This window comes from Styela clava, chromosome 7, assembly GCF_964204865.1.
Source record: "Styela clava chromosome 7, kaStyClav1.hap1.2, whole genome shotgun sequence".
NCBI classification, from domain to species: Eukaryota; Metazoa; Chordata; class Ascidiacea; order Stolidobranchia; family Styelidae; genus Styela; species Styela clava.
The window spans coordinates 2895685-3184042 of record NC_135256.1 but is presented as its reverse complement, the minus strand read 5'-3'; the positions used below and the strand labels follow the sequence as shown (position 1 = coordinate 3184042).

Genomic DNA, 288358 nt, shown 5'->3' with positions numbered 1-288358 from the left:
AGAATAACAGTAAGTATATCATTGGAACAATAAACAGAAATGTTTGGAAACACTGTTCAAGCAAAAAGTTTAGAACCACTACTTTGTTGTTAGAGTATATTTCGTGAATAGTGTTTATTAATTAATCTTAGACTTCTGCTTGCAACTTAACCATTCACAAGCATCGACAATTGTAAATGCTGTGGTTTTCGAAGCCCAGAATTTACTTAAAATCAAACTATCTTCCGACCATATCACTGACACGAATAATGAAACGTTGTTGAAAAACGACAAACTTCAGTCGTCAAATTTAAAATTTAGAAGTCAAGACTCGAGTTTAACTCTTGCTTCTTAATACTACGGGCCGAGAGGAGTATTTTTTGCTTTGAGAAAGGAGTTCAAAAAATAACAAGCGATTGAGAGTATCATTTGAAGGCAATAATAGACGAAGCAACTTTATGAAACTGGAGATCACTCTGTGAGTTTTTTCCTCTCGCATGAGGTAACTTTGGGCTAACTGTTTGGGCTAAAAGCATTGAAGCAAGCATATATTGAGGGTTTTCGAAGTCCCGAATTTTCTTGAAATTAAAATCCCAACCATATCTCACACAAGAGTTGTAAAATGTTATTGGAAAACGACAACCCCTAAAAGTCAGATTTGAAATTTATAAAAATAACTTGAAAATTACCAAAACAGAGTAATTCCCTATTTAAGATTTGATGAATGAAATACTGATAACGCAACATAGGGCGATTCACACAAAAGAATTTTCTCTCTAGAATATTGTTTAATTGGAATGATCTGGGATGTGTAATATAATAGTGTTCATTGAATAATGATAATACAGATTCCTGTGTAGCTATTTTATGTGTTGGGCGGTCATAACTTCGGATTAATACCTGCTTTCAATTAACTTTTAACAAGCATGAATCAGTTTTAAATTAAGGGTTTTCGAAGCTCTGAATTTACTTAAAATCAAACGATCTGACGACCCTATCACTGACACGAGTAATAAAATGTTGTTGAAAAACGACCCAATTCAGTCAACAAGTTTCCTATTCGTGCAAAATGACCCATGACCTCATCGGGGCGCAACAAAATGACAATAACAACAAATGTCTAACAATAGACTGTCGAGTACTTCCGTAAACTAGGACGACAAATTTAGTCGTTACTCTTCTAATGAAGGATCTGCACAAGCAGATACAAATACATTAGAAGCTTTCAATCTTGAAAGAATCGCAATCTTTGTGGTGATCATAGACTACCAACACTCATGGTGTGCTGGATGGATGAACTCGAGGTTATCAACTTATCACACCAACAGTTATTCCCAGCGTTTTAAAGGCTGTGTATATGAACCAATAAAATAACTTCTATGTCGTTTACTTTCTGTTAAGTAGTGTCTGCCTCTATTGTTACGTAACTGTTATTGGAAGAGAATAGATGAAGACACTACTTGGCGCAACGTCGCGAGCTGAAGTGTTTTTTATCTGCTGAAACGAGTTTAGCAAACATGAGTGTTTTTTCAGTATTTCAAAGAATAGCACGCAGCGTTGAAGAAGAGTTGACATTGACTTTATTCTTTAGGCCCACATGTTTACAAACTTTAAAAAGGAAAAATATACATTAGCGATGACAAAATTTGGTTTTATTTGAAGGCTGCATTTTTTTTCGTATGAGTGCACCGTGAGTTTTTTTCCATGATAACTGAGCACCACACGAACAAATGGTTTGGAAACTGATGCGCTGTGCCATCACGTCGTTCTTTTATTAGATACAAATCTTGAAATGTTCTTTTTATTTGTTGTTCTAACACCTTCACTTCAAACGAGAGTCTGTCTGTACGGCAAGAACTTATACCAAAATTTTCAATTTTTTTTTGTACAGTAAGGTAATACGACGCTCACTCGTGTCTTTTGCGCCGAACAAAGCCAGATAAAAGTAGCTCCTATTTCCACAGTCCACGGCTATGAATACCGGTTCCTCAGACTTCCCTATTTCAGTGGTCGTAATATTGTTCTGAATTGTTCAATAAAGTATTATAAATAAATCTCAAGTTACGACTAACAAATTGTTATTCAACTGTTTTTGAGGTTTCGAATTTCCTAATGGTTTAATCGTAAAAATTTGGGGTTCGAATCGGAAGTTTGAGAACTGCAGGTTTAGACATTCAGAACGTCGGGAAATTACTTCGATTATAATAAATTTCCAGTAAAATCATATTTTTCTCGTTATGTTATAAATTCCACAAGACTACTTTGACTGTTCTCATAATATTTCAATACCTCCATCACACTTGAGACATCTTATTATCAAAGTGAAGTGTACTTGTATAATAACCACTTACGCTGCGTATTCTGTGAGAAACTTAACTCGTGTTATCGCGTCGAAAAATATTCATATATATTTATATTTATAACATTTTTAAGAAATTGTATGTATAGCATTCAATGCAGTGGTTCCCAGTCTTTTACCACATCTATAATATTAAAGTCTTTATTCTTCTTTCATTAATTTTCTTAATTACTTCATAAAAATAAAGAAAAATTATTTAACACTTGAACTTCTGTTTATTTATGATTGTGCCCAAAAGTTCTAAACGACCTTGGTTATGTTTTTGAGTCGCCTCGTACATACGATCAAGCGTGATTCATGAAAAGCGCACGGCATGAAAGGAAATGCCTACTTGTGCACAAGTGTCACCTGTATTAAGGCTGCTTTGAACATGGGACCGCGTATATCTAACCTAAGACGCAAACATATTTTAGAAGCCAGCAAACTATCCAAAATTTCATCGATTTTTTATTTTTCGGGAATTTCATTCTCGACCGGATTTACATCAAGCGAACGCATCGATTTCAAAACAAAACAAATTATTCGGTTTAAATTAGACAATGCATACCAAAATAAAATGGCTATTTCTTAAGTTTACTCTTAAGTACAACACAACAACAAATCAGAGCGAGGAGAAATAACCTGACAAGTTTATCGAAGAGTTAAATACAAAATATAGTGTTTTTTTGCGTTACAAAGCTCGCATTGTTGTTATGTACCATGCTTAAGTGTTAAGTCTTGTTTGCCAACAGCTATTCTAGAAGTTTAATCTCAAATTGGCTTCTAAAATTATGTTACTGACAGGTAACATTTAAACATTGTGTCACGCTGTGAAAATAATATGAATAATTAAACTCGGAACCAGACGTGTGCAACAGGAGGCCCGCGGGACACAACCTAGACCGCAAATTCAGTTAGTGTGTCACTTGTGGATTCATTCACATCAACCATAACATCCGACAGTTTATGTTTGATAAGGTGCTTACGTGGATAAAACTACATAATGTTTTTTGCTCTTGTCGCTGCGTTGAATCTTTCACCGATTTGCCGGGTGCATTTATTACTGTAAGGCTGCTATACCAATAGGAAGATTCTCAAGTGTATGTGATGCAGCACAGTTACTCTTACCAATGGGATTTTGACCACTAAGCCATCTCGCTGATTTATTAAATCTTAAAATAAAGCTAATTAAAAACTATATCATATTTAAAATGGGGAATTCGGATGCTGCCTACAGGAAGATTTGTAATCGAACTGTATACAGTTTCAAAGACAGAATATGTTCCATTGACATTATCTGAGATAAAGCCTTGTTTACCAACAGTGGATTTATAGGATTAGCTTTAAATCCGCCCGATTCTGATAGTTTCAAACTTTATTAAAAGTTAGCGTTTGCAAACCGAAGAAAATTTTCATATTTACGGAATCAAATTTATCGGTCAGTATTAAAATAATACGTCATGTCCGAGTCTTAACGGTATTACGCGTCATGAGAATGTACACAATTACATCAAGTTGTATAAAGAGACTGAAATCTATGTGTATTTGGTATACTCACTTGGCTAACACAGACAGTCCTTGAACTCGTAATAGAACTGAAATAAGAAAAATCGGAATAAAATTATGGACTAACCCTAACTTGGTACACACACTAGGGGAGTACCCAGTACCTATATCTATGGGCAACCGTATATGCCATGTAAAACATGACACATAAGGTACGTTTCATCATTTCCGTTGGTTCAACCATTATTTTGTGCGTGATGGTACTGATGTCCTTCACTTTTCTAGTATTACTGTAATATATATTTATGAGCACATTATAAACTATTCAAACTACGTAAAAGACATAGTTGCGTACCGCGCAACACACCAGTAATAAACAAAGGACATAACATATTTTTATAATTTACAAATAGTTTTATCGCTAATAGCAAAATATTTACCACACCTTAAATTCCGAAACACACATTCCCCTAAAATGAAAAGCTGGGAAACATAATAGTTCAGGTAACCTGCTTTAATCGAGAATTGTTCAAGCAATCGTATGTCAATTCAATGATTGAGAGTAAATGATGCAAGGCGATTAAGCTGTTTGAAATAATAGTTTTTTGCACATTTCGATCATGTTCAGTGATTAAAAGTGTGTTACATAGTTTTAAGATGGTAGACTGCAACAAATTTAATAATTTCTCCAGTTCTTGAAACATGGTTTGTGCGCTGTAAAAATGCATCGTAGTTTTAATAACTATTCTAAGTGCTCAAATAGAAGAGGACAGTGGTTCCCAACCTGATGTTAAATTTGATATGGTATGGTATCTTTGATTAAAACTACTTTGGACATACCTATTATTCAACAAAAGTGCTACAAGCCAAAAGTATTCAAGCCAGTGATTTCCGTACACAGTCCTATGGGGAGTATCAACCCCCCTCAAATGTAAACAGGGGAACTACCCATAGAAACTAATTTATTGGACACGTAGTGGACCTATGGATCGTTTTGTTAATATTATGTTGTTGTTCTGTGACACATAATTTCATCGATATTAAAAAAAAACGCTTTTTTCATTGATTACTGGACCAATTACTTTGAAATTTTCAGTGGTTGAAGATGGAATTTTTCTCTAGAAGGCTATTACTTTTATTCATTTCTAATTTTTGTATAAATTCTATGAATTTGATATTTCGTCCAAAATGTCGCTGTATTATTTTTATCCGTTGGAACACTGATTTTAGTCCGCTTGATAACTGGTTGTCCGTTTTGATTCTGCAAATTCTCGCTACGGAAAATTTGGAACTATTTTGAGGGTACCAGTAGCGTCAAAGGTATGGACTGATTCCCTGTAGTCTACGAGCATTGCTATCTTATTTGTTCAGTCTTTAATAGCTTTTCAAATAGTGCTATGCGAAAGTCGCACTCCGGTGTTTGTACAGAATAAATAGATCATAATGGGCCTAGATAATTTTTTGAGCGTGAAGCTAATTAAGTAAATATATATTTGTCAGATTTGATTTTTCCCGCCTTATTTTGGATATTTACGTTCCATCCACGTATTTTCAACGTGTTTTTTGAATAAAACATACAGTCACCTTACTATGTGTTTTTTGTAGCTAATAGCTTGCTAGCTATTTTTGAGGTGGGGCATGAAACTTGGAAACATTTAAAAAAGGGGCGCGGCTCAAAAAGTTTTAGAACCACTGTTTTAGACGCCAGGTAGGGCCAATTGAATCTTAGTAAATTAAAACAACATTGCTGTAAATTGAATCTAAAATTAGATTCAACAAATTGGCGGTTTGATATAACATCAACAGATAAGCCACTGGTTTTGTTATGACCTTTTCCACTCATATACAAAGATAATAATATATAAAGCGATCTTATCGCAACCTAACACGAATATTAAGTATATACAAAATTGTTTACTTCATCTGAATTCATCTGAACTTGGTGAACTTTATTAAATTTCATAAATTAATGTATCGAGGGCTTTAACCAAGAGGAAAAAACTTGAATAAAAAAATCTGGGAAATTTTTTTTTTGCACAAGGTCACTTTGGGTTAGGGATATTTTGAATATTCAACGCCATCTGCATTCTTAGATCTCAATCTAACTGGATTCTTACTATTTTTTTTATTTTGAGTAGTGGCGTTTTTTATTTCGGCAAGGGCTTGTACAAAAGATCCAAAATCTGTTTCGAGAAAATAAGAAAACGTATATTTTTGACTTTTTTGAACATATGACTTTGTATTAAAATAATATGACTTGGCACTTTAATTAGAAAAAGCAGCTTTATCTTTGTAATTTTTTCAAATAATTTTTTTCGAAATTCGCTTCTTTGTGCTGAAAGCCTCGCTATGAAATACAGAATATCGATCAATTACGTCATTATAACACATTTTTCATGCTTGAAAAACACAATAGTCTGTGTCGGGACAAAATTATTCCGACAATAAATTTTTTATTAGAAATGACCGTAACAATGACGCCATCTTTCCTGGTCAGCGATCCAAGTTCACCTCCCCCCCCCCCCCCCCACCTTTTAAATAAATTAAATTTTAAATAAAAAATCAGCTCAAAAAGCTGCTTTTTCTTTGTAATTTTTTCAAATATTTTTTTCAAAATTTCTCATTTTTTTCTTAAAACCCGCTATATGATGCACATACAATACGGCAGTGTTCCCAACCGGAGGCCTTGTGCCCCACCTTTTTTTGTTTTTTCAATTCAGCATGGTATTTCGAAATGGTAGGACCTGTCGTTAGCGATTTCAAGTCAATACAGAACGTGTACTTTAATTTTGAAACCCACCAATGAATAGACTCGCAAAAAATTATAAAAATTGAAATACTTCTAAAAAAGGCTTCAACCAAAAAAGCTCTACCTAATTTTCTATTTGCTGAAGGCCTACCGGTTCAGTAAACGAGTTTGTCTTGTCTTCTATTTCATCATTATGTGACAGTATGTTTGCCTTTAATAAGTGTGTTCGAATTACTTTTGTCGAAACGTGCACCACATTTTTATGTAAATTATGAACGTTTTATACTTAAGGTTATGTTTGCTTTCCTGGTTCTGTAATGGGTATTATTTGTTTATTTTGAACAATTACTTTATCGTCTATTATGCTGATTAAGGAGTCGAAATAAACCACTTAACATGAGAATACTAAAAATAGAATAAATTGTTTATTCAAGTTCACTTTCTCATAAGACTTATGCAAATTTGAGGTATTTTCGTGTTAAAAGCACGGGTGGCTATATTTTGGGTCTGGAAGATTAAAATTGTTAACATTTTCAAACTATTTGCCATGTATATGTATGTTATGTATATTGTTATACGGGACAAAATTATTCACTAAATATTTTGCTGTATTATCATAATTGAATCGCAACACTTTTCATTCCATATTTCACGACCGGTTATTCGACGATCTTTGCAGCAAACTTGGTGCTCTCAGGACCGTTGCCGATGTTCGATCTTCGTGCTCATATATTTATACATTGCTCTTATGTTTCATATATCATATCCCTAACGATTGGTTGGTGCGTACTTTTTCAATTTTTCAAGAAGTTTAAAGCAGTGGTTCCCAAAGTTGCTTGACCGGAGGGTCGAAATTAGAAGCGGAAGAGACATTCGATGGCCGAGAGAGTATGAAAATCTAGATATGTAATTCTAATACTGGTACATATAATTAAGATACAGATAAAATTGAATTGTTACGAATATACACGTGCTTAAACTATGATAATGACGTGAAAATTGACGGTATCTAGACGCATAAATGAAAATAATGTGTTCAACTATTTCACTTGGGCCATATTTAATCGTTACGCGGGCTGTTATGGCCTGCAGGTCGAAGTTTGAAACAACTGGTTTGGACCTATGGTATTCAACCTTGTTGGCGGGGCGAAACCGCAGTGATACATCCCAGAAGTTAGTTGAGCCCCTGTGCAATACTTGTGAGGCTGAAAGAGGAATTCAACCTAACACTGGCAATACGAAATGATCTTCAAAGTATAGCAATTTTAATAATAGTGAAAAATCTTATAAATATTCTTTATATTTAAACATTATACATATATTTAATTTCGAATTTGAATGTAAACTTGTGAATGTGAACTTGCGCAGAGCCCTGACTGAAAGTCAATGGTTTGAATATCTCTTTGCATATGTCTCTATTCGGATCGAGGATGTGAAAATGAAAGCGTGAAAACTCTCCACACCCTTGAGGAGCCATGGAGTAGTTTTCCAGGGACCACGAGTAAAGACCTTCAGACCTTGGTACCATAAAGACCTTGGTACCATTCTCGATGACTATATTAATTTAAGGTAAATTGACTGTTTAATTCGTTGACGCAAATGCATATATTCTTTTGCTTTTGTTTGTTGGCCTATTCATATTAAACATAGCAAATAAAATAACTGATCTAAAGCGATAAAAGTTAAACTATGTCCTGTATTTATGTAGGAGAACCGGACGCCGCGAATCGACTACCATTTGTTTGACAGCAATACATTCATTTTTCATTTTCGTCTGTTGACTTTTTATCAATAAACGTTAAACAACCGATGGGGACAGCTTGAATGAAAAAGCAGAGGGCAAATATTCTGCAAATGTTGAGTTTCTTTGGTAAGGGGAATGGATAATGGAAGTTTAAGAACCACTGTTTCATGTGTGCAATAGCGGCCGCGTCCACCATATTGTTAAGAGGTCTCTGTCTATGAAAGCAATGTAAAAACCATGTAAAAAAAATTAACAAGACCACTAAAAATGGCTCAAATTTATTTATCAATGAGTACTTTCTCATACAAGGTTTAACGTCGTTTCTATGCAAATTGGTAACCGCTGAATTTTGAACGTGTTAAACATGGGTGGTTCTATTTTGGGTTTCCTAAGATTAAAATAGTTGTTTGAATATTCATACTTCGTGGTTTATTACGTGGAATTGCCCTCTTCGTGTGCAAAAATTATCATTACATAGAACAAGCAGATAACTAGTATTAGTGATGTCCTTTTAGAAAATGTTCTAATCTTGGCTTCTTCCAGTGTGTCACCTGATGTCGAAAAGCTATCAAGCCCAATGCAACAACATTGGGTCCATTGAATGTCATTTGTAAATTTTTTGCCTAATGAGACGACTCGAGTCCACGTGTCGTCACAGTGTTCGCTCGCTCTTTAAAATCTAAAATTTCAACTTCTGATCTGTATAAAAATGTGATTCATCCACCCCCTTTAGTCTTTAATTTTCACAAAAAAATAAGTGCGGCTCGCCAAGATTTGCAACCTTTAATTTTGGCAAGCGAGCGACAAAAGGTTGCTGACCCCTTACGTAGGCAATGCCAAACCGGGAAGATTTTGATCCTTCTAAAGCTGACACTGGCAAACTACGCCCGTGTAGTTCCAAAACACAAGCCATCGTATACTAACATGGTAAAAGATTAGATCAATGGTTTTCAACAGGTGTTACGCTTACCACTAGCGGTGCGCTGGAGCTTTTCAAGTGGTACGCGAGCAGCTCTGAATTATTGCAACAATACCTTTTAAGTTGGGTAGAATATAGCGGCAAAGCTTTTCATTATCTTCCATCTTGTATGATACCCGACCAGAGTAAAAATAAAACAGTAAACTGGTACGCGGCCAGTAAAAGTTTGAGAACCACAGATTAAAGCAAGAGATTGATATAAAAAGGTAACATCAGATGAAATACAGGAGACCTTTCTTCCAAAACAAGATAAGATCAAATTCAAATAATATTGACCGGATAAAAGTAGGCGTACAAAGGATATTCGCCAACCAAATTTGTCATCCCAAATTTAAAATTATTTAACCACGAAAACGAAAGAAAATATCGTATTATTTTCTACTCAATAGCGCCATCTGATGCTTGTTCTGTAAAAAGAAATAAAATCATCAAATAACTAACGCAAAAGCTGCCTTTTGGAAGAAACGCAGATTCTCGAAATGTTGTGGACCAATAGCAATATTATTAAAAAGTTAATCTTGGGAACTTGTGAAATTTGGACATGTTTCGAGTCCATGCTTCCGAAAACAAATCCCAGGCTAAATAATCCCTTGCCCGACCGACATGGACTCGTAACCGGACGAGAGGCCGTGGTTCGCCATATGGTTAGGCTGTCTCTAGGTTTTCCGGTGCCCTATGGTGCGTAAAATATGGTATCTAGTAAAACACGTGTCCGAATTCAATTTCTGTTATCATCATTTACTCTACCTGAATTGTGGCCCGCGCTTTCCATCTTGCATAGGGCCACTTGATAGCGATGGCCTGCCCGCGATAAATATGAGAATCGTATCATATTTTGGAATACCAGGGTATATATATATATATAGCCTTGCTTAGTTCAGCAATAGAAAAAAAGGCTTTTAATGAAAGCAATAGAACAGGTTTACGGACCAAGGGCCGAACATTTTGCCTACCGAGACTGGCCATGTAAGTGTGACGTTAAAAGTTACATTTTATGAACAATATTTACAGTGTTACAAAAGCAAACGTAAAAAACTATCAACCACGATTCCAAACTAAATTTAATCTCAACAAATTCATTGAGCTATTTTTAGCTAAAACATTAGAATTTAGTTTAGTTGTGGTAGCATCAAGCGGGTCAGATTGAATTACCAAATGGACCAGATTTGGCCCGCGGGCCGTAGTTTGCCCATGTCAGTGATAGAATCAAAATAAAGCAAACTGGTTAGTAATCAGGTATATTTCAACTATATACAACCAACCAGGGTAAAGAAAGTGATATTAGGCATCGGTGAAAAACAATATTACAAACACTAGTCGACGAAGACGTGGAAGCGGCATTTCGTCATGACCCTTCCGTATCTTTAAAGCTACATTTTACATCTTATATTTTTTTACCGGAACACAACATTATTTTATCTTGTTTAAAACTCTTTTGCCCTCCTTGACTGGCGGGCCATTTAAGTGTGACGTAGAAAGTTACATTTTATGAACAATGTTTTCAGTGTTACAAAAGCAAAAAACAATAAACCTCAAGCCCAAACTGAAATCACTCGCAACAAATTCATTGAGTTATTTTTTAGCTAAATCATCAAAATTTGGTTTAGGTTTGGTTGTTGCAGCATCAGGCGGGCTAGATTGAATTACCAAACGGGCCGGATTTGGCCATGTCAGCGATGAAATCAACATAAAGCAAACTGTTAGAGTAGAGTAGAGTTTATTTCAACTATATACAATCATGGTAAAAGGAGGTGATATTGAGTATTTGTAACTATGTTACAGACACTAAGAAACAAAAACGTGGTAGCAGCATGTGGTTTTTTGGCTCTTCCGCATCTTTAAAGCTACATATTAGAGCTTATATTTTCTACCGAATCACAAAATATTATAATACCTTATGTATAATACACCCACTGAAAACAACTAGCAGGGTAGGGCAAGGTTTTGGATCAAGGGCCAAATATTTCCCCCTTCCTTTACTGGCGGACCATGTAAGTGTGGCCTGGATTTAGCCCGCGGGCCGTAGTTTGCCAATGTCAAAACTATTGTTATTTCCTGACTGAGTATATACAATGCATTAAGCCTTTTAGGATTGTGGAGTTCGATAATACTAAATATTTTAGTCGAACAGCGATTATGGACCCTTCAGACATAGATTTATTATTGCTTTATAGAATAGGATGATATTTTCGATTTATCCCAGGGGAAGGAATATGAGACGCCTTAATCGTGAAAGAGGAGTCCAGCAATCTCTCGTTGACAGTTAAGTTGATAAACTATAAGTAATATATCCTCCGATCTTGGTTAGGTGTCCGTAATGTTTATTATGATTTAGGCATTATCAGCCCAATCATAGCCTTCCTCCATTGCAACGCAATCTTGATCACCGTTCCAGCTGTTAGGTTGACCATCATACCATGGAATAAAACCTGCAGTTGCCGTTACACCATCTTCCCAGGTGAACGTGTTTTCCTCTTGAATGTCGTTCAAACCAATCCAAGTGTGGGCACTTCCAGATTTGACCAAGGGTAAGATTTCTCTGAAAACAAATGCATTGTCTATGCCAAATGTTAGTTCAGCACGCTTCTGAGTTGGGACTAGGAATTGCCAAAATCAAATTAATTTTTGCTCAGTATTTGAGCACTTAAGTATACAAATTCTTAGATATTTTCAAAGAATATAATACAAGCATAATGGGCTCTGGATCTGAAATATCTTTCCAAATTGTGGTTAATTATACCTTTAATCGGGCATAACTTTAGAGACTATGGTATTTGGGAATAATAGTTGTTCCGCGCTTGATACCAAGTGCTTATGTCTTCGATTCCATGTAAAGCCAATGTTCTAGTAAGATTTCCCAGCTGCTCTCGGATTTGTTGAATTACTGTGAAGTGAATTTAGACTCATTTACTATCATGTCTTCGTTATTCAAAAAGAAATAACCTCAGTAACTTGTTATGAATATAAAAAGCTTATATGCTTCCATATTCAAGTAATATACATGAATCATAATATTATGCTTATCCCATTACAATACGAGAATAAAAATTGATTATGAATCGCTCAGAATATTTCAGTTTTGTTACTCGATGTTTTTATTCGTTTTTCCTAGCCAAAATTTACCTGATGTCAACCCTTCAACAGCTGTTTCGATTTCTTTCAAGTTTGATAGAGTTTGTCCGGATGCTTTAATGAAAAAAGGAACAATGATCAATAGTATTCAAAAGATGAAAAACTTTGTACGACAAAAATAATTTGTTATAGACGACTTTAGCGTGAATGATAGCTTCTACATCGGTTCTAACCTCATATGCATAATTTAACTAAGCATTAATCAATTGTCTCATTGGTATTGGACACGAAATGTAAATATGAAACATTCTGTATGTTGTTTTCATTGTTACGAAAAAAATGCTATTCTCATTAAAACAGGACCAATTGCTTTCAAGTTTTCGCTTGTTAAGGATTGTATTTTTAGAAGGCTATTATTACATTTATTTTAAAAAATTTTGTTGACTTTATGAGATTCGTTTATTATGTGCTATGACGCCATCCCAAATTGCGCACCTTGTGGCGGCTTCGCGGTCGCGTTAGTCGTGAAAACTGCCGCATCGGTCTAATGTGTCAGATTGCACTTCGTGTCAGATTACTTCGTGTCCATATATTTGAGCATGACTCTAATGTTTAATCAGATGAACTGTCAACATTTACCTGCTTTCAAATCCTGTATGTCCTCGCTAGATTTCTCAACAACCGGACCAATTCGAGTCAGCCTTGCTTGTATCTGTCCGGAAATATCTGAATAAAAATTATTCTGGATTGAAATACCATTATCTTAAAATAATACAATATACATTTTTATCAATATTACTTTGTTTAATGATACCGGTAAACCAGTGGCGTTGCAAGACTCTCGTGACCCCCCCCCCCCCCTCCCGCAATAATATTTCGTGGAAATGACCCTAAAAACTCAAGGACATAAGCTAAAACAACGCTTTTTTTAAATTCGTCAAAAAGCATAACATGTCGCTATAAAAAGGCAATGGTAACCTAAAATTTGCTGTTTATCTTGATTACTTTTATTTTTTTCATACGTTCTTCCTCTTCTGCGTTTTTGTGCGCCACTGAGAGGCTTTCGAGTTGTTTGCTTTCGACATCATTCTGACAGCCTTAGTATTTTGCCGGTGCGATCAAACCACAAGATGCCAAAAATCTACGACTCCCTGGCATTGTTACGTAACAAAACGATTTTAGCAGAACTAACATCAACGTTATAAGATGTGCATTAATTGGTTTGCACTGTAGCTTTTGGTTTGCGGCTTAAATTTCTAATTTCTAACCGCCCCTTTGCGCCGTGGGCCCTCCCGCGACCGCGGGGATTGTGGGGGTGGATGCTACGCCACTGCGGTAAACTGTTTTATGCGCTTCAAAAATGTATATCTGAACAAACTATTGGCAAAGGAAGCGCAGAGGACATACACAAAATAATAGTGAATATTCTTACAAACGACATCATGAACTACAATAAATATTTAAAAGAAAATCATATGCTTAATTGGCAAACACATACCATTGAAATGTTCTTTTATAGTTCCATTTACGATTTTGTAATTGACGACACCAGGAGGCCCCACGGGACCAGCTTTTCCCTGTTTAATTCTGTGACCTCTTCTGACGGAATGCTGGTCCCGGTTAGTGCAATACAGATGCATTTCCTGATTCTAAAAAATGTAGATTATCAATAAAATGTGAATATATGAAGCTTAATACGGTTATTAGTGGAGTGTGGTCAACTCTTGTTGCAACATTATTAGTAATCAATGGGGTGTGATTTACAGGGGCGTGCCAACTGTTCCGTTGACCGGGGCGAGTTTCTGATAAGGATCCCCTCATATTCCTCCTGGGTGAGAAATATTTTATCCTAACGTTAAATATGACGATGATGCTAATTTCCGTTTCTCCGGTTGACTTCCTTTTGTCTGAGAGGAATTCAATACTTTAGAACAGAGGTGTGCAACCTGTTGCCCGCGGGCAAAATGCGGCCGTCAAGTAAAATTGTTCGGCCCGCAAAGAAGTGACAATTTTGAATGATTTGCTGCCCGCCAACAAGTTTTTAATAAAATTTGGTACGTGCTGGTAATTCCAATCGAGTTGCGTTGCGAAGACTAATTTATTATCTATCTATGAATTCACAATGCCCTAACAGCTAGCAAAATAATGCATGTCACGAGATCATATTGCTGGAGGCATATGCATAGCTGGGGTAGAGGGTGCGCCAATTTAACTTAGGGGCATAGACGTAGCTGGGGGGTGACCGCGGCGATTATTTAGATTGAATAACTTCGATAGAAGACTAGAGGAATCTTTAAGATTGTTAGGAATCAGTGGCCGCTCGTACCTGGACTTGTTTGTACACAAAGGTGCGAGTGAGTGTCGTATAAAAAAATAAATTTTCTCCCCCTCCCAAAAATAGTCTGGCTACAAGCTAGAAATCAGTCTGAAAAATGGCGAATATATATTTTCTGCGGTAAAGGTCGTGACATTTATCTTTGTAACTGTTTATGAAGCTCGTAGCCGAACATGGCTCTGTACATGCTGCCACTGATACGTAAGAAAAATGCAATATTTTTTGTAGTATGTGTACCAGGTTAAGGTTAGGCCATAATTTTATTCCAGTTTTCTTTATTTTAGTTCTAAATATGATTTTGGGACTGTCTGTATTAGCCAAGTGAATATACCCCCTGCCCATAGGTTTCAGACCCTTTACATAACTTGATGTGAAGTAGGGAGGCAAAATTAGTTACCTTCATATTGGTACACATACCTAATTTTAGAACGCCGAAAAATGCACTATTTTTAAAATTAATGGAATCTGGTTGCCGAATGGGTGCTCCCGTTGTATGTGCACCAAGATGGCGCATAGCTTGAAGCCTAACCTGGTACACATACTCTTTCTAGGTTGTGCGCTATCTTGGTGCACATTCTAAGCGAGCACCGCCGAATGCCGCCATATTACGCGGTTAATTTAAGCACGCCACGACGGCGAAGGCTCTAATTAAAATCCCGTACAATATTGGCTGTAATCATTTGTTCGAATCAGTTGAAAATCACGCATTAGTTTGAATAGTGTAATATAGTCGAGGCTGGCCCATTTAAGCTTAGATGCAATATTAATAAAAAAGAGAACAAAAAAAAGATTAAAAAGAAGTGTTGAAGGAAAAAGACATTCCTTTCGAGTGCCACTACATTTATATTTAATAAGTACTAACCCACAACATTTGCTATTACCGCCTGGTATCTCGTTCGAGTTAAAGTCTTAATGGGTGGCGCGTGGAACAGGCAGTAAAGGAAAGAAATGCGAAGTGATATTGATAATGCCCACCTGCGAACTTTGTTCGGGAATTCGTTGTCCATGTGATATTCCAACGCATAGTATCATGAGTATCCGAGTAAAATACATGATTACTAGACGGTATCAATACTTTGGAAAACAGGCAGTTTCTCAATTAGGACTAACTTAGGAAAATAAACAGAAAGATAAGTTTTCAAGTGGAAGTTGGGAAGTATTTTCAAAATCTCTGATTACGTATATAATTCGGCAAAATCTGACCTCGCGACATATTTAAGACAGTGTTTCCATTTACAAAACTCTGCATTATCAATTATGAGAAAATATTTTTTCAAACAAATATTACCATTGTGCCAAAGTAAATACAATTAAAATGTCTATGATCCTTCCCATATACATAATAGTCACGTAAATATTACCTGCAAGAATGCTTTTACCGTAGATAATATGTTAAAGACCCAAAGAATTATTTTAACATTTAACAAACCTAGAACAACATTTTGATAACTTAGTATACACGACACACAATATATTGTCTATATACAAAACACATCTAGTATATACAGCACTTCTCATTATATTTCTCTCTCGGCTACCATTTTTTCGTTACCTTATCGGAATACGGGTGGACCAAAAATAGGTCAACAGTTATTAAATTACTAACTATAGATAACTGTTTTACAAATTTTGGCCCACCATGTATATATTCTAAGAAGCTCGTATTGCTTATTTTGTTACCCTAGTTCTCTCAGATTATCGTTGCACACATCAGAAATGAACCCAACAACCCTATTCATGGGAACTTGACTGTGTTAAAAGTTTTGATTCGCATGCTAGCATGCGGGTTTCACTGCAAATGGCTCTGTATAATAATATACTCTTATTCTGGGCTTTAGTAGAAAGGTATTGTAATGAATAGATATCTGAAAACCGATGCGACTACACGTACAGGCTTTTATTTTTATTTGAATTCTATGCCCACGCATCTGAAACGACCAACTAGTTTGCATTCCCATATTCGACCTGGACGGACGCGTTGTTCACCACACAGTCAAGATAAATATGAAATATCCCATTTTATCCTGAAAATCAGAGCATGCCTAATTGAAAAATCGTTTTTATACCCATGTAACTTATTGTTGAGAAAGCAGAGCGCCCATTCTTTTCGAATAAATTTAAATTTTCGCCGCTCTGTCTAAAACTTAAGATATAATAAGCATTTTCTGAACTATTTTTACAAATGTTACAACGTAAGTAAAAAGCGGAGATAGCACATACACGGTATCCCACGCCTGCGAAAATATAAAACATCTAATAATTATAGCATTCTTTAAACAGCAAGCCAAAACAAACAACCTCCTGAGAATCGAGTTTCAAACTTTCAATATTTTTTCTCTCGACTGATTTATCATCGCCTCTCCAATATATTGTAAAAGGATTGCAATGCTTCCCTTTTTAACACAGTTCTCTCATATTAACTTCGTACACATCAGAAGTGAACAAAATAAGAAGTACTTTATGAGAACGATGTTAAAAACCTTAGATAACCCCTAGATATCTGCACACCGATGTGACCGCACGCACGAGGTTTTATTTTGTTCATTTCGTTCCCACCCAACTGGGACGACTAACCGATCAGCTATTATCGTATTCGATTTGTCTGTCTGTACAGGCTTGCAAATCTACGCGAGTACGCGAGTCATACTCTAGTCTAGACTCGCGTATTTTGCCCTACCCGAGTCTAGCTATTACTCCCGTAAAAAACGTCATTACTCGCGTCCAGCAGTACACGAGAGTCCGAGGCGATTTTTCCGCCGCCTCTCGCTCTTTATTCTTTAGTGACGTAAAATCGTTTGCGGGCGATGGTTTATGATGTCACAATAGTACATTAGAGCGAAAAGCGAGGAATCAAGCACGGGCACGCCTCCGGACGACTTGGCGTTGGCGAATGCAGAATGTTCGCTTGTAATAAGGCAGACTGCGAATGCGTATTATGAATTTAATAGAAGTGTTGCAGACTAACAAAGATGGGATGTCGGTAAGATTAGGGCTAGTGTAATTAATTAGTTATATTAACGGCTGTTTTGTTGTAAATTACCGGTAAAAGGGTATCTTTGCGTGACACCGTTTTTTTTTTGTTTAAAAATACCACAGGAGATATTATAAATTGTATGATTAGAGTAAATGGAGGAAAAATCAAGGTCCGTCTCTGTAGCGGCCTGAAGGTTTTGGCCGAACAGATTGAAGGACAGTTTTACGTTCGGTTTCAACGAAGATAATACCAAAGTCGTACATGCAGCATGCATTGTATGCAAAAAACATTTTGACAGAATACAGCGCGGCTATGGAGGCAAAGTTGTTAATGATGTGACGACTTACGGGGAGAATGGCACCAACTGGAATCTAAGATATAATTTAGAACGACACCTCAATTCCGAGGGCCACTTAAAGTGTGTCGAAATTGAGAATGGGAAGCTCCCGACGCAAACAAGTATCGCTCCCTTATGGGGCTGCCAAAAACAGAGGGCGGAGAACGCCATAAAACCTCTTGTTCGTACTGCACTGTATGTCTCTAGGAAGGAACAGTTCGAAGACGGGGCCATTCGAGAAAATCTGGTCAACAAGGCTTCCGCCCGACTTATGGGAAGCGATGGGACGTCTGAACGAGGTCTCGTGAAACGTCGTATAAATTCAATTTTAGGGGGGGTGGAAACAGCAAAGCCCAGCTTGGTACAGCCTCAACTAATAAACATCGACGATAGCTCGTCGGAAGAAGACTAAAACTGTGATATGTGAACCTGAAAGCGTCTCACGCATTTCTTTGTTCGTCGACACAATTTCTAACCTTTCTTTTTATACATTTTAAATGATGCGAAGTCGACGGGCGGCGGGCGATTAGCGTTTAATATTCAATTTCGTTCTTTCTGTGCGATGTTTATTTTGCATGAACTCATCTGCTACATGCGAACTTATTTTATAGATTTCAGTTTGTACGGCAAATGTCAGACTGCATGAATGGTTTTGTTTATTAAAAAAAAAAAAAAGCAGGCGATGGCAACGGCGACTGCCGTTTATTAAAGTTCCTCCCTTTATTGTGCAAAACTTGAGGTATTATTTTCTTTGTAGGGTAACATGTTGAGAGTTATTCACAGTCCACAGTTTGCAGCAAAACCTGCAAAATAGCAAAATGGTTGACCCCGATATATAATTAGGTCATTTACGTCGTGCGGGGAAAACGGCGTCGCATAGCACGCAGCTATCTTGATTAGTATTTAATGAGACGCTCGCAAGTAGCAATATCGCAGACGAGGGTACCGACGGAGTAGTGTTTATCGAGCGAAAGTAGGTGTGTAGATAGTGTGTGCGTAGATATAATTAGACACATTGACTCGCGCCTGAATCGCGTAACATTTTCCTGGGACGGGAGTATATGTGACGTCACTATGACGTCATTGAATCTTTCGAATTCCATTAGGAGGTCGACGAGAGTATGCCTTGACTCTCGTTTTCGGGCGCGGATTTGCAAGCCTGCTGTATGTCTGTTAGATGCACGCGATATCTCACGAAAGCGAGTGTTTGAATCTGCTCCAGATTTTGCATGTGCATTCATCTCATCTCGGACCAGAAGCCTATAGATTTTGGGCAAATTATGTCGTATAATTAGCGAGTTATTAGGTAAATAGTGATGGGACACAAGGTGTCACTATGGAGTAAGAGCGCTGTTCTGGGGGATCCCCTAACTTTTGATCGATAAGTCTTCGGTCTCTGACTGATATTCTCGTTTTTATAATATTAGTTTAAAAAGTATATTCTTGTGTAACATTTTATTGAAATACTCCAATGCCAGCTCAGAGAAAATCTATCTATTTATTTGTTATATTTTACAATGAACTTTTCCGAAATTTCAAGATTCGACCTTTTGTTTTGTAACCCTCGATATATCAAGCACCAATGTTTGCTTGTCAGACTTGAAACACGACCTGAGCCTAAGCTGCACTTTTTCCATTTGCAAAACTCACACTATCAACTATGGGAACACTTTCTGAACAATTTTAAGATGGCAGTGTCTGAACAATTTTTACAAATGCGTCAAACTAATTCAAATAAGCAAAACGGTTCTGAATCTTCCAACAAAACTTAAAAATCAATGAAATGAAACTTATATTTTTACTTTTTTGAATTGTGTAACATTTTATTGAAATACTAAAATGCCAGGTCACAGAGAACCTATTTATTTATTTTTTTGTTAAATTTTCAAATAAAACTTTTTCGAATTTTCAAGATTCGCCCTTTTCATTTGAAACCCTCGATATAATAAGCACCCATATATCGTCCTCAAACTTGGTTTGCCGCGTTGTCAATTAGTCAGTGTTTCCTAGTCTAGAGTCTTGTAAAATTAAAATCGTAAAAATATCGCTTTAAAAAAGCTTGGCCACGCAACCGTCCAGAATCTTTCCCTTTATAAAACTCTGCAACTTTCCATAGATTTTTGTGCATATGTTTTAGGCTAATTCGGATAGGGGGAATGGCCTTCCTTCCTATGGGTGAAATTGTGAAACACCCAATGATAAAGATTTCTCAAGACTAAACAGCGAACCAATCTGAGACGAACGTTCTGAAATCTAGTACACACAATGCGCAATCCGAGAATAAATTCGAAGTTTTGAGTTTCATTATATTTTTTTCTAGACTATATTTTTCTTCACTTCTTGAATATATTGTGAAAGGTTCTTATTGCTTTTCTTGTAACCCCAGTTCTCTCATATTGACTTCGTACACATCAGAAGTGAACAAAACAACAAATCTTATATGAGGAAACTTGGCTGTTTAAACTTGCTTATTCGCACGCGAGAATTCTGAAAAACATTACATCATTTTCACAAAGGTGTCACTGCACATGGCTTTATATAATAAGATACTCTAAGACCTATTATGGGCCATAGAATATACGATAGTAATACATAAATATCTGCAAACCGACGCGACCACACGTACGGGGTTTTAAGTTGTTTTGAATTCCATCCCTACGCATCTAGAACGACTAACCGATCAGATATTTTCATATTCGATCTGGACAAAACATCCGTCACACTATCAGGTCGTATTATATACCTATTCTCAAAGATAAATATGTCCCATTATGTTCTAAAAATCAAAACATAGTTTATCGAGGGCGCTAACCTAAAAAGGACATAACTTGAAAAAAGCTGTTTTTATTAATAGATTAAAAAGTATATTCTTGTGTAACTTTATATTGAAATACTCCAATGCCAGCTCAGAGAAAACCTATCTATTTACAATGAACTTTTCCGAAATTACAAGATTCGATTTTTTGTTTTGAAACCCTCGATATATCAAACACCAATGTTTGCTTGTCAAACTTGAAACAGGACCTGAGGTAAGCTGCACTTTTTCCATTTGCAAAGCTCACACTATCAACTAGGAGAACATTTTTTGAACAATTTTAAGATAGCAGTGTCTGAACAATTTTTACAAATGCGTCAAACTAATTCAAATAAGCATAACGATTCTGAATCTTCCAACATAAATTAGAAATAGATAAATAAAACGTGTATTTTTACTTTTTTAAATCGTGTAACATTTTATTGAAATGCTCGAATGCCAGGTCAGAGAATCTATTTTTACTTATAGATTTTAATCGGTAAGTATGTTGATAGGTATTTGTCTGTTTGTCTGTCCGTTTGTCTGTTAGATGCACGCGATATCTCACGAAAGCGAGATTGAATCTGCTCCAAATTTAGCATGTCCATTAATTATATGTCGGACCAGAAGCCTATTGATTTTTGATGAATTATGTCGTATAATTAGCAAGTTATTAATTAATTAGTGATGGGACACAAGGTGTCACTATGGAGTAGTAGCGCTGTTTTGGGGGATCCCCTAAATTTCGATCGATAAGTCTTCGGTTTAAAATTCGCCTTTTTCATTTGAAACCCCAATATAATAAGCACCCATATATCGCCCTCAAACTTAGTTTCCCGTTTTGTCAATTAGTCAGTGTTCCTTTGTCTAAAGTCTCGTAAAAGTAAAATCGTAAAAATATCGCTTCGAAAAAGCTTGGTCACGCATCCGCCCAGAATCTTTCCCTTTATAAAACTCCGCCCTATCAACTATGAGTTTATTTTCTGAACAATTTTTACAAATGTTTGAACTTGCAAAATGTTCTGCAATCAGATACTTTTATTTCTACTCGAAACACTTACGACCCGATTACGACCAGGCTACGGTATTTCCATTCATGAAACTCTGCACTATCAACTATGAGTTTATTTTTTTTTTAAATATTTTACAAATGTTTTAAACTAATTCGGATAGGCAGAATGGCTCCGAGTCTTCCAATATACAAAAACCATATACATGCTTGCCAATAATTTATTGTCGGGGCTAAAATTGTGAAACACCTAATGATAAAGGTTTCTCAAAACTAAACAGCGAGCCAACCTGAGACGAACGTTCGGAATCTAATACACATAATGCGCAATCTGAGATTAAATTCAAAATTTTAGGTTCCATGATATTTTTCTCCCATTTTATTTTTCTGTAGACTAAATTTTTTCTTTATCTCTTGAATATATTGTAAAAGGTTCACAATGCTTTTCTTGTGACCTCAGTTCTCTCATATTGACTTCGTACACATCAGAAGTGAACAAAACAACTATTATACAAGAACTTGGCTGTTTAAACTTTCTTATTCGCTTGCGAGAATGCTGAAAAACACCACAGCGTTTTCACGAAAGTTTTACAGCAGGGGTCACCAACGCGTTGCCCGCGGACACCAAGTCGCCCGTGAAGACCATATGAGTCGCCCGCAGGTCTGTTCCAAACTGAGCTTAATAACGGCGCTTATGAGTAAGCTACATCAATTAAAGTTTGTCCTGCTATTCTTGTATAATTCACACTTATATGGGAATCGGAAATAGCACTATATTAATTATTTTAGCCATCAACCTGATTTTTATTTGACCTCAGTAATGTGACGGGTCAATTAACAATCTTCCAATTATGACATCACACTGATATCACTTACCACAAACCCGCGCTTTATCTTGTCCGTTGGTTTGTGGAGCAACAACAATATAATTATTGATTCCAGAGAAAAATGGCAGAAAAACGATGAAAAACCCACCATTTTTACGATGAATGGGGGTGTATATATTTTTACCACCATAAAAACAGCCTGCGCGTGTCTCATTTGTGGGGCGATTGTAGCGACGGCAAAGCAAAAATATATTTCACGGCTTGTCACGCAACGTCTACCGCGCTAACTATCCACTGGTCAGTGCAGTACGGGCAGAAAAAGCTCGCAATTCAAATCATACAGCAATTCTATTTTACGAGACCATTGTTTGGTTCAACCTATCTTTGTGAATCAACATTTTTGACATAAACCAAGGACAGGATGGGATTTACATATTTATCCCGGGGAGAAGATAGCCGATAAGACGGCCCATATGGCGAACCAAGGCCTCACGTCCGGTTACCATTTCATGTCGGGTATGGGATTAGTTAGTTATTTGTTTTCGTAGGCATAGACTTGATGGCGAAAGAAGCCCTCCCAACGACGGCAAGGGGTCTAGCAATCCTCTCGCACATAACTATTCTCGCACGGGCTTCTAACCTGCGAACCTAACGCTTAACACACTAACGATGGCCACACAGCCGCGACTTTTTAGAAGTGTACATTGAATTGGTAGCCCGCGGCCTAATCTGTACCCAGAAAGTAGCCCTCGGCCTCGAAAAGGTTGGTGACGCCTGTTTTACAGCATATGGCACCATATGAACATACTCTCAGACCTGTTATGGGTCTTAGTGGATAGGAATATGATAAATAAATATATCTGCAAACCGATGCGACCGCACGTACAGAGTTTTATTTTGTTTTGAATTTCATGTCCACGCATCTGGAACGACAGTAAACATACTTGACACGACAAGAAGACGCACAATTAGAACGTATTTTATCTTCTTTTAAGCATAAATATCCCATTATATTTTAAAAATCAAATCATAATTTATCGAAGGCTATAATCCAAATCACCAAAAATTGTAAAATCTGTTTTGTAAGAAAAGAGTACATTTTGGATATTTTTTAATCCCTGAAACTTATTATCGAATTACTTAAAATACCAGCTCAGAAAAAACCTATTCCGTTGCTGTTTTATGAAAATAAAACTTTTCCGAAATTTCAAAATTCGCGTTTTGGACTTGAAACCTCCGATTTATTAAACACACATATATTGCCCTGAAAATCTGCTTGTTGCTCCATTAACGATTCCTTGTTATACTACTTGAATACTTGTTTGGACTAGAGAGGTGGAGCCATGAAAATGGCTCCTCAGCAAACCTGGCTACGCCTACGAATTTACATGTACCCTTTTATCACATCTTCTCAGTTGCTTAATTGCTATCTGCCCAGAATAGAAACTCGTATACAACTTAATTCCGTTTATTGAAAACAGCGGCACAACTTAAACAATACAAACAAACGTCTACAAGTTAACACAACTACATATCGGCTGGTAGGCCAGACAAATAGATAACATGCGCCCGCAACAAACTATTAAGAGTCGTCGCGCTACTCATTTGAGCATTCACATTACGTCACAACATCTTATAACAGTTATTACTTTGAAAAAGGGCAATATTACATAATATTAATAATAGCATAATAAAATTGGTCAATTGTTCATACACCCCCTTCTACTTGACTCGATTACTTGCCGAATCCCCATTCGTGCGTGGTTGCTTATTCTCTCGTAGTCGTGCCGTGGTGTCGGAGTAATAAACGGGTGAAAATCTAAAAAGTATTAAACAAATTTACAAGGGGTTGACAATACATGCTTTTCCACCACTTCCAATTATATTTTCTGATAGTTTTTTTTACTGCAATGTGTAAGTGGTGTTTTAATATATATATTCGAAAATAAATCATTATCTATCACCATCTATCTCATCAAATAGAAATCGAAGAACACATATTGCATAAAATGTAGAGGCCTAGACCATCTAACAGAACAGTCTTTGGGCAAAAAGGACATTTTTTTTTGCCCATTTAAACTGGCGGGCCATGTAAATTGGAAGTAAAAAATTACATTTAAAGAACAATATTTACAGTTCTACAAAGTAAGTGGAAAAACGTAATCATTAACAAATTCCTCGAGCTATTTTTAGCTAAACATTACAATTTGGTTTTAGTTTGTTTGTGGGGAGATCATGCCGGCCAGATTAAATTGCCTCACAGACCGGATTTGGTTCCCGCCATAGTTTGCCCATGTCACGCCTAGACCAATAGTACAAGCCAGTGAACTACTGCCCCCTAGCGGTGATCCGCAAAAGCTAAACTAGTAGCTAGAGGATTTAAAAAAAGGGTACTAACACTAGCTGCGACAGTAGTCTCGTAGTAATGAACAGGTGAAAAAATCTAAAAAGTGATAAACAGATTTACACGAGGGGTCGGTCAACCTTGCAGCTTTGCCCGCCCTTCCGAATATATTTTATGATTATTTTTTCGTTTTTATACTGCATTATGTGCTTTGATGATATATTCAAAAATAAATCATGATATATTCAAAAATAAAGCATTATCTATCTCATCAAATAGAAATCGAAGAACAAGTATCCCATTAAATGCTGAAATGAAAATAAGAAAACTATCACATGCTCCTGTAAGCAAAATAAACTTTACTATTGAGTAGCAGGTTAGCTCACCATTCCATGACATTTGTATCATTTGCAGGAGCAACTGTTACGTAGAAAATCAGGTTTCAACAGATATCAGGCCTGATTACATGTCAACTGAATTCATCAAAATACAAAAGAAATTTTTTCACCTTCGAATGGTTCGCGTTTAATTTCAAAATAAATCTTTCGGTCCATGACACCAAACCCGTCCTGTCGTCTAAGACACCACTTCTGCTCCGATATTGCTGTTTGAAATGGTGGTTTGATAAAAGTACATCCGCATTCTAAAAGAATCTTCAGTTAATAAAATATAATAAAATAGTGCAACTATACAGAAATGGTTTGCGGTGAATGACAATTGGCGTCTATCCAGCCAAAATTTCTAGAGTAACAGGTAAAGCAGATAAGCAATTGACTGGTTTCGCAGAGGCCTTGAGCCATATTACAAGCCAATAATCCAGTGAACCACTGTGAGCTAAGTTAGTATCCCCGAGAAGGGTACTATCACACTATTATTGAAACCATGCATGGGAACCAGTAGCATTTACATCTGTCAAAAGCAAAAACTTTGTATGTATTTGTCGTGAAAGATCCATTTTACCAAGTGTTTTCTATCCAAGCTTTCATAAGAAGTGGTGAATAAATGCTTCAAGCGAATTCCGCTCGTCTTTGTCATAATGTCCATGCGCCGGTAAAAAGACTTACGTCTTTATGTACTTAATAATTAACTCACCACTTTTTTTCGGGCACAACATGGCCCTTTGTTTTCAGTACGACTGGACGTTGAAAAGCAGAGCTGCTCATTTCACTTTACCCAGGCCATAATGAAGAATGTGCGCCACAACAATAAATGGTTGAACATATAAATCTCTCACTTCTAGGTCAAAAATCGAAAACAAAATGTCCAACTAGCATAATGCTTAAAACCACACAAACGAAGTCATGCAAATCAATCATTTACTATTAGGATTCTCAGGGTTTGATTATCTTTCAGTTTGTTTTTTAAATGATCACTTCCTAAGTGGCCGCCATGTTTTGTATTGCTTAGAAGTAAGAGCGTGCGCGGTATCGGGTGGTCAGTTTTGCTGAAAAAGATTCAACCGACTCTTACAAGCTTGTTGTATGCTGGGAATAGACTGATCATCAGAGGATCGGCTGCAGTACTAAAACCACATTGCGATAGTTACTGAACAATTTGGTAGTTATAGCAACGAAGCACCCTTTTTGTGTGTCCGAGCCACGGCAACCGGTTCTCAAAATATTACCAGAAGATATGATGAGCAGCGGCGACATGTCTAGCTTTTACCTAGAGGTTGAAAGAATCAACATTATTACTTCTGTGGATTTCACAATAGTATGCAGTCACGACTACTGCCATGCCAGATACGGCGACAATTGCCCAAGGTGCATATAGACGAAGCATCCATTCGAGTCCATTTCAAGGTGCCTTGGCAAGAAACCAAATGGTTTCTATATGCAAGTAAGGCACTTTCGCTTTTAGTGTTTAAAATGAAAATTTTAGTTATTCCACTACGTAAATAAGTAAAATTTCTGGACATGGGATACTACATGGCTGAAGAAAATCATAGAGGCTTCAACTTTCTTAACTGGTTCCGTCCGAAGTAACTAAAGACGACGTCGTCACACAAACTTTTAAATTGCACACTAGCATGTTGACAGTAACTGGCGATGTCCTCCAACGGCATGAATTTAAACAATACAAGGCGGCTGAAAATACACCGGACGAAGCACGAGGATGGCGATGTCTTCTAGGACCCAACGTAACCACTTGTATGTACATTTACTATTACTGATTGATAGCAAACTTCAGCAAAGTGATTGTTCAGTGAAATAAACATTATTTTTTGTAAATTTCACAACAGGAGGCAGTCACGATTACTGCGATGCCCGATACGACGACAATTGTCCGAGGAGCATTTTGACAAAAGGGTGCAGATTGCTTGTGCCGTGAGATAGTTCGAAGTGCCCGGTCATGATGCCAAATGGGTATCATATTCGAGTAAGGCACTTGCGCTTATAGTGTTTAACGAGGAACTGTTGGTTAATACACAGGGTAAAGACGTTGAATTCATGGGCATTGGGATACCACATGGCTGAAGTATTGCAAAATCAAAGAGGCTGCAAGACTTCTTGGCTGGTACCGTCCCTAAGTAACTAAAGACGTCGCCGTCTGAGCAATGACGCCACGAGACAAACTCGCGTGCATCGCCATCATACAACAAATCAGCCAGTCCACGACAAAAGCATTTGGCTTTTTTTCAAAGCAAAATGGGAAAGGGATGAGAAATTGTAAATTTCTCCAATGGAGGAGGCGCGGCTCAAAAAGTTTGAGAACCACTGAACTAACCTCAAGAATTCCACAAAATAAGAAAACTTTTATGTCAAAGGAATCGAGAGATTGCTCACCCGCATTTTTACGGGTTGATGCAGTTGAAAGCCCCTTAAAAAACATGAAGTATTTGCTCAATGTTTGTTGTGTGATAAAGACAACTGCTTATTTTCATAATTATTTTAAAAGAAATAACAGAAGTAATGTCTAACGTTTTCTTGGACATTATCTGCAAAGGTTATGAACATGTTCAACAAAGTGTGGATAGGCGAATTCAAGAGGTCGCCCTCCATGCAATATTCAGTGGAGAAAGAAAAAGAAGACGTAAAATCACGTGCATGCCCTGCACATCAAGCGGGCTAATCCTCTATCGACAAAAATCCAAACAAGAAATATAACCAGAGCAGAATAAGTTAATTTTTCTGCGACGTATTACAGACTGCTGTATATACGTTTTGACACGTCAATATGTATGATCTGAACTAAATTAACTTCACAAACACAGGACCCACTGTTGTCTCAAAATTCGAAACAAAACGTCTAGAGTAATACTTCAAACTACACCACGAAATCGTGCGAAACAATCACTCATTATTTGAATCCTAGAAAAGACCATCCTCCTTGAAAGCCCACAAAACAACCAACAAGGATAATGACTCGGATAAGACGACTAAAACACAAGAATTTGTCTGACAAAGCGATATGGGCGGACCTCTTAAATGAAAGCATTTTGCCTAAAAAAGGCACCAACAAAGTTCAGAAACGACAAAAAAGTGGAAAAAGGAAATCTGGCAACCAACAACAAAATAAGAAACCACCGACTCTAAAACAATTCATTCACCAAACAAATTTTAAACGTAAGTATTTTCAATAAGGACATAAAATTTACTACTTCTAAGAAGTGAAAGAAAAATACTTCTTCAGTTGAACTCATATATATTACATTTCTCTAATCTAAAGTTCAGCCCTTGGTAATTACAAATAAAATTTGGGGCATAGATATTTACTCAACACCTTTCGCTTCAAATAAGATCACAGAGACAAGCTTCCACTGATATTTAAGAATGTGTAAGGGACTACCATTTTTTGAAAGACCGCAAACTTTCTGGTTCTGTATTACCTACCCAATTAACACAGTTAGGTTTAAAACTTTAACTGCCATTGCACCCTTAAAATGATTTTGACCAAGCTGTCCCTCATGTGATGTCAAAAATAAATCAATTTCTCAAATATGGTTGAAATTAGATACTTTCAATACGATATTTCTTTATATGTTCATTCACTTTGATATTCGTTTATCAGGAATAATTTATGAAAATTTGCATTACTGAAGTTTTGACAAACTTGTTCAATTATATATTTTTCACGGCGGTACTGAAGGGAAAACATTTCACGAACGAATTAGAGATGGTATGTCTCGGGAAATGGCAATGTGTATCAGCATTAATAAGGTATCCATTTATAATGATTTCTTTCTCTGATTTCAGTAATATAGTTTTGTTAATTGGGTTATTTATAATATAATTGGTTTTGAACTCCTTATTTGTTATTGGCCAAAAATCTCTTCTAAGTCGTTATAAAATACATCGACGTAATTTATTTAATTACCAATTCGTAATAAAAGCGATCGCTCAAAACAACTTAACTTAAATAATCACTTTCTAAATGCCCGTCATGTTTCGTATTGTATAGAAGCGGGAGCATGACGAAGTAGCTAGGTTGTTGTATGCTGAGAATATACCGACCACCGGAGGAGCGGTTACAGTACTAGAACCACATTGCAATATGAAACAATTTGGCAGTTAGAGCAACGAAGCAACCGGCGCTTAAAATATTACCAGACGGTAAGATGAGCAGCGGCGACATGTCTAGCTTTCACCTGTCCTAGAGGTTGAAAGAATCAACATTATTACTTCTGTGGATTTCACAACAGTATGCAGTGACGACTACTGCGATGCCAGATACGGCGATAATTGCCCGAGGTGCATATCGAAAAAGGATGCATGTGCCGCAAGTTCATTTCGAGGTGAATGGATGCATGTGCCGCAAGAAGCCAAATGGTTTTCATATACAAGTAAGGCACCTGCGCTATTAGTGTTTAAACTGAAACTGTTAGTTATTCCACAACGTATAGAAGTGAATTTCTGGGCATGGTATACTAACTACATGGCTGAAGTATTAGAAAATCATAGAGGCTTCAGACTTCTTGACTGGTTTCGTCCCGAAGTAACTAAAGACGGCGTCGTCACACAAACTTTTAAATAACTGGCGATGTTCTCTGACGGCATGAATGTGAACAATACAATGAGGCTGAAAATATACCGGACAAAGCACGAGGATGGCGATGTCGTCTAGGTCTTCCGCTTGTATGTACATCTACTATTACTGATTGATAGCAAACTTTAGCAAAGTGATTGTTCAGTGAAATAAACATTATTTCTGTAAATTTCACAACAGGATGCAGTCACGATTACTGCAATGCCCGATACGACGACACTTGTCCGAGGAGCATTTGACAAAAGGGTGCAGATTGCTTGTGCCGTGAGATATTTTGAGGTGCCCGGTCATGATGCCAAATGGGTATCATATTCGAGCAAGGCACTTGCGCTTGTAGTGTTTAACGAGGAACTGTTGGTTATTCCATAAGGTAAAGACGTTGAATTCATGGGCATGGGATATCACATGGCCGAAGTATTGCAAAATCAAAGAGGCTGCGAGACTTCTTGGCTGGTACCGTCCCGAAGTACCTAAAGACGTCGTCGTCTGAGCAATGACGCCATGAGACAAACTCGCGTGTATCGCTATTATTCAACAAATCAGCCAGCCCACGACGAAAGCATTTGGCCTTTTTTCAAAGCGAAATGGGGAGGGGGTGATAAATTGTTCTCCAATTGGGGAGGCGCGGCTTAAAAAGTTTGAGAACGACTGAACTAATCTCAAGAATTCCACAAAATAAGAAAACTTTTATTTCAAAGGGATCGAAAGATTGCTCACACGCATTTTTCCGGGTTGATGCAGTTGAAAGCCCCTTAAAAAACATGTTGGATTACAGTCAATATATTTGCTTAATATTTGTTGTGTTATAAAGACAACTGCTTATTTTCATAATTATTTTAAATGAAATAACAGAAGTAATGTCTAACGTTTTCTTGGACATTTTCGGCAAAGGTTATGAACATGTTCAACAAAGTGTGGACAGGCGAATTCAAGAGGTCGCCCTCCATGCAATATTGAGTGGAGAAAGATAAGGGAGACTTAAAATCACGGGACATGTCCTGCACATCAAGCGAGCTACTCCTATATCGACGAAAATCCCAACAAGAATTAAAATCAGAGCAAAATAGGTTAATTTCTCTGCGACGTATTACAGACTGCTGTACATACGTTTTGACACGTCAATATGTATAATCTAGACTAAATTACCTCCACAAACACAGGACCCACTGTTTTCTCAAAATTCGAAAACAAAATGTTTAGCATAATACTTCAAACTACACCACGAAAACGTGCGAAACAATCACTCATTATTCGAATCCTAGAAAAGACCATCCTCCTTCAACGCCCACAAAACAACCAATCGAATAAGACGACTAAAACACAAGAAATTGTCTGACAAAGCGATATGGGCGGACCTTTTTAAAACAAAGCACTTCACCTAAAAAGGGCACCAACAAAGTTCAGAAACAAAAAAACAGTGGGAAGAAAAAATCTGGCAACCAACAACAAAACAAACATAAATCTAGCAACCAACAACAAAATAAGAAACCGCCGACTCTAAAACAATTCATTCACCAAACAAATTTTAAACGTGAGTATTTTCAAGGACATAAAATTTACCACTTCTAAGAAGTAAAAGAAAAAATACTTCGCCAGTTGAACCCGTATATATTATGAAAATGTATCTAACTCTAATCTAAATCTCATGACGAGGCGTATGACGAGCTTATTAAGAATCACGGTAAGCTTAACTCTTTGAACCCTGAAAGCCGCTAAACCGGCTTTCCCGAGAAAGTCTTCTGACGCTGAAAGCCGGTTTAGCGGCTTTCGCATCCCGTAAGAGGTATGCAAGTTTGAAACCTCATATCTCGCGAACCATTTATTATATTTAGACAAGTTTTACATCGTGTGAAAGATAATCTACAGGACTAAGTATAATTTTAAAATTGAGATAAAATATGGTGATCATCTTATTAAAATTGGCAAAATTAAAAAGCATAAAAAACTTCTGAAAATTGCTCAAATCTAATTGACAAAACTTAAATTTGTTTTCGATTAAACCTAGTACATTATCGACAAAATTTGTAGAATTTGAAGATAGCTTTCCAGTGATACCATTAGATTGAACTTATGTTGCACCATTCAAATTTAAGAAGCATTTTTATTCGTGATTTTGTTTGTCACAAGATCGAGGCGACGTCAAGGTGACGTAAATAACGACCTAACACATTACGCCGTTACGCAGCGACGTTAAGCAATTACGTTGGCACGTAGCACGTTTACGTTTCATACGAGAAACACTTTTCCTCGCATGCTCGTAACGTCATTTACTTAAGTTCGTACTCGTGAAGCGACTTACGACTTGTAAACGATACACGGGGAAATTTACGCATTACATCGGTTCGACTAAAACACACAATACGCAGTGTTATTGCCGTTTTAATTGCATAAAGATATGAAAAATACGAATAGCCAAAATAAGAATTTTTAAAAACAGAATGATGGAACATATCGATGGATGCATTGTTTAGCGCCATTGCTGAGTTTTATTGTGCCCTATTTTCTTCTTCCGATAGATGAATACTATCCAATATTTCATCTGGACAAAGCTTTCGTTTAAAATCCATTGTAAATATAGCGATATCAGGAATGTAGCGTATATGCAGTAATTTCGAAAATCTAATGAGGCTGCAAAATGTAAAACACTGACCAGGTGAGCTACTGGTGCCACCATGTCTTCCGTGTACCCGTTATCAGTTTTTTTTATTCAATCTTCATGATATCCAACGGTGAATAATTAGCCTTGATGTTTCCGGCGGAACCTCATAAATTCATGAGGATCAAATATTTCGATTTGGCCATTCATTTTCGTCCCATATCCAAATAGTAAACGTATATAAAATGGCCTTTATATTCTAGCAATTTTACTATGTTCGATCAAAATTCGTCTGAAAGGGTTTTATCTGCGGCCGAGGATATGATACTAATGCAATGAAGCCACAATCTGCACTCAAGCTGTGAACGACCAGATGTGCAATTGCGCAATATACCTCACGCAAAGAGTTACGCACGATACGTCGAATGAACGTTATCACGACAATGTCGTCGTCGCCCTTTGCGTCCTTACGCAAACTTGGCGTCAAATAGTTGATAAATTTTGTTCGCAAACCATTTGAATCGATAGTACAAATTCTGCAATAAAATGAGTTATGCGTATGTTAAGAAAGTCATACGTATATTCTCCGAAAGGTAATTTTGTATAATTTTCAAAATTGTACTTATATTGATGATACATTTCTAAGAAATGTGTTAAATATTACCAAAATACAAAAAAATAGTAGATGGGGCTACAAATAGGCTTACACATCTCATCAAAACATCTCGTGAAAAATAATGCCAGTTAAAAATAAAAGACTAGATAAGCTTTTATATGATATATTACAGACCATCTGATATCTAATGGTTTAGAAGTTATTTTGATTTAAAATTAGGAATATTACAATTTTTTAACGCGTCGAATCGATGCGACGCCGTGGGAGGTCAGGGTGAGAGAGTATCGTCGTTCTGGGGATTCAGAGTTCAAAGAGCTCTTTGAACCCTGAAAGCCGCTAAACCGGCTTTCCCGAGAAAGTCTTCTGACGCTGAAAGCCGGTTTAGCGGCTTTCGCATCCCGTAAGAGGTATGCAAGTTTGAAACCTCATATCTCGCGAACCATTTATTATATTTAGACAAGTTTTACATCGTGTGAAAGATAATCTACAGGACTAAGTATAATTTTAAAATTGAGATAAAATATGGTGATCATCTTATTAAAATTGGCAAAATTAAAAAGCATAAAAAACTTCTGAAAATTGCTCAAATCTAATTGACAAAACTTAAATTTGTTTTCGATTAAACCTAGTACATTATCGACAAAATTTGTAGAATTTGAAGATAGCTTTCCAGTGATACCATTAGATTGAACTTATGTTGCACCATTCAAATTTAAGAAGCATTTTTATTCGTGATTTTGTTTGTCACAAGATCGAGGCGACGTCAAGGTGACGTAAATAACGACCTAACACATTACGCCGTTACGCAGCGACGTTAAGCAATTACGTTGGCACGTAGCACGTTTACGTTTCATACGAGAAACACTTTTCCTCGCATGCTCGTAACGTCATTTACTTAAGTTCGTACTCGTGAAGCGACTTACGACTTGTAAACGATACACGGGGAAATTTACGCATTACATCGGTTCGACTAAAACACACAATACGCAGTGTTATTGCCGTTTTAATTGCATAAAGATATGAAAAATACGAATAGCCAAAATAAGAATTTTTAAAAACAGAATGATGGAACATATCGATGGATGCATTGTTTAGCGCCATTGCTGAGTTTTATTGTGCCCTATTTTCTTCTTCCGATAGATGAATACTATCCAATATTTCATCTGGACAAAGCTTTCGTTTAAAATCCATTGTAAATATAGCGATATCAGGAATGTAGCGTATATGCAGTAATTTCGAAAATCTAATGAGGCTGCAAAATGTAAAACACTGACCAGGTGAGCTACTGGTGCCACCATGTCTTCCGTGTACCCGTTATCAGTTTTTTTTATTCAATCTTCATGATATCCAACGGTGAATAATTAGCCTTGATGTTTCCGGCGGAACCTCATAAATTCATGAGGATCAAATATTTCGATTTGGCCATTCATTTTCGTCCCATATCCAAATAGTAAACGTATATAAAATGGCCTTTATATTCTAGCAATTTTACTATGTTCGATCAAAATTCGTCTGAAAGGGTTTTATCTGCGGCCGAGGATATGATACTAATGCAATGAAGCCACAATCTGCACTCAAGCTGTGAACGACCAGATGTGCAATTGCGCAATATACCTCACGCAAAGAGTTACGCACGATACGTCGAATGAACGTTATCACGACAATGTCGTCGTCGCCCTTTGCGTCCTTACGCAAACTTGGCGTCAAATAGTTGATAAATTTTGTTCGCAAACCATTTGAATCGATAGTACAAATTCTGCAATAAAATGAGTTATGCGTATGTTAAGAAAGTCATACGTATATTCTCCGAAAGGTAATTTTGTATAATTTTCAAAATTGTACTTATATTGATGATACATTTCTAAGAAATGTGTTAAATATTACCAAAATACAAAAAAATAGTAGATGGGGCTACAAATAGGCTTACACATCTCATCAAAACATCTCGTGAAAAATAATGCCAGTTAAAAATAAAAGACTAGATAAGCTTTTATATGATATATTACAGACCATCTGATATCTAATGGTTTAGAAGTTATTTTGATTTAAAATTAGGAATATTACAATTTTTTAACGCGTCGAATCGATGCGACGCCGTGGGAGGTCAGGGTGAGAGAGTATCGTCGTTCTGGGGATTCAGAGTTCAAAGAGTTAATACTTATTTACGGTATAATACAGCTGATGAAGAACTGGTCAATAGTATTCAAATCAGTCAAGACAATACTGTGGCAGGTCATATCGCTGCTAAATTTTTCGGACTTGAGCGATTATTTTACGGAGGATATACCTTTGATAAACCAAGCAAACGACGTAAAATTATGGAAGACGTTACTGAAGGATACGACGGAGGGGCTCCCAGAGCTAAAACATTGAAGACAGATTTCTGCTCTCCATGGCCGTATACAAAGACGTTTAAAGCTGTAACAAGAAAAAGAGGGGTATTATTATTTAGTGGATGGGCTAACGGATCATCAACTGGAGTGCCCCCTAATGCACAAATATATTCATCAAAGATTAAGGAAATTACTGGATCATTTAAAACAGAGTCTAATTCTGTACAGTGGGGAAATTTAAATCATACGGAGATTAAAGAATATACTTCTTTCAAGATAACATCTGCAATATTACATTTACTGCCAGCAGTTATACCTACTCCAAGCAGCACTGATGTAAGCAAGGCTCTGTTAAATCAAGCTACACCTCCAATTATGTATATGAGAACATGTACAAACCTGACAAGTCATCATCCAACTAGTCTATCAATATGGAATAGTCATGCTTCTGATATTGTTGCCAGTAATTATATTGAAGCTTATGACGACATGTCCATGATTAGATACGATCCTACAGATGAATATGAATTCACTTTACCATTGACACAAGAAACAACAACAGCAACATCATTAACAAATCAGAAGATAGAGCCTGTGAGACAATCGTTATTGAATACTCAACAACTGGATAACTTTTCAATAGCTACAAGATTCATTGAGTTTTGGGTTGCAAAAAATACAACTCCGTGGGACATCACTAAACCTGCAACGGAATTAGCTATTCCCGCTCAAATTACTCTGAATTATGAACTGTTTAAAAAACATAAATAGTTATAGAATACTCACCCTAACCCTGGGTATATGCATTTATTATTTAGATGTGTTATTTATAGAAGTGTTATTGTTGTTTATTTATTTTATTTTATTTGTTTAATATATATGTATATTATTTATTTATTTATTTATTATTTAGATATATTCATTATACACCTATAGAAGTACATGTAGTGATATCTTAGAGGCATATAAGAATTATCATTACGTGCCTGACGCACTGCCTAAAACTCGTTTACAAGAAGAAGAACAAATTGAGCAGGATGTTACACGAATTAGCAGAACTCTATACCGAATCTCTGAGCAACGAGTCAGAAGAGTGCAACAAATCGGACTACACAAAGCGATCTCGGAATTGGGTATTTACGTCGGAGATCGAGAGGAAAGTTCTTTCAGTTCACCTGAAACGAGGCTCGATGGCCAATATTTTTATAGGGCCCAGAGAAGACCCGACTTCCCTTCCGCAAAAGAGTACTCCGCCTTCAGCCCATGGCTTGCTTATATTCTCAGAGGAAGAAGCCGGCAAGAGACCATCTGCGAGATGCAGAAGTACAGTGTTGAAAATCCTACAACAACAAAATATTCCTATATACAATCAGTATTTGGCTCCTCTAAAGCAATCACTGTCCAGCTACGTGACCTACGCCTTTAAACAAAACTTAAAATCTATTCCAGATCGGTTACTAAAGTTAGCTAAAATTCCAAACTGAATGTGATCGTTGAAGTTGCTGCAAAAGGATATGCAACATATTCTGAAAGACCTGCATACACTGAATGGCATAGATATATGACAATGAACCTTGGATTAAATATACATGAACGTATCGGTATCTTGTTATCGGTATTTAGCCATTGAAGATATTGAACCTCAAGAAGTAACGGTACACTACTGCAGTTCTTAATACTGTACCGGTATGTATGAAAAAATATCGGATTTAGTGGCGACAGACGTTTTAATAGTATTGGAGTAACAGTGAAATGCCATTAATGGATTTAATGACTGATATTTTTTAGGAGTAAAACTGTTAAAAAGTTTCAGTATTTTGAATGACATTTTACTGCTACTTTTTGAAGTTACGGTGAAATGGCCATTAAAACATTTATTGACTAATCTTTTTTAACAGTGATACTGTTAAAAAGTTTCAGTATTCTGAATGGCATTTCACCGTTACTTTTTGAAGTTACGATGAAATGCCATTAAAACGTTTAATGACTGATCTTTTTCAACAGTAATACTGTTAAAAAGTTCAGTGTTCTGAATGGCATTTCACCGTTACTTGTTGAAGTTACAGTGAAATGCCACATTTAATGACTGATCTTTTTTAACAGTAATACTGTTAAAAAGTTCAGTATTCTGAATGGCATTTCACCGTAACCACATTTAATGACTGATCTTTTTTAACAGTAATACTGTTAAAAAGTTCAGTATTCTGAATGGCATTTCACCGTTACTTTTTGAAGTTATTTAATGACTATCATGATGAAAAAGATCAGTTTTTCGAATGGCATTTCAATGCCGAAAATATCGATTTCACTTAAGTTATTAGTTGGGGTTACCACGAAAGTGGCGTATTATTAGCGCATATAGAAAAATAGCATATGGCAGTTCGATTTTATAAAAACAGTTACATTACAAAGTCCATATCGAATGCGGGAATTTACACACAATACCAACGGTGTGAAAACCGGTATTAAGCGATTGAGTTAACTTTTCATATTGGTCTATGCCCGGCCCCTACGTCCTACCTAGTATGTTCCACAGCTTTTTATTTTAAGGGGCGAGGGTGTTTGCAATAAAAGGTGTCACTTTATCATCTGAAGTTTAGATCACAAAGTCGAGCAAGTTGAGTTCACGAGTTGTACAGTCTTCGCGCGCTGCTTAAAATTTAAATTCTGTGTTCAAAATTTAAAGTGCGAGTCATCGGCCATCCGTTCAGATTTTAACTTTCTGAAAATATATGCGGCCCGCCAATGACGTTCAACCGTTAATTTTGGCCCGCGAGCGACGAAAGGTTTCTGACCCCTGGCCTAATCCATACATCAATATATTGGGCTCGTTTACAGCTTACGAACAGATACACAATACATATGAAGAACTATATCTATAGTTAGGGTTACCACATTTTTTGACTTCGAAGCGGGACGCCTCCAAAGACACGACCTCTTAGCTGTGATCCTGTAACTTTATATTTAAAGCCATCCCGGCTGTCTTCATTGACCATATTGTCATCAAGAGTTCATGCGCATATTCTTTGTCTAAATATCGGATTCAGTTCGAAAAATAGAAAGGAATAAAGGAACGCAAAAGGAATAAAGGTTAAGGAAATAGTCTGCCGATTTCAAGCATTGAGAATTTACTTATTCGCTAACACCTTCAAACAACAACAGGCACACAATGTTTCGACCGCCAAAGTGGGACTTTTGGCTGACTTGTCGGGACGGCGGGACAAGACTCTAAAAACCGGGACTGTCCCGCCTAAAGCGGGATGTATGGTAAGCCTAAATTAATAGAATTTTCACTATTTATCTTTGAGCAGAAGATATAACATGACTTGGCTGTATGGGGGACAACGGCATTCCTTCCAGACAGAGAATGGGAAATAACTGTCTGGGTTAGTCGTTCCAGATGCGTGAGAATGGAATTCAAACGAAACGTACGTGCGGCCGCATTCTCGCGTAAGAAACAAATATTTTAAACTGTCAAGTTTTCATGAAGTAGAGTTTTTTTGTCACGTTCGACAAATGTCAATTTGAGACAACGGTGGTAAAAAGAAAAGCATTGTTAATTTTTTACAATATATTTAAGAGGTAAAGAAAAAAATCTAATAGAACTCAAAATTTCGAATTCGAATAGTGCATTTTGTGTACTTTATTCCCAAACGTTCGTCTCAGGTTGACTCTCTGTTTATTTTTGGAAAACTCAAGCGCGGTGGTTTTCAACAAGGGTTAGGCACCCTAGGGATGTCTAAGTTGCCATTGATAATAAACTTGCTAAACTTGTTTTCAAAAAGATTAAACGCCCTCGAGCAAAAAACAAAAACTTATTTGTTAACGAGGCGGCAAGCCTTCAAGTTATAGGCGGGTATATATACAGGGCTTTAAAACAAGAGGACATTCGTTGAAATTTTAAAAAATAAATATGTGAAAGAAATAAGTTGAATTTACAAGAGTTCTAAAATTGAAAACATACGTTTTACTAATTTTCTCAAAACGGCTTTTACAAATTTTGCAGTTTACTTTAGAGCCCTTTATAAGTCATGCGCTTATTTCAAGGATCTAATGGGATTTTCCCATTTAACTTTGGACAGAAGATAAAACGTGACCTAATAGTATGGCGTGCAACAGCATTCTCTTCTCATCTTGGAGTCAATGCCCATCATTTATACCTGGGTGTGAGGTTTACAACCTTGAGCAATTTTTTTACGGCGTGATATTTGTATTAGTGTTTTTCGTCAAATCTGTGCACCATAATGACGCACAACCTGAACCTAAATGGTTCCGATTCAATACCTGATAAATCAAAGCAAATATACTTTTCGAAGGACCTCCTGAAGTATGCGCACCAAGATGACGCACAGCCTGAAAATAGTATGTGTGTACCGCTTAGGATTCAGGTTGTGCGACATCTTCAGGAGCACCCTTTTCTATCATAAATATAACTCTAAGTTTGACTTTTTTAAGGTTCAGCAATGTCGCCGTTGCATGCTTGATGACAAATATTGGTACTCCCGAAGTATGCGAACTAAGATGGCGGATATCGGAACGTATTATGTGTACCAAGGTTTCTAAATGTTAATGTTGTTAGCTTAACTATAGACGAAATTATTTGGGGCGACCGCCCCATCGCCCTGCGTCAAGAGTCTCTCTCAGAAGGTTGAAAGTGCCTCCCTCACATTCGTTCACAAATTGCAGGAGTAGTTAAGAAGCACCGGGCATAAAGTGCTATTTACTTTCACAATTATTATTTTATATCTGTTACTAAATACAGGGTATGTTGTATTTACAGGAATAAAATTGCCTTTATCTGATCTCCTTGGTTTATTATTATTTTATAGCAAACTGGCTTTATGGGTAGTAAGGTTTATGTTTTATGATAAGTGTGACGCGAATATAACTCAGTAGTCGTAAAAGTTGACAATTTCTTGAATTTATGGGCAAGATACATTATCGAGGTAAACATTGTTGTGTAATATGTTTGTTTGAGTAAATTGACCAACGTATCCTTAAGGTGGATTCAACGCTTTTACTATTTACCAATTTACAAGACACAAATTAATTGTTGAACAATGAACACAGATTAGGGAACTCGAGAAATAGGCGGATGGATGCAACAAGGTTGGTAATCTAATAGGAGTGGGGAATTATTTTACTTAAGTCGTTATAAAGATATATAAGAAAATAATAAGTGATTCTAAGTGTTACAAGATTTCAACTAGAAAAAATATTGGTACTCCCGAAGTACGTGAACCCAGATGGCGGACACCAGAACGTATATGGCCTATTTGTACCAGGTTAGGGTTGGGCCATAATTTCAGGTACAAATACTACGGCAGTCACCCGTGGTCGCCTAATCCCCGAACTCGTAATAGAACTAAAATAAGGAAGATCGGAATAAAATTATGGCCTAACCCAAACCTGGTACAATTATACTACTTTCCGATGTCCGCCATCTTGGTTCACATACTTCGGGAGTACCGAAGTATGCACTATGTTTATATTTCGCCAGGATCGGGTTTAGACGATACTGTTGTGCTGTCATAAAGCTTTTTTAAATTAAATCTGCTGCTGCAAAAGGATATGCAACATATTCTGAAAGACCTGCATACACTGAATGGCATAGATATATGACAATGAACCTTGGATTAAATATACATGAACGTATCGGTATCTTGTTATCGGTATTTAGCCATTGAAGATATTGAACCTCAAGAAGTAACGGTACACTACTGCAGTTCTTAATACTGTACCGGTATGTATGAATAAATATCGGATTTAGTGGCGACAGACGTTTTAATAGTATTGGAGTAACAGTGAAATGCCATTAATGGATATTTTGAATGGCATTTCACCGTAATTTTTCTAAATTCAGTATTTTGAATGGCATTTCACCGTTATTTTCAAAAAAATAACGGTGAAATGCCATCAAAACGTTTGATGACTGATCTTTTTCAACAGTAATACTGTTAAAAAGTTCAGCATTCTGAATGGCATTTCACCGTTACTTTTTGAAGTTACGATGAAATGCCATTAAAACGTTTAATGACTGATCTTTTTCAACAGTAATACTGTTAAAAAGTTCAGTGTTCTGAATGGCATTTCACCGTTACTTGTTGAAGTTACGGTGAAATGCCACATTTAATGACTGATCTTTTTTAACAGTAATACTGTTAAAAAGTTCAGTATTCTGAATGGCATTTCACCGTTACTTTTCGAAGTTACGATGAAATGCCATTAAAACATTTAATGACTATCATGATGAAAAAGATCAGTTTTTCGAATGGCATTTCAATGCCGAAAATATCGATTTCACTTAAGTTATTAGTTGGGGTTACCACGAAAGTGGCGTATTATTAGCGTATATATAGAAAAATAGCATATGGCAGTTCGATTATATAAAAACAGTTACATTACAAAGTCCATATCGAATGCGGGAATTTACACACAATACCAACGGTGTGAAAACCGGTATTAAGCGATTGAGTTAACTTTTCATATTGGTCTATGCCCGGCCCCTACGTCCTACCTAGTATGTTCCACAGCTTTTTATTTTAAGGGGCGAGGGTGTTTGCAATAAAAGGTGTCACTTTATCATCTGAAGTTTAGATCACAAAAACGAGCAAGTTGAGTTCACGAGTTGTACAGTCTTCGCGCGCTGCTTAAAATTTAAATTCTGTGTTCAAAATTTAAAGTGCGAGTCATCGGCCATCCGTTCAGATTTTAACTTTCTGAAAATATATGCGGCCCGCCAATGACGTTCAACCCTTAATTTTGGCCCGCGAGCGACGAAAGGTTTCCGACCCCTGGCCTAATCCATACATCAATATATTGGGCTCGTTTACAGCTTACGAACAGATACACAATACATATGAAGGACTATATCTATAGTTAGGGTTACCACATTTTTTGACTTCGAAGCGGGACGCCTCCAAAGACACGACCTCTTAGCTGTGATTTTTGACTTCGAAGCGGGACGCCTCCAAAGACACGACCTCTTAGCTGTGATCCTGTAACTTTGCATTTAAAGCCATCCCGGCTGTCTTCATTGACCATATTGTCATTGAGAGTTCATGCGCATATTCTTTGTCTAAATAACGCAAAAGGAATAAAGGTTAAGGAAATAGTCTGCCGATTTCAAGCATTGAGAATTTACTTAGTTGCTAACACCTTCAAACAACAACAGGCACACAATGTTTCGACCGCCAAAGTGGGACTTTTGGCTGACTTGTCGGGACAAGACTCTAAAAACCGGGACTGTCCCGCCTAAAGCGGTATGTATGGTAAGCCTAAATTACTTGGCTGTATGGGGGACAACGGCATTCCTTCCAGACAGAGAATGGGAAATAACTGTCTGGGTTAGTCGTTCCAGATGCTTGAGAATGGAATTCAAACAAAACGTCGTACGTGCGGTCGCAACCAGCTGCCATGTTTGGCCGCATTCTCGCGTAAGATAAAAATATTTTAAACTGTCAAGTTTTCATGAAGTAGAGTTTTTTTGTCACGTTCGACAAATGTCAATTTGAGACAACGGGGGTGAAAAGAAAAGCATTGTTATTTTTTTACAATATATTTAAGAGGTAAAGAAAAAAATCTAATAGAACTCAAAATTTCGAATTCAGTCTTAGATAGTGCATTTTGTGTACTTGATTCCCAAACGTTCGTCTCAGGTTGACTCTCTGTTTAGTTTTGGAAAACTCAAGCGCGGTGGTTTTCAACAAGGGTTAGGCACCCTAGGGTTGTCTAAGTTGCCATTGATAATAAACTTGCTAAACTTGTTTTCAAAAAAATTAAACGCCCTCGAAGCAAAAACCAAAAACTTATTTGTTAACGAGGCGGCAAGCCTTCAAGTTATAGGCGGGTATATATACAGGGTTTTAAAACAAGAGGACATTCGTTGAAATTTTAAAAAATAAATATGTGAAAGAAATAAGTTGAATTTACAAGAGTTCTAAAAATTGAAAACATACGTTTTACTAATTTTCTCAAAACGGCTTTTACAAATTTTGCAGTTTCCTTTAGAGCCCTCTATAAGTCATGCTCTTATTTCAAGGATCCAATGGGATTTTCCCATTTAACTTTGGCTTCTGTCCAAATAGTATGGCGTGCAACAGCATTCTCTTCTCATCTTGGAGTCATTGCCCATCATTTATACATGGGTGTGAGGTTTACAACCTGAGCAATTTTTTTACGGCGTGATATTTGTATTAGTGTTTTTCGTCAAATCTGTGCACCATAATGACGCACAACCTGAACCTAAATGGTTCCGATTCAATACCTGATAAATCAAAGCAAATATACTTTTTGAATGACCTCCTGAAGTATGCGCACCAAGATGACGCACAGCCTGAAAATAGTATGTGTGTACCGCTTAGGATTCAGGTTGTGCGACGTCTTCAGGAGCACCCTTTTCTATCATAAATATAACTCTAAGTTTGACTTTTTTTAAGGTTCAGCAATGTCGCCGTTGCATGCTTGATGACAAATATTGGTACTCCCGAAGTATGCGAACTAAGATGGCGAATATCGGAACGTATTATGTGTACCAAGGTCCGAAATGTTAATGTTGTTAGCTTAACTATAGACGAAATTATTTGGGGCGACCGCCCCATCGCCCTGCGTCAAGAGTCTCTCTCAGAAGGTTGAAAGTGCCTCCCTCACATTCGTTCACAAATTGCAGGAGTAGTTAAGAAGCACCGGGCATAAAGTGCTATTTACTTTCACAACTATTATTCTATATCTGTTACTAAATACAGGGTATGTTGTATTTACAGGAATAAAATTGCCTTTATCTGATCTCCTTGGTTTATTATTATTTTATAGCAAACTGGCTTTATGGGTAGTAAGGTTTATGTTTTATGATAAGTGTGACGCGAATATAACTCAGTAGTCGTAAAAGTTGACAATTTCTTGAATTTATGGGCAAGATACATTATCGAGGTAAACATTGTTGTGTAATATGTTTGTTTGAGTAAATTGACCAACGTATCCTTAAGGTGGATTCAACGCTTTTACTATTTACCAATTTACAAGAGACAAATTAATTGTTGAACAATGAACACAGATTAGGGAACTCGAGAAATAGGCGGATGGATGCAACAAGGTTGGTAATCTAATAGGAGTGGGGAATTATTTTACTTAAGACGTTATAAAGATATATAAGAAAATAATAAGTGACTCTAAGTGTTACAAGATTTCAACTAGAAAAAATATTGGTACTCCCGAAGTACGTGAACCCAGATGGCGGACACCAGAACGTATATGGCCTATTTGTACCAGGTTAGGGTTGGGCCATAATTTCAGGTACAAATACTACGGCAGTCACCCGTGGTCGCCTAATCCCCGAACTCGTAATAGAACTAAAATAAGGAAGATTGGAATAAAATTATGGCCTAACCCAAACCTGGTACAATTATACTACTTTCCGATGTCCGCCATCTTGGTTCACATACTTCGGGAGTACCGAAGTATGCACTATGTTTATATTTCGCCAGGATCGGGTTTAGACGATACTGTTGTGCTGTCATAAAGCTTTTTTAAATTAATTCTGCTGCTGCAAAAGGATATGCAACATATTCTGAAAGACCTGCATACACTGAATGACATAAATATATGACAATGAACCTTGGATTAAATATACATGAACGTATCGGTATCTTGTTATCGGTATTTAGCCATTGAAGATATTGAACCTCAAGAAGTAACGGTACACTACTGCAGTTCTTAATACTGTACCGGTATGTATGAATAAATATCGGATTTAGTGGCGACAGACGTTTTAATAGTATTGGAGTAACAGTGAAATGCCATTAATGGATATTTTGAATGGCATTCCACCGTTATTTTTCTAAATTCAGTATTTTGAATGGCATTTCACCGTTATTTTAGAAAAATAACGGTGAAAATGCCATTAAAACGTTTAATGACTGATCTTTTTGAACAGTAATACTGTTAAAAAGTTCAGTATTCTGAATGGCATTTCATCGTTACTTTTTGAAGTTACGATGAAATGCCATTAAAACGTTTATTGACTGATCTTTTTCAACAGTAATACTGTTCAAAAAGATCAGTCATTAAACGTTTTAAAAAGTTTAAAAAGTTCAGTATTCTGAATGGCATTTCATCGTTACTTTTTGAAGTTACGATGAAATGCCATTAAAACGTTTATTGACTGATCTTTTTCAACAGTAATACTGTTAAAAAGTTCAGTAAGTTCAGTATTCTGAATGGCATTTCACCGTTACTTTTTGAAGTTACGATAAAATGCCATTAAAACGTTTAATGACTGATCTTTTTCAACAGTAATACTGGAAAAAAGTTCAGTATTCTGAATGGCATTTCACCGTTACTTTTTGAAGTTACGATGAAATGCCATTAAAACGTTTAATGACTGATCTTTTTCAACAGTAATACTGTTAAAAAGTTCAGTATTCTGAATGGCATTTCACCGTTACTTTTTGAAGTTACGATGAAATGCCATTAAAACGTTTAATGACTGATCTTTTTCAACAGTAAAACTGTTAAAAAGTTCAGTATTCTGAATGGCATTTCACCGTTACTTGTTGAAGTTACGGTGAAATGCCACATTTAATGACTGATCTTTTTTAACAGTAATACTGTTAAAAAGTTCAGTATTCTGAAAGGCATTTCACCGTTACTTTTTGAAGTTACGATGAAATGCCATTAAAACATTTAATGACTATCATGATGAAAAAGATCAGTTTTTCGAATGGCATTTCAATGCCGAAAATATCGATTTAACTTAAGTTATTAGTTGGGGTTACCACGAAAGTGGCGTATTATTAGCGTATATATAGAAAAATAGCATATGGCAGTTCGATTATATAAAAACAGTTACATTACAAAGTCCATATCGAATGCGGAAATTTACACACAATACCAACGGTGTGAAAACCGGTATTAAGCGATTGAGTTAACTTTTCATATTGGTCTATGCTCGGCCCCTACGTCCTACCTAGTATGTTCCACAGCTTTTTATTTTAAGGGGCGAGGGTGTTTGCAATAAAAGGTGTCACTTTATCATCTCTTTTATCATCTGAAGTTTAGATCACAACAAAGTCGAGCAAGTTGAGTTCACGAGTTGCACAGTCTTCGCGCGCTGCTTAAAATTTAAATTCTGTGTTCAAAATTTAAAGTGCGAGTCATCGGCCATCCGTTCAGATTTTAACTTTCTGAAAATATATGCGGCCCGCCAATGACGTTCAACCCTTAATTTTGGCCCGCGAGCGACGAAAGGTTTCTGACCCCTGGCCTAATCCATACATCAATATATTGGGCTCGTTTACAGCTTACGAACAGATACACAATACATATGAAGGACTATATCTATAGTTAGGGTTACCACATTTTTTGACTTCGAAGCGGGACGCCTCCAAAGACACGACCTCTTAGCTGTGATTTTTGACTTCGAAGCGGGACGCCTCCAAAGACACGACCTCTTAGCTGTGATCCTGTAACTTTATATTTAAAGCCATCCCGGCTGTCTTCATTGGCCATATTGTCATCGAGAGTTCATGCGCATATTCTTTGTCTAAATATCGGATTCAGTTCGAAAAATAGAAAGGAATAAAGGAACGCAGAAGGAATAAAGGTTAAGGAAATAGTCTGCCGATTTCAAGCATTGAGAATTTACTTATTCGCTAACACCTTCAAACAACAACAGGCACACAATGTTTCGACCGCCAAAGTGGGACTTTCGGCTGACTTGTCGGGACGGCGGGACAAGACTCTAAAAACCGGGACTGTCCCGCCTAAAGCGGTATGTATGGTAAGCCTAAATTACTTGGCTGTATGGGGGACAACGGCATTCCTTCCAGACAGAGAAAGGGAAATAACTGTCTGGGTTAGTCGTTCCAGATGCTTGAGAATGGAATTCAAACAAAACGTCGTACGTGCGGTCGCAACCAGCTGCCATGTTTGGCCGCATTCTCGCGTAAGAAACAAATATCTTAAACTGTCAAGTTTTCATGAAGTAGAGTTTTTTTGTCACGTTCGACAAATGTCAATTTGAGACAACGGGGGTGAAAAGAAAAGCATTGTTAATTTTTTACAATATATTTAGGAGGTAAAGAAAAAAATCTAATAGAACTCAAAATTTCGAATTCAGTCTTAGATAGTGCATTTTGTGTACTTGATTCCCAAACGTTCGTCTCAGGTTGACTCTCTGTTTAGTTTTGGAAAACTCAAGCGCGGTGGTTTTCAACAAGGGTTAGGCACCCTAGGGTTGTCTAAGTTGCCATTGATAATAAACTTGCTAAACTTGTTTTCAAAAAGATTAAACGCCCTCGAGCAAAAAACAAAAACTTATTTGTTAACGAGGCGGCAAGCCTTCAAGTTATAGGCGGGTATATATACAGGGCTTTAAAACAAGAGGACATTCGTTGAAATTTAAAAAAAATAAATATGTGAAAGAAATAAGTTGAATTTACAAGAGTTCTAAAAATTGAAAACATACGTTTTACTAATTTTCTCAAAACGGCTTTTACAAATTTTGCAGTTTCCTTTAGAGCCCTCTATAAGTCATGCTCTTATTTCAAGGATCTAATGGGATTTTCCCATTTAACTTTGGACAGAAGATAAAACGTGACCTAATAGTATGGCGTGCAACAGCATTCTCTTCTCATCTTGGAATCATTGCCCATCATTTATACATGGGTGTGAGGTTTACAACCTTGAGCAATTTTTTTACGGCGTGATATTTGTATTAGTGTTTTTCGTCAAATCTGTGCACCATAATGACGCACAACCTGAACCTAAATGGTTCCGATTCAATACCTGATAAATCAAAGCAAATATACTTTTTGAAGGACCTCCTGAAGTATGCGCACCAAGATGACGCACAGCCTGAAAATAGTATGTGTGTACCGCTTAGGATTCAGGTTGTGCGACATCTTCAGGAGCACCCTTTTCTATCATAAATATAACTCTAAGTTTGACTTTTTTTAAGGTTCAGCAATGTCGCCGTTGCATGCTTGATGACAAATATTGGTACTCCCGAAGTATGCGAACTAAAATGGCGGATATCGGAACGTATTATGTGTACCAAGGTCCGAAATGTTAATGTTGTTAGCTTAACTATAGACGAAATTATTTGGGGCGACCGCCCCATCGCCCTGCGTCAAGAGTCTCTCTCAGAAGGTTGAAAGTGCCTCCCTCACATTCGTTCACAAATTGCCGGAGTAGTTAAGAAGCACCGGGCATAAAGTGCTATTTACTTTCACAATTATTATTCTATATCTGTTACTAAATACAGGGTAGGTTGTATTTACAGGAATAAAATTGCCTTTATCTGATCTCCTTGGTTTATTATTATTTTATAGCAAACTGGCTTTATGGGTAGTAAGGTTTATGTTTTATGATAAGTGTGACGCGAATATAACTCAGCAGTCGTAAAAGTTGACAATTTCTTGAATTTATGGGCAAGATACATTATCGAGGTAAACATTGTTGTGTAATATGTTTGTTTGAGTAAATTGACCAACGTATCCTTAAGGTGGATTCAACGCTTTTACTATTTACCAATTTACAAGAGACAAATTAATTGTTGAACAATGAACACAGATTAGGGAACTCGAGAAATAGGCGGATGGATGCAACAAGGTTGGTAATCTAATAGGAGTGGGGAATTATTTTACTTAAGACGTTATAAAGATATATAAGAAAATAATAAGTGACTCTAAGTGTTACAAGATTTCAACTAGAAAAAATATTGGTACTCCCGAAGTACGTGAACCCAGATGGCGGACACCATAACGTATATGGCCTATTTGTACCAGGTTAGGGTTGGGCCATAATTTCAGGTACAAATACTACGGCAGTCACCCGTGGTCGCCTAATCCCCGAACTCGTAATAGAACTAAAATAAGGAAGATTGGAATAAAATTATGGCCTAACCCAAACCTGGTACAATTATACTACTTTCCGATGTCCGCCATCTTGGTTCACATACTTCGGGAGTACCGAAGTATGCACTATGTTTATATTTCGCCAGGATCGGGTTTAGACGATACTGTTGTGCTGTCATAAAGCTTTTTTAAATTAAATCTGCTGCTGCAAAAGGATATGCAACATATTCTGAAAGACCTGCATACACTGAATGGCATAGATATGACAATGAACCTTGGATTAAATATACATGAACGTATCGGTATCTTGTTATCGGTATTTAGCCATTGAAGATATTGAACCTCAAGAAGTAACGGTACACTACTGCAGTTCTTAATACTGTACCGGTATGTATGAATAAATATCGGATTTAGTGGCGACAGACGTTTTAATAGTATTGGAGTAACAGTGAAATGCCATTAATGGATATTTTGAATGGCATTTCACCGTTATTTTTCTAAATTCAGTATTTTGAATGGCATTTCACCGTTATTTTAGAAAAATAACGGTGAAATGCCATTAAAACGTTTAATGACTGATCTTTTTCAACAGTAATACTGTTAAAAAGTTCAGCATTCTGAATGGCATTTCACCGTTACTTTTTGAAGTTACGATGAAATGCCATTAAAACGTTTAATGACTGATCTTTTTCAACAGTAATACTGTTAAAAAGTTCAGTATTCTGAATGGCATTTCACCGTTACTTTTCGAAGTTACGATGAAATGCCATTAAAACGTTTAATGACTGATCTTTTTCAACAGTAATACTGTTAAAAAGTTCAGTGTTCTGAATGGCATTTCACCGTTACTTGTTGAAGTTACGGTGAAATGCCACATTTAATGACTGATCTTTTTTAACAGTAATACTGTTAAAAAGTTCAGTATTCTGAATGGCATTTCACCGTTACTTTTTGAAGTTACGATGAAATGCCATTAAAACGTTTAATGACTGATCTTTTTCAACAGTAATACTGTTAAAAAGTTCAGTATTCTGAATGGCATTTCACCGTTACTTTTTGAAGTTGATGAAACGATGAAATGCCACTAAAACATTTAATGACTATCATGATGAAAAAGATCAGTATTTCGAATGGCATTTCAATGCCGAAAATATCGATTTCACTTAAGTTATTAGTTGGGGTTACCACGAAAGTGGCGTATTATTAGCGTATATATAGAAAAATAGCATATGGCAGTTCGATTATATAAAAACAGTTACATTACAAAGTCCATATCGAATGCGGGAATTTACACACAATACCAACGGTGTGAAAACCGGTATTAAGCGATTGAGTTAACTTTTCATATTGGTCTATGCCCGGCCCCTACGTCCTACCTAGTATGTTCCACGGCTTTTTATTTTAAGGGGCGAGGGTGTTTGCAATAAAAGGTGTCACTTTATCATCTGAAGTTTAGCCCAGCTTACGAACAGATACACAATACATATGAAGAACTATATCTATAGTTAGGGTTACCACATTTTTTGACTTCGAAGCGGGACGCCTCCAAAGACACGACCTCTTAGCTGTGATTTTTGACTTCGAAGCGGGACGCCTCCAAAGACACGACCTCTTAGCTGTGATCCTGTAACTTTATATTTAAAGCCATCCCGGCTGTCTTCATTGACCATATTGTCATCGAGAGTTCATGCGCATATTCTTTGTCTAAATATCGGATTCAGTTCGAAAAATAGAAAGGAATAAAGGAACGCAAAAGGAATAAAGGTTAAGGAAATAGTCTGCCGATTTCAAGCATTGAGAATTTACTTATTCGCTAACACCTTCAAACAACAACAGGCACACAATGTTTCGATCGCCAAAGTGGGACTTTTGGCTGACTTGTCGGGACGGCGGGACAAGACTCTAAAAACCGGGACTGTCCCGCCTAAAGCGGGATGTATGGTAAGCCTAAATTACTTGGCTGTATGGGGGACAACGGCATTCCTTCCAGATGCTTGAGAATGGAATTCAAACAAAACGTCGTACGTGCGGTCGCAACCAGCTGCCATGTTTGGCCGCATTCTCGCGTAAAAAACAAATATTTTAAACTGTCAAGTTTTCATGAAGTAGAGTTTTTTTGTCACGTTCGACAAATGTCAATTTGAGACAACGGGGGTGAAAACGGGGACAACGGGGATTGTTAATTTTTTACAATATATTTAAGAGGTAAAGAAAAAAATCTAATAGAACTCAAAATTTCGAATTCAGTCTTAGATAGTGCATTTTGTGTACTTCATTCCCAAACGTTCGTCTCAGGTTGACTCTGTTTAGTTTTGGAAAACTCAAGCGCGGTGGTTTTCAACAAGGGTTAGGCACCCTAGGGTTGTCTAAGTTGCCATTGATAATAAACTTGCTAAACTTGTTTTCAAAAAGATTAAACGCCCTCGAGCAAAAAACAAAAACTTATTTGTTAACGAGGCGGCAAGCCTTCAAGTTATAGGCGGGTATATATACAGGGCTTTAAAACAAGAGGACATTCGTTGAAATTTTAAAAAATAAATATGTGAAAGAAATAAGTTGAATTTACAAGAGTTCTAAAAATTGAAAACATACGTTTTACTAATTTTCTCAAAATGGCTTTTACAAATTTTGCAGTTTCCTTTAGAGCCCTCTATAAGTCATGCTCTTATTTCAAGGATCTAATCATCTAATGGGATTTTCCCATTTAACTTTGGACAGAAGATAAAACGTGACTTAATAGTATGGCATGCAACAGCATCCTCTTCTCATCTTGGAGTCATTGCCCATCATTTATACAGGGGTGTGAGGTTTACAACCTTGAGCAATTTTTTTACGGCGTGATATTTGTATTAGTGTTTTTCGTCAAATCTGTGCACCATAATGACGCACAACCTGAACCTAAATGGTTCCGATTCAATACCTGATAAATCAAAGCAAATATACTTTTGAAGGACAGGACCCACTGTTGTCTCAAAATTCGAAAACAAAACGTCTAGAATAATACTTCAAACTACACCACGAAATCGTGCGAAACCATCACTCATTATTTGAATCCTAGAAAAGACCATCCTCCTTCAAAGCCCACAAAACAACCAACAAGGATAATGACTCGGATAAGACGACTAAAACACAATAATTTGCCTGACAAAGCTATATGGGCGGACCTCTTAAATGAAAGCATTTTGCCTAAAAAAGGCACCAACAAAGTTCAGAAACGACAAAAAAGTGGAAAAAGGAAATCTGGCAACCAACAACAAAATAAGAAACCACCGACTCTAAAACAATTCATTCACCAAACAAATTTTAAACGTAAGTATTTTCAATTAGAACATAAAATTTACTACTTCTAAGAAGTGAAAGAAAAATACTTCGTCAGTTGAACTCATATATATTATGAAAATGTATGTAACTCTAATCTAAAGTTCAGCCCTTGGTAATTACAAATAAAATTTGGGCATAGATATTTACTCAACACCTTTCGCTTCAAATAAGGTCACAGAGACAATCTTCCACTGATATTTAAGAATGTGTAAGGGACTCGCAAACTTTCTGGTTCTGTATTACCTACCCAATTAACACAGTTAGGTTTACCACTTTAAATGCCATTGCACCCTTAAAATGATTTTGACCAAGCTGTCCCTCATGTGATGTCAAAAATAAATCAATTTCTCAAATATGGTTGAAATTAGATACTTTCAATACGATATTTCTTTATATGTTCATTCACTTTGATATTCGTTTATCAGGAATAATTTATGAAAATTTGCATTACTCTAGTTATGACAAACTTGTTCAATTATATATTTTTCACGGCGGTACTGAAGGGAAAACATATCACGAACGAATTAGAGATGGTATGTCTCGGGAAATGGCAATGTGTATCAGCATTAATAAGGTATCCATTTATAATGATTTCTTTTTCTGATTTCAGTAATATAGTTTTGTTTAATTGGGTTATTTATAATATAATTGGTTTTGAACTCCTTATTTGTTATTGGCCAAAAATCTCTTCTAAGTCGTTATAAAATACATCGACGTAATTTATTTAATTACCAATTCGTGATAAAAGCGATCGCTCAAAACAACTTATCTTTACCTTAAGCAAAATGATAGCAAAAGCCAGTTTTAAATTAACGGTTCGATTATCTCACTATGTTTTAAATAATCACTTTCTAAATGCCCGTCGTGTTTTGTATTGTATAGAAGCGGGAGCATGACGAAGTAGCTAGGTTGTTGTATGCTGAGAATATACCGACCACCGGAGGAGCGGTTACAGTACTAGAACCACATTGCAATATGAAACAATTTGGCAGTTAGAGCAACGAAGCAACCGGTGCTTGAAATATTACCAGACGGTAAGATGAGCAGCGGCGACATGTCTAGCTTTCACCTGTCCTAGAGGTTGAAAGAATCAACATTATTACTTCTGTGGATTTCACAACAGTATGCAGTGACACGACTACTGCGATGCCAGATACGGCGATAATTGCCCGAGGTGCATATCGAAAAAGGATGCATGTGCCGCAAGAAGCCAAATGGTTTTCATATACAAGTAAGGCACCTGCGCTTTTAGTGTTTAAACTGAAACTGTTAGTTATTCCACAACGTATAGAAGTGAATTTCTGGGCATGGTATACTACATGGCTGAAGTATTAGAAAATCATAGAGGCTTCAGACTTCTTGACTGGTTTCGTCCCGAAGTAACTAAAGACGGCGTCGTCACACAAACTTTTAAATAACTGGCGATGTTCTCTGACGGCATGAATGTGAACAATACAATGAGGCTGAAAATATACCGGACAAAGCACGAGGATGGCGATGTCGTCTAGGTCTTCCGCTTGTATGTACATCTACTATTACTGATTGATAGCAAACTTTAGCAAAGTGATTGTTCAGTGAAATAAACATTATTTCTGTACATTTCACAACAGGATGCAGTCACGATTACTGCGATGCCCGATACGACGACACTTGTCCGAGGAGCATTTTGACAAAAGGGTGCAGATTGCTTGTGCCGTGAGATATTTTGAGGTGCCCGGTCGTGATGCCAAATGGGTATCATATTCGAGTAAGGCACTTGCGCTTGTAGTGTTTAACGAGGATCTGTTGGTTATTCCACAGGGTAAAGACGTTGAATTCATGGGCATGGGATACCACATGGCCGAAGTATTGCAAAATCAAAGAGCCTGCGAGACTTCTTGGCTGGTACCGTCCCGAAGTAACTAAAGACGTCGTCGTCTGAGCAATGACGCCATGAGACAAACTCGCGTGTATCGCTATTATTCAACAAATCAGCCAGCCCACGACGAAAGCATTTGGCCTTTTTTCAAAGCGAAATGGAGAGGGGGTGATAAATTGTTCTCCAATTGGGGAGGCGCGGCTTAAAATGTTTGAAAAATTCCACAAAATAAGAAAACTTTTATTTCAAAGTGATCGAAAGATTGCTCACACGCATTTTTACGGGTTGATGCAGTTGAAAGCCCCTTAAAAAACATGTTGGATTACAGTTCATATATTTGCTTAATATTTGTTGTGTTATAAAGACAACTGCTTATTTTCATAATTATTTTAAATGAAATAACAGAAGTAATGTCTAACGTTTTCTTGGACATTCTCGGCAAAGGTTATGAACATGTTCAACAAAGTGTGGACAGGCGAATTCAAGAGGTCGCCCTCCATGCAATATTGAGTGGAGAAAGATAAGGGAGACTTAAAATCACGGGACATGTCCTGCACATCAAGCGAGCTACTCCTATATCGACGAAAATCCCAACAAGAATCAAAATCAGAGCAAAATAGGTTAATTTCTCTGCGACGTATTACAGACTGCTGTACATACGTTTTGACACGTCAATATGTATAATCTAGACTAAATTACCGCTACAAACACAGGACCCACTGTTTTCTCAAAATTCGAAAACAAATGTTTAGCATGATACTTCAAACTACACCACGAAATCGTGCGAAACAATCACTCATTATTCGAATCCTAGAAAAGACCATCCTCCTTCAACGCCCACAAAACAACCAACAAGGATAATGACTCGAATAAGACGACTAAAACACACAAGAAACTGTCTGACAAAGCGATATGGGCGGACCTTTTTTAAAACAAAGCACTTCATCTAAAAAGGGCACCAACAAAGTTCAGAAACAAAAAAACAGTGGGAAGAAAAAATCTGGCAACCAACAACAAAATAAGAAACCGCCGACTCTAAAACAATTCATTCACCAAACAAATTTTAAACGTGAGTATTTTCAATGACATAAAATTTACCACTTCTAAGAAGTGAAAGAAAAAATACTTCGCCAGTTGAACCCGTATATATTATGAAAATGTATCTAACTCTAATCTAAAGTTCAGCCCTTGGTAAAAACAAATAAAGTTTGTGCATCAATTTTCACTCAACATCTTTCGCTTCAAATAGGGTCACTACACTGATATTTGAGGATGTGTAAATGATTTACTGTTTTCTGAAAGACAGCGAACTTTCTGGTTCTGTATTATCTATCCAATTAACACCGTTGTTAGGTTTAACACTTTAACTGCCATTGCGCCCTTCAAATGATTTTGACTAAGCTGATGTCAAAAATAAATCAATTTCTCAAATATGGTTGAAATTGGATACTTTTAATATGATATTTCTTTATATGTTCATTTACTTTGATATTCGTTTATCAGGAATAATTTATGAAAATTTGCATTGCTAAATTTATGACAAACTCATTCAATTATAAATTTTTCACAGCGGTACCGAAGGAAAAACATATCACGAACGAATTAGAGATGGTATGTCTCGGGAAATGGCAATGTGTATCAGCATTAATAAGGTATCCATTTATAATGATTTCTTTTTCTGATTTCAGTAATAGAGTTTTGTTAATTGAGTTATTTATAATATAATTGGTTTTGAACTCCTTATTTGTTTACGAGCCGAAACATCACGGAACAAACTGGGAATTTGGATTATATTGATTTCGCTGTCAAGTTATTCCACAAACTTGATGACCAGCTGTGGAAAAACATTATTTGCGAAACAATGATGCTGTTGTTCGGACTGAGATATACTACGAGGGAAAAATTTCCTTGTATTGCGCACACACCAACTGTAAAAGCAAGTGCCATTGCGTGGTAAAGGGCGTTATTGAAATATGGTCGCATGTACAAAGGATTGGACGCAGGTGAAAATTGACGAAAGGAGAAGACATTTTCAGTCATGTTCGAAAAGAAAGCGGCTAATTGAAACAGCCTGAAAGCATCTAAAAAAAAATTGAAACTGGCATATCAGGGTTCGATTGTCTTCGAACTTGTTTTTAAAAAATCACTTCCTAAATACCCGCCATGTTTTGTATTGCATGGAAGCGGGAGTGTGCGCGGTCCCGGGCGGTCAGTTTTTTGAAAGAATTCAACGGACTCTTATAAGCTTTTCAATAGGTTTAGTTACTGGAACAATTTGGCAGTTATAGCAACGAAGCACCTTTTTTTGCCTGTGTCCGAGCCACGGGAAAAGGTTTTGAGGTCTTCAATAATGTGCTCGCCGAGTGGTACAAAACAAGAAACCAAAGTGAAGTCATTTTAGAATACAAATCATACAATCATACATGTAATATTACATCAAATTACCTTTAAATGTAACAAGCAAGTTTGACACGAAACTCCGAAGCTAGGGACATCCGGAGGGAACAAGCCTCTGACCGAAATGACCGTGTGCCGGCAAGGTCGACAACAAAAGAGACCGAACACGTGCAACTACGGCATTGTGGGTAATAATGTTCCGAGCCTACGCGAGCAAATGCTTTCATTTGTTCAGTAGAATATGGCTTGTTCGGCTTATGCCTATAGCAGACATGAGTAAACTATGGCCCGCGGGCTACAACCACAACCGAACTAAATTTTGATATTCTAGCTAAAAAAAAAAAAGCTCGAGGAATTTGTTGAGATTGCAATTAAATTTAGATTTTGCGCTGGGCTTATTGTTTTCCACTCTCGCTTTTGTAACACTGTGAATATTGTCTATAAAATGTAACTTTAACGTTAACACTTACATAGCCCGCCAGTCTAAATAGGAAATTTGTTTCGCCCTTGGTCCAAGATATTCTGAGTACGCGAATAAATTAGATCAAGAAATAAAAGCCATGATACCAGAAATGCTCTCCAAAATTAATGTTCTGACGAAGTGAATTATGTTGAAATTGACCACTGAGCAGTCTTTATTTGCGCTGTGGTATGAGATGAGAGCTGGAAAAATTGCACCATGTACTGTTCGTGATGTCCTACGTACTAAATTTGATCAACTCTGATAACTAAGACGTCTCTCAATTTCAACTAAAGATAGTAAAATCGTGAACCTCAATAAAAATACATTATATGTGTTGGGGTAGGTTGTTTTTCATTATTTCAGGCACGGAGATTCGCAATAATAACAGGAGCGAAAGTCCATGTTTACATTCAAAGTGATACAAATAAAACCTTTGTCTATCACTCTGAGCCTGTTGCAGTTGAAAGCCATGTAGAGCTGCAGGTTGGTGATGGTGATATAAAAAAAGGTAAGAAAAGTTTACAAAATACTGTTGTTCACTCGTAGTAACTGGAGACCATTGGAACGGGCCAACAACGATTCAAATTTCAGCCTCGCCTATTATTACTGTAATATCTGTTTCTAGACGAGGGGCAATCTGCGGGGACCTCTTTTCAAACTTCAACAAAAAGGTGGGCTCCTGCGAAATCCTCCACGCCACGTCGGATGATAAACCTACCGGGAGGGGCATCAACGAAAAATGCGGCACTTAAGAAACGCGCGACAAAAAAATCAAAACTTGTTAAACAAACAGCAGTGAGGACAAGTCATATATAAGAGACAATGGTACAAGGCCCGCAACTTGGGTGGGCTGCGATAAACAAGAATGCGACTTTTGGGCCCACGCCAAGTGTGCGGGGCTCGCAATAATTACCGAAAAGCCGGTTGAGGAAGACCTTTTTCTATGCCCCGCACATACATAAATTTCAAATTACTTTTTTCTGATATGGACAACTATTTATCTCCAGACGTCAATTACCTCGAGTAACTGAAAAAGTATTAACCCTGAGTAAGATTACCCAGGACAACATTTAAATGAAGTATTAGGCGGCAAACACACCGCTATAACTGTTGGGGATATTCTTACAGTGATACACTGAGAAAATTAATTTCATTATATCAAGATCCCTGTTTTATAATAACACGTATGCAACAAAAAAATAATGATACCATAGTTGCGTAGTTATTCACAGATACGAAGGCATACGTTACAAAAGAGCAACAAAAAATTCAAAACCATTGGAATACCAAAGATATGCCCCATTGAGGACAGACACTCAGGCTTGAGGATTTCAATAATATTCTAATTTCGATCAATTATCTGAACTTGATCCAAGAAAAAATATTATTGGAACACAATTTTGTGAACGCCTTATCATTTATAATTCATCCAATTTTATCGGCTTTGTACATGCTAGCATGGCATTTAGGTATGTTTTGGGGTATTGTATTGACCACACTCTTCATAAAGCGTATTATACCAATACTAAAAAACTCAACAACGCCGATATATAACAGAGCTAGGCAATTTGGGGTAGATCTCAGAAACCCCGCTCAATAGCTAAATCCTGCCCAAAACTCAAATAGAACAAATGTTGAAAACAAATTTGGAACATTGGGACCACTAGGAATGAATTTACGAGACGGATAAAACTACCGATTAATAATATGAACATTATATACTATTGAACGCTCAATACTTTATCTCTAACTGACATCAATGTAATTATGCTTGCCCCATATTTATCCCATATTGTAGCCCCCAACATGAACTTCACGAACTCTATTGTCGCAGACCTGGACACCAGCGTGAACATGTCTAAGTGAATTTTTATTTGTTACATCAAACTTTGGAATAATCATTGATTGACATTCAAATTTGACTTCCTTATTGTTCTTGCACTGTCCCCAATTTTGGGTTCTCTCAATTGAGAACCCAACAATTGATAATTATTAATATTTATGTACATGCTATCGCGTTTTTTTTATCAGTATTGAAAAATGATTGTGTAAAAAAGTCTGACCGGAAATACATTTGTGTTAATGTGCAGCAAAACTCTTGAATCAAATGAAAACATATATTGATTGTTTTTCTATTTTCTTGTTATGTTGTTTATTATTGAAAACAAAAGTACTGTTTATCATCTTAAAATCACATATCATCTTAAAATCACGTATATGAATTGCTTTGCTATTTTCTTGTGATGTAAAAAAGAAATTAATCTGTTTATAATATTGGTTAAAATAATTTCATACAAAAAATTGTTATATTTTCAGTGCTATATTACAATAACCTTTTTTTTTCGTCAGCTTTTTTTTAGAAGTTGTTACAACTACAGACACGATCAAGATGCCCTAAAGCCCAATCTACGATCTTAAGCGTCAAGATAATCTGCAGGGAATATTAGTTATTTTGACGACATTTTCAACAGTATAGTAAAAGGCAAAGTTCTGAGAATCTCAAATTGGCCAAAAATCTCTTCTAAGTTGTTATAAAATACATCGACGTAAATTATTTAATTACCAATTTGTAACAAAAGCGATCGCTCAAAACAACTTATCTTTACCTTAAGCAAAATGATAGCGAAAGCCAGTTTTAAATTAACGGTTCGATAATCTTACTATGTTTTAAATAATCACTTTCTAAATGCCCGTCGTGTTTTGTATTGTATAGAAGCGGGAGCATGACGAAGTAGCTAGGTTGTTTTATGCTGAGAATATACCGACCACCGGAGGAGCGATTACAGTACTAGAACCACATTGCAATATGAAACAATTTGGCAGTTAGAGCAACGAAGCAACCGGTGCTTGAAATATTACCAGACGGTAAGATGAGCAGCGGCGACATGTCTAGCTTTCACCTGTCCTAGAGGTTGAAAGAATCAACATTATTACTTCTGTGGATTTCACAACAGTATGCAGTGACACGACTACTGCGATGCCAGATACGGCGATAATTGCCCGAGGTGCATATCGAAAAAGGATGCATGTGCCGCAAGTCCATTTCGAGGTGAATGGATGCATGTGCCGCAAGAAGCCAAATGGTTTTCATATACAAGTAAGGCACCTGCGCTTTTAGTGTTTAAACTGAAACTGTTAGTTATTCCACAACGTATAGAAGTGAATTTCTGGGCATGGTATACTACTACATGGCTGAAGTATTAGAAAATCATAGAGGCTTCAGACTTCTTGACTGGTTTCGTCCCGAAGTAACTAAAGACGGCGTCGTCACACAAACTTTTAAATAACTCCTACTGTAGTAAAACTTTTGAAAAGTTTCAGTATTTTGAATGGCATTTCACCGTTATTTTTTCTAAATTCAGTATTTTGAATGGCATTTCACCGTTATTTTAGAAAAATAACTGTGAAATGCCATTAAAACGTTTAATGACTGATCTTTTTCAACAGTAATACTGTTAAAAAGTTCAGTATTCTGAATGGCATTTCAGGGTTACTTTTTGAAGTTACGATGAAATGCCATTAAAACGTTCAATGACTGATCTTTTTCAACAGTAATACTGTTAAAAAGTTCAGTATTCCGAATGGCATTTCACCGTTACTTTTTGAAGTTACGATGAAATGCCATTAAAACGTTTAATGACTGATCTTTTTCAACAGTAATACTGTTAAAAAGTTCAGTATTCTGAATGGCATTTCACCGTTACTTTTTGAAGTTACGATGAAATGCCATTAAAACATTTAATGACTATCATGATGAAAAAGATCAGTTTTTCGAATGGCATTTCAATGCCGAAAATATCGATTTCACTTAAGTTATTAGTTGGGGTTACCACGAAAGTGGCGTATTATTAGCGTATATATAGAAAAATAGCATAAGGCAGTTCGATTATATAAAAACAGTTACATTACAAAGTCCATATCGAATGGGGGAATTTACACACAATACCAACGGTGTGAAAACCGGTATTTAGCGATTGAGTTACCTTTTCATATTGGTCTATGCCCGGCCCCTACGTCCTACCTAGTATGTTCCACAGCTTTTTATTTTAAGGGGCGAGGGTGTTTGCAATAAAAGGTGTCACTTTATCATCTGAAGTTTAAATCACAAAGACGGGCAAGTTGAGTTCACGAGTTGTACAGTCTTCGCGCGCTGCTTAAAATTTAAATTTTGTGTTCAAAATTTAAAGTGCGAGTCATCGGCCATCCGTTCAGATTTTAACTTTCTGAAAATATATGCGGCCCGCCAATGACGTTCAACCCTTAATTTTGGCCCGCGAGCGACGAAAGGTTTCTGACCCCTGGCCTAATCCATACATCGATATATTGGGCTCGTTTACAGCTTACGAACAGATACACAATACATACGAAGGACTATATCTATAGTTAGGGTTACCACATTTTTTGACTTCGAAGCGGGACGCCTCCAAAGACACGACCTCTTAGCTGTGATCCTGTAACTTTATATTTAATGCCATCCCGGCTGTCTTCATTGACCATATTGTCATCGAGAGTTCATGCGCATATTCTTTGTCTAAATATCGGATTCAGTTCGAAAAATAGAAAGGAATAAAGGAACGCAAAAGGAATAAAGGTTAAGGAAATAGTCTGCTGATTTCAAGCATTGAGAATTTACTTATTCGCTAACACCTTCAAACAACAACAGGCACACAATGTTTCGACCGCCAAAGTGGGACTTTTGGCTGACTTGTCGGGACGGCGGGACAAGACTCTAAAAACCGGGACTGTCCCGCCTAAAGCGGGATGTATGGTAAGCCTAAATTACTTGGCTGTATGGGGGACAAGGGCATTCCTTCCAGACAGAGAAAGGGAAATAACTGTCTGGGTTAGTCGTTCCAGATGCTTGAGAATGGAATTCAAACAAAACGTCGTACGTGCGGTCGCAACCAGCTGCCATGTTTGGCCGCATTCTCGCGTAAGAAACAAATATTTTAAACTGTCAAGTTTTCATGAAGTAGAGTTTTTTTGTCACGTTCGACAAATGTCAATTTGAGACAACAGGGGTGAAAAGAAAAGCATTTTTAATTTTTTACAATATATTTAAGAGGTAAAGAAAAAAATCTAATAGAACTCAAAATTTCGAATTCAGTCTTAGATAGTGCATTTTGTGTACTTGATTCCCAAACGTTCGTCTCAGGTTGACTCTGTTTAGTTTTGGAAAACTCAAGCGCGGTGGTTTTCAACAAGGGTTAGGCACCCTAGGGTTGTCTAAGTTGCCATTGATAATAAACTTGCTAAACTTGTTTTCAAAAAGATTAAACGCCCTCGAGCAAAAAACAAAAACTTATTTGTTAACGAGGCGGCAAGCCTTCAAGTTATAGGCGGGTATATATACAGGGCTTTAAAACAAGAGGACATTCGTTGAAATTTTAAAAAATAAATATGTGAAAGAAATAAGTTGAATTTACAAGAGTTCTAAAAATTGAAAACATAAGTTTTACTAATTTTCTCAAAACGGCTTTTACAAATTTTGCAGTTTCCTTTAGAGCCCTCTATAAGTCATGCTCTTATTTCAAGGATCTAATGGGATTTTCCCATTTAACTTTGGACAGAAGATAAAACGTGACCTAATAGTATGGCGTGCAACAGCATTCTCTTCTCATCTTGGAGTCATTGCCCATCATTTATACATGGGTGTGAGGTTTAGAACCTTGAGCAATTTTTTTACGGCGTGATATTTGTATTAGTGTTTTTCGTCAAATCTGTGCACCATAATGACGCACAACCTGAACCTAAATGGTTCCGATTCAATACCTGATAAATCAAAGCAAATATACTTTTTGAAGGACCTCCTGAAGTATGCGCACCAAGATGACGCACAGCCTGAAAATAGTATGTGTGTACCGCTTAGGATTCAGGTTGTGCGACATCTTCAGGAGCACCCTTTTCTATCATAAATATAACTCTAAGTTTGACTTTTTTTTAAGGTTCAGCAATGTCGCCGTTGCATGCTTGATGACAAATATTGGTACTCCCGAAGTATGCGAACTAAAATGGCGGACACCGGAACGTATTATGTGTACCAAGGTCCGAAATGTTAATGTTGTTAGCTTAACTATAGACGAAATTATTTGGGGCAACCGCCTCATCGCCCTGCGTCAAGAGTCTCTCTCAGAAGGTTGAAAGTGCCTCCCTCACATTCGTTCACAAATTGCAGGAGTAGTTAAGAAGCACCGGGCATAAAGTGCTATTTACTTTCACAATTATTATTCTATATCTGTTACTAAATACAGGATATGTTGTATTTACAGGAATAAAATTGCCTTTATCTGATCTCCTTGGTTTATTATTATTTTATAGCAAACTGGCTTTATGGGTAGTAAGGTTTATGTTTTATGATAAGTGTGAGGCGAATATAAAAAAGGTTGGGAACCACTTGACTTGATGTGATTAAACCAGGGCTTCCCAAACTAGGGGCCGCGAAACGAATTCTAGGGGCCGCAAAGAGAACACCAATTTTTCACGAAGTAGGCTTCTATATATCTATTATACTTTTTTGGACTTGATTCGAAATAAAAGTAGAGACATTGTCTTCAATTTTCTTTCGCAAACTAGGGCTCATTTTTGGGGGACGTAGAGATTATAATCTTTATCTAATGAAAACCGAATTTTCAGAATTAAACTTATTTATTAAAACACCATAACGAAATTTTGCCATGACCTGCAAAATTGAAAATTGAGTGCGCTTATATTGAAATCATTTTCAAAATTCAGGCTGGGTCTTCTTTTGGGGGAAACACGGTAGAATCACGCGCTTGCGTAACAAGGCACATTCTGATCGTCAGACTCGATTTGCGTGCTCGCATAACAATGTCGGCTTTAATCGCCAAGCTAGCGGTTCCGGAAGGCAATTTGCTAAGTGCGGCCTCGAAACATATAACATAATTTTATTTATTCCAAATGTTTTATTGTTTCTCATTAATGCAAATGATGTGTATATAAAATCTGCTGAATTGAGTTTATCGAACATAGATAGATAGATTTATTTTGAAGACTCCATAATACGCACAAAATATAAAAGGATTAACTTGAGAATTACCATGTGCCCGCCCACCAGCACACAAGCAAAAAAATCACAATAAACACAAACCTTTTTAAACAAGGCTTAGGCCAGAAATAAACAAACAAAAGATACGCGAATGTATTGAACCTTCGGTTCTGTTTTACTTTTGAAGAACTCAATCTACAGTAATAATGATTTAGAGACAATTCAGTACGGAATATCTGTATAGGCCAAATTTCCAAATTTAAATGTTTTGAAAAGATTGTTGCATCGGGTTCTTCTGTGGTTTCCGAATAGATCATTTTAATAAAAATCATCGAATCCTTTCCAATGTCCAACATTAATATCGAATTTCCACGCGCAACCACAATTTCAACAGTTGCCGTCGTCCCGTCTTTTCTGCGCTCGGTTCCGTCATCCACGACTAGATTCATCGTTTTCGCATTTTTGCACTCTATTCGTTAGTTTTCAGTTGTGTTTCGGAAACTTAATACAACCAAATACCCCAATACCTAACATGAGTACTGAGTTTTGGGCATTTTAGAGAAAAGCCAGGCAGAATTGAGTAAGAAAGATTAACCTTTTGCCTTTATTCCTTGGGCCTACATGTTTATAAACCTCAAAAGGCACAAAGTACATATTAACAATGACAAAATTGTGTTTTATTTTGCGGCAGCATATTTTTCGTGGAGGTGCGCCATCAGTTTTTTCCCTGATAATTTGGCGCTGCACAAACCGCTGCACAATGCTTAGATCGATCAATAAGAGTGAACAATTCTGGATAAGGACAATGCCGTCGATGGCCAGTCATCGTGTAATTCATCATTTAGGCCTGCATAAACAAACATTGAGCCACGGCTGAAATTGCTATTTAGCAAAAAGCATTCGCATCTTTTACATTGAATAATTGGGTGACGTTAATCGTAGTAAAGATGTGCTTGTTTTTGTTATTGAGTAGCCCTACTAAAAGCTGAGAAATAGCCGTGTAGCCTATTTCGAACTGTTAAGCATTATTAGCGAGAACAAGGGCCGCGAAAAATTTTAATGTATTAAAAGGGGCCGCTAGCTCGAAAGTTTGGGAAGCCCTGGATTAAACAATAACCAACCCATACATAGTTTATGATGCCATAAAGTTTATGGCAAATATTTATATCAGCCGCCCGTAGAAACCAAACTCAGTAGTCGTAAAAGTTGACAAGTTCTTGAATTTATGGGCAAGATATATTATCGAGGTAAACATTGTTGTGTAATATGTTCGCTTGAGTAAATTGACCAACGTATCCTTGAGGTGGATTCGACGCTTTTTCGACGCTTTTACTATTTACCAATTTACAAGAGACAAATTAATTGTTGAACAATGAACACAGATTAGGGAACTCGAGAAATAGGCGGATGGATGCAACAAGGTTGGTAATCTAATAGGAGTGGGGAATTATTTTACTTAAGACGTTATAAAGACATATAAGAAAATAATAAGTGACTCTAAGTGTTACAAGATTTCAACTAGAAAAAATATTGGTACTCCCGAAGTACGTGAACCCAGATGGCGGACACCAGAACGTATATGGCCTATTTGTACCAGGTTAGGGTTGGGCCATAATTTCAGGTACAAATACTACGGCAGTCACCAGTGGTCGCCTAATCCCCGAACTCGTAATAGAACTAAAATAAGGAAGATTGGATTAAAATTATGGCCTAACCCAAACCTGGTACAATTATACTACTTTCCGATGTCCGCCATCTTGGTTCACATACTTCGGGAGTACCGAAGTATGCACTATGTTTATATTTTGCCAGGATCGGGTTTAGACGATACTGTTGTGCTGTCATAAAGCTTTTTTAAATTAAATCTGCTGCTGCAAAAGGATATGAAACATATTCTGAAAGACCTGCATACACTGAATGGCATACATATATGACAATGAACCTTGGATTAAATATACATGAACGTATCGGTATCTAGTTATCGGTATTTAGCCATTGAAGATATTGAACCTCAAGAAGTAACGGTACACTACTGCAGTTCTTAATACTGTACCGGTATGTATGAATAAATATCGGATTTAGTGGCGACAGACGTTTTAAAAGTATTGGAGTAACAGTGAAATGCCATTAATGGTAATTTTGAATGGCATTTCACCGTTATTTTTCTAAATTCAGTTTTCGTTATTAAAACGTTTAATGACTGATCTTTTTCAACAGTAATACTGTTAAAAAGTTCAGTATTCTGAATGGCATTTCACCGTTACTTTTTGAAGTTACGATGAAATGCCATTGAAACGTTTAATGACTGATCTTTTTCAACAGTAATACTGTTAAAAAGTTCAGTATTCTGAATGTTATTTCACCGTTACTTTTTGAAGTTACGATGAAATGCCATTAAAACGTTTGATGACTGATCTTTTTCAACAGTAATACTGTTAAAAAGTTCAGTATTCTGAATGGCATTTCACCGTTACTTTTTGAAGTTACGATGAAATGCCATTGAAACGTTTAATGACTGATCTTTTTCAACAGTAATACTGTTAAAAAGTTCAGTGTTCTGAATGGCATTTCACCGTTACTTGTTGAAGTTACGGTGAAATGCCACATTTATTGAATGATCTTTTTTGAAGTTACGATGAAATGCCATTAAAACATTCAATGACTATCATGATGAAAAAGATCAGTTTTTCGAATGGCATTTCAATGCCGAAAATATCGATTTCACTTAAGTTATTAGTTGGGGTTACCACGAAAGTGGCGTATTATTAGCGTATATATAGAAAAATAGCATATGGCAGTTCGATTATATAAAAACAGTTACATTACAAAGTCCATATCGAATGCGGGAATTTACACACAATACCAACGGTGTGAAAACCGGTATTAAGCGATTGAGTTAACTTTTCATATTGGTCTATGCTCGGCCCCTACGTCCTACCTAGTATGTTCCACAGCTTTTTATTTTAAGGGGCGAGGGTGTTTGCAATAAAAGGTGTCACTTTATCATCTGAAGTTTAGATCACAAAGGCGAGCAAGTTGAGTTCATGAGTTGTACAGTCTTCGCGCGCTGCTTAAAATTTAAATTCTGTGTTCAAAATTTAAAGTGCGAGTCATCGGCCATCCGTTCAGATTTAAACTTTCTGAAAATATATGCGGCCCGCCAATGACGTTCAACCCCTAATTTTGGCCCGCAAGCGACGAAAGGTTCCTGACCCCTGGCCTAATCCATACATCAATATATTGGGCTCGTTTACAGCTTACGAACAGATACACAATACATATGAAGGACTATATCTATAGTTAGGGTTACCACATTTTTTGACTTCGAAGCGGGACGCCTCCAAAGACACGACCTCTTAGCTGTGATTTTTGACTTCGAAGAGGGACGCCTCCAAAGACACGACCTCTTAGCTGTGATCCTGTAACTTTATATTTAAAGCCATCCCGGCTGTCTTCATTGACCATATTGTCATCGAGAGTTCATGCGCATATTCTTTGTCTAAATATCGGATTCAGTTCGAAAAATAGAAAGGAATAAAGGAACGCAAAAGGAATAAAGGTTAAGGAAATAGTCTGCCAATTTCAAGCATTGAGAATTTACTTATTCGCTAACACCTTCAAACAACAACAGGCACACAATGTTTCGACCGCCAAAGTTGGACTTTTGGCTGACTTGTCGGGACGGCGGGACAAGACTCTAAAAACCGGGACTGTCCCGCCTAAAGCGGTATGTATGGTAAGCCTAGATTACTTGGCTGTATGGGGGACAACGGCATTCCTTCCAGACAGAGAATGGGAAATAACTGTCTGGGTTAGTCGTTCCAGATGCTTGAGAATGGAATTCAAACAAAACGTCGTACGTGCGGTCGCAACCAGCTGCCATGTTTGGCCGCATTCTCGCGTAAGAAACAAATATTTTAAACTGTCAAGTTTTCATGAAGTAGAGTTTTTTTGTCACGTTCGACAAATGTCAATTTGAGACAACGGGGGTGAAAAGAAAAGCATTGTCAATTTTTTACAATATATTTAAGAGGTAAAGAAAAAAATCTAATAGAACAAAATGCACTGTTTAGTTTTGGAAAACTCAAGCGCGGTGGTTTTCAACAAGGGTTAGGCACCCTAGGGTTGTCTAAGTTGCCATTGATAATAAACTTGCTAAACTTGTTTTCAAAAAGATTGAACGCCCTCGAGCAAAAAACAAAAACTTATTTGTTAACGAGGCGGCAAGCCTTCAAGTTATAGGCGGGTATATATACAGGGCTTTAAAACAAGAGGACATTCGTTGAAATTTTTAAAAATAAATATGTGAAAGAAATAAGTTGAATTTACAAGAGTTCTAAAAATTGAAAACATACGTTTTACTAATTTTCTCAAAACGGCTTTTACAAATTTTGCAGTTTCCTTTAGAGCCCTCTATAAGTCAAGCTCTTATTTCAAGGATCTAATGGGATTTTCCCATTTAACTTTGTCTTCTGTCCAAATAGTATGGCGTGCAACAGCATTCTCTTCTCATCTTGGAGTCATTGCCCATCATTTATACATGGGTGTGAGGTTTACAACCTGAGCAATTTTTTTACGGCGTGATATTTGTATTAGTGTTTTTCGTCAAATCTGTGCACCATAATGACGCACAACCTGAACCTAAATGGTTCCGATTCAATACCTGATAAATCAAAGCAAATATACTTTTTGAAGGACCTCCTGAAGTATGCGCACCAAGATGACGCACAGCCTGAAAATAGTATGTGTGTTCCGCTTAGGATTCAGGTTGTGCGACATCTTCAGGAGCACCCTTTTCTATCATAAATATTGAAGGTTCAGCAATGTCGCCGTTGCATGCTTGATGACAAATATTGGTACTCCCGAAGTATGTGAACTAAGATGGCGGATATCGGAACGTATTATGTGTACCAAGGTCCGAAATGTTAATGTTGTTAGCTTAACTATAGACGAAATTATTTGGGGCGACCGCCCCATCGCCCTGCGTCAAGAGTCTCTCTCAGAAGGTTGAAAGTGTCTCCCTCACATTCCTTCACAAATTGCAGGAGTAGTTAAGAAGCACCGGGCATAAAGTGCTATTTACTTTCACAATTATTATTCTATATCTGTTACTAAATACAGGGTATGTTGTATTTACAGGAATAAAATTGCCTTTATCTGATCTCCTTGGTTTGTTATTATTTTATAGCAAACTGGCTTTATGGGTAGTAAGGTTTATGTTTTATGATAAGTGTGACGCGAATATAACTCAGTAGTCGTAAAAGTTGACAATTTCTTGAATTTATGGGCAAGATACATTATCGAGGTAAACATTGTTGTGTAATATGTTTGTTTGAGTAAATTGACCAACGTATCCTTAAGGTGGATTCAACGCTTTTACTATTTACCAATTTACAAGAGACAAATTAATTGTTGAACAATGAACACAGATTAGGGAACTCGAGAAATAGGCGGATGGATGCAACAAGGTTGGTAATCTAATAGGAGTGGGGAATTATTTTACTTAAGACGTTATAAAGATATATAAGAAAATAATAAGTGACTCTAAGTGTTACAAGATTTCAACTAGAAAAAATATTGGTACTCCCGAAGTACGTGAACCCAGATGGCGGACACCAGAACGTATATGGCCTATTTGTACCAGGGAAGGGTTGGGTCATAATTTCAGGTACAAATACTACGGCAGTCACCCGTGGTCGCCTAATCCCCGAACTCGTAATAGAACTAAAATAAGGAAGATTGGAATAAAATTATGGCCTAACCCAAACCTGGTACAATTATACTACTTTCCGATGTCCGCCATCTTGGTTCACATACTTCGGGAGTACCGAAGTATGCACACTATGTTTATATTTTGCCAGGATCGGGTTTAGACGATACTGTTGTGCTGTCATAAAGCTTTTTTAAATTAAATCTGCTGCTGCAAAAGGATATGCAACATATTCTGAAAGACCTGCATACACTGAATGGCATAGATATATGACAATGAACCTTGGATTAAATATACATGAACGTATCGGTATCTTGTTATCGGTATTTAGCCATTGAAGATATTGAACCTCAAGAAGTAACGGTACACTACTGCAGTTCTTAATACTGTACCGGTATGTATGAATAAATATCGGATTTAGTGGCGACAGACGTTTTAATAGTATTGGAGTAACAGTGAAATGCCATTAATGGATATTTTGAATGGCATTTCACCGTTATTTTTCTAAATTCAGTATTTTGAATGGCATTTCACCGTTATTTCAGAAAAATAACTGAAATGCCATTAAAACGTTTAATGACTGATCTTTTTCAACAGTAATACTGTTAAAAAGTTCAGCATTCTGAATGGCATTTCACCGTTACTTTTTGAAGTTACGATGAAATGCCATTAAAACGTTCAGTATTCTGAATGGCATTTCACCGTTACTTTTTGAAGTTACGATGAAATGCCATTAAAACGTTTAATGACTGATCTTTTTCAACAGTAATACTGTTAAAAAGTTCAGTATTCTAAATGGCATTTCACCGTTACTTTTTGAAGTTACGATGAAATGCCATTAAAACGTTTAATGACTGATCTTTTTCAACAGTAATACTGTTAAAAAGTTCAGTGTTCTAAATGGCATTTCACCGTTACTTGTTGAAGTTACGGTGAAATGCCACTAAAACATTTAATGACTATCATGATGAAAAAAATCAGTTTTTCGAATGGCATTTCAATGCCAAAAATATCGATTTCACTTAAGTTATTAGTTGGGGTTACCACGAAAGTGGCGTATTGTTAGCGTATATATAGAAAAATAGCATATGGCAGTTCGATTATATAAAAACAGTTACATTACAAAGTCCATATCGAATGCGGGAATTTACACACAATACCAACGGTGTGAAAACCGGTATTAAGCGATTGAGTTAACTTTTCATATTGGTCTATGCCCGGCCCCTACGTCCTACCTAGTATGTTCCACAGCTTTTTATTTTAAGGGGCGAGGGTGTTTGCAATAAAAGGTGTCACTTTATCATCTGAAGTTTAGATCACAAAGCCGAGCAAGTTGAGTTCACGAGTTGTACAGTCTTCGCGCGCTGCTTAAAATTTAAATTCTGTGTTCAAAATTTAAAGTGCGAGTCATCGGCCATCCGTTCAGATTTTAACTTTCTGAAAATATATGCGGCCCGCCAATGACGTTCAACCCTTAATTTTGGCCCGCGAGCGACGAAAGGTTTCTGACCCCTGGCCTAATCCATACATAATATATTGGGCTCGTTTACAGCTTACGAACAGATACACAATACATATGAAGGACTATATCTATAGTTAGGGTTACCACATTTTTTGACTTCGAAGCGGGACGCCTCCAAAGACACGACCTCTTAGCTGTGATCCTGTAACTTTATATTTAAAGCCATCCCGGCTGTCTTCATTGACCATATTGTCATAGAGAGTTCATGCGCATATTCTTTGTCTAAATATCGGATTCAGTTCGAAAAATAGAAAGGAATAAAGGAACGCAAAAGGAATAAAGGTTAAGGAAATAGTCTGCCGATTTAAAGCATTGAGAATTTACTTATTCGCTAACACCTTCAAACAACAACAGGCACACAATGTTTCGACCGCCAAAGTGGGACTTTTGGCTGACTTGTCGGGACGGCGGGACAAGACTCTAAAAACCGGGACTGTCCCGCCTAAAGCGGGATGTATGGTAAGCCTAAATTACTTGGCTGTATGGGGGACAACGGCATTCCTTCCAGACACAGAATGGGAAATAACTGTCTGGGTTAGTCGTTCCAGATGCTTGAGAATGGAATTCAAACAAAACGTCGTACGTGCGGTCGCAACCAGCTGCCATGTTTGGCCGCATTCTCGCGTAAGAAACAAATATTTTAAACTGTCAAGTTTTCATGAAGTAGAGTTTTTTTGTCACGTTCGACAAATGTCAATTTGAGACAACGGGGGTGAAAAGAAAAGCATTGTTAATTTTTTACAATATATTTAAGAGGTAAAGAAAAAAATCTAATAGAACTCAAAATTTCGAATTCAGTCTTAGATAGTGCATTTTGTGTACTTGATTCCCAAACGTTCGTCTCAGGTTGACTCTCTGTTTAGTTTTGGAAAACTCAAGCGCGGTGGTTTTCAACAAGGGTTAGGCACCCTAGGGTTGTCTAAGTTGCCATTGATAATAAACTTGCTAAACTTGTTTTCAAAAAGATTAAACGCCCTCGAAGCAAAAACCAAAAACTTATTTGTTAACGAGGCGGCAAGCCTTCAAGTTATAGGCGGGTATATATACAGGGCTTTAAAACAAGAGGACATTCGTTGAAATTTAAAAAAATAAATATGTGAAAGAAATAAGTTGAATTTACAAGAGTTCTAAAAATTGAAAACATACGTTTTACTAATTTTCTCAAAACGGCTTTCACAAATTTTGCAGTTTCCTTTAGAGCCCTCTATAAGTCATGCTCTTATTTCAAGGATCTAATCATCTAATGGGATTTTTCATTTAACTTTGGACAGAAGATAAAACGTGACCTAATAGTATGGCATGCAACAGCATCCCCTTCTCATCTTGGAGTCATTGCCCATCATTTATACATGGGTGTGAGGTTTACAACCTTGAGCAATTTTTTTACGGCGTGATATTTGTATTAGTGTTTTTCGTCAAATCTGTGCACCATAATGACGCACAACCTGAACCTAAATGGTTCCGATTCAATACCTGATAAATCAAAGCAAATATACTTTTGAAGGACAGGACCCACTGTTGTCTCAAAATTCGAAAACAAAACGTCTAGAATAATACTTCAAACTACACCACGAAATCGTGCGAAACAATCACTCATTATTTGAATCCTAGAAAAGACCATCCTCCTTCAAAGCCCACAAAACAACCAACAAGGATAATGACTCGGATAAGACGACTAAAACACAATAATTTGTCTGACAAAGCTATATGGGCGGACCTCTTAAATGAAAGCATTTTGCCTGAAAAAGGCACCAACAAAGTTCAGAAACGACAAAAAAGTGGAAAAAGGAAATCTGGCAACCAACAACAAAATAAGAAACCACCGACTCTAAAACAATTCATTCACCAAACAAATTTTAAACGTAAGTATTTTCAATAAGGACATAAAATTTACTACTTCTAAGAAGTGAAAGAAAAATACTTCGTCAGTTGAACTCATATATATTATGAAAATGTATGTAACTCTAATCTAAAGTTCAGCCCTTGGTAATTACAAATAAAATTTGGGCATAGATATTTACTCAACACCTTTCGCTTCAAATAAGGTCACAGAGACAAGCTTCCACTGATATTTAAGAATGTGTAAGGGACTACCATTTTTTAAAAGACCGCAAACTTTCTGGTTCTGTATTACCTACCCAATTAACACAGTTAGGTTTACCACTTTAACTGCCATTGCACCCTTAAAATGATTTTGACCAAGCTGTCCCTCATGTGATGTCAAAAATAAATCAATTTCTCAAATATGGTTGAAATTAGATACTTTCAATACGATATTTCTTTATATGTTCATTCACTTTGATATTCGTTTATCAGGAATAATTTATGAAAATTTGCATTACTGAAGTTATGACAAACTTGTTCAATTATAAATTTTTCACGGCGGTACTGAAGGGAAAACATATCACGAACGAATTAGAGATGGTATGTCTCGGGAAATGGTAATGTGTATCAGCATTAATAAGGTATCCATTTATAATGATTTCTTTTTCTGATTTCAGTAATATAGTTTTGTTAATTGGGTTATTTATAATATAATTGGTTTTGAACTCCTTATTTGTTATAGGCCAAAAATCTCTTCTAAGTCGTTATAAAATACATCGACGTAATTTATTTAATTACCAATTCGTAATAAAAGCGATCGCTCAAAACAACTTATCTTTACCTTAAGCAAAATGATAGCGAAAGCCAGTTTTAAATTAACGGTTCGATTATCTCACTATGTTTTAAATAATCACTTTCTAAATGCCCGTCGTGTTTTGTATTGTATAGAAGCGGGAGCATGACGAAGTAGCTAGGTTGTTGTATGCTGAGAATATACCGACCACCGGAGCAGCGATTACAGTACTAGAACCACATTGCAATATGAAACAATTTGGCAGTTAGAGCAACGAAGCAACCGGTGCTTGAAATATTACCAGACGGTAAGATGAGCAGCGGCGACATGTCTAGCTTTTACCTGTCCTAGAGGTTGAAAGAATCAACATTATTACTTCTGTGGATTTCACAACAGTATGCAGTGACGACTACTGCGATGCCAGATGCGGCGATAATTGCCCGAGGTGCATATCGAAAAAGGATGCATGTGCCGCAAATCCATTTCGAGGTGAATGGATGCATGTGCCGCAAGAAGCCAAATGGTTTTCATATACAAGTAAGGCACCTGCGCTTTTAGTGTTTAAACTGAAACTGTTAGTTATTCCACAACGTATAGAAGTGAATTTCTGGGCATGGTATACTACATGGCTGAAGTATTAGAAAATCATAGAGGCTTCAGACTTCTTGACTGGTTTCGTCCCGAAGTAACTAAAGACGGCGTCGTCACACAAACTTTTAAATAACTGGCGATGTTCTCTGACGGCATGAATGTGAACAATACAATGAGGCTGAAAATATACCGGACAAAGCACGAGGATGGCGATGTCGTCTAGGTCTTCCGCTTGTATGTACATCTACTATTACTGATTGATAGCAAACTTTAGCAAAGTGATTGTTCAGTGAAATAAACATTATTTCTGTAAATTTAACAAAAGGATGCAGTCACGATTACTGCAATGCCCGATACGACGACACTTGTCCGAGGAGCATTTTGACAAAAGGGTGCAGATTGCTTGTGCCGTGAGATATTTTGAGGTGCCCGGTCATGATGCCAAATGGGTATCATATTCGAGTAAGGCACTTGCGCTTGTAGTGTTTAACGAGGAACTGTTGGTTAATACACAGGGTAAAGACGTTGAATTCATGGGCATGGGATACCACATGGCCGAAGTATTGCAAAATCAAAGAGGCTGCGAGACTTCTTGGCTGGTACCGTCCCGAAGTAACTAAAGACGTCGTCGTCTGAGCAATGACGCCATGAGACAAACTCGCGTGTATCGCTATTATTCAACAAATCAGCCAGCCCACGACGAAAGCATTTGGCCTTTTTTCAAAGCGAAATGGGGAGGGGGTGATAAATTGTTCTCCAATTGGGGAGGCGCGGCTTAAAATGTTTGAGAAATTCCACAAAATAAGAAAACTTTTATTTCAAAGGGATCGAAAGATTGCTCACACGCATTTTTACGGGTTGATGCAGTTGAAAGCCCCTTAAAAAACATGTTGGATTACAGTCAATATATTTGCTTAATATTCGTTGTGTTATAAAGACAACTGCTTATTTTCATAATTATTTTAAATGAAATAACAGAAGTAATGTCTAACGTTTTCTTGGACATTCTCGGCAAAGGTTATGAACATGTTCAACAAAGTGTGGACAGGCGAATTCAAGAGGTCGCCCTCCATGCAATATTGAGTGGAGAAAGATAAGGGAGACTTAAAATCACGGGACATGTCCTGCACATCAAGCGAGCTACTCCTATATCGACGAAAATCCCAACAAGAATCAAAATCAGAGCAAAATAGGTTAATTTCTCAGCGACGTATTACAGACTGCTGTACATACGTTTTGACACGTCAATATATATAATCTAGACTAAATTACCGCTACAAACACAGGACCCACTGTTTTCTCAAAATTCGAAAACAAAATGTTTAGCATAATACTTCAAACTACACCACGAAATCGTGCGAAACAATCACTCATTATTCGAATCCTAGAAAAGACCATCCTCCATCAACGCCCACAAAACAACCAACAAGGATAATGACTCGAATAAGACGACTAAAACACAAGAAATTGTCTGACAAAGCGATATGGGCGGACCTGTTTAAAACAACGCACTTCACCTAAAAAGGGCACCAACAAAGTTCAGAAACAAAAAAACAGTGGGAAGAAAAAATCTGGCAACCAACAACAAAATAAGAAACCGCCGACTCTAAAACAATTCATTCACCAAACAAATTTTAAACGCGAGTATTTTCAATGACATAAAATTTACCACTTCTAAGAAGTGAAAGAAAAAATACTTCGCCATTTGAACCCGTATATATTATGAAAATGTATCTAACTCTAATCTAAAGTTCAGCCCATGGTAAAAACAAATAAAGTTTGTGCATCAATTTTCACTCAACATCTTTCGCTTCAAATAGGGTCACTACACTGATATTTGAGGATGTGTAAATGATTTACTGTTTTCTGAAAGACAGCGAACTTTCTGGTTCTGTATTATCTATCCAATTAACACCGTTAGGTTTAACACTTTTAACTGCCATTGCGCCCTTAAAATGATTTTGACTAAGCTGATGTCAAAAATAAATCAATTTCTCAAATATGGTTGAAATTGGATACTTTTAATATGATATTTCTTTATATGTTCATTTACTTTGATATTTGTTTATCAGGAATAATTTATGAAAATTTGTATTGCTAAATTTATGACAAACTCATTCAATTATGAATTTTTCACAGCGGTACCGAAGGAAAAACATATCACGAACGAATTAGAGATGGTATGTCTCGGGAAATGGCAATGTGTATCAGCATTAATAAGGTATCCATTTATAATGATTTCTTTTTCTGATTTCAGTAATAGAGTTTTGTTAATTGAGTTATTTATAATATAATTGGTTTTGAACTCCTTATTTGTTTACGAGCCGAAACATCACGGAACAAACTGGAAATTTGGATTATATTGATTTCGCTGTCAAGTTATTCCACAAACTTGATGATCAGCTGTGGAAAACCATTATTTGCGAAACAATGATGCTGTTGTTCAGACTGAGATATACTACGAGGGAAAAATTTCCTTGTATTGCGCACACACCAACTGTAAAAGCAAGTGCCATTGCGTGGTAAAGGGCGTTATTGAAATATGGTCGCATGTACAAAGGATTGGACGCAGGTGAAAATTGACGAAAGGAGAAGACATTTTCAGTCATGTTCGAAAAGAAAGCGGCTAATTGAAACAGCCTGAAAGCATCTAAAAAAAAATTGAAACTGGCATATCAGGGTTCGATTGTCTTCGAACTTGTTTTTAAAAAATCACTTTCTAAATCCCCGCCATGTTTTGTATTGCATAGAAGCGGGAGTGTGCGCGGTCTCGGGCGGTCAGTTTTTTGAAAGAATTCAACGGACTCTTATAAGCTTTTCAATAGGTTTAGTTACTGGAACAATTTGGCAGTTATAGCAACGAAGCACCTTTTTTTGCCTGTGTCCGAGCCACGGGAAAAGGTTTTGAGGTCTTCAATAATGTGCTCGCCGAGTGGTACAACACATGAAACTAAAGTGAAGTCATTTTAGAATACAAATCATACAATCATACATGTTATATTACACCAAATTACCTTTAAATGTAACAAGCAAGTTTGACACGAAACTCCGAAGCTAGGGACATCTGGAGGGAACAAGCCTCTGACCGAAATGACCGTGTGCCGGCAAGGTCGACAAATAAAGAGACCGAACACGTGCAACTACGGCATTGTGGGTAATAATGTTCCGAGCCTACGCGAGCAAATGCTTTCATTTGTTCAGTAGAATATGGCTTGTTCGGCTTATGCCTATTGCAGACATGAGTAAACTATGGCCCGCGGGCTACAACCACAACCGAACTAAATTTTGATATTCTAGCTAAAAAAAAAAAGCTCGAGGAATTTGTTGAGATTGCAATTAAATTTAGATTTTGCGCTGGGCTTATTGTTTTCCACTCTCGCTTTTGTAACACTGTGAATATTGTCTATAAAATGTAACTTTAACGTTAACACTTACATAGCCCGCCAGTCTAAATAGGAAATTTTTTTCGCCCTTGGTCCAAGATATTTTGAGTACGCGAATAAATTAGATCAAGAAATAAAAGCCATGATACCAGAAATGCTTTCCAAAATTAATGTTCTGACGAAGTGAATTATGTTGAAATTGACCACTGAGCAGTCTTTATTTGCGCTGTGGTATGAGATGAGAGCTGGAAAAATTGCACCATATACTGTTCGTGATGTCCTACGTACTAAATTTGATCAACTCTGATAACTAAGACGTCTCTCAATTTCAACTAAAGATAGTAAAATCGTGTACCTCAATAAAAATACATTATATGTGTTGGGGTAGGTTGTTTTTCATTATTTCAGGCACGGAGATTCGCAATAATAACAGGAGCGAAAGTCCATGTTTACATTCAGAGTGATACAAATAAAACCTTTGTCTATCACTCTGAGCCTGTTGCAGTTAAAAGCCATGTAGAGCTGCAGGTTGGTGATGGTGATATAAAAAAGGTAAGAAAATTTTACAAAATACTGTTGTTCACTCGTAGTAACTGGAGACCAATGGAACGGGCCAACAACGATTCAAATTTCAGCTTCGCCTATTACTGTAATATCTGTTTCTAGACGAGGTGCAATCTGCGGGGCCCTCTTTTCAAAGTTCAACGAAAAGGTGGGCTCCTATGAAATCCTCCACGCCACGTCGGATGATAAACCTACCGGGAGGGGCATCAACGAAAAAGGCGGCACTTAAGAAACGCGCGACAAAAAAATCCAAACTTGTTAAACAAACAGCAGTGAGGACAAGTCATATATAAGAGACAATGGTACAAGGCCCGCAACTTGGGTGGGCTGCGATAAACAAGAATGCGACTTTTGGGCCCACGCCAAGTGTGCGGGGCTCGCATTAATTACCGAAAAGCCGGTTGAGGAAGACCTTTTTCTATGCCCCGCACATACATAAATTTCAAATTACTTTTTTCTGATATGGACAACTATTTATCTCCAGACGTCAATTACCTCGAGTAACTGAAAAAGTATTAACCCTGAGTAAGATTACCCAGGACAACATTTAAATGAAGTATTAGGCGGCAAACACACCGCTATAACTGTTGGGGATATTCTTACAGTGATACACTGAGAAAATTAATTTCATTATATCAAGATCCCTGTTTTATAATAACACGTATGCAACAAAAAAATAATGATACCATAGTTGCGTAGATATTCACAGATACGAAGGCATACGTTACAAAAGATCAACAAAAAATTCAAAACCATTGGAATACCAAAGATATGCCCCATTGAGGACAGACACTCAGGCTTGAGGATTTCAATAATATTCTAATTTCGATCAATTATCTGAACTTGATCCAAGAAAAAATATTATTGGAACACAATTTTGTGAACGCCTTATCATTTATAATTCATCCAATTTTATCGGCTTTGTACATGCTAGCATGGCATTTAGGTATGTTTTGGGGTATTGTATTGATCACACTCTTCATAAAGCGTATTATACCAATACTAAAAAACTCAACAACGCCGATATATAACAGAGATAGGCAATTTGGGGTAGATCTCAGAAACCCCGCTCAATAGCTAAATCCTGTAGATCCTGCCCAAAACTCAAATAGAACAAATGTTGAAAACAAATTTGGAACATTGGGACCACTAGGAATGAATTTACGAGACGGATAAAACTACCGATTAATAATATGAACATTATATACTATTGAACGCTCAATACTTTATCTCTAACTGACATCAATGTAATTATGCTTGCCCCATATTTTAGCCCCCAACATGAACTTCACGAACTCTATTGTCGCAGACCTGGACACCAGCGTGAACATGTCTAAGTGAATTTTTATTTGTTACATCAAACTTTGGAATAATCATTGATTGACATTCGAATTTGACTTCCTTATTGTTCTTGCACTGTCCCCAATTTTGGGTTCTCTCAATTGAGAACCCAACAATTGATAATTATTAATATTTATGTACATGCTACCGCGTTTTTTTATCAGGATTGAAAAATGATTGTGTAAAAAAGTCTGACCGGAAATACATTTGTGTTAATGTGCAGCAAAACTCTTGAATCAAATGAAAACATATATTGATTGTTTTTCTATTTTCTTGTTATGTTGTTTATTATTGAAAACAAAAGTACTGTTTATCATCTTAAAATCACATATCATCTTAAAATCACTATATGAATTGCTTTGCTATTTTCTTGTGATGTAAAAAAGGAATTAATCTGTTTATAATATTGGATAAAATAATTTCATACAAAAAATTGTTATATTTTCAGTGCTATATTACAATAACCTTTTTTTTTCGTCAGCTTTTTTTTAGAAGTTGTTACAACTACAGACACGATCAAGATGCCCTAAAGCCCAATCTACGATCTTAAGCGTCAAGATAATCTGCAGGGAATATTAGATATTTTGACGACATTTTCAACAGTATAGTAAAAGGCAAAGTTCTGAGAATCTCAAATTGGCCAAAAATCTCTTCTAAGTTGTTATAAAATACATCGACGTAAATTATTTAATTACCAATTCGTAATAAAAGCGATCGCTCAAAACAACTTATCTTTACCTTAAGCAAAATGATAGCGAAAGCCAGTTTTAAATTAACGGTTCGAAAATCTCACTATGTTTTAAATAATCACTTTCTAAATACCCGTCGTGTTTTGTATTGTATAGAAGCGGGAGCATGACGAAGTAGCTAGGTTGTTGTATGCTGAGAATATACCGACCACCGGAGGAGCGGTTACAGTACTAGAACCACATTGCAATATGAAACAATTTGGCAGTTAGAGCAACGAAGCAACCGGTGCTTAAAATATTACCAAACGGTGAGATGAGCAGCGGCAACATGTCTAGTTTTTACCTGTCCTAGAGGTTGAAAGAATCAACATTATTACTTCTGTGGATTTCACAACAGTATGCAGTGACACGACTACTGCGATGCCAGATACGGCGATAATAGCCCGAGGTGCATATCGAAAAAGGATGCATGTGCCGCAAGTTCATTTCGAGGTGAATGGATGCATGTGCCGCAAGAAGCCAAATGGTTTTCATATACAAGTAAGGCACCTGCGCTATTAGTGTTTAAACTGAAACTGTTAGTTATTCCACAACGTATAGAAGTGAATTTCTGGGCATGGTATACTACATGGCTGAAGTATTAGAAAATCATAGAGGCTTCAGACTTCTTGACTGGTTTCGTCCCGAAGTAACTAAAGACGGCGTCGTCACACAAACTTTTAAATAACTGGCGATGTTCTCTGACGGCATGAATGTGAACAATACAATGAGGCTGAAAATATACCGGACAAAGCACGAGGATGGCGATGTCGTCTAGGTCTTCCGCTTGTATGTACATCTACTATTACTGATTGATAGCAAACTTTAGCAAAGTGATTGTTGAGTGAAATAAACATTATTTCTGTACATTTCACAACAGGATGCAGTCACGATTACTGCGATGCCCGATACGACGACACTTGTCCGAGGAGCATTTTGACAAAAGGGTGCAGATTGCTTGTGCCGTGAGATATTTTGAGGTGCCCGGTCGTGATGCCAAATGGGTATCATATTCGAGTAAGGCACTTGCGCTTGTAGTGTTTAACGAGGAACTGTTGGTTATTCCACAGGGTAAAGACGTTGAATTCATGGGCATGGGATACCACATGGCTGAAGTATTGCAAAAAAAAGAGGCTGCATGACTTCTTGGCTGGTACCGTCCCGAAGCAACTAAAGACGTCGTCGTCTGAGCAATGACGCCGTGAGACAAACTCGCGTGTATCTCCATCATTCAACAAATCAGCCAGCCCACGACGAAAGCATTTGGCTTTTTTTCAAAGCGAAATGGGAAAGGGACGAGAAATTGTAAGATTCTCCAATGGAGAAGGCGCGGCTCAAAAAGTTTGAGAACCACTGAACTAATCTCAAGAATTCCACAAAATAAGAAAACTTTCATTTCAAAGGAATCGAAAGATTGCTCACTCATTTTTACGGGTTGATGCAGTTGAAAGCCCATTAAAAAACATGTTGGATTACAGTCAAAGTCTTTGCTTAATATTTGTTGTGTTATAAAGACAACTGCTTATTTTCATAATTATTTTAAATGAAATAACAGAAGTAATGTCTAACGTTTTCTTGGACATTCTCGGCAAAGGTTATGAACATGTTCAACAAAGTGTGGACAGGCGAATTCAAGAGGTCGCCCTCCATGCAATATTGAGTGGAGAAAGATAAGGGAGACTTAAAATCACGGGACATGTCCTGCACATCAAGCGAGCTACTCCTCTATCGACGAAAATCCCAACAAGAATTAAAATCAGAGCAAAATAGGTTAATTTCTCTGCGACGTATTACAGACTGCTGTACATACGTTTTGACACGTCAATATGTATAATCTAGACTAAATTACCTCCACAAACACAGGACCCACTGTTTTCTCAAAATTCGAAAACAAAATATTTAGCATAATACTTCAAACTACACCACGAAATCGTGCGAAACAATCACTCATTATTCGAATCCTAGAAAAGACCATCCTCCTTCAAAGCCCACAAAACAACCAACAAGAATAATGACTCGAATAAGACGACTAAAACACAAGAAATTGTCTGACAAAGCGATATGGGCGGACCTTTTTAAAACAAAGCACTTCACCTAAAAAGGGCACCAACAAAGTTCAGAAACAAAAAAACAGTGGGAAGAAAAATTTTCAATAAGGACATAAAATTTACCACTTCTAAGAAGTGAAAGAAAAAATACTTCGCCAGTTGAACTCGTATATATTATGAAAATGTATGTAACTCTAATCTAAAGTTCAGCCCTTGGTAATTACAAATAAATTTGGGCATAAATATTTACTCAACACCTACTCACACCTTTCGCTTCAAATAAGGTCACAGAGCAAGATTCCAATAATGTGTAAGGGACTACCATTTTCTGAAAGACCGCAAACTTTCTGGTTCTGTATTATCTACCCAATTAACACAGTTAGGTTTAACACTTTCACTGCCATTGCACCCTTAAAATGATTTTGACCAAGCTGTTCCTCTTCTCAAATATGGTTGAAATTGGATACTTTCAATATGATATTTCTTTATATGTTCATTTACTTTGATATTCGTTTATCAAGAATAATTTATGAAAATTTGCATTACTAAAGTTATGACAAACTCATTCAATTATAAATTTTTCACAGCGGTACCGAAGGGAAAACATATCACGAACGAATTAGAGAGATGGTATGTCTCGGGAAATGGCAATGTGTATCAGCATTAATAAGGTATTCATTTATAATGATTTTTATTTCTGATTTAGGTAATAGAGTTTTGTTAATTGGGTTATTTATAATATAATTGGTTTTGAACTGCTTATTTGTTTACGAGCCGAAACATCTTCAACAAAAAAACGGAACAAACTGGAAATTTGGATTATATTGATTTCGCTGTCAAGTTATTCCACAAACTTGATGACCAGCTGTGGAAAAACATTATTTGCGAAACAATGATGCTGTTGTTCGGACTGAGATATACTACGAGGGAAAAATTTCCTTGTATTGCGCACACACCAACTGTAAAAGCAAGTGCCATTGCGTGGTAAAGGGCGTTATTGAAATATGGTCGCATGTACAAAGGATTGGACGCAGGTGAAAATTGACGAAAGGAGAAGACATTTTCAGTCATGTTCGAAAAGAAAGCGGCTAATTGAAACAGCCTGAAAGCATCTAAAAAAAAAATTGAAACTGGCATATCAGGGTTCGATTGTCTTCGAACTTGTTTTTAAAAAATCACTTCCTAAATCCCCGCCATGTTTTGTATTGCATAGAAGCGGGAGTGTGCGCGGTCTCGGGCGGTCAGTTTTTTGAAAGAATTCAACGGACTCTTATAAGCTTTTCAATAGGTTTAGTTACTGGAACAATTTGGCAGTTATAGCAACGAAGCACCTTTTTTTGCCTGTGTCCGAGCCACGGGAAAAGGTTTTGAGGTCTTCAATAATGTGCTCGCCGAGTGGTACAAAACAAGAAACTAAAGTGAAGTCATTTTAGAATACAAATCATACAATCATACATGTTATATTACACCAAATTACCTTTAAATGTAACAAGCAAGTTTGACACGAAACTCCGAAGCTAGGGACATCTGGAGGGAACAAGCCTCTGACCGAAATGACCGTGTGCCGGCAAGGTCGACAACAAAAGAGACCGAACACGTGCAACTACGGCATTGTGGGTAATAATGTTCCGAGCCTACGCGAGCAAATGCTTTTATTTGTTCAGTAGAATATGGCTTGTTCGGCTTATGCCTATTGCAGACATGAGTAAACTATGGCCCGCGGGCTACAACCACAACCGAACTAAATTTTGATATTCTAGCTAAAAAAAAAAAGCTCGAGGAATTTGTTGAGATTGCAATTAAATTTAGATTTTGCGCTGGGCATATTGTTTTCCACTCTCGCTTTTGTAACACTGTGAATATTGTCTATAAAATGTAACTTTAACGTTAACACTTACATAGCCCGCCAGTCTAAATAGGAAATTTTTTTCGCCCTTGGTCCAAGATATTTTGAGTACGCGAATAAATTAGATCAAGAAATAAAAGCCATGATACCAGAAATGCTTTCCAAAATTAATGTTCTGACGAAGTGAATTATGTTGAAATTGACCACTGAGCAGTCTTTATTTGCGCTGTGGTATGAGATGAGAGCTGGAAAAATTGCACCATGTACTGTTCGTGATGTCCTACGTACTAAATTTGATCAACTCTGATAACTAAGACGTCTCTCAATTTCAACTAAAGATAGTAAAATCGTGTACCTCAATAAAAATACATTATATGTGTTAGGGTAGGTTGTTTTTCATTATTTCAGGCACGGAGATTCGCAATAATAACAGGAGCGAAAGTCCATGTTTACATTCAAAGTGATACAAATAAAACCTTTGTCCATCACTCTGAGCCTGTTGCAGTTAAAAGCCATGTAGAGCTGCAGGTTGGTGATGGTGATATAAAAAAAGGTAGGAAAATTTTACAAAATACTGTTGTTCACTCGTAGTAACTGGAGACCATTGGAACGGGTCAACAACGATTCAAATTTCAGCTTCGCCTATTACTGTAATATCTGTTTCTAGACGAGGTGCAATCTGCGGGGCCTTCTTTTCAAACTTCAACAAAAAGGTGGGCTCCTGCGAAATCCTCCACGCCACGTCGGATGATAAACCTACCGGGAGGGGCATCAACGAAAAAGGCGGCACTTAAGAAACGCGCGACAAAAAATCAAAACTTGTTACTTCCACGTGTTTTTGTTTAACAGCAGTGAGGACAAGGCATATATAAGAGACAATGGTGCAAGGCCCGCAACTTGGGTGGGCTGCGATAAACAAGAATGCGACTTTTGGGCCCACGCCAAGTGTGCGGGGCTCGCATTAATTACCGAAAAGCCGGTTGAGGAAGACCTTTTTCTATGCCCCGCACATACATAAATTTCAAATTACTTTTTTCTGATATGGACAACTATTTATCTCCAGACGTCAATTACCTCGAGTAACTGAAAAAGTATTAACCCTGAGTAAGATTACCCAGGACAAAATTTGAAGGAAGTATTAGGCGGCAAACACACCGCTATAACTGTTGGGGATATTCTTACAGTGATACACTGAGAAAACAAATTTCATTATATCAAGATCCCTGTTTTATAATAACACGTATGCAACAAAAAAATAATGATACCATAGTTGCGTAGATATTCACAGATACGAAGGCATACGTTACGAAAGATCAACAAAAAATTCAAAACCATTGGAATACCGAAAATATGCCCCATTGAGGACAGACACTCAGGCTTGAGGATTTCAAGAATATTCTAATTTCGATCAATTATCTGAACTTGATCCAAGAAAAGATATTATTGGAACACAATTTTGTAAACGCCTTATCATTTATAATTCATCCAATTTTATCGGCTTTGTACATGCTAGTATGGCATTTAGGTATGTTTTGACCACACTCTTCATAAAGCGTATTATACCAATACTAAAAAACTCAACAACGCCGATATATAACAGAGCTAGGCAATTTGGGGTAGATCTCAGAAACCCCGCTCAATAGCTAAATCCTGTAGATCCTGCCCAAAACTCAAATAGAGCAAATGTTGAAAACAAATTTGGAACATTGGGACCACTAGGAATGAATTTACGAGACGGATAAAACTACCGATTAATAATATGAACATTATATACTATTGAACGCTCAATACTTTATCTCTAACTGACATCAATGTAATTATGCTTGCCCCATATTTATCCCATATTGTAGCCCCCAACATGAACTTCACGAACTCTATTGTCGCAGATCTGGGACACCAGCGTGAACATGTCGAAGTGAATTTTTATTTGTTACATCAAACTTTGGAATATTTATTGATTGACATTCGAATTTGACTTCTTTATTGTTCTTGCACTGTCCCCAATTTTGGGTTCTCTCAATTGAGAACCCAACAATTGATAATTATTAATATTTATTTACATGCTATCGCGTTTTTTTATCATGATTGAAAAATGATTGTGTAAAAAAAGTCTGACCGGAAATACATTTGTGTTAATGTGCAGCAAAACTCTTGAATCAAATGAAAACATATATTGATTGTTTTTCTATTTTCTTGTTATGTTGTTTATTATTGAAAACAAAAGTACTGTTTATCATCTTAAAATCACATATCATCTTAAAATCACGTATATGAATTGCTTTGCTATTTTCTTGTGATGTAAAAAAGGAATTAATCTGTTTATAATATTGGATAAAATAATTTCATACAAAAAATTGTTATATTTTCAGTGCTATATTACAATAACCTTTTTTTTTCGTCAGCTTTTTTTTAGAAGTTGTTACAACTACAGACACGATCAAGATGCCCTAAAGCCCAATCTACGATCTTAAGCGTCAAGATAATCTGCAGGGAATATTAGTTATTTTGACGACATTTTCAACAGTATAGTAAAAGGCAAAGTTCTGAGAATCTCAAATTGGCCAAAAATCTCTTCTATGTTGTTATAAAATACATCGACGTAAATTATTTAATTACCAATTCGTAACAAAAGCGATCGCTCAAAACAACTTATCTTTACCTTAAGCAAAATGATAGCGAAAGCCAGTTTTAAATTAACGGTTCGATAATCTTACTATGTTTTAGATAATCACTTTCTAAATGCCCGTCGTGTTTTGTATTGTATAGAAGCGGGAGCATGACGAAGTAGCTAGGTTGTTGTATGCTGAGAATATACCGACCACCGGAGGAGCGATTACAGTACTAGAACCACATTGCAATATGAAACAATTTGGCAGTTAGAGCAACGAAGCAACCGGTGCTTGAAATATTACCAGACGGTAAGATGAGCAGCGGCGACATGTCTAGCTTTCACCTGTCCTAGAGGTTGAAAGAATCAACATTATTACTTCTGTGGATTTCACAACAGTATGCAGTGACACGACTACTGCGATGCCAGATACGGCGATAATTGCCCGAGGTGCATATCGAAAAAGGATGCATGTGCCGCAAGTCCATTTCGAGGTGAATGGATGCATGTGCCGCAAGAAGCCAAATGGTTTTCATATACAAGTAAGGCACCTGCGCTATTAGTGTTTAAACTGAAACTGTTAGTTATTCCACAACGTATAGAAGTGAATTTCTGGGCATGGTATACTACATGGCTGAAGTATTGGAAAATCATAGAGGCTTCAGACTTCTTGACTGGTTTCGTCCCGAAGTAACTAAAGACGGCGTCGTCACACAAACTTTTAAATAACTGGCGATGTTCTCTGACGGCATGAATGTGAACAATACAATGAGGCTGAAAATATACCGGACAAAGCACGAGGATGGCGATGTCGTCTAGGTCTTCCGCTTGTATGTACATCTACTATTACTGATTGATAGCAAACTTTAGCAAAGTGATTGTTCAGTGAAATAAACATTATTTCTGTAAATTTCACAACAGGATGCAGTCACGATTACTGCAATGCCCGATACGACGACACTTGTCCGAGGAGCATTTTGACAAAAGGGTGCAGATTGCTTGTGCCGTGAGATATTTTGAGGTGCCCGGTCATGATGCCAAATGGGTATCATATTCGAGTAAGGCACTTGCGCTTGAAGTGTTTAACGAGGAACTGTTGGTTATTCCACAGGGTAAAGACGTTGAATTCATGGGCATGGGATACCACATGGCCGAAGTATTGCAAAATCAAAGAGGCTGCAAGACTTCTTGGCTTGTACCGTCCCGAAGTAACTAAAGACGTCGTCGTCTGAGCAATGACGCCATGAGACAAACTCGCGTGTATCGCTATTATTCAACAAATCAGCCAGCCCACGACGAAAGCATTTGGCCTTTTTTCAAAGCGAAATGGGGAGGGGGTGATAAATTGTTCTCCAATTGGGGAGGCGCGGCTTAAAAAGTTTGAGAACCATTGAACTAATCTCAAGAATTCCACAAAATAAGAAAACTTTTATTTCAAAGGGATCGAAAGATTGCTCACACGCATTTTTACGGGTTGATGCAGTTGAAAGCCCCTTAAAAAACATGTTGGATTACAGTCCATATATTTGCTTAATATTTGTTGTGTTATAAAGACAACTGCTTATTTTCATAAATATTTTAAATGAAATAACAGAAGTAATGTCTAACGTTTTCTTGGACATTCTCGGCAAAGGTTATGAACATGTTCAACAAAGTGTGGACAGGCGAATTCAAGAGGTCGCCCTCCATGCAATATTGAGTGGAGAAAGATAAGGGAGACTTAAAATCACGGGACATGTCCTGCACATCAAGCGAGCTACTCCTATATCGACGAAAATCCCAACAAGAATCAAAATCAGAGCAAAATAGGTTAATTTCTCTGCGACGTATTACAGACTGCTGTACATACGTTTTGACACGTCAATATGTATAATCTAGACTAAATTACCTCTACGAACACAGGACCCACTGTTTTCTCAAAATTCGAAAACAAAATGTTTAGCATAATACTTCAAACTACACCACGAAATCGCGCGAAACAATCACTCATTATTCGAATCCTAGAAAAGACCATCCTCCTTCAACGCCCACAAAACAACCAACAAGGATAATGACTCGAATAAGACGACTAAAACACAAGAAATTGTCTGACAAAGCGATATGGGCGGACCTTTTTAAAACAAAGCACTTCACCTAAAAAGGGCACCAACAAAGTTCAGAAACAAAAAAACAGTGGGAAGAAAAATTTTCAATAAGGACATAAAATTTACCACTTCTAAGAAGTGAAAAAAAAAATACTTCGCCAGTTGAACCAGTATATATTATGAAAATGTATGTAACTCTAATCTAAAGTTCAGCCCTTGGTAATTACAAATAAATTTGGGCATAAATATTTACTCAACACCTACTCACACCTTTCGCTTCAAATAAGGTCACAGAGCAAGATTCCAATAATGTGTAAGGGACTACCATTTTCTGAAAGACTGCAAACTTTCTGGTTCTGGATTACCTACCCAATTAACACAGTTAGGTTTAACACTTTAACTGACATTGCACCCTTAAAATGATTTTGACCAAGCTGTTCCTCATGTGATGTCAAAAATAAATCAATTTCTCAAATATGGTTGAAATTGGATACTTTCAATATGATATTTCTTTATATGTTCATTTACTTTGATATTCGTTTATCAGGAATAATTTATGAAAATTTGCATCACTAAAGTTATGACAAACTCATTCAATTATAAATTTTTCACAGCGGTACCGAAGGGAAAACATATCACGAACGAATTAGAGAGATGGTATGTCTCGGGAAATGGCAATGTGTATCAGCATTAATAGGGTATCCATTCATAATGATTTATATTTCTGATTTCAGTAATAGAGTTTTGTTATTGGTTTTGAACTCCTTATTTGTTTACGAGCCGAAACATCTTTAACAAAAAAACGGAACAAACTGGAAATTTGGATTATATTGATTTCGCTGTCAAGTTATTCCACAGACTTGATGATCAGCTGTGGAATTATTTGCAAAACAATGATGCTGTTGTTCGGACTAAGGATTACTACGAGGGGAAAATGTCTTTGTATTGCGCACACACTAACTGTAATAGCAAGTGTCATTGCGAGGTAAGGGCGTTATTGAAATATGGTCGAATGTACAAATGATTAGGCACAAGTGAAAATTGACGGAAAGAGACGACATTTACAGTCATGTTCGAAAAGAAGGCAGCTAATTGGAACAGCCCGAAAGCATCACAAAAAAAATTAAAACTGGCATATCAGGGTTCGATTGTATTCCAACTTGTTTTTAAATAATCACTTCCTAAATGCCCGCCATGTTTTGTATTGCATGGAAGCGGGAGTGTGCGCGGTCTCGGGCGGTCAGTTTTTTGAAAGAATTTAACAGACTCTTATAAGCTCTTCAATAGGCTGTATTGAATTAAGCATGACAAGTAGCTAGTTTGTTGTATGATGAAAACAGGCTGACCATCGGGGGAGCGGTTCACAGTGCTAGAACCACATTGCGATAGTTACTGGAACAATTTGGCAGTTATAGCAACGAGAAGCCCCCTTTTTGCCTGTGTGCGAGCCACGGCAACCGGTGCTTGAAATATTACCAGACTGTACGATGAGCAGCGGCAACATGGCTAGTTTTTGCTTAGAACTTGAAATATTTAATTCTGTAAATTTTGAAACTGGAGGCAGTCACTTCTACTGCGATGCCTGATAAGGAGACGATTGTCTCAGGAACATGTGGACAAAGGGTTACAGAATGCTTGTGCAGCGAATTAGTTCGAGGTGCCCGGTCATGATGCCAGATGGGTACCATATATGAGTAAAGCACTAGCGTTTGTAGTGTTTACAAGGAACTGTTAGTTATTCCACAAAGTAAAGACGTTGAATTCATGGGCATGGGATACTTATGGAGTTTGGACAAAATCAGAAAGAAGAGAAAAGAATTGGAGTTTGGCAAGCACTGATTTCCGAGTCGATTTCTTTATGCCCTACTATTCGAAAATTCTAAAAGGAGTAAAAGTTGGAACTTTCAATTACCTCAGACGAAAGATGGTGCTATGGCCCTCCTGGATTACCTTGGCTACCTACATGAGGTTTTGCCAACTGAATGACTAGTGTTTGCAAATGGTTGTGGTGATTGCGTCTACCTATCTATTATTGAAAGGTTGAAATCTGCAAATTACCAAAGTTCAAGACTGTTATGAACATTAGCTATCTCTCAATGCAGCAGCACTACGTTGCGTTACAGTCTAGAAATGAGCAACAAGATCCCGCGACAGTGTCAATCAGACGGAAACAACGTCAGTGTTACAAGAATCGAATGATCCTCTTATAAATGCTCCTTTCGGAAAAAACACACGATTCGAGTAGATTTGTCTTTATCTGAAACGTTGACATTGGCTGTTCAACCCGTATCCTATTGTTCAATGACCTTTGGGTTGCTTTGAGTTTACTGAAAAAAGCGACACAATCCCCCTCTTAGATTACATTCCTTTTACAACGAAAATCATGTCAGACCTTCGATCCGATAGTCAGATCAGACCTCCAAGAAACATCGTTTGGCACCAAAACAAGGTCAGAAATATCAAGATATAACGAAGTTACAATTAATCTTTATCAAATTGAGGTTTTGAAATCTCAAGAAAAATATGGAAGTCAAAAATTAGAAAGCACAAAGTCAAACCCTTAAGAAATATAATTTGGCACCAATGCAAAGCCAAAAATACTAGTTATGACATCTCGTATTCATAGTTAAGTCAGACCTACAAGAAACGTCGCTTGGCACCAAAACCAAACTGGATTCATGCCATTATGACAGATTCAAAAACTAGAAAGTATCAAATCGCGATTTTATACTGAGTTAGACTTTCAGTAAACATGGTTGGGCATTATAAACAACTCAGTAACTACAAAGTATCATGTCAGACCTTCAAGAAACATCGTTTGGCATCAAAACAAGTTAATAATTAGAAAGTATCAGATCATGTCAGACCTTCAAGAAACGTCGTTTGGCATCAAAACAAGGTAAAAATTAGAAAGTATCAGATCATGTCAGACCTTCAAGAACATCGTTTGATCAATGAACCCTCGTTTGTTGGTGCGACTCACCCAGTGATGACTTATTTGAAATACCTTCAAAAAGCAAACGGATTGTATGGAAATTGCCCAATCAAACCGGATTTTTCGTGTACTAAAACGCAAAATTACGCATGCTAGAACTTTTTAGATAAGTACTTTGATCGTTCTGACTATCAATACTTAGCCATATATACGAACTCAGCAAATTGAAGTCCCTCTAATGAACAGTTGGTGAAACCAGAAATGCGGGAACAATTCCACATTAATTACCATAAGTGGTTTCCGTCGAAATCATGCAAAACCCATCGCAACTAGTTCATTTTTAAGAAAACTAAATTATTACCATTTGATGATACTCGTGAATGTTGTACAAACCGTTCAAGTTCGATAAACGGACATCCGGCCTTTTCAAAGTTGAATTTTTTGAAGACAGTTTCGTGGGAATTTGAGCGAAAACATATTTCTGCCAAGGTGATAATAATTTCAAATTCGCCGCTAAAGGGCTTCAAAATATTCACCAGAATATCACGTTTAACAAAATGTAAAATTTACTTTTTTTCGAAAGTGACTGGGGGAGTTGAACATTAACCCTAAATTACATAAAAACAAAATATACACCTTATAAAAAGTGCCGGAATGCAATGCCTTACTTCTAAAAAAAAATCTGTCACTGTTATTTTGCAATGAAATTGAACTACGGCATCACTATTTTACGTGTTTTATTTCATATTTTTGTAGAAAAATCACTCTACACATACCATAGCCATGCATACCATCCTATCAAAGTGTATTTGTTGATTGTGAAGTGCTAGCTCCAGTTTATCAAAAGTGACCCATTCCGTCAGCTCTTGTTAGCGCGTCAGCTCTCAGACATAAAATTAATTAGGAATACCGAGGCGCCAAACAACTTCTGATAAAAGCGTTTCGCTCGTACTTATCCTTATTAGAGAAGAATCACAAATCTTTTCTTTAGCGGTTCCAAAGAATTAAAGAGTAAGCAAACAAAATTTTTCTCCTACGTTCATTTCGAATTGCGTTACCCTTGAAGCCTATCGGTCAAGACAGATATAAAATAAAAGCCTAATAGACCACTGCAGAGTGCCGAATTTGGATCCATGGCACTCTGCGTCACATATAAAACTACTCGTCTAAAGGGTGAATGCTGATATGGTGTCAATAGTTCTCCGATCGGAAAATACGCTCCAAATACGACAAAACGTGATTGTGGCACTCTGCGTCACATATAAAACTACTCGTCTAAAGGGTGAATGCCGACATGGAGTCGATAGTTTTCGATTGGAAAATAGGCTCCATATAGGACAAAGCGTGATTGTGATTGACCCAACGTGTCGGAGCGAATGGCGGAGTCTGCCCGTTTTTAATACCATACATCCCATTGTACTTACAAAAGCTCTTGTCCCTATTCTTTGGGAACTGCCAGTGGGACTATTGGCAAAGACAAACATGACATTTGACTGTTTTGAAGTGGACCACAAGGAGTGATAGAGGTTAATTTTGTGGAAAGCTGAAATCACGGGTATTGTGACGGACGTCATGCAACTAAATGACCAGACAGTATCTTAAATAAGAAAATGCTTGTTGTTAAAATTTGCATTGACATTCCGGGAATGTAAGTTGAATGGGAGCCTCATAGCAGCCGGACGTTTCGATGTTTTCATTACTGCCATTCGGAATGTTGCGTTTTGTCAAAACATCATTGCGGCTGCACATTGGATTCCGTGTACTAGGTTGGTTTCGGCCAGGAAAAGGCGCGTCGGATACGGTAACAAGCAGTTTTAAATTGCATATTATCGACCTTATATTATTGGGTGAGAAGTTGCTACGGTTTGGAAATGAAAAGCTGGTGGTGTCGGGGGATCATAATATGCCGTCTAAAAGCACGAACGGATGAGCAATCTTTTTCTGGAACTGGTTAAATACCTTACTATTTGCTTTATTTCTCACTTCGTGTTTTTTTCTTTTTTCGTGTGATTTGAAACAAATAGATTTATGTTGACATTACATTTTTAAATGGTGTTTCTGTAATAATTATTAATTAGCAAATCAGAGAACTCATCCTCACTGGTTTGAGGGATTTAATAACGATATATTTAATTTAATATTTTTTAAACATCTTCCAGATTGACATGATTGGTGAATGATCATTTGAATTCCTGCAGTTATACGTGAGCTAACGAATGGTCATGATACAGCTTGTATAAATTAGTATTCACATTGCTTATATATGAAATAAAATTGATTGGATATGAATATAAAATAAATTATAGTTAGCTCAATTGATATTCGTGCCAATAAAATGATCCCTTCGTTCGTGCTAGTCGTGAGTAAGCAAGAGTTACTTTTTTGTTATGACTAAGGTACATCCGAGGTTCAAAATAACTTGAAATGTCTGACAAGCCAATTTCAGATTCCCGGTTTCAATAATTTAAAAAAATAGAACTTTGGAGCTGTGCATAAAAACTCGTTTTTCGAAATGAAATAAATATTATAAGTAGAATGAAGACGTAATGCGCAAACTGCAAAGATGTGATAATATATCATTATAATAAACGCTAAGCAAAGCGAAATTGCACTACGGCCCGTTAACAAGAAATAAAAATAAAACCATGGAATGAGTTGAATTGTAAAGGTTTAGCACCCGTTAAAAGTATAGTAAGCGATGGCTACGCAGAGGTTAGTTTGATAACGATATCACGTTGCTGTATGAAGACACGAAACCCAATGTTTAAAATCATCAGTGGTATTCTATATGTAGCAGTTCCTGCGGAAAGTTGCGAGTGGGAAAGCGAACGAAAATTCGTGGAATCAACGAACATTAAACGTTATGATAAAGACCGTTATCGTTTAATGTAAATCATATTTGGGCAAATCATCGCATGTGTCGTCGCGCAAAACTCGCTGAAGTCTATTATACTTTACAAAACTAGAAGAAAGGTTACCAATCGAAAAAGCATGTATTAGTGTTGGATCAATTTGTCGATGGCGTAGCCAAGAAGGTGATTTGGAGGGTTAAAAACCCTTTTGAAATTAAAAAAAAAATAAAACCATTTTTCTGTACCATACATTTTAACAATTTTTCGTAGATTGAAACGCTTTCTGTGCCCGCACGACTAATGAAAACACGTGGAAATTTCTGGCTACACCCTGCAATTTGTGTACGGTTCTGGGGTTATACTCCCGTTCCTCGATTGTACCAGCATCTGGAGAATCAAACAGCTATGTGTTTAAACGAAACCTATTTGCATATACCAGGAACGTCTTAACTCTTAATGGTTTTAAGTGCTAGGTTCGTTGAGGTCTGTCTACTCTACTGTCTACACGATTTATGCGACGGCCGTTACAGCAAAAACTGCCGAATCAGCAGTTCTGGTTCTTGTGTGCTTGTTTTTGCTTTTACGCTTACATTGGATGGCACGAGCAGTAGAATGTTAGGACTTAAAATATTCGACAGAGAATATTTATTAATTAGTCCCTAATCTGAATCGCAGTTACCTGGACATGACTAACGCGGTTTTGACGCAGCATTGTGGTTTTAAATTAATTGGATGGTTCAAAGCTCAAGGCGATGATTTCACAATGCCGGAATGCAGTGCCAGGTTCATATTAGTTTACTTTCTGATATCAGCGGCGATCTCCCTCGTTATAATATACAAGTTCACAACGCACACACGCTGTGGTTGTGCAAGTGTGCAATTAATTTAATATTCTCAGGTGAGTGAAAACGTACCACTCATCTTGGAAAAACCTTCCAACTCTAACAGCTATAAGTATAAACCTTACTTCACGTTTTGTGTTCTCTGATACTATAATTGTTTATCAATTATTTTATCGTCTACTATGCTGATTACGAAGTCGAAATAGTCGAATGAAATGAAAAAAGAATATTCAGACCCCCCATCTATAAAAAAAAAAGGCATTGTCGGCTTTTTTGCATTGCAAGACTAAAAAACAATATATAATTTTTTACCACAGCGAGTGTGAGATCGCAAAGCGTTTGAGCTGTTGCTGCCATCCGTGCAAGGTATAAGGTTCTTGACAAATGGAAGAAGTGCAGATAGCCAACATAAGATAGCTGTGATTACATGCTCAGCAGCCGTATAAGCATACAATTAGTTCATGGGAGTTACAAAATTATCAGGTGGCAAATCTACAAATACATTATAAGTAGCCGAGATAGACGATAGGTCATGAAATTTTTCATGTGGGCTGCCTACAACTCCTACGCCCTCATGAATCAAGTTTCACTGCGTGCAAAGAAAGCATATTCACACTTTATAATTTATTTTGAACAATTTAAAAAAAATGTAAGATTGGTCAACACCAACAAGATTTACTCGATAAAAAAGACTACTACTAAATGCGCGACACTATGATTACAAACCAAAAAATGCCAATTTCCAATGAATGATGTATGGTTGCATTGAAATATTCAAGAATTTCCCAGTGTTTCAGATAAAGACTTGCCTAGCACTAAACTATGCAAGACGCTGTTTAAATGTATATATTGTGACGAGTATCTGTGTACAGGCAACAAACGAACAATTTAAAGCCTAGCAAAAAATACCAGTATAATGATAATGTTGCTATGTGGTTTTAAAATCTCAAGGAACATCGTTTGTCAACAAAGTCAAAAGTTAGGAAGTATCAAATCGCGATTTAATAAGTCAGACTTCCGAAAGCCATCCTTTGACATCAAAAACAAAATTAAATATTATTTATCAAATTTTCGGCTTGGAAGTCTCTGGACAAAGTCAGTTTGGCACAAGGACAAACTCAAAAATTAGGAAGCATCAAATCTGCAAGAAACATCTTTTGGCACCAAGACAACATCATGTCAGACCTTAAAAAAACGTCGTTTGGCACCAAGACGACTCAAAAACTAGGGGCCATCCACAGTGTGGCACAATCCCTCATCATTCAGATACATAGATGCGAGACGTGTCAAGGCAGGAAATGTTAAATATAGAACACTCAAATCGACCAAAAAAAGGGAAAATTGCCTTTGTGTGTTGTATAATTCCGGACGGCTAAAATACATATTACGTTTGAATGCGAGACGTGTCAAGGCAGGAAATGTTAAATAGGGAACACTCAAATCGACCAGAAATCGAATACTGGTAAACGCGGTGAACCTTTAGTCGATTTAAAAAACCGCAAATCAAACAGATCTAACATGTTGAAATATTATTGCTCAGCCAGTCAGCCTTACTGAAATTCTTTTTAGTCCATGATCCCAAAGACAGATCAGTGGCACATCTTGCAAAAATTCATAAAAATATTCAAAGCTTGTAGTGATTAGACTGAATAAGTCGGTAGATAAAATTAACACAACTCAAATGGGTCCGTAAAGCGAAGCGGCATGCGTAATCTATCAGTCGACATTTTCGTTATCCCTGCTACCGGTAACCCATTTCATAGTCAAGATTGTTTACTCGGAAATAACTTACAACAAACTACAAATTTTACATTGCTCACTCCCAAGCATCATTTCAATTACGCGCATGAGACCAACAACTTATCTGTTGGATTCTAACAGAACCTAAAGAAGTATGAATCTAACAATTTAAATACAGATAGCAAAAACCTAAACCTCATTATAATAATATAATGTTTACTCATCTTGTAGGTATATTATACTTCAGATTTATCGTCGCGTTCTTCTGGAGTTTATGCGATCACTTTCACTCACTACAACTCACGAGTATCTATCTTCTTTGGGTTTTCCGTTCCTGAATTGAGAAACACGGATGATTTCTTTAATATTGAAATGTGGCATATAGTGAAGAAAAAAAAGCATATTGCCAAGTGCAGCCAATGCATTCACTTCACTTACGTTTGATACAATGTCTCGACATAAGAAAATAAGACTAAATGCACGTTCTGGAGGTCTTCCAACAACGTGTTCGATAAGCAATACAACACAAGGAACTTAAGTACCAAACCATTACACCAAATTACCTTTAAATGTCACAAGCAAACCCGACACGAAACTCTGAAGCCGTGAACACCCGCAGGTAGCAGGCATCTGACCGAAATGATCGTGCGCCGCCAAGGTCGTCATCAAAAGAGAGAGAACACGTGTAACTACGGCATTATGGGTAATTGTGTTCAGAGTCTACGGCTCTACGCGAACAAATGTGGTGCATTTGTAAGTAGGATGGCTTAGCCAGTTTCTGTTCATAGCGTTCACCACCTGTATTCCAATACAAAAGAAAGCTACTGTAAAATAATTGCCGCTTAGTATAATGTTTCTTCCTATATGTTACCATAAGATGCATGGGTAAACAAAACATCTATATGGCCAAAAGTTGAATACTCTGACCCCGGTAATATATATATATATATATATCGAAAAGGCAATGAAAATCAGTTCGGAAGCATGCGAGTATTTTGTGTTTATATTTGTACGGACGATATATATAATGGACCAAATTCCTCAGTTTCAATTTTTAAAGCGAAGTTCACTACGTCGCAAATGATCCTTTCCCCCGTTTGCTCTCGGCCGGAGTAAGGATGGATCAATTGCAATGGACCTTCCCCCGAGCATCGACTTCCTTGTTTACTTCGTGACATTGGCCAATCAGCAAGATGCAAAAATTGACGTAACAATGCTCCCTTTTCGCATCCGCTCAGACACTTTTCTCACTTAGACAGATTTTCAGCGTGACCGTAAACATTACCTCGTTTTCAAACTCTATTCGTTAGTTTTCTGTTGTGTTTCGGAAACTAAAATATAAATTCAGTGACCACTCTGTCTTCCTATAAGTTTTAATTTTTGCAATGGTAAAGTATAGGAGAATTTTTTCGGGGGTCAAAGGTTGGGGAAAGGTCCATGGGTCACTGTTATTGAAATGCGGGGTAAGTTTAATATTATCATATTGATCATTTATCGATATTTGCAGCTTTTTTGTCTGTCTGTTTCGCAGGATCCAATTTTGTGTACCAGTGTATAGTGCACTAACCTATTTTTCGTTTGCAGATTGGGAGAATCCTGCTCTTACATTGCTATCGATTTGTTGCAGCTGTCAGAGGTGGCTTCATTTTAAAAGTCGCTTCTGATAGGGCGTGTAAACGGAACAATGACTTTTATTGGACAAAGAGTCTATTGTTCGGCGCCTGGCAAATTGAAAAAAATTCGCCGGTGGTCACTACTGACTTTTCTAAGAACTGCGCTGCCTTTATTCCGAAAGATATCATACCAAAGAGATGTCGACATTTGCATAAAGCTGAGTACACAAACAAATTAGATCAATAAATATAAGCCATGATACCAAAAATGATTTTCAAAATTAATATGAAATGTATCCAAAATTAACGAAGAATTTTTGTTGAAAAATTGACCACTAAGCAGTTTTCGTGGGCTCTGTTGTATGAGACGAGAGCTGAGAAAATAACCTCATCTACTGCTCATGATGTCAAGCATACTGAACCTGATGGACCCTAAGAATCTTTACTATTGAGGATATGCTCAAACATTTAACGTCCCATCATTGTAATGGGATCTTTGATAATGAAAGTCAGGCTATTGATAGTTTTAGCGCTTGTTGTATGTAGTTCAGGTTGATTTGATTCAAAAGTAAGAAAGTGGTGTCAAATTTGGTTGCCATAACTGTTTTCTTGAAGCGTGTCTAGGTGGCATTGTGTCGTGTGACTGTCATTCTGCTCCATTGCTTGAAATTAACTGCCCTTTCTCGATGCTTGAATCTGAGTCAGAACGAACATCATGCGATTCAGATTTATAAATCAGAATTTTGTCTAGATATTGATAGGAATCTAAAGCGCGGCCATCGATAATATACTCGAGTTCAGATGCAAAGCATGTCCAAAATCAAAACTGTGTCAATATAGTTAAATTATGATTGTAGTTGCAACACGAAGCGTGTGATATTACTTCAAATTTCAATTTTGAACACAACTATTACCTTAGCGGGTTTAAGGTAAACTTGCTAAAGTCATAAAATTGAAAACCGTAAATTACGACGAGATAAAATTGAGAATCGAAGTCGTCAAGCTCAAACGTACATTACGAAGTTTTAGTGATTTACCGCGTAAAGCTGAGCAAATTACACACAGGCAAGTATGTGACATTCTAGGCTGGTTACCCTCTAAGTAAGCAAAGTCTTGGTCGATGTCTCAAACTTGTCTAAAGTATGGCGCATAAACATGGCAGGTATACTAACCATAATAGTAGCCTACAGTATGGCGAATAAACTTAGTAAGTGTACTAATCATAACAGTAGCTTACATGGAACAAATAACAAGATACCTTTCAACAAAAACTTTTAGCATTTATGCAGTTTCAAAAATCACAGTATTCATTCACAGGACAAACGGTAACAGAAAACGATATAACAGGCGCCTGGTGATTGGCAGTAAGGGCCCATTCACACCAACGCAGTGCGTCGCGTTATATTTCTACGCAGACGCAATGCGTTGAACTTGTTCACACTGCGTTGTGTCGACGCATAACAAAAGGTCTTATATTCCGGGTGCAGTGGTACCGGTATTTTGGATCAGGAACTTGATAGGCATTGTGTGAAGAGCAGTAATTAGGTAAGACAGCTGTTGTTTAGATATAAATTTGAGGCTTTTTGGCGAGTGTATGATGCAGTTGTATATCAATACACTGGTTATTATTTTTAAAACAATAAAAACTGTACAATGATTTATACAGATTGAAGAGATATGGGTATGGATTTAGAACATCTCATAGTTGAGGTTAGAAAAAGGAAGTGTCTTTACGCTGTAAAAGAAGCAGCTTACAGGAATACAATTGCAAAAGGAAAAGCGTGGGTAGAGGTCGCAGAGGCTTTGGGAAGAAGTGGTAAGAAAATGAGTATGAGCCCAGAATAGTAAACAGTTCCTATATTGCATCTAAAACCAATTAGGAAGTAATTAAGTAAATGTAAGATGCAAAAAAAACAAAATAAACTTCAAAGTATATTGCTTTTCAGTGACAGTAATCAGTAATTTATTTTTTCACCAAACAGAAAAAAAACACTTCATGCAAATAAATATAAAAAAGGAATTTAAATACGGCATTTCAGGGCGAAAGAATTCGCGAAAAACCAAAACTGGTTAACGAGCAGCGACACCCGTGAATTAATCTAACAGAAATATAAACAGGAGAGAGAAAGAAGTCAAACATTATATCATGAGAAAAAAAAGACAGCAAAATTCAAACCAAATACGTACAACACTAGACTCCGAGCACCGTCAGTAATGTAACCATGCAAACGACATTTCAAAGATGTGGCCACACAGAGTACGGTGCCGGTAACCATGGACTTTGTTAAGTTCACCTTCAAATAGAGAATGAGGTGGAGCTGAGGTGAGAAAGAGGTGGTGCTGGAGTCATTACAAAGTCCAAGAAGAATTGAGAATTAAATGCAAAAGCAATCCAATAAGTTAAAAAGCAAGATAATATGAATAACAGGTAAGAAAATATTTAGAAGAAAAAAAAACACAAAAATTCTTCCGGCAGGATAAGAGTTATTATTAAAATAGCTCACCGACCTACCTAGCGTATGCAATACATAGCCATACCGGTTTTAAAAAATAATATTTGATCAATCAAATAGAAGATCCCAATCAAATAGAAGATGATTTAGATATTAATCAACAGCAGCAATAAATGGATTTTGAGTTTATAGCTCCATCTATATGTTCTTATGAAGACTCTTAGTCTTACGAAATATATTATCTATAAAAGCAATTGGTACATGGTTCAAAAATGTGTAAGGCGAGTTATACGGTTATATCAATATATAAAATAACAATAATTGAGAAAATAGCATATCAACATTTGATACGAAAACATTAAATAACAGATTCAAAAACCCAACTACAACTGTTAGGATCTGTGGATCAGATCGAGGATTCATGGCAATATCGAGACTGAATGCTGACAACACATCAACTCAAGGTCCTGGCAGGAGACAGGTAAGAAGAGAGTTTTTTAAATTTAAAGGTAGAGTATGATAAGTCGCGTAAACATTGGGGGATACTATTCCAAATTAAAACGCCTTTATATTTTAAGGAATTTTGGGTTTTGCTTAGGGAATAGCGGGGTACAAATAAATTATATCTTGACGAGGAGCGGGTGTTATGCTCATGCATGGAACTAAGTTGAACAAAATGATTGTCAAAAGCTGCAGGTAATTTCTGGTTGTGGAATTGATGCATGATCTTAGAGATCTCAAACTTGTGAATGTCGGGCAATTTCAATACCCTGATCTTGTGGTATAGGATGCTTAAGTTGGAACGAATGGGTGCTCTAGTGAGAATTCTAATGGCCTTATTTTGTAGGACCTCTTATTTATACAAGTTTGATTGGGAGGCAGCTCCCCAAGCAGCTATAGCATATTGTAAATGGGATTGAAAAAGGGCAAAATATACAGTTCGCAAAGTTGCGTCTTGTACATAGTGCCTGAGCTTTCTCAGAATCCCTACTGATCTTGAAAGTTTTCTGTGTAGTCCAGCAGTGTGGGTGTTCCATTTTAACTGGCTGTCGATATGGAGGCCCAAATAATTGTATGAGTGGACAACTTCGAGAGGAATACCATTTATTTTAATCGAGATGTTTGCATGTCTAGTACGAGTTTTGGGGGTGAACAACATCACTTTAGATTTATCCACATTCACTGTAAATTTGTTACAAACCATCCAATCATATATTTTTTTAATTTCAGAGTTTACATTGTCTTGGAGCGTATTCAAATCTTTGGAACTGTCAAGCAAACAGGCGTCGTCAGCGAAAAGTTTGGTCAAGAAGTTGGAGGAGGACGACAGATCATTTATTGCGACGAGGAAAGCAAGCGGTCCCAATACAGAACCTTGAGGAATTCCACAGTGGATGGGGAGCATCGCGGACCTATTGGAATCCACTTCGACAAATTGTTGTCGACCGAACAGGTAATCGCAGAATACGTTGCCTGTAGCACCTCGAAAACCATAATGTCTCAGTTTGTGTGAGAGAATAGAGTGATTGACGGTGTCGAAAGCTTTTTTAAGATCGAGGAAGATACAACAAACAAATTCTCCTTTATCCAGTTTATCGTAAATATAAGAAATTAGGTCGAGAATAGCGTGGTTGGTCGAGTGATTGGTTTGAAATCCGACTTGACATTTGTTGATTATGTTGAATTTGGTACAAAAATTGAGCATTCTGCTGTGCAATAGTTTTTCTAAGATTATGCCAATTAGGGGTAGTATTGAAATTGGTCTATAATTTGAAGGAATATTATTACTACCATTCTTAAATATAGGTACCACTCTTGCAATCTTAAGTGAAGAAGGGAAGGTACCTAATCTAAATGACACGTTGAAAAAGTGACTTAGTGCTGGTGAGATGATATCAGCGACAGATTTAAGAATGTGGGATGGAATACCATCATGTCCAACAGCTTTTCCCTTTTTCAGGTTCGCTATAATTTGGAAGACCTCTGAAGTGACGTGCGTTCAAGAAAAAATGAATTTTGCAAGGGAGTACCCAAGAAGTCGGTAAATGAGACTGAGCTTTGTGGGAGATCATCGGCAAGTTTCTTCCCCGCCGTGGAAAAGAATTTATTGAATTCACTAGCAATCAGGACTGGGTCAGTCACAGTGGTTAGATTTTTGAGCTTCAATAATGAGATGGAGATGGAATTTTTGGATTGTATCTTAATGATGTCATTGATCGTTTTCCACGTGCGTTTAGCATCACCTCGGTTGGTCTCGAGGACATTGCGATAAAACAGTTCTTTAGATTTCCTTTGCAAATGTACTAACATATTTCTATACTTTTTGAAGTAGACACGCTGGGATGTATTGCCCCTTGAAAATTTATTTTTGAACATATTATTTTTATGTTTGATGGACTTCCTAATTCCCCTAGTGATCCAGGGTTTGGAGTAAAGTTTGTTTTCTCTGCGTGAAAGGGGTCGTAAAGGCGCATGTTTGTTAATTAACCATTTTAGGCGACCAAGGAATGTATCAAAAGAGTAATTAAAATTTTCTCTACAAAAGGTAACACCCACATAGTTGCTACACATTGACTCAACATCGGATCTAAAAGAATCGTTACAAAATTTAGACATATCGCGCTTCATGCGAGTATTGGTCTTGATGCTTATATCTACACCTGATATTGTGCACATTACAGGAAAATGGTCGGTCAAGTCGCTTATTAAAATAAATGATGAACATTGGTTTATGTGACAGAGTGTAAGACCAGATGGAGGTTGACAAAAGATAGATATAGAAAAGAGAAACAGAAGCTACGAGGAGTGGGGCAGCAGCCGGGGGATACAGAGCGTGGAAGTTCATGGATGTGCTAAAGTATTATTTACTTTTGTGACAAACGCAATAATATTGCTAATCCCTACCCCACAGCATCAACGAGCGCAAACGACTACTCTAGCTCTTGGCACCCCACACTATAACCGTGCAACTTACTCTTCTCCAAAGAACGTCTTCAAATGTTGACGAAGACGTCACTCTCGTGGTGCTCCAAGACGTAGATAATGTCCAAATGAGTGATGAAGCTGACAACTTACCTAATGCGGACTCCAGTTGGACTACATCAGCATTTGATAAAGATGCAATTACAAAACCAACTGATATTGACGAAACTATCATGAGTCTTGTCAACAAAGGTATTTAACTCTAACACCCTAAAACTTTCTATGAGGCATATTTGAACGGACTTCCAATCTAATAATCATACCTTTATTTACACACAGAGAGTGATGATGCTGAAAAATTTGCATTGAGCCTGGTAGATACTCTACGCAGGCTACCAGTACAACGTTTGCAACTTGCGATTGTTGCGAAGAATAAAATTCACGGGCTTCTGTACAATATCGAATTTGGGGAAATATAATTTACAGGAACACATTGTTTTCAATTAATAATTGTACAGTGAGTATGTGAACTTAGTATGTCTACCAGGTTAGGGTTAGGCAAAAATTTTAGCTACAAATACTAAGTGAGTCACTTGACCAGTCCCCGAACTCGTAGTAGAACTAAAATAATGGAAATTAAAATTAAATTATGGCCTAAACCTAACCTGGTACACATGCTACGTTCAGGTGTTCGTCATCTTGGTTCACATACTTCAGGAGCAGCAAATATACTAAGAATATGCATATTAGACTTGTGATACCTCTCCAGTTCAGTAATCTTCTATAAATTTGCTAAAAGATCAGCAAAGGCGCCATTGCCAGGGCACAGCACCTTCCCCCGCAAAGTAGTTGGCAAAAGTGTGGCGAACCGATTGTGCGCTGTGTTGCACGGCCACCACTCCAGGGTATGCCATGCAGCAGTTGATTGGATCCTCTAATATGATCGTCAACTGGTGCAGCTCCAGCAACATCTCTCCTCAAAAAATTGTGTAGGCAGCATGTTGCCTTTATGACAGAGTCAATATTGCTGGGCTTCAATAGTATTGGTCGGTGATAAACTCTCCACTGATTAGCTAAGATTCCAAATGTGCTCTCTACCATTCTTCTCGCACGTGATAGGCAATAATTAAAATTTCTTTTCTCCTGCGAGAGAATGGCCATTAACAGAAAATGGTCTCATCAAATTTTCTTTCAGCGGAAAGACTTCAAAAGGAACAGTTAGTCCAGTCCGTTAATGGCAATGTCCTGATATGCCTCATTTAGACGAAAATACCAAATGAGGTTTAGGTAGGGTGTTTTTCTGCATAAACATGCTTTATTGTTATGGGTTATTACTGAGTTGCAAAAACAATCAGCTCGTTTCACATTATTTATAAAGCCGATCAAGGTCAAACTGAATATTATTTGGGTGTAAAAAAAATTATAGCCTTATAGAAAAAACATTAACAGTCATTTTCAAGTCTAAGTGAAGTATTAGCTTAAATAACCCAACTTGGTGAGGGTAGCCTTCAAGGTTCCATTTTGCAGGCAACGCCCAAACAAGGAGTTCGCAAATATTCCCCCATCGCTTACTCTGCCATAGGCGCCGATGACCAGCGCGAGGAATTTCCAACTGAAAAATATGAATTTCATTGAGTTTTTGACGGCACTGTTTGGACTAAATGCCCATGTATAATCCACATATTTATATTTAGAGATAATTGGTTTCTAATTTATTCACCACTTCATGGAAAGCAACCACAAGTGGCAAGTAACAAAAATAGTTTAACTATGAATACAAACTAGTGTGATACAAAACCAGGCTTAATATTCACCACGCATCAATGATAGCCAGGAACACAATGCTATGTGTTTTCTTGTAATAATGATAATTTGTTCATGAAGACCTTTCTTCATATATAAAAATCCCTTTCAGGTATAAGAAGCTTTATCAATCATATGTCATATTTTTAATTGTTTTTATTAAAATCAAAAAGTATGAAACAATATTTACAAATTGCTACACCTTTTAGATGTGTTTGCACATAGAATAAAAAACAATGTCACAAGTTAAATCTTTATTCTGTGCCGTCTTTATAAATAATTCTAGTGTAGCGATTTTTTAGTAGTCCGATAGTCCACTTCTCTAGCGGATAGCTGTTTTTTCCCCTAGTGAAGCTAGGAACAACTCAACAAGTAGCTCCACACCACATGAAGTGGCAAAGTCATCAACAAGAGGAAAGCAACGGGCTGATAAAATTTGATTAATTTTCTTGGCTTTTTGCTCAAGTTCTTGTAACTAAAAATGTTAAAAATTGTCTAGTTTTTCCACTGCCTCATTTCTCCTTCATTCTGCTTCAAAGATTTATTAATTAACTAATTTGTCTAAAGCTTCATCTTTCTCTTTTCTGATTCGTAAATTTTACTCCTCGAGTAACTCCGATTGATTTTCTTTGGCGGTTGCATTTGATTCACTATGAGATGAAGCTGCAGTATCGACTGGTTTTGGATTTCTATTGAATAGTTCTATTTTATGACTTTTCGTTTTTTTATGCGAACTGTACTGTATATTTATTCATTGTATTCGTTTTTATTTGATCTTGTTTTTGTGATGACAAATAAACGACTGATTAATATGCACACTTCGATCTTTTGCACTGCTGTATCTGGGAAGTCTTTTTAAATTGGATTTACTTGAGGCGGCCGAATATACAAAAATTGATGGAATATAGTCTGGATGGCAGGGATCTCTAACTGGTTTGCCTAAAAATAGATTTTCTTGCAATTTCTTTGAAATGACAACAACTCAGATACTTTCAGAAATTAAATATTTCAGTTTATTTCACCAATGAAGAAGTGCAATGGTACAGTGCATAAGTGCAAGTAAGTCAGGAAAAAAACACAATAAAGAGCATTACAATGGTTTTATTACATATCAAGAACAGAGCAATTTTGAGAAATAAAATAAAAAACTATTGGCAAACATATGGATACTTACCACTGATATAGTGCTTACCGCAAATGTAAACATTTGGGCCCGTTGGATTCCACGCGTTTCATAGCTGTTATTTCTGCGACAAGCTGCGGTCCACCTTTGTCGCCGTTCACTTCCTATTCGGGAACATGAAATATCCATATTGATATTCGCTTTGTTCCTGTATCCAAAAGTGATACAATATTTAGGCTTTTTGCACCGGTACGTCAAGCAGTAGACAAAAATAATGCAATAAACCAGTAGCCCCGGTTAGCGCGTATACCTGCAGTTTTCGTCGCCTGGTGACAGTTAGTCATGCATGAATGCGCCAAAATTACTGAATAGGATGCACCCAAAACCTTCTTCTTTTGCATCCACTTTTTTATCCTTGCGTCTTCTTAACCACAACAGTAATCCCAATTTTTGCTAAAAGTCATCGCCAAACCACAAAGCACCTGAACTCAACTTAAATCTCAGATAACGCAGCGCGTCATCGCACATAATGTTTCCTCGAGAATTGGTTGCGTTGACGCAGTGCGTCAAAATGATGCGATAACGCAACAAGGCCCCGTTCACACTGACGCATGGGTTTGCGTTGCGTTGGGAACGTAATCCAACACAATTGCGTTGAGGGTGTTCATACTTCGAATGCGTTGACGCAGCGTGCTACGGTTCACTTGTTACGTAACAATGGCGTGGAAATATCGTGTCATCTGCTAAATAAATTTTACTATCGCAAACGTAACTAATTAATAATTACGCAAAACCGAAAAATGGAAGTTGCAAAGTTGGTGAGGGAGAAGGATTGTTTGTGGGCGGTTGGGGCGATAGATTACAAAAACAAGATTTTGAAGGAAAAAGCGTGGATAGAGGTTGGCGAGGAAATGGGGGGTAAGTGTATCTGGCATTCCAGAGGACAGTCAATTTAGTTCAAATGTAACCGGAAATAACAGTACCAGTATTCTTGTTTTAACAGTAAAGGAATGCAAGACAAGGTGGAGGTCGTTGAAAGATAGGTTTAGGAGAGAGAAAAGAGAGGAGGCGTTTGAGAGTAGGAGTGGGGCAGGGGTGGATGTAAAAAAAAGATGGGAGTTTATGAGTAGCTTAGAGTTTTTAAACTCGTACTGCGAAAGCAGGAGGTGGGAAAAACATTTTTACTCTACCTATTCGTAAGTCATTACTACAAAAGCCCTATTTTAATTTTTAAAAGCAATTTCATAAAATATCCTCATACACTCCACTAAGAATACGGATATGTCAATAAATTCATACACTCCACTGAGAATACTGATATGTCAATAAATTGAAAAGACACATTCATAGAAACTAAACTCTTTATTTGAAACAAAGTATAATGTTACTCTTTATTTGAAACAAAGTATAACAATAACTGAAAATTTGCTTTTCCCATTCTGTAATCATCATTGACCTGTAAAAAACAAAGATGTCTTACTAAGTAATGAGTACGAGATAACATGTGGCTCCTGCTTAATTTTAGAACATCTAGCAGTGTGCCTGAAAATGTCACCCTCGTTGTATATGAAAATGAGGGTGACATCCAAGTTCGAAGTCCACAAAGCAAAGTGCAAGAGAAGCTGGAAGAGTCTTCTCCTAATTAAATAAGGTCAGTAGTATTCATATTTATTGCTACTACAAAACTCTGATAGAGACAAAAGTAAAGATATCGATAATTAGAATTATTTGAAATGAACAGTGAAACCGCCTCGCATTTGTTTTCGTTTATTTCACACTTGACTGATTTTGTGATTTGCGTATTCTGCGATTGCAACATAACCTCACACATTGATGTTGCCATGTTTCTAGTATTGTTTTGTAGTTATTTCTAGGTTTGTATTGGGCATATCTAATGCTGCTCAAGTAGGGTTTAGTACTAGTGTAATTTATGATATTTTTCTGATGACAACCTACCCCGATTTGTAGACTGTTAACAAATTAGAACATAGAATTATGCTAATTTGTCCTGTGTTGCTAGGCCAGCTCTCTTTGTGTTGTTGCTTATTTCTGGCAACGCTCGTTCTTTCGCTCGCTGCTTTCTGGGCGGGAATGTTGGCAGTGATTATCTGCTCTCCAGTTTTGTTAGATTTTTAGCTGTTTAAGGTATCAAGGAACCGGGTTTTTAAGTCATATATTTAGTAAAAGTTACCTTTGAATCTTTCCCAGCTCTATTCGCGTTTAGATGTTCGTTATTCGCAGTAGGCTAGGAAAACAGTTGCAAGTAGTTATTTCATGATATTTTGTGTGTTTATTTGTTAGATCTGATCAAATATAGAGCTAGTTAAAATAATAGCTTCCAGTCAAATAATTGGTTGTTCTTTGAGTTGAAGGCTACATCGTCAAGTAAGTCTTTTATTTATCGTATTTTATGCTTTATTTAGTGGTATGAAACTGCAATTTTAAGGTGAACAATTGTGCTGTATTTTTGGCTTTTTCGATTAATTTGTGATTCTAAATTGATAAATATTGTGCTTTTTAAGTGCTAATTAGTTAGATGTTTGGTAAGTTTTATTGTGTGACATATTTTGAGACTGTTTTCCATTTCTGTTTAGAAAACCGTACAAATTGACAACTGTATACTGATTCGTACTTTCAACTGTGATTGAATTTCAATCGTACGTACACTGCATTTTAAACGTACCTTTTCGTGACAACAAGAAATTTCAAAAGGCAATTTGTGCGCGTATTTTTATTGTGGAGTCTCGAAACGATTCAGAGAGCAACCGTCCGTTAACGCGTGTTGGCGCTAGATAGCGACTCCGATTTGGCGCCTACATAAGTTTTTTGACGATGGCACAAAAGCTGAAAGGAAAATTGGACATTAATTCTGAAGTTGCCTGGTTGAAGTTAAATTAAAAATGGCAACGGCTGATGCTCACTTAAATGTCAAGGACAATGAAGATGATTCAACAACAAATGACGGTTCTGCAAAATCAGACGTTCATGAAACAACAATAATTGCAATGTCAGTTGAAACACAACCTAAATCAAGTCTTGCATTGGCAAGTGAAAATGTTGTGAGTGATCATTCTAGTGGTGTGAGTAAAGACTTGTTCCTAAGAATACCTGATGTGGATTCAGTTTCTTACCTAAGTTCGCGAAAGAGCACTAATAAAGAGAAGTCTGTAGCATCTTGTGTTGCTGAAGAAATGTCAACAAACACACACGTAATGACCACAAGATCAAAAGTGAAACAAAAGAAATCAACTGTTTTAACTCGGGATTGTTTGTCAAGAAATTCAAATAGACGAAGCTTGAAAACGTTTCGTAGTGCAAGTTATCGATCAACATCTGTTGTCCAGTCACAAAAATCAGCTTTTAGTGAGTCGCAAATAGAAAACATCTATGAAGCACGAAAAATAAGTCAGCAAAGAAAAACTGAGCTAGAGAAACAACAGCTCGGTAACCGGTTGCAACAAGAAAAAGAAATTTGGGAAGAAAATAACCAAATTGAAGACTTGACACTGGAAAAAGAGTGGCAAGAACTCCTGCAACAACAACAAGTTGAGGAGGAGGAATTAAGAAAAGAAAAACAACGTCAAGAAGAAGAGTTAAGAAAAGAAAAACAACGTAAGCGAGAAGCATTTATGCGTCGTCGCCAGGAAATACAACAAAAAAGAAAGATCGAAAACGTTACATTCGATCGACGTAAACAAAGAACCCTGCAAGAAATCGAAGACAGAAGTCGACGAGAACTGCTGGGATTGGACATGGACTTTAATGAAACTTTAGCAGAAAGTGGGATAATTGTTAATAAATCCCCATCTGCTGTTATTACTAATGATACTACTAATCAACAATCGACACAAAATTCTGTAACTACACCATCAGAACCTGAACCTGATGTACAAAATGCACCTGTAATGTTACCTGTAACAACTGCACAATTTTCACAACCGCAGATCACACAAGTCACCAGAACGAATATGTTGAGTACCATGAGTAGAAGGAGGACAATCGCCGGGGAAAATGGTGAGTCGGTTATTCCTGCCTCTGAAATTGAAATTTGCAATCCACAAAATGTTAGTGTGACTATGGGTGGTGATGTTGCAGTTGAGAATGTGTCTCATGTGCCCGAACAAATAATTTGTACTACTGAGTCATTGAATCCCAGAAATGTGTTGAATGTTAGTTCAGGAGTGGCTACTACCTGTTCTTATATGCTGAATGATAGTACCGTAGCTCCCCGGGTGAGTGTGAGTGCGTGTACTATGAACAATGTGACTCGAATACCTGAAATGAGGGTGAGTTTACCATTCACCTCACCTATTTCAAATGCTAGTCAGATTCCAATCTATACTGCTCCTAAAGCAAGTTCTGTACCGGTAGTGACTATGTCAAATAGTGTCCCTTTGACAGGTGTGACCCAAATGCCTGTTATGCCTAATCAAGTTTTGTCATACCCTCAAATAATTTATGTACCCCAACCTCAGTTTGGTTTACCACCTTCGGAACCCCCTACTTTTTCTGGAGATGCTGCGGAGTACAGATATTTTTTGGATATATTTGACACTGTAATTGGAAGTAGAGTTCAAAGCCCTAAAGAAAAAATGGTGTATTTGCTTAAATATACAAAGGGTCCTGCTTATGCACTGGTCAAAGGTTGCCAGCATCGTGGATCTGAATGTTATAATGAAGCAATTCAGTTGCTTGATGAAACATATGGACGAAAATATCAAATAGGTGAAGCTTGTATAAATTCAGTTTCCTGTGGTCCTAATTTAAAATTGGCTGATAAAGATGCCCTAACAATGTTTGCCGCAGAGCTGATGTCCTGTATGAATACATTGATAGGAATTGAATATAATAATGTATCTATTATGACAATTGATAAGATGGCCATGAGAATGCCTCATTCTTGGAGGGCAGGGTGGCTGTCTGTAGTTGATGACGTTTTAAATGAAAAGAAGGTGAATTTAACAGTTGAACATTTGGCGAATTATGTTCGAAAACGAACTCGTGAAAACACGAATCTGCCTTCTAATGATTCGAACTCACCTCCAAAGCAATCGAACCCTGTGAAAGGTCTGAAACCCTATAGATCAACATTTGCTATATCAGTTGTTGATAGGCCTGTACGAAAATGTGTTAAATGCAATAAAGATCATTTTTTGAATCAGTGTGTTAAATTTCGTGAATTGAGCTATGAAGATAAAATTGAGTTTGTCAAGAACCGAAAGCTTTGTTTTTCATGCCTCGAACCTGGTCACTGGAGCAAAGACTGTAAGCGAACAAAGCCTTGTAGGGTTGAAGGATGCAAGAGAAGACATACAACGGTTCTTCATCCTCCAGACAAAGTCCAAATTAATCATTCTGGGACAAAAGGCGATGAATCTCCTGTTTTGAAAAATTTTGGCTCTCAAACACCTGAAACTGAAACCAAATTCAATGCTTTTGTTAATACATCTAAAAATGAAAAGGTTTTGCTCAATGTGATTCCTGTTAAAGTACGTGTTAATGGTGACAAAAATGCTATTGTGACAAACGCATTTTTTGATAATGGTTCCACTTGCTCGTTCATAAGTGAGTCTCTTATGCACAAGTTAAATGTTGATGGTCTCAAGATAAATTTGAATGTTCGTACAATAAATAATGAAACTGAAAGTAAACAAAGTATCATTGTGAAAGGTCTTGAAATTTCGGATTTTGATGAATCTGAATATGTGCCATTGACGCCATTATTTTCAAACGATAAAATTGGTGTTGAGCAATCTGATATTCCCTCTCAAAAGGACGTGGATCAATTTATTGAATTTAAGAATGTTGTTATACCAAATATTAAATCTGAAGTGGGTCTTTTGATTGGCAAGGATAATCCTAAATTGCACAAACCATTGGAAGTTGCCTATGGCCCTCATGACTATTTTGCATCTAAGACTGTTGCTGGATGGATGATTAGTTGTCCACCTGAGAAGAATGACAATCAAGGTAATCCATGTAATTATTTTGTGAAAAATGAAGTGCATCCATTGTGTCAAATGTGCACGGATGTCATTGATTCGGCTAATAATGAAAAGGAAGAAATCTCCCCTCGACAACAAATGTTCCTTGATAGGGTGAGCGAATCTATTAAGTTGAAAGATGACGGACACTATGAAATTGATTTGCCATTTATAAATCCAAATTCGAAATTACCTTCAAATTATTTGCAAGTGAAAAAGCGAACCGAATCGCTCAAGCGTCGATTTATTAGGGATCCAAATTTTTATTCCGAATATAAAGATTTTGTGGAAAATATGTTAACTATGGGCTATGCAGAAGAAGTTTCTGATTCTACTGAAAGTGAAGGTCAAATTTGGTATATTAATCATCATGGCGTTTATCACCCTGAAAAGAAGAAAATTCGTGTAGTATTTGACTGCTCATCTAAATTTCAAGGAATCTGCCTTAACGACGTTCTGTTACAGGGGCCGGACCTGGCCAATAACTTGGTTGGTGTTCTGTCAAGGTTTCGCAAAAATGTGGTTGCTGTACAGGGAGATATTCGCTCAATGTTTTTACAAGTGAAGGTACCCGAAAAACACAGAAATTATCTTAGATTTTTCTGGTGGGAAGACAGCGACATAAATAAACCCATGAAAGAATTTCGCATGACAGCTTATCCATTTGGAACGGTTTGCAGCCCAAGTTGCTGTAATTATGCATTGAAACAAGCTGCCGAAGACAATAAACATGATTTTGATATAAGTGTCATAAATGCAATTAACGATTCATTCTATGTGGATGATTTTTTCGATTCAAGACCAAATGCCGAAAGTGCCGTTTCTCTTGTGAAAAATATTTCTGCTGTCTGCGCAAAAGGCGGATTTGAAGTTTTAAAATGGATCAGTAATGATCGCAATGTTATTGCCGAAATTCCTGAAGATATGAGATCAAAGAATTTGAAAAATTTAAATTTAGCTGTTGACGCTTTACCTCTTGAACATGCTCTAGGTATGATTTGGAGCGTTGATGAAGACATCTTGTGTTTCTCTGTTAATCCTAAAGAGAGACCTTGTAATAGACGTGGCATGTTAAGTGTCGTGAATTCTATTTTTGACCCAATGGGCCTGGTACAGCCAGTGCTTCAGCCTGTGAAGGTTCTAATGCAAATGCTTTGCAGACAGAAGTTCAGTTGGGATGACCCAATACCGCCGGGAGTTGAACAAGAATGGCTAAAATGGCTTTCTGAGTTGCCTAAACTGAAGGAATTTAATGTACCAAGATGTTTTGTACCCGTGGATTACGGTGAAGTTGTAGAAACTCAAATTCATCATTTTTCAGATGCGTCTGAAAAATCATATGGCGCTGTGTCTTATCTCAGGATGTTGAATTCACCTGGACAAATACACTGTGTGTTACTTTGTGGAAAATCTAGGCTAGTACCATTGAAAGGCTCGACAATACCTAGACTCGAACTGTGTGCAGCAACTATTTCTGCGCGCAATGATAAATTTTTCAGAAATGAGCTTAAAATTGAAATTTCTGCATCTTATTTTTGGACAGATAGTACGACGGTGTTACGCTATTTGGCTAATGAGGATAAAGTATTTAAAACTTTTGTTGCTAACAGAGTAAATCTAATCAAGGAAGTTTCTGAAATTAACCAATGGTATTATGTGCCATCTAAATTGAATCCGGCTGATGTTGCCTCCAGAGGTATGTCAGTGGATGCTTTCCTGAATTATCCGGAATGGAAATCTGGTCCAAGTTTTTTATGGAAATGTCATGATGAGTGGCCTGAACAACCTGATTTCTTACATTCTGTGTCTGATGGGAATTTGGAAATTAAGAAAGAATTGCCTGAAAAATGTTTTGCTGCTGTGAAAGATCAACCATGTGTTCTTGATGATGTCGTTGCTAAATATTCAAATTGGCATCACTTGAAGAAAATAATTGCTTGGATGTTACGTTACATAAACAAATTAAAGTCAATTGTTGGATCAAACTGCAATTTGAAATCTGGACCTGTTGAATCTTTAACTGTAGAAGAAATGATTCTGGCTGAGGTGGAAATTATAAAGCATGAACAAAGAAAATACTTTTCAAAAGAAATTGATGTTTTGTTCAAAGGAAAACAAATTCCAAAATCAAGCTCTTTATGTAATTTACAACCATTCTTGGAAAACGGACTACTTCGTGTAGGAGGTAGGATCAGAGCAGCAAATGTTGAGTTTAATGTAAAGCATCCAATTATTATCCCAAAAGAAAGTAAAATTGCTTCTTTGATAATAGATTATGTCCACAGAACAACTGGTCATAACGGTCGTGAATATGTGTTAGCTGAAATAAATCAAAAGTATTGGATCGTAAAAGGTAATGCTTTGGTGCGAAGTGTTTTGAGAGGATGTGTTCCTTGCAGGAAGAGACAACGTCCTCCTGAATCTCAATTAATGGCGGACTTACCTGAGAATCGCTTGATACCGGATAAACCTCCTTTCACATATGTTGCAGTGGATTGTTTCGGTCCATTCTTGATCAAGCAAGGAAGGAGCGAGGTTAAACGTTATGGTGTGCTTTTTACTTGTTTAGTGTCGCGCGCTGTACATGTGGAAATAGCAAACAGTCTGGACACTAGTGCTTTCATTATGTCTCTTAGAAGATTCATAGCAAGGAGAGGTCAAGTTATTGAGATGCGATCTGATAATGGCACTAACTTCGTCTCTGGTGAACGAGAACTCAGAGATGCGATTAAATCTTGGAACAAAAACCAAATTCATGATTATTTGTTACAGAAAAACATCAAATGGATATTTCAAACGCCTGCTTCATCGCATCATGGTGGTGTGTTTGAGAGACAGATTAGAACTATAAGGAAAATCTTTAATGCTATTTGCTGTGAACAAGTGTTGACAGATGAGAGTTTAAGAACTCTTATGTGCGAATGCGAAAATATTGTGAATGGACGACCGATAACTACAGTATCGAACGACCCTAAAGATTTAACTCCATTAAGTCCAAATAATTTATTACTGATGAAAGAGGAACCAATGCTTCCTCCAGGTGTGTTTGACCCCAAGGACATGTATGCTCGAAAGCGTTGGAAGCAAGTCCAATATCTTGCGGATGTTTTCTGGAAACGTTGGAGAAAGGAATTCCTTCCGCTTCTTCAATGTCGACAAAAATGGAACAAAGTGCAACGAGATCTTCAAAAGAATGACATTGTGCTTGTTGTGAATGAGAATCAACCACGAAACACTTGGTTGCTGGGACGAGTCATTGAAACTTACCAGGATAGCAAGGGTAGGGTTCGTTCCGTGGGTGTTCAAACCAAACATTCCATATTCCAACGCCCTGTGACTAAACTTGTACTTCTGCGTGAGTGTGATGAAGTATAATTTGATAACTTTTCAATTTCGTTTTAAAGAATTTCTTTCTGGCATGATTGTTAAGTGTGCTTGATGTGTTTTGAGTGTGTGGAAATCTTGTAAATTTGTGGATGCAAATTTTAAATTTCCAAGGGGCCGGGATGAAACCGCCTCGCATTTGTTTTCGTTTATTTCACACTTGACTGATTTTGTGATTTGCGTATTCTGCGATTGCAACATAACCTCACACATTGATGTTGCCATGTTTCTAGTATTGTTTTGTAGTTATTTCTAGGTTTGTATTGGGCATATCTAATGCTGCTCAAGTAGGGTTTAGTACTAGTGTAATTTATGATATTTTTCTGATGACAACCTACCCCGATTTGTAGACTGTTAACAAATTAGAACATAGAATTATGCTAATTTGTCCTGTGTTGCTAGGCCAGCTCTCTTTGTGTTGTTGCTTATTTCTGGCAACGCTCGTTCTTTCGCTCGCTGCTTTCTGGGCGGGAATGTTGGCAGTGATTATCTGCTCTCCAGTTTTGTTAGATTTTTAGCTGTTTAAGGTATCAAGGAACCGGGTTTTTAAGTCATATATTTAGTAAAAGTTACCTTTGAATCTTTCCCAGCTCTATTCGCGTTTAGATGTTCGTTATTCGCAGTAGGCTAGGAAAACAGTTGCAAGTAGTTATTTCATGATATTTTGTGTGTTTATTTGTTAGATCTGATCAAATATAGAGCTAGTTAAAATAATAGCTTCCAGTCAAATAATTGGTTGTTCTTTGAGTTGAAGGCTACATCGTCAAGTAAGTCTTTTATTTATCGTATTTTATGCTTTATTTAGTGGTATGAAACTGCAATTTTAAGGTGAACAATTGTGCTGTATTTTTGGCTTTTTCGATTAATTTGTGATTCTAAATTGATAAATATTGTGCTTTTTAAGTGCTAATTAGTTAGATGTTTGGTAAGTTTTATTGTGTGACATATTTTGAGACTGTTTTCCATTTCTGTTTAGAAAACCGTACAAATTGACAACTGTATACTGATTCGTACTTTCAACTGTGATTGAATTTCAATCGTACGTACACTGCATTTTAAACGTACCTTTTCGTGACAACAAGAAATTTCAAAAGGCAATTTGTGCGCGTATTTTTATTGTGGAGTCTCGAAACGATTCAGAGAGCAACCGTCCGTTAACGCGTGTTGGCGCTAGATAGCGACTCCGATTTGGCGCCTACAAACAGTATAGTTGCAGGAAAAATACACAAAGTGACGAAACAATAGCTACTCCTCTAAATGTTTTTTTTTTGTTATTTCCAGAACAAGATGATGCTGAAATATTTGTCAAATCGCTTGTGCAGACATTTAGACGACTGCCGAATAAAAAATTTCAACAGGCAAAGATGGAAATTCAAAAAGTTTCGTTTCATTTAGAATTTAATACAGATTAGGCACATGCTCAAAATATACTGGTTTGTGGTACTTTTTATGTGTTACAAATATATTTGAAAGTTAGATGGGGGGGGCACACAATGACGCAACAAGATATGCAACTTCAACCTCGATATATTAGTAATGTTTATTGAGTAATGGTGTATAATGATGTGATCACCTTCAAACTTGGTCATTTTGCCATCCAACAGCTCCTTGACCACTAAAAAAATCCGTGTATGATTCCCGTGTAGCAATCGCTCTGGAAGTTGCACGACCCCCAATCTGGGACGAACCTCTCACTCCCTCTCCGCCTGCACTCTTTCTGACTGAGTTTCTCCCTTCCGCAAGAAGCTATGGAGACAACAGGTGGCCTTCACCACCCCATCTGCATTTGTAGGCTGAACAGGCATTACCCTCCATTGGTTGGAAAGTATTCCAAACACACTCTCTACCATTCGGCGAGCCCTTGACAACCTGTAGTTGTATATTTTCTGTTTCGAGTTTAGGTTGTTCCCACCATATGGTCGCATAATATTCTCTTTTAGAGGGAATGCCTCGTCAGCTTCAAATACAAATGGGGTGCATTCTCCATCACTCGTCCTTCCCAATGGCCTGGCAAAACAAAGCATGTCATGAGATGACTTCAGATATAAATTTTTTAATGTTACTATGGATTGTAGTGGCTTTACTATGGATTCCCACTTATTTCAATGTTAGAAATAACATTTTTTTTGTAAATATTCGACTGTCAGCCTACCTAGGATTAGGAAGATTGAGGGTACCATTGGTCAATCTTCTGCCAAAACAGGAGTCTGCAAATATCCCACCATCACTGCTCCTCCCATATCCTCGGACATCGACTGCCACGAATTTATAACTGTCAAAAGATAACATTATGAGCATTTGCCAATGATTCAAAAAAATCAATAACAATTCATAATTTGCTTATTCTCACTTTGCATCCACCACAGCAGCCATCAACACAATGCTGTGCGTCTTCTCATAATTGAAGAACATGGATCCCGAATTGTTTGGGGCTTGAATGATGACATGTTTGCCATCAATGGCCCCTAAACAATTCGGGAATTCGCACCTCGCTTCAAACTCATTCCCAATTTTTGTCCATGCATCTTGGGTGGATGGGCATTTCAAAACCATTGGTTGCAGTGTGTCCCAAACGGCTCTATAAAATGTCAATATATATAAAATTATGACAAAATCGATAACAATAAAAAGAAAATGTCATAATATCAAGATTGGGATTTATCAAAAATACAAAAGCTCAATATTTTATTTGAAAATCATACTTGCATGTCTCTGGAACAATGAGGGAAACAGTGGAAATTCCCAAACGATAGCTGTTGGCAATGGTACGGTAGGAGTCCCCAGTTGCCAAGAATCTAAAAGTGACAAAAACATATTAATGAAAAAAGTCACAAAATCTAATTCCACAACATGGAAAAAAAATAGACAAACCCTAATCAAATCATTAACTTGCCTCAATGTCACAGCCAAACGCTCTGCAGCGGAAATTGGCTTTCTGTAGGTGGTTGTTAATTTTTGTATTTTTGGCCCAACAATCTCAAATAGCTCATCAAACTGCTTTGTCGACATTCTAAAATATTCTTTAAACTAAGTCGGACGCTGCAACCGCGACTCCTGGACCAGAGCATGGAATTCACCTGTTTTTGTTAAGAAAAAATTATAATTAAGGCAATCAGAATGTGTCAAATATTAACTGAATACAAAGAAATGGTGAAAATCCTTCTAATACCTGCTTTATTCACATTTAGATTTAGTTATAATTTCAATTTGTTAGTAAAAACATCTATGCAAATTGGATAAAATATTATAAAAAAAAAAAAAGTTCACACAAACCAATAACACATAAAGAAAGGAAGAGTACACGTACCATGGCAGAAAATAACACAAAAGAACTAGACATCTTCTCGACAAATACATGAAATATTAGCTCACTCCTGTTGAAAAAATTTAAAAAGCAATTTTCTGTCATAATCACATATACATAAAGTACAGCAATCAATACACAGTACGACAATTAACAGGCAGACAAACATAAAAAATCCAAATCACTTACCAAATGTCTATTTAGAATATTGCTACTGTGCTTCCTGGGGCAGCATGAATTTAAATAGAAAATATGTCACTTTACTTACCGTATTTGCTCGTTTAATAGCCCGGGCGCTTTTTTTTAAACATACTCACTAACCAATCAAGACCGGGCGTTAAAACCTCAATTTTCGGTATGTATCGTTCGGTACCAGACCTTACGAGCTTGTTCAAAGACTCACCGGCTTGCTCTCGCTTTCTCAGGATTGGATGCACCCACCATCGCCGTGAATTTTGTGTACCCCTTACCGGTATTGCTTTCTTTTTCACGGCGGCGCTTTGCCCACAGCATAACTCCAAGTTTTTGCTGATTTGATATACTCAGATGACTCATGTTGCAGTTTAAACAAGGCTGAATTGATTAAGGATATTTTAAAGACAAATCTAAAAATAAATATCACATGTCAGCATGTGAATACACAGCATACGGTGCCGGTACCGCTACAGACCTGCAGTACTGGTACGGTAATGATACGCCGTACCGGTACGATCCCTTTTAGTTTGTGCGCATAATCTAGTCTACTGTACACAAAGTAGGAACCACATACCGAACGGTACCTGCACTCTGGTTGTATGGGTACGGTAAACTTACAACGTTGTACACATACAGCTGTGCAATGAGTACCGTACTGTCGAACCATCACAAACCGAAGTCATACGGCGAGAGCGCCAAATCAGAATTCAAAAAAGGCGACCAACGCAGCGTCAACGCAAAAAGAATTCTCTTCTAAGAACGCACTGCGTTGACGCAAATCCGTTAACGCAGCAACGCACGATTAAGTTAAACAAACAAGGTTTGAAGGTGCGTCAACGCAATAGTGTGAACATATGTGAACGGGCCCCAAGGCACGCGTACTTAAACAATTAAAATATAACGCAGTGGTGTGAACAGATGTGAATGGGCACATAGGGCAGTACGATACCGAACAATGTACTTGCGTACTTCATTGATAAGCCTGATGAAATTTGTTCAATGTTTTGGACAATATTAATCTGAATAATTTAAACATTGCTTTGGGATATATTAATACTTTGGATCAGATCGAGAAAATCTCGGTATATTATTTAAAAATCCATTGCTACCAAAAATCGAGAGGCAGAATGATCAGTTCAACCACCAAAAAGATTATTAAATTGGCCTTCGCAAAGCAATGAAAGCAAAATTGGGTGGTCAGAAGCCCTAATCTTTTTTTTCTACTTGTGGTCTCTAATTTTTTATTCTATTGGCCCAATTAGATTTCATACCGTAAACCCCTGATGTATATACATACATACATCTTTGAAAGATATAGGTGTATAGGTTGTGGCAATGTTCCATTTGAAACCTAAAAAAGTTTTGTGCGTATTATTAATGAAGATAGTATAAAAATTGGATCCGAAGTCGTCAAACTCAAATGTGCATATCGGTAGGTCTCAGGATACTGCTTTACCACCATTATACTCGGACAAGTCTGTGACATTTTAGACTGGTTCCACTCCAATTCTTGGTCGAAGTCGCAAACCTTATAAAAAGCATGGCGCCAAACAAACATTTTATCAGTTCTACGAGTAACATGTCCACCCAATCGCATAAACGGAGTTTTAGTCAACAAATCGTCATTACTTCAGCAAGATCAAGGCTTGGGTTGTTAACTGCAGAGCACAAAGAGTTCGTGTTTCCCTCATTCAAAGGTTTCCAGAAATACGTTGAAAGTTTTGCCACACGAGATGAAACTTAGATTAATAATTTACCACGCTGTCATCTTATGAGTTTAACAAAAAAATGGACCACATAACAAAGTCAGGTGGGTTTTCGATTGTACTGTGTTGTTTATTGCGACTTCAAAGAGCCTGCATTAGAGTGGGTATCAAAACCACAACACTGCAAAATATCTCCTGAATGTTCATCCGAATGCAATGTTCAATATTCTGTCTCGTGTTCGGGGTGGTGGAGCAAGTGACAAGCACATTTTTTTTTTAATTTATCAGAACTCGAGGAATAGGTAATGGCTGAAAGAGAAGTATCTTACCAGAGATGAGCTTTCCATTTGCCACGCAGATCTCCTGATGAATTCAGGAAAACAAGGAAAGGAATAAATGCCGATAAGTGATGTTTGAGCAACGAAAATATATAGAAAATGGGCGCACTGAGTTTTCAGAAATCCATAGAATGTCTGAAAATCAAAATCTCGCAGTCTGAAATACCTATCAGACTATTCACACAATAACACGGTGGTTCACATATTACAGCAGATATGAGTTGAGAGCCGCAAAATTAGGTCGCATTGAGATGGTTCAAATCTGTCACAACAGCAAATTTTTTCTATCCATTTTATTTGTCATAAGCTGAATTATTGATTCTCATTTATCACATAAATCTCTTAGATTAGAAGGAAGGAACGAACAAAGGATGTTACAGCGACGAAAAATATAGCAAATAGGCGTACTGTGATAGAGCGAACAGCAATGGGAGCGCCTGAACAAGAATTAAAATCTTGCGGTATCAAATACCCATCAGACGATTATGGTAGTTTGCGCAGCTATCTGCAACGTGATACCGCCCATCTATTCTTAGATGGCCTAACATATTGCCTTCAATAATATTGTTTTGAAATTGTTTTATTACTTCTCTTTTAGTACAAATCCAATATATAGAACAGCGTTTCTCAAACTCTGTTCCGTGAGCTTCATCGGATCGTTCCGCAGAACGGATCAAAATTGCGACTAAATTGGTCGCCATGGCGATCTCGGCCATACTTCGGCGACACTGGGTTGTCAATTTGTCACACAATTGGCGACAAACAGGCCTCGTGCTAGTCCGGGAAGCATGGCGTCCCATTTTAAATTTATTTTCAGGAAGTCCCCTAATGTGCGCTACGAACCTGAAAGATAAACGGCCTCGTCTCGCGGCCTATATAGAAACGATGTAATGGATAAAACACGATTAACTCAGGTAATGTGATTACTTCACTGGAGACTCGAAAATTATGTAACTCGGATTACCACGAATCCTTATTGAGGGTGAGGTAAACAAACAATGTCCAGGGATACCACTACTTTATTTTGATTCAATGTCCATATGTATACATACAATTTGAAGTGAAAAAATTCTTTTCTCAAATCTGGATTTATTTGCCCTTGTATCATAATAAGTTTTGTCACTAGTTGTGCTCAATTCCAACAACAGCTTCGTGACATTCAAAATGTAAAAGCAATACCCCACTATAAACAAATGACTAATATAGTTTTTTATTGTTCATCTTTAATTAACAGTTTGTAATACTTTATAGGGTGTCACTTCTAGATGACCTCTTGAGTTATTCTGTGACTCTCTTCATCCGTGAATAACAATCTTTTGCTTCTGTATCGTAATGTGATTTTAATTTTCACTGATGAATAAATAAAACTTACCTGTCTCTTTGCAATGCCGATCCTATGGTTACCTTACTTGACGGTCGGAGTTGTATTTTAGTATGTTTTAGACTGAAACGTTTCAAACAGCCATTTTCAAAATAGTTATGAAATTTTAAAATGCGCCTACAACCTTATACCGTTCTATGGCCTATCGCGTTTTATCCACGAAGAGATTAGCCTAGAAATCGCGTGACAAAATTGTTCATGCAAGCAAATCAAAAAAATTTTCTCATTAGATGCACACAGAATATTGATCATAAACTAGCACTTGGTCGATGATATAATATACCTTCTATAATATACTGGTAACTCCCATTCGTCATCGCGTGGCAATCTAATAAAAATCAAACAAGAAATGACCGAACATATATCAACATAGAACAATTACACAAGATATATTCTCTTTATGCAAGATATATTCGAATCATCCTGGGCTAACTTCTCTTCATGAACTCTGATGAAATAATCATAACATGTGGATGAGACACAGTGCCGTAGCATCCGCGGCCGCGGGGGGACCCACAGTGCAGCGAGGCCCCAAGCGGTTAGAATTTATAAATTTAAGCCGCGAAACCAAAAACTGCATTGCAAAACCAGTAATGCACATCTCATAATGTTGATGTTAGTTTTGCTCAGATCGTTGTGTTACGTAACAATGACTGGGAGTCGTCGATTTTCGACTTAGTGTGGTTTGATCGCACCGGCACAAATACGAAGGCTGTCAGAATGGGTGACCGTACATTTGAACCCATGTACATTTGAACCCATGCTTATATCCACGGGTTCAATCTATATGCGGGTGCTAAAACCCATGGGTTAGGGTTAGTATGGGTTCAACTATCCGTGAAACAAAAAAAATTCCATAGGTGCAATAGCATACAGGTGCAATTGTCATGGGTTCAAATGTACGTGGGTTCAAATGTAATGGAACCGTCAGAATGATGTCGAAAGCAAAACCCCCCAGTGGCGCACATAAACGCAGAAGAGGAAGAACGTATGAAAAAATTGTAGTAACGAATATAACAAGATATTCAAACCAAAATTAAATGAGTTTGCTAACGCGAAAGCGTAAATTTTAGGCTACCATTGCCTTTTTATACCGACATGTTATGCTTTTCGACGAAATAAAAAAAATTGTTGTCTTAGCTTATGTCCGATAGTGTTTAGGGTCATTTCCACGAAATATTTTTGCGGGGGGGCCCACGAGAGTTCTGCTACGCCACTGATGAGACAGTTTATAATTACAGATAGATGTACCGGTACGATGTTTCAGTCTATCAAATATTCTTATCAGGAAAACGAAGATGAAGTGGATATACACGATTCACTCGGGTTACCGCACTTGGAGACCCGAAAATTATGTAATTTGAACTTCACGAATTAATATTGAGGGTATCTTGTACAACAATGTAGGCTACACATATTGCTCAACATTTTCTCTGGCAATTTTTAAATTTCCATCTAAATAAGCCTAGAGATCAAAATTGTCTTTGTAATCTTATTACGGGTCTACGGAATAAAACTAACAGTCGGTTACTTTTAATTTAGCATAATATACACTATATTGGAAGTATGGAGAAACACCATCCATCGCCTGACACTTTGATAGGTCACCGATACTTGAAGAAAATAATTAACACAAGAGAATACGATACCTCTCAATGCCAGATTTTTTAAAATCACGCTGGACCAACTTATAGTTTTATAACAGAACCACGTCTTCGAGCCGGAAGATTTTCTTCTATGTTGCTCTCAAACTATGATTGCTATTATACAGTATTACGTTCACGACTGTCTTACTTTGCTATTCGAACGTGAGTGTCGGCTAAATTGAAAACTTTTGTTTCGTCTCAGTGCCGAACGATATTTCTTGGTAGTCTGATTTGGTGCTCCATTAATATTTGTAATTTGTCTTCGTCTAAACAAATATTAATAATTCAATATAGGACTAAATAGTATTTATCTTTTTCAAATAATTTGGCCTCCACATTAATTGGTAATGTTTTTTAAAGGCCTGAATAGCTATTTTGTCTGTGTGTAGGTAATGAGAGTATTTATGGGAAATATCGATAAGTTATAATTTTGACTCCCCAAACAATGTTTCTTGAATGTGCTACCGGTTATCAAATCATAATCAACTTTATTAAAGTTACTAGGCACTCTTTAGTTTGTCCTTTTTGATCGATTCAGATTTTTTCATCGTTCTTTGTTAAAATTAGTGTGAGCCGCAAGGCTAATTTTATTAATTCTTTTCGTCAAACAAAGCCGAATTCGATTCTGATTTTTTTGTTTTGATGCCAAACGATGATTCATGAAGATCCGAAAAATGGTTAATTCTGACTAATATTTGAACCGGAATTTTTTAATTTGCTTTGATGAGTAACAATGCCGTTTTAAAGGTCAGTTTGGTTATTCAACCGCGATTCGGTAATTTTATCCTTTGTCTTGATGCCAAACGCTGTATCTTGGAGGTGTGACAGATTTTTTGAACCGCTGTCAGGCAATCATTCCTTTTGGTTTATCTATCTGTGCATTTATTCGATAAGTGTTAACAACGTTGACTTCTGGCAAATTTTTGAATCGTGATTCGATGATTCTAACTTTTGATTTTGTCTCGATGCCAAACGATGATTCTTGAAATCTGACAGACTACTAATTCGGTACAATTCAGAAGCAAGCTCAGAAGACATTTTTTTTTAGCTGTGGTAGAAGCGAAAGAAGGAACTGTTTGTCTGGGTCATCTAAAAATACAAATACGTAGTTGGGATTTATGACCACATTCAATAATAGATTACCACATTGCTTATTTATATCAGCATGCTATGCATACGCTCTTTTAATTCGCCAAAAATACTAATTTAATTTCGATCACATGATGCGTAAAACATGAAATTAAGTTGATAGTGAAAATGTCGAAAAGTTACCATCCTTATCCTCTTCCAGAATTTTTAAAATCATCATATTGACTTCCTCCTTCCTTATTTGGTGTTTGTGCTACAGAAATCTCCTTCGATGACCCAGCCACTTCTACCACAAGCTGATAAAGATCGAGATTTGACAACATTCTGAATAGAAAAAAACTGAAACATCTTTAAATTAATAAAGAATTTATACCATACCAACTGATCATTTCCAAACATAGGTTCGATATGTCATTAAAATAGACACACAATTTTTATAATAGTAAGATATCACAGATAAGATAAGTTCATTTCGACTCCATAATCAGAATAAGAGAAGATAAAATAAAAATGATTGATAAAAACAAATAAATTTCCTCTCGTATCAATTTTATTCAAAATAACTTACGTTCGATGTTGCACGAACGAATCTAAAAACTCATATTGCAGTAAAGATTCCACTTGTTGTTTATTAAAACGCATCCGGATCCTGTACTTTCATTTTTGTTCTCAATTTTGACGAATCTATCTCTCAACGCCTACCACCTCTTTTTTTCCTGTTGTCCTAAATAGTACTGTGTTGTTAGTTGAGCAAAACAAGCATTTTTTGGACAAAGCTATTTCTTGTTAAAATAAATCTAATTTATTCTTCAAAAGACATGACTGTGAAACTATAGCAGTATGAGTAGAGATATCAAAGTTTAAAAAAAATTCAAAATGCAATTGTTGTTCAAACCCATACAACAAAAGACTTGTAGCATCCATCTACAGCGTGTTTGACAGGTTCAAGGGCCGCAACCAGATCTTTGAGAATTTTAATTTCTCCTTCTGTAACAGCAATAGAAACCTAGAGTCCAACAAGCGCCATTATGATACATTTCTCAACTCTAATAAACGTTCTAATCATCTCGAAAAAAATATTCCATCTGGTATTCGAATCCAGAATCAACTTCACCTCCGTCTTAATTTGTTCCTTGGTGTGCTTTTGCAGAATTTCATACTTGATTAGACTTTTACGGAACAACCCATTCCTAAATTAAATCGTAGTGCAGATTTGAGTTCATGTATCTTAAGCTCGTATATGTCACAGTTTAGATATTGTACTGTGTGTTAATCAATCAGAAGGTTCCGGATTTGTTGTTTTGGTGCTCCCGAAGTATGCGAACCAAGATGGCGGACATCGGAACGTAACATGGGTAACAGGTTAGGGTTAGGCGATAATTTTTTTCCAATTTTCCTTATTTTAGTCCTATTATCAGTTCGAAGACTAGCCAAGAGCCTCCCGTAGTATTTATACCTAAAATTATGGCCTAACCCTAACCTAGTACACATTACATTCCGATGTCCGCCATCTTGGTTCGCATACTTCGGGAGCCCCGTTGTTTTATTGTACGACAACTCTTTAACTTAATACAGTGAACGCAGAAAAAACAGGCGGTGTCCAGCCTTCCCAGCAAAAAAAAGAGCGAACCAATTTTCTCTCGCGACTCTTGGCTGGTCGGAGTCTCATAGTAAGCAAACCCGGATAAAATTATTCAAATTAAGGGTCCTTGGAATGAGCATAAAGGTAAATACAAAAAATAAACTCCACGAAAACACACGGATAATAAAATCCGTGACATATATTCGTAAAGAGTAATACATAAAAAAAAAATTTCAGCTTCTCTGTTCATTTCAATCATTTTCTTTGTCTCGCTTTACAGTAATTGAAAAATGTCATGATAATGCTTTTAACAGTTTGCACTGTTTGTGGTAGCTAGTAGTACTAGTACCCTCTTGCTCAAATTCCTGTCTCTCACTGTAGCTAACTCTGCAAGAACTATTTCTAGAGATTCTTAGCATCGTACATGCAGAGATGACTGCCGTGACAGATTTTTCCTGCCTTGACAACAATCTTATGTTTAAACTGCATGTGATTTCTCATACCACCATTGGATCCACCTTTAATAAAAGAAATTTTGTGTTCACACGTTTTGCATTTTGCCCTTTGCAAATTGAAAAAGTAGTTCAACACAGAATTGTCACCCATAAAGCGCTTGAATTCCATTTTAACGATTTTTAAGTTCAATTAGTTAAACATACACGTGACTTAGATAGAATATATTTATTTCGGATGGTATATCTATTGATTCGGTCGGTACACGAAAATGTCAAAAAACATGCACATAACATCCGTTCGTGTACCGAGAATTTTAAAATGCTACACAGATTACATGGAATCCGAAGTGAAATGATATACGATTGTGAAATAAGTCCTTGAAATTCGAACTGGTTTATTCCCTCCATTCCGGAAATATCAGATATTTGTAACCTGCATCGAGATATATCTTTTATTGTTGATTGAAAATTAACTCCATCAAAACTCTTAGGCAAAAAGTTTACTCCAATCTGAACAAAACATTTAGTATTTTATTATGCTCATTGAGATTGGCTCAAAATATCCTATGACCTATAACCTCACCTTCATGACAAACGCTCCGCAGTTGGAACCATCAGTTTGATCAGAATGTTCTATTTTCCCCCTTTTAAAACTTGAAATAGTCTCCTTAATTCCCTTACCTGCAGATATTCACTTGAAATATGAAAATCAGGGTAAATAATGACAAACATAAATTACTGTAATCAAATCTGTCATATTGTTTGAACATTTATTATACCCAACGCTTCTTTCATCATGTTGGCTCTCTTCCAAGTTGCTTCTGACTGAATCCACTAAATATACTATACGCTCAGTAACGTTGATCACCTAACAAATACAATTTCAAATAACTTTCAAGTAGATAATCAAGAGAATGAAAAGCGAAGTTGGCAATACCAAAAGTTCCAATGATTATTATTGACATTCCATAGACCGACTACAACTTCATAGTCCGAAAATGATACCTGAAAATAAATGGGGATCATTTATAAACTTGGGATAATTCTGAGCAAAAACCTTCATCACAAAAGAGCTCAAACGTACATCAAATACTGCAACTTTGTTGATTAGCTTTAATTTATCTACCAAAGTTTGCCAAAGAAATAAGAGACATTTGAAAGCAATTGACGGGAAAGAACAGGGGTATTTCTTTCCATATTTTTTGTCAAAAATGAATATATTAGGTAGACTTTCTTCATTCATTTTGCCACCACTATTGATAAGTATATTTCGATTGCCTACAACGATGGGAATTCTTTTTTTATTTAGTAAAATCATACGCAACTATGGAGTCTACATTGAAGTGATGCATGTGCTTATCATTTAATTTGTAAGGATCAGTCCTCAATTAGTATATTCTATGCAATTATATTGAGCAAGAAAGTTGAAAATAACATTTGCCTGGATCGCAAATAGGCAAAAAAAAAAGTGCTAGCCTATTGAATTTTTCTTCATTTTGATATATGAAAATGAACTTACTTCATCCATGATCCAGAACTGAAGTTTTAATGAGATAAATTCTTTCAACCAGATTTTTCGTTCAGCATGTGTTGCAATTATGATTATGATAAACCACTATCTTCTGTCGTGAGTAACCAAATAGCTTTTGTATTCGAGTGTTTCCATATTAACAATTAAAATTGCTACGAAATCACAACTATACGCCAATTAGGGCAGTTGCCACATTGAATGAGGAAATTTGATACTTCGTAACTTTTAAAAAATGGGCACCTCCTGGGTAAATTTGATAGACTACTTTTGCTAAAAGGTAAAAAGAGCCTCTGATATATGAATGGTGGTGAAAAAAAATGATGAAATTTGAAACTTTTCAAATAATAATTTTACGTTTCAAATTCTAATCAGGTGTTGCCCAGAATGTCGTAGACGATTTGACCACTCGAAAATACATATCTGTATTCTGTCGCTGAAAAATATTAGCTCAATTCTTCCTCTGAGTTGCACTGCATTCTCGCACTTGGCCTCCCAATCTTATTCCTTGGCGCTATCGATGAATTTGCTGCGAATGATCCAAATCTAGATACCATAATACCGAAAGCATACTCCATAACCTTCGAGCTCTCTAGAGACGATAGTTGAAAAAAATAAGAGACATTCGTGATCCGAATAATGAACTATTTCGAATACATTCTAAAATATTACTTTCGAATCTTGAATTCCAAATACATTCTAAAAGCAGACATAAAACATTTTTGTGGAAACTGAGCTTTAGTGGAAATATCACATTAAAACCACAGACCCACAGTCTATGTTCACGGCATAATGGGTGATAAAATATTAGCAACTTGTGACACAGTAAATGTATTGAAATTGTACAGTGAAGACCACCACATGCAAAACTTAAGCTTGCAGAAATACAGTATTAAAAAAATTGAACAGAAACAAGGAGTTGTAGCAGAAGTGCAAACGACTATAGCAGGCCTGCACAACTCGATGCAGAACATGGGCCATAACAGCACAGCACTACTTGTCGCGGGCCGCATGCTGTTGTAACTATCACTGTTGCGGTGTAACGTCTTGTTATCGTGAAAAATGTAAAAAAAACGTTACCTTTTTGCCAACATACTAACAACATCTAATTGTTATTTCTAGTACTTTTTGGCCTAAAAAACTTATTAATTGCTTTGTTTCATGAATCTTTTATTAGAGCTAGTAACCGCTTTCAGCTGTTTTTTTTGAAATAGTAACCTTCTCAAGGCAGGGACGAATCATAGCGAATTATCAAATTGTAAGATACATTGCAAGCATTAACAACAAGTCAACAATAAACACAAAATTTCACAAAATACAGTTTAATGTGAAATGTTACACCTTTGGTTTGCAACAAGCTCAGCATAATCCGGCACGGTGCTGGAACTAGATATTTTTAATATATCTTCTAGATACCCATCAGTAATAGAGGAACGTTGTTTGTTCACATATATAAGGGCTCCCAAATGATCTGAAAATTTGCTTTGCCAAAGTAAGTTAATTTTTAAAGCTTTCTTTGTTCACGCACTTGTAAAAGTCTTGCAAACTGCTTTCTCCATGTTTACTTTCGTATACAGATGAAGTCTGCAAATCGATAAGTTCCATTTGTAAACGTGAAGGTGCTTCTTCTGGATTGATTGAAAATGGGTTTTCACAAATTTTTAGATGTAGTTCTCACCTTGAAAAGAGTGAGTCTGTTGTTGAATTTTTCATTGAGGAGTTCGATGTGTTCAGCGTATTAGATTCCTGCTACCAATTGCCTCTCTGGCGAAGTATGCTGTGAGCAGAAAAGAAAATGTATCAACATTCCTTTCAAGTTGACTTTTGAAAAGTCTTAACTTTGCTTTGAAACTGTTTACCGCAGCAAGGAAATCGAAGATCAGTTTTCCTTTTCCTTGAAGCTTAATATTCAGGTCGTTTAAATGTGAGGTAATGTCGCCAAGGAAAAATAAATGCTCATTCCAGGAAGAGTCGTTCAACTCGAAAAATACTTTGGGACTTTGTTTCCAAAAATGTTGTTGTCTCAGTTTTCACAGAAATGAACCGTTTTAGTACATTTGCGCGACATAGCCATCTTACGGCGGTATGATACACTACGTGGCCAAATTCTGCATCAACTTCTTCCAGAAAAAATTTAAATAAGCGGTGTTTTAGTTTTCTAGTTCGGAGGTAGTTAACAATCAAAACAACGACCGACATCACATAATCAAATTTTAAAACCTTGCTGCATAAAACTTGCTGATGAATTATGCAGTGGTGACTGGTGAGTGGTGAGTGATAATCTTTCTTTCAATGTTAGCCTCTAGCAAAGCTGCAGCTCCATTTCTTTTTCCGCACATAGCTGGAGCACCGTCAGTGCACAATCCAACCAATTTTTTGAAATAATTGGATAGCTTTTTGGTAACACAATCTATAATAGCTTTTTAATCTCACTTTTGAACATGGGCAGATTAAAGAAACTGCACTTAACATGCATTTTTTAATGAAGTCTCTTTCAGTAAAACTCTTTCCCGCAACAGCAACTTCCCTTGAAATTTTGAAGCTAACTCTGGTAGCAGTAGCACTATCAATGTTTGGAAGAATAAAAAAAAATTGTTCAGAGCGGAGATCGGTACGTAAACTTTCTGCTTTAGGTCTTTTTTGATTTGCAGTTAGTTTAGCGAGGTTCGGGTGATTGGTTTCAAAATGGCGTCTAAGATTATATTCTTCTGGAACTGAAAACCACGTTTCGGCAAACGAAAAACAGTATTTTCGAGTTTACTACTGTAAATACGGTAAGTATTTATTTGTCAATCTGAGTTAAACACTCTGCTCTCAGTTTCAATCTTTCTTTTCTTGTTTTCAGTTATTGGAACACTGCGATATGCTACACAACAAACTAACTGCTGTCAAATAAACTGAAAGCGAAAATGCTTGTCAAACCACCAATTGTTCATCACAATGGACTAATCGAGATTCCTTGGTCAAACACGCACGCACCGTAGACTCCCGTTTTACGCACATTTACACAATTGTATAAAACTATAAGACACTCACATCACAAATACATATTGCTAGAAAGCGAATTTCTTTAGCTTTAATAACATCACATGAAACCAGTTAGAGAGCCGCAATAAAAGGCTTCGCGGGCCGTATGTTGTGCAGGCTTGGACTATAGCTTTGCATTGTTGCAAAAAAGAAATGTGAACCAGTTAAGGCCGGTATACACGGCAGTAGTATAAAGGTGCGTTTACACTGGATGCGTCGCGACGCGTTGCGAAGTGCGCTCGAGATCGCTCTCCATTGTTTCAAGTTACGCAGTTCACACTGAAAGCGCGGCACCTAACGACGACGCGCGGTGCCGCTGCTGATTCTCTCGCTGAGCGTTTTTCGGCGCGACTGACCTTCGAATTCCACGTGCTTTTTTGCGGCGGTGTCGGCTGCTTCCCGTGGGAAGTGGTTTTACATTCTGCTTAGATCAGAAGGTACCGCATTTTATAACTGCAATATCAAATTAGGTATCGTTTATCGTAATTTATAAGTTAAATATCCAAATTAGGTACCGTTATCTAGGTCAGAATAAAATTGATTGCAAGTACTAGTGAAGGATTGTAGTCTTTACTATTTGCTATACCGGTATGAATTCTAACAACAATTGTATTTTGAATTCATTACAAACTTTGTTTCACAGTCATGTCGTTTGAAGAGCTTTTAATAAATGAGGTGAAATCTAGACCATGTCTGTATGACATGAGTCGTCACGATTATCGTGATGTTAATATCAAATCCAACAATTGGGCGGAGATAGGAGCATTGCTCCATGTTACTGGTTAGTTACTTTTATTATGGCATTGCTGGATTTATCTTGATGGCAAAATCACGTTGTCTAAAATATTTTCAAGTACACCAAATTGAAAATAAAAGCTTGCTTTGCTCAACTAACACCACAATCTGATAATGCTATTTAGGACAGCAGGCAAGAGAGAAGTGGAAGGCGTTGCGAGACAGATTCGTCAAGATGAAAAATAAAAGTACCATGAAGTCAGGGGCACCCGGAGGCGTTTCAACGAATAAATGGCATCTATTTGAACACATGACTTTTTTAGATTCCTTCGTGCAGCATCGAAAGTAAGTTATTTTGCATAAAATCGGCACGAGAGTAAATATTGAGCAGCTGTGATATGTTACTATGATGAAAAGTGTGTGCCTATTTCAATGATATATCTATCACATGTTTTGAAATGATCTGTTCAATTTGGTACAAGTTAAATTCTTTATTAATTTGAAGTTATTTCAGGACCTTTTCTATTTCATATTTCAGAACGTCCTCAAATTTAGAACTTGTCACTCTATCAGCTGTGGTAGAAGGGGAAGAAGTGTCTGGGTCATCTTCTGTCGCACCGACACCAAAAAAAAGGAAGGAAGAAGAAGACATGCGGATTTTGGAAATTCTTGAGGAGGAGAAGGATGGTAATTTTTTTAACCTTTTCGAACATCGTTTTTGTTTCATGTTTTATCTACGGTCACACATGATATGGTGTGATCGAGATTAGTTTATTATGTTGTAGAATTAAAGGAGCGTATGCATAGCATGCTCATATAGACAAGACAGCTACCGTATATACTCGCCTATAGGTCGCAACTTTTTACCTATTTTTTAAAAAAAATATAGGTGTGACCTATCCGCTCGACATACAGACGATTTTACAAAAGTTTGGATATAGGCCATTTCTACAAATCGTAACACGCCGCACGCATCTATTACAGTTGACCTGGTTCTAACCATATAAAATTATGAGCGTCATTAACATATTTTGATTATATTTCGCCCTACAAAAAAACAAAATAGGAAGATACCTATGCAAAAATCTAGGAAAAGGGCTTTTTAAATCCGTAGATTTTCAGTTTGACTTATGTGCGAGTCAAATCAAAATCAAACTTTTTTAACACAAAACTAATAGTGCGACCTATACGGTGGTGCGACCTATAGAGGACTTGCACGGGTCACGTGACCTTGTTACTGGACGGCAATAAAACAAAAACGTCCATTTGGCTCCTGTCAGTTGCAAGTCGGATTATACGTTTCCGTTTTGTTTGGCTGTTGAAAATGGTTATTTCGTATTGTTCCGCTGGCTGTACGTATAGCATAGACAACGAAATGGATCTTCAGCTATATTCCACTGTTTTCAAAAGATCCGGAACGTCGCGCAATGTGGATATCATCTATTGGCAGGACTGCTTGGTGTCAAGTCCAGAAGCCATCTTACTTGTGTTTCACTGTTTGCGGACGGCACTTCGTTGATGGTGAGTCATGATGTGCCGTTATCAATTTTTTTAAATATTCATAAGCTCCCTCATTTCAATGAAAAGCAGATGACAAACTACTGTTATTGATAGGCTTAGGCGTAGGCCTACTTGCAGACTTGACTCGTGTAAGGTATTAATCAATAATTGCCATAAAGTATTGTTTACCTAGTTAGCAGGTAATCTATTAGTAAGTGTGAAAATTTGAATAGATAACTAAAGTTTAACGCCAGTGCTAATGCAAAAAATAACCAGAATTCAATTGAATTCTCTGAGAATACGCTCGCCACCGCAACTCTGATACCCCTGGGAGTTTCACAGGTTCCAATCCCATGCGGGGATAGTTATGTGCGAGAGGATTGCAGCTCTCCTCCCACTAAGGGTGGTTCACACGACCGCTGGTCGATTACGACATCCCCCACCATCATGTCCATGCTTCTAAAACAAATAACTGGCTAACTAATCCCGACATAGAATGGTTATCGTACGATGTTGCACCTTGCAATCTGTCCCCAACCACAGATAAATTCTATCCTACAAACTTGGTAGGCATAGTTGCTTTTTAAATTGAAACAAATCTTCATTAATGGTCAGAAGGTGTTGTCTGATTGTTTTGTTAGTTAGCAGGTAATTTATTACTGATCTGATACACAAACTTGGCACTGTCAAATGATGATTAGTGTTTAATTTATTTTCAGGAAAAAGGGAAGATAACCCATTATCAGCTGCTTACATGTCCCATCGATATTTGAATTTTGCCATCCCCAGAGAGGAAGAGAATAGTTAGAAAAAGGAGGATTTTGAAGAAAGGCAAAAAGGAGGACCATTTCAACAAATCCTGTTAACTTGTATGCGTTGCAATATTAATTCGCAGTTGTTAGCATAAACATTTAATGTGTCTTTCGACTAGACCTACCACACTTTAAAAAAAAGCCGCCAACACCCCTTTTCACTAGAACCATACTGTAAAATATTTGATAGAAATTACCCCCGAGGCATCATATCTTCCATTCGAAAGGGCTGTGGAGGCAGATACATTTTTTACTCTAAATTATGGAATGTTACTTCCAGGTTATCTTATCCTTGCTTATAGATATCTTGAGGTTAGTGAGTCCAACTGACCCATGCATGTCACACTGAAAATTCTCTTGTGTACCCATAAAATAAGGCTGTTGGAGCCTTCAGACCTTGAAAACAGTCGAATCTGAGCACGATGGATTCATGTGAAACACGTAATATGCATTTAGAGGCAAAAATATCCTATCCCGAGCAGCACCGATCCACAACCTCCTGCCTATGGAATCAAAACATTAGACAAATTGGTGTACTGTGCGCATTCACAAATTTTTGCGAATCAAGTGTGCCTTTTGACTAAAGAAAATGTAGCATTGAAATGGTCAATCTCAATATCAACCTAGTATCTGCAGATAAAACCAATTGTTTTTTAAAAATACATTTTTGATGTGCTTTATTTTTCAAATATAATTTATAATTACTGTAAAGTGTGTGATACATTTGGTACCATGAATACTATTTGCAAATTAGCTTGGGCTACACCCCTCTCAAATAAAAGTTTAGACTCTTACGTCGTATCTCGTAATATTCTTTAAACAAAAGGTTGCGGCTAGCCGGCTACCCATCAGAATTTCCTTTCAGATCACAAAGTCGCAATATTATGCCTCGCTTAAGTTTCATTGGCAACTGTATCTGGTTGTAGTATCGGTGTCCAACGTTAGACTGAAACCTACACGACCAGACCCACCGAAACAATTTTTTTTTTCTTGATAGGGTCGTCTTGAAGTTGATTTCGTTAAAGCACAATGGACACTTTATCTCCACCAATCCACAGTAATGACAAGTTACTTTGTCATTACGATAAGCATCAATAAATGGATAGGCCTACTGAGGATGTATTTATCAAGTCACGCAAGCTGAGGTCTTGTGCTACTGTGGTCTTGTTGCAACTTATACTTTGCCATCCATCTATTCCATGGTCGCACCCATATCTGTAAGATAATGGATACAGATAAGAGTTTTCATAAAATCTAACGATCAAGGAGTGTGAAATTTATATCCGTATCCCACCACAGCCACTAGTCGTGAATGAATTTGATTCCGGGTAGCATATCTTTTTTACCAATGACAATAAAAAGACATTTTGAATCAGTTGTACAAGCACCATTAGGATAAGATTTATCTGGGGGGGAGCCAGTTATTTGTTTTCAAAAGCATGGACTTGGATGGTGGGGAATGGTCGTAACCGATCAGCGGTCATGTGAACCACCCTCGGTGGGAGTAGAACTGCAATCCTCTATCACATAACTATCCCCGCATGGGATTGAAACCTGTGAAACTACCAGGATGATCAGAGATGCGGTGGCGAGCGTATTCCTAGATGGCGAATTCAATTGAATTCTGGTTATTTTTTGCATGACCACTGGTGTTAAACTTTAGTTATCTATTCAACCTTCCACACTTAGTAATAGATTACCTGCTAATTAGGGAAACAATACCTTACAGCAATTGATTATTAATTCCTTACTGTCTTACACAAGTCAAGTCTGCAACTGTAAGTAGGCCCACGCCTAGGCCTACTAATAACAGTAGTTGATTATTAGAATAATTCCTTACTGTCTTACACAAGTCAAGTCTGCAACTAGGCCTAGGCCTACTAATAACAGTAGTTGATTATTAATTCCTTACTGTCTTACACAAGTCAAGTCTGCAACTAGGCCCACTGATAACAGTAATTTGTCATCTGCTTTCCATTGAATGAGGGAGCTTGTGAATATTTAAAGAAATTGATAACGGCACACTATCACTCACCATCAACGAAGTGCTGTCCGCAAACAGTGAAACACAAGTAAGATGGCTTCTGGACTTGACACCAAGCAGTTCTGCCAATAGGCAATAGATGATATCCACATTGCGCGACGTTCAGGATCTTTTGAAATCAGTGTAATATTACTGAAGATCCATTTCGTTGTCTATACTATACGTACAGCCAACAGAACAACGAAATAACCATTTTCAACAGCCAAACGAAACGCAAACGTATAATCCGACTTGCAACTGACAGGAGCCAAATGGACGTTTTTGTTTTATTGCCGTCCAGTAACAATGTCACGTGACCCGTGCAAGTCCTCTATAGGCGAGTATATACGGTATGCTCAAATATTTGGCGAAAAAAAATAATAGCCTTCTGGGGAAAAATTTTATCTTTAACCAATGAAAATTTCAAAACAATTGGTCCAGTAACCAAAGAGAAAAGCGATTTCTTCTGAACGTGTCAAAGAAGAACAAGACTAAGTCTAAGAACAACAAAACGTTCACTATGTCCACTACGTGTCCAATAAACACGTAATGGTATAGAATATTGATACTATATATATTTATTTGTAGATGATCCAGACAAATTCTTCCTTCTTTCACTTCTACCACAGCTGAAAAGACTGTCTCCTGAGCGTGCTTCATCAACAAAGATGAAAATCATGCAATTACTCCATGAGGCTGAATTTGAGAAATGATTCAAATTCAATTTCCCACTTAAAAATTAGAAAATAAATTCAAACGTTTTTTTATCTTAATTACAGTACATTACTAAATTTAATTGACTCCGTACAAACTTGAGCAACCTTCTCTAAACAAGAACTCAATTTTCTAAAAAATTTAATGTTTTTTATTGTTAGTTTACCTCAACCATTTTATTATTTGTTCAGGCAGTATGCTTTTTCATTCTGGCTATTTCTCATTACAGCTTCATGGAGTATTTGCATGATTTTCATCATTCTGCTGCTGTTTATTTTCTTTTATCAAGCACAAATTCTTTTTTCAATTACGTTTATTTTCAAATATTCTTTGATGAAAATTATGGATTATTTTCCAAATTGATTACAGCTTGAAATATTTTAGTGTAGCGTGTCAAATGAAAAATCTCTCATTCAGTAATATGTTTTTTCGATGGTAACCACTAAGCTAGATAAAAGGAACTTTTCATGTCCTTCTGACTCTTTGAAATTGCCAGGGGCAAGCTCCATCAACCATGAAATAATTTTTAAAGCTGTCGCGAACAGCCGCCGCCGCTACACTATTTCTGCGACCTTGCCTTTGCAGGGGCAAGTTATCCTCTTGTACCCGCCAACTTCCTCTTGTTATGTTTCCCTCCAGGTCTTCCCTATCCACTTCACCTGCATCTATCAGTGTATGGCGTCTTACATAATTATGCAAACAACATGCTGCCTTCACAACCAACTCTGCGTTTTGTGGCGACACACCCATGGGCCTCCTGAAAACTCTCCACTTCGCACTCATTATACCGAATGCATTTTCTACTACTCGCCTTGCCCTGGATAGCCTGTAGTTGAAAACTTTTTCATCAATTGGCAAATTTCGCCCCGGGTATGGTCTCATCAGGTGCTTCTGTAGTGGGAAGACTTCATCCCCCACTATCACATAGGGAGCCTTTTTTGAGCTGTTAGTAAGTGTTGTTTCATCCGGCAAATTCAGGGCCCCTTCATTCATGAGCTTACCGAGAGCAGAGTGGGAGAAAACACTTCCATCACTCTGCTTTCCGTAAGCTCCCACATCGACAAAAACAAAATTATAATTGGCGTCGACAAGGGCCATTAGCACAATGCTGAAGGTGTGCTTGTAATTGTAATAAAGGGACCCTGAATTCACCGGTGCTTGAATTTGTATATGTTTCCTATCTATGCTCCCTATGCAATGTGGGAAATTCCACTTTTTCTCATACTCTTCAGCGATTTGCTTCCATTTTGTAACTGTTGGCGGGCTTAAATTTTCTTTTTTGAGTGATGTCCAAATTGCCTCACAAGTTTCTGTAACTATGAAACTGTTGATTTCGATGTCCTATATGAATCTGCTATTGTGGTATAAGAATCCCCTGTTGCTAAAAATATGATATATGTTCACTTTTATTTGATGTTATGTTTATTTTGTTTTTAATAGTTCTATGTGGATGTGTTATAATTTGAATATTTTCTTCCACATACATTTTGCTACATGGTTTGAATATACAGTAATTGCTCATCTTAATGTTATTCCAAGCCTCTCTTCAGGAGATATAGGTTCTCGGAAATTAGTCGTGGTTTTAGTTATGTAAGGAGCCACTAGACTCCTCAGGTCATCAAACATACCAGGGTCCAGGCGGTATTGGTTACGAAATGCAACCGTTCTTTCAAGTCTCATTTCTTGGACAAGTCTATGGTACTCACCTGCGTAGGAAGTATTATTAAATGAAAGATAAATGTTTATTCAACTTCAAGCTCTACCGTCTGTTCAATACACAGGTAGATGAAGAAAACAGTATAAGATAGCCTATGATTAATTAATCTTATATTAGTATTTTGAGGAAAGACCACGCAGTTTCATGGGGCGATGATTTGAACTTACCAAGCTCTTTCCTTCTTTTTAATATGGGATGAACCCAATGTTCCCTTTGCTTTTGCTCCGTATTGTTCGCCAAATAAAGGGCGATTGCCAATCTTTTCCTTTTCGAAAATGGCATATTTGTAAATTTTGTAGCGGAGTGGGAAGCAGACGAAATTCTAGCTGAATTTCCCGCGTCAATGTTCCTAAGCAACCGCCTCTAGCGTCCTTGAGTGGTGGAGAAATGACGCGCGCTATGTAAACACCTGCCCCGCGCGACCAAAAGCCGCGCCGCGACGCATCCAGTGTAAACGCACCTTAACTCACCGCACAGCGACTCTTCGCACTGTGCAGTGTGCACGGAACCACAGTTCTGCGCAGTGTACTGTGACGTGAGGTCAGGCGGGAAACGGACTTGTCCTTCGTCTTTTGTATTATTTCTGTTTTGGATATTTTGGGGATCGTTGCAAGATTAATTTTATTAAAATGGGTATCGTATCGCGAAGAAGAATAAGTCGTTTTCGGTCACGGCGCTACAAGCAGTACTTGTACGGACATCAGCTGAAGTTATTGTTTGTGGTTCTCTGTATTAGATTAAAAGAGGATGAGCGCTGTGTCGGCAAGAGATTGTGGATGCACCCAATACTTTGCAGACGAAAGGAACATGGTAATTTTTTTTTACAATACACTAAATGCATACGTCTCAGTCTCACGAAGCCTATACTCACCTTCTTTGCCTCTAATTTCAGGAGAATACTACAGATTGGTTAGGGAGATGAGAATGGAAAGAGAAGCCTATTTTAAACAGTACTTCCACATGACACCATCTACATTTGACCGTCTTTTGAATATGATAGAGAGCAAGATTGTGAAACAAACTACAAATATGCGTGAACCAATTCCGCCTGAGGAACGACTTGCAGTCACTTTGAGGTATTTTGAAATAGGGTTTTAACCCACAGTATGAGTGAAATCGTGATTGATTGATTAAAATATAAATGAACAGTACCTAACGTTAGTCTACATATGGTAGTTTATCGCTAAATACAACATTATATATTTTTCAGATATTTGGTGACGGGGGATTCATATCAGATCATCGGGTTCTCTTACAGGATTCATAAAACGACCATATCGCGAATTATTCCAGAAACCTGCGCTGCAATATGGGATTCCCTGCAGCCTGTGTTCATGGCAGTCCCAAGTGAAAATCAGTGGAAGATTATTGCAAACGATTTTAAACAATTATGGCAATTTCCAAACTGTGTTGGAAGTATTGATGAGAAACATGTTGTCATACAAGCTCCTGCAAACAGTGGTTCATCATTTTTCAACTATAAAAAAACTTTCAGTCTGGTACTGCTTGCAGTTTCAGACGCAAAGTACAGATTTATTTACGTGGATGTTGGAGCGTATAGACGGCAGAGTGATGGGAATGTTTTTGCTTCATCATCTTTTGGAAAAAAACTCCTGGATGGTTCATTAGACCTGCCAAAAAGCACCATATTGGAAGGGATGATAGAGCCACTACCCCACGTTTTTCTTGGTGACGAGGCTTTTCCCTTAAAAGCCAATTTGATGCGTCCTTTTCCAGGTACCGGATTATCAAGAAGGTCCCGTATTTTCAACTATCGCCTCTCGAGAGCTCGCAGGGTTGTGGAGAATGCCTTTGGCATTATGGTATCTCGATTCAGAATTTTCCGCAGGCCTATATGCGTATCACCAGCCAGAACAGACCATATCATTAAAGCATGCACAGTCCTTCACAACTTTCTTAGATATGATTCTAATTATTTTGAGGCGGATTTCGTAGATCACGAGGTCAGTGAAGGTGCAGTGCAGTGGAAGGCCGAAGAAAATTCAGCAATGTTAAATATGAGGAAGATTGGAAGGCCGAGTGCGAAGGAGGCAGGAAAAGTTAGAGAACAATTCAGCGAATATTTTGTTAGTGAGAAAGGGGCACTGCCATGGCAGGATATATATGTGTTCTCGAGTGGTCGAAATATGATGTAAATGCACTATCCCCCCTATCATTTTTTGGTTTTATTGCTTCGTTTCACCTTTTCTACATAAAAAAAATTTTGCTTCCGACTTGGTTAGCGGAATCTTTCATCTCGTTTTTATATATGTTGCCGCAGTGGAGATAATAGCAAATACGAGGGTAAATCACCAGACTGGTTGACATTTTAGGTACACTATTGGGTTAGCACTTACAGGGATGTACGAAAGCTACTGAGCAATGATATCTAGTTGGCAAGATTTAAAACAAAAAAAATATTCAGGAAAATTTATATTTAAGTAATATCAATAGTTTATTCAATAGAGTATTTCATTAATGAGATTCATGACTCCAACTTTGAACCTCCATCTTTTTTCCACACTCATCGTCTTAACCTCGTGAGCCATGCTCAACAAGAAGAGTTCATCAGGATCTTCCTGTATTTTCTCTAAAAACAAGAAACATTTATATATATATATAATTTTGGTTTGATACGTACCAGTAAGTAGATATTTTTTTGAGTGATCTGAAGCATAAATAATTCACCAAAAATTATTTACACAAATGAGAAAGTCAACAATTTAAACTAAAATAATGTAGGTGTCATGGTACTCGTGTAGTACGTGAATCAAGATGCCAGACATCGGAACATAGTATGTGTACCAGGTTAAGGTTCAACCCTAATTTCAGATACAAATACTACAGAAGGCACTCGGCTAGAATTCAAATTCTTAACAGAACTAAAATAAGGGGAATTGGAATAAAATTATGTCCCAACCTGATACACACACTACGTACAAAGCGTCCGCCATCTTGGTTAACATCGTACGGGAGCGCCAATTTTATTGAAATAGCGACTCAAGATGGTTTCCAGGCATCCAAGTTATGAACCGCGATTCACTTTATAAGAATCACTGCTCGACTTGACTTACCTGATGACTGCTGCAATTTTTCTAACACAGCACTGAGGTCATCCCGGCTGCTTTTACGCTTTTTTGCCACAGGTGGTTGAAATTGGTCTGTTTCATCTGCTAAAAAAAGAATGGCATATTCGATCATATAATAGTATAGAATTCAAAAGCATTTTTTCAGAAAAGCGAATACAACTATAATTTTTTACATTTCCTAATTCTTTGCCTCATATTTTTTAATATGAAATCTAATTTGGAAATTGATAAAGATACCATACTCAAAAATAAAATTTTTGTATAAACTTCGGATAGTACATTATTTAGTGTTGGTACCCTGAAAGTTACCTTTATGCATATCCTGGTCAACTACAAAACACGATTCTGGTCTAAACTAACAGCCTTTCCTTGGTAAAAGCTTTATTATCAAAAGATACACTGACAATATGTAGAAAATGCAGGCTCCTTGTTCAAACACCCACCTCCTCATGGCTGTAAACGGTTCAAGGAACTCTAAGGATCTCATAAGGCTCCACTCGACCCGATGACTTGCCGCCGCACCAGATTTCAATTCTGCCCTTTTCTTCTTTTCCCTCCTATATTTATCTCGAAGGTTTTTCCACTTATTCTCGCATTCTTGCCCTTTACAGAATATGAAGACGAAACTAGTTCTTTGTAGCAAAACATAGCACTTTCTTTAAAGGCGATTCAACTAAATTAACCAATACCGATACCTCGTAATCTAGTCATCATTTAGCTTATTTACATCGATTAGGCTACTATCATTTTCAGCAGTATAAAACAATTCATTTGCTGCAAAATTGGACTAGTTCCTGACAAGCCATAGGCCAAGTCTAAAAAAATTAACTACACTAATCAGACTACTTACATGGCATACCCATCTCTCGAGCTATCTCTGCCCAAGCATTGCCTTTGAAATCCTTTCGGCGGTACGAGTCCTGTGTGGTATTATACAGGCAAGGATATTCCTCAACTAGAGCAATGAGTTTTTCCTCCATATTAAATTAAAACTGACTACCGCACCTATTCAATTGCTGAAAGTTCGATGATTTGAATACCGGTAGTCTAACGATATTGTCAGATTGTGGTAAACCATAAGAACACACTACCCAGCACAAAATTAATTACCATGGGCGGATAGGTACCGGTACCGGTACCATGTCCGAACCCGCAGGTACTACTACTATCTACAGATGATACAAATCGCTCTAGTAATTCTGAACTTCTACACTCTGAAGCCTATAGTTATAAAAGCCAACTCGAAAACCAGGAAAACAGTTCAAAACTTTCACTTATCACATGAAAAACAACCAGTTTCCCTTCGGAAACCACCAAGACGAGCGGAGCAAGACTGTCAGTACGGCGAACTGCGTTCAGAAAACGCTACTCGAGCGTTCGCCAACGTAGATAAACTCAGCGCAGATCACCGCAGACGAATAAAATAAAACAAACAAAGAAAATACGGTGCGGTGAGTTTGCACACTGTCGTGTATACCGGCCGAGAGCGCAACTAGGATGCAATGAGGCCATTACTGGGAACTGAACGCTCAGAATGAGTTGATGTACCTTGGAATGGAATAGCAAGATAGTCTCTTGATGTTTTTGAAGCCGAAACGCAGTGACCTTTATTTTCCCAATTCTGACGCTTTCTGTCGTTGGTAACATGCTATTTCGTCAGTCCGAGTTTCGTCCTCGATGCTCACTGTTGGTGAGGGAAATATAAGATCCAAAATTGAAACGGGTTGGCGAGCCTGACCTTTCTGTGGGGCGTTCTTCTGGAAGTAAAACTTCTGACATTTCTCTCAAAATGGCCTTCTTGAAGAGATTTGTTTCTCTTTGGAATTTTTTTTTTTTTTTGTATCAAGGATCGAGATAGGCAGCTTCAAAAAACACATTTGAGGCCACGGCGAAGAGAAATTAAGCAAATCGGTAGAACCTTTCTCTCAATCACTACGTTTACATGTACACGATAATCGTTTCGGCAAAAAACGTTCCCAAATCGTATTTCGGACAATCGAACGCCATAATTTGTCTCGAGTTTACATGGACACCATTGAATTTCGATCCGGTTAAAAATATCCCGCGCGTTCAGACTATCGTATTTGACATGAGATTTCGTTACCAGTTTTACGTTTTACTCCTTCTTTTGAATTCCTCGGAACAAACCGGATACAACTTTATAATTTTTATATATGTAAACATTTAACCAAGATATTGAAGGTTTTAAGTAGTCATCTTCATAACTTTAAATGCTATTTTTTAAGAAAAACATAAAAACGTTATATTTTATTTTGGTAAGTTGTTAATGTTCTTAATCTGGCATACCACTTCAGGTATCTACTTCTGCACCACGTTCCTTGAAACACCGGTAACTGCTTACAGCATAGGGCGTTGAATTTGTATTTAAAATTCTATGCAGACATTCATTGAAAAGCAATTGTTACGGTAACGTTTCTGCACTTCATAGTTAATAATTATACAAGAAAGTACTGTAAATGGTTATTTGCTACTGAATGGAACAAAAAAGAAGAACATGGATTTGTCTCAGGTGAAGGATTTAAAATATTTATTTTTTGATGTTTATTGGATGAGTTTATGATATTTATTCAAAATACCAAAAGGATACTTGATGTTTTTATGATTTCGCTACTGCATATACCGTGTATTCTATAACAGTATAAGGCATTTTCGTGGTGGACGAATCATCATCCATAAGATCTTGCCATGGAGGTGATATGTTTGCTCACAGCAGCAGGAGATATTGACCATCATCATATTGTTATTTTCAGGTTCTGCCCACTTTGATTACGATTCGAATGATGCAATTAATAATGCTGTTTCTGATGAATGAAAGATTTAAGCTATGTCAGGTTATGCTGAGGCGTAGCCGGCTCAATTTTTTGAAAAAAGTTTATTGTATTTGTACACCTACGAAGAAAAGACGTCGAAAGCGAAGATTTTGGAAAAAGACACGAACTTCAGAATGGTGGGATAGAATCGTAAATCAGCATTTTGGCAATGAAGATTGGATAGAAAATTTCCGGGTAAATTTACAGATTTACCTCTTTTAAGACTTTTTAAGGAAATTTTATATGTACTTAATTTTATCAAATCCAAGTTATAAATGAACTGATGTGAATTTTTTAAAATAAGAAAATTTTGTATTTAAGGTATCCTGGAGTACATTTCAATACATTGTGGAACAAGTCAGACCCTATATGTCACCAAAACAGAACTGGGTTAGACCGCCTTTGCCAGTGGAAAAAAGGGTTGCTGTGGCTTTATACAAACTCGCTAGTTGCTGTGAATACAGGGTGGTTGCAAATATATTCGGGATTGCAAAATGCACAGTGCATGCCTGTGTTTATCAATTTTGCAGGTAGTTCTTGGCTTTCAATATTTAGCAAGTCATTGGTTATGTAACTACTCATTTTTAAAATTTTCATGCCAGGGTTTTCACCGATTATATTGCAAAACAACATATCGCCTTTCCATCAGATATTGAAGCTATTGAAATCAGTGAACGAATTTTCAAAGTCCACAGTTTTCCGCATGTATATGGGGCGATTGATGGAACTCACATTCCTATTTTACCGCCAAAGACAGGTTATAGAGATTCTACCAATCGCAAAGGATGGCCATCTATAATATTACAGGCTGTTGTAGATGATAGATGCATGTAAGTAAGAGAGATATAGAGTTAAGTGAGGTATTCTTTACAGAAAGCAGGCTTAATATGAAAAACACCCAAGCAGCTAAAAATCCTGATGATTAGTTGTAATGTCAGTTTCTAGAAGTTCATCGTTAAGAGTATAAACTAAACTGATGCAAATGCATATTTAATTATTTAAAGTTATTTTCAATCAGATTCAGAGATATATCTTGTTCAATGCCAGGAAGTGTGCATGATGCAACAGTACTGAAAAATTCTTCGCTGTACAAGCTTGCTGTGGCAGGAAGTCTTCCTTCGGTAACAAGCACGTTGTATTCATTTCAAAAGGGTCACAACAGTAGTTATAATATTTTTTTACAGACCATAAAGCGAATTCAAAATTGTGACGTCCCGCTGATGATACTAGGCGATCCAGCATACCCTTTGCAAACATGGCTCATGAAAGGTTACTCTGGAAGTTTAAATCCATCTGAAGAGTCTTTTAATGTGTATCTTTCATCTGCACGCAATGTGGTGGAACATGCATTTGGACGACTCAAAAGCAGGTAAAGACCTATTACAACTAATTCAATGAAAGGACAAGCACTATTGAAAGGAAATCTATTAATTAATATTATATTCAGATGGAGATGTCTATCTAAAAGATGCGACATTAGCTACAAGTTTATGCCAAAGGTTGTCGCAACATGCTGTGTGCTGCACAATATATGTGAGAAAAGGAAAGATGTATTTCTAGGAAGATGGTCAAATGAAACTTATGTTGCCCAACCACAGCCGGAACGTAGATCAGCGGCCAGCAATTGCAGTGAAGCAGTACAAAATAGGGAGGCATTGAGAATCTTTTTGGAGGAAAATTTTCCTTTGAGAAAAAGTTCATTGTAGTTACTTCCCTATTTGATTCTCAATGAGACTAACAATATTACTTTTTTGAACATTTTTTCACCTGTCAGTTGCAATTAATTCAGCAGGATTTGTTCACTAATCTTAACGAACTTGCCTTTTACTTTAGATGACTCTGCACATAAGTGGAACATTGTTTTGGTTTTTATATTTATTGTAGCATGCACCAATTTCAATTTGTCATTTTGAGAATAAACGCATTTTCGACACTTGAGTATGGTTGTTGTGGCCCAGTAAACTTGAGATTCATTTGTTGGTGTCTTAAAAGAAATTTTAAACAGATAAAAAAGTCTTCGGATTATGTGCGCTCTTTGAAGCAGGAGTGTGTGCAATAGAAACATAAAAGAATAGGATTTCCATAACCATATAACTTGAAATTCATGCATGTACAAAACTTATGTGCATTTACCTTGAGTTTTCGAAAGCTGTGAAACGCATGCAGAAAATACCGATCCCATCTCTTGCACAGCCTCTCGTAATAATTTGGCATGAGCTTCCATTTGTTCACGCATCATATTTTCTTCCCATATTCATTGCTTTTCGAAAAGGCTTTCCAAGTCAACAGAATGTCTTTTTCCTGCATAGTGGCATAAGAGAGTTAAGTTTTCCCAGCTAGATAAGGCCCAGTTCTTTATCAAAGTTTTACAGATACATGATTGAGTAAGACTTAGTCATTTGGGACCTTTTATACATATTTAAGTATATATATACCAGAATCTGAATTCTCGCCATAATTAGATGAAATGTCGGTACTGGAAGTTGCCCCTTCTTCAGCACCTGAGCATGACGTTGCCCCTTCTTCACCACCTAAGCAAAACAATTCAATTAACATTATGTGCATGAAAGAGCATGGTAGATATTAATCTAATTTCTATGTTTATCCACAGACAGAGAAAAGCCAATAAGACGGCGTAATCATATGGCTGGATGTCAGTTCATGTCGGGTATGGGAATGTTGCAGGCACATGGACTTGATAGCGAATGAGAGACCAGTTGATTAATGCGACTATCCTTAGCAGTCAAATATTGAGACAGGTCCACTTTTGGCTAACATGTAGAAATATACGAGTTTATTTCATTGCATTTTAGACTGAACTACTCCAGAAGACATACCTTGATCTTCTGGTGTGCTAAAAAGCATTTCATTCTGTGATTCCTCGATTTCTGAAATAAAAATCATCAGCATGATAGTATGCACATAAATTAGGAAAAAATGTAGAATTCAACTGCATAAATCAAAAATAATAAAGAAAAGTAGTTACCTAGTGACACCGTGTTGGTGATTCCAAAATTGACTCCCATATGGGTATAATCAACTGCTGGACGATGGCCGAAAATTTCATAGAGCTCATCGTAATACTCGCATGTTTTGTGAGCCGCCCCACTGACAGAATTCAGACGTACTATCTTGTTGAAATTGGAACGCAACGCCTTGACTTTATTACGTATTTGTTGGAAACTACAAATGGAAGAACACCTTTCTTCAATTAGCCAAATTAAAAGCTGAAAACAAACTGCTAGTCACTAGAATTGAACATACTTTGTAAATGATGATATTTTGCTAAAAAGCCAACACATTTTTCTGAAATTTGGAATCAATAGGCTGCCACTTAATAACATAACAATGGTGTTCTCAAACCTTTTTTCATATCCTTTTGCTGTCAACTGTTTCTCAACCTCTTTGTACAGAACTTCTGACCTGGACTTCTTTTGGTCAAGCAGACCAACCAAATTCATTTCTTGGACAATGCCAAGCATTGTTTTAATCTCGCTGCCTTCCCACTTAGTTTTAAGAGTAGATGCAGGCTCCATTTTTCTCGTAAACAAAATAATACTAATTCTCTATGGTAACTTTTAACTAAATATAAATCAGTGAACTGAATACGCTACTGTGCTGAGAGTTTGATTTATATGGGCAATAAATTATATAACTCTTTGAAATAAATTTATTTTTTTACCGAGGCAGACAATTTATCCCCAATTGATTTACAACTTACTTTACTACAGTTGACAGTTACTAGTCCAGTGAGAATTACTATATTGCGATATTACATTTCAGCATTTAGTATACAATCAATACACCAACTTAACATCTTGACAATGGCTGAACTGTCGTTAGATTATTCAAAACTGCGGAATAAATCGCACATTTTCCAATGATTTGAATATTGCAAATCATCGGTATTGTACCAAGGTTTGTTTAATTTTGCAATGTCCAGGTCTTTGTTTCATATAAATGGTAAGTCTATCCGTAGATCATATATATACCTATTATCTACCAGCATTACAGCACTAGGTAACATTATACATTTATAAGCATATTAAATTCATAATCAGCATACAGCTGTACAGGCATACTGCTGTACTGGCATAGCAGGCAATATATTCGACTGTAAATATGCAATGAAATGATTTATAAAGACAAATAAAAATCTCTTCCTGACGTGGTACTGCACTATACTCATGGTACTTGCGGTTACTCTCAACAACCTACTGTCAGACTGTATACAGTAATTTGCCTAATTACATTATAAGGTGTATTGTGTACTAAACTGAAAGTCCTTTCTCTTTGTTCAGTTGTTTACTTTCTATTGCATACCGTACCAGTATCTGTAATGCTTGATTGCGATAGTATTATAAATATGAATAACATAATCATGTTATTCATATTTACATTATACGGTCAACTTCCACACTTACCCTGGTACCAGTACTAGAATTCGGCAATTCGCGCACGACACAGTACCGGTAACAAACTGTTGTTCCCTTTGACTTCGACGGATCCAAGACTAACAATTCTGATGGTGGAGAATTTCATCCAGAATCGAAAATTACTTTTAAAAAAGCCAAAACTTTCTGCCAACGGAAGCGCTGTGGCAGTACCGGTACCGGTATCACACATTTCACGCAGAGCAAGCGAGCAACACTATAGACCTAAACTACACTTGCAAAACCTGTTCGCGCGTGCGAGGAAAGCATCGTGTCAGCTCTAATCTACCCTGTGCAATCGTGTTGGGATATCACGATGCAAACACGCTGAGTCATGATTGGCCATCGAACCAAAGTGTTTACATGAACACGATTCGCTCAAAATACGGTTTTGGCACGATAATCGTCGCCATGTAAACGTAGTGAATGATGAGGTTATATTAATGTTGAAGTTACCCTCAAAGGCTCCATCACTATCATTATTTCTCGATATTTATTGCGCAAACTCTTTAACTATTGGCTATACTGGGGACAGGAAAAAATATTCGTCTCCCTGGACGAACTTGGTTGGGATATTTATATAGGCTAGTAACTCGACAAGCTTCTAAATTATCAGCCAACGAGCGCCACGAAGTTCTAATTTGGCAACCCGATCGCGATGAATGGTTGACAAATATTGTCTTATGGACCGTTGGTAAACACACAGTCTTTCAATCATGTCGTACGTGGAACCCCAGTAGGACAATCCATTATCGAATAAAATGTAGTTTATCACTGAATCGTGTGTCCTCATACGATGTTCCCATTTCATTCAAAGTACGAGACGATTGTTTTATGTGTTGCACAAGTTGACGTGCAACAGCAAGAGCCCTCTTTTACGCAATCGTGTACACACAATTGCAGCGCAGCACACCCGATGTGATGCAAACCACGAGTAGCAGTGCATTGTCACATACCAGTCGCAACATAAGCGCCGACATTTGGAGAGACAAACATATAGTAGTGGCTCCATAATCTCTTTCAACAAGATGTTGATTTGCAGGTCTAATGAACCATATGCAAGTTTTGTCCACGAATATATACCTATATTTTGCATCTGAAACTTCAAGTTTATACGTAAAAAACATGAACCAGTATTTGCAGAAGCTTGTATCACAACGTGATTTCCATCAATGCTTCCAATACAGTTTGGCAACTGCCAGTCTAAAGCTTGACTCACACACAAAGCGACCAATACGACCGACCGACAAATCGTTTCGACGCCGACCATCGTCACATTCACAAACATACCTACTGATCCGACTATTGGTCGATGAGGGAAAACGGGCAGGCTGTCGTTTTGGCACCGAAGTCTCAATGAAAAAAACAGGTCGCTTTTGAAATGTGAGATTCAAAGAATTATTCATGACGCTGAATACTACGGAGGACTCAGTTTGTAAAGTGGAATGTTGGTTGTCAAAAGCTAAAATCTTGTATTGAAAATGCTTGTTGATAGATATCGGGGAAAATTAAAGTCATCTGTTTTTAAAAGTCTGTCTAAAACAGGTTTTGGTGAACAGCTCACAATATGCAAAGTGGAAACTGTAAGCTATTACCTGAGAGCCTAGAAGTCTTTCGCAGGGCACATGCCACATAGTAAAAATGCACCTGTTTAGCATTAACCAATTTTTAGGATTATCTGAAGAAATTTACTGATGTAACTTACACAAAAACGTTTGCACAATGTGAATATATTTTTTATTCAACGACTTAATGAAATAAAGAATACTGCGAAGACAGTGAACCGACTGGTGACATAAAATGTTCGCATATACTGAGTGCGGCAGTAGATGCATTGCAACCCGTTCGTGTCATGCCATCCAGCACTTTTGAGTCCGCCATGTTATCTTCACCTCCAATTCTTTTGTCACTTACTTGTAGATAATTATGTAAGCAACAAGCAGTTTTTACAACAATATCTACGCCGTGAGGTAATATTGTAATCGGTCTTAAAAAAAACGAAAGCGTTGACAAAAAATGTCGAACGCATTTTTAACAGTTCCTCTTGCTCTTGACAGTCTATAGTTTTGAAAGGCATTTTCCAGGATAAGGCCCCATCAGATGAACGCTGAGTGGAAAAGCTGCATCGGCCACAAAAACGTGGGGGATGGAATTGCCATTTGTCCAGGCGAAGGTTTTGGGTCTCGTATGCTTTGCGCATTATGCTTGATTGCATGTGGCAATTTACAGTATGCATAAGTATCACCATCTGACTGTTTTTCATAACCACCAACGGTGATGCGTCTAAACTTGCAACTGTAACTAATAAACTCGTTGACAAGTTTTTCAAAGTAAAAGAGTTTGCTCAGAATTTTTTAGTTTGTAAAATTTGATTCTAGCTTAGAAAAATTGTTCAACATGATTTTGCATGATATTTTCGATGTGCAATTACCCAAACTTCTGCGAGTAAATTTTATGCAAGTTTCATGTGGAAATAGATATCAATTTTGCAAAACAAAATGTCATAGAAGAATGGTTGAAAACTGTTTGTGTTGAAAAAACGATAAATACATTTTTTAGACTTGGCACATTTAGTACACTTACTCTGCATCCAAAACAGCGAGCAACACGGTGCTGGTGCTGAATGTGCCCCTGTAGTTGAAGTATTTTGAGCCTGAATTAGCTGGTGAGCGTATTATCACATGCTTTCCATCAGGAGCTGGAGAACATCATACATAGTTTTGCATGTGTCCGGAACAATTCCTGTAATTGTAGACCATCCGACTCTGTATGATGTTCCAATTGTCCGGTATGCATCCCCAGTACCAAGAAACCTGGAAGCAAAATATAGATTCGATTTGTGCTAATAACAATCATAAGCAGAAAAATCATGAGATTCTCAATCCTCACTACTTAATCAATACTTATTGATAAGAGTAAAAACTCCACTGACTTTAAACAACGGGAAGGTCAAGTAACTATATTCAGCACTGTTTTAAGCTTATTTCAAATATAAAAAAAAAGTAAGTTCATAGACAATGACTACACAAATTTTAAAACTGTAATTGATAAACATTACTTAGCTGCATGACCAAAAGTTCACGAACTTTGCCTACAAGATAAAGCAATCCAAGAATAGATCCTGGATAAAACTACAGTTTTATAATTTTCTGCTAGCCATTCTGCTGATCTAAATATTTGAATACTGAAATGACTGAGCGTTCAGTACAATGATGATCTTGCCTCAATGTTATTGCAAGCCTTTGTTCAGCTGATATTGAATTTCTCCAAGTTCAGAAGTTGTGTCTAATCTGGCAATCTTTGGGCCTATGAGTCGGACAAACTAAACTTTTCCGGAGACAATCTGAAGTAATGGAAGAAACGAGATTCTCTTTCTATCTCTTTTACAAGTCGTTTGAATTCACCTGTTAAATGAAATATTTGAGCTTCATGTATTTGTATATGTGCCTGTGAAGTAAAGGCACCGTAACAAAACAGGTATGGCATATCAAATTTAAAATAAATTAGAGATACTTTAAAATTGAGAGTGATAGTAACTACTGAAACAACTCACTTAAATTATTTCTTTTTTGGAGTATGGGGTGGACCAAGCCAGTAAAGTCTCATGCGGCGCCTCCGTCTTTTTCGCAGTAGGTATAAAAGCAAATCGTCTGTTCATTGCTTACAAACGCTTTCATAATACTGCCCACAATGGTACTGAAACCTGCCTTTTAAGACAGCAATACCAGTACAGGTACTACACAGATAAACGTTACACGCCAAGATCCAATAAAAATCAAGGTCACCGCTCAAACCGAAAACGACAGGCTGTCGATGTGTGGTCAGTCGCTTCGACGGAATTGCACATGTCGCCTGTCGGTCGATTTGCCAATTCGAAAGTCGGTTCGTATGCTCGCAGTGTGAACACTCTTCAATTATTTTTGTATTCAATTTGAATGACGTCGGAATGGTCGGTCTGTGTGTGAGTTGGCCTTAAAGCTACCAACCGTCCCGGAATGACCGGAACAGTCTCAAAATTGACGCCTGTCGTCCAGTGTCCTGGGCTGGACTACGGCTGTACTGGAATTTACTGACAAACAGAGCGTTCTTATTTTCAACGCAGTTTGACTTCCATAAATGGTATGCTTATGAGCATTCGTTCAGCTTTAGCCTGTCGGAATCGGTATTTTTAATTGCACTGCCAGCTTGTTTAATAATTTTAGACAACTCTTTATCAAATGGATTAGAACTAGAAATCATTCATATTTTAAAATCATCGAATTATTTTGCATTCGGGAAGTCTTTCTCAAGCTTTCCGCGTTTCATTTTCATCTTCGGGTATTGCCAACTTCTGTCTGCCAACTCAAGAGACACGAAAATTATACAAAAATGGTTAATTAAATTCTTGATCTCGTAGTAATTCTCAGATGAAACCATCATTTCTAAAAGGTACATGAACTCATTTTTCCAATCCAGCGTCGAACATAACCTACTGAAAAACGCTGGTGTCTGTGAGACGACCATAAATGCCGCGTTTGATGCCTGCTGATCGAGGAACCTCCAGCACTTGTCAATTTTGCTTGTGTTTTTTTACAAGTTGTACAAATCATTCTGCTCAGAATTAGAACTATCGGCGTCTTCTACTATTGGTATATCTGGGATTTTCAGTTGGCAGTTACAGTGGCTTCACTGCGAGGTTTATTCTGTGAATTTGGAGCGGAGTGCAGATTTAGTTTCATAAAAACAGTTTCAGTCAATTGCTACTTTTTAACCAACCATTTGTTGAACCCGATGTATGAAATTCTGACGCAATATTGGGTTTTGGACATTTTTGTTGCGCGTTATTAGAGATATTTGTCGACTCGATTGAATACGAGGGCATTTATTTTTCGGGAAAAAGGGTCAATATCACGTCGAAGAGGTATTCATGAAAGTCAGTTACCACAGCCGCATCTAATTCGGACCGTATCTACTTTTCGTCACGAAAGGCGATTTTGTTACTTTTGCGAAAGATGTGTTTGGATCGCGAAAATTGAAACATTAGTAGAAATTGCTCGGTCACAATATTTGTATTCATGCTTGGTTACAATTTTGTTCACATACATTAACATTATTCGAATCGGTAAAGTACTGAATTCTGAGCCAGGATTGCCAGATCCCAGCGATCAAAAAAAGCCAAATCAAGATGAAAAAAGGGCAAAAATTTTACTAAGTACAAAAGCATTAATTAATATATCAATGGTTCCCCTTCAGTATGTGATTTTCTCCTTAAACAGGTACCGTACGGTCCTACCGGTACTTTACCACTAAAAAATAAAACATTTTAATTAATAAAATTATTCAACCACGTGCCGATTATAGGTGGACTTTTGATAGCTAGTTTTAACGTAGTTAATCACGTCATTCGTGAGATTAAATTTAGCTGCAACTAAACTAAAGCTTGTTCTTCTTTGTGTGTTGTCTTTTCGCTTCCAAGTACTTCGAGTTTGCGCGAGACCTTCACTTCCTGAGAAACTAATCCGTCTAAATTAGCATCAGATCTAGTTACCTGTACCTTCTGTGATACAGTCTTAGTGCCGCTGCTTCTGTTGTTATTCTTATTGGTTGCGGTCTGCAAATTCCTCTTACGCCGTGACAAAACATTTCCAGCCTCGATGCGTTGTCGGATTCCAAAGTTGATACCACGTATTTGATGCAGAATCGGGTTGAGCTAGAATCGTTAATCATAAAAGTTACCCGATTCAAAGATTTCCTGTTTTTCTTTTCCTTTCAGTGTTTTCTTGTAGGATTTCTCATCTATCACTCCCGGTAAATCTGAAGTAAAAGTACCAAAACTAATAATCTCTTTCTTTTCATTGGAAGCTCTTACCATTATCTTCGATACTGACACTTCAAATTCTCCATATAAAGCTGCAGTCCAACATTTGAGAAATGAAGACGATCGCTCCAGTATCCAAAATCGCTGTCGAGGTCTAAGAGCGGTACGGAAGCATTACGAAGGTACGACGCTATGCTCAAAAGCTTTCCCAAATTTTTTTTCTTCTCGTATTTCATCTATATTCGTTAAATATATAAGTTACCCAATTCGAGGATTTCCTGTTTTTCTTTTGTCTTCAGTGTTTTTCCTCGTTGGTCTTCTCATATATCACTCCCGGTAAATCAGAAGTAAAAGTACCAAAACTAATAATCTCTTACCATTATCTTCGATAATGAACACTCCAAATTCTTCATGTAGAGCTGCAGTCCAACATTTGAGAGATGAAGACGATCGTTCTAATATCAACATTATTTTTCATTAGATCAGCTTTCTATATTGCTAGTTTCTTATTAAATTCAGTAATTTTTCATAAAGACAAAGAATTAGGCTTATCATACGTCCCGCTTTAGACGGGACCGTCCCGATAAGTCAGCCAAAAATCCCGCTTTTCCAGCATAATACACAAACATGCTCTCGTTGCTGTTGTTTCTGTGTAGCGCAGCGCTAGCCTATCTACTGAAGGTGAATGCGTTCGTTTCCAGCTGATTCCCATTGATGGCAGACGTATCGCATTTAAAACCAATACTAATTAGTCTAAATTCTAATTATTTGTACCGGTATCGTTAAGGTCAATTCCTTCCTATTTTTCAAACTGAACCCGATCTTTGGACAGAGAATATGCGCATGAAATTTTGATAAAAATCTCCAGCTTGTTCGTGATTTTCTTGTTGCAAAAACATAACGATCTCGTTTCGCAGTTTATAAACAAGAAGCAGCATCTTGCCCGTTGACAAACACCGTGAGCTATAGTAATGAAGAAGAGCATTGTGCTCTGCCCCAGCATCATCGCATAAATTTAAAAAAACGAGCTTTGAAAGGTCGTGCTTTAATATAGTCGACGACCTTCACAATATTTGAAAGCGCCATGTTTAATGGAACTTTTAACTGTTGGGATGCCAGCGCCTCGCGGTGTATTGCACAATGCGTCCCCTGGTGAATTCGGAGCCACATTTTTACCCAATGTCTGAACCCACCGTAACATCCTGACATAGCACGAGCTTCATCGGTGCATATCCCCCAATCAATATCATTATCTTCCATGAAATCTTGCAGAATTTCAAAAAGGTTTGTGTCTTTGCAGCCAAAAATAAGGCAAAGAAGGTGCTCATAGGCCGCCCGATACGTATCTAAATAGAACTTTGGTTTTCAATACTTTTTGCTCGCGGCGCACTAAGCAAATAATAAAAAATTAAAGTTAGCTTTAAAAAAATTATTCTGCAAATGTTGGTGCGATGTGTGTGTCTGTTCCAAGAAGCAATTATTCCAAGGTTTCTTTTTTGATTTCAGTCATAAATAGCGAAAAAATCCGTTTTCACATAGTGAAGTTGCAAATGGCTAGATTATTTTGATGGCTTTTGCACCGGTGATTGAATAGAATTTGTAACCAAATAGACTAATCCAAAAACTTGCTTTCTTGGTAGTCTAACCCAGGGCTACTCAACTGGCGGACCGCGGTCCGAATCCGGACCTTTCGAGTATTGGATTTGGACCGCACCTAATTATTTATTTTGGATCATTAGCCCCACTTTTTTAAATTTCCTATTATAAAATGACTTTCATAGTTTTGAATATATACGAAAAGAACTATAACACCATAATAAACCATTTTAAATTGCTACTAATCATTAGTCCCATTTAGTCCCACTCCCATTTATAAAATTGATCAATTTGGCAGTGGTAATCATGATAAATTTATTAATATGGTGTGGCAAGTAATTTTTATTTATTTTTTATTAACTACCAGTATGTAATTTTTCATGTTCCCTTTACTTAATAACTTCTATATGGTTGTGTGTGTGGGTGCGTGTGAGCGTGTGTGAAATATTTCAATTATTTTAGGTGAGTGAACACGTACCACATCTTCTTGGCAAAACCTTCCATCTTATATACATTCTGTACGTTTTAAACCTTATCTAAGGTTTTGTTCGCTCTCCTGATTTCATAATCAGTTTTTATTTATTTATTTTTAGCATTCATTTTATTGTTTTGCTGATTATGGAGTCGAAATAAACTTATACTTATACTTATAGTCGGTCGAGGAAGTGCTGGTTCAAGGATGCCGAAATATCATTTCTGGAAAGACCGGACCCAAATATTTTTGAAGTTTTGTTTGCGGACCTTCGATAAAAATAGTTGAGTAGCCCTGGTCTAACCAAGCGCAAGTCACCACGGTGAAAGGTGGACGTTTTGTTTACATACACATTGTGACATAACAATACAATTATAATGTGACAATCACCCTTACTGCAATGTTAAAGGTGGGTTATCACGGAACATTTTTTTGGTTGAATTTTATTCTACAAATTTTTTTAGAATTTTCAACGCTTTCCGTTTACATAAAATCGACTTAATTTTCGAGATTCGAATTTTTAAAAACCGCATCAGCAAAAATCGACTCAAGTTCGGACGCGGCCTCTGATGACGTAGTAGTGAGAACTCATTCCAGATTTTGTAGTCACGTCGTATGCCAAGTACCGCGATTTACCGCTGGTTTCTATATTTAATTCCATTTCTTTTTCGCGAAGTTTGATTTATAGTTGAACAGTATTGCGGTATAGAACAGAAATGTACAGCTGTGGGATTCCCATGTAGTCAGGCGCCCAAGAGATGATGCTGTATGTTACAAACGCATCGCTGGTAGAGTACGGTACGGTAGGCTTTCATTTTCATAATTCAAATTGTTTCATGCCTTAATGTTTTTGTTCTTGAAGCCACTTACCAAAGATACGCAAAGATACGCAGCTCCAAATGAGTAAGTTTATGTTACTTTTAAATATGTTTATCTGTCATTTCTTTCGATCTTATTGGTTGTATTTTTTCAGGCGTAACCGTTACACTTCCTACCGATCATTCGTGGAGTGGAGCTGGGGCAGGGTAGGAAGAAAGATAAGATTTCCACTCCCATCTTGTGTGGTTGTGAAGATAAGAGAACATTTTGAATCCCCCTCATACACAGGATTTCAACCACCTTCACCTTAGAAAGAGTTTTCTCAGCGAACTGCATGAAAAAGGGCCCTTTTTAGGGCCAACCCAATATTTATAACAAGAGGCGTTGAAACAATGGAGATTTCAGATAAAAAATTTATTGGCACAAAATAATTACCAGAAAATCAGAAGATGAAACAATTGATGAAAAATAAACCAAGAAGGGCGAACGGATAAATTGCATTTGATGAACTATGGGCTGTGGAGCCGAGGTTGACATGTTTTTTTGACCTTTGGATACGAATTTTAAACTTAAATAGCCTAATTTGCAGAGATTAGTCTCTCTTTTCATTTTAACTTCTTAATAGGGATAACAATTTACATTTGAATTTTCTAAAACTACAAAAGCTTGCATAAGCCAAATTTGATTTCCTGAAAAGTTTTCGGCTCCACAGCCCTAGTTGTCAATACTTAACTATTAAAACGGCTTTGAAGCTCCTGTATTGCGAGCTCCTTATCTGGCCTCTCACACCTGGAAGACAAGGTTGGTGGTGGTGATGATATCAGTGACAGATCACCCTGGCTTGTGGTTGAACTGCCATCAACCTCTGAAATAACTTTCTGAAGCAAGACTTTCACATATGCTGTGAAAAAGATAAGTGAATCACTTATACTTCTGTTTTTCAAGTCGAACCTTTTATATTTTACGGACTCACCATAACACGGCTCAGAGCGTACTCTTCGAACAGTGTGCTGTCCCATTTTCCCCCTAGGATACAGGATCTCATATTGCAGGCACCCATCCTTTGTTTTTGCCTGAGGTCTTCCACTATTAGCATTGTGGTGTAGAACCGCTAATAACATTCTAGAATAAACATACCCACCGTTAAAACTCGTTATTCTGTTTCAGATATTGGAATATTTATGGAACTCACCTGCAGAAAATTCCTTTGTCCCAGACGACAGCATCTTGGGAGCAAAATGGTTCAATAGGGAGTGGAACCCTTCCAATCCAGATGTCTGATCTAATGGTGAGAGCTTTCGGATGTCTTTTTTGAACCTAAAGTTATCGAAAAGACTCTCCAATTCATCATACGCTCTCTGTCCTATTAAAAAAGTGAAATATAAGACAAACCGCAATCACCAAAAACTTTACAGTATTTTTACTGGATCGTGATCCATTAAAACTCTTGTATTATTTACTACCTGGAAAAATCCATTTCTTCCTTTTTTCCTCATCACCTAAAGGTGCATGTTGACATTCCATGTATAGGTTCCCATGTCCTGTGTGAACATTTCGGATGTGACGAAGTAGGCTCATGACTTTTTGCTCAACCATGTCACCATCGCCCCCCGAGCTACCCGCCGACCAGTACAAATGGTTAATAATACTCCGCCTCCACTCTTGCAGTATGCCACAATCAGTAAGTTTAGCCTTTGAGTCAATCTTTTTACCAAGACCTTCAAAAATTTGAAATGCAATATATAAGATTTTTGAAACATTAATTTTATGCCAACTGAGTCCAGAAATTTAAAATATGGCACTGATGAAATGAAAAAAAAATAACCTTTGGCAATGTGCCAAATGTCAAAAAAATGCTTCGTCCCAGATGGTTCCAGATTCTCACGAACCCATTTCGTCACAGATGGGTGTCTATCTGTTATCAGTTCGCCAATTCTTATTCCCTCTTCTAAAAGTGCATCTATACCTCTCTTTAAACCCTCCAACTCCATATGGTTACTGCTCGTAACTTCATTTTTCTAATAACGAATAGTAAACATTGATATGAAAACAGAAATTATGTTGATTTTGGATATACACTACAACTTACCTGAATAAGTTTCATATCAATTATTTCATTTGTTTTTAGGTCCATGATAGTGTAGCATCCAAATTTGGCAGAATGACCTGGGCTATCAGCCCTGCCATCACCACCTATAGTCAATGGCATGCCTCTCCTCTCCGCCAGCAATGCCGCTCTTTGTTCAACCCAGGATGCAATAATCACCGGCTGCAAGTATTTATCCTGGTGTCGTTGATATGTACTGAACAGGAAATGTCAAAGACTATAATTTTATGGACAGCAATAAATTAATTTGTCTAATTCAATATTTCACTGATAAATATTCCATTTTTGTTATGAATATGAAAAATACATATTACCTAACAAATTGTTTGTAATAAAAATGTACCTGTATGCGATGGTTATTATGCCTGAGTTACAAAGCGATCGTAATACTTTTTTGGGACAACATCCTCCAAACAAAATGGAAGCAGACAAGAGGATGTTTCCCTCTGGTATACCACCAATGGAATCCTGGCTTTCTCAATGCCGATTATACCCACACTGGCAACAAATGGCTTGGATTACCACCATGGTTCCAACCACCCTTTCTACATCGACGGCACAAATTCCTGAGCACTTTTCACAACTAGCAAAGAGTTGCAAAAGCTTATGTCGGCTAACGATGTATTTTTCCTTTACAGTTTCGTACGACTCTCCTTCTCTAGAAATCAATTAAAAGTTAAATGAAAATGTCTATAAAATTTGCCTCCAAGGATTGATACTTACGCACTGCATGACTCATCTGAAACACTAATCAAGTCAGAGCTACTGTCTGTACTTGAGTCGTCATCCATTTCAGAAATCGAGTCGGAGTCGACAACCATGTTTTGCTCCTGTGATTTGAACAGCTGCAATGGAGGTGCAGCTATCAAATCACATTGCAAGCCGACTGATCTTGATTGGATGCTGGATTGGCATGCTGCAACAGATATTTAATAATTAGAAAGAAGCATCTCCACAATAATATATAACCTGAATATATGTCTAGTTCTGAACCTTTACTGTAATTTCCACGTCTCTGTAAAGTCTGAGTTTGCTTAGACTGCTGTGTAACTGTCTGAAATGACAACAGTTTAACAATTTATCTCTAAACTGTTTGACAAAATAAACTGCAATGAATGCTTTTGACTGACCATATTCTTATACCGCTCAACTGTTTTATTGCACACAGTATCTTCTGGATCATAATTTTGATAAATTGGTGTTTGCTGAAAAAAAATTTAGAGGAATAACAATAGCCTGCTCTTATATTAGTTTTCTAACCTTCTGTCAGCTGCCTAAATGACAGAAAATAATACTGTACCTGTGATGACGAAGCTTCATCATGTGAAAAGCCACTGGCGATCTGAAAAAAAAAAAACTGATAAATACGAATATATAAAAACTTGACCTGTCATTGAATAATTTCTTTCTACAAACCACCAATCCCTCCCTTTTCTGCACCACATATCTTTCTTTTTTCTTTTCTAAATCACTGCCTCTTTTAATGGAAGGCACTGCAACTTCACTTAAAACTCTCTGGCTGCCCTCATCACAATATTTCAATCTCTCAACATAACTTTCAGGACTGAAATGATCACTGCAGATTAATGGTCTTTTGTGTGTTTGAAACGAGAAATCTGACCGGGTTAGTTTCACAAATTTAACCCACAATTTTTTTCTTGCTTGATCTTTCGGAAAAATATGCAATGACACTCCATCTCTATGAGTGTTGGAGCAACCTCCAATTACACAACGGCTAGGCATTACTGATGCACGGTCAATACCGGTGTACTGCTGCTAGGTTTGTTGATCAGTTGGCAAGTTGGTGTAACAGTGTTCAGGTGTTAGGTATGGTGCACTGGCAATGTAATAAAAAATTATTGGATTATAGATTTAGAAGAGAAAACAGAACCCGATACAGAGTGTAAAACATAAGTAATTCATATGCTGTCAATGCCGTAGGCCCTACCGGTAATAGTTCAGCAGAAATACCAAGTACGGTACCGGTACACGGTAGTCTAATTGACCGCAGTTCGCTGAGTTCACAGTCATTGCCAACACTGCATTGAAATTATTTTAAAATACTGGTATATGTTAAAACACACTGCCCCGTTTTAAACTGCAATGCCCATTAGAACCGACACACCATCCAAAATAAAATTGCGAAGTACCAAAAATGCCCTTAACCTAATGCAAAATCCGTTGACGAGTTCTCACTGCTACGTCATCACGGGGCCATACTAATTAGCGTTCGATTCCTGACGGGTCGACTTTTAAAAATTCGAATCTCGAAAATTGAGTCGATTTTATGTAAACGGAAAGCGTCAAAAATTCTAAAAAAATTTGTACAATAAAATTAAACCAGAAAAATGTTCCGTGATAACCCACCTTTAAGGCAAATACAATAATATTACCACACCAGTCTAATATCAGGGCAAACTACGGCCCGCGGGTCAAATCCGGCCCGATGGGTAACTTAATCTGAAACTGAAACCAAATTTTGATGTTTTAGCTAAAATAGCTGCAAGTAATTTATTGATTTTGCGTTTAAATTTAGTATTGGCACGATGCATATTGTTTTCCACCTTTACTTTAAAACACTGTAAATATTGTTCATAAAAGGTAACTTGTTATGTCAGATCTACCTGACACGCCAGTCTCGCTGGGCAAAATTTGCAACAACTTTTGCCGCTTGTAACGCTGTGGCCGAACGCAACCTATTCTTCGCAATAAAACCCCCATTTTGAAAACATTCGTTCAATAATCCTAAAAAAATCCAACTATATATAATACAACTTATCGAAGACAAGTTTAGCGTTTCCCAACGTTACAGTACATTGTGCGGAACTGTGGTTTCGAGCATAGGCTCTGGAGAGTCGCATTACGAACAGGTTTGCTGCCGTTGTGTATACCTGTTCTTCCAGCGATGCATCAAAGGTGCCATTAAGAACGCATGAATAACAAGAGCACAAGCTAAGCAATGGTGTATTTAATGCTGAGCAAGAAAGCTATGTTATCTGCACGAAACAGGTATTGTGATTGTGAGCATGTGCTCATGAATGAATGAATTATGGCTTTTTCAATTCTGAATGTGATAGTTCATCTTGCTTTCTGAAAAAAGTAATTTGAGAACTGATCAGACCTGGGTATTTTACAGTTAAAAAGTAGTTACACATACCGGCTTCACAAGTGGCCTGAATATGGGCCAAAGATCGTCAAACGTTGTTCAACAAGTCGAGCCTGCCACATGGCCACGCAGTATTCTGTATTCGAAAATTACGAAGATAAACGATCCTGCCAGAGATGCAATAACTATGACGTAAAGAAACCCTCTATCTTGTATATTTTAATCCAAGCTATAAACAACTCAATTCAATCCATGATTTACCTGACTTTGTTACATGGTCTCATTCTAAAGTTTTTTTTTTGTAAACTCCTAAGCTGTCAGCGTGGTGGATTATTAATCAGACTTCTCATCTCGTGTGGAAAAACTTTCAACGTATTACTAATAACGCTTGAAGCATTCCCTTGGAAAACACCAAATCTTTCTACTAGATCTGCAGTTAACAACCCGAGCCTTGGTCTCGCTAAAAACATGAAGATTTGTTGTCTAAAACTTAGTTTACGCGATTTAGTGGACATGTTGATCTTGAAACCAATGAGATGTTTGTTTGGTGCCTTGCTTTTTGAAGATTGGTCTTAAAACTTGGTCTTCTTGAAGGGGGACCAGTCTAAAATGCCACGGACTTTTCCTTGTGTGATAGTAGTAAACCCTCCCTAGTGCACATTCTAGTTTGACGATTCCAGATCTCAATTTTGTATTATCTTCTCGTCAATTTGCGTTTTCAATTTCAAGACCTCTGATGACTTTACTACCAATTTTTTTCATATTCGCAATAAGGCAATAGTTTTGTTCAAAATCGAATTTGGGGTGATAACGCACGCTTCATGTTGCAACTACAATCACAATTTAACTATTCTGACACAGTTGTGAATTTGGACATGCTTTGTATCTGAACTCAAGTATATTGACGGCCGCGCTTTAGATTTCCATCAATATCTAGACGAAATTCTGATTTACAAATCTGAATCGCATTATGTTCCGACTCAGATTCACGCATCGAGAAAGGGCAGTTAATTTCAAGCAATGAAGCAGGATGACAGTCACGCGATACAATGCCACCTGGACTCGCTGCAAGAAAACAGGTATAACACCACTTTTACTTTTGAAGTAAATCAACCCGAGACCCTCACATACAAGAACAAAAACTATCAATAGCCTTACTTTCGTTATCAAGAGCTCATTGCAATGATGAGGCGTGAAACGTTTTGAGGCTATCCTTAATAATAAAGACTCTGAGGGTTTATCAAATTTAGTATGCTCGACATCATGAGCAGAAGATGGTGCAATTTTCCTAGCTATTATCTCATACCGCAGCGCACATGAAGACTGTTTATTGGTCAATGCCAACATAATTCACTTCGTAAGAACTCATATTAATTTTGGAAAGCATTTCTGGTATCATGGCTTCTATTTCTTGATCTTATTTATTTGTGTACTCAGCATTATGCAAATGTCGACATCCATTAGGCTTCTTAACCCTATTTAGTATGATATATTTCGGAATAAAAGCAGTGCAGTACTTAGAAAAGCAACTAGTGACGACCGGTGTATTTTTTTAATTTGCCAGTCGCTGAACAAAAACCTCTTCGTCCAATAAAAAACATTGTTCCATTTACAAGCCTTATCAGTAGCGACTTTTTTAATGTAGCCTCCTCTGACAGCTGCTTCAATTTTAAACAAAACGGCAAAAATATGTGAGCATGATTCTCCCAATATGCAAAAGAAAAAAAGTGCACTACACACCTGTTCATAAAACTAGATCCTGCGAACGCACAGCCAACAAAATGCAACAGCTTTTTCATTGCCTCTTCAATATATATTCCTGGGGTATTCATAAGATAGTCATACACGTCAGGTTAATCAACTTTTGGTAATAGGGATGTTTTGTTCAGCCATGCATTTTAAGGTAACGTATAGGGAGAACCATCCTTTTTATCATCAAGTAGCGTTCCTTCGCATTAGAATCCAGGTGATGGACGCTATAGACCAGGGGTGGGCAAAGATTTTGGACTATAGGCCACAAGATTTACCCACATAGACTGACGGGCTATGTAAAAAGTTACATCTTATGAACAATATTCACAGTGTTACAAAAGCAAAAGTAGAAAACAATAAGCTTGGCGCAAAAACTATATTTTATTGCGTCTCGACAAAGTCTTCGAACTATTTTTTTTTTTTTTTGGGCTAAAATATAAAAAATTAGTTTGGTTGTGGCAGTATCGGGCGGGCCAGATTAAATTACCTAACGGGCCGTAGTTTGCCCATGTCAGCTATAGACTGGAACTATCTAACCAAGCCATTTTAAGGACAGATGCACAACATTTGTTCGCGTGGACTCGCAACACTTTTACCCAAAATGCCGTAGCTAAACGTGTTCTATCTTTTTTTTGTCGACCTTGGGCTTCGGTCATTTCAGCAGCCGCTTAGCATATTTTTATAAGCAATAGACAATAGTATCGAATACTTGAAATTTTATTTTGCTTGTAAACATAGCCTGGAATTGAACTGTTCCAGTGCATCTGAGCTGTCCATGATTGTACAGGAATGACCATAAGGATGCTCTTTAATTAGAAGAAATGGAAATTTACTTTTTATCTGTTCAATCGTGGTTTCGTTGTGTATCCTTTCTCTTTGAAGCTCATAAGTCTCTCCCATTCGATATTGAACCAAAGATGAATCATGCGCTTGAAGTTTATATTGATCAATGAACCATAGCTTTGCTTCGTTTAGTTGCTGCAATGAAGATTCCACATGATTTTTACGTGCCGGAGTTTTTGTTGATACCGGTGAAACACACTCAAGTGACCTTAATATGGGCCAAGAATCTCCAAACGCTGTTCAATAAGTCGAGCCTGCCACATGGCCACACAGTATTCAGTATCCGAAAATTACGAAGATAACCGAACTTGCAAGAGATGCAATAACCATGACGTGAAGAACTCTCTCGTATGTTTTAGTAATAAGTAAAAAGGGTTGAAAAATGTACACAATTGCTCCACGTAGATCCTGAGACAAGCAATATTAAAATTTTCTTCACATTGGCCTTTTGTGAATTGATTGACAGATTTCATTGTAGGTCAATTGTAATCCACTCCATTTTCAGCTGCTAATTCCTTTATGGCAAAACCCGAAAAAGAATGCGATGGATTTGAAAATTAGTCTTGTTATAAAAAGACTTAATATATAGATTCGGATACCCTATATCAACTCCAGCAATATAAATTTCGTATATTTTTGGTCAAAATTAATATCATAACATAATTTCTGAATGATTAAGATTCATCTCTAGTAATCAGTTAATATAAATCAATGTTAGCCAAACCTCTCTTTTGCCAGTGAGTACTCGCTCCATCGAGGACTTGGCGTTTGTTTAAAGCTCCGGTAATTAACGTCAGTGTCAGTTATCAAGCCATTGGGTAAGTCCGGTACTTAACATGAAGCTTCATGAGGAGAAAGACAAACTAAAGCTTTAACAGTGTGAGTGTGTTTACAGTCCGAAAGAATAATGTACTGATAGATAAACGGCCTTGTTACTTTACTGGAGACTTGAAAATTATGTAAGGACATTTTTTGTTCGCTTGACATTACATCGCTGATGAATTCTTTGTATCCCAGCTGTTCTGTTTAGGCCGCGAGACGAGGCCGTTCTTATTTCAGTTTCGTAGCGCACATAAGGGAACTTCTTGAAAATAATTTTAAAATGCGACACCATGCTTCTCAGACTAGCACAAGGCCTGTTCAGATAGCAAAGTCTGTTTGTCGCTAATTAGATGTCGCCGAAGTACGGCCGAGATCGCCATGGCGACCAATTTACATATCTGTCCTGCGAAACGCGCACAATTCTAAAACACTATTATCGATTACAATATATTAGGTCATCTAGGAATAGATGGGCGGTTTCATACATAGTGCAGATAGCTGCGCTAACTCGATGGGTATGTCAGACTGCAAGATTTTGGATTTTTTTTCAGCTGCTTACTCTACCCCAGTACGCTTATTTGCCATATTTTTCGTCGCTGTAACTTCATTTGTTTGATTCCTATTTTCCTGAAAGCATATCCGGAAACTATATAGCGATAAAATGATTTTTTTAATATTTATTCCAATTACCCTCGCAAGTTTTTCCATATAAGGCAATAATTTGGGTGAGAGTGCACTTTTCATAAACGTTTTTAGATTTTAGTGCACACGGCACCTTGTAACTGGGTCAGCGTATTTTACTTGATAGATTCAATGTTTCATATTTCTTGCACGAGTTGAATGAAGTCATTTGAAGTGGGTCTTTCATCCACAATATAATTGGAACATATTCGACAATATTTTATTTGTTTATAATTAATACTGACTTACTGTTATTGCCTGGTTCTTTGTCTTTATGTTACGTATCCAATGCTGTCAGCCTTATGAGCTTTAGTTCAGTTGGAGAAGTATGAAGCTCTAACGGTTGTGTTCCAACACAGCCTCCTACGCCTTTCGATACAACATGAATGGGACAGTTTGATGATCTTCACTCCTGTAGGACATAAGCATGATTGGTGCAATTCGCAACGCAGAAAACTCGACTTGACATCTTTAAAAAGATACGCTGTGCCATAATATATATTTATATTTTAATATAAGAACCTTGAAAGCTACTTATCATATGCATACATTTTAACACAGTAGTTAGTCTGTCGAATGTTGCTGTGGGCAGGCCCACTGGATGCGAACCAGTGAATCAATGAGTTAGACGGTAGCGGAAACATCACCCTCATTAAAAGTCTAATGAAAATTTATCAAAAAAATTGACTGAGGTTTATAGATTGTAATGATTCGATATTCGCATTTTGAATGCATTTTAGCTATTCACGTATACTCCATGCACAATTACCCATAATGCCGTAGTTACGCGTGTTCTATCTTGTTTGGTGTCGACCTTGCTGGCACACGGTCATTACGGCCAGATGCTCGTTCGCTCAGGACGTCTTCTTCATTTCGCGTCGGATTTTCCTGTGACATGAAAGGTAATAAGGCATATTATTTAATACTTTGTTTTCTAAATTATCTTCTCGAGTATATCATTCTGTAGTGCTTAGCGAGTACCTTATTGTGGGCTTCCGACGGTCGTGCGTCGACACGATATAACAAGTGAAATTGACTGTGGAGTACACTCCATTTATTACACATGCATGCATCGAAATCACTTGGAAATATGAGTCCTTTACCATGTTCCACAAAAGGCGCTTCAGAAGTATGTGTATCAATCAGCGGTTGTTTGTGTATATTATCAGAGGTAACTAATTTTTTCGCCTACTTTACATCAAGTTTTGTAAAGCTTATGGACAGGTGGTATATTCGCTCGGCTAATACAGAGAGTCCCTGACTTGTCATAGAACTAAACTAAGGGAAATCAGAATAAAATTATTGCCCAATTCAAACCTGGTATACTGCGAGTATACCCATTATAATATAACTAATCGCCAGCGTTTTCCATTTCAAGGGCTGAAAAGAGATACTCGATCTACTGACATGTGATTACATGACTTCCGACTGCGAGATGCGTGATAAGTATAAAGAATAGTCCTACAAGATAAGTAAACGGCATATTACTAGACTAATATTTAACTTTTTTTTTCTATTATCCCGCTAGATGAGATTGACAAAAAAATTGTCAATGTGCGTATCATTTTAAATTTTAGCAACGTTGTTCTTTGTGGATATATATATATCTTAGATTTTAACAGATATACGTTGTTTGTCTCGTGCGCGTAATTACTACGATTAAACAACGTTTTGCATACTTTACGCAAGTCTTGGTCTGAAGCCCTGGGACTTTTTTTTTTTAATCTTTCATATTTTACAGCATGCGACACAAAAAGCATAGAAACTCGTATTTTTGGTTTGCACTAGGCTTTAAAACTGACTGACAGCCAGCTCATGCACAATGCCAATCATACCTTACTCTTCGTTTCGTTGCTTATACATAGGTATTCGTCACAATATTTACCTGTAATTGTCGTCTTACATAGCTTAGTGCTAGGCAAGTCTTTTATCTGATTATCTGAAACACTGGGGAATGTTATTTTTTTAGTGAGCAGCTCAATGATTAAAGAAATTACGAAGCGTTAATATACTTTATTCGCACGCAGTTGAACTTTACTAAATTCATGAGGGCGTAGGAGTTGTAGGTAGTCCACATGAAAAACTTCATGGCCTATCGTCTAGCTAGTCTACTAATAATGTATTCGGCAATCTTGTCGCCTGATAATTTTGTGACTCCCATGAACTAATTGTATGCTTATACAGAAGCTGGGCATGTAATCACAACTATCGTATGTTGGCTTATATCTGCACATGTTCCACTTGTGGAGAATCTTTTACCTTGCGCAAATGGCAGCAACAGCTCGAAATATTTGCGATCAGACAAATGATGTTGTGTAAAATTACATATTGCTTTTTTGCCTTGCCATGCAATAACGTCGACACTGCTTTTGTATAAATAGGAGGTCCGACTATCCTTTCTTTATTTCATTATTTTGCCTTATAAGTATAAGACTTATTTTGATTCCGTAATCAGCATAATAGACGAGAAAACAATTGATGAAAACCAATTATAGAATCAGGAGATCAAACAGAACGAAACCTGAAGGCTTGTATTTATGGCTTATAGAATTTAAGGTGGAAGATTTTTTGCATAAGGAGTGGTACGTGTTCACTCACTTGAGATTATTACATTAATTATATGCCACACATATATTATTTATTTCTACCGTTTGCCAAATTGGATATCATGTTTGTAAACAAGAGTAACGTAAGCTAATTATAGTTGGAGCCAAAAGTGCCAAATTGACAACCAAAGTTTGGTGGCCAAAGGGGCGGACTTCCATCACCAAATTGAAGCCAACTTGTAGTTCAAATTATACAAGTAAATATGAATAAGTTATGACAGCGTGGTAAGAAAATGGGGTATATTTTGGGAATATTCCTAGTGGTCATAGGTGTGTACACTAGTGCCTTTGTTACGCAGCTTGTAGTCTGTACATTTTGTCTTTTTCTATGTGTTATTTTCGTCCACGCAGTCTTTGTTCGACTATCGCTATATTAATTTTTCGAAATCGTATCGAAACTATGCGACTGATGTTTTGCCGAGAACGTTATAAATATTATATGTTGTTTTATGCACTTTGGCACGCATTACGCTACTAATGTGCGTTGTTACGTAATCGTGCGTCATGGCTGCTGATTGAATTTATTATTATCGAATCTTCTTCAAACAGGGAATTGGAAGTATCTTTTCATACTGAACTGATTCGGCAAAGACAGAAACAGTGGGTTCAGGCAATATTTTCGAAGATACTGATATTTTCACAAAGGTAGTTATTGTATAAGAAAAGTGGGCTCTATTATCCGCGCGTTCTTTTTCCAATGGTAATAAATGTGCTTTAGCGAAGGAAACCATAGCTCCTTCAGAGGTCGAAAAGGCACACAATGATGTGTTGCCAAATGTTCGTATATTGTAAAGTTGCACTTTCGTATTGAAATGAACCAAATACAGATATAATGGAATAGAATATACACTTGAACCTTTAAACAACACGAAAACACCATTATTCTCAACTACCGTACGGAGGTTGGAAACACGCCATCAATCTGTAGCCTCTGTGTAATAATATTATTTGATGTTGTGTAGTGAAGGAAGATTGAAGCGGTCCGATCCTTAGCTTGGATTTCTATTGAACTTATATCTAAGATTGCCTGATCTCTACTCTCAACAACGAATGCAAAGATATCAGAATTCACCAGCACACAATTGATATTTTATTGCCAACTTGATCCACACAATTCTATAGTACTGCTCTAATGCTTGTCCCTTTTAGATCACCAATCAGAAAAAAAGTCTTCTGGAAAATTGCGAGCATTGTTTATGAACTACAATATACTCCATGGATTGGCAAAAATATAGGAGTCGTTACATTCGTTCGAATATTCCAACCACATTGTATTAGTTTAGAGCTGGCCATCTGCGATATCGAAAGCAACCCAACCACGCGAACGTACCATTTTATAGGTGCTGGTGTAACGTATATATTCGAATGTGTAACATTTTGAAATTTTCTTGTCAACCTAGGCGATGCTTTCCGCTGAGTTTCGCCTCCTTTTTCCTGGTTGAGTTTGCTGAGTTCCGAAATCGTAACCAAAACGGGACCCATGTTCGTAGTAGTTGTGCTCAACTACACAAGGGCGATTTGTTTCGTTTTGATCGTTTTCGTGTTCTGTATTTAACATTTTCTGCACGTCTTTCGAACTTGGCCGTTTCAATTTTTGCCTTTCTTGGAGTCGCCAAATTTTATAATTTCAAACTGCGCCGTCAGGACGCCTATCCTGGAATGAGTCAAGATATTGGTCAACTATCAATTGGGCTACATCCTTAATGTATTGTCAGGTTTTTGTGAATTTCCTTCCACAAAAAATTGTAGAAAATTTAACGAATCTTTGCATATAAGGTACCCACGCCAGTGCTTTGTAGTAGCATTGTTTAATATTTCTTGTACGATCGTCTTCTGTACCTTTGTATTTCTAAAGTGATGAATTGTGTACCACTGTAGATTGCCCCTATTTAAATTGATACTTGCATTTTTGTTATTATTCGAATTATTAAAATTGTCTTCGCATACGAAGCCTTGCCGTTGCGAACGTTATTTGTGTTTGATTTGTTCAGAATTCTTGCCAGTGTCGCATTTTTCGAAAATGACAAGTTTAAGTCTTATTTCCCAGCGAATGAGTCCGTTTTTTAGATGCAAATATTTGATCTGATTTTGAGTGGGCCATCTTTTTATCCCTTGTGATTGAAAGTCTGAATTTTTTTTTAAATGTAGGTCATTTCAAACAATGATTACTTCAAGTAGATTGAAAGGGACCTAGATAAAAATGGACTCTCTACTTCAGCTATATCAGTGGCCAGGCAGCCTAGTGGTTAAAGCGTTAGACTTATCAACATCATTTAAATATCAGTAAAAATACGAAAGCTTCTTGTACTTCCAAACTCTAATAGTTTTGTCCCGATCAGTATCTGCTTGTGCAGAACCTTGTTTGAAGCAAATGGCATAGAAAACGTTGTATAGAAAAATTGTAATTAAAATTGACCTATGAAACAATGCTTCAATCCTAACCATCGTAGATCAATATTCTGTTCGCAAAATCGCGTCTTTGGGTCGCTTATCCTGGAACACCCTCTAAGATATCCACGGCCGGGATTGGCAGTAGCATTCTTTAATATCTCTTATACGATCGTTTTCAAAAACGGTCGTCTTTCATCTCTTGATTATTATCCCTTTTCCACTCAAGAGTTCTTGTGGAGGCATTGAGGTTTTCAAAAAGCAATTCGAATCTAGTGTGAACTGCCATTGCTGCATTTCAGTGGAGTTTATGGTAGCATTCACCTAAAAAGCTTTTTTGGTTGAGAGAACGAACATAACAGGAATTTTCTTTGTTTTATTGAAGGCAACAGTTCCAGATCGTCTTCTCTTATAAACTATATACTACAACTTTCACTACAATAGAAGTCGTGCACAAATGCAAATTTCTTTTTGTGGTCGATTCGAGTGTTTTCTATTTACCAATTTACTATTTCCCGCACGTCTCTGTATCTGAAAATGAGGAATTGAATCGCATTGCAGATCGATTGATACTTAAATCCTTGGTATTTAAATTATTAAAATTGTTTTCCGCATACGAAGCCTTGCCGTTGCGAACGGTCTTTTTGTTGGATTTGACGCTATAATTATGAGAACGTCACTTTGCTAGTGGTCGGAAGTTGCAAAGTAAACAACTTTAATGGTTAAATGTCAGTGTTGTTAGTATTTCTTGAATCTAAACCTGTAATCACTGAATCCTTCGCATACTCGCACGTTCAGATGTTTCGTTCTGATTACCTGCCATCTAGTATCTGCCATATTATTTTAAAAGGTACGGGTAACAGCGTTTGGTGAACTTGAGATTTTTTTTAAATATTGAATAGTCCACATACAGACATAGTAGAAACCCTTTAAATATATTTGAAGTTATAAAAAACGTGCAAAACAGCCTAACTCCAGAACTCTCTGTTTGTCTGTCTAATGTCAGAATGCTGGAATGTGTGAAGGCATAACGATGTTGTTTGAATTCACTAAGCTTGCTTATTTTACTATCACTCTATATCATAAAGGATATTTACCTTTTCCACATTCGCTACATCGATTTTTTGTAGAATCCTTTTCAGTGCCAGTGTCGCGTTTTTTGAGGCAATGCATGTGTTGAACAAGAAAATTATCATGTAACATTTATTATCAAAATAAAATATTTTGGATTGTACGAGGTTATTTATTCTACATTGCACAATTTTTATTTAATTTCATGTTATGTTTTTTTCTTGGTGAAGACAAAAACTAAATGATATGTTTCTGAAAAAAGTTTAGTATAAACAGAGATAAAAAGTGCGAAATAAATAAGAGTTTAAAAAGTAAAAAATAAAAGCTTCACAATATACGTGCGCGCATTGTGCTCAGTAACGATACTGTAAGAATACCAAGAATCCAGTTAAGTTAGCATGATCCGTATTTTTTTTTAAATGACTGAAAGAAATCATTTGTTGCCAAACGATGTCTCTTGAAAGTCTGATTTGAATATCAAATTGCAATATGATACTTTATAATTTTTGACTTTGTTTTAATGACAAACAATGTTGTTTGAGATTTTGAAGCCCAAATTTGATAAATATAATTTTTAGCTTAGTATTTTATATTGGCCACCAGCATCAGCGCATTATCTTCAAAAAATGTGTTTTGAGAAGTCGTATTTTTATTTAGTTGGTGACTTTTACAATATTCAAGAACCATCACGTTGTATCACACAATGGGTTCATTGGACATTCAAAGCCGCATTTTCAACCAATGTTCGAAGCTTACCGTAATACCCTGACATATCACGAGCTCCCGACGCACTTTTGCTCTGGAAATAGTCCCAAATTGGAGATGCATACTATCCAGAGCACGAGCAAAATATTCGCGAGGTTTGTCGGATAAACTACTGTGAGCTGTCATCAAATGACGGTATAATTTGCTTGCCAACATGCTTAAAAAAAAATAACGTCAACTGCATTACTATTGTTAGGTATCAGTGGCTTCTTGTACATTTATGGTGAACGCGAGTCGTATAAAAACAACCTATTGTCACTCTCGCAATTCTTTGAAGAAATTAATGAACTTGCAATAATGTCAAAACTGAAAAAGAAAGATTTTGAATATAATAATATTTTACAAGCACTGATTTCTGATATTGATCTTAATGGTTCTCTGAACGAAAATGAAAGACTTGACGAAAAAGAAATAACGCCTTTCAGGTGCTGACATTCATCCTTCTCCACGCACGTAAATCCAAACCTCAGATTAATGATAGGTGGAACACCTTTTATGTTGCAAGCTATAGGTATGTGTTTGGCTGGAACGAATGGTCGTTGCCAATAGCCCCACTGGCAGTTTCAAAAAAATGGGGATCAGAGGAGCTTTTGTAGGTATAATGTGATGTATAAAAAGATGCATGGTATTAATAACGGGAAGACCCCGCCATTCGCACGGACACGTTAGGTCAATCACAATAACGTTTTGTCCTATTTGGAGCCTTTTTTTCCAATCGAAGAAATATCGATTCCATGTTAGCTTTCACCATTTAGACGGTCATTTTGATGTCAAATCGGAGGTACGTCATTCGGTAGTAATTCACCGTTATATCAGCATGGTTTGATTCCAAGTTGCGTTGTTTGAGCAGTCGTTGTTGCTCAATTTTTTTTTTTGTGTATGAAGAAGTTCTACCATTTTGAAGACTTCTTCCACAGGCACTTTGCAATTTTCAATTTCCTCAATCAAGTTTCCTCATATTCGTTTTCAACTAAATGCTGCAAGTGCGCAAAGTCATGCAGGTCCATTTCTATAACTAATACAGACATAGTTAGCTAAGTAGGTTAAGCTCTTTTGAAATCCGACGAAGCATCCAGCCGACTAAATCCCTCATCTTAGTTCTAAGTTTGCTAAAGTCACATCCTCGATTTTCGCTTTATTAGGTAACTCCATCCAACAGGATCATCACCAAATGGGTGATATTCATCAGTCTCAGTGAAATGTATCACAAGGGCCAGTGAGAATAAGTCGACTTGTTTGGATATGACATTGTCATTGTATGTCTCTGGGGCCATTGTATGTCTCTATAATAAAACATATGAAAATAATTGTATAATTTTGAAAACGGCATTAAAAATAGATAAATACGGCGACTCCAAATTCGTTGAAACATTGTTCAAAACCAGTAGTTCCCAAGTATTTTATTCCGGGAATCGGTAAATTTGATTACGGTTAAACTTTTAGGTGCCATACTTGAATGTTTTGGCGTTTATCATGAATTTAAAACAACATCACAGAGCAGACAAGTGATAAATATTACGAATTTGTTGCGTGTCATCTTATTGAAGTTTATTTCATGTATCTCTGGGATAGATGACTTGAAATCACTGCAAATAACTTAATTTGGTAAGACATATCATTTAATTACTGATTAACTAAAATATAGCAGGCAACTTTTACATTAAAAGGCGTAATATATCATTTAAAATGGATGATTACTAAACAAAAAATAATACTGAATATGTATAACAATAGAATTTCATCCCCAATATTCCACCTTCGTATGCCAGTCAAGTAAGCATTTTCTGCTTACGCGAACACTGAACATCACATTCACCGCAGATTACTAAGCTTCGCGAAATAATAGATTTTTCGTTGGCAGAATACCCTTTTGCGTTTCAGAATACCTTTTTTCAGATATACATTTGTCATTTGTTTACTTATTACCGCAAAATATTGAATAACGACGTTTATTATTTTTTAAATTATACATGAAAACAACACAGCCGTCACGAACTGTATTTTTAACGTTTGCTAAACCTTTACGATCCAACTCAATATGACTGGCATTTCTTATTGAATTTATTCCCTGTAATAAATGTATATGAATATAAAAAGTAAAGTTGTCTTTGTGCGGAATTTACATTATTTAGGCACCTGTCCTCAAATGAATATCCTAAAACTATAGTTTTAGTTGTATTTTGCCTTGCGTCATTGAAGTCCACCCTGCCCATATAATTATTATACTCATGTAGAAGAGAGGACATGGAATGTTTTCCGATGGCATGCCACGTCCACTCCCTCATTTCAGTTCCATTAAAACATTGGGTTCGTGATCTGGCTTATAAATTGTAGATAAAAAATATACGGACCTGCTGTCAAGCCATGATTGCCAGAGAAGTTCATGGGCCATTGTCCATTCACTGGTACCTCTTACACCCGTTGCTTACTCAAGTATAGCTGCGCTTGGAAGGTTTTTTCTTCCCAAGCGCATTGTACCACAGGCATGAACAGGCCTTCATATAACTTTCTGAAATTTTCTGTGGAAGTATAAAAGTTATCGACATATTATAGGTGGTACGACTGGTACTTCATCCATCGAAATAAATGCTGATACAACTTGAGAAACTACACCACCCTAAATGCCAATCCCACTTCTTGAACCCGTGGGTCCTTGCCAGTATAAATTTGGAAACAGACCCTTTTTTGATTCTGCCAAAACCGAGACTTATATTTCGAATCTAACACGTTATGAGTGTATAAATTGCCGAAAGCTTATTCTACCTTTGAATGGAATCAGATTCATCACTTGATATATATTTGTCTATGAGTATAAACGGAAAGTAGCGTTTCTTCCACAAGTTCAATAAGTGGTCGAATCTTATACAATCTATCTATAAGTGGGTCCTGCGGAGATGAGGCTTTAGTTGTATCAGTATCACAGAAGTGGAGGTATTTCTACAAGTGTGGACCGATTTCTTGGGCTAATTTTGTTGGGTGTGGGCCAGTCGAAAATTCATTTTTTCTTCTTCCGATACATTGGGCCCATGATGATAATTAGGCCCAGAAATGCCTTCGTCTCTTCCATGCTCGTCGGTTTCCACACCTGTCTGCCTGCGGAAACTTTTTGAGATTCGTCATCTCGCAAATTAGGGCGAGAACATTTGCCATAATAAACTTCGAGAACATAGCCAAAATTGTAGTGTTGGGGAAATCGTTTTTTTTTCCCTACTCTCTCTGAAAACGGACTCATTACACGGGGATTTACCAGCTTCTGCCATTTTAATTGTGGCCATGATGGGGTTGTGATTCTCGTTCTACCTCTTCCTCGGCTTCTTTGCAAGCCACGAGCATTGCGGGCTGGTGCATTCGAAAGCCAGGTACATCTGAATCCGAGTTCTCTTCATATTCGCTGTAAGATTTTGCCCCTAACGTCATTAGTCACAACCGGTGTTAGCAAAACGATGTAATTTGCCGACGTTTCGAATTTCTATACAGAAAAACTTCATCAGGGCATGATATGGAAAGGACACAAGTGGATATATATATAGAGCAAAAAATATGAAAAAATTATCATGGCGTCAACTCTAATCTAAAAGGATCTAATCTTCCGGAAACTAACCTTGTGATTTATCTAATGACGTTGAGGTTCGTCGTTTCCACAAAGAATTCAATCACAGTTGAGTCGGATTGTCCACCCAGTAAAAGGCTTTGTACAATTGTTTCATGGGCGAAAATCACGCGATCTCGGGGACATCGAGCGACGAGCCCCTTTTTTCGACCCAGTCCTTGGCGGAACAATCCGTCGTCTCCCAAGGTGTGGTACTAGAAGCTGACGGTTGATCATCTGTAGAAATAAAATATTATACACGTCGGATACATCTTCTGGAAGAAACGCGTTGTTCTCTAGATGCCACAAAACATTTTCCACATCAAAAACTTGGTTTGACGTCCAGCCATAATTCACAATATAGTAATATATTTTGCATATTGTTAAAAAACGGCAGCCGTCTGTTGTTGAATGGCATTATTTTTATTCGTTATTTCAATCTGAGCCCACTGTTGAAAAGCGGCAGTCCTTCGTTAAAATTAATAGTTTGCGAATGACATAATTCCCTTCCATAAAATATCAAGTATATTTGTAAGCTTTCGTTAGATTATTAATTTCTCACAAAACAAGATAGAGCTGCAAATATAAATAATAGTTAGTTAAATGTATTATTATAACAAATAGGACCTCCTGAAGTATGCACACCAAGATATATTAATATATTAAAATATTAATGATATAGTATAATAAATATATAAATTTGAGTTGGGTTGCGCGGTTAATTCCTATCTTTTCTCAATTTATTTATGCTAGTGGATCCGTATGCGTATACTGCAAGAATACTGCAGCTGGAATAAATTATTCTATTCAATTAGAGAGTCCAGCTGCACACTAACACAAATGTATTCTGTAACGTTTCGTCCTCGGAACATTAGAACCTCAAGGACTCAATTCACGGGAGAAATAGACTGTAGACTCATATAAGAATTAATATTTAATAATAATTTCCATTTTATCATTTTTAATATTTAAATTTAACAATCACCCTTTTTCTTTAGTTTATATTATTACTTGCCCCTCGATTGGCGTTTTATTTTACTATTATTTTCAAGTGTCCCAAGTTTAATTTTAATTATAATTCAAAACCTTGATTTATGCGCTTGCGATAGGTTTCTTATGTCCTACTCGAATGGTGCTGGATGGTTCATTTATTTATTTATTATTATGAATTATTATTATATTTCAACGCTATGGACCTTTCCCCGACCTTTGACCCCCGAAAAATTCTTCTTATACTTCACCATTGCAAAATTTCCGGGGCTATTTTAAGAGTGCTTTTGCGAGTTGGCGCCTGTAAAATGGGGTATGCGTTTACCAGCATCATTATGATTTATCGCATACAACAATCTGTTTTTTAAAAGTACCGGTAGAGAATTTTAGCCTAGTCTATCACAGCTAATTCTACACTAATTTTTATTACTGAAATTGAATTGAAACTCCTAGGAAGACAGAGTGAGCTTTGAATTATCTGATTTATATTTAAGTTTCTGAAACACAACTGAAAACTAACGAATAGAGTGCGAAAACGAGGTAATGTTTACGACCACGCTTGAAAATCTGTCTGAGTGAGAAAAGTGTCTGAGCGGATGCGAAAAGAGAGCATTGTTACGTCACTTTTTGAATCTTGTTGATTGGCTAATGTCACGAAGTAAACAGGGAAGTCGATGCTCGTGGAATGGTCCATTTAAGATCAAAATTCATCTTATTTTAATTTAAAATAACCTCACCAAACTAAGCATTGATTTTCGTTTAAATGTTGGTTTACTTCCTCATTGTTCTTAAGTGCCCATAATCTTAATTAATAAATCTGCAATAGCTAGTATTTCTGAATTTTACTTTGTGCCAAACATGTTTCTCGATCTTCTGGTAAACCGTAATCGGCAATATGTATTAATAATTCGCTTGAATTTATATGAATCAAGCCTTAATAGCGATAAGTATTTTTGACTCGCTTGAAAAGCAAGCTATGTTTCTTTTAGGTGTGACTACGACTATGAGGCCGCAAGATGGTAATTTTATTTTTGCCTTCTTCTGATGCCAAACGATGTTGCTTGGAGGTCTGACTTGATCTGATACTTTCTAATTATTGACTTGCTAATTATTGACTTGTTTTGGTGCCAAATGATGTTTCTTGAAGGTCTGACTATGACTATGAGACCGCAAGGTGGTAATTTTATTTTTACCTTCCGATGCCAAACGATGTTTCATTTCTTCATTTACAACATCAATATTTAAACCATACCAGAAGAAAATAATTCAATAAACCTCGGCGTTGCATTGTCCCTAAAGCTTGACACATGTAGATAAAAATATATTGCATCTAACAACTGAACAACATACAGAGTTTGAATGGCAATACTGGTAAACGTAGCCATCTGCCACTAAGATACTTGCGGGAAAGAAGAACATCGTTGAAATTCAGAGCCACATCTAAATGCATGTCCTTCTCTTTTGATCAGACGATATACCCAATGGCAGAGGACGATTTTCATATATTATAAGTGGTGCTTCGGTCTTTTCTCTGGTTTTCAGGGACTTCGTCACAATAAGAAGATATTCAGCTGTTTGCATCGTAGGGTAGCTCGTCAGTAAAGACACTGTGTTATGTACTACAGCGTTAGGTGTCATATACGATAGTATGGCAGCCAATTTGGAGTCGTCTGAGCACTCACCTTTAACGCGATCCTGAAATATTTTGTCAAGATGTTGTGACGTCTTTGACCTTTTCGTGATGAAAAATACCTGCAAACACGATAGTCACAAATTCATTTTCGTTCTCCACAGATTCCAATAATGAACAATTGTAAAGAATTTAAAATTTCACCAAACCAACTAATTTAATATCGTGCTGCCCATACCATGAACTTGTGCATCGTTTCAATATTGTTTTTCATTACATATAATGAATTGTACTTCCATGGTCGTCTGTGGTGTGAACAATATGGATGAATAATGCGACTGGCTGTATGGGAGTAAGCTGTGGCGAGTCTGACGACCAACAACTTTTATGCATTTCCACATAAAAAGGAATCTTCACGAGAATAAAAGGTCCCGCCTTTGAGACATTTTCTTATTGCATCATGAAAATCTTGCCATGGGCTCTGTATATGGGTATTTACTGCTTCACTTGGGATTTCTTTTTCTGACTTTTGCATTTCCTGTTTCAATAAATCCTTCCTCTGCATCATAATAGGATTATTTGCTTTGCTGTTCAACACCCAATTTGACTGCAGTTGGCTCATGGGTGAGAGCGGATGGAACACCATGGTAGCCATCTTTCCTGAATCCTTCCGGGGCCACTAACGAGACGCGCACCGTTGAACATTTTGCGTTTAGCATATGGAAGCTTGTGCCCAGTTTTGAAAGTTATGTAATCTAAGAGGGATTGTGTCGCACATTTCAATGAATTCAAAGCAACCCAAAGGGAATTTGACAATGGCATGCGTGAATTTGTCGTGGACTTGAAATAAAGAGCTAATGTCAAGAGTTTAGGATAAAGACAAAAATCTACTCAGATCGTGTGTTCTGTCCGAGAAAGGAGATTGAATTGGTAGTAACCCTTTCTGGTGCCATATTGCTTGTATAGTTCCAGGTAACATCTGGTGTAAATGTTGTGCTTCGTGTCGGCAATCATGTTTTTCAACATCGCGTATATTACGCTTGGCCAAGGCTTTATTTTACAATTTCTCGATCTTAGGTAGTAATCACTTGAATCACAAAAGACAATTCCATACTTGATTCAGGAAATGTATTGATGTATACTTCTTTCCACGAAGGATCTTGTCACGTATAAAGACCAATATTGTAGTCATCGTTGTTATTGCTCTTACAATTCCAACTAATTCTGTCATCAACTAATCTGGTCGTCTCCAATTTATGAATTTGTGCTATACAGTAAATTCAAATGGATATTCATACCCTAGTAAGTATGATTTTATTACGTACCTGTTTTTCTGTAACGTTTCTTCAGTTTCCTTCACTAATAACCTGAAGCTCTTGTTATTTTACTAATTCAGCATTTTTGCTGCTTGGCAGCGAGCTAAATCGGGAAATACATTCTTAGACTTCAAGCAGACTTAAGGTGGTGGTTCAATTACCGAAGCCTCGCTTATCAATGATAACAGCAGTTCTTCAACAATTAAGTTGCGGCTAATGTTTATTTAGATATTTGAACCTTGGGTGTCGCTGCTTGATAACCAGCTTTGGTTCCCCTGGGCTTCCCTTCCCCAGTGAAATGTGTATTGAATATTATTCGTCTTAATTTTGCATGATAACTTTTTTACTGGATGGAAAAAATCTGAATGTATTAGCGAAGCAGGCAATGAAGTATTTTGAACGTGCGACACTTGTTCCGGATAAAGTGGTTTGCACATTGTTGCTTTAACGATTTCTCTTGTTGAAATGATAATACGTTGATCTTACTTTAGCCAACATCAAAACCAGAGCAAATTCCTGCTTGCCAAACTTCAGTACACATTTACTGTGAGCATCGTACAGCTTCCAAAGCATTAGCCAATGAGGAAATATGTATATTTTTGCCATGTTCTTTTCCACGAGTTTGCCGTAGTGAAACATCGAAATTCAGGAATAAGTTGTTTTTTCTAAGTTCACTGGAGTACCTTTCAGGGTTAGCTTTCAATTCTCGCCAACATGCCTTCCTCGGCATGTAAGCATTAGTGTCATTTCTTGCGGCATGTCTAAAAACCGTAAACAAATTGCGGGGCCAAAGTCGTCATTATGAAAATAGGGAAATTCACACGGTCTAAATGCGGCAAGGCGTGACGCGCCTCTTCATCTTGTACAACCGCACGAGTGCATTGTTTTGATTGGATTGGCGTCATCGGTCGTGCCGCATTTACGTGACGGTCACTGGGTGCTTGTTTTTGCGGCATTTTGTTACTGGTACCATACTGAAGTGACACTCTTACGCGGTCCTGTTGAACATTACAGGGCAGTAGTGCGACGTAAAGCTGTTGCATCGATAGATAACCAATGGTATTGACAGTTATATTGGCCGAGAGCTGATGGCACGTCTTGAGTCTCTAAGTTATTTTGAAGAATCGAGCGACCGCATATAAACTGAAAATTTCGTGCTCTTTCAGGATCAATTCGTAACGCACTTTGAGCCGGCCTCTCGGAATAAGATGAGTAGAAAGCGATTCTGAAAGCGATGTATGGGCTACTGCACGTTTCATTTGGCGGTAGTTGGAGGCATAACTTTAGTAATTTGCAGATTTCAACCCTTCAATAATAGATAGACACAACCACCATCGCCTCCTGCATCATGCAAACACAAGTCATTTAGTTGGCAAACCTCATGTAGGCAAGGTATTCCACGAGGGCCATGTCTCCGAGTCAAAATGTCTCGGGTTCAACAGCCGCTGAAGAGTATATTTAATAACCCTTCTGTTTCCATACGGGCAGATGATCCTTGTTTTCCGAGACGTTTCGAGTCCGCATGCTGCTCAAGTTAGCTTGCGTGAAAATCAAGTCCAAGTTCGACTAATCAATTGGCATAGTTATGGGCAACAGTGCAATATATCGCCTGTAGAACAATTGGGTATTGTGAAAGTACTTATTTCCAGAATCTCTCCAAATGCACTCAGTTATTGGAAAACGTTCGGCAACTGCATATAAGCAGATACATTGAGCCCACTCTTGACCGTGCATTGTCAAAGACGCAAAGTCATTAAAATTTTAGTTCTTCCGGGATCACTGACAATTTCATTATTTTCGGAGCTTCAGGCATAAAAAATCGGATCACACATCAGTTCTCGCCCAGTATAGCTGGCACCGCAACTCACGACAGCTTGGAACTTTCTATTGCTTAAATGCTTATTTTGATATTCAACCCTCCATAATGAATGGTACTTGATAAATAAGCGCAATCACCACCGCCATCGTGAATAAACAGGTTGTTAAGATTACAAACCTCAAGCAGCCATCGAACGTTTCGGAATTCCATCTCTCATCTCTTGAGTACATCAATGTTCGACGGAACAACCTTTGACGGATATAAATCATATCCTTTCCTTCTCCAAACTAGAAGATGGCCACTGCTTCCGGGCACCATTCCATCTTCCAGCCGGTTAGTCTGAAAATATGAAGTATTAGATATAAATATAATGTCATTAATCGAGCATTTCCAAAAAGAAAAAATTATTACCTACAATTTGAAGTTGTCTCTATGTAACGCTCACTATGCTTTTCTTCAACATTATGTGTTGAGTCATCATTCAATTTTTTCACGCAAACACAGACATTGTGAACAAAACTTGAACAATGCAGATAATTCGTAATACATGAAAACTGCGACTTACGGTTTCAGATCGCACGGTATTTTCATCATCAGTTTCTGAGTAATTTCTATCTCAAACGCTGTGCCCTATTACATCTCAAAAGCTGCATGGTTCCTTGGCTTATCCGCCTAAACGCATAACGGTTTTGAGTTAGTTAAAAATTTAATAACTTTCAAATAGTTATTTCAAATAGTCATCACTGAGTTGGGTCGCACCAACAAACGAAGGTTCATTGATCAAACGATGTTTCTCGAACGTCTGACATGATCTGGTACTTTTCTAATTTTTGATTTTGATGCCAAACGATGTTTCCTGAAGGTCTGACATGATCTGATATTTTCTAATCATTGACTTATTTTGATTCCAAACGACGTTTCTTGAAAGTCTGATATGATCATATACTTTCTAATTTTTGAGATGTTTTGATGCCAAACGATGTTTCCTGAAGGTCTGACATGATCTGATATTTGTATGGTTTAATAAAATATCGATGATATAAAAGCATAACATAGGTAATAAAAACATTAAAAACTTAGTTGAGGTACGCGTTGTTGAAGTGTGTAAAGTCGAAGTTTTCGAATTCGAGTGTGTCAAATTTAATAAAAATATATAAAAGCTAAAACGCGTCACGGAGTCACATAAGCCGAATGAACCGGACTTAAGTGTGCTGTATATTCTCACAATTGAGTTATTGTAAGAATTGGGAGCATGAATAGGCACAGGCACAATTAGTTTAGGTGTCTTTTTAGTCTCTACGGCAGGGGTTATTAAAGTTGATTGACCGCAGGCCAAAATACGAAGCAAAAGGATATTCGCGGCCAGAAAAGGGAAGCGGAAAAAAGTACGATGGCACGACTGGGGTTCAGGGCGCGATTAAGCGCCCTAAGAAAATCTTAAAAAATAGGCACTAAAATAGTCTGGCAAGCTTAAATTTCATATTTCAATTTAGACACCTAGCATCGCAATTTGTTAAATAATAAAATCAATAATCATAAGAATTAGGTGCTAGAATAACCGCGGAATAACAAGAACGGCTTTCAACAATGAATTTGCGATTAATGAGACTATTTGCCCATCTTGCATACTGCTTCGTACAAATGTCTACTTATGGCTTGTTTTGTTACACAGAAAACATCCCAATGTATATAAATATTTAAAAAAACGAATGCCAACACAACTTAGTTCTGTATTTTTGTATATACGTGTAATTAGGGTTGGCTTGAAATCAGATGTTCAAAACGTGGCTCCAATTCAGTACATTGGCAAGTACATACATTCGCAATAACGAATTCAAGTGATTATCTGGACCGAAGTTTTGATTTGTACAGGTTCATAATTGTGTTGTTTGAAAGACCGATGCTGAAAAATTTGCTTTTTATATCTTATATCTTCATATAACTTCCAAAACTTGCAGCATATAATCGCAGAAAAATTCCCTTTTACCAAACTCCAAAATTCTTTTTCGTAGTTGTGGGCTACAATATATCTGGTCAATAACGTGGATTCACTATCATTGGACATTTTTTTGAACAGTTTATATGAGTTTTATATGAAATAAATTTTGAAATAATGGCACCTAATGTTGTATTGCTTCAGAACTGGAATATTTTGTTGGCAAGGAAGACTAATCGCTGAAGTTTGATTCTTTTCAATAAAGAAAAGAGAACGCTGGCATTTTATTAAAAAGCCTCTTGTTTTCAGTGTCTAGTTTTCGTTTTTTGACATCTTTAAGCTTTCCTAATATAGGGCTGATACCTGAAATACTGCCGCAGGTAATCCTTATACCGGCACATATACATTTAAGATACCGGTATAATTGAATTGTTACGAATATGCACGTGCTTAATAATGAGGTAACAAAGGCCGGTATCTAAACTTAAAAAAAGGAAAACACAAAGTGTGAAACGTAGTAGTATTTATTTACGGTTAAAGTTTAACTGTGAAACTATTTCACCTTAGTTCGGCGGCTATTTTAAATCGTTACGCGGGCCGTAATTGGCCCGCGGTTTGGGAACCCCTGCACTACGGCATTCTAAAATTAACCAAAAATTGCATATCTCTTATAATATGGCGCTGTTGTGGTTCTAAGTATTGGTATCATACGCTGTAAGAAACATGGTCAATACAATTCCCCAAAACTTACCTAAATGTCATGCTAGCAAAAGCATGTATATTGCCGCTAAGATAGGATGATTTATAAATGATAATACGTTCACAAAATTGTCTTCGACTTTGTTTTTTATTTAGTGTGAATTTACTGTCTGTATTGGCTTTGACGGCTCGTGTTCCAATAATATCTTTTCTTTAATCAAGTTTAGATGATTGATCAAAATTAGAATATTATCGAAATCTTCAAAGTCTGAGTGTTCTCCATGCGGCATATATTTTGATCTTCTCAGATCGGGCAAACTCTTCCCGTATTCATTGCAAAACGTTTAACGGTAATTTTTTGCTTGATCTCAACGTTTTATCATATTGTTGGGAAGCAAAAGCTGGAAAACTCTGCAAGAATTGTTCGAGTTTATTAATGCCAGAATCTTCACATTCTGCCCAAGGGCATCGTGTAATCCTTCATGCTAATTTTGAATTCACTTGCTTTAATGCATCTGATCCTTTGTGGAATGGCTCTTCCTCTCACCTTTAACGCAATCGTGCATCTTGGCAGCTTTCCTGAGGAGAAATACTTGCAAGCACAATAGGCACATACATTCATTTTCGTGCTACACAGCATAAAATAATGAATATTTGTTTGAAACCTTTGCTGATGAGAAATACTTGCAAGCACAATAGTCACAAATTCGTTTCCGTTTTCCACAGCTTCCAATAATGAATAATTGTAAGGAATTCGGCAATGAAGAATGCAAAATTTTACTAAACCAACTAATTCAATATCGTGTTGCCCATAACGTAAACTTGTGCAGCTTTTCAATATTGGTTTTTCATTACATATAATGGGCGTAGTTCCATGGTAATCTGCGATGTGAACAATAGGGATAAATAATGTGATTGGCCGTATGGGAGTGAGTTACGGCGAGTCTGGTAACCTTAAAGAATCAATATCCATGCATTTCCACATAAAAGAATCTTCACGAAAAATATGGGTCCCGCCTTTGAGATATTTCCTTCGTCGTGAATTATTGTCTCTTCCCATTTGCATGGGTCATGTACTGCTTCACTTGGGATTCTTTTTCTGGCTTTCGCATTTCCTGTTCGAATAAATCCTTTCTCTGCATACTAATAAAAGTATTTGCTTTCTGTTGGTCAACACCCAAAATGAAAACAGTTGACTTGGTGGTGAGAGAGAAGAATGACATGCCATGGTAGCCACCTTAACGTCAATTACGTGTGGCGCTGAATTTCATGTCTTCATCTTCGCTTTCCGTTTATTATTAGGTACAATAGTCGGTGGAGCCAGACTTCTATACCTTGTTCTGCATTCTCGCGCATTACTGGATTCACACGCAAACGGGGTATTCCTGGGGCACTCCCGTAGTATGTGAACCAAGACGTTTCACATATGTGTACCAGGTTAGGGTTAGGCAGTATTTTGAGGTGAAAATACTACGGAGAGTAACTTGGCTAGTCCCCGAACTCATAAGAGAACTAAATTAAGAAAATTTGGAATAAAATTATGGCCTAATCCTAACCTGGTACACATACTACGTTCCTGTGTCCGCCATCTTGGTCCACATACTTCGGAGAGTACCGCGGGGGGTCAATCAGGACGCGCACCGTTGAGCATTTCAGGTCCAGCATATGAAAGATTATGTTCAGTTGTAAAAGCTATGTAATCAGAGGGGAATTGTGTGGCACTTTTCGATGAAATCGAAGCAACCCATAGGGCATTGAGTAGTATATGTGTGTCGAACACAACACATTTTTGTTGTGCAAATGGTTGTGCAAAGCGTGTCCAGATTGACTTTTTGTTGTGCTGTACAATTGTGGGATGTTGTTTTGTAATATTGTTTCCGGTATCGGGGGATTAAGATTTTCGCATTGTTCTGTGAATCGGCCCATCGTCGTCAACCGTTTTCATTTATATTTTAAGCGCGTTTTTTCGAATCCCACCTGATTGGGTATATCCCAATTAACCGAGAGTTTTCGCTTCTCAACTTCAAATACATTATCGGAAATGACAGTCAACTTTCTGAAAGAAGATTCGTTTATTGATTTCACCGCCTTTGTCTCTGCACAAAGTTCTACTCGTCGATATTTTTCTTTATTTGAGACAAATTTACCATAAGCCGAGTTACCTAAAAGTTTAAAAAGTGTCTGCTATAATGGCCTTATTAGGGTCGCTATCACCCATCCTGCGTGCAGCTGAAACAGACTTAGCAAATTTATCAAAACACTTCTCAGGAGTGAATTGCACAACTTGATAGATTTTAGTTACCTCTAGGCCGTGCTGCAAATACCATCGGACCAAATCAGTGATTAATAAAAAAATTTCACCGAAGTAACTCCCGATTAAACATCGTCTCGGTAGCTCAATTTCTAGTTTGATTTCTCAACATATGCCGCCATGGTTTTCCCTATATCGTCTTTACTTACCGAAGTATTTTTAAATATTGGGGTGAATTCGGCAAATGTTTTTTTTAAATCATCAGGCACTCGGATATCGCACTCAATCATTCCAAACAGAGTACCATTAGCAATCATTCGTAAAATTTTAGGCTGGCTCAACGCATAAATCGGCCTCGTGTACTTAAAGCCAGCCAAAAAATTAGAAATTTCAATCGATTTCCTTTGTTTGAGCCACTCACATTCTCGCATTCAATTAATGTAATACCTTTCGATCGAATGTATTCAGACACTTTCTCAGTTTCCACACGCAACTCACACATACTTTTATTTACAGTGACATTAAATCCATTATTTAATTTTGTCTGCTCACATTCATGACCATGAAAATAACAACCATGAAAATTATAAGCAGTCTGAGTAACCGGATCAAAACCATCCACTCGTATATTACTTACACCGATCCGCCTCTCAGACCCGGAAAACTTAGTTTCGATTTTCCTACCACACATACTCGAACACCACCGCAACCATTCAAACGCTAAATGACCATATTGAGTGGCACGTTCTGGTTTGAAACCGTTCTCGCTTCTGTACCGTATGTACTCACCTGGCGTACATACTGGCAAAGAAGGGCATAATTTCCATACCACAATTTATCGCATTTTGTACATTTAAACATTTTACAGTATTTACTTAAATCATAGATATACCTGAAGTGATTCAAATATAAATTTAAATACATCGTCTGTTCGTATTTACCAAGAGATCGCCGAAGCACCTTTGCAACAACCCCACTGTCCTCTTTAATCATTTCATAAACAAAAATATTTAATGAAAATTTTTCTTCCACTAAAGCCAAGTCTTTTAAAGTTATTCCTTCAAATGTTGAAGGGGTTTGCTTACAAAATTTCCAAAGAAAAGATTTTGCAATCTTCTCGAGGCCCCGCAGTGAGAACTTTTAGCCAACGCCAAACATCGGAAGAAACACATTTGGTCTTTATAAAACCGTCCGTTAAGTTTGACTAAACTGTACAAACCGTTTCGGTTTTTAATAAAGTCAGGTAAGCACTCGCAATTTCCAATTCGGTGCAGGCGTGGTTTGTTCACAGAAAATGTTATTTGTACTACACTCTCCACACACCATTCAGTATTTGGCCGTTCTGATGTCGCCCACTCATTAATATCAAAGTTTTCAAGAAGCTTGACGAAAGCTGCAAAATCTTGTTCATTTGTTACCAAAAAGGGGTCCGGGAGATATCGAAAATTATTTTCGCTTGGGTAAAAATATTTCAATAACCCATCACCCTTTCTTCGTAGTATATAACCAAAACTCACAAGAACTTTGAAACAGTACTCTTGTTGAAGAAAAATATCGTTGTGAATTCTCTCACTAGAAAAGTAACGAAGAGTGTAATTGTATATGTCTTGGACTCTATGATAGATTCTTCTGGTTCGAATTCGATCACGTTCTTCCCGCATCAATAGACGTACGGCGTCTTGACTCAGCGCCTCGCTTTCCTCCTGTGAAAACAAACGACAAAATTAGAATTTGACAATGAAAATCTATATGCAAAACTCAGTTTAAAGGTATGGATTGGATGTATACAGATAAACTATTATTTATTTACCTACCGAACCCGATGCTTTTGTGTGTTCGGAAACAAGTATGATAAACTAGCTTACTTGTTCCATATTCAATTGATCATGCGTAGATTCGTATCGTCTCTTGCATATTAACATATGCCGCTTCGTAGACTCAACATATGCATAAACTTTGTGGCAGTATTGACACGGTATTCTTACAGCATCATGCACCGCCCTCTTATGTCTCTTTTTGTGCCATTCCGCCGCGAATTGTTTGCAAACTTCGCATGTAACTTCAGCTTTGGAGTGTCCCCCAATCGACGAAGATTTCTAAAAATAAAATTAGAAAAGCAATTCACACATAATTATATGTATGTATATAAATCATAGTACTAACGTTAGCGTTGGTAGGACTATATCCAAAACCAACTTGCATCGCTGAAGATTCTCCCGCGGACTGTATTTCATTGTCCTGGATTGTAATGCTTCTGTTTATATTTGTTGACGAAGAATCCTAAAAAAAAAAAAATTTAAATCCAATATCACCTGGAATACTATAACCATAAAACTCATATATGTATAAAAAAATATATAAATGTAATATATAGGTACACAAGTCATATAATTGTACTCACGTTACCACCGACATATTCAGGTTGGGACACAGAACATTCTTCAAGAGACTGCATTTCAACCTCTCAGTCTGTAAAGACTTTTTCTATTTGGTGGTTAATATGCTCTTCTTGGGAAAGTGCTTCATCAAATTCGTTGCGTGGGTTTTCAAACTTATCTATCGCTTCGTTTAATAGATGTTCGGTGACACGTTCTTGAAAAATTGTTTCACCGAAGTCGTTTAAAATTAGCCAAACTTCTAAACTTTCCATCTGTATAGGTAAAAAAAATGTATACATAAAATTAGGCTTACCATAAACCCCGTTTTCAGTAGGTGCAGTCCGGTGAAATATCTCAGTTAATTGATTTAATTTAAATTAATATCATTCTTTTAAGAAGAATTGAGCGCAGAAAATTTAAAACACACACGTAACAAGAAAAATATCATTATAGTAACGTAATTGCACAACATACCTCATACGATTCCACCGGTGTTGGGTGGTCTTCTACATCAAATACTAACTTTCTTTAAGCCATAGCGTACGATATCTTTGTTGCTGAATTCGCTTATACTCGTGATGCTATATAATTCACAAATTAGCGCTTCGCGTTTTATAGAGACTAGACCGGAAAACACGACCTTTAAAACTCACGAATGGTATGCTGATTTCAGTTTCGCGTTTTATAGAGACTCGACCGGAAAACACGTCTTTTTTTCGTCAGCTGTTTCACATTAATTGTAATTTTTATTTTAAAATTCAACCGACATAACAGCAGGGCTCAATTTTATCTGTCATTTTACATACATTACGAGTACATACCCACATAAACCCCTAGCGGTAAAATACCGCCACATTCTCGTTTTGATTGTACGATTAAAACGCTCCACCACACTGGCCTCAGTTTCTTCGTTGTGAGTTGTAAAAAAACCTATGCTTTGTAACTTCAACCACCGCTGGAAATATTTATTAGTAAACCCTGACCCTTTGTCAGTCTGTAAAGCAATGGGTTTTCGACTTTCTTGCTGCAAAATCCACTCAAACGCCGACGCCAAAGATTTTCCTGTTTTGTTTTTCAACGGTACGGCCCAAGCATACTTCGAAAAAACATCAATGCAGGTTAAAATGAAAGTGTATTCGTCATTGTGTTTTTTTATTCGTGAAAGATCAACTAAATCAGCCTGCCATTGATGATCGATCCCACCGACAATTACTTTCCGTCGAGTAAATCTCTGTCGAGCTGGTTTGTGAAGCGTGTATGTATCTTGAGAAGACAGCCATTCTTTAATCGTTTTTTTCGTGATCGCGGGGTTTACTCTCGAAAAAGCTTCTACACCTCCCAAGCTTCCAACTTTTTTAGGTATAAAGTATGTAACCTCGTACGTCATCAGTTTAATATGTTTCCCAAACAAGGTTTTTCAAATATTCCGGAAATTCGCGGTTCTTCTCGTTTCTCTGTAGCTCACTCCAACGTTCTTCGTGTCCGACTAAATCAAGTGGTACGTTTGTCTCCTTTAAAACCCCGTAAAATTTCTTATAGCCAACCGGTTTGAAGCGAGTGCGTCTGCGTAAGGCATCGTTTACAAGATCTAAAATGTTGGAATTATTTATGATCTCTCCGTGATATGAAACTTCTCCTTTGGAATTCCATGTCACGTTATTTTTTTTTTAAATGATTTAGCAAAAGTTGCGCTTTCTTTTTTAGCGATTTTGGGGCGCTCTCTAAAATATCGCTTTCAATATTTGATTCAATCCTATCCTGTTGAAGTATATCAGGTTTTCCTTTCACGACCTCGACGAATAAACGCTGCTGACCCGCTCGGTTGTGATATGCTAAATATCTTTGCAAAGTCTGCGTGTATTTATTGTTAAAAGAATCAGTGACAATCTCAAAAACGAGAAAAAAATTAAGCAAGCATGCTATTTGTCAACTCATCTAAAGGGCAGACGATCTTTGTTTCCAAAGGATTGGTATAGTCGTTTAAGGTGTTAGTAAGTTCGGTTACTTCTGTTGGAAAGCTTCCCACTACAGGATTAATTCTGTCAAATCTGCTAAACTTTGTCAATTGCACGTACCGACGCCCATTAAATTCATTCAGCTTCAAATGTCTCAGGCGTAAGCAGTCTCCGATCTTGAAAGCGTTTGTGAGGCTACCCCAAAGTTTTAGTCGTATATGCCCAGAAGAGTCGGCTAGTGTAACATCTCGCATGAATACTTTACGATTGTGCACTTCCAATTCCTCAATAGGTTCGATGTCGATAACGTCGGCGACTATGTTACACCAAGAGATCTCGCTATCCAAAACGTTCACAATAGGTGAATAACAGTTAACAGCGTCGAGTGTAAACTTAAAGTCGGACCCTTTGAAGGACGAATCTGACCAAATTTTAATCTGTAAATCACCCCTTCTCTTGTTCGGTATCACGTGACTGGCCAGTATGTCCAGCTAATTAATCAATACTTTGCTAATGTATGTATGTTATGGTAAAAGTAAAGCTTTAAACCTAGCCTACATGCCTCGTGTCTTTTTCAAAGTATAAAAAGCCTCACAAAGTTACTGCAGAACTACCCAAACTATATATATTTTTGGCGCTCCGGACGTATTTGTACCAAGATGACGCGCAACCTGATTCCTAACAAAGTACACATACTATGTTCAGGTTGTGCGCCATCTTGGTACAAATAGTTGGGGAACATCATATTTTTAACTGTAAATGAACAGTAATGTTTTAACAATGTTGTCTCGAGACCTAATCATAGTACTTATGCAAAAAATCACCAATGGCTAATATTCAAGAAATCAAACAATCTTATTGAGATAAATTAGTTGCTAACACTCATTTGTTACCAAAACAAATCTGAACTAAAAGTAGCATGTAAAATTACCATCTATAGCTGCCTACTTTAAAATGTTGACTCTTAGCATTCCAAATCTGGAGTCAACCACAGTCCAATGACATTCTGTTACAACAATGAAACTCTATATTGGAACGTTTTGAACAATTTTCTTGTGGATAGTGTGCATTGTCACAAACAAGAACATGACGCAAATTGGACTGAACAGTGTTTCATTTGCATTCTAATGATCTACATTTTATGACAGTGCACCCACACGGTGCTGTGTAGTTTACTTAACAGATAGCAGGCGGAAAGAACACTAGTGAAACACGAATATACGAAAGTTCAGTATTAAAATAGAGGTATAATGAAGGACAGAGAAATAGTCGGATGAGACCAATAATAAAATAGAACATAGATTATGAGAAACAATATTTGAAATTTATATAATAGAATCAAAAAAGCTATCAAACGTGAAACAAACATTCAAGGTTTTACTTATTGTCAAATAATCGTCATTGTTTTTTATGTTACGATAATAAATGAATGCTTCGTGAACAAGAACTTGCTTTATGTAATTATGTATGTGTTGTTCTCCAGATTCTAACAGCCGCAAAATTTCAGATCCAGGTTTAAAACAGTCTGATTTGTACACCAATGCTTTTGGAGGAGCAGGCCGAGTTCTGCTTGCACTTGGCCATGGGGTAAATTTCATTTCACAAAACTTGGATTGCAAATATTTATCAAAATTTATTAAAAATGTCGCCTCATTGACGTTCATCTTGATTTGTGAATCAATTGAAGCTAATTGCCTATTAACACTTCAAAAATAGAGAATGCCGAAATCCAGAGTGGAGGCGTTTTGATTCTGCGAATGAGCGGTTCATCATTTCTTTTAAACTTGTACATATTGACTCTAATGTAGAATCTTCAATAGAGTGCCAAATTTCGTCTTCAATTTCATATTCAGGACCAATTTTTTTTCATTTTTGTTTAGTGCCGACATCATATTTTGGTAAACTTGTCAAAAGAGGGGTTATTAGATTACGCTTTCTTTTGATTATTTTCATTTGAACGGGCGTATTAGAATTTGTTTGCTCGTCGGCATTACTATATGAAACTTTGGCATAAAATAAGAGGACACAGTTTTCTTTAATTAACCTGCTGCACTTATCACGAGTAATGACATTTATATTAGAATCATCAAATAATGTAGCAGAGGAACTTGACGTGAATGTGTAGGTCACAAAATGACCACTGTCGAATCTGGGACCCAAATGAACAACACAGCTGATTAGTTCGTATGTATTAGTGGTTTTCAATGAATTATCGTACAGGGTAATATGCTCATCTAAAACAATAGGTTGCATTGATTTACTTGACCCTGTATTTCTCATAACAGTAAAAGTGAGCAGCAGTGGAGTAAATACAAGTTCGCTCTGATAATGTGATGCGCCCCCGCATGTTCTGCATTGATTGCTTTGGGGTTTCATTTTATTGTTTATTATGTCTTGCATAGAAGTTATATTTTCCTGTTGAATGGGAACTTGGAAAAACATTTTTTCGTTTATTAATTGCCCAGAATGATCACAAACACTACACTTCGAAGATTAAGAAAACACAATTTGTTGTTAAGCCAAACTGTTCCAATATACCTCGCTGTATGAGCAATACCGCAAATTCCGCTGCATCCTGATGTTTGCCTAATTTCAACGTAAATTCTGTGCACGCGACATTCAAAACCAAATATAGAAAATCAATTCCAATGTTTTTATGTGCAATTAAAATTTTTAATATACCACAAAGGTGTTCCGCAAACTTGTTTCTGTGAGTATTCCCTTCAACATCTACCTTTAGTTTAGAAATAATGAATGAGAATGCCTGGAGCACTAAGTTAAACCAGCAGTTGTTCCAATTATTAACCATTTTAGTGTATATATTTTGGTCCGAAATGTAAGATCATGCATATAATGTGTTGCAATTTTTACTATTAACAGAATTAAGCAATCGGTATGTTAACCAGTGTACTTTTCAGCAATAAATTACGCATAATTTTGAAATTTTGTACCCATCGACCCAAATTGTTTATGTGTAGACTTTTAGAACCTTATCAATATCGAATAATAAAATCTCTCCCCACTTGGGCGGAAAGCGATGTGACTAACGTTTGAAAAGTGTATATATTTACGATTTTTTACCTATGCCATTATTTGAGAAATAGGCACTTTTCAGCAATGGATTACGCATAATTTAAAATTTTGTACCCCTCGACTCAAGTTGTTTTGTGTATACTTTTAGAACCTAATCAATATAAAATAAAAAAAATCTCTCCCCACTTGGGCGGAAAGCGATGTGACTTACGATTTTAGACCTATGCCGATATTTGATAAATAGGCACCTTTCAGAAATGGATTACGCATAATTTCAAAATTTTGTACCCCTCGACTCAAGTTGTTTTGTGTAGACTACTAGAACCTTAGTATTATCAAATAATAAAATCTCTCCCCACTTGGGCGGAAAGCCATGTGACTGATATTTGAAAAGTATTTTTACGATTTTTCAGCTATGCCGATGTATGAAAAATAGGTTTTTTCATCAATGGATTAGGTATAATTTTAACATTTTGTACCCATCGAGTCAAGTTGTATTGTGTAGACTTTTAAAACTTTATCGATATCAAATAATAATATCTCACCCCAGTTGGGCGAAATGGTTTGAAAAAGTGTAATACCAAATGATTTAATTATATGCCTATTTGATACAACTATATCATTTCCAGCAATGTATTTCGGATATATTGTATGGATATATTAAATTGTTCTCAAAAATTCCAAGTTGTACAATATAGCGTATTTATATTTTACGTTGTTAAAAAAGTTGGTATTCTTTCTGTATAAACTAAACTTGCGAAGTACTTCGGTATTTCCATTTGGCAATCTCTTTTCAAAGTACTTTCTCGTGCTGTATTGTTGTAGTTTTCAACTCATATTTATAAGTTGTTGCTTGATGATTCGCACTTCAAATTTTTTCTTGGACGCCACTATTATTTCAAGTCAGATACATAAGAATATCTTTATTTTGTTTTTTTACTTACATTTTTCCGAATTATGCGCATGGGAATTTACTCCCGCCTGCAATTCTGCTATGATATTTGAACATTTTGCTTGGTTGCGCACAAAGGTCACAGTGCGACTCACTTCCCAGTGGTCTATTGAATGGAAAATCTACGCTTGTCTATCACGAGCTGGCTCACTTTTGCGCGTAGTCAACAAAACAGTCCGGAATTCTTTCATTGCGTTTTGCGGGCGAAAGATTGATCGTTTTCTTATACAAAATACTTTCAAGAAGTTTTTTACCTCTCACTTTGATACAATCTCGTTCAAGCATCCTTGTGGTGAGTGCCACATACGGATCCGAAGTAGAAAGTAATCAAGGAGAAAGGACCTGCAGTTTAATACACAATATCCAAGTTCCCCTAGTATAAACACGAAGTAGTTTTATATCTATAAGATGCACTTAGATACACTTGCACTCATAATAATAAAATAACACTATAATAAAATGACAAATATACATACGAACATACATCACTTTGTGAAAAATTTGTACACATAAAAATAACATTGTAGTAAAATGGATAAGATAAATATATACAAAGGTAACACGAAGTATCTATCGCCAATATTCCACTTTTTTATGATACTCTTCGAAGCAACTTTTACCAGTTGCTACGCAGAGATGTACGTCACATTCAATGCAAATGGTAGCGCTTCCCGAAACTGTTCGTACTTTTTCTGTACTTAGCACCATATTTGATTGCGTTTGGAACGAACAAGCAAACCCGTTGCGCATTGACAGTTTGGGCAAATGATGGCCGATTAGTAACCGTGGAGTCCCGGCGGATTCTTCCGATCTCCGGGGAGGATCCCTACTTGTTCTAATGTTTCCAACTAATTCACTAACTAGTTCTGGCGAAATTGTACACCGTTCCATCTCCGACCAGATGCGGATCCACACACAACTCTTGCGTTGTGTAAGCATATTTCAGAAAGGTATGAAAATACACGTCTGCACCACGCTTTCGACTTTCGTGTCATATTGTGGCATTTCCGCATCTGGTCGGAAAGGTCGACCCCACCAATATGCGCACTGTAATCCGCAGTAAGGGGTTTCCACTAGTGTATTCAAAAGGATACTCTGGTTCGTGAATTGTAGATATAAGAAATATACAGCCTTGTATCCACCCAAGACTGCGCAAGAATTTGCCCGGACGCCCGTCAGTCGGAGGAACCCCTTTGATTTCCGCCGCGCGAAATAGTTTTCAATACAAGTTCTTTTGGAAAGCCTAATCGTTCCGCACGCTAACACTCCATCTATGAGTGAAAAAAACAACGCTGGACTAGAATATAAATTGTTTAGGTAGAGATGGTAGTTTTGGTGCTCAAAGGAAGCTATTAGCTGGTTTACAACCCTCGTTGATAGGTCCACCTCTGGCGAAGAGCTACCAAATTTGCCCGTATATAGTTGAATGCGAAAAACGTAGCCAGTTTTTGACTCGGCAAATACCTAAACTTCATTACGAAACGGGCTTTTTTAGACCTAATAAATCGTCGGAAGCCTCTTCTGCCAGTGAACGAGATTAGGGACTCGTCGGTCAAAACATCACGACGAGGCCCATAGACAGATAATAGTCTCTGCATCATCTCGTGATGGGGCATCGGTGTATTTACCGCCTAATACCTCATTTAAGATTTGTCCGGGATATTGTTTGCTAAGAGTTTTATATATTTGGGTTGGAATACTTTCCAGTTGACACTTGAGGTAATTAATTGATGTCTGACGATAAATCGACAATTACCTCAGTTATTCTGTCAGTATTCTTCTGAAAAAAGCCAGTAAGGGTGCTTGAACCCAATTGGGAATTGACGAACCCAGAAGCTCTCAATGAATTACGTTGGTGCGTTTTAAATGAAAATCCAATATTTGTGCAAAATAGATTTGTACTAAAACATGTTTCCACATAGCCACCACATGAGCCCTACTGGTGGATGCCAGTTACCAATTCCTGAAAGTCTAATCTGTAAATTTCACCTGTCTTAATATAATGCAATGCCATTTTCGAATTGAAATTTTTGAATCGGGACATTCTGTCAAAGGGTAATTTTTCCAAATAATTGTTTGCGTACATACAGTACAAGATCCCGAATTAATACTACAAGTGGGAAATCCTGAGAATATACCCAAAATAATACTTTTGATATGGTCGTAATACATTTTAGTTGAGCTAAATGAGCCTCAAAAACTTTTCCAGTTGTTGTTGGCCACTTATATTCATATTCTACTTCATTATTAGTAACTGAGGTTGATTTCAGATTACCTATATTTTAAGGGCGAAAGATTGAAGTAATAATATTATTTTGATTGGGCGTAATCATGCTGGCGTTTCTGGCGAGTTGTTCTACCGGAACACGTTGTTGTTGGCGGTTCAGTCCTGCTTAAAAATAATAACGCAGTTTTAGTATTCGGTTCAGTTGGTATTTTCATGTCGGTTTGCGCGAGTTTTATTCTATCCATACCTACAGTTTTTAATATCTATTTTATGATATTTTGCACGTTTTTGAACGAACGGACCAACCAATAGCGGTATTATTGTATATAAATAGGTAATTACATTTGAAATTCCATCTTACATTTTGAGATTTTCATACCCGAATAACTTTTAACGGCCGTTATATTACTACCAAGGCATCGTTATCGAAGATGTAACAAAAACAAAAAACGCGCGCAACCTTCCTTTTTCTATTTCACCATTAGCTTATATCATTTTTAGTATGCTCATGAGTTAGGAACTATGGTGAGGTTGCCCTGGAAATAAGCTCGGACGACTTGAATGAATATGTTCGAATGACAGCTTCATCCTCGCCTAACTAAGAGGTGCACTATAAATAAGTTTGGAACACTTTAATTAGGATGATGGGTTGGGAGTGACAACATTGCTTGCTTCTCATCAATAAAGATCTATAACAGACTCAAACTGAACTAGGGTTGCACTTGAAATAAGATTTCCTAACTTATTTACACGAGATCAGAGAACTAAAAGTTGCGAGCAGTTCCGATAGACATCGAGCATAGACGAAGATGTCTTTTTGATTGGTCTTCATTATTTAACTCTGTTGCCACAACACTGCATGTTTCACACATTATACGATGAATCGCGTTAGCTTTGTAATGTTTTAAAGGGAACTGAAATCGCCTGCTATATGTGCCAACGCCAGACACAAGTAACTCATTATTGTGCTTCCGAAGAACATTCATTTAGGCCAAGATTCATCGCTTTTCTTAAAATGCCGTTGTTCTGGTGGTATGAGACATACAAATATAGCGGCGCGTATATCATGCCAGTCCGAAGGATTGTTATTACAATACGTAGTTGACCCTGTGAGAACTTTATAGCTCCTGCCATGTTATTGTATGTTAGACGCAGTACTACCCCGTTCAAATCCATCGGTTCCAAAACATCTCTGCTAATTGTTTTGGACCGTTTGGGTGATGCCGCTTCCCAACTCTTACCGCTGTATATCTCGTTTTGTGCTAAAAAGTGTGCAACAACAATTTCTGAGTTTATCCTAAAGAAACTGTGTCACAACTTATTGCTCAGCTTTTCGCGTTCAGACAACACGGGCTTGCAGGAACGTCGCTCCAATCCGTCAAAAATTGCAACTTTTTCAATGGTGTTGGACGCAATTCTCAATATTCTACAATAAGTGCTCAGCTTTTCGCGTTCAGACAACACGGGCTTGCAGGAACGTCGCTTCAATCAGTCAAAAATTGCAACTGTTTTTAATAGTGTTGACGCAATTCTCAATATCCTCCTTTTTCAACGACGCTTTCCTGAGAATTGCAAATATTCCTTGTGAAGCATTATCAGCCGCCGCACGTTCGTAGTGGCGCAACGAAAAAACTTCAAACGATGTCATGAGGTGAATAGAAGTTCAAAAACGAACTATCTGGTGGTGAAAGTTGGCATGGGTCTCAAAGATAAAAATATACGTTCGTTGAAGCAACACTATTCTTGTTCCATCTATTCGAAGGGCGCCAATAAGATTTGGTTGGATTCTTTCAGGGGAACCATGATGCACTGAGTTTACTTGCAAAGGAAATGGCAGGTGTATTGGGACACAGCCCTAGCTCTCTCAGACGTTAAAGATAAGACATTGACTCGATATTCAGAGGCAAGAACGATGAAGGCGAACTAGCAGCACTAAAAACGATTTTCCAGTTCCTGGGAGACCAACAACTGGTGGGATTCTATGATTGACAAAATCTTACTGTGAACTTCAAAACAGTGTTAGGATATTTACTTTCTACGACTGGTATGAAAGAGCATGAACGTTCGTTGTCACTGCCTTGGGGTAACATCCAGTTACGGGATTTTATTTGATCCTATAACATCTTCAACAGCTGGCAAATTGCGCATATCTGCATTCAATAAAGTTGCATACAGCGCTTCGGTGCGATTTCTCATTCTATAAGTATATTTTAATTTTTCCGCAGAAAAAATCATACACTAACAATGAACACACGAAGAATCAGCAAAACTGCCAAAGCCTTTATAAGGTTTAGTACATGTATTTCAAGAACTCTCTTTTGCTGTATACATAATTCTATTATGGGCGACGAGGCGCTGCTAAAAATATCCATATCCACGTCTATGGAAAATTACAATTTAGTAAAACCCAATTTTCGTTACACAAAAAAGTAAAACCCAATTTCCGTTACACGAAAATTTTTTTTGTTCACATTTTAATTTTTCTGCCCCACTTATCTTCAAATAGGAGTTTTCACAGTCGAGCTCTAAAACCACATCGCGGACTCTAGTCCATATAAATTGTTTCTCACCCCCATGCGATTCTTCACCATAAGAATACTTTAACAAGTATGCAGCCGCGTTGAAAAAATACCGCAACGTACATTGGACTAAAGGTATAGTGGGTAAGTATGTACTACCAGGCGGATTCCTCGTTGAGTAGTGGTGCCGTCCTCCTTGAAGTCTGGGATCTGTCATTGTCAATGTCTCTTTGACTGTTCCATCGCCATCACCTTGCTGTTGCCTTTATTTTTAGCACTCTGTTTAGCATATCTTCTAGGTACATATCTTGTTTCATTTGAAAGTGGTGGTCGTGCCTGTTAAGATGTCTTGGAACTCGGCAAATGAAAGAATCTTCATCATTACTTCTTCTTTTACAACGTTCTCCGGCTCTGTTGCGGTTGTGCGTTGACAGTACCGTATACAACTTCTTTAACTCTTAATATTTGAAAAAATCTTTGACTGTTCCTTCAGAAAGAAGAGATTTGTAGTCTACCCCAAAACTTTAATCATTAAAAAACAGTATCGGAGTTGCAAGAAATTCGACGTAAAGTTTCCACAATCGACTCTGGGAATAGAGAAACACCAATATGAACACGTGCATTCTCACCAGACGACTTATGTGACTGAAACTCTAATCGGGAGAAGATATGTTCTATTGGTCCCATGACTTGCTCAGGGCTTCTCATCATATAGTTCAGAAAAGAGGATGCGAAGAGTAACCATAAACGATTGGATATTCAAATATTGGCGTTATAAATACGTGTATAGTCTTCAGGTTTATCACACATCATTTTCATGGCTTCAATGATGCATCCGACCTCTGGTGACATACATATTCATTACATGTTAGTCATCCAATACTTCCATGGATGCAATTTGGTTGGTGCAGCAAGTCCCCAGAGGCTGAGTGACAATTCATAATCACCGTATGGTAGTGCAACATCTTGCGGCATAAAGTGCAAAGTGTGCTTTTTTGCCAAATGTTCCAACCCTCTTTTAGCAACCATTGCAAATGAATTACCGTTCAAACAGTTCTTCACCATCAGATCAAAGTGGTAATGGAGGCTTGTATGGTGCGCTGCCGTAGGCGAGTCATGGTCGCGTATTCTAATCCCAATTATATCTTTAAACCAGAGCATCTTTAAATCAGCATCGCGCCTCATGAACTTTTGTGGAATGGCTCTTATTGGAGCCTTGTTTTTCAGATCTTAAAATGTAGTTGGCAACAAAACTGACCCTCTGGATAAGCAAGCGAAACAAACAGCAGGTGATCCACTTTTTGCCACAAATTGTTGTAAAAAATCTTGTTGTCTTGTCCCCATTTTTTACGTCTCCGCCTCTAAGAACATAGCAACCACCGTTCAGCGACTGTATATAAGAAATATTTATCACCAATTCTTCCCCACTTCTTGTAAACGATACAAACTCATCAGAATTTTGTGCCCTCACAAGATCACTTATATACGCTTTTTCATCCGGAATCCGAAAATAGATGAATGGAATAGCGCGTCTGGAAGCAGTTACTGTGCCACTGCACGTCTCAGTACGGAGTAATTACGCCAAGGTCTCCTGATTGAAATTTATCTGTTTAGAGCAGAATTTCTTTGGTAGCCGTCGTAAAAATTCAGAAGCTTTTTCCATCTCACCAGTTGTGCTTTTGTCTGTAATGGAGAAGTTTATCATCATAAGTTATTTGTGCTTCAATGAGTGGTTTGTTTTAAAATATTTTCTATATTCTCTGATGAATGTTTTTACAACCTTACGTTACTTGAAAACTTCTGTTTCATCAATTACTACTTTCGTCTGGTTCGAATATTTTCTTTGCCATTTTCATTGTTTCGTCTCTTAATAATCCAGCAACCAGTCTCTTAATAATCCAGCAACCATTATCCATATCTGGTACATGGCAATATTATCGAACTTCTGGAAGTTGTCGCAGTTTGTTGAAGAATTTCCACTGCCTCTCTTCAAACTCCGAGAACGAAAGACCACCACCACTATTTATAGACGATTCCATGACAGATGAAGCAACTTGTGATTGATTGACTGCACGTCTCAATTGGCGGCACAACTTTGGTAATTTGCAGATTTCAGCCTTCAATAATAGGTAGATAGACGCAGTCACCGCCGCATCCTGCATCATGGAAATACAAGTCATTTAGTTGGCAAACCTCATGTAGCCAAGTTAATCCAGAAGGGCCATGCCTCTATCTTTCGTCTTTGAGTTTGAATGTCTTGGTTTCAACAGCCGCTGAAGGGTATATTTTATAACCCTTCTGTTTCCATACGGGTAGATGATCATTGTTTGCTGAGATGTTTCCAGCCTTCACGTTCACTTGCGGCGGGATCACGTTCGACAATCAATTGGCGTGATTATGGGCAACAGTGCAACATAGTTCCTGTTCAATGACATGTAGCAAGTAATAATTAACAACGGTTGGGTATTGTCCACGAAAGAAAATCCTATCACAAATTTCTCCAAATGCGTAAAGTTATTGGAACAAGTGCGGCAACTGCACAAAAGCAGATACTTTGAGCCCATTTTTCACCATGCATTGTCAAAGACGCAAAGTCATTGAAATTTTGGGCTCTTCCAGAATTACTATCATCTTCACTATTTTTGAAGCGTGTAGCATAAAATACGGACCGAAAATCAGTGCTCGCCCAAATGCACATCGCAACTCACGACATCTTGAAACTTTCCATCGACTATTTGTGGCTTTCAACCCTTCAATGATAGATAAAATAAGTGCAATCACCACCGCCATTGTGAATAAACAGGTTGTTAAGCTTACAAACCTCAAGCAGCCATCAAACTCCAGATGTTCCGAAATTTCATCTTGAGTTCATTCTTTATCATTCGAGCATTACCGAACATAAAAATTAGTCTACTATGTAATTCGAGAGTCCTGTTGCATACTAACGCAAATGTATTCCTGTAACATTTTGTCTGACCAAAATCAGACTTCCTCAGACGAGCAGTTTACAACAATGACAAGAGAAAAAAGCAATCGTACTTTTTAAATACGACGGTCGGACGAAACGTTACAGAAATACTTTTTTATCAGTAGGCAGCGGGACTCTTGAATTACATAGTATGGTCGTGTTTATTCCTGCTACAGCATCCATGCATTATACACCTACGGACCCGCTAGGGCAAAGGCATCAGGGAAGGCTTGGGGTTTAGCCTCGGGCAATCTCTACTGCTAGTTATAAAAGTTATTACTTACAATTTGAGTTTTGCGGTGTCTCTGCAACGCTCTCTGCTTTCTTCAACATTCTGTGTTGAATCGTCTGTGAACTTTTTCAACTGAACGAAAAAAAGTTATTGTAAACGGAACCTTGTTCAATGAAAATAATTTGTAATACACGACTGCGACTTACGGTTTTAGATGTACGGCTTATCATTGCTCATTTCTATCTGGAACGCTGCATTGCCTCTTGACTTGCCCGCCTGAATACACTACGGTCACATTTAAATAAGAGAAATTCTTCCAACAATTCAACTCGTTATTCAATTAAAAAAAGATGTTACTTACACAAAGGATGTTCATCACATATTTTTTCAACGTTTTGGTCTTGTCCAAAAAGTTTCGTAATCTTGCAAGTTCAAGCATTATGGATAGTGTCATCGCAGTAACTGCACATTCGTTTGCGTTTGTAACCCATTTTATGTAGTTTGCAAAAATACAACTATCCCAATGTATTTAAAAATCTATATACTATTTGTAAGTACAAATGTTCAATTTGTTACATAGTATTATACGTCATCGTCATCCGCTGCTTATCCAAAACATGTCCAGCTTCATTGTCGGGCTCAAATTCAGGCCTTTGTAGGGCGTCACCATTTATTTTCACCTTGCTAATGTGTAAATTGAATTTTTCTGTCACTACATCGTCTTTTTTAACTTCAGGGCTGTACCAGCCTAGAAGTCTGAAGCCTCTATGATTTTTCAATACTTCAGCCATGTGGTTTACCATGTCCATGAATTCCACGTCTTAGGGTGGAGATCAAAAGGGTAGTTTAACCTCGAATCGGAGTTTAACTTTGGATCGGCGGTTTAAGTCCGGATCAAAAAGGTGGTTTAACCTCGAATCGGAGTTTAACTTTGGATCGGCGGTTTAAGTCCGGATCAAAAAGGTGGTTTGATCAAACAGCATAAATTCTCACACTGCAACTTTTTTATGATCCGAAAATACACATCTCTTATCAAAATTTACATTCCTTGACAAAAATTACTGTATTGGGTACCTATAAGAACATTTACAACTTACTCTTTTTTTTATGCTGAACAATAGTAGCACAAAGCGGCTCTCTACTAGACTACATCTACTCATGGGAGCTTTAAAGTGAATTTAAAATCTTACTGTCAATGTGCTTTCGAGTGCTGAACCGGTCCTATGGCCTTCCCACTCAAATGATTGTTTCTCTATTTTGTTTTGTAATCTGCATTCTATCAGTTCTATAGTCAAGTATATCGTGTAATAATCCATGTGCACAACTAACTCGAATATTTATAAGTCACTCACTTAATCTTGACGCAAGACAACGCCGTCAGAACTAGAGATGTATCGGGTATCGGTGATGTATCGGTATCGGTTAAAAATATACCGATATATTCAGCTCTCGGATCTCATGTAGAATGTTTTGAGGTACAAGTTAGTTTACGGTTCTTGGGAGCTGAAATCATATATATAATATTTTCGGCTTCTGCAAACCCACTTACAGGCGGCTCGCCGCAAGGGGTCACTTCAAGCATAACCCAAATATGAACTTCGCCAGTAATGATTTATTAACATGGGTAATTGAAACATCATCAAAATAGTATTTATGGCCTGTCTATCTGTGCACCTCGAATGTTTTGACGCTTGGTCGATTTGTTTTGTTACGTCATAATGTGATGTTTGAATCAGTAAAACGAATCTGCCCGTGCCTGCTAAAACCTGTCTACTCGCCGCTCTCCTGGTTCAACGGCATTTGTCCTGAGTGATTGGCGAAAATGGCTGGTCCATCGCGTAGTGTGGTATGGAAATTCTTTGAAGTTGAAAAAGAAGATGAATGTAAGGTTAAATGCGAGCTGTGTGGTGGCATTGTGTCCAGAGGCGGGAAATCCTCAAAATCGTTTACCACCTCACATTTGAAAAAGCACCTTGAAATTTACCACCCAAAAGATTTCGAGGCAGAAAAGAGAAGAATTCGAGAGGAAGAGGCCAAAAGGCACACAGGTACGAGTGTTGAGACGTACTTTAAACGATTTCAGTCGGAATCAGGAGAAGCAAACCGCGATCGTAAATCACAGCTCAGCGTAGAAGAAGCTTTTTCAAGATCGAAATTGTGGGACATAAACAGCTCTGAAGCCAAGGTTTTACACCGACTAATTGTAGAAATGATAGCAACGGACTGTCAGCCGTTCTCGATAGTTGAAGACGTGGGCTTTAAACGTTTAATGGGCCATATAAAACCCAGGTACAATATCCCTAGTCGCAAATATTTTTCTGAAACTGTGATTCCGTCAATCTATAAATCTGTTCGAGAGAAAGTTCAAATGATCATCCAGCATGCAGAAAATATAAGTTTTACCAGCGATATATGGACAAGTATAAACAACACGCCATTTCTAAGCATTACTGCACATACGATCAATGAACATTTCCAAGATAACGTCATTGTGCTACGCACAATTCATTTTCGGGATTCTCACACTTCTGCAAATATCACAAATATTATCTATCAGGTATTACATGAATTCCACATTCCCAGCTATAAAGTTCACGTGTTTGCGCGAGACAACGGATCAAATATGGTGAGAGGTATAGCGGACACGGGCTATGATGCTCTGCCTTGTTTCCTGCATACGCTCCAACTAGTCCTTAAGGATTCTATTTTGGAGCAAGATGTAATTAAAGAATTGCTTGAACAATGCAAAAGAATCGTTAGTCACTTCAGTCATTCAGCGCTGGCTAATAACAAACTCACCAAACTTCAAAAGCAGCATGGCTTGCCGCAGCATAAGCTCCTCAACAGCGTTCCGACAAGGTGGAATAGTATCTACCTCATGTTGGAGCGAATGTTTGAGCAAAAGGTCGCTATTGCAAATTATGTGCTCGATACTCCTAACTTACCAACAATCGATGCTAATAAGTGGAATCTAATGGGTAAATTAGTGAAACTCCTGGAAATATTCCACAAAGTTACTGTTCGACGGAGTGCTCGTTCAAGTACGATATCAGAAATAATTCCACAGGTTAAATATATCATGCACTTGTTGGATGTAGCAATTTCTGGACCGAGATTTCATGGTCTTGGTGGGACACTGACTTCATTCAAAACTTCGGCAAAACTAAGATTTCAAAAGTACATGGATAGCTACAATTGTATTCTCGCAACATTCTTGGACCCAAGGCATAAAGACGTCCTTTTTGGGGCGGAACGCCTTATCGAAACTTCGAAGTTTCATCGAGGTACCATCCGCCAAAGATTGTTGGAGACGCTCGAGAAACGCAAATTAGACGCTGCAATTCATACAGGCGAAAGTGAAACATCATGCCCAAGCTCAAGTGGGACGGAGTCGGGAAGTGATAACGGTAACTTGGCTCCGCGTGAAGACGACTTTAGTGATTTGGATTTCAAAAAATGTTATGATCGTCTTGTGATGGAAACTGAACCAATCTTGGACGAGGATCATGCCACTAATAAGAAATCGTCTAGAAGCGAATCTTTGACATTATTCTCAGAGATTGAGAGATATGTTTCATGTCGCCAAATCGAAAAAGACGAGAATCCCATATACTGGTGGAAACAAAATAAATTGATATTTCCTTGCTTGAGTTCTCTGGCAAGCAAATATCTTTCCTGTTCACCATCTTCTGTCGAAAGTGAAAGACTATTTAGCATTGGCCGAAATATTTATACGCCTCATCGAAACAGACTATCACCTGATACTGCTGAGGAGCTAATGTTTTTAAATCATAATCTGAGATATTTTGAATTTCAATATTAAAGTATCTTGAAAGAAAGATGTCAATTCGTTGTTGTGATATAATAAATAAAAATGGCCTTTTTTGAAAGGCAGTGTAGTTTTTGTTGTAGTCAGAATTTAATGATTGTCAGTGTGGTATAAAAATTAGGGAGTCGGAGCGAACGCAGCGCGTCACGTGATACTCCCAAAGTATGTGAACCAAGATGACGAACACCGGTACGTAGTATGTGTACCAGGCTAGGGTTGGGCCATAATTTTAAGTACAAATACTACGGGAGTTACTTGGCTAGTCCCCGAAATCGTGATAGAACTAAAATTGGAATAAAATTATGGTACACATACCACGTTCCGGTGTCCGCCATCTTGGTTGACATACTTCGGATGTACCCATCACGGTGCCCAAATTAGCACATTACGGGCGGTGCCACAAACCCTAACGAGGGCGGGGTCCCCTATCCTTGCGACCAGGAAGCATAAACGGATATTATGACGTTTTATTGCCGCTTTTAGCTCTTAATGTTTTTAAATTCAAATTATTATCAAATTTATCTATGATGGTATTTTTACGTCGTTTATTACATTTTACTATAATTAGCCGAATTGACCCCTATCTCTGTATACGTACACTTTTGGAATGCAATTAATTCAAGTATTTTAATAAACCGTTAGCAGTGTTGACACGTTCCCGTGTTCTGAGATATCCGACTTTCAAGTTGAAATATTATTCACTGTAAATACTGTATCCATACAGGTATTTTATCCCAATCGTCTCGTAAGCCAGAGAGCATTATGTACATATATACACATTGATGTTGTTACATATTATTAGAATATCGGTAATATCGGCAATTTTGAATATCGGCGTATCGGTATCGGGTCCTTTTCGTTGGTATCGGTATCGGTGAAAAAAGTGGTATCGGTACATTTCTAGTCAGAACACAGAAAAACGCAGGAAGTCGCACGATGATTTTCGAAGCAATAATAATCTGTCAGCACCAAGTCAAGCGTGTCGGCGAATTCGACATCGGGAGAAATTTCCGGAGTTACACGGGGTTGGTAGCACTATCATTGTTTGGAAGTTTAAAAACAAATTGTTCAGAGCGAAGATCGGTACGTAAACTTTCTGCTTTAAGTCTCTTTTCATTTGCAGTTAGTTCAGCGAGGTTCGGGTGATTGGTTTCAAAATGGCGTCTGAGATTATATTCTTTTGGAACTGAAACCACGTCTCGGCAAACTAAACACAGTATTTTCGAGTTTACTACTGTAAATAAGTATTTATTTGTCCAATCTGAGTTGAACACTCTTCCCGCAGTTTCAATCTTTCTTTTCTTGTTTTCAGTCATTGCAACACTGCGGTATGCTAGCTACACAACAAACTAACTGCTGTTAAATAAACAAAAATGCTCGTCAAACCACCAATTGTTCATTACAATGGACTAATCGAGATTCCCTGGTCAAACACGCACGCACCGTAGATTCCGGTTTTACGCACATTTACACAATTGTATAAGACACTCAAAACACATATTGCTAAAAAGCGAATTTCTTTAGCTTTGATAATATCACATGAAACCAGTTCGAGGGCCGCAATAAAAGGCTTTGCGGGACGTATGTTGTGCAGGCCTGGACTATAGCTTTGCATTGCTGCGAAGAAGAATTGTGAACCAGTTAGTCGAGAGCGCAACTAGGATGCAATGAGGCCATTACTGGGAACTGAACGCTCAGAATGAGTTGATGTACCCTGGAATGGAATATCAAGATAGTCTCTTGCTTGCTTTTAAAGGCGAAACGCAGTGACCTTTATTCTCCCACCTCTGACGTTTTCTGTCGTTGGTACCATGCTATTTCGTCAGTCCGAGTTTCGTCCTCGATGGTCACTGTTGGTGTGGAAAATATAAGATCCAAAATTGAAACGGGTTGGGGAGTCTGACTTTTCTGTGGGGCGTTCTTCTAGACGTGGAAATTCTGACATTTCTCTCAAACTGGCCCTCTTGGAGAGATTTGTCTCTCTTTGGAAAATATTTTTTTTTGTATCAAGGATCGAGATAGGCAGTTTCCAAAAACACATTTGGGGCCACGGAAAAGAGAAATTAAGCAAATCGGTAGAACCTTTCTCTCAATGATGAGATTATATTAATGTTGAAGTTACCCTCAAAGGCTCCATCACTATCAATATTTCTCGATATTTATTGCACAAACTCTCTAACTATTGGCTATACTGAGGACAGGAAAAAATATTCGTCTCACTGGACGAACTTGGTTGGGGTATTTATATAGGCTAGTAACTCGACAAGCTTCTAAATTACCAGCCAATGAGCGCCACGAAGTTCTAATTTGGCAACCCGATCGCGATGAATGGTTGACAGATATTGTCTTATGGACCGTTGGTAAACACACAGTCTTTCAATCATGTCGTACGTGGAGTCCCAGTAAGACAATCCATTATCAAATCAAATGTAGTTTATCAATAGATCGTGTGTCCTCATACGATGTTCCCAGTTCATTCAAAGTACGAGACGATTGTTTTATGTGTTGCACAAGTTGACGTGCAACAGCAAGAGCCCGCTTTACACACAATTGCAGCGCAGCACACCCGATGTGGTGCAAACCACGAGTAGCAGTGCATTGTCACATACCAGTCGCAGCATAAGCGCCGACATTTGGAGACACAAACATATAGTAGTGGCTCCATAATCTCTTCCAACAAGGTGTTGTTTTGCAGGTCTAATGAACCATATGCAAGTTTTGTCCACGAATATATACCTATATTTTGCATCTGAAGCTGCAAGTTTATACGTAAAAAACATGAACCAGTATTTACAGAAGCTTGTATCACAACGTGATTTCCATCAATGCTTTCAATACAGTTTGGCAACTGCCAGTCTAAAGCTTGACTCACACACAAAGCGACCAATACGACCGACCGACAAATCGTTTCGACGCCGACCATCGTCACATTCACACACATACCTACTGATCCGACTATTGGTCGATGAGGGAAAACGGGCAGGCTGTCGTTTTGGCACCGAAGTCTCAATGAAAAAAAAACAGGTAGTTTTTGAAATGTGAGATTCAAAGAATTATTCATGACGATAAATACGGAGGACTCAGTTTGTAAAGTGCAATGTTGGTTGTCAAAAACAAAAATCTTGTATTGAAAATGATTGTTGATAGATATATGGAAAAGTTAAAGTCATCTGTTTTTAAAAGTTTGTCTAAAACAGGTTTTGAAGAACAGCTCACAATATGCAAAGTGGAAGCTGTAAGCTATTACCCGAGCACCTAGAAGTCTTTCGCAGGGCACATGCCACATAGTAAAAATGCGCTTGTTTAGTATTAACCAATTTTTAGGATTACCCGAAGAACTTTACTGATGTTACTTACACAAAAACGTTCCTGTCCCCGTAGATGGGGGTGACTTGGTCCCGCAGTAGCTTGCCCCGGTTGTCAAAATGACCACGCGCCGCCACTGTACGATAGTATGGCACCCGATTTAGAGTCGTCTGAGCACTCACCTTTAAGGCGATCCTGAAATATTTTGTCAAGATGTTGTGACGTCTTTGATCTTGTTCGGAACTTTTCCTGATGAGAAATACCTGCAAACACAATATTCACAAATTCATTTTCGTTCTCCACAGCTTCCAATAATGAATAATTGTAAAGAATTCGAAATTTCCCCAAACCAACTAATTTAATATCGTGCTTCCCATACCGTGAACTTGTGCATCGTTTCAATATTGTTTTTCATTACATATAATGGAGTGTACTTCCATGGTCGTCTGTGGTGTGAACGATATGAATGAACAATGCAACTGGCTGTATGGGAGTAAGCTGCGGCGAGTCTGACGACCAACAATATTTATGCATTTCCACATAAAAGGAATCTTCACGAGAATAAAAGGTCCCGCCTTTGAGACATTTTCTTATTGCATCTTGAAAATGTTGCCATGGGCTCTGTATTTGGTTATTTACTGCTTCACTTGGGATTTCTTTTTCTGACTTTTGCATTTCCTGTTTCAATAAATCCTTTCTCTGCATCCTAATAAGATTATTTGCTTTGCTGTTCAACATCCAATATGACTGCAGTTGGCTCACTGGTGAGAGCGGATGGGATACCATGGTAGCCATCTTTCCTGAATTCTTCCGGGGCCACTAACGCAACGCGCACCGTTGAACATTTCGCGTTTAGCATATGGAAGCTTGTGCCCAGTTTTGAAAGTTATGTAATCTAAGAGGGATTGTGTCGCACATTTCAATGAACTCAAAGCAACCCAAAGGGCATTTGACAATGGCATGCGTGAATTTGTCGTGGACTTGAAATAAAAAGCTAATGTCAAGAGTTTCAGATAAAGCCAAAATCTACTCGGATCGTGTGTTCTGTCCGAGAAAGGAGATCGAATTGGTAGTAACCCTTTCTGGTGCCACATTGCTTGTATAGTTCCAGGTAACATCTAGTGTAAATGTTGTGCTTCGTGTCGGCAATCATGTTTTTCAACATCGCGTATATTACGCTTGGCCAAGGCCTTATATTACAATTTCTTGATTTTAAGTAGTAATCACTTGAATCACAAAAGACAATTCGATACTTGATTCAGGAAATGTATTGATGTATACTTTTTTCCACGAAGGCTCTTGTCACGTATAAAGACCAATATTGTAGTCATCGTTGTTATTGCGCTTACAATTTCATCACAGAGTATTTTTGGTAATTCGGGTTCTTTTGTAGAGGTATTTCTTTTATTCTTTGTGTTTGTTGTTAAATGCCACGCCATATAATCTACTCGTATTAGCCTATTTGTTTATTTTTTGGCCGAGCACTTTGACTCTATTTGGTGGTTTTGCCAGTAGAGTGCCCGTGCCGTACGGTACCTGCCAGACCTAACTGGTCGTCTCTAATTTCTGAATTTGTGTTATGCAGTAAATTCAAATGAGTATTCATACCCTAATAAGTATGATTTTATTACGTACCTGTTTTTCTGTAACGTTTCTTCAGTTTCCTTCACTAATAACCTGAAGCGATTGACTGTGACAGTGGTAACTTATGCTACCACTCAGGCTTTTGTTATTTTACTAGTTCAGCATTTTTGCTGCTTGGCAGCGAGCTAAATCGGGAAATATATCCTTAGCCTCCAAGCAGACTTAATGAATTCACATGTAATTTGTACTGCGCGATGTTGGTTGTTTAACTATCGCATTAGATGGTTCAATTACCGAAGCCTCGCTTATCAATGATAACAGCAGTTCTTCAACAATCAAGTTGCGGCTAATGTTTATTTAGATATTTGAACCTTGGGTGTGGCTGCTCGATAACCAGCTTCGGTTCCCCGCGGCTTCCCTTTTCCAGTGAAATGTGTATTTAATATTATTCGTCTTAATTTTGCATGTTAACTCTTTTACTGGATGGAAGAAATATACTTGACTATTCAATATGCGCCATTCATCTGAATGTTTTTGCGAAGCAGGCGATGAAGTATTTTGAACGTGCGACACTTGTTCCGGATAAAGTGGTTTGCACATTGTTGCTTTAACGATTTCTCTTGTTGGAATGATAATACGTTGATCTTACTTTAGCCAACATCAAAACCAGAGCAAACTCCTGCTTGCCAAACTTAAGTACACATTTACTGTGGGCATCGTACAGCTTTCAAAGCATTAGCCAATGAGGAAAAATGTATATTTTTGCCATGTCCTTTCACACGAGTTTGCAAGTTTACTGGAGTACCTTTCAGGGTTCGCTTTTAATTCTCGCCAACATGCCCTCCTCGGCATGTAAGCAGTTGGTGTCATTTCCTGTGGCATGCTAATGGCATGGCTGAAAACCGTAAACAAATCGCGGGGCCGAAGTCGTCATTATGAAAATGGGGAAATTCGCACAGTCTAAATGCGGCAAGGCGTGACACGCCTCTTCGTCTTGTACAACCGCACGAGTGCATTGTTTTGATTGGATTGGCGTTATCGGCCATGCCGCATTTACATGACGGTCACTGGGTGCTTGTTTTTGCGGCATTTTGTTGCTGGTACCATACTGGAGTGACACTCTTACGCGGTCCTGTTGAACATTACAGGGCAGTAGTGCGACGTAAAGCTGTTGCATCGATAGATAACCAATGGTAATGACAGTTATATTGGCCGAGAGCTGATGGCACGTCTTGAGTCTCTAAGTTATTTTGAAGAATTGAGCGACCGCATATAAACTGAAACTTTGTGCTCTTTCATTTCCACTTTTTGTCTTTACGATACAAATTCACGAAAATTTCGTGCTCTTTCAGGATCAATTCGTAACGCACTTTAAGCCGGCCTCTCGGAATAAGATGAGTAGAAAGCGATGTATGGGCTACTGCACGTTTCAATTGGCGGTAGTTGGAGGCATAACTTTAGTAATTTGCAGATTTCAACCCTTCAATAATAGATAGACGCAACCACCATCGCCTCCTGCATCATGCAAACACAAGTCATTTAGTTGGCAAACCTCATGTAGGCAAGGTATTCCACGAGGGCCATGTCTCCGAGTCAAAATGTCTCAGGTTAACAGCCGCTGAAGAGTATATTTAATAACCCTTCTGTTTCCATACGGGCAGATGATCCTTGTATTCCGAGACGTTTCCAGTCCGCATGCTGCTCAAGTTAGCTTGCCTGAAAATCAAGTCAAAGTTCGACTAATCAGTTGGCGTAGTTATGGGCAACAGTGCACTATATTGCCTGTAGGACAATTGGGTATTGTGAAAGTACTTATTCCTATCAGAATTTCTCCAAATGCACACAGTTATTGGAAAACGTTCGGCAACTGCATATAAGCAGATACATTGAGCCCACTCTTGACCGTGCATTGTCAAAGACGCAAAGTCATTAAAATTTTAGTTCTTCCGGGATCACTGTCAATTTTATTATTTTCGGAGCTTCAAGCATAAAAAATCGGATCACACATCAGTTCTCACCCATCTACACACCGCAACTCACGACAGCTTGGAACTTTCTATTGCTTGAATGCTTATTGTGATATTCAACCCTCCAATGATGGATAAATAGGCGCAATCACCACCGCCGTCGTGAATAAACAGGTTGTTAAGATTACAAACCTCAAGCAGCCATCGAACGTTTCGGAATTCCATCTCTCATCTCTTGAGTACATCAACGTTCGACGGAACAACCTTTAACGGATATAAATCATATCCTTTCCTTCTCCAAACTGGAAGATGGCCACTGCTTCCGGGCGCCATTCCATCTTCCAGCCGGTTAGTCTGAAAATATGAAGTATTATATATAAACATAATGTCATTAATCGAGCATTTCCAAAAAGAAAAAATTATTACCTACAATTTGAAGTTGTCTCTATGTAACGCTCACTATGCTTTTCTTCAACATTATGTGTTGAGTCATCATTCAATTTTTTCACGCAAACACAGTCATTGTGAACAAAACTTGAACAATGCAGATAATTTGTAATACATGAAAACTGCGACTTACGGTTTCAGATCGCACGGTATTTTCATCATCAGTGCTCTGAATCATTTCTATCTCAAACGCTGTGACTCATTTACATCTCAAAAGCTGCATGGTTCCTTGTCTTATCCGCCTAAACGCATAACGGATTTGAGTTAGTTAAAAATGTAATAACTTTTTATGAAATTGGAGAAATCCATTACTTACTGATAAAAGCCTGATTTTGTCCAACTCCATATGTTTTATGGTCTTGCTAGTCCAAACATTATGGCCAGTGCCATTGCTGTAATCACATATTCGTTTGCGTTTGTAACCCATTGAGTTTGCAGATACAGCTATCTCAATGTATTCAAAAAATGTATATATTTGTTTACTTTTTGAAGTTATTTCAAATAGTCATCACTGAGTTGGGTCGCAACAACAAACGAAGGTTCATTGATCAAACGATGTTTCTCGAACGTCTGACATGATCTGGTACTTTCTAATTATTGACTCGTTTTGATGCCAAACGATGTTTCTTGAAGGTCTGACATGATCTGATACTTTGTAATCATTGACTTGTTTTAATTCCAAACGATGTTTCTTGGAAGTCTGATATGATCATATACTTTCTAATTTTTGAGATGTTTTGATGCCAAACGATGTTTCCTGAAGGTCTGACATGATCTGATATTTGTATGGTGTATTAAAATAGCGTTGTTGAAGTGTGTAGAGTCGAAGTCGAGTGCGTCAAATTTAATAAAAATATATAAAAGCTAAAACGCGTCACGGAGTCACATAAGCCGAATGAACTGGACTTAGGTGTCGCTATACGAGTATATTCTCACAATTGAGTTATTGTAAGAATTGGGAGCATGGATAGGCACAATTAGTTTTGGTGTCTTTTCAGTCTCTACGGCAGGGGTTATCAAAGTTGATTGACAGCGGGCCAAAATTCGAAGCAAAAGGATATTCGCGGGCCAGAAAAGGGAAGCGAAAAAAGTACGATGTCACGACTGGAGTTCAGGGGGCGATTAAGCGCCCTAAGAAAAATTTTGAAAAATAGGCACTGAAATAGTCTGCAAGCTTTATTTCTAAGCCTAATATTTATTTCTAGAAATATTTGTGTTTTAATTCCTAATAATTATTTCTAGAAATATTTATATTCTGCCATTCTCTGTTCCACGGGTTTGTCGTAGTATTGCACCGAAGTCAGGCATAAATTGTTTACTATTAGGGGTTTGTTTTCAACTCTTGCCAACAGGCTTTTCTCAACATGTATGCAGTTGTTGCCATTTCTCGAGTCATGCTAATGGCATTTCTGAGTACCGTGAACAAATTGTCTTGCCCAAAGTTGTTATTGTGTAAATAGAAATTAGCATGTGATAAATGCGACAGGACTAGACGCAGTATTTGACACGAATTTTCAACAACAGCACGATTGCGTTGTACCTAGTGGGTCGCGATTATCGTTTTTGCAGCATTTTGTCTAACACAAAATTTAGAAAAATGTTCTTGTTCATGATCCACACGTGGTCTTACATATGTAAATATGTACAATAAGAGTAATCAGAGATTAAACACGAGAAGAACATAGAAACGAATGCTCTTATATCGGTTTCTCGGTTATAATTGTCAAGCCAGCATACTTGGCGTGGGCCCAGAAGTCACATCCATCCATTTCACAGCCCATCCAAGTAGCTAGCCTTGCACCATTATCTCTGATGTACGCTTCATCTTCTCTACTGTTGAAAATAACGTCACAAGACTACGCACTTGGAGATTACTCTTTGTGCCTTTTATGTTCCACGTTTTCTTTGTAAAGTTTTTCTCGGGGACGTTCCGAACGCGACGCGGCATGGAGGGTGTCATGGGGTCTCACCTTTTTATTGTAAGAGAAATTGTATCTTTTTGTGACGACGGATTTTGCTGGTTTCGTGTTTTAAAAATTTAAAACGTTTTTGATGACGTAAATCACATCGAGGGCTTGTGATATCTATATTTCTATTTAAAACTATAAAGTATTTTAACCGACCGTGCCAATTTCAATTTTGTTTGCGCTCTATGCGGGCCCACAAAATCTGCTTGGAGCATTTTATTGAGGGGATTAAGCAGTTCGAATACGTCGTGAATAAAGGGCATCAATAATAAATTTCTGCAATAATTGTTATCATACATACAGTCTTGGGTTTATTAAACTGTATTAATCCATGTAAAAATAGTTATACTTACTCTTGATTCGCGAGATAACTACTTATAAAAGAAGCGGCATTATTAAAGAAGCGGTAAGTTCTTGTCTCTGGATATTTCTCTCTTCAAAATATGTTTGTAAGGATTTATAAGACGTGAATGTTGCTTTGACTGTGGCACCGCGAGATAGCTATCTTGTATCGGCAATTGAAGTCATGCGCACACGTGTTTTTTTTTTGTGTGATTGCAATGCATTGCTCCAGTTCGTATCTGCGAACAGAGGCCCTGGTGAAATGCTGCCCAACGAGCGATATTGCACAATTTGGCTCCTAAAAATACCCAATTGGTAAACCAGTAAAAAATGAACTCACATTTAATCCTGTTGAGTCTGATGAGTATCAATTTTCCAACTACGCGATGGCTACGACCAATCGTGTCAGCTGCCCTATCCGTTGTCAGCATGACCGTATGCCAAATTGGTACTTTGTTGTCAGACTGGTACGAACATCAGCTAAAATAATATTGATCACTATTTGCTTGTACTTGAGAAGTGTAACATTTCTACATTCAGGGCGAGAATTTATAAATGTAATAACTGTTCATGATGCTTGTTTCAATTAGCTAGAAAAAGATTTTCTCCCACCATTTCATTTCCTAGAAAAGTTGTAATGACTGGTGTATTGATCTGCTAAATCTACGCCTTCCATGAATTTGTTATATAATAGTTCAATGCATGTAGGTTTTTTTTATGGTTTCTAATGAACCTCGCAACTGCTTCTCTATGAAATTGTCACTATTACAGTACGTCGAAAGTATTGAAATCGGCCTCTTGCCTTGCCAGAGCAGTGCGAGTAGTTGTCCTTTTCGTAGTGAGAAGAATTCCCCTTTCTTTAGTTTTCATTTCAGCTGAAAGTCTTTTCCGGTTTGCCATAACTATCCCAGTTATAGATGTTTTCCTCCTCTGCAATACTTCGGCTAATGCGACAGTGCTTTAGAGTCATAGAGCATAGACGAAGATGTCTTTTTGATTGGCTTTATTATTTAACTCTGTTGCCACAACATTGCATGTTTCACCCATTATACGATGAATCGTGTTAGCTTTGTAATGTTTTAAAGGGAACTGAAATCGCCTGCTATAAGTGCCAACGTCAGACACAAGGACTTTATTAATGTGCCTCCGAAGAACATCCATTTAGGTCGAGATTCATCGCTTTTCCTAAAATTCCGTTGTCTTGGTGGTATGAGACATACAAATATAGCGGCGCGTACATCATGCCAGTCCGAAGGAGTTGTTATTCCAATACATAGCTGACCCTGTGAGAACTTTATAGCCCCTGCCATGTTATTGTATGTTAGACGCAGTACTACCCCGTTCAAATAAGTACAAATCCATCGGTTCCAAAACAACTCTGCTAATTGTTTTGGACCGTTTGGGTGATGCCGCTTCCCAACTCATACCGCTGTATACCTACCTCGTCTTGTGCTAAAAAAATGTGCCACAACAATTTCTGAGTTTAGTTTTTCGCGTTAAGACAACATGGCTTGCAGGAACGTCGCTCCAATGCGTCAAAAATTGCAATTGTTTTTATTAGTGTTGACGGAATTCTCAATATCCTCCTTTGTCAACGACGCTTTCCTGAGAATTGTAAGTACTCCTTGTAAAGCAATATCAGCCGCCGCATGTACGTAGTAGCTCAACAAAATATCTTCAAACGATGTCATGAGGTTGATAGAAGTCCAAAAGGGAGAACTATCTGATGGTGAAAGTTGGCATGGGTCTCCGTTTGTTATGACCATTTTATTTTTGAACATATCCTCCTTCTAAAAGAGAAGACCAATCCGCTGCCACCAATCTGTGAGGAAGTTGTGCAGAATCTCTTTTGCTCAGGTTGTCTTTTGAGATCTTCAAAAGGCCTAAATTCAAAGTCAATAATTTACACAAGTCCCCCTAGGGTCCTTTTGTTTCGTCAAGTATTTTTAAATTTTACTTCTTTTTTTTTTCTATCGAATCCTATTATAATAACGATACTCATACAAAACCGTCTGATTGAACTTTCATTTAAATCTGCAGCTTCTTTCGATCTCTTCTACTTGAAGCTCTTCCTACTTTAGCCACAGATTGGGCATCTAATCAGATCTTTGCAATTTCTTAACCTATCATTTATATAGTTAAACCTTGACTCCAATAAGTTCATTTATAAAAATAAACATATATTATTCACATATTATTTTGGCATCCAATCAGTGTCAGTATAGTCGATCGAAAATTTTATCAAGGTTTCAGGAAATAACCCAATTTGCCAAAGTCCACAAATATCATTCTTGATACCCCTACGCAATATAGATGCATTCATTTTTCGTCCACTATCTTGTTCATATGATAATACATTTCAAAAATACAATCTCACTTTGACGTTATATACAATATATCGTATAACAACTGCATATATTATATAATACATGAATATACCGTGTCTCATTCGCGTATATTCTGAATATATCGTGTCTCATTCGCATATATCCATTTTGTATTTGTCAAATTAATTGGTCTACAAATCTTATGGAGGGTAGGACCCTACGAGTGCCCCTCCATATGTCAAGACCAATTTCAGATTCAAATTCTCAAAAACGTTTCGTTCTCTTAATTTGGATAGCGTTCTTCATTCGATTTGTTAGGATTTTAATGTACAGGGTGAGACGTGCACCAATATAGTCAGATTAAGTATCTGGGTATAACTTGTATAAAAGCAAGACACAATAAGAAAATATACGACTCAATAAGCATAAGCCTATGAGAAGGCTTAACAACTTCCTTATTAATTTTCTCTGTTTCATATACATATACATATCGGCTTATCACTCAAATAAGTTGAGTGTCCTTTCTTAACTTTGTTCTCCATATTGAGAATGCGGCTTCTCGTCTGAATAAGTCAGACGTCCGCTTTCTTAACTTTGCTCTCTATATTGAGAATGCGGCTTCTCGTCTGAATAAGTCAGATGTCCGCTTTCTTAACTTTGCTCTCTATATTGAGAATGCGGCTTCTCATCTGAATAAGTCAGACGTCCGTCTAAGAAATAAAACACAATACGACATTCTCCTTCTTGAGTATCTGTCAATAAACAAATAGTTCGGCATAAAAATGTGTATAGTACTCTCTTTTCAGAGCTCATAGACGATCTTCATTATCGTCATCGTACAATAATTGTCTTTTTTAGATGGTCGTAATATATTTCTTTAGTCACGGTTGGTTATTCGTTTTCAAACGGCATTACTCTGTCTTGTACTGTATGAATCGTTGAATGATTATCTTGAAGGATCGTCCATTGTCGTGTCTTCCATTAGAGGTGGTTTCATTGTATTTAGGACCTCGAACAGTTGATCACACGTGTAGGTAATTTTATAATGTTTAGCAACAGCTTTTGCAAAATCTGAAACCTTTATTCTTAGATGTTCGAGAAAAATAGCCTCTTAACAATTTCGGCATTTTCTTGTGATAGCATAACACCTTTTGACAAATCAAAGTCATCTTTTTTTACCATATGTTTTTCATAGTGTGCAGATGCTTCCAAAAGATCTTGCTCGTTTCCAGTTATACGCATAACCTGTCTGCACTCCTCGCATTCCCAGATCATAATCTGATTTATGATGTCTTTTTATGTGTTCTTATTTCTTAGTATAAGCTTAATACAATATACAATTGTTATATCAATCATTAGTCTTAATTAAACTTAAAATTCTCAAGACTTCTCATATAGTTAAATTTCTAATTATTCTCTCAAATATATCGTGCAGTTTCATAATACATTCGTGTGGTCTATTTATTTATTATTCTATCTTTACTGACTAACCAAACTTGGGCATCCCATATTTTAGATGACGTAATACTTTAAGTGCGTATTACTTCCGTGGTTACTATAATATACTATGTCCATACATGATCTATGTTATTTCCTATATTAAGTTCCCCCTGGCAAATATGCTCTGGGATAACTTTAATATAAGTCCCACGATCATTCTTGATCTCATGATTACACGATAATACACTAACTATTAACGAAAAAAATATACCAATAATAATATAAACTACAATTACATTTATGGTAAACTTACCATACATAATAAAGTATCATAAAAATTACAAGTACATTTACGTTACTGTTAATAATAAGTATAATTCGTTACAAGTATTCGAGTATACTAATCAATCCTCAACTATAACTCTTCGTTATAACATATTAAGTAAAAATTAATCATATAATGAAAGAAAAACGTATAATAATCACTACAACATACCTAATCATACATGATACATTCCTAAAACAAATATACAATAACAGCATACTTAATCATACATGATACGTTCCTAAAATGAGTATACGATACATATTATAAGTAACTATAAATGAGTAACTTACTTAACTATAAGTAAGTAGGTAGTTTTTCCAAATCTGCATCTCACTATGATACAGCAACATTTTTAATTCAATAAACAATCCAATAACCAATTTTATGAAACAATCTTGTGTGCCTTTAACTAGCGCTTTCGCATGAGTTCAACAGGAGTTCTCTGGATAATAAGTCCAGATGTTCAAAGGAGTATTATTCAATTTTCAATTTATAAAGTGTCAATCATTAAGATAACAATTGCAACTTCTCACGGGAATAACTATTTTCGCATACTTTAACAATAAATTTGCCATACCATTCCATCCTATTTTCTAGACTACTAGGGTTAACTCATACAAATAATATAACATACGATACAATACAAATACACTATAATACTGAAGATATAAGAAAAATACACTTAAAATTATCATACATTCTACTCCTAAGGTCCATATGGTGAAATACTCAGGTAATGACTCGCGTTTATTCGAGCCTCTGCCTAATCAAAATTGTTTTAGGCACGATTATTATGGGTTCTCAACAATTTCCTGTTTTCGCAATACATGCGATCCCGTGATTTTCCATATGCAAGTCATGCCCTTATTTTTTATAATTTCTTACTCTGAATCATACATTAAGATATTACAGCACTAAGCAAATTTTATAATAAACAATTTTTAAACAACTTATGCAATACTGGTATTTTTGCTCATAAAATTTCTACATACTCAGAATATAATTATTTCCATACTGGTAAGCAATATTTCCTTTTCGCCTACTTTTAAACAAGTTTCAAGAAAGTACGATAAAAATTTAAGAAAATACGATAAAAAATTATAAGTACTTGATAAACACTAAGGTATAATAATAAAAACACTTAATTAGGCTTAAAGTAATCCATAAATTCTAACAGGACTTTCCTTAATCCTATGAGAAATTACTCAGTCAAAATCAAAACGTAAATTTAAAGTAAGATTATACACAGAAAAAATAATATAAATTTAACACATCACCAGAGTCTATTTGCGTTTCAAGTCTGAAGTAAGTAGCGAATAAAATTAATTAAAAATTTTGTTATCCCCTTCTTTTAAAATAAGTCCATATTGTCTTTATACAAGAGTCCATTTGTCCTTAAGTTGTATGTAGATGCTATCTATATTGCTGTTCCATATGGTTGAATCGACGTAGCGCAGACTAGCTGCGTCTCTTATGAGAGCATTTAGCAACTGTTTAAATCGACATAGCGCAGGCTAGCTGCGTCTCTTATGAGAGCATTTTAGCAACTGTTTCTGATACTCCCTTATGGCCAAATTTATAGTTCCATTTTCGCATTGTCATGCTTACAATGTCTTTTTCTTTTTTTCTTTACGAACATAGATTGACATAAAATATTACCAAATTTTACTTTATCCATATAATAATCCCTTCTTCTCCACTGGGTAGTTTCAATTCATACTATATAGCCGCCAGAGCCGTATCTTAGATTCCCGTTTTAACGATATTTTTCAGCTTGTGTTTTTTAATTCTTCGACGTACCATCTGCTCGCCTAATGGAGTTCCTACTTGAAAATAACTGGGTATTTTAGCTTTGGCCTTCGTACACTTAGGGTGATGTTGTATTAAACAACACAATATTATGAATCCCGTAACAAAAACAATAATTGGCGTTAGTATCTTCAAAAGTGGTGCAGCTAGAGCGCTCATTCCTGACCCCGGGATATTTCCAAAAAAGCTTCCAACCGTAGAAATGCCCTTTTGTAACACAATTCCTATCGTCTGGGACCCATTTGCCAATATTTGAGATACCACCCTCAATCCTTGGAACAGGTCATCACCGATCGTTACGTTTATAGGATCTATAGAAATATTTTTATATTTCCATTCCGTTGTATTAATAAATATCCGAGTGGAGTTTGTCCCATTTACCCAAAGCTCTCGAGCTAATTCACCCTTTTTTACTAATTCCGCCAAAGCTTCTCGTGTTTGTTCAACATGCTGCACATTCTGTTTATCGGTTTCATTTACTTGAGCCTTTTCCTTAGCCATTAATTGAGCGCATTCCTTCAGATGCAAGACTCCCCTACTTATCCTTGCTAAATAGACTTTACTTGTATCAAATAACAATTTAGCAGTTGCGTTCTTCAATACCCCCATTATTAATTGATCGATGGTCATTTCAGCCAGTGACATAGCGCGAATATCCCGTACTTGGTGCAAAAAGGCATCTAACTCGGATAACGTCACTTGTTGTAATTTTGATATTTCTCCCGCCAGGTAATTAACTTCAGATTGTCTTAACTGTTCTTCTTTAATCATGTCAATTATTACCACATTCAGCCTTTCGCTTTGAATGTGATTGGCCCTTGATAATTCATTCAATTTGTTAGCTATGTTTTTAAGCTCTTGTTCGTCACGCGAAAACCTCACATTCAGCTGCGACGTTAATTCAGAAATTCTGTCATTTAATTCAGTCTGCATGGCTTTAGAACGGGAATAATTTATGGATGAGAATATTAAGGCCGCAATACCAAAAATCTGTCTTTTGTGTCGGTTATTGTTTAGGCTTGTTTCATACATAGATGATCCCCTAGATCAGGGATGGCGAACCTTTTTCAATGAATGGGTCAAAAATTATAATTTTATCGCGGAACAGAAGAGAGTGGGTCACAGATATTTGATTCACGTTTGTATCTATGAGAAACATCCGAAACAAATCGTATAAGCTGGTGTTGGTGTAGTTTTGGGCTCTACTTATGCAGCACTTCTATCAGGGACTTTTCATGGCACTCGGTTTTATGATATTAGAGTACGAAAACACGCACATGAATTACCAAAAACGTTGATGCGTTGAAGGATGATGCGTTAAATTATTTTACGGTTCTAGTGTTTGGAGGTAATTCCACTTTGATAGTGTTATAATTTTCGATCAACTTCCAACCACATTAAGCCACTTTTGCACTGCCCCATTGTTGTATCAGATTTCTAGATTTTTATTTCAAGTCTGAAAGTTTTTGTAGACGAGAAACTAATAAAATGCAAAGTAGCATCTAGTTCTCGTATAACCCCTAAAACAGTCTGCAAATGCACTTCCAAAAAAGACAGGCGTTGCGAGAAATGAACAGATCAATTGCATTGTTATGTCATAAACGATGTCAGGCCCAATAACTGAATAACGGTACACAGCGGTGCATACATGCGTACAAGATTAGGGGTTTTGAAAATTACCATACCGGCCCGAAAATCAACATTTTGAACATGAGCCATCGCGGCCCTTCCTGACTGTGCAACTGACGGTCATTATAATAGTTTAGTTATTGTTAGATTAATTTAAGGCCGATTTTTTTTTATTTTATTTGTGCCTTCTCTTGGCGGGTCACAAATAAAACGCGGTGGGTCACTTTGTGAACCGCGGGTCAGTGGTTCGCCATCCCTGCCCTAGATGAATCCGTTTCGTCCTGTGTATTACTAAAGGTAAGGCCGGGAAACGACTTTTATTCGAAGCAGGGTCATAATTTACTTCTTCCCAAAACCGTAATTTTGCGGTAATATCTCCCACAGGATGTTTGCATTTGTTATTTCGAGCTACTCGTTTTTTACAATTGACATCCTCATTACTCATGGCCGGATGTGTTCTATATATCGGTAATCTTACCATGTAAGCCGTATTTTCCCGAAATTACGCCTATATCGAGAATAGGCCGACGGCCTTAAAACAACGATTTTATAAAAAATCGCACATAAGCCGGTCCTACGAATCGTTACACGCCGGACGCTTTAAGAAAATCATAATAGAGAACAAAATTACTGTAACGCAAACATTTCTCACGTTTATCGTTTCTGCATGTTAGCGAGGGTCGTAGGTGGATTATTACCGGTAACTCTAATAATATTACCCGTAACTCTAACTTGTTAATTTATGTTAATAAAGTCTATATTGCTTTTCAGATTGTGTCGAGAGTTTAAAATGAGTTCCTGAATTAGCATAAAACAATTTCTTTTGATCGCCACAACGACGATTAATTTCGTTCCTTGTCCATTTCAAGGAAAGAAATAACGCTGTATTAACACATTCTTATAAATCACTACGAATCTTAACACGCCAGACTCCTTAAGAAAGGCACAGAAAGAAAACAAAATTGCTGTAGCACAAGTATTTCTAACGTTTATCATTTCTGTTTGTTAGCGACGGCCGTAGATCCTTACTCGTAACTCTTACTTGTAAATTCATGTTAATAAAGTCTATATTGCTTTTCATGCGTCATGATTTGTATTAATGGAAGGGATTGTTATATTGCTTTTCATGCGTCGTGATTTGTATTAATGGAAGGGATTGTTGTCGGGAGTTTAAGAGAGTCCCTGAGTCAGCATAAAACAATTTCCTTTGATCGTCCACAACGCGGATAATTTCGATAAGAGTCCCTATCACCGCCCCTTAACGGATAACATATCCATATAGTAGAGGTGATTAAAAGTGTGCGCCGTTAATTGCCTCTACGGCGAAAGTGCACCAACGAAACAACTGGCCGTAAATCGACACTGTTGCTGTTATATAAAAGAAACACAAGCGAAAACAAACAATCACAGACTGTACAAGCCATCAGCTGTATGATAAGACAATCCACTTTCACAAGCGAGTGTGTGTCTGCGCGACGCTTTTTATCGTGAGAACTTTTACCGGCAAGTCAGCATAATATCATCTCGTTGCGTGATCAAATTCTGATACGTGAATGAGCCGATTTTTTTGATGCAACCTGAGTCATGCGCGTATAAGACGGTCCCTTAGTTTGGCAACTTTTTTTTGAGTTTTAAACTCGGCCTATACGCGATCATATACGGAGGATAATTCGTTTCCAACTGTACTGGCCCATCATACATCTCGCGCTTGTTTGTCATTGGTCGCACCCATCGTATTCGTTCGTCCCAGTCATCCGTGAAGTTCATTCTCATCTGCGGGTTGTACTTCCTCGGGTCGAATACTACTGGCCAGATGTTCTGTGACGGTGATAACTCAATCTCTTAACCTCATTGTACCCCAGTGATGAAACAACCTGTAAAAATATTGATCAGAAAAATTCCGCTCCAGAGGTTCCCAAAGCGTGTCCACCTCCTGGATAACAAAATTTCCCTGTAATGGCTCGAAAGCTAAGCCTCTTCCTTTGAATCTGCAACTTAAGTATAAAAATAAAAACCGATTACTCTCATGAATCCATATACTTTTGAACGAACTGTTAGCCCAATCTATATCGTATGGTCCTTCTTTGACCTTTAGGTATGCCTTAGCCCTATTGTCCGACTCCTAAGTAGTTAGTTTCCATCTTACTCATACAATCGGCCTCGACAGTAGCATACGTTAGAAATAATTTAATCGCCATTGCTTTATAAACAGTCATGGTGGTAATTAATCGATTATTAGTGGGGTTGGGTTGGTACCCGTTATTGTTCCAATTCCAAACATGTCTATAACTAGGTCCGGTGAATCTAATATATACCACCCTCTTTACCATATTAGAAAAAATAAGGTCAGGAGAGATTGTTGCAATTCTACGTGTACAAATACAGGTTCTTTCCAATTCCGTTGAATCTTCCCAATATTTTCCCTCCGGGAATTTGTGTTCTTGAAAGGCTTTTTTGTTAGCTATAGAATATCCAAATACCGGGCTGTAAAACAATCCTGCATTTTTACAGGTCACTTCTTTAATTGATATATTCCAACAGTCTCCTAAATTTATTTCTTGCCAAGCTGTATTTTTCATCTTTTGGTAGTTGGACATATTTAACTGGTCGGTTTCTATTATTTGCCCGTCATTTATACTGGCTACCCCATTAACGGACGGTTCATGTTTTTTTAGACCTCCCACTGTTCCATCTGCTTGGACCGTTTGACACATCCATAACAGGAAAAAATACAATGCGACACTAATGCGGTCACACTTAAAACCAAGATGAAAAAGGTTGCCCATTGTTCAGTTACAGGTGGATCTTGGTCCATGTACTTTCCAATCGAATATGTCTTTGGTTCTAATAACTAGTCAGTTTTATTACTAGGATCTATTTTCTATTTACTGTAAAAACAAAATATAGTATAGCCAATATTCTCGATCAATTTTTTTCATCCATGAGCCCATCCCTTTGGTAATCGGATTCAATTCTGTCACAAAGCATAGGGAGGCAATCGAACGTGTATTTCGAAAATTGTTTGTAAAATTGTGAGATGCAATTTGTCAGTGGTGACGCCAGCGCTTGACTACTGACATCGGAAAGTCTTAATACTGCCGCTAACTTAGGATTGTAATCGGGATGAGTAGAATCTATCGCTGGGCCATACCTATCATGTCCCCGTCGTTCGCTGGACGACAAACATTTATATTCACTTTCCTTCTACCTTAATTCGGTTAATAGGCACCCATTCTCATGCATGATCTTCACCTGTTTAAAAGCCATTGCCTCTATTTGTTCCGGGGTACATTCGCCAAACATACAATCATTAATTTCGTTTTCTCTACCTTCATTTAAAGATTATTCCAGAATCTCTTCCACGTCCGCTATATCTATTTCACTTAGGGCTCCAATCTCGGATTGGGTAGCATCCATCGCACTTTCGCCAGTCTCTGGACACTCTCCCGGATTTATTCCGTTGTCTAGCATCGCCTCTTGGACGGGAAGATTCTGGGTCATTTCACCCAATCTCACTGCGGAGTAGGACGTTCCGTTCGGGATACTGCCGAGAACGAACATTACAAACGAGTAGGCACTGCCACCTTCTGCCATTTTAGTAACTTATTCCTATTAATTATTACTTGTAGCCTGTGAATACATTGAATATTGAAATATGCACAACTGTTTATAACACAACATTTATAATTAAAATATACATAATAATTCACAAGTAAGAAAAAAAATATTGTCTAATCAATTTTATAACGGGGATTGTTAGCTATTGCTCTTAATATTTCAGAAAAATATCCCGAAACATACTCTATGCTATGATTTACTGTTTCATGAATATATCCCATCCCCATTTGCTCTAGTTTATTATAGGAGGGAAATTGATCTGTCCATATACGGGTCCCTCTCGCCACATTTTTGGCTATAAGTCTTAGCATGGTTGGAGCCGTGCGCCCCGTCTCTTCGGGAACCAATTCTAGGAATAACTTCTTTGAGGAACTTTCTACGCCGCCCAGCAACCACAAGGCCTTCACCGGTCTGCTCCCGCGGTTACTTGGAGCATTTCTTCTTACTATCTGCGTCTCATCGATGGACACCGTTCTTCTAACGCCCCCTATGAGTCGACTCTTCATGTCCAAGTCCCTAGAACACACTCCCCTCAAAAGCTTTTCCCATTCCGCAATGGTCATGTCTGACAATCCCGTTTCATTTGAAATCCGTTATCGAATTCGTTTGCCCAATAATACATCAGTAATACTAGGTCTCTTAAATTGGCCTTACTCCCTTCAAAAATAGAGTTCTTCCGAACAGTTATTATGGTTCGACATACCGTCTTTTTGCATCTCCATCTGTACTCTATCTTATTGCGGCTTCTGAACCTTTTTTCACGCATTTCTTCATTACAATTCGGACAAACCATGTTATCTGCTAACAGGCGATGTTTCCTCAGAAATTCTATACATCCCTTCGGATCATTCTGAAACACTCCTTCCTGGGCTAAGGTCACCGTATTCATTGTTTCTTCATAGTCGTCCCCTGTTAAAGCATTGGTATTATGGTTATTGCAAATTCGCTAATTTACTGTTTACGGGTCGTGCAGCAGATAGGCATATGAAGTTATATTTTCCTTAATGTCCGGTGAGTCAGTTTTACATTAATGAGTCATTATTTCCGGTATCTGATTGTCCGCCATCTTGGTTCGCATACTTCGGGAGCCCCGATATTTGTATATGTCGATAAATCGGTTTCTTGGCATAAACTCATCTCGACAATGAACGAGTATCACAGAATTGGAATATTGAAAAAAAAACATTCCAGGGGCGTTGACAATACGACTCGGTTGTCGACTTGACACCATTCGACGGCCGCCGAACGGCTGGTTTGATCTTCCCGCAAAAGATTTCGTCGGCATTTTATTTGAGTAACAACTTTATTTTAAGGTCTGACATGGTCTGATACTTTCTAATTATTGACTTGTTTTGATGCCAAACGATGTTTCTTGTAGGTCTGACATGATCTGATCTTTTTCAATTTTTTGACTTTGTTTTGATGCCAAACGATGTTTCTTAAAGGACTGACATGATCTGATACTTTCTAATTTTTAACTTGTTTTGATGCCAAACGATGTTTTATGAAGGGCTGACATGGTCTGTTACTTTCTAATTATTGACTGGTTTTGATGCCAAACGATGTTTCTTGAAGGTCTGACATTATCTGATACTTTCTAATTTTTAACTTGTTGTGATGCCAAACGATGTTTGCCAACGAAGGTTTGACATGATCTGATAATTTCTAATTTTTGACTTGTTTTGGTGCCAAGCGATAGTTCTCGGGCGTATGGCTGATTTTCATACCACAATTCGGTAATAGTTGATTCTTCAATCCGTCAGTACCCTCTGCAAGGTACGAATTCACTTTATTATCAGTCACATCGGGAACACAATGCGATTGGCACGGAATGTTCCACATGCATACCCCTTCGATAACAAATGAAAAAAAAGTTCAGAACTGGTGTCCAGTCGACGATTCTGTTATCACCCATACTTTGATCCCAAAGGGTGCCCGCTTTGTCTTATTGAATTGACGGAACCTTATTCTTCTTTTGAATCGGATCTAAGTTTCGTCTAGAGGGGGGGGGGGGGGATCATGGATTACGCATTTTGAAACAGTGGCAAAATCATCGACAAGAATTTGCGTGTTTTGAATAGTTTATCCTTATTTGGATCATCGGCAGCAGGTGCTACACTTTCGTCGCAAAAATGCAAGTATTTCATAATGTCCCTGGAGCACTTCCTTGGCTTTATTTCCATTGAAACAGGGAATGACAAGGAGCCAGCTTTTCTAATGTCAATACCGGTATAGATCCACACTGGAAAAACGAATTATTCCCATCAGTATGATTAGGCCGAGAAATCAATAGATTTCCGCTGTAGTGACATATTCCCATTGCATTGACTCCGTCTAGGTTGCAACAGCCGCCGCTGTAAAAAAAATCCAAAAATTACCAAATGGCTTTTGATATGATAGTAACTCCTCATAGTGATTTGATAAAACACAAATTCAATGATAAAACGAATGGTTAGGAAACTAACTTCGGAGTTTTTTAATTCGGTCATTTCAACGATGAATTCAACCAGATGAATTGTAAAAAGATCTCTCGTTCAGCTGGCGATCACGCACCCGTCTTTGTCCCTCGAAAGGTCGAATTGTCCGCCCAGTTTATCTTGGATCGGCGAGCCCTTGCAGAACGACTCCCCTCGTCTCCGAGGTGGGCAGTAGAAGTACGTTTCTGATTGAATCAATTTTTCTTATTTCATTGACAAATACCAACACACAAATTAGTACAGCACGAACCTTCATCGACTTGGGTGTCTAAATTGTCTTCTTTTTCTGAAAATCAGACATCTCCATACCATCGTTATCTTCAGATACATCTTCTGGAAGAAACTCGTAGTTTACCAGACGTATATCTTATCTTTTTTCCGAGTGGCCCGCGCAGTATTATTCGAAGCCCGATGTCTTTCACAAATCTGAGCCACTATTGAAACCTCTAATAAAATAATATACCTCGTCGTACAAACGCGCGAGAAGCACCACATAGCTATCGAAAGCTTTTTTAGGTCTTTTGTGCTGGGCGTTATTGCAGGAGAGAGATACTTGAAGTTATGTATTTCAATCTGTTTTTCTGCCTGTTTTCTGTGAAGCTAGACGAAGCAGTTTTCATGACCTCAATAACTGACAGCACTTTCCTGTACGAGCAAGGTTTTTCACGGATGAACCATGTTAAATCCCCCGTGAGATCACTAATTTTTGACAGTCATTTGAAAAATTCTCTTCGCATTGCTACATTGTCATTCGCACCGAATATTGACAAAATTGTTGGATAAAAGCAGTGCCATTGAAATATCTATGTGTGGTAAAAACTTTTGACTTTACTACTGTATCTTCGTATTTTCATTGTTCTTATAATTTTAGTATGAGGGTTTTGTTTGTTTTTTCATTAACCTGTAGTCGGTGTAGTGAAAACTATAATATAACCACCATGACAAGTGACCCGCGCAGTCATTCGTAAACTACATGTGGCCCTTCGGCCATAAAGGTTGGACAACCCTAATCTAAAACGTCATTTGGATCATAAAAAGCACATTGACGCACTAGGTCCATTAACTAAGAAGCGAAATTTTGAATCAATGAGGACTAGGGAGTAGTTTGAACTTTTTCACCACATTGCCAATTGCTGAAGAGAGTGAAGTTTTGAAATCTCCGTCAAGTGAAATAAAGCCTCTCATTGATAGTGTTATACCACGCGTATGTGAAAATATACTGAATTGCCACATTCATGGTGAAGCAAAAATTACGACTTTGAATTTCTGAAATACATAGATAGACTTTGTCGACAGGGAAGAAATCTTACAGAGCATAAGACAAGCAAAATTCCTTATCCTTATTGTTGATGAAAGCAATGATTTTTCAACAACAAAATGCTGATATTGTACATGAAGTATTGTTTATTTACGCAGTACGATATTATATGATAAAATTATAACATTTCACAAAGTTTGCAGATAATTTAGGATTCTGCTCAGCCTTAAAATAGTCTTGCTCAATAAAAACAACATTTGCGCAGTGTGAAATTTTCTTAGAGGGAACACTGACAGGTGGTCGTGCATATTTAAATAGAAATAGAAATTTTACACGAGAAGGGCATGGAAATGGAGAATGCTCTTCCACCGGTTTCTCGGTTATTAATGTCAAGCCCGGAAAACGCACTCACCCAAGTGGCTGGCTTTGCACCGTTTTCACTTGCGTATATTTCATCCTCTTTACTGTTGAAGAGATGTCACAGATAGCACACTTTGAGATAACGCCTTGTGCCTTCTCTGTGGCACGTTTTCTTTGTAACGAGTAACGCCGTTCTCGAGGAAGTCCCTCCCGACAGGTTTCTTACGCGGCGTGGAGGATTTCGTGGGCTCCGACCTTTTTGTTGGGGTTTCGAATGGAGGCCAGGGAATTGCACCTCTAGAAACATATATCACAGTGAAATAGAATACGAAAGATATACGAGCACTAGCAGATGTTACAAAATTTTCTCCCAGACTCGATTCATCCAAGAAGCTTCAGATACTTTGGAAAGTCATGAAAACCCTTTTGTTTCCGGATCATTGTTTGCTGAGATGTTTCCAGTCCGATGCTTCGGGTTAGCTTGCATGAAAACCGAGTTCGGCTTATCAATTGGCATGGTTATGGGCAACAGTGCAACATAGTGTCTGTCCAATGACATCTAGCCAATATTACCAACGGTTGGGTGTAGTCTAAGAGAGAAAATCTTTATCAGAATCTCTCCAAATAAAGTTTTTGGAAAAAGTTCGGCAACTGCATATAAGCAGATACTTTGTGCCCATTCTTGACCATGCATTGTCAAAGACACAAACTCATTGAAATTTTGAGCTCATTCAGGATTACTCTCAAGTTCACTATTTTCGAAGCGTGAAGCATAAAAAATCAAATGGCTTCAACCCTTCAATGATGGATAAATAAGCGCAATCATCACCGCCGTCATGAATAAACAGGTTGTTAAGCTCACAAACCTCAAGCAGCCATCGCCTCAAGCAGCCATCGAACTCCAGATGTTACAGAATTCCATCTTTCGTCTCTGAGTCATCGACGTTTATCCTTCAAAACTTTTATGGATATAAATCAAATCCCTTCTTTCTCCAAACTGGAAGATGGCCCCTGCTTCCGGGCACCAATTCATCTTAGTCAGTCAGTCTGAAAAGATGAAATAGTAGTATAAATGTCATTAATCTAGCATTTTGAAAAATAAAAAATCGGTACTTACTATTTTGAAGTTGTGCGATGTCTATGTAACGCTTTTCTTCAACATTCTGTGTTGAATCGTCCGTGAACTTTTTAACTGAACGGAGAAAAAGTTATTGTAGACAAAACATTAAGCAAGAAAATTTGTAATACATGAAGTCTGCAACTTAGGTTTCAGATTGTATCTCTGAATCATTTCTATCTCGAACGTTGCATTGTCCGCCGGAATACATTACGGTCTTATTTAAATAACTTCTAAACATCAACCCTTTATTCATTTAGAAAAAGACGTTACTTACAGATAAAGAATGTTCATCACATGTTTCTTCATCGTTTTGATTTTCATATTTTTGCAAGTTATTGCAGTAACTGCACATTCGTTTGCTTATGTAGTTCGCAAATACAACTATCTACATTTAATCCAAAATCTATATACTATTTGTAAGATATTGTATCTGTTAAACAAAACATTAACGTACAAAGAATAAAAATGGCAAAAGGAAAGGTGACGCCAAAGCGTACTAAATCAAAGAAAAGTAAGAACGGCATGAATTTGAATACATAATACAAACAAAGATATTAACACTGACTTTGTAACAAAAAAGATATAATAAAACAGCCATGCACATTAATACACAAAGGACAAAAATTACAATACGTAATGTGCTATTCAAATAGTACTAAATTGACAACAAATTCGGAATCGTAGCAATTAAATGATTTGTTCAATCTCATTGTCGGGCTCAAATTCATACATTTGTACGGCGTTGCCATTTATTGTTATCTTTGCTAGTGTGTAAATTAAATCTTTGTGTCACTACATCGTCTTTAGTAACTTCAGGTCGGTACAATCCTAGAAGTCTGAAGCCTCAGTGCAATTGAAGTTCTTCTGCCATGTGATGTCCCATGTGCATGAATTCCACGTTGTGGAACAACTGCACTAAATACTGCTAGCGCAAGTGCCTTACCTGCATATGGAACCCATTCCGCTTATTGACCAGGCACATTCAAATGAACTTGCGGCACAAGCATTCGGCACCTTTTTGTCAAAATGTACCTCGGACAATTGTCAACCTGTAGGCAAAAGATAGCCAAGTTGCCGCTGTAGCGCACGATTACATGTATAAAAGGGTGCTTCGTTGCTATGAATGCCAAATTTTTCCGGTAACTATTACTAACTATCCCAATGTGGTTGTACTGTAACCCCTGCTCCGATGGTCAGCCTACTCTCAGCAATCAGAATATAAGAAACTCGCTACTTCGACTTGCTCAATTATCATTACACACATTGGCGTGTCCAAATGTACGTACAGCAGCCTGTAATACGTCGCAGAAAAATTACGATATTCTGCACTGTTTTTAATTCTTGTTGGAATTTTTGTCAATAGGGTAGCTCGTTTGATGAGAAGGATATTTCCCGTGATTTTACGTCTCCCTTTTCTTTCTCCACGCAATATTGCATGAAACGCGACCTCTTGATCTTGAAATCGCCTGTCCACAATTTGTTGAAAATGTCCATAACCTTTGCCGAGAATGTCCGAGAGAACGTTAGACATTACTTCTGCAATTTTCAATTTTGTGTAAAAAAGTCGTCTTTAGTTACTCCGGAACGGTACCAGCCAAAAAGTCTGTAGCCTCTATGATTTGCCTATACTTCAGCCATGTGATATCCCATGTCCACGAATTCAACATCATTACGCTGTAAAATAACTAACAGTTCTCGTTAATCACTGCGAGCGCAAGTGCCTTGCTTGTATGCAGTACCCATTTGACATCATGACCGAGCACCACAAAATCAATACGCGGCACAAGCATCCGTCACCCCTTTGACGAAATGCAAATCGGGCAATTTCCCATCTCTAGGCAAACGCTAGCCATGTTGCCGCTGCTCATACCGTCTGGTAATATTTCGAGAACCAGTTGTCGTGACACTGTCACAGTCATTAAAGAGTGCTTCGTTGCTATCACTGTCAAATTGTTCCAGTAACTATCGCAATGTGATTCCAGTACTATAACCGCTTTTCCGAAAGTCAGCCTATTCTCAGCATACAACAAATTAGCTACTTCGTCTTGACTACCCGATACCGCTCACGCTTCTATGCAATACAAAAAACAAACAAAACAAAAACGGGCATTTAGGAAGTGATTATTTACAAACAAATTTAAAGATAATCGAACCCTCAGAGCCCTAATAATGAGTGATTGTTTTGCACGACTTCGTTTGTGAGGTTTTTAGTATTATGCTGGACATTTTGTTTTCGATTTTCTGAGACAACAGCGGGTTTGAGCAGTTAAATATGATTACACACATTGACATGTCTAAACGTATGTACAGTAGTCTGTAGTACGTCGCAGAAAAATTACGTATTCTGCACTGATTTAATTCTTGTTAGGATTTTTGTCGATAGGGGAGTAGCTCGCATCAAAGGCGTAGCCAGCCCAAAATTTTGGTGGGGGCCAAATATTGTAATTTTAAGCTTAACACAACAAATATTTATCTGATAACGCAATCTGAATCAGTAAAAGACATCACCACCATTAAAAGTTCACCCTTCGCTTTCCACCAACTATGCTCGCCACAACCCGATCGATCTTCTCCTCAGTGACCATTTCACGGTGACAATGAAAGACACACAAATCAGAAAGGCGATTGGACGTCATTGATGAGCGCAGCCATGTCTTCACCCGTTTCATACAGGAACAAGAATGCTCAGCCTCAACAATTGTTGCTAGTAGCGTCATAACGATCTGTATTGCTGTGTGCACGCTTGGATAATCTCGACTGCTCAGAAGAAGCTCCTTCAAAAATTCGACGTCGGAGCTCAAAGAAGTTCTCCAGTCTCACTTCATTCTGTAGATTATCCAACAAATACAAACGCGCAATCTCCCCGGACTGGTTCGTTCGGAGGAAGAATTGATAGTAAAGCAAAAATGAGGGGTTGTCAATGAAGAGTTACCGGATAGAGCAGATCAAGCCGTCGACGTATGGAAGATATACGGAACGTTGGAAATACTGGGATGCTGAATCAGCACAGATGTTGTCGCGATAAACTTGTACTTCGACTACTCTGGGCATTATCAGATCTTTCAAACCAACTATTTCACAAGCTTCTTCGTAAATATTTGACGCAATGTCCGAGTCATTGCGTTTTTCAGTGAGAACGCTTTGAAGGGAGGATGTGAGGCTCTTCACTGACGGCACACCGACTCCGACCATCTGAAGTGTGCGCGCTAGTAGTTCGATCAGTGCCGAATATCGACCAGTCACACATGCATCGTAGATAACAGAAGACTTCTCTAGAGCAGATTTTAAAGAGAAAGCCTTCGCCCTCGTCTCACTGTTGGCTTCTCTCGCAAAAAAAAAATCAAGAGCCTGAAGCACTCGTTTGAAGTTGCATTTGAAGATTCGGATGCTCTTGTCGTGTACTTCTCAGACCATCTGGTGGGTGGGGGGGGGGGGAACAAAGGGATGTTAATTCGTAAACTCGCGCGCCTTTTAGGGCTCTCTCTTTTAGAACAAATAGTCTCCTGAATATATTCACAAGTGCTTCTGAATATTGCAACTTTAATTTGGTCATATGAACAATTTAAACAATGAGAAGCACACCGCACAAATATTGCACGTGGGTACTATCGCGAATGCGTTTTCATGATTTTTACGAAATTTTTCGCAGCTGCAATTGATCATTTGTGGTAATTTGTGTCTCGGTGGGCTACAGCCTTTTCAATAATTTTTGTAGTCAATGAATCGTCTTGTGACAAAAGCAGTGTCCCTGAAACTTCCATGCTTTAAACATGCTTGCATCACGACGCATATCTTACACAGACCTCCCCCACCAGAGAGTTGGGTGTAAACCAACCAACTGCAGAGCCTGTTATCCTTAAGCCATCTTTTGAGAAATTTGCGACGACTTTGTCTAACAGTATCCAGAATCGCCACGTTTTGAGGATCGTACGAAGTTAGAAGTCGATACCCCTCGGCATCGGTGAGCTGCGTATGTTTCTCGAAAATAAATCCAAGTTCGTTAGTTCTACCTTCTTTAAATGTTGGTGGCTCTTCAGGCTTAGAATTGCTATGTTAAACCCACAGTACGAGATTTTTGATGTTTGTAAGGAAAGCGAATCTTGATTTCGCTGAATAAAAAACTATCCAATTTTGCCTGTTTGGATTTAGTCATCGAAGCAATGTGGGTATCGAGAACCAAGCGTTCCGAATATTAAATCGACGCGAACAAACCAAGACCGAGTAAGTAACCGAAAGCGAACTCAGCCCCCTATGCCAAAAAACTGCCATGAGTTACGAATGGCGGGCAGTTGTGACGTTACAATGCAATGTAATCACAGAGCAGGACTGCGACCGAATAGTAAATGTCACAAGAACTGGTTGATTAGGAATGAAAATCTTGGAAATTTGGGAGGGGCATGGCCCCTCTCGCCCCCTCCTGGCTACGCTTATGGCTCGCATGATGTGCAAAACATGTCCCGTGATTTTACGACTCCCTGTTCTTTCTCCACTTATATTGCGTGAAGGGCGACCTCTTAAAATCGCCTGTCCACAATTTGTTGAACATGTTCATAACCTTTGCCAAGAGGGTCCAAGAGAACGTTGGACATTACTTCTGGTATTTCTTTTAAAATAATTACGAAAGTAAGCAGTTGTTTATAACGCAACAAATATTAAGACTGTACAACAAATACTTTGACTGTAATACAAGTTTTCTTAATGATCTTTTACCTGCATCAACCCGGAAAATACGTGTGTGCAATCTTTTCATTTATTTGACGTAAAAGTTTTTCTATTTTATGAGATCCTTGGGGTAGTTGACGCACCGCCCCTCAATTTTGCTTTAAAAAAGGGCCAAATGCTTTTGTGATTGGCAGGATGCTTTGTTTTATGATGAATCTGCAAGCGAGTTGGTCTCATAGCGTCATTGCTAAGATTTTTCGGCCAAAAATGCATCGACATCGAAGTCCAACTTCATCATTCACTGTCGTATGTATAAAGCCATCCTTAAAATATTCGCCTTCTCACATTTCAATACCTGGTAAAGTCAAACTAACTTTTAACCTAAACTTAGGCATCTTTGGGGTCTTGATGATTAATTACCTCATCTTCAGCTATGGCCTCGTCGATGCTCTCAAGGAGCGTAACACCCGTTCGAGTACTTCCTTCATGCCAACATCTCTTCAAGTTATTTTCAGCTCTCAGTGCTTTATTCTTGGTATCCATTTAGAAAATTTTATCCCATATTGTACCTCGTTCCTGATCGCAATTCTTACTGCGGCATCATGAACTCTTTATCAGAAAAATTGTTCGATTTTTGTGTACTTTAGATCAAGAGTTTGCATTTTAGAGATTTAAATCTGGATGAAATAAACATCGCCGTTATGTAGCATAACACTATGACGTGGTTGAAAAGGTCTTTTACTCCAGCGTCCCTTAAACAAAATAAAACATCAAATTAAAGCAAAAGGAGTGAGAGATGTACAAAGACATGTATATGTTCAACCACTTACTCGTTATAGAGATGTGTCAAATTTTTGTGGCACACATTCTTCATTATGGCCTGAATGAGGTGAAAAGAGCAGCCTTGCTTTTCAACGTCCGGTCTTTCATTTAATGTCCCATTCTGTAAGTTTTCGCTTGTGACAGAAGTGAATGTTACTGAGTCCCGAACAGCGTTTCAATAATAGTGGGATAGTACCCCTCTTGCTGGGGCCACTCAGCTCTTGGGTATCACCGCTAGTGGACAGTGATTCACTGACTCGTGATATTGGTCTAGTCTAGGCATCTACGAAACCGAAAACGCTCACGATGAATTTACTCAACTGCTCTTTACCTGTTAATCGCTCACTGGATAGACGCCAATTGTCATTTACAGCAAATCATTCATGTATAGCTGTGTTAACTGCGGATTATATTATAACTTATATTACATTAAACTTTCATTTCAAACAGCCATATCATAGACATAGAAGGAGTGTGTCTGTCGCGGACCGAAAAGTTTATTTTGAAATTAAACGCGAACCACCCAAACGTGAAATGGTTTCTTTTGTTGTCTGCTGGACCCGATATAGTGGACATGTTGGAAGGAAGCCTTCTACATAACAGATAATCCTGCAAATGATATTGATGCCAAGCAACCGTGAACTAACCTGCTACTCAAGAGGTAAAATTTATTTCTGTTTTAGCATACAATAGGCTTTGGTAGCGATTAATCTCATGTTAACATTTTAAGCAATACGTCAAAGATAGATAATGATTCATTTCCGAATATATCAAAGTACGCATTGTAGTAAAATAAATCATAGAATATAATTCTTTTTCTCAAGACTGCAGAGCCTAGACAATCAAACAGTGATTTTATCATGAAGCGATGAGCCCTTTTTTCAGAGCGATTCGTGGTTGCTTATTATATTTAGAGTTTCAAAACAATATAGCAAACCTAAAAATTTCCATAAAGTTTCATTTCATAATATGGCAAAAATAAGTTCTCTTTAATTGGCATGTAGGTATTTCAATAGGAATTTAACAGGAGTTTTAAAAATCGAAAACATACGTTTTACTAATTTTCTCAATACAGCTTTTACAAAGTTTTGCCGTTTCTCTATGCAGGCCCCTATAAACTACGTTTCGATTTTTTAGGATATAATGTGACTTTCCATATTTATCTTTGGGGAGAAGATGAAATACGACCTACCAGTATGGCGGGAAAAAATGTTTCTACCAGATCGAATATGTTTTAGGTTGGCTTGTTTTTTAGATTTAAGAAACCTTCATTAATAAAAGTTTCACATTTTCGCCTTGGGCAAGGATTTTTCGCAAGCACGTATGTGGTTATTGTATATTGGAATTTATAAAAGTTTCAGTTTTTTAAATTGACTCGTTGTAGCTAAGTCCTAATCAAGTTACTGTGTAGAGCAGGAATAAAGAATTATGATCGGTTTCAAATCAGATTACGGGGTCGACTCAGATTTCGCGTCACGAATTATACGTAGCAACGTATTTATCAAATAAATAAATAAAAAATTAGAGCTTTCTGTTTAGGGCAATTTTCCTCAGTTAGTCCTAATTGAGAAATTGTTAGTTTTCTAAAATATTGATAACATATTCATGTCGAACGGTTAGATTTTTGGGTACACCCGACGTATGCGTACCAAGATGGCGCTCAACCTGAACTTGGTATGTTACGAGGCGTTGGAAGGCCTTATAAAAACTACAAAAATAACTGTCAAGACCCTTAAACCCCGAAAATATGTTTAAGTGCTGCTATGCTGCTTTTAAGTGTCTTGTTGCAAATATTTTTTTTTATGCGTAATGAGCCATATTAGTGGCCTCGTAAAACGCGTATATAAAAATCTCATCCGAATAAAAAAATCGGGATGCGCTTTTCTATGATGTATATATAAATCATAAATATATAATAAAATCAAAAACATATACTAAATAAAAAAAGTAAAACCTGAAAACAGGGATGGCCATTTCCGAATACTAAACTATTCCGAATATATTCTAAAATAATGTTTTCGAATCTGTAATTCCGATTACATTCTAAAATCGAAAATAACACGTTTTTGTTTATTAAAACCCAGTAAATTGGGAAATAAGCTTCAATAGAAATATCAGAATAAAGCCACAAACCAACAGTATATGTACACAAAGTAATTGATAGTTTATAGCTATCAATAAAAAATAATAGCAACTTGTGACACAGTCAGTTTATTAAAATTATTCACATTGTACAAATGACCGTATGAAAAGATAGCCAAGGAGTTGTCTGATGCTTTCTATCATTCGTACCATGATATTACGATAATAGTTAAGTCTATTGACAAAAAACTACTTGTATTCAGATAATTGTGTATATTTTCTGAGAGTAATAAAATTTATTGGCAATACAGGCAACTGAGACAAGCAACAACAATCGAAAATCCATTATGCCTTTAAAAATTCTAATATTTAAGCCTAGAGTATTCTACTACCTACCAGTATATTTGTCTATTAATTTATGTGAGCCATATTGTTATTATGTGTAACATATTGTTGTGTTTGAAATTAGAAATAAATTAGTAGAGCATAGATGACCACCACTGCCAGCCGCGCAGCCAGGATTTTCGAAATCGGAAATTCCCATTGCCGCCTGTAACACCCATCGCGATTCCGCGCACGGTAAAAAAGCCGTCTTTTAAGCGTATAATGATCATCCTGTCACGTAAAATATTCAATCCATGACAACTATGAGATTCTTAGTTCATTGCTTCTTCTTACGTCAAAAAAAAAACATTATTTTTCGGTCCACGGCGATCTGTGGCCTAAAAGTACGAGATAAACTGCCTGATGTATTTAATTTTAATACGTATTTTTGCAATCTTGCCAACTCGTTATCGCCGTTAGAATAATCGCAAATTAAGATATAAAATCCTCGAATTATACTAGAGTATAATTCATTTCATACAAAGAATATACATATAAAGTTTATAGCAGTAAATTAAAAATACATATTCATCGCCGCGATTATGCCACCTGTTAAAAGAGTCGACTTCTACAACAAATATTATAACAACGAATATATATTTTTCTGTGGTGCAAAGTGATGAATTCGTGACCGATACGGGCATATTCAAAATGTCTTGCTTTATTAATTAAATTGTCTTCAATTTAACCTGCGGTTGCGTCGACAAAATGAAATCCTCACCACTCTCATATACCATTGCAATCCGCGGTCATAAAAATAAAAACGTGTGGTAAACTGCCCAATTGAATAATGTTTTGATCCGTATTTTGCAAATTCGGCAAATATTTAGATGTACTTGTTATCAGTGACTCCGCTCAATCGAAATGCTGCCACTCTGATTATTTAAAAAAAAAAACGTTCGAAAAATTCATAAATCTGCTGTAACATCTCAGAGTAAAATTCATTTTATCACAATAAAATCGATTGAATATACTTTAGATTAATTTTATATATACATCATCAGAGCCCGGGAAAAAGTCGCGTTCCAAACCTTGTATCATGTTAACTCGAAAATATTCGACGACAATTTAAAGTAATGGATAATCAGGCAAATCCCGCCTTCAATTCGTGACGATATGTTTCTAAACGCCGACCAAACATAATGTGTGCCAGAGGCACACGAAATTTTGCGATTTCCACTGCCTAGAAAAGCGTTTTTTAAATTTTGCGGGTCTCAATAAAACTTCTATTGTTTACGGTTTTATTTTCAGTATTTTAAATTGTCGCTTTTCAATCAAAAAGTTGCGTTGTCTTTAGAAACTCGCCGCCGATGAACGTATTTATCAGATTCACAATTCCGTGCGCGTACAAAAATAAATAATTGTCATCGTTATCGTGGAAAAAATTTGTGTGAAATTTTCGTTTTAGAGAAAATAACACAAACGTAAAGGCGTTTACGGCCTAAATAACACGTTACGCTGATGAGTGATGAAAACAATCACGCGCAAGTTTGATCGAGAATGTTTTCATTCAACGGAAACGTCGTGAAAGCGGCGTCGAAAATGTGTGACGTCACACAAATATTCGATATTCTTATGAACGCTAATTCCGATATTCGAATTGGCCATCCCTGCCTGAAAAGCGAATTAATGTTTGTTTACGAGCAAATTTGAAAACATGTCTTTCCGCCTTTATACAGGATGTCTCAAAAGTACGTATACACTTTCAATTTTGATTTGCTTTTCAGGTACTCATCATAGAGCGTTCATTTCTTCATAAAACATAATATGGATAAGTAGTAAAATTTAGGTATTGTTTGCATTTTTCATCAACCCACAGAATACCAAGGAGATTAACCCAACCAATGAAGTGCAAAATTGCTGTTTGGCAGAAAGCACACATAAATCAGTAAGAAAACTCAACGCCTCTTTAAAAAAGAATTTGAAATTAATTCGGCTCTGAATGTTTTCCTCAGAGCGTCCGCTCCTTTGTTTCCCTGATTTTTGTGCATCAACTTCAGATCCAGTTTGTAAAAATTTACAATGAGTTGCATAAATTGTTCGGCATGTAGCAACTGATTAATACCAAATTCTCTGTTGAAGTGGCGCTCAGTTTTCTTACTGATTTATATGCTTTCTGCCAAACAGCAATTTTGCACCTCATTTCTTGGGTTAATCTCCTTTTCATCCTGTCTATTGATGAAAAATGCAATTATTACCCAAATTTTACTACTTATCCATACTATGTTTCCCGAAGAAATGAGCGTTCTATGATGAGTAATTGAAAAGCAATTAAAAATTAAAAGTGTATACTTACTTTTGAGACACCATATATATTAGTCGACTGGAAACAAAAATGCGAAAAGTAGAGGCACAAGGCGGACCTATGGATTGTTTTGTAATTATTACTTATCGATCTTTAGATCGGTAAGCATGATGATAGGTATTTATCTCTTTGTTTGTCTGTTAGATGCACGCGATATCTCACGAAGGCGTGGTTGAAGCCTATTGATTTTGGATGAGTTATGTCGTATAATTAGCGAGTTATTAATTAATTATTGATGGGACACGCGGTGTCACTATAGAGTCATGAATCGAAACCGCAGTTTCGATCGATAAGTCTTCGGTCTCCGACCGATATTCTCGTTATGTTGTTGGTATTTTTCTTGCGCTAATGATTTGGTTTCTGCGAGACACACCATATTGTTGAACTATGTATGTCTGAAGGACTAAACGTTACAGAAATATATTTGTGTTAGAGTGCAGCAAGACTCTTGAATCACTTGGTATTTTTCTTGTGACCGTAAAATATCGATTTTCTCATCAAATACTGTATCAATTTCTAGGGGTTTAAGATGTGTTTTTTGAGGCTATTACTTATTCATTTCAAAACGTTATGTGGGCTCTATGTAATTCGTGTTTCGTAAAATTTTGTGTGATGACCTTTTGAAATTAATACAATCAATTTGTAGCGCTTTTTCGACCCGCTCAAATGTAGTAAGTTTTTTTTTATCGTACGGGTACTGTAAAATGTACTATGGCGAGGGGGCGAGGTATACAAGGCTATCAAATAGTATTAATATTGTTATTTTAGTGAGATTTTACTGTTGTTTCTCAAATTAATGATATTAAACGGATTCCAGCCAGTAAATTCAGATTTTCTTAGAAATTTAAACCGCCATATCTTGTTTATCACGCTACATATTGAGTTAAATAGCCCCGAGTCATTTCAGCACAACTAACCAATTTTAATTCATTTATTTGCATTGATAGTTAGTATTTAAGCTATTCAATATTCACTGATTAAGAATGGGATGGCCAATTTGAATATCTCGCCCTTCGAATATCGGAATTAGCGTTCATAAGAATATCAGATTTTTGATTATACATCACACATGTTCGACACCGCTTTCGCCTCTTAATTGCATGAGTACTTACTCGATAGAAACTTGCGCATCGCACACAAGCTAGCACATGCGGGCTCTCGCCAAAATAATCTAGTTCATACACGTTCTCTCGGTTTAAAAAATACGACTTTTGCAGGGAATAACGGACGATTTCTGTGTTTCGTAAAATATTCCATCCATGGCATGTGCGAGCTTTTAAAATGTATTGCCATATTAATTTAATTGCGTTCGTCAAAACTCTCCTTTACATCGACTCAAGGTAAAATAAAGCACTACTATCACGGAGATCTGGGGACATAGAATACGCGATAAACTGCTCGATTATAAATAGATTGGATTCGGATTTTTTACGACTTTGTTAATCGAAGAGAGTCCTGTGTGGCGCGGAAATAAATTAAAGTTTCAAGTACCTCTAACACGCCGAAGACATTTAGATTGAAATTATTTTACAATTATCATCGTATGTTTTAACATAGTTGAGACGATGACCGTACATTTGAACCCATGTACATTTGAACCCACGTGTATATCCGCGGGTTCAATCTATATTCGGGTGCTAAAACCCATGGGTTAGGGTTAGTATGGGTTCAACTATCCGTAGAACAAAAAAAATTTCCATATGTGCAATAGCATGCAGGTGCAATTGTCATGGGTTCAAATGTACGTGGGTTCAAATGTAATGGAACCAGTTGAGACAGTCTGCTCGCTATTGCTATAAATCTGAAAGCAAATTGTGTCGTAATTAACAATTTTCATCCTCAGTTTAGATAGCTCTTAAATATTATTTAGTATCTATCGCTGATTTTATTGTTATCTCTGCGTTGTTGATAATATAGTTTAGTTTGAGTTGGCGGTAATCATAAGAACAAAATAAGAAAGTAACATTCGTCATAAAATATTAGCGAACACGACATTCGGTCTCATTTCTCCGTCATTGGCGTATGGAAATTTGGGAATTGGTTCATCTATTTAATTACTACAATGATCGCGTTACAACATTTACGTTTTTTTGATTAATGCATAGTTACGTGAGCAAAAAAAAAATTAACAAAGCTAACGACGTCGATAACCTAAATAACACTCACGCTAATGATAAACAAACAGAATGTATAACGATAATTAGCAGTGTCAAAAAGTGTGTGCTATATTGAGGACTTTGATTTTACTTCATAATTTGAAACATTTCACTGACAGCATGGTTGCACTTTTTTCTATGTCTCACTAGATACAACACAACTCATAGGTATGAATACTGTAATGTAAATACGTAGTCTCTTTTTTAGTCTCCCCAGTTTTCACAAAATCAAAGCCTACAGATACTCGCGACCCCACAACTAGAAACTTTCAGCAACTTAAAAAATCAGTATAACAGTTTCAATTGCCTCAATTTGAACAATGTACCTGTATATGGATTGCAAGCGGGCGTTGACGATGATCATTGGCCTAAAAAAATATACGAAAGTTCATCAATGCGCCGGAAAAACTTCAGAAGATTTGTAAACCACGGCGTAAAAATCCCTTAGATCAGAATTATAACGGTTCTTTGGCGAAACATCAATAGACTTGATAAAATGTGGTAGATTATAAGTGAGCGTACGATACTTTGGAAATAGTAAGATTGCTTTTAAATATACATACATTGAGAATCTTATTTAGTATATTCCAACAGTGTCCTTATTACTTTTAGTTTCAATTTTTAGTTCATTATTCATAGCTTTTAAGTACCTTTTATTATGTTAGAACTTGTAGTTTTGTGTTTGACTGCTCGAAACGCTTCCAAATTGTGTATAAAACGTCTAACCACGTAATATTGCAATACAAAAATGTTCACTTTTATGTGGAGGCGATGGGGCAAAAACATTTAGCCTACTCGTATATTTAGACACGTGCGCGAATTAACAAAGCGCTTTCGCAGCTGATCGGAAGAGTGTAATTACTCGGCCAAGACACCGCCTGGCAATCAATACCATACTTGTCAAACACCTAGTTAAGGGCCAATCGCCAAATAAAGCAACTTTGCTTTGTATATTTGATAACCAAGCGGCCACACTAGTACAAATTAACAAACCAACATAATTTCCCGCAGCCAGGCAAAATCCGATTTGCCTACCAGCGGGTCGATTACTCATTCAGATGTAACAGGATCAAAAAAACTTTTAAAAAGAAAATAATATTGGCACTCGTAACACTGTCACTCAGTAGTGGGATTCAGCCGATTTGCACCGATTCTATAGAACCGTCTCGCGGAATTTTATGAGATCAGCGAACCGGTTAGCATTACTGGTGACTGTCGATGGATTTTTGCATCTTATCAGACAAACCGATTTTTGAGATCAAGTAACTCGCGTATTTTTTTCAAAATTAATTTTTTTCACAGTTTGGGAACCACTGCTCTAAATGATGACCTCTTGAAAATTGATATAAATTACTTGTAGCCGTTTTTCGACATCTCTCGTGCAACCCCATTGTTACGCAAAAGTTTTTTACCGCGCCCGGAGTGTAAAATGTACGGTAGAATACTGCTTCGCTATATTCTTCGTGTCCATATATTTGAGCATCGCTCTCTTGTTCTGGTAGTCATATTTTATTGAATCTCATTAATATCGTAAAATATAACAGTTGACTATACTAGAAAACCAAAAGTGCATTATATCACGCGTTATATGTTTAAATTGTGCTTACTAATAGATACCAGTGGCCGGAATGAAAAACTCATTTAATCACAAATAAGAGGGGCAGCCTCGTTATTCATTCCTATGTGTAACAACATCTATCATCTATATTTTGTTCATTTCCCAAATTATTTTTGGATGAAGATATAAGTGATCATTAACAGAAAACTCTCCCCGGGCAGCGAGAAAGTTTGGCACGCTCCTGTACCTGACCCCAATAATCACCACTAATGTTGGAACATGCTAGAGTTGACCATACTCCACTTATAATTGTTGTATTACGCTCCACATATTTACATTTTATTAACAGTTTACATTTTTAGGACCAGCAAATGCATCTGTATTGCACAAACAGAGACCAGCATTCCGTTCAAATCAGTCCCAGAATTAAACAAGGAAAAGCTGGGCCAAACGGGCCTCCTGGTGTTGTAAATTACAGAGTTGTAAACGAAACTATAAAAGAACATTTCAATGGTATGTGATTACGAATTGAGTATATGATTTTTATTTGTTTTCTTGAAATTGCTATTGTGGTTAATGAAGTCGTTTTTAGATATTTTTCGTTCCTTCGGAGGATTCTAGGCAAAAAATATATTCTAGGTGCAAAAAATAGACTTATAATATTTCCACAATTAACGAGGGTCGCGAATAGGGATGTAACTTTCAGAATTTCGAATCGGATCAACATCAATTCGAAGCAATCTGAGAGAAAACGGCTTGATTGTATTTAAAAAATAATAATTTAGATCAGTGATTCTCAAACTAGGGTTTTGACAACCTTTCCTGCGGCTCTTGTTAGTGCTTTAAAAATTAATAACTTTCAAACTAAATTTTCCATTGAAAACTAATCATTGACTTGAAATTAAAATGCGGAAATCTATTAGTTAGTCGAATGGATTCCCCCGTGTTTATTTGCGTAGCGTTGACTAATCTACAAGATGCAATAGTGACGCAACAGTAAGCGTTTTCACGGCCACTTGGAAAAATATTAGACATGGCTGTAATCATTGGTTTGCTTTCGTGGATTTTCAGTTTTTGTCGCATTTCCGAATATTATGTATAAATCAAATAACCTTGCATCCTCCACGATTTCGACCCGCTTTGACAAACTTATGAGAAATCAAAGCCAAATTAAATGGCTGTTAGTCTAGGGTGGGCAAAATCGAATCTTTTTTTGAATCGAATAATTTGAATATTTATAACGAATAATGAATATTTTTTATACATAACAGAGATCCAGAACGTCGGAGGTCGATACTCCATTTGGAAATTAGTAGAAACATTGTAAAGTCGGCAATAAAGCGTTTTTTGCACTGGTTCATGGTTAATTTCATCATAATCGCTGATTGTCTTTGTCACCGCGATTGTTTCAGCGGCGACATCCTAAAGTTGGTATTCTATATTCCCGCCCTTCCTTGTTTTTTTGCAAGAATAAGGGGTCGCCGGATATCGAAGTTTCATATTTCTAGTATACCTTTGCGTTCACATCAGCGACAGCTGTTGAATACATTGAGGGCTGATTTTAAAAACCAAATTAATTTTATTCTGAGTTTTATCCTCTGCCTTGGATTTGATCTTACTTATCGCCGCTTGTAAATTAACCGTGCCTGTTTAAAGTGAACGGTAACCGAGATGCAGATATTTATTAAAATGATAAATGAGTTTATCATGCTTTTCTATGGTGTTTGTGTTATTTTAGTGTTAGATAGATAAACCTAGCAAATTTACAGTTGCGTGAATCCTGAACGTTGATTTAAAATAACGATTAAATAAATTGGCAATAAAGGCATTTCTAAGCATTTTGCCTAATAGAGGGTCAGACACTAATTATAACTAATTCCTTCAAGTTTTAACCTTTTTTTTCAACAAAACAACACCCAGATGGTTATTATAGCTAAAATACTTACTGACTACTGAGTGATGCTCAATTTTCTTTACGGAATTTGCAAATTCAGCACTTCACTTAATGATTTTGATTATGTCATGCCTTAAGGCTTAATTATTACAGCCCAAATACTTCAAAATGTAACAATTGTAATCATTTTCGATGATAATAGACGCAACGAGTCAGTGTGCATTGTTACAACGAAATTCACTATTGATTTTAGGTCCTACTCTCGGCGCAACGGCCATCATGCATGATCGAGTAAAATGTTTACATATTCGAAACATTACTTGGCCAGGGATGGAAGGGATCACTAAAGAGCTAATACAAAGTGCTTTAAAGAGAGTAGGACATGACATTTCTCATCTGGTTACAACTTAATGAGTGTTTTTATGTAGTTGTAGCATCAATTTAATGTTTTCTTGCACTAACTTGACTCATTCTTCAAGTTCATTATTGTTATTTAATCACACTTTATGCTATAGTTCTTCTAAATCTAAGGTGATTCAACGATATTAAATAGAATCAGATTCTAAAATAAAATATTCGAAACTTACATCCCTAGTCGCGAACGATCATCCGAGTCACGTGTTCGCTGAGTTTAGGAGCAGATGACGTCAAACAAGCGTCATTTTATATGAATGATTTGTGAAGTGTGTAATCAAATAAGTAAATATAGCGAAATTATATCAAGAAAAGAGTGATTCGAAAGGTCGGCCTTTGTAACGCCATGTTAGGGTGGAGTTAATCACAACAAAGACATTGGTGGTCAATATGCCGCTGCACCATGCATAGATTATTTAATACTGAGGGTACTGGCATTTTTGCATTGAACTGGAAGTCCTTTCCTCTTGTCCACTTCCAATTTGGATCCTACAAAGATGATTGAAACTAAACATGACGATAACGTAATCTTTATATAGGAATTACATTTTTTTTATATAATTTTGAAATACTATGGGACGCTCAAGTCGGATAAATTTTTGTTCAGATATTTCCGGACAGATACAAGAAAAGCTGACTCAAATTGGTCCGGTTGTTGAGAAATCTAATGCGGACATAGAGAATTTGAAAGCAGGTAAATGTCAAATACTCGTCTAAGTAAACATGAAATCCATCCTCAAATATGAGGCTCAAAACTAAATAGTAGATACAGCGGTGTTCACGACTAACGCCATTGCGGAACCTCCACAAGGTGCGCAATTTTTGATGACGTCATAGCACACAATGAACGAATCCCATGAAGTCGACAGAAATTTTTGCAATAAATAAAAGTGATAACCATCGCCATCGAAAAATACAATTCTCAACCAGTGAAAACTTAAAAGCAATTGATCCATTAGTTAATGAGAAAAGCGCATTTTTCATAGCAGTATAATAACAAAACGATCCATATTTACACTTCGTGTCCAATAAGACGATTAAAGTTTAGTTAAACTTGAACGTACGAGGCTGGAACCTTGGTTGGAGCGATCGTTCGCGATAGAGGCCTTCTCTCATAAAGGTTGTAACAAATTGTAATTTTCCTGCAAAGATTTTCGGCTTTCAAATACTTTTTATCATTATTTCTTTTTTAATTAAAGTATCCGGACACACTCAAGCAAAGCTGAATAAAATCGAAACAGCAGTTGAAGGGTTGACATCAGGTAAATTTTGACGAGCAAAACTGAATGAAAACATCGAATAACAAAACTAAAATATTTTGAGCGATTCATGATTATTTTAATATTATCGTATTGTAATGAGTTGAGCATAATATTAGGATTCCATATATATACTACTTGAGATGAAAGCATCTTTTTTATATTCATATTAAATTACTGAGGTTATTGCTCTTTAAATAACGAAGACACGATAATAAATGAAACAAAATTCACTTTACAGTGATGCAGCAAATCCAAGAGCAACTGGGAAGCCTTACGACAAAAGTGGAACGAATAGAGCAGATTAGCACATGGTATCAAGCTCAAAACAACGATTACTACAAACTATTTCACGGCAAGACCACTTACGCAAAGGCGAAGGTGAATTGTAAGAGACTTGGAGGCCAACTGGCATCAGCCGGAATTCGAGATGAAGATGTTCACAGGTAATTTGGGTTGTTGGGATGAACAAGGGACTTATGACCGAAATCGAAAATAATCGTTGAATAATCTAAACAGGTGTTAACGATTCAGTCTCGTTCGTAGAAAGTTGTATATCAGATTCCCAAATACTAAAGAATAAAGTTCAAATTAACTACAATTTTGAATGATATTTAGATCCAGCGTCCAATTTTGCCTATATTATATTTTTTGAAAAGATTTAAGAGTTTGTATAGTTAGGTGCTCGAATACTAAGCAAATTCGGTTTTGGCCATTCCTACTCCCAACTCAAATACGGGTACTCCCGTAATATGTGTGCCAGGTTAGGGGGAGGCCATAATTTTATTCCAATTTCTATTACGAGTTAGGGGACTGTCGTTGTTAGCCAGGTGAATATCACCGAACTTGATGTAAAATAGGCGAACAAAATTAGTTATTTCCATATTGGTACACATACTTCTGGAACGCCCAAATACGTACTTAAGTTAGCTTGAAATTGTCATATAAATAATGACAGATATAGACGATATATTTGTTTTCAGAGAAATCTTACACTTGGTCAAATCTGGAGAATCCTCCACTTGGATTGGTTTGAACGACATTCAAGAGGAAAACACGTTTATCTGGGAAGATGGTGTTACGGCAACTGCAGGTTCTATTCCATGGCATGATGATCAACCTGACAGCTATGGCGGTAATCAAGATTGCGTTGAGATGAGAACTAGCTTTGATTGGGAGCTGAACGATCAAGGTTGTACAAACAAATTTAAATATTTATGCGAGATTGAACCATAATTTCACATCAACCTCAAGCCAAAGACTGATAATGCCTAAATCATAACAAACATTACGGATACCTAACCAAGATCGGTAGATATCAAACTTATACTTTATGAACTCGAACTGCCAACGTGAAAAAAGGACTGCTGAACTTCTCGGCCGTCTTGTGGACTTTCTTGCCCCTCCACCCGTGATAAATCGAAAATCCAATCCTATTTCAGGAAGCATTGACGAATCTATATGTCAAAGAAGTGTCCCTGTTTGACTAAAATGTTTAGTATTCTCAAACTTCACAATTTAAAAAAGGTTTAATGCATTGTATATATACAGACAGGATTTAGGAACTGGTTCTTTGTTGTGTTGAACCCACTAACAACGGGTTCCTGAGGTTTGGTGGAGCTGCACCGGGGGTTTGATGGAGGTCCTATGAAAATGTTGTGTATTACGCACCGCATCAGATCAAACTGAACGTCAACACGCAAGGTTTCCACAGGAGACTGAACACGTGTGACGATTGCGTTATGGGTAATTATGGTCGAAGTCGTTTGAATTGCTAATATATACAGAACGCAAATAATCTCGACCGCGCTGGCTATAACAGGGCCCTATGAGACACATATTTCCTTGGCCTAGTTTTGGTATATACAGGTAATGATAATGGAATTTTTGATTTTGCATCTGAACGTCAACGAGCAAGGTTGCCATAGGAGACTGAACACTGTAACGATTGCATTGTGGGTCGAAGGCTGTCAGGACCGCCCTGGCCATTGCAGGGCATATACTATCTTCAGCTTGTGCGCCATCTAGGTACACCTACTACGGGAGCACCCATTTTTCTTCTTCGCACGTCAACAGATTATCAAACCTATTGTGTAACTCTATACCCGTGGTGTCCAAGGTTTATTGACCGAGGGCCAAAATTAGCAGCATATATTCAATAGTATATTCAATTTCGATATAGAAACCATAAGCAATCAGTATTCGCGCTCTCTACTGTCAAATGTTTAATATCCAATTGCCAATAATCGAGCAATGATCATTCAGTTGCAATTGTCTAATACAGGCGTCGAGTTAAAACTACATGACGAATCAATCCACCTCTTCATTTATATATGCTTACCATTGAAAGGATTAACATCGATCAGTGAATTTCTTATCCACAGAATTAAAACAAAGAAATACACACAAGCATTGATGAGATTCAAAATTTTAAAAACACGTTCTGATTTGTAATAAACTCATTAACGATAATATCAGTCGGAGACCGAAGACTTATCGATCGAAACTGCGGTTTCGATTCATGATTCTATAGTGACACCGCGTGTTCCACCACTAATTAATTAATAACTCGCTAATTATACGACATAATTTATCCAAAATCACTAGACTTCTGGTCCGAGATATGATGAATGCACATGCAAAATTTGGAGCAGATTCAACCTTGCCTTCGTGAGCTATCGCGTTCATCTAACAGACAAACAAACAAACATACTTACCGATCTTGAGATCGATAAGTAATAACGGTGCCCTCATTTCAATAAATGTAAATGTTTATACATGACACGCTTCACATAAATCTAATACATAATTTTCAAAAAGCCAAATCAAACGCTATTTGTCAGCTGTCATGCAAGTTGCCCATTTATGTGGTCATCCAACGTCTAAAACAAAAAAATGTTCTTGCAAACCCACCGACCCTCACCTTTGTATACAAGTATAATGAATCGTAAATAAAACTATTGAAGTAGAAGGAAAGGTTTGTGTTGTTTGGTTTTTATATTGAAATTAAAATGTTGGGCGCTCCAGAAGTGTGTGTATCAATATGAAGGTAACTAATATCGTTTGCCTACTCCACATCAAGTTGTGTAGAGCAGGGATGCACAACACGGGGCACGCGTGCCAAATTTGGCACGCCATACGCTCAAACGTGGCACGCGAACGGTTTTGTAAAAAAAAAATATTTATGATATATATACATTAAAATATCACGTTTATATCAAAATCAGCAGTTTTTCAGGACATTAAATTGTTTCAATGAATATATATATATTCGTTATTATGTAATAATATTGAAATTTGGGACCTCCTGAAGTATGCGCACCAAGATGACGCACAACCTGCACTCAGGTTTTGTACCAGGTTAGGGTTCAGGTTATGCGACATCTTGGTGCGCATACTTCAGGAGTACCGAAAACTGTTTGTTTTACGGGAGTTAAATTACAATAACACAATTGTGCGTGGAACGCGACAAGATTATTTTGAAAAATTTGACACTATCCTCATTTGAGTTGTGCACCCCTGGTGTAGAGGGACTGAAACCTATGGGCAGGGGGTACCTTCACTTGGCTATTACAGCCAGTCCCCGGACTCGTAATAGAACTAAAATAATTAAAATATAAATGAAATTATGGCTTAACTCTAACCTGGTACACATACTACGGGAGTACCGATTGATGTGGATGACAAATAAAAAATATACAAACAAAGCAATGTGACGTCATATTCAGAAGACAACAATCACTTATAATAGATATCTTCATTCTTGCATTGCATTTCATTAATGTAACAAAGTAAAAGCATAGAATAAGGATAAGTAGTTGAACCTACAAAAACTCAATCAGTATCACAATATGTCAGTAAACCGTAAATACACGGAAGTATCAGGTACTTCGTCAAGTACCTTGTCATTGCCCAATCACTAATTTTCTAATGTGTTGTTTTTCTTGCTAGGATAAAAATTTCTCTTTTATCCAACCAACGGTTATTAATTGTGTTTGAAAGAAACGAATCTTTTTACTACCAATATTTCATTGCTTTATGGTGGTCAGTATCGGGACAGTACCAATCATCAACTCCTGAAAGAAAATATGCTTACGACATCACCTATTACAAAATGACAAAAACAAAATTCGTTCAAAATAAATTATTTATAAAGCCATTGCCTGTATTCATGTCTCAAGAACAGTACAAGTTGAAGAAGTGGGTTTTGCTTTGTGCAAGGGGGAATATAAATTCACAAACAAAAACAAATTATTTTGTATTACCATTGAACACTTTCATCATCATATGAATATTCTTTCCTAACATTTGTGTTCCAGCGGCAGTAAGTTGGGGGAAATCGGTAACATAAAACACAAAGCAAGAATGACTGATCGCCTTTTTGTATAAGACCATGAAGCATAATTGAGGCAATACGTTAAACCAGTGTGTACAAGAAAAAATGCGAGGACCGCGGTGATTCGTCAATTTTGATTGGTGTCTCCTTATCGATTAGTAGTTAATTTTTACACTATACATGAAATTCACTGACTGAATACAGATTGTAAAAAGATGCAAAAACGGATAATTCGGGATGAAAGGAGTCGCGAGAAACCAATACCGGTTATCGAGCGGCGAGGCCCGTAATTATTGTAACAGTAATAAAATGCAATGAAAAAGTCAAACGATGATTTAAAGAAAATTGATTAAGGTAATACATTAAACTGCAGGCATATATAACAATGAAATATAAAGTGTGCAAAACATAACATTCGATTGTTCTTATTTGAAAAAAAAAAACAAGAATTAAGAATGAAGTACACAAAATGTGATAATTTTAATCTACTGGCCATTCACTCATTAAGTATACAAACACTGCCAGAGTGGATTCAATAGCAAGAGATGGGTCGTTGAATAACTGTATCAGGTAATGGAAATAGGGAGAACGGGGGACTTTCTTACAAATGAACAGTGGCCCCTGGTTGTTAACAAATGGTCACATACAATAAGTATTACCTAGTATTTAAAAATCCGCAAATTCTACATGTCTCTTTACGTTGAATATATTCAATTTCGATAATATAAATCATAATCAATCAGTATTTCCGCTGTATACTGTCAATTACCAATATTGACTCATGCAGTTGCAATTGCCTAATACAGGCGTCGAGTTTCAAATGCCGGAAATACTGTTAAAACTATATGGCAAATCAATCTATCTCTCCATGTATGCTTACCATTGAAAGAATCAAAATGGATCAGCGAATTTATATCCACAGAATTGAAACAAACCCCCAGAGAAGTCAATACAAGCATTGATGAGATTCAAAAATTTGATACCAGGTTCTGATTTGTATCAAACTCATCAATAACAGGTTTCCTAATTTCAAAAAATGTATGTATGTCACTACGTTAATTATACATGTATATATTTCGATGATATAAACCAGAACCAGTCAGTACCCGACCTTTACGATTGACTGTGCGATATCCAATTACCAACAAATAAATAAGGACACTCCCAAACTACGAGTACCAGGTTATAGTTAGGCCATAATTTTATTCTGATTTTCTTTATTTTAGTGTTATTACAATTTGGGGAGTTTCAGTGTTAGCCAAGTGAGCGACTACACCCCCTGCCCATAGTGATCAGTCTTTATACAATTTGATGTAAAATAGGCGAACAAAACTAGTTACCTCCATATTGGTACACATACTTCTGCAGCGTCGCTGAATTCATGATCTAGTTCTGGTCACCATGTAAGCTACACATGACACGCTTTACACATAAGTCTAATACATAACTTCCAAAAAGCCAAATTTAGTCACCAGTGATGCAAGTTGTCCATTTGTTGTGGCCATCTAACGTCTTAAACAAAAAACGTTCTCGCGAACCCCCTGACTTTCACCACTGTATACAAGTATAGTCAATCATAAATAAAAATTGACTATTGAACTCTTCAAAGTATTTCAGAAAAGATGGTTGAATTAATGATTTATTTCTTTACCATGCTGAAAATACGGTCTATACATACACAAATTAAAAAAAATATAAAATAAATCGCATTTCAATTTGAGGTGTCAATATCAGAGAAGTAGCAATTATCAATTTGATAACAAATATGGGACCTCCAGAAGTATGTGCACCAAGATGACGACCATTTTGAACATAGTATGTGTACCAGGTTAGGGTTCAGGTTGTGTGCCATCTTGGTGCACTTACTTCGGGAGCGCTCAAATATGTGCTAAAGACACCCGAGAATAGGATGACAAAGCTCGTCTCAAGAATACTTCAAGTTGAAGAAGTGGGTTTCGCTTTGCAGAATATTAATTCACAATCAAAATATTCATTTTGGATTACCATCAAACCATGCTTATTTATAATGTTAATTATTTTTCGCAATCCCTGTGTTTTAAACGCATAGGTGGGGAGAATCTTTAGAATACAAAATAAAGCAAGAATCACTGATCATATCCAACATTCCCTTTAGCGACGGCTTTCCGTATAAGCACATGGAACATGATGAAGACGAATAACATTATTAGAGCAATACATTAAACTACAGACATATATATATATATATATATATATATATAAATGAAATACAAAGTGTGCAAAACATAACGTTCGATTATTCTTATTTGAAAGAAAAAACAAGAATCAAAAATGGAGTACGCGAAATGAAACATGTGATAATTCTTATCTACTTGTCATTCACTCATTACGTACACACTCATTGGAATTAGTGTCGTGTTTTTAAATCTTTGAGAGTAGAGGTTTGTATCTCAATTTCGATAAACTAGATCAGAGGTGGGAAAAGTTTTTGGACCAAGGCGGCAAACATTTTGCCCACCTAAACTGGAGGGCCATGCAAGTGTGATGAAAAAAGTTACATTTATAAACAGTATTTATAGTTTTACAAAAACAATAGTGGAAAACAATAAGCCTCGTATCACTAAAATTAGCGGTTATCTCAACAAATTCCTTGAGTTATTTTTACCTTCTGGCACTTATAGGCTAATGGACAAAAAGTTCGAACATGCATCTTATTATAGATATACAATCGGTGGATAGTCTCATTAAATATTAGATTTTGTGTGAACAAATGAATCCGAATAACTTGGTTATCAGATTGGTATTCGTCATCCTCTGCATCAAAGGGTTTTTAAATTGGGATGGATATGCACAAAAACGAATAGACAAAAAGTTCGAAATTGCATCTTTCAATGCGAGTAGTGCTGTAGAGTGGGTAGTAGTAGCGCGAGTAGTACATACAGTGCTTTGTCGAGTGTTAGATTTGATATGAACAGATGAATCCAAATAACTTGCTGGTCGGTAGGGTATTCGCCATCCACGCATCACCAGTCAAATCATAAGGTATATACACGTACACTCCGGTCAATGCATAATCAGGATGAGGCGGTTGATTGGAGGCCGATGGTCCCGTACGCCAGTCCACGAAAGATGGAATAATACCTTTCTGTAAAATTGAAAGAATTAAATTTTGCAAAGTGGCAACTGCAAAATTTGATGGACTCGGATCAGTGTGTGCAAATGGCAGAAGACCCTATTTCTTAACGATGACGTCATTCATTCTACAACGGCTATAAATATTACGAAAGTATTTCTGAGACCCCCTCACTACAAGTAGAGTCATTGGCGGAACAATAAATCAGTATTTATCAATGACGCTCCACTAAATTAGAGTAAGTGCAGTTCCAAGAAAACGTAACGATTTGATATGGACCCTTATTAGATTGCCAGTTATGATTGGTATGACGATAGCAAGTCCAGTTATTTTTCCAGTTAAACAGACTTCACGTGTCGTACGTATTGAATACGTAATCTATTGGTTTCTATTTCCAGCAATGTTAATAAAAGATTTTGTTTGCGCGGTTTTGGCAGGAATTCTTTATCAGAACTATATTATTAAATTCCAACAACTTACCGCTGGGTCAAATTTTATTCCGGTCCAGAAGCTTCTGCCTCCCGACGTCCCCAAATTTGGTGGGAATTTTCCACGAATATAAGACGTTATCTTCTCGTACGAGGCTTGATTAGGAATGTTAGTTAAACTGGAATTAACAGATTCACAAATAGCCCAAGCTTCATGTGAGGTAATCGGATGGGAGACATCAAGAAATTCATCGTTAATATCCGTCCAGTAGCAGGTATCATTTATCCTCAATTCACATTCTGCGAAATATAAAACATTGGTTGCCATAATGTTTTTATCAAAATCCGATATCAGATCGCGCGCACTCAGTGGAGAAAGCTTACATAAGAACGAAGCAAGGAGTCTGGTATTTAAAAAGATAACGCACTTTGGGGAAAACTCGATTAGATGAACGAGCACATACATTAACTTACAATAAGCGTTTTTACATGTGGAATTTTAAATAATAACTGTAAATAAAACGGATCTTTTGTACAAAGCGTTCGCCAACGCTTAAAATAAGAAAATTAGTAATTATCCATTTACGCTTAGGAATGCAGATTGCTATGGAAACTCAAATCATTCCTAACCCTAACTGGATAATTACTAACTTTCTATTTTAAAACATGGCCGGGGTGTATTTTTAAAATTTCACGTTTTTGCATTAGTGGTACGGGCTTTGTACAAAAGATCCGAAAAAGGCTTAAAACACAATTGGAAACTTACTTTCGATATCAATGGTCTGTGTTTGCGAATCTTTGGTAGCCGATTCAGTAACCGGAGACGACGAATTGAGAACGTCGGTCATATCAGTGGCCATAGATGTGCTAGGCTTGCTATAATCTGAGATGCTTTCCGACATTGTTGTCGTCGAAGTGATATCCTTGCTTTCAGCGTCACTTATCCGGTATGAACAGATAAATCCAAATAATTTTCTCGATAAATTGGTATTTGCCATCCACGTTTTATATTCCGAATCATAAGGTATATGCACGTACACTCTGGTCCATCCGTCATTTTGATGAGGCGGTTGATTGGAAGGAGCTGCTGCTCCCGAGGCCGTTGGTCCCGTACGCCAGTCCACGAATGATGGAACAATCTTATTCTGCAAAATTAAAGCATTGACTTGTGAAGCTTCTTTTCAAAAAGAATTAAGTTTATCGACTTACACATTCGCATCACATTTTCTCAAACTGGACTCGAATTAAAACGTGAAACGCGGTTGAATCGAAAAATGAATTATATTGATAATATTGATTTGACTTGATTTATTTTGCAAGGCGACAGCTGCAAATTTTAATGGTCTCGTTTCTATTCCTATAAATAGTGGGATCCTCTATTTTCTAATGATGATGTTACTCATTCTATAACGGAAAAAAAAATATGAATGTTCTCTTTCTGGCGGCCGTCACTCTGAGAGGAGTCATTGACGAAACCATGAGTCAATATTTGATCAGTGACGCACCAGCAAATCACAGTACAAGCAATTCGGAGGAAACGAAAGGCTCAATACGGCGTCTTGTTCGCTCTTTAATTAATTATTGACCTTAATTCCGTGCGTATCAGCTAAGCAAATGATTCAAACTTCTCTAAGGTTAATGCAAAATCTTTTTAGCTCGGTTTTGATAGTAAATACTGTTGTTCGTAATTTTAGTTCAAGAACTTACTTCTGGGTCGAATTTAATTCCAGTCCAGAAATTCAAACCTTCCCACACTGGCCGACTGGGGAGTTTACCACGCAGATAAGACGTTATCAAGATATACGCGGCTTGGTTAGGAATGATAGCTAAACTGGAGTTGCCGGATTTACAAATAGTTAAAGCTTTTTTGAAGTCGATGATCGGGGACGATGTGTTTCCAACAATAGGAATCCTAACATCCGTCCAGTAGCAGATATCATTTATCCTCAATTCACATTCTGCAAAATATAAAACATTGGTTGCCATAATGTTTTTATCAAAATTTGATCGCGCGCACTCAGTGAAGAAAGCTTACATAAGAACGAAGCAAGGAGTCTGGTATTCAAAAAGATTGGGGAAAACTCGATTAGATGAACGAGCAAATACATTAACTTACAATAAGTTTTTACATGTGGAATTTTAAACAATAACTGTAAATAAAACGGATCTATTGTACAAAGCGCCCGCCAACGCTTAAAATTGGAAAATTAGTAATTATCCATTTACGCTTAGGAATGCAGACTGCTCTGGAAATTCAAATCATTCCTACCCCTAACTGGATAATTACTAACTTTCCATTCTAAAACTTGGCGGGGGTGTTTTTCTAAAATTACACGTTTTTGCATTAGTGGCGGGAGCTTTGTGCAAAAGATGCATGACGCGTTCGGAACACAATTGAAAACTCACTTTCGATATGACTGGTTTGTGTTTGCGAACCCCCGTTAACATTTTTGGTAGCTGATTCAGTAACCTGCGACGATGAATTGAGAACATCGGTCATATCAGTGGCCATAGATGTGATAGACTTAATATAATCTGACATTGTTGGCGTCGAAGTGATATTCTTGCTTTCATCGTCACTTGTGGTAGAGCTTCGAGTTCCTTCGTCCTTTGAGTCGCCATTTGATGATTCGTCTACATTTGTTGTTGTCGTTATGGCTTTCTCGTCAATCTCGTCAAAAGTTGAGACAATAGTTTGGGTTGAACTAGTTGAGTGTTTGGCGTGATCGGTAACTGCGGAGACGTGGGTACTTGCTGGGGTGGTTTCAGATGGTTTCGCGTTGTGGCTGTCAATATTGGTCTTCGTGAAATCATTCCTTGGAGAAGTAGTAGTCAAAGATTTGTCCTCAGAGATTTTAGTGTTATGGCCGGCGGACGAGTCAGTAAAACGCGGCGTGGTGATTGTTTTTTCTCCGAGGTCCTCGGTACTTTGGACTGTTGAAATATCAATCTCAGTTGGAGTAGATATAGATGTTGCCTCGGAATTACTGGTGCTCTCGTCTGCTGGTGCGTCGGTTGTTATTGTGTGCTCGGAGATTCCATTGGTTTCGGCGGAAGAAACGTCAGTAAAATGCGACAAAGTCGTTGGTATTTCTGCGGGGTGGTCGGTACTTTGAACTGTTGCATCCTCAGTTGGAGTAGATCGTGATGTTGCCTCGAAATTACTAGTGCTATAATCTGCTGGTTCGTCGGTGCTCAAAGAATGGATCGTGGCTGTATCTACGACTCTACTTGAGGTGACATCGGTCTCGGGGTTAACGTTTGGAGTTGTTGCTCCCAAGTTCTTGTGATTTGTAGTCGTTGTGCCAATATTTGTAGCAGTTGTTGAATGAGTGACGTCATTGTGACGAAATAGAGTAGTAGATATCGTGAGATCAGCGTTTGGATTGTCTCGTAATAAAGCCTCAAGTTTTTCGGTCAGTTGTCGCCGCAAATCTGCATGAATGCAAAGTTATGAACATATAGGTTGCACAACAATGTCTAAACTGTTATATTGAGTTTTCCTAATCATGAAATCACCTCTCCTGGAGTGTAAACCAGTCTTTTCAAATAATACTGCCTTTTTACGTATCGTTAGATATCTATGGCCGCATATATAGGGTCATGTTCCGAGCGGAAAGTGTAAATAAGCCTTGTATAAAAGATATGCAAATGAACCAGCTTTGTTTATTATTTTACATCGGGCAAATGAACTCAGTTAACTGTTGAGTAATGTATCAGACATAATTTCAAAACTATGATGTCATGATAAAAAAATAATAATGTGACGTCATATTAAAAAAAATGACGACTTTTAATACTGAAGGGGGTACTTTATAAAACTGACAACATAACAATGTGGTACCAAAGCGTGTTGATATGCCTTTGCGGTTTATCATCGCCTACCCAAATTATTTGACCCTGGATAAGATGAGGGGCAGATGTGCGTAGGTTTGCGTGATGAATCCTCGTTTCAAGATTAGGTCAGTGGTTTCCAACCTTTTTTTCAAGCGACCCAAATTTTTTGAAAAATAAATTTTGTGGATTTGTGCGACTTGCTTGAATACTAGTTGATGTGTAATGCTTTCATGGCCGCAAAATTAACTCCCTATCTTCACATAAAATTCATTTTTTCGGAAATTAACACGAATTGAGAAAGCTGGGCTTATATTCCATGAGGGAGTTTTTGAAATCGAGGCGTCGCTTTACTTAAGCAAAATAGATGCGTCCAAGTTTTTACGCTGTTATACAACATATACAATTACAATTGACACTTCAATACAAATATAAATAAACGATAAAAATTACTGGAAAATAAAATCATTAACTTTAACGTTCTGGTTAAATAAAACTAGACTCAAAAATATTTTCAGGCGACCGTAGGTTGGGAAACGTAGGCTGATTTAGGTGACTGTTAGTTTTTCATGCATCACTTCCTCGTAAATCATACATAATAAAACCAGTGATCTATACCAGGGCTTCTAAAACTGGGAGTCACGACCCCGGATGGGGGCGCGCAACGAATTTTATGGGTTGCAAAAAGTATACCGATTTCATACAAAGTACTATATCTATTGTACTTTTTTAGGCTTTTAGTTCGAAACACGAATATTAAAACTAGTGCAAAACGTAGATCTCACGATTTGAGAGGCGCGCTCACATAATAATGTCGACTTTTATCGTAAGACCCGAGAAGCAGCGCGCTATTCAAAACAGGGAGTCGCGAAAAAAATTAATATATTGAAAGGGGAAGCGCTGATCTATACCAGTGACAAAATCCAAAATTTCAAAAACAGGTTCTTTATTTTTTCGAACTCACGAACAACAGGTTCCCAAATTATAGTAAACCATGCCGAACTTATAGCGTGGACATTTGCACCCACAGATTTTAGCACCCGCATACAGATTGCATTCGTTGACATTTGTACCCATGTATATTCGCACCCATGTACATTTGCACCCGGGGATATTTGCACCATGTACATTGGCACATTTCCACTAATGGACATTTGCAACTATGTGCGTATGTTGGGGAACACTGATTCAGATGACTGTTAGTTATTCATGCATTACTTCCCCGTTACTCATACACAGTACAACCCGTGACTAGATATCTATATTACCAGTGACGGAATCCAAAATTCCACTTATGGAAATTTGCACCTAAGTACGTGGGTGCAATCCGTATGAGGGTGCAAATCTGCGAGTGCAAATGTATGAGTGCAGTCGTCCTGGGTGTAAAAATAATGGTTCCCACTAAAATAATACATCACAGTAAATAAAATGATAAGAACAACTTGAACGTCTTGTTCACTAATGTGTGTCACTACGTAAGCTACATTAAGATGACACGCTTTGCATAAAATACCGTCTTATCGACTTTCCGTTCCATCGTGATAAATATTAAAAGTTTCCTTCAACATTAATCCAACATACCTTCGCTTTGGATAGCCTGAAATAAAAATTAAACAAATGATTAGTTATTTTAGGCCACTCTGCAATCTAGGGAGGGGTACTGTATTTTTTCAAGTAACAGATTTTTCTTGTCTGCTTGGCATAGTTTGTTACACCCTGGGTTACCCCAGCATGGCGGGGTTCGAATCCCCACATCATATTTCCTTAAGATGCAACTGTTGAACGAACACCAAACTTTTCAAATAAATTGGTAATCATGTTCGAGTCTCAAACTCGAGAATTATTAGATAATGAACATACCCCCGAAATTTAAATATTTGCATGGTGAAAGTCTTTCAAACAAAAGTTGCGAGCCAAAACCCAAGTCTCTAACTCAGGCTGGTATGAAACATTTATATCGCTTATATATATTCAAATTATATTAGAATAATTCCCTTCAATGTGCATGGATTGTGGGATTGTAGGAACAATCATATCGAATTGAATTTCGGTAATTCGTGCAAAACTATTATTATTAGTTGTAATTACCATCAATAATGTTTGAACCAAATGTATCGTGAACAACTTACTGCAATCAGATCCTCTTTGTTGTTTCTTGAAGAAGATGAGTCACCTCCGATTTGAACATTCAGGGAAATTTCGACTGCAATAGAGAAGACGGAAATACTTTTAAACTTGTGTAGGTAAATTCGCTAAAGGTAAAGTCACGCGCGGTCACTTAGAAAAAAAGGGTGCCTGATCTCTGAGAATTTCAGGAAAAATATTTTAACCGTTAACCAGGTAAAATTGATCGTTTAACTGCAGTGCGGCGTTTGACGTATTAGGTTTAAATTTTAGCTTGTTACGTCACAATGGTTTACCCTAGTATTACTCAAAATTATTCACGGATCAAGATACTTCCATGGTGGTAAACAATATATTCTGACCGGAAACCGTTTCTAAACTTATCATTGTCAAATTTTCATGATCAGCAAAACCAGTACTTTAAATAATTTTTACATTTTCAGATGCTTATTAATACAGTTATTATTTTGAATTAAACGTCACGGGAGATAAATTTGTGATCAACTAATCATTTTTAAAGAAATTGTATAGTATAACGGTGATTTGTACCTGAGATATCAGTTGATGGTTGAAAAAAAATTGTAACCGTTAACCATTTTAAATAGGTTAACCGGTTAACTCTTTTCCTAGCCCCAGCCAAGGGTGCTCCCAGAGTATATGTACCAAGATGGCGCACAACCTTAACATAGTATGTGTACCAGGTTAAGGTTCAGGTTGTGCGTCATCTTGGTACAAATACTTCCGGAGCGCCGTGAAAAATTATGGCGTCAAAAAAACTTGGGATAATTCTGATAGTAAACAAGTTAGAGCTCTCGACCAATCAAGTTTGACAGCTAAAAAACACATTTATGACGAAAGAAGTTTCTCAGGTAAAGAATGCAAAAAAGGTCCGACGCAGTGGTGTTTTTATTCAATATCTGTTATATTCGAAAAACTTCGACAGACAGGTAAGATATCAGTGGCTGTTTTTACTTTGCTTTGATCCGAGCAAAATGCATTAGGTCAATATAGAAAAATCTCTTCCCTCCTCACACCACATGCTGGACTGGGCTACGCTCTTGGCCAAAATCATTGCAATATTTGAGTTGAGTGATATCTTCAAAAATCTCTATTATGTAGCTAATCTCAAAATATGCAACGCTAACGCATGTCATACTTAAAATATTTTGAATTTTATAAACGTTAATTATGCATAATCATTACTGTTTGTAAGTAGAACAAACTAAACCAAAAATCATAAAAGACTTTTTAGACACCAGTAGTTGTTTGTTGTGCACCTTCGCTTTGAGCAAAGTAATATAACAATTCGCAGAAACATGATAAACTTTATGAATGAAATCGCCCTGCGCTCCCAAAATTGCAAGCCTCGAAGAAAAATAAGTCTCAAATTACATGTCACTTTAATAACACACAGGGTAACCCCCAAACAAAAAACATGGCATTTGAAACATATTCTTCAGACGGTGAAGGGAACCTAACTTTCGTGCAAAGCGTCCAATATTACTAATACTTTGGGCAGAGATATTCTGATAACAATAAGTGCGAAATTGAATTTTCCTGGAAATCTTTAGAACTGGGAAAACGTAGTGTGACGTCACCAGCAACCACCAAAACTACTATTGTCAACATATATATACCAAAGTACATATAGTGTTAAACAAATTTTCGTGTATTTTCTTTTATGAGGGTCACAAAGTACCTCTAGAAAATGTGACTTGAACAGTACTTGAAACGGAACTTACAGCTATAATCCTGTTAAAATGAAATATCCGACTTACCCGATGTCACAGTAGTAAATCCAAAAACACACAGGAATACCACCGCAGCAGAAAACATTATTGATGCTATCGTGGTGGCTCTAAAATCGACACTACCAGTTTGCAGTGGGGCAAATTACAATGTTATTTCCCTGTGTGATTAAAAGTCATTCAGCGAATATACGTCATATCATTTGCATGGATACCATCAAACAGTATAAACAGAATCAATTAACTTTTAACCACGCATATTCCATATCAAACCAAGTTTAAAAGAATACAGATCGTAAGATATGAAATATATACTACCAAGGCCGGGCAAAATGTAATGAACACTTCAGGCGCGCTTTGTGATTGACCCATGCTCGGGAAATGATATATTCATCACGGAAGTAGTTCAATGATGCGCGCGTCATTAAAATAATTCCATTTACAAAACCATGTGGGATTTTAAAACAAGAGGATGCAGTGAATCAACGCTGTCTAAAGTGCAAACGCTTTGAACAAACCAGTACTTTATTTAGATCTTTTGTACAAAAGCCCCGCCAAAAAAAGGTAGGCTACTCCCGAAGTATGTGAACCAAGATGGTGGACAACAGAACGTGGTATGTGTACCAGGTTAGGGTTGGGCCATAATTTCCGGTACAAATACAACCGGAGTCACTTGGCTAATCCCCGAACTTGTAATATAACTAAAATAAGAAAATCGGAAAAAAATTATGGCCTAATCCTAACCTGGTACACATACTACGTTCCGGTGTCCGCCATCTTGGTTCAGATACTTCGGGAGTACCAAAAAAAAAACTGTCACAGATAAAAAAAATAGTAGATATTCAGTTAAGGGGCAAGGACTACAGATTGCGCGGGGAATTCAAATTTTCGAATGATTCCTAACCCGAAGTGGATAATTACTAATTTTTTATTTTAAACCGTGGCGTGGGTATTATTTTTCGAATTTCGCATTTTTACATTAGTGTCGGGAGCTTTGTACAAAATATTCGTTTATTTTTCCACCATACATAAACTTTGAGGCGGAATAGAAGATTTTGAAATCATCTCAACTCAGCATATTTTGACACCTAAGATCTAATATGGAAGTGTCATACGACAAACTATGATGGTAGAAAACTAGAAGAAACCCTCGTTATATCAGACATTCGAAAGTATGGTCTTGTAATGGATTGCGGCCAAGCAGTATATGAGGAATATGGAAATATCTTATTTCTAAGAAAGAATGTAAATTTTCTCGTGATCTAATTTGTTGCGTCAAACGTTGATTGGTGGCTTCAGAATGCTAACTATTATGCATTTGAAGAAGTTTTAGCAAACTTGGTATACTATATATTGTAACTCATTATATTCATCACTCAAAATTTACGTATTGAAATCGCATCGTAAAAATTTCCATACTTCCATTGTGATGATTTGTGACTTATAATTTCCGGATCTCGTATTCACAATAGCTTATGAAAACTGCCAACCTCATTGTAATGCAATAATATTAGGCTGTAATAAAATATAAGTGAAGTTAGTATGTTTTCCTTGAAAATTAATGATTTCTTATGTAGAAAAACATGTTATAAATAAGAAGACGCCTATTTTAATCGAATATACCTCATCTAAAGGATCCTAGTAGTATATTTCCACGCAGGTTTATTTGAACTGATTGCTATTCAAGTAAAAATTACTTATTTTTTTAATATCATAAAAAGCTGTTACATAGTTTCATCGCCGTTTTATTTCTGAATGCAGTTCAGGTACATTGCTGTTCAATATGTATTCTAAAATTATTCTTTGGTTTTTCGTGTTATCTCAGTGGAATATGGACGTTAATGCAGGTGAGGGATTTTTTGTATACAGACCAGGATTGTGGTTTTAATCACTTAAAGTGTTTGGCCGTATCATTCGAGCTTCTCGGGTCGAAATTTTAAACTTGGATCGGAAGTCATAGCCGAAATGACACTAGTAGTCAAATCGGTGTGCACGGGTAATATTGTTTGTGCAAGAATATCCAATACTTCTATAATCAGTGGTTAGAAGCTGTCTAAGTATATAGAGTTGTTAGTTACTGGTTTTAGATGCATGAATTTACTAGTGGAGGAAGTCGTGACGGTAACCGACCAGCGATTGCGTGAAAGACCCTAACACGTCGAGCAATCCTCTCGCACATAATTTCCCCACGAGATGCGAACCCACGCAGGGCAAGCAGAAGCGCGATTTCGAGCCTCATTGGCACGATGCGCAGACACCGGGTCTTATGCAAAACTAGTGCTTTCCAACTAACTTATGGGTCGCCTGCAAATTTTGGCGCTCCAGAAGTATGTGTACCAACTAATACTAGGTAACTAATTTTGTTCGCCTGCTTTACAAGTTGTCTAAAAGAATGGAAGCATGTGGGCAGGGAGTATATTCACGTGGATAACACTGACAGTCCCCGAACTCGTAATAGAACTAAGATAAGGAAAACCAGAATAAAATTATGGCCTAACCCTAACCGGGTACAAATACTACGAGAGTACTTGAATTTTAACTGGTCGCTTGTTTTTTGATGAAAACCTAATTGGGGGCTCCCGAAGTATGCGAACCAAGATGGCGGACATCGGAATGTAATATGTATACTAGGTTAGGGTTAGGCCTTAATTTTAGGTATAAATACTACGGGAGGCTCTTGGCTAGTCTTCGAACTGATAATAGGACTAAAATAAGGAAAATTATGACCTAACCTGTTACCCATGTTACGTTCCGATGTCCGCCATCTTGGTTCGCATACTTCGGGAGCACCCTTAATTGTTTAATATATATTTGGTGTTGCTCAGTTGTAATTGTACATGTGGGAGGTATCAATTCGTAAAAACTTGGCAGCATTCATTTTGCTAAGCAAAGTCTACTGTTCGCTGTTCGAAAATTCGCTGCCGGCCAACAAGCTGTGCATTCTCGCTTTGGGGTAGATTCTGGGGGAATAAATGTTATGTAAAAACTATTGGTTTATATTAGTTCTTCAATTTTGCGTCCATAAAAGTACTACTTGCCGTTCAGTATTTGAGTATGTCCTTGGGTCACGAGATTCAGAAATTCAAAGAATTCATTTGAAAAAAAAATTGGGTCACTCAAAAAAAGGTACCACTGCGTTGGACGACTTCAACAAATAGGTAACGTTCGCCGCAGCTGAAAACTAATGTTACATTTTTAAAAAGTTGTGTATTTGATTTATGTATGGCGCGTCATGTGTAGCTTACCTAGTGACATAAATTTATTTTTTGATCCGAAGGAACCTATTCTTAGCGAGTTCAACACAAAAGAGAACCCGTTCTAAGAATATTTAATTCCACCAAAAACGGTTACGAGAAATTTTTTTGCGTAAATCACATATTTTATGCATCCCGCTTTTGAAGCCTACTCAAAATTCTTGCTAAAATATCACTATATATTTCAGGATGTATCGTAAAATTTATTCACGTACTACACTGCATGTACTACACTATCAGTGCACAAGTATTTCGCCAAAAGTACTTATTTCATTCCCTACGCCGTGAATTCATAGCATAAATTATGATCTCATAATGAAGAAAACTACGTCATAATGACCTTTGAATTTGCTGTCCGATTTTTCGTGATTTAGCATAGCATAAGGCTATATGTAAGAGTAATCAATTTTTAAAGAAATGTGCAGCGTAGCGTTCTCGTGTAATGCGAACGGGGTTATACCAAAGCAAATGCGACTATCATTATATTTGATATGCTGATTTTACTTCACAGTCGAAATTCACATAAATATTCTCTGGAAGGAGGCTCAACATCGTGGCAATATGAGAAAACACTTATATTCGCGGTGAGTCGAATTTTACTAAGGAGAATTAGAGTAAAATAGCGGTCGTGAAGAATGGGGAAAATTATTAACTATAGTTAAACTCAATTGAAATGTAAATATAACGCAAGGATGCTGTAGCATAAGTGAAGATTACTATGCTTAACACAAATTCGAGTTATTGTGCAGCAAGACTCTTAAATCACTTGGGTTTATTTACCGTATGTACAAAATTTCTCTCTTGTCTAATAATCCTAACCAAGTGTTTATTTACAGTATGTACAAAATTTCTCTCTTGTCTAATAATCCCAACCTGAATTTTTATTGAACCCTCGTCGCCGCTCTAGCACATTTTGTATTTTTATGAAATTCTAACCAAACTCGACAAAAAAGAACGAAACTGTTCCCGCCCACCCCATTTCTCTTACCCGAGTGAAAAAAGGGTGCTGATGATTTCTTTTGGATATGTTAGTGACAAGCTAAGAATCCTATTTTTCTTTTTCTACAGGCTACAAGCGAAGACGGTAAGTTGGGATTTAACCAACATATTTTCACAACAACTGCACATTTATAATTTGTCAATCTGTCACACAAACAGATTTTTTGTACAAAGCCACTAATGCAAAAATATGAGATTTGAGAAATAACACCCAAGCCACGTTTTAAAAAAAAATTAGTAATTATGCAGTTCGGGTTAGGAATGATTTGAATTTCCAGCGCAATATGCGTTCCTAACCCTGATCCTAACTGGATATATAATTACTAATTATTTTTTGGCTAAGGATTTTACGAAAGATCCACATATACCTGTGGAATGTGTGTTTGAAGTTTTAGCGAGGACATAAGCGGGGTCGTAATTAAAGAACTGGGCCGTGATATAGTGGTAAATTTACAATCGACTGAAAAAATTCTTCGGGTTAAATAAAATTCTGGTTCCAACTCCCGGTTGCGAGTTATAAAAATTGACTCCTACTCCAACACCAAACTACGAAAAAGGTCTAATTTTTATACTAGAGCTGTGGTCGGCAAACTGAGAGGCCAAATGCGGCCCGCAACCAAATTTTTGTGGCCCTCAAACTGCTCTACTTATAATTGATAAAAACAAAGTTGCCCACAAATTTATTATTTTATCTTCAACCACCAGCGGTTACGTGAACCACGCTACAGCGGCAAGAAGTCCAGCGATCTTCTCGCGCGCAATTATCCCCGCATGGAATTCGAACCTACGATCAAACTAACGCAGGTTAAAGAGGTGCGCAAACTAACGCAGAGGTGTGGTGGCAAGGGTATTACTAACTCCTTGCACGATGCGCTACATCTGATATTTATCTGATGTTGGATTACTGTAAGCAAGATGGTGGCGCAATAACCTAACTTTTGAAGTGATGAAATTCAAAATTTTAAACACAGGTTCTATGTTGTATTGTACTAACGACATGTACCTTCATTTTAGTATAGGATTTACATATTTATGGACGTCACTACGTAAGCTACTCTAACACCACACGCTTTACTTAAATCCTGACTTACTTTAAATCAAATTGAAGAATTAATTGCGAGCCAATATTAGATTAATATATGATTCCTGTTACATCGTTCTCAGAATTAAGAGAACAGCTGACTGAAATGCTTGAGGAAGCCTTAGTGACTAATCCTGGTTATGGCGTCACTATATCAACAACAATTTATGACGATCACAAAACAGAAGTTGCTAAGTATGACGTAACAACAATGAAACATGAAATGATGTCATCCACTACCGAAGCCACCGAGTTGCCAACAAAAGACCAAACTGCAGGTACGAAATTGTGGCTCCTAATCTAAAATTTACGTTTTTGTTATATTACTGTTTGTCATAATATTGACAGTTGACATGGTCCTAATAAGTCTAAAACCGCTATGTTCAAACAATTCATGCTCGACAAAGTGAAAACATCAACATCAAGGTCTTCTTAATATAATATTACTATGAACTCAACAAATTTGCTCATTTTACACAACTTTACATTGAACGACTGTAATAATCTTTCAGGTTGCGACTTAGTGATCGGCGGCACATGCTAAGTGTCACCGAATAAATTTGATTTTGGACAAGCAAAGGCATTTTGTATAAATCGCAATGCGACTATCGCTATCATCTATGACAGAGATGCCTATGTTAACATTACTGAATACTACCGAGCGAATATGACAATCTGGGGAGCAAATTTACGAGTATTGAATTTTTGGATCGGAACAGAAATAGACCCACAGGTATGTAACGCTTACATTTTCCAAATTTTTTCATTCACGGCTAAGTTTCTATTTCAGTTTTACGATGTGACGCACCAACGTGCCCCTTCAACACGCTAATGGCAATACTATGCATTCTCAACTTTTAATCTACATCCCAGACCAGTGTTTCTCAAACTCCCATTACCTGTAGTTCCATTTCGACGACTCACAAACACCTATACCCTCCTAACATTGCCCTAAACAGCGGTATCTTAGTTACATGTATATTTTACGCTTATACACGCTTTTCGATGAGAACATGGTCCTATACAAGTGGTCATCGATATCTAGCATTATGTAAGGAGCTACTTTTATTTGCAAAACCCGTATTACACCCTGAGTTAGATGGGCATAGGATTTGAACCCAAATTGTATAATCTGTGATGCTGACGCAGTAAGTCTAAGTTCTCATCGGCTAGGTAATGGTTCGCGGACCGTAACAACAATTTAATAGGGCACGTCGAACTGAAATAGTTTAACATTTTATACAATTATATACCACCGGTATTTTCATTCTACGCACCGGTAAGGGTATCGGCTCCTTGCGGGCGCTTTCCTCCCCTTTGACCCCCGGTTAATCAACTTTGGGAACCACAGTTCTATACGACTTAGGGCACTGGTATTTTAGTTACATGTATTACCCAATAAATGTTTTATTTCCACTCAGGATGGCAGCGTAACTCCAAATGGAGGATTTGTCGATTGACCACCAAACGGCGCACCAAGAGTACCAAGCCCTGATAAAGTCAACATATTTTTGTTCGTTTCTCGCTACATGAATAACAACTGGAGATATATGGAAGTGACACCTGGATTTGTATCTCTTCTCGGAGTTATGTGTGCTCGTAATGCTACTAATTAAAATGGTTCTAGGAAAATTCGCCGCATAGACAAAATCGCCGCAAGAGCATTTCGCTGTAAAAAAGTATTTGTGATAAAAACAGTTTTAGAAGTACCTAGAAGAATTCGTTATTTAAAAGCATACCCTAACACTATAAATCGAAACTGTTTATATCACAAATACTTCTTTTGCAGCAAAATGCTCTTGCGGCTTTTTTTCATGCTATCACAAATAATTGATTTACAGCAAAATGCTCTTGCGGTGATTTTTTATGCGCGAAATTTTTGTGGCGAGATTTCCTACGGCGAAATTTCCGAACACGAATTAATTACCCTATGATGTTTTCAGAATCAAAATCTAAAAGATTTAAATTATATTCCAATGTATGTTACTTTTTTATTGTGATGAGTCGTCCAAGCACATAAGTTCCTCAAAACATAGAATTCATCACTCTAAAAGTTTGCTGAGCGTTCACACACAACAAGAAACATGTTTCATAAATAACTCACAAAAAAAAGGGTCATATGTCAAAATACAATACGGCGTCGATTCGAAATTTCCGTTTCAACCGATATAATATACTGTTCTATTCAAATATTCGATTTGAAATGCCCAGCCCTACTAATTAATCATTTGACGACATGAACTTATGAACGAAGTATGGCCTCTCGTAGTTTATGTTATGGATATTTTGCCGAACTTTTTTGTCAAAATGTTTTTAGGGATTCCCCACTTACTTATGGACCAATTCATCAGGCTTCGGATCTAAATTAACACATTTTATAAATACGACTTTTTTTGTTGAAATATTTGGGGGATTGAAATAGGGACTGCTTCCGACTTCCATACCTGATAAATTAAAGCAAATATACTGTTCGATCACAAATATAACTCTGATTTTGACTTTTATAAAGCTTTAGCAATGATGGCCGTTGCATGCTTGATGACAAATATTGAGTGGAATTCATATTTTTACCGATCACAAACCGTAAAAGTTTACATGTTTTGGGGGACTCCCAAAGCGTATGTACCAGGTTAGGGTTAGGCCATAATTTTATTTCAATTATTCTCATTTTGATTTTGTTACGTGTTCGGGGACTACCTGTGTCAGCCATGTGAAAACACCCCCTGCCATGGGTTTCAATCCCTTTATACAACTTGATGTAAAGTAGGCGAACAAAATTAGTTATTTCCATATTGGTACACACAGATCTGGAGCGCAATAAATCTCACCTTTGGACGAAGTATGGCTTCACGTAGCTAATTTATAGCTATTTTAACTTTTTTGTCAAAATATTTTGGGAGAATTTCCCACTTATGGATTAATTTATCAAGCTTCGAACACGCTATATCTCACTTATAGACGAAGTATGCCTTCTCGTAGCTCATTTCAGAGATATTTTACCGTTTTTTTTGTCAGAATATTGTGGGGGATTTCTCACTCCCATTCGACCCCTGGAACGTCGAAAATGACCGGTTCCGACTTCAATATCCGAAAATACAAGCAAGTACCCATTTCAGGGAACTTTTAGATCACGAATATAAATTCTATTTTTACTTTTATTTCGGTTTAGCAATGTTGCATGCTCCATGGCAAATACTCCAAGGTAAATCTACTTGTCAGAACACTTGACCTACATTTTTCAAATAGGCGGCTTCAACAATTTCGCTGCTTACTCATTAATAAAAGGCAAAAGCGGTTTAAGTCATAAACTCGAGAAGTAAATGAATACAGACAGCAAAGTACTTAGCTTAGTACAGGGGTGTGCGACCTGTGGCCCGCGAGAAAAAATTGTGTGCCCCGCGAAGAAGTTTCAATTTGGAATGAAATTCGGCCCGCTATACCAGTTTTTAATTTAGTTTAATCTGGCACATACGAGTATTTTTAATCTCTCTGCATTGCAAAGCCTATACTTGTATCTGTCTGCTCAATTTTACTATGGAAATTTGTATCGCTCTAGTACTTTCATACAATGTGCATGTTTACGATGATGAATATTGTCTCTATGACAACGTACTGGCTATCCATTTATCGCTGAATGTGGCGGGTCTTGTTCTAATGGGAATTTTACTCGCGTATCTGAAATACTATTCTCCTAGCATAAGTTATGACTTGTTTAAACCTGATAAAAGTGAAAACACGAATAATGAGGTTTTGAAGATGGATAAATATGTTCAGTTACCCTCGGTCGAGCAAGCAAGTTCATCAGTCTAATTATGTTTTAGGGTCTGGTATAGTACAGTACCAGAGGTACTTCAACAATTTTTGCATATGTCATTCCTAACCCTCACCTGACTACGTCATCGAAAAATAACGTCACTACGGTGTCACAGTGACGTACTTAGTCACGCCAAAAGTTACAGGCGATCGTAGCTATACTATGGCAAGCTCTGTAATGTGTTTGTGACGTGATTACTGGATGACGTAGTCAGATGGAGGTTAGGTATAACACTATTGGTTATGCTACGTCCATTGGAAGTACTTGTGGTACTATACTAGTCCCAGTATTTAATCCTTATTGGAGAGAAACTGTTTCGTTTATATTTTTTATTCTAGTTTACTTAGGTACAATTCAATCTCACCCTATTTCAAAAATACAATAAAGCGAAAAATGACAGAATTGGCAGCTGTCATATACTAAAAAATTGTTCTAACAGGTTACGCTCCAATGATTTCTTGTTTGGATGATTTGGAATAGCATTAAAGCAGTTTTTTTATTAAATTATGAATAGTAATACATTATATCTTACTCCTTGTTAAGTTATTGTTCCCCATTCGTGATATAACCTTATACCTTTCATAATTCAACTCTGCCAATATTTTTTGAAATGTTAAAACAAACTAATCATGGTAACCATGATATTATGCAATCGCTGGTATTTTTCCCTTTTTGTCGTGCAATGCTTAAAGCAATCATTAATATTACTCTATAATAAACTTTTATTTATATATATTCACCTGATCAACGCACAATAATTTCGAAATTATGCTGTTAGCACCCCACCACACATTTTTGATCTCCCAAATTATACCAGAATAAACCTCGAATTTGGATACTTAGAGAATAATTTTGTGTTTGACTTATGTAGAAGCCATGAGGCATCATTTCCGTTAGGTTGATTGTTTGCTTCATCACTGAGTCTTATGATTGAGGGAAATTGCGATTTGCTATGATTTTCTATTTATCTGTGTTCAAATAAAAAGTTTCAAAAAATATGTATGTATGTTTGTTTGCCTCAAAAATTTAACATCTGTATTTGTTATGATAGTAAAAGCTCTTACTGACATTTAGCTTATGTCACCAACTGCCAAAGCTGAGCAGTGTTCCCAAACACTAAAGGTAACTCATGTTCACAACGGGCAAAGCTGGCTAGTGTAGTGGAAGAATTTAAAAATGCTCAAATGTCCGAAATCCGTGCCCATAAGTTTCAGTTCCTTCACACAACTTTATGTAAAGCAGGCAAGCATAAGCACGGCCTAACTGAATTATGAAGTGCTAATCGCAAAAGTATATCGGATAACAAGTTGACTTCAAAAGCAAATTTAGAAGCTGAAGGTTCATAAAACGTAATAAATATATATATGTACTCGTGAAATTTATTGCGTATAAAGATAGCTTCATATAGTAATAGCATTATTAGGGTAAAAATTGTTTAATCGACTAGAGGATTTTATTTTCCTGGGATTTAACTAAAAATGTAATAACTATGTTTCATTTGATCCTATATTACTGCTTTATTTATGTATTCAATTCTTAATAGTGAAACACAGTTCCTTTCTGCATGGTGGGCATATTTGAATGATATAGACGAGTTGCAAAAAGCTTAGGTGCCAATGGTAATGAACATATATAATGCAATTGTAAAATCGATGAGTCGCGTGTACTGTTTTACCCCCAATGACCGCAACCTCTTATATATTTATATGACTTTGTATTTTTTCGTACGATCAGATCTAATCTAAGTTTAAAATGTGTCTATCGAGCGATTTCTGGAAAAAAGTGGATATATTGGCAACATTTATCCTTGCACTAGCAGATCTCATAACCGACATTCTTGTATTGACTATTTACTGGAAATCAGAGAGTGTGACTATTGCAGCTTTGGCAACCGTGTCAATTGTCTTAGGTGGTCTCATGTTCATCTTACTGGCTGTCTGTATCATCTGGGACATAACGTGCAATGACGAATTTGACACTGATGAAAGTGACTTCTATATATCAGCGTTCAGGAACATTGAAATTGCTGTCGAATCAATTCCGCAGCTTTGGATTAATCTTTCTTTTCTATTGTGGAGAAAATATTCATGTTGAGTTATATGTTTCAGCTACTATCTCTTCCATATCCTCGGTCTACGTTATTTTTAAGTTTGAAAGATTTTCTGAAGAAGCTGATGACGATGATCCGATTAACAAAAGTTTGTCTTATTTTATTTTGGTTTCCATAATTAAAACTGCAGCACTGGCGGCTCGAATTCTCATTCTCGTTTATTTTGCTTTTTATCTGGGATGGTAGACGGCTTTGTTTATGGGAATTCACTATGTATTAATTGGTATCTATATTATTCGCCATCACATGAAAGAGGATGGCCATTGGATGGATAAAGTTCTATCATTCCCAATAAAAATCTTTTTTCTTCTGTTTAGTTGGACAACTCCCGTTGATAATATTGACGATCCGGTAAAGTTTGATGCCTCATTCGCCGTCTTTTATACTGGGGAAAATTTAATCGCTCAAGTCATTTCATATAATGTGCATGTCTACGACCAAGATCATTGTCTCTATGGCAACGTACTGGCAGTTCATATGTCTCTGAATATTTTGTGTTTTGTTTTACCGAGAATTTTATTCTCGTACATGAGATATTATTCGCCTCAGTCTACCGAAGACGAGAGCAATATGATTTATGAAAACATGAGAAATGAAGGGTCGGAAAAACCCAAAAATCTTCAGTTACTGGTACCATCAGCCTTGTAACATTCGAAATATAAAAACAATGCTCCACTATTAACAATTGACTTATGTATTTTTTTTATTGTTCTTCTTTTAATAACAGTTTGTAATACTTCACAGGGTGTCACAGCTAGATAACCTCTTGAGTTGTTTTGTGACTCCATAAATAATACTTAAATAATACATAAATAATACTTACTTACTTGACCAAGCAAGAAATATATAAATATATACTTAAATAATACATAATACTTAAATAATAAATAATACTTAAATAATACTTAAATAATACATAAATATTACTTACTTACTTGACCAAGCAATGGAAACTACAGGGTTTTAAAAAGTAACGCAAAATTAACAGAGGTCAAGATGAAATGCCACTTAAAACATTTAACGACTGACACCTTTTAACAGTATTGAATTACGGTGAAATGTCATTTAAACATTTCACGACTGACGCTTTTGATAGTTACTTTTTTAACGTTGCCATGACGAAAAATTTTACTATCATTTTGCGTAACTTTTTTAACACCCTTATATAAAGCAGGGGTCCTCACACTGGGAGAAGGCGATTCTTTTTGTCCCGCGAGGGAAGGCTATCACTGTCGGCGATAGAAGTTTCTTTTCAGTTGATTATTATTCTGAACGCTGTTCTTCCTTGTGTTCCGACCGGCTAATTTTTATCGATAATTGCTTTTCTGTTTTGACGCGAATTTCGCGGGCTTTACTGCACCTGACGTGTCGCGCGTGGCTCTTGCATCTCGACTTTACGCGTCGTAGGACGTTCTTGTTTAATCTTGTTATGGTGTCGGTGGTGTGGTTTCGCATTATCCGCTTTACTGACTTAGCGTGTGGGTGGCATTTGGTCTCGTTAGGTAGAACTGTGGTGAGGGTATCGTAACCGGGGCCCCATATGACCATCGTCGTCATTTATTGCTTTAATTGTTCATGTATTTTTATATTTCATTCTGCTTTCATTTTCATAACTGCTTTCTAAATTTAGTTTCTATTATAGTCTAATAACGTGATCGTTCACGTTACCTGTCAGTTTCTTGTCGATTGGAGCGTTATCATATGTAAGTTTATTTTCTATTAACTTTCTGGTTATGCATTTTCGTTCCGCCCTCATCTTGTGATTGTTTATTGATTATTTCACTTTATTTACAGTCAACCGTTTTACAATAAACGCGTATGACATGGAACATCTGTGTGCCTAAATCTGACAAAGTTGAATATGACGCATTTGTTGAAGAAGTCGCCAAATACTGAAGAATCTGAAGCAACAGTGGCTTCATCGTCGACGAGTATGGAAGAAAGTAAATCCGTAACCGATAATATAATTGAGAGCTTGCCATCCTTAACCACACCCAGACAAAAGCGTGTCAACATAGAGACCGAGCTTAAATCATTGTTGACCAATAGTCGGAATTTGATAAACGAAAAGGCTCGAAGATCGCAACTTGCATGCCCTAAAGCAGAGTTATATTTTAAACTGGCCGCTTATAATCAAATTATATCGAACATATTACCTCAAATTCGCAATGCAGAGTCAAAAGCTGCTTTCGAAGAATGCGTTCGGAGCGTGATATCTGAAGTTGAAGGTATGATCGATGAAATTGATAGTTACATCGACCGCGAACCTGAAGCATCGTGCGTGGCACCTGACGAAAAGAACTCGTTTCAAGCGGAAGTCTGAAAGATAACAATCAGCCAGCTCTGGCCCAACAGCCGAAAGGTGAAATGGGGGCGGCGATTGACCAACTTCGAGAGTCTAGCTTGGCGGGGAACGTAACCCACGAACCACAAAGACGAGAACACGATGATCGTCGAGAGACACCATCTCTCCCAAAGAGTAGCTTTATGAACACCAGGTTCAATGACTTTGACGAACGCGATATGTTAGAATCAACTCGAAGAAAAAGTGCCCGCTTTGAACCAGAGACTTTCACTACGACAGATACACGTCGTGAATATACGATTTCTTACACTTCAAGAAATTATCAAAATCCTTCACCAGCAAACCAGATGCCATTGCCAGACCAGTCGGTAGAGATAGACGATATTCTCCAACCAAATCAAGAAGAATCTAGAACGGTAAAAGATAAATTTTCTCTAGCTGAGCAAACGTGTTTATCTTTGAGTTTAAATTCTAAAATGTGGGCTGAACATCATTTGCCGCCGGTCCAAATAAGTCCGTTTGATGGTAGTGCTATAAATTAGCCTAATTTCATTGAATTGTTTTATGAAAATGTGCATTCACGATTGGACGACGATGGTCAACGCATGGTGAGATTGTCCTCATATTTGTCGGGTTCGGCGAAGCGTCGCGTTGAGGGATTAGGTACCGCCGGCAGTCATTACATACTGGTTTTGAAAGAATTGAAACGCCGCTACGGACAGTCTGTAGTGTCGAGAATGTAAGGAGAGTTTCAAACAGGATTCCTCAAGAACTGAATTCAAGTTGGAATAAATTTGTTGTGGGTTTTATTCACGAGAACTCTAATCCGACATTAATAGACTTTGAGCAATGGTTGTGGGAAAGAACTGAGGAAATTGCCAATCCTTTTTCTCCTGATGTTACTTGCAATGTCACCAATAGAGTTGACAATGAGAGGCCCAAAACCGGTCGTCGCCAGTTAATTACGTCACCATTTTCAACGTTAACAAATTCGGAATCCGTTAATGCCTCATGCAGTGACGCACTACGTTGTCAATTCTGCAATGCTGGCCATTCTTTAAGAAGTTGTGATGTGTTTTACGGTGCAACCGATGACGTAAAAGGTAATTTTGTTGTAGAGTACAGACTTTGCTTTAAATGTCTTGAACCGGGCCATCGTGCATTTATGTGTAGATGTGATGTCAAGTGTAGTATATGCAGTGGGAAACATCATAAATGTATTCATGGAATTCGCATGTTTGAAAGCGTCCCAAGACCAACAAACCGACAGGGTGTAAACAATGCGATGTCGGTAACCACTAGGGTTCAATTTCAGTTGCTACCTGTATTGGTTAGAGCTAATGGACGCTCCGAATATACCGTTGCTTTGCTCGATTCGGCAAGTCAGGTTTCTCTCATTCATCCTAAACTTAAAACTAAATTGGATTTGCGTGGATGTCGTAAAAAGCTTATGTTAACCACCCTGGCGGGAACTGGGATTTCATATGATTCAGAAGCGGTTGGATGTTTTGTACGTGACAAATTAAATCCCGATGGCAAAGAACTAGCTCTAAAATCAGTTTTCGTATGTGACAATAGAATTCCCCACCCTGAAAGACGTCAAACGGATTTTGAAACTTTCCATCATTTACGCGGAATACCACTCCCAGATATTAAAGAAAACGAAGTTATGTTGCTCATAGGTGCGGACCATCCGTTTGCCCACTTTCAACTAGAAAGACGTGTAGGGGGGGATAACGAGCCTATTGCTATTAGAACGCCACTCGGGTGGACTTTGCTAGGTGCAAACAAACGCGCTGGTGAAGTCGACCTAATTCAGGCCAACTGTCATTTATTACACGACGATTACAATATCTTGCAAGAACAAGTTATGCAGTTTTGGAGTACGGACGCGATAGGAATGGTTTACAACATGAAGCGAGCCGAATCAGTGGAAGATCGCGTGGCTGCGGATATGATTAGAGCTAAAACGTCCATTGTTGATGGGCATTATCAAGTTGGCTTTTTGTGGCGTCACGATGCTTCCATTATGCCGGAGAACAGTCTTATTGCCCGCACTAGATTTAAAAATCTGAAATATCGACTTTTGAAAAATAACTGCCTGAGAGACATGTACTGCACGTCTATGAGGAAAAATATCGAACGTGGCTGGGTGCGAAAACTGACCGATAAAGAACGGGATACTTTGGGTCCTCGAACTTGGTACCTGCCCCATCATAGAGTTCAGAATCCGAATAAACCCGGCAAGATAAGAATAGTTTTTGACGCCGCTGCAACATATTGTGGAATTAGTTTAAATAATCAGATATATTCGGGACCAGATCTTATTAATAATTTAATTGGTGTTTTACTGCGATTCAGAGAAAGACCCGTTGCATTGAACGCTGATATTGAAGCCATGTATCATATGGTGCGTCTACCGCAGTCAGACACCGATTCAGTTAGATTTCTCTGGCAAGAAGATCTAAGATCAACATCCCCACCTGATGTATATCAGTTTTTAGTAAGGATTTTCGGTGCGGTCGACTCGCCATATGTTGCAAATTACTGCCTTAAACAAACCGCGCTTGATAATACCAGCCAATTCTCAACGGAAGCAGTAGAAACTGTTCTCAGGGATTTTTACGTAGATGATCTGCTTTCATCAAAATGGAATGATGACTCCGATTTCTCCGTCGCACAAGAAGTTTCTAATATGTTAGCAAGTAGGGGTTTTCGATTGACAAAATGGCTTTCAAATTCCAAAACATTATTGTCGAAATTTAACACAGAGGATCGTCTTAATCCTGATGTTGATCTAGATTTTGATTGTTTGCCCGTTTCTAAGGCGTTGGGACTTCACTGGAACACTAATGACGATGATTTCTTCTTTATTTACAATTCGTTGGCAAAACCTGTTACAAAAAGAGAGGCGCTAAGCGCGACGGCATCGGTTTTTGATCCTCTCGGAATTTTAGCCCTTATTATTTTAACTGCAAAACTACTTATACGGGAGTGCTGGAGAGATGACTTGAAATGGGACGAAAATTTTGATGACCGTAGGAAGAATACTTGGGGCGACTGGACCGAATCGTTAAAACAATTGACTAATTTTCGTGTGCCTAGACAATATTTAGGAGTCTCGAAAACCGACGCCACTTATGAGCTCCACTTGTTTTGCGACGCGTCTGAACAAGCTTATGGTACCGTGGCTTACTTGCGTGCCAAGAAAGGCCAGTGTGTGAATTGTAGTTTTTTGATGGCCAAATCAAGAGTCTCCCCGATGAAACATATGTCCGTTCCCAGACTAGAGCTGCAAAGTGTCTTATTATCCGCGCGTCTGCTGAAATTTCTGCGCAAGTCTTTAACCCTGCCCATCACATGCGAAATGTTGTGGTCAGATTCTACGTGTGTTCTGAGATATCTCAGAAACACTAAAATAAGATTCAAAACATTTGTTGCAAATAGACTGCGTGAAATTCTTGACTGCACTGAACCTGCGCAGTGGCGTTATGTCAATACCCAAAATAATCCAGCGAATTGTTGTACGAGAGTCATGCCCATGAACAAATTCATCGAAAGCGATAACGTGTGGATAAACGGACCAAAGTTTTTATTGTTGCCTGAATCATCGTGGCCCCAACAGCCGGTATTAGGAGCAATTACCAATCGTGATTGCGAAGTTCGCGGAAAGGTCTGTTTTACAGTTACGTGGCCGGAAATCCATAAATACGAATTTTTGAATGACAAAATCCGCATCGACAACTTAATCAGGGTGGAAATGTTTTCCACATGGTACTCGTTATGCAAGCGGACAGCTATGGTAATTGCAGTCGCGGATGTGTTTCGAAGAAAGACCAAAATCTTAGAGCTTCGTCCGAAACTTTTAGAACTGAGTGGCATGATGTGGATAATAGCGGCCCAGCGAGAGCATTTTATAGAAGAAATAAATGCTTTGAAATCGAATAAATTACTCTCGTGCAGGTCACCGTTATTGTCGTTGACACCTTTTTTCGATGGAGTCTTCTTGCGTGCAAATGGTCGTTTACAAGAGTCACCTGAGCCGCTTGAAACGAGGCATCCAATAATATTGCCATACAGTAGCACTAAGTGTAAAGATAATTGTTCTTGTCGTGTGTCTTGGCTTCTGATGTGTGCAGCTCATTGTCGATTAGCGCATTCTGGCCCAGATGCAATGTTAGCGTCGATCCGACAAATATTCTGGCCATTGAAGGGTCGCAAACTTGCCAGTCGCGCAGTAAAGAATTGTTGGCCGTGTCGGAAACGCTCAGCTCGCCCTCAACCGCCCCTTATGGCAAACTTGCCCGAGGTTCGTCTGACGGAGGCGAGGCCATTTTTGAACAGTGGGATAGATTACTTTGGTCCACTGTACGTGAAACGAGGACGGTCCACTGAAAGGAGATGGGGATGTATTTTTACTTGTTTATCGTGTAGAGCAGTGCATTTGGAATTGGCCTGGTCAATGGAAACTGATTCTTTCATATGCGCTCTTAGAAGGTTTACAGCAATCCGAGGCCCCGTGAAAGGAATATGGAGTGACAACGGGTCCAATTTCGTTGGCGCTTTAAGAGAATTACGGCAATTAATTTCTGATCTGGATCAAACTCGCATTACCAACGAATGTTTGAAGAAAGGCATTGATTGGAATTTTTCGCCACCTTATGCCCCTCATTTCGGGGGCATCTGGGAGCGGCTCGTCAAGAGTGCAAAGCGTACTTTGAAGGCAGTCCTTGGTAACCTATGTGTAACGGACGAAGTATTAACGACTGCGTTCGCTGAAATTTCCGATATTATGAACAGCCGTCCTTTAACTCATATTGGGGACAACGTACGTGATCCAGCACCCCTCACGCCCAATTGTCTTATACGTGGGCATACTGACGCAAATACACCTTTGGATACGGATTGTACATCAACAGCGCATCGGAGAAGATGGAGACAAACCGAAGCAATCTCGAATCAGTTCTGGAAGCGATGGCGGCGAGAGTATCTACCAATGCTGATGAGTGATGACTCGAACAAAGTGGCTGAAAGATCATAGGAATTTATCGATAGATGATATCATAATTGTTGTAGATGACGGCGCGCCAAGAGGAAGTTGGCTACTAGGAAGAGTTATCAAAGTTTTCCCTGGAAAAGATAACCGGGTGCGTGTCGCAACCGTTAAAACAACAAATGGGGAAATAACCAGACCTGTGACAAAACTATGCCTCCTGGAAAATGAATAACCCCTTGAAGGGTTATTGGGGGCGGCTGTGTCGGCGATAGAAGTTTCTTTTCAGTTGAATATTATTTTGAACGCTGTTCTTCCTTGTGTTCCGACCGGCTAATTTTTA

General features: G+C 37.3%; 11 protein-coding genes, 2 long non-coding RNA genes and 1 pseudogene across 21 annotated transcripts; 8 read left to right on the top strand and 6 right to left on the bottom strand.

Annotated features, from left to right (window-relative positions):
- Positions 1-10300: 10300 nt before the first annotated feature.
- LOC120328774 (uncharacterized) lies at positions 10301-15815 on the bottom strand. Of its 2 annotated transcripts, XM_078114797.1 has the most exons (6): positions 15678-15815; positions 13866-14016; positions 13007-13093; positions 12419-12481; positions 12036-12179; positions 10301-11834 (listed from the first exon to the last, which is right to left on the bottom strand). In XM_078114797.1, the coding sequence occupies exons 1-5, from the start codon at positions 15753-15755 to the stop codon at positions 12061-12063; spliced, it is 498 nt and encodes a 165-aa protein (XP_077970923.1). In that variant the 5' UTR covers positions 15756-15815; the 3' UTR covers positions 10301-11834; positions 12036-12060. The 2 variants fall into 2 exon arrangements, with proteins under 2 accessions (XP_077970923.1, XP_077970924.1); XM_078114798.1 differs by lacking the exon at positions 12036-12179.
- An 85672-nt stretch (positions 15816-101487) lies between these two features.
- Positions 101488-103965, top strand: LOC144425288 (uncharacterized). Of its 2 annotated transcripts, XM_078114867.1 has the most exons (4): positions 101488-101868; positions 102263-102374; positions 103124-103346; positions 103854-103965. In XM_078114867.1, the coding sequence occupies exons 1-4, from the start codon at positions 101858-101860 to the stop codon at positions 103862-103864; spliced, it is 357 nt and encodes a 118-aa protein (XP_077970993.1). In that variant the 5' UTR covers positions 101488-101857; the 3' UTR covers positions 103865-103965. The 2 variants fall into 2 exon arrangements, with proteins under 2 accessions (XP_077970993.1, XP_077970992.1); XM_078114866.1 differs by lacking the exon at positions 103854-103965 and having other exon boundaries at positions 103124-103377.
- A 5523-nt stretch (positions 103966-109488) lies between these two features.
- On the top strand, positions 109489-118302 carry LOC120338077 (uncharacterized). Of its 2 annotated transcripts, none has more exons than XR_013477311.1 (2): positions 109489-117876; positions 118086-118302. XR_013477311.1 is itself a non-coding variant. In XM_078114530.1 (2 exons), the coding sequence occupies exon 2, from the start codon at positions 110642-110644 to the stop codon at positions 117098-117100; it is 6459 nt and encodes a 2152-aa protein (XP_077970656.1). In that variant the 5' UTR covers positions 109489-110126; positions 110336-110641; the 3' UTR covers positions 117101-118302. The 2 variants fall into 2 exon arrangements, 1 of the variants encoding a protein (XP_077970656.1); XM_078114530.1 differs by having other exon boundaries at positions 109489-110126; positions 110336-118302.
- Positions 118303-131655: 13353 nt separating this feature from the next.
- On the bottom strand, positions 131656-211678 carry LOC144425084 (uncharacterized; annotated as a pseudogene).
- LOC120327788 (transcription factor Adf-1-like) lies at positions 133747-134865 on the top strand. Its single transcript, XM_039394147.2, has 4 exons — positions 133747-133797; positions 134004-134141; positions 134281-134440; positions 134634-134865. Exons 2-4 carry the CDS (start codon positions 134006-134008, stop codon positions 134863-134865), a joined length of 528 nt encoding a protein of 175 aa, XP_039250081.2. The 5' UTR covers positions 133747-133797; positions 134004-134005.
- Positions 143143-144269, bottom strand: LOC144425071 (uncharacterized). Its single transcript, XR_013477250.1, has 3 exons — positions 144260-144269; positions 143936-144034; positions 143143-143451 (listed from the first exon to the last, which is right to left on the bottom strand). It is a non-coding gene; the product is annotated as an uncharacterized LOC144425071 (long non-coding RNA).
- LOC120327785 (uncharacterized) lies at positions 145892-148720 on the top strand. 2 transcript variants are annotated; one of them, XM_078114862.1, is made up of 6 exons: positions 145892-146480; positions 146722-146976; positions 147103-147311; positions 147800-147902; positions 147966-148150; positions 148229-148720. In XM_078114862.1, the coding sequence occupies exons 1-6, from the start codon at positions 146466-146468 to the stop codon at positions 148485-148487; spliced, it is 1026 nt and encodes a 341-aa protein (XP_077970988.1). In that variant the 5' UTR covers positions 145892-146465; the 3' UTR covers positions 148488-148720. The 2 variants fall into 2 exon arrangements, with proteins under 2 accessions (XP_077970988.1, XP_077970987.1); XM_078114861.1 differs by having other exon boundaries at positions 147800-148150.
- Positions 148628-150661, bottom strand: LOC120328882 (uncharacterized). 3 transcript variants are annotated; one of them, XM_078114863.1, is made up of 6 exons: positions 150046-150661; positions 149768-149964; positions 149619-149669; positions 149217-149312; positions 148915-149082; positions 148628-148765 (listed from the first exon to the last, which is right to left on the bottom strand). In XM_078114863.1, exons 1-5 carry the CDS (start codon positions 150315-150317, stop codon positions 149036-149038), a joined length of 663 nt encoding a protein of 220 aa, XP_077970989.1. In that variant the 5' UTR covers positions 150318-150661; the 3' UTR covers positions 148628-148765; positions 148915-149035. The 3 variants fall into 3 exon arrangements, with proteins under 3 accessions (XP_077970989.1, XP_077970990.1, XP_077970991.1); XM_078114864.1 differs by having other exon boundaries at positions 149217-149282; XM_078114865.1 differs by having other exon boundaries at positions 150145-150660.
- On the bottom strand, positions 160042-163769 carry LOC120336592 (uncharacterized). The gene is made up of 11 exons (XM_078114325.1): positions 163422-163769; positions 163306-163347; positions 163136-163210; positions 162999-163059; positions 162729-162921; positions 162490-162663; positions 161988-162213; positions 161724-161916; positions 161362-161616; positions 161074-161261; positions 160042-161043 (listed from the first exon to the last, which is right to left on the bottom strand). Exons 1-11 carry the CDS (start codon positions 163746-163748, stop codon positions 160627-160629), a joined length of 2151 nt encoding a protein of 716 aa, XP_077970451.1. The 5' UTR covers positions 163749-163769; the 3' UTR covers positions 160042-160626.
- LOC120328757 (uncharacterized) lies at positions 169943-171265 on the top strand. Its single transcript, XR_005567681.2, has 2 exons — positions 169943-170111; positions 170588-171265. It is a non-coding gene; the product is annotated as an uncharacterized LOC120328757 (long non-coding RNA).
- A 29109-nt stretch (positions 211679-240787) lies between the features above and the next one.
- Positions 240788-255683, top strand: LOC120328374 (lectin-like). 2 transcript variants are annotated; one of them, XM_039394839.2, is made up of 6 exons: positions 240788-242486; positions 250673-250823; positions 253226-253312; positions 253818-253880; positions 254119-254323; positions 254861-255683. In XM_039394839.2, the coding sequence occupies exons 2-6, from the start codon at positions 250682-250684 to the stop codon at positions 255111-255113; spliced, it is 750 nt and encodes a 249-aa protein (XP_039250773.2). In that variant the 5' UTR covers positions 240788-242486; positions 250673-250681; the 3' UTR covers positions 255114-255683. The 2 variants fall into 2 exon arrangements, with proteins under 2 accessions (XP_039250773.2, XP_077970781.1); XM_078114655.1 differs by lacking the exon at positions 253818-253880.
- Positions 255684-259653: 3970 nt separating this feature from the next.
- LOC120327784 (uncharacterized) lies at positions 259654-269934 on the bottom strand. The gene is made up of 8 exons (XM_078114803.1): positions 269490-269934; positions 267717-267790; positions 267169-267184; positions 264160-265188; positions 263461-263711; positions 262520-262898; positions 261806-262053; positions 259654-261337 (listed from the first exon to the last, which is right to left on the bottom strand). Exons 1-8 carry the CDS (start codon positions 269545-269547, stop codon positions 261149-261151), a joined length of 2244 nt encoding a protein of 747 aa, XP_077970929.1. The 5' UTR covers positions 269548-269934; the 3' UTR covers positions 259654-261148.
- Positions 269935-270339: 405 nt separating this feature from the next.
- Positions 270340-276424, top strand: LOC120327782 (uncharacterized). 2 transcript variants are annotated; one of them, XM_078114730.1, is made up of 5 exons: positions 270340-270631; positions 271221-271306; positions 274877-275071; positions 275306-275526; positions 276215-276424. In XM_078114730.1, the coding sequence occupies exons 2-4, from the start codon at positions 271243-271245 to the stop codon at positions 275335-275337; spliced, it is 291 nt and encodes a 96-aa protein (XP_077970856.1). In that variant the 5' UTR covers positions 270340-270631; positions 271221-271242; the 3' UTR covers positions 275338-275526; positions 276215-276424. The 2 variants fall into 2 exon arrangements, with proteins under 2 accessions (XP_077970856.1, XP_039250076.2); XM_039394142.2 differs by lacking the exons at positions 270340-270631; positions 271221-271306 and adding exons at positions 273109-273297; positions 273782-273797.
- A 6660-nt stretch (positions 276425-283084) lies between these two features.
- On the top strand, positions 283085-288063 carry LOC120330460 (uncharacterized). The gene is made up of 2 exons (XM_078114358.1): positions 283085-283547; positions 283862-288063. The coding sequence occupies exons 1-2, from the start codon at positions 283085-283087 to the stop codon at positions 288061-288063; spliced, it is 4665 nt and encodes a 1554-aa protein (XP_077970484.1).
- Positions 288064-288358: the final 295 nt, after the last annotated feature.

Excerpts from the sequence above, each read along its gene's own strand:
- LOC120328774 (XM_078114797.1), bottom strand. The coding sequence starts at position 15,755 with ATGTATTTTACTCGGATACTCATGATACTATGCGTTGGAATATCACAT. Across the intron at positions 13,094-13,865 it reads TATAAAAGAACATTTCAATG|ATATTTCCGGACAGATACAA; the intron begins GTATGTGTTTGC and ends ATTTTTATTCAG. Across the intron at positions 12,482-13,006 it reads CATACAGGATTTGAAAGCAG|CATCCGGACAAACTCTATCA; the intron begins GTAAATGTTGAC and ends TTTTCATTAAAG.
- LOC144425288 (XM_078114866.1), top strand. Across the intron at positions 102,375-103,123 it reads AAGGTCCTGGCAGGAGACAG|AGTTTACATTGTCTTGGAGC; the intron begins GTAAGAAGAGAG and ends TTTTAATTTCAG.
- LOC120338077 (XM_078114530.1), top strand. The coding sequence starts at position 110,642 with ATGGCAACGGCTGATGCTCACTTAAATGTCAAGGACAATGAAGATGAT.
- LOC120327788 (XM_039394147.2), top strand. The coding sequence starts at position 134,006 with ATGTCGTTTGAAGAGCTTTTAATAAATGAGGTGAAATCTAGACCATGT. Across the intron at positions 134,142-134,280 it reads AGCATTGCTCCATGTTACTG|GACAGCAGGCAAGAGAGAAG; the intron begins GTTAGTTACTTT and ends AATGCTATTTAG. Across the intron at positions 134,441-134,633 it reads TCCTTCGTGCAGCATCGAAA|AACGTCCTCAAATTTAGAAC; the intron begins GTAAGTTATTTT and ends TTCATATTTCAG.
- LOC120327785 (XM_078114861.1), top strand. Across the intron at positions 146,977-147,102 it reads ATTGGATAGAAAATTTCCGG|GTATCCTGGAGTACATTTCA; the intron begins GTAAATTTACAG and ends TTTGTATTTAAG. Across the intron at positions 148,151-148,228 it reads TTTGGACGACTCAAAAGCAG|ATGGAGATGTCTATCTAAAA; the intron begins GTAAAGACCTAT and ends TATTATATTCAG.
- LOC120328882 (XM_078114863.1), bottom strand. The coding sequence starts at position 150,317 with ATGGAGCCTGCATCTACTCTTAAAACTAAGTGGGAAGGCAGCGAGATT. Across the intron at positions 149,965-150,045 it reads AAAATATCATCATTTACAAA|TTTCCAACAAATACGTAATA; the intron begins GTATGTTCAATT and ends TTCCATTTGTAG. Across the intron at positions 149,313-149,618 it reads TAGCACACCAGAAGATCAAG|GTGGTGAAGAAGGGGCAACG; the intron begins GTATGTCTTCTG and ends TGTTTTGCTTAG.
- LOC120336592 (XM_078114325.1), bottom strand. The coding sequence starts at position 163,748 with ATGCCTAGCCGTTGTGTAATTGGAGGTTGCTCCAACACTCATAGAGAT. Across the intron at positions 162,922-162,998 it reads ACGTGGAAATTACAGTAAAG|CATGCCAATCCAGCATCCAA; the intron begins GTTCAGAACTAG and ends TATCTGTTGCAG. Across the intron at positions 162,214-162,489 it reads TGCCAGTGTGGGTATAATCG|TTTCCTGTTCAGTACATATC; the intron begins GCATTGAGAAAG and ends TAGTCTTTGACA.
- LOC120328374 (XM_039394839.2), top strand. The coding sequence starts at position 250,682 with ATGCATCTGTATTGCACAAACAGAGACCAGCATTCCGTTCAAATCAGT. Across the intron at positions 250,824-253,225 it reads TATAAAAGAACATTTCAATG|ATATTTCCGGACAGATACAA; the intron begins GTATGTGATTAC and ends ATTTTTGTTCAG. Across the intron at positions 254,324-254,860 it reads CGAGATGAAGATGTTCACAG|AGAAATCTTACACTTGGTCA; the intron begins GTAATTTGGGTT and ends ATTTGTTTTCAG.
- LOC120327784 (XM_078114803.1), bottom strand. The coding sequence starts at position 269,547 with ATGTTTTCTGCTGCGGTGGTATTCCTGTGTGTTTTTGGATTTACTACT. Across the intron at positions 262,899-263,460 it reads GAATTAAATTCGACCCAGAA|AATAAGATTGTTCCATCATT; the intron begins GTAAGTTCTTGA and ends TTAATTTTGCAG. Across the intron at positions 261,338-261,805 it reads GAATAAAATTTGACCCAGCG|AAAGGTATTATTCCATCTTT; the intron begins GTAAGTTGTTGG and ends TCAATTTTACAG.
- LOC120327782 (XM_039394142.2), top strand. The coding sequence starts at position 273,205 with ATGCTGATTTTACTTCACAGTCGAAATTCACATAAATATTCTCTGGAA. Across the intron at positions 275,072-275,305 it reads AACAAAAGACCAAACTGCAG|GTTGCGACTTAGTGATCGGC; the intron begins GTACGAAATTGT and ends ATAATCTTTCAG.
- LOC120330460 (XM_078114358.1), top strand. The coding sequence starts at position 283,085 with ATGGGGGCGGCGATTGACCAACTTCGAGAGTCTAGCTTGGCGGGGAAC. Across the intron at positions 283,548-283,861 it reads CCAAATAAGTCCGTTTGATG|ACTTTGAGCAATGGTTGTGG; the intron begins GTAGTGCTATAA and ends CGACATTAATAG.